The sequence below is a fragment of the Salmo salar genome, chromosome ssa09 (genome assembly GCF_905237065.1).
Source record: "Salmo salar chromosome ssa09, Ssal_v3.1, whole genome shotgun sequence".
Classification (NCBI taxonomy): Eukaryota; Metazoa; Chordata; class Actinopteri; order Salmoniformes; family Salmonidae; genus Salmo; species Salmo salar.
Window position 1 is genome coordinate 132,821,458 of NC_059450.1, and position 226,473 is coordinate 133,047,930.

The following is a 226,473-nucleotide window of genomic DNA, read 5'->3' on the forward strand; positions in this document are numbered from 1 at the left end:
GATTGAGTCAGACGTGATGGCACAGCCAGAAGAGGACTGGCCACCCCTCAGAGCCTGGTTCCTCTCTAGGTTTCTTCCTAGGTTCCAGCCTCTCTGGGGAGTTTTTTTGTAGCCACCATGCTTCTACATCTGCATTGCTTGCTGTTTGGGATTTTAGGCTGGGTTTCTGTATAGCACTTTGTGACATCTGCTGATGTAAAAAGGGGTTTATAAATAAATGTTATTGATTGATTGATCTGCAGAGAAAAATGGGAGAAACTCCTCAAATACAGGTGTGCCAAGCTTGTAGCATCATACCCAAGAAGACTTTAGGCTGTAATCGCTGTCATAGGTGCTTCAACAAAGTACTGAGTAAATGGTAAATATGATATTTCAGTTTTTTATTTGTAATAAATTCACACACATTTTGAAAAAACTATTTTTGTTTCTCATTATGGGGTATTGTGTGTAGATTAATGAAGGAAAAAAAACAATTTAATCAATTTTAGAATAAGGCTGTAACGTATCAAAATGTGGAAAAAGTCAAGGGGTCTGAATACTTTCCGAATGCATTGTATATTAACTTAAAGTCAATTGTGTCTATAAGGTCAGTATAAAATACATGTACAAACATAAATTCTCAACTTAACTTGTAAAATAAAGATAAACACACCGAACACAGGTGATATACTAATGACATCATCTGTGTGTACCTATTACCAACAATAAGGCCTAAGAGACCAATCGTCTTTTGCTTAATGTAAATTGCCTTAAAAACACCTGCTCTTTCCATGAAATAGACTGGTGAATCCAGGTGAATGCTATGATTCCTTATTGATGTCACTTGTTAAATCCACTTCAATCAGTGTAGATGAAAGGGAGGAGACAGGTTAAAACAATATTTATAAGAAAGGTGTTCCTAATGTCAGGAAGGTGTTCCTAATGTTTGGTATATTCTGTGTATATGCAGACTGAAAGGGATCATTTTTTGCAAAGCCAGAAAGGAATTTGAACATTAGTGCAAAGGCCAGTCATTCACTGTCAGTATATATCCACAGTTTGGTCATTGGGTGGTGGAGCTTTCTTAACACTAGATTCATGACTGACCTTCCAGGTTTCACATAGTAGTTTGTTATATACTATAAATGGAAATAATCCCACTTAGCAACTTGTGGAAGTGATTTCAATTTAACATAATCTTAATTTGATATAGGTCTACAGTACCTTGTATGGTCAGACATTTTTATAACTCACTATATACCAATTGTATGAACTGTAAATCTGACTAGATAGCCTCACGATAATATATATAAATACTCAAAATAAATACTTTTCTCTGACCTGATAATTTATCTAGCAGCCAGTCATGGTGTCTGGCTCTCTAACACCCACACCTTGTGTCCAGTAGTTGAAACTACACCTCTACAGGTCAGACAAAAGGTCAGACAGAAATTCCATTTTAGTTTGTTAATCCAAAAATAACGCAAACACATACATAAGCACGTTTTAGATTTTTATTATATCAAAATACAAAAATTGGAGAGGAAAATATTACATTGGACTAAGCGTTGGAAATGGACATATGATGGACATGAACGCAACGCTGCTTTCCACCTCTCATGGACATGCCATGGATCATCATAGAACATGCTGTATGTCTATGTCAAACCGCTCATGAGCCAATGTTACAAAAACTGTGCCAATGCCTTTTTTAATAAACCTATGTCACTTTGTCTTGAGCCTATGCCACAGGTCATAAGCTTCTGTCACCTATCATCTAGAAGCCACTGGTGGTATCAGGGTTTATTCTGAAGAACAACGTTCCATGGCAGTTGAACATGAAGTGAGTAACATGTGATCCCAGGCAATATTGAATTCCCTGGACAACAGTGGCAAAAGAGAAAATCAACACAGACTAGTTTTTTACATAAGGCTTTGGTACAGCACCATACAGTGGATGAGTTAATTGCTCACATAAAAGTTAAGTGGAAAATAATTCCTGATGTCAATCCAAAAGAACTGAATGATGAAGCTCCAAATTATCAGCAGGTTATCATTCTAAAACAGACAAAAAGTAAAAGGTATTTTATGTTTTTGCTTCTGAATATTTACATATGAACAGTCTGATATCAATCAATTGTTTCAGTTAAAAAGGCATATTGAAACAGATTATGCGCAGAAGACGCCAACATAAAATATAGAATGTAAATGTGTGATGTACAGCACGCACACGGCTCAATGGATGAAAATATGCTAAGACATGACTACATATTCTTCCTTTAAGCACTACTGGCTTGCTTGAAGATGAGGAGCATTAGTTAAAACAGTCAAAGATGTAGCGCTTATTGTACAGTAATAATACATTCTATTTCCTCAGTGCTGGTACACATGGAAAAACAGAGAACATAGAAAATACTACATATTCCATTTTCTGTCTGATCACAACCAGGTTGAAAGTTTATGACTGATTGCTGAATAGGCTTTTTTGTATTGTCTCTACATGCAAGATAAATATAGTTAAATCAAATTGGCTCTAAGTATAATCCTACCAGCTCCTGCACTAAAAGCATTAGGGCAGAAAAACACAAAACAAAAGTCGATCTAACAGAACAGGATCTTAATTTGATCGCCCTGTTGCAGGAGAACTTTCCTGCAATGCAGGATATTTCAGACTTGTAGTGTATTTGAGGTTTAAAAAGGCTTCTGAAGTTTGTAATTTCCACTTTGACATTTCAGACTTTATTTTCCCTTAAGAACATTTTTGCAACCCCTAAAAAAAATGTCCATTAATTATAATCATTATAATAATTCACATTTTTTCTTGCTGAAGGTTTATTTTCCTGCAGTATCAAACTGGCTCAAATTAAGATCCTACATCTGTACCTCCAAAGTAGCCCTCTTACATACTATATGTTTTTTTTAAGCAAAAGAGCCCGGAAGACTACATACATTAGTAAAATTCTACATGGAGAATGTGTCAGAAATACCTTTACCAAAACATACGAGAAGAATCAGCTTTACCAAAACATACGAGAAGAATCAGCTTAAATACAAACGCTGTTTGATGAATACTCTTATTGGCTATACTGTACAATACTGTCCCCCAATAGGAGACTTTGCGACAACAGTAGAGAGAAATCACGTAGGAAGGTTATGCCCCTGCAGTAGTGTGCTTGAAAACAGTGCTGTCAATCAAAAATAGTTTTGACCTGTAGGAAGTGTGTAGTGTAGAACAACCTTCTCATACCCTGACCATAGGCTCAGATTCCCTCCCCTGTCTCCTGTTACATATTTAATACTGATCCAAAGTACTGATAAATAACTTCACACCAAGTAGGTTTCCCCATCTAATCTGGATATTATATCTCCCCTTCAACACAAGTACAACACTTTGGAGGGTACCCTGGAAGCACAGACAGAGGATGTAACAGAGACAGAAACTAACTATTGTTCCATTGACTGCTACAAGTCTCTTTTATGTATTTTTTGAATGTCACCACACTATCTATTGCCACTATCTGATTCCACAATCAATACAATTTGCTCATTGCCAATCACACTAGTTTACTAATAGGACCTACAACGATGGAACTAGTTGAGTTAGTAAAACACAGAGGACTTCAAGAGATTAGGCCTCTGATCTACAGCACCACAGAGTTAAACATAGCACCAAGTCATAATGTTGAAAGCAACTACGTCCTAGTATCACGTATGTCATCTCTAGCTAATGTAAACACGACTTCGGTTGCAGCACATACAGTACCCCATAACGATGACATTGTGGCTCAATGAAAAATGTGGTCTCTCTTTTCTTTCTCTCATACTTTGGACATCTGAAGGCAAGTGATCATGAGTGAATCTACCTGTGTGCTCGTGAGAAAAGAAAAGTTGTTTTCTGTTCCAGATAAGGTTTAGTCCAGCGACAACACGTTGATGCTTCTAAAGCTTTTCAAATTGGTATTCATTCACATACTATACAACAGAAGAAATACTACTGAACTTGTGCAGCCAGCAGGCCCAAATGACAATAACACATTTGTTCTGTGCTAACATTTACTTTTCCATAAATGTAAAACAACGTCTCCGAAAATATGACAAAAGAGGCACCTTAAGATGTTTTATAAATATTGTCCACTTCCTACCTTAAAGCAAATAGTTTCATCACATCTAATATAATTTGCTTTAAATCTGTATCTAGAGTTTTGTCCTCAAGCATAATTGACACGGACAGAAAATCTTTCTGTTTAGTTTCATCTTTACAAATACAGTACACACCATGTATACATTATAAATATAGATTTTCATCATATCTTACATATAACCAATTCTTAGAATATGCATGTTGATGTATCAATTTCAAACAACTATTTCACTAATTCAAAAGAAAATATGTTGGAAAGTGAGTGAAGAGGGCAGATAAAGTTGATGTTTTGATCACTGAATTGTATTCTATAGCAAGCAGAGAGGGTATTAATTAACATACATTCAGAGAGTTGTTATGGCTAGTTCAACTCCTGAATTGCTATCAGTAGAGATAAAAGTGACTCCAAGTCAGACAAATGGGTTTAAAATGTCAATGTCTTCCAGTGATTCATCTTGTCAGTGTGTAAGCGTAAAGCGCTCTAATAGGTATAGTCTACAGAGTGAGAAGAAAATGCTAACAGTAACCATCAGTGTAAAGGAAAACATTCTTCCTTGGCTAACCAGCTAGCCCCTTGAGATAAATCAAATCAATCTATTGTGCCAACTAGCCAATTAAACCTAAACTTAATACCACCACATGTGACAGGTCATCCATTGTACTGTGACATCAGGACATTCATTTCCTGTACAGCAAAACATACATTCATTATCGGTTAGTGTTAAAATGAATAAACATAAAGAGAAATAGCTAGCAGGTAATATTATACAGTTGTTAGAGAGATAAACAGTCGAGAGTCGAGACAGCCACCCCACCTTGAGTTTCACCTTAGTTATTGTAACACAAATGTTGTCACTTGTCATCTAACAAGCCCATTGGTTAAAATCGCATAATAAATCAACAGCAATCAGATCTTTCAATACAGTATTAAGTATTACAGTTGTTTTGAAATATGAACATCAATGGCAAGTTTCACTTTCTGCATAATAACTACTTCTGTATCATTTACATTTAAATGTTGATTTAATTGTGATTTAAAAAAAATCTATGTTATAACATTACCACAATTCGAAACCTGAAATGAATAACACTTATCATAATCACTAATTGTTATTATAGGTCTGTTCTATTAGTAGAATATACACAGTCAAGATAGATTTTTTATAAAAGAATCAGAGTAATGCACCTTCAGTACCACTTCCTCACAGCTAGGTGTCCTTGGCAGAAAAAGTTGAGTCTGCACCACGTCAGACTGGAGTTTATAATGAGTCCCAACAGAGAGAGAGAGAATGCGTGAAGGCGAAGGAAAAGGCAGTTAATTCACTTTTCAAAAACAAGAGAGAAAAGGCAAACAAGGCCCCTAGAGATGTGTCATATTCCACAAGTGACTCGAGGTTTCCTCCATATTAATGAAAAACACTGTATAGACATCACATTTCCTCACCCCTTTTCTGTACTCACCCTATCAAGTGAACATTTGGCCTCTTTTGAACACAAGGTTACTGTATATCTTAGCAAGAAGAACATGGGCTCAACTTTACTGGATGTGATCACATGGTTAAAGGCTTTGAGCCAACATGCAAGAGAGTGAGGACATGTCTTTTAGTGGTTTGAAATGTACCAATATCATATCACGCCTCGTATTGGATGATAATATTATTTTGGGATTAAGCAAAATATGCAGATTGGGATCGATATTAAATGCGGATCAAAATCAGATTTCAGGCCATAGCATCCATTTCATATGGGAAGTGTATGATACTATATACCATTTATTTCATTTGAAAAATAATGTAAAATACGTACAGTATATACCACTAGAATTACAGCAATTCTACGCTTACTCTGAGGTATATTTTGTGATACGAACCCTGTGTTAGATACTGACACTATTTGAATTGTAGGAAAGGTAGACTGAGGTCCTTGTCTAAGGAACACACCAGGTTTTATAGTCCACGGTGTCACTGTAACACCTCAGATAGACTCCTCCTGACCAGTGACTTTTAAGGTGTTGTGAATTATTTAGATCAATGCACTTTCCTACAATAGGAGAGATTCTCCCCCTTTTCATTATTTAATATATTTACATTACAGATGTTTTATCTGGTGAGCCTCACTACATTATCCTCAGGGAGACATGGAAAACATCTTTATTTTGTTTCTAAAATATTAGAAAAATGATAGAGACAGGTTCTCCACTGCCAAAAGCTGAATGGAATGAATCATCTGATTATCATCATCAGTGTATGGGAGTTATAGGGAGATCTAGGTTGGTGGGTCAATGTAGTCACGTCCCATGGCTTGGGCTGTCTGTGAGTGACAGTAGTGGACATACTGGTCAGTGGTCAGTGTAGGGTCCCATAGTTGGGCCCGTCTGAGTCTATACTGGCCAGGATGGCCGCCTGGTCCTCCTCAGAGCGTCTGCTGCGGCGCAGGAGTGAGGACAAAAAGAGATATGGGCTCTTCCTGTTCTGCCTTTTCCTCTTCCTGTGAGCCGGGGGAGTCTGGGATTGCTGCTGGGTCTGAGAGGGAGACACACCTAGCGAGGGAGAGGTAGTGTTATTGAGGATACAACACAGAAGCATTTCGTATGGCCCCTGACTTGTCTAAGTGCTGTAAAGCAAACAAGTATGGTCGTTACATAGGCATGACAACGATAGGATTTGGCTTTACATCACAAACAGATTTGGGACAAGGCTACAATGAACTCACTAAATGTTATTCTTATTGGTACTTCAAACAGTTGTGTGTCAGCCTGTGGCCTATTCTTTAGTTCAGAGACTGACCTGTTCTTCTCCTGGAAGTGGAGTTGTTATTGGTGTTGGCAGCCACTCTCTTGGCTTTAGTAATACAGTGGTGTAGCAGTGACTGTAAGCTCTCAGACCCGGCAGGATCACAAGACGCACCTAGAGGTTCCCTAGAAAGAGGACAAGACAGGCACAATACACATGCTTTACTTTAACTCACCACCGGGGAGCGCTATCCTCTCAGTGATTAGTCAGATGGGGAGTCAGGAGGACATTGATTCCGAAAGGCTGTAATATTGAACCATAAATAAACTGATGATTTGTTGAGAAATTCATTGGCTTTAGATTGTGAGGAATTAATAAAGTACTATGGGACGAACTGTGTTAATTCTCAAAATAATTATGAAGGAATACGTCAATATTTGTCACTTTCAGATACCCATAAAATGAAAATAATCTCTATACTGTAATTGTAATAACAGTTTACATAAGAAAGGCTTCAGTTTCTATAGTTACTGAGTTGCTCCTCTTGCTCTACAGTGAGAATGGCTTGTCTGTTTTGTTGAGTGGGGCAACAAAGAGGATTCTCATCTTTTGATAGAGCTACGGTATGTGGATTATTTTCATTTAATGAATGACATATCAATCAAAATCACCCTAATACTGAATATATTTTAATGTGTTAAAGATGAGCAGTATCTATCATTGGCTAATTGTAAATCCATGTCAAATTGAAGGACGTTGATGAGCTTTACACAGAAAGGTATCTGTTTTGAAAAATACTTTTACCTCATAATGAATACTCTTGTTTTGCAGTCCATCATAGAAAGATGCAAGTAATGATATTAAGACCCAAAATAACCTCATCAACACCAAACATTTACGTTCAGGTTCATGAGATTAAATGTTTGTTGCCATTTAATGGATTGAATACACCAGCTTCAAAACCTAACTTGACGATATCTAAAGTCAAGTGATTCTGCCAAAACATATTGTTTCAAAAGGCATACTGTAGGAACACAAAGGTTTAGAGGTGTTGTCCTTCATAGTGTCACTGTAGAGAGAGAGAGATTGAGAGCCATTAGCAGAGAGGGGAGACAAATATGAGAATTAAAGCATTCCTCGTTAGATAAATAGTAGCATTTTCATAATCACAAATACTGTGTGCAGGGGCCACAGTTAGTTAGATACAGTACATTTCCATAAAACATGAACACTGTACAGCACACTTTCATCAACATGAACACTGTGTACAGAGGCTTCACCATGCTGACGGGAGGAGATGGCAGGAAGAGGAAATGGCCGTTAAAGAACAGTCACATGACAGGAAGAGGAAATGGCCATTAAAAACAGTCACATGACAGAAACGAAAGCACTTAAGACGACGAATGTGACGAAGAATTTAGTCTTGAGAATTATTGTTATACGTTTGAGTCAAAAGAGAGATATTTAGAGAAGGCATGCATGGCATTTTGCACATGGAACAAAACTTTAAAGGGGAATACTCCAGTCTATCAGTAATCTGGGTCCTCTATTGATTCAAGGCTTTTTTGAGTGCAGGGAAACCGTGCCTGTATTTCAAATACTGCTCCACAGTCCAAAACAGCTCCTAATATTGCTCACCAGCCTAATAACTGTGCTCGACAGCAGGCATGTTGTGCCAAAGAACTGTAGGGAATGTAACCTGTATGTTAGCAGTTAGCATTAGAGCTAGCAAACTTGAATCCAGTAAAGAGGCTCAACCCAAAGTCAGCGATTCCCCTTTAAAGGAGAGAGTGATTAGAGCCCTCCCCTGCTGACGCCTCCCCTCTCAGACATGGGTCCGACCCTTACCTATTGCGGCGTAGGGGACCGGCTCACAACAACGCTGCCCAGATAGCTGAGATCAATCAAAAACAGATGAGGTAAGACCCCTGAGCCCTCATATTGTACAAACCAGCAGGCCTACACTATACTTGCCCATATGACCATGACACTGTAAAGGGGTGGGAAAAGACCGTGACCGCTTACGCTAACCTGGCAATCCCTGGGATTCAGAAAGGTAGGAGGTGGGTGTGAGGGGGAAGCATGTAGGTACACAGACAAAAGGGGAGGATTATATGCGCCTCAGGTATATTGCTCTCGTGTATGTCTTCTATTGTCCTGCAGAGGATTACTGTATGACTATGTGGGTGTAATAGATAATAATTAGAAATGATCAAGTTGTCCAAATGGTCTCAGGTAAAAAATAAAAAAATAAAACAGGTGTTTGGTCATAAATCTCTGATATTCAAATGTTCAAATGTGTGAAGATCATTCCTGAAATAGAAGGCTTATGTGGGCAATAATGACGCTGAATATCATTAAATTAACTTTGCTACCTTGTACATTTCACATTTTGTTTGAGGGGTCGAAGGCACTGTAGGTCTCACTCAATCGTCATTTTTTAGTTTAGCTACAGTGTCATTTACCACCAGTTAAAAAACAGTAGCAGTCAAGGAAAGCCTCTACTAAGATGTCAAAGGTGGGCAATAATACAAGGAAATCAACTAAATATGTAAGAATAAATATTACTATTATTCAGTATTCAGAGTAGTATTCAGAGTTTTCAATCAATAAAAAAAACACTGTATATGCTAGCTAATTATTTAGGGATGCATTCGCTCAAAGATCCCATAAGTCTGCCACCTGAAATCCTATGCTACAGATTGCATCTTAATGCAATTGTAACATTTTACACATTCTAGGTTAGGCTTCCTGCCAACATTTTCTTTAGCAAACAGTATTTTCCGTGAACTATGGCAGTTAAAACTCACATTTTCTTCTGAAAATGGGTCGCCATACAGATAAAAACACAAATATCTAATAAATAATAATTACAGAATTCAAAGATCAATATCAATATCTTCAGATGTGACTTTGTTCTAGGGTTAAATTTCAAAATGTGTCATAAGGACACACTTTAAAAGTATGAATTGTATCATTTGCCTTGATTCAGATGGGTATATTGCCAATTTTTTTATTAATAACTTGTTTATGACTGATCAGATGTGTGCCAGATGCAAATACATGCTTTCTGCATATAAGCCTAAATATGCATTATTGGTATGCCAAAAGTAAAACATTACGTCATATTCTATAAACTGGGGATACATTAAGAATTGAGTGCCCAGGTTGGAGAAGTTTGTTATGTGCGTTAGTTAGTGCGTTGCTGTCCCTGCCGGACCGGTGTAGGTCACCTACCCTGAGGCGGATATCTGGAGTTGGGAGGGCTCTGAGGGCAGCATCTCCTCCTCTGTCCTTCTCTGGGATGGCCACTGCCCGAACACATCCCTGCCCTCCAAGGGGGGAGAGGGGGACTGGGAGGGATAACTGGCTGCGGTGGAGGCATAGGACATGTGGGGACGGTAACTGGGGCTGGGCCTGCGGCTTCCCTGCTGGGCCTGGGTGGGGGAGGTGGCCAGGGAGGACCTTCGGGAGAAACTGACAGTGGCTTGGGGGTGCAGGGTGATCTCAGGCATCTCCAGAGAGTGGGATGTGCGGAGGATGCTGGGGCGGGGCGGGGGGCGGACTAGAATATCTGGAGAACCTGGCTGGGTGCTAAGAGGGCTCTGGGAGAGGGGTGAGAGGCGGGAGGGCTGGAGGACCAGCGGGGGCAGGGAGGGGTCTGTCCTACGCCCTGACCTCGGGCTGAGCCAGGACTGGGGGCTGCTGCTACGGGCTGTGCTTAGGCTCCCTTCACGGGCTGCCGGGTCAGGGTAAGGCAACACTGGTACACCCACACCATGGGACGTGTGTCTGAGCTGGCCGAGACTCTGGGCCTGTTGCATAGCTAAGCGCCTAGCTGGAGGGCCTGGGGGTCGGTCCCTGCTCTGCGGAGCCATTGGGACCTCCAGCTGCAGGAGCCGAGGGCTGGGGAGGTGCAGGCGGCTGGGGGGGAGAGAGTGGAGAGGGGGGTACGGTGGAGGGTCGGGAAGGTCCTGGTGATGATGTAAGGGGTGGTGAGGTGGATAAATGAAGCGGGGCCCCTCCAGACCCAGAAAGGGGAACTCGTGAGGCTGCCAGCTGTCAGGTGAGCGAGGGGAGCGAGGGGGAGTACTGTGTGTATGAGGAAGGGAATGGCCAGAGGCAGTGTACTGATGATGGAGCTCCATCTCTTCCCTCTCCTCTGGGATGGAGGGATAACCGTAGGGCCCCCCGTCAGCAGTGCCTGGGGGGGAGGATAGAGTGGAACTACGGGGACTGATGTCAGGCATGTAAAAAGGTGGCGGTATACCCGATTCCCCGCAGCTGCCTAGATACCCATAGAAGGGGACCTGTGGAAAATCCCTGTAGAGGGAGGCTGGGGCCTGCCCTGCAGCATGATGCCCACTGCCCTCCACAAAGCTCATACCTTCCATGGGCCTGTGGAGGCGGGGGCTGTAGTTGGGGGGCTGCGTGGACTCCAGACTGGAGGATGTTGGGGAGAGCTGTGGTCGGAGCGTGGCCATGATCGGGGGCAGGGGCCCGGGGTCAAAGTCATTCTCCTCGTCGGACTGCCGGAACTCAGGATACATGTCGGACTCCTCGGCGAATGGGAAGCCCTGGATGCGGCGGTGGGCTGATGGCGGGCTGGCCATGCTGAAACGACCATCGGGACCGCGGCTGATCAGCTCGATGGGGCTGGTGACCTCTGCCTCGTGCTTGGACACGCTGTACTTCTTGCTGGCTATGGCACGCTTGGTTTTCTTGTAGAAGGAAAGCTCTTTGTCCTTGTCTCTCTGAGGGCTTGGCAGCCTCCTGACGTACAGGCCCGGGCCGTGGGCCCCATCTGAAGACAGGGACTGGGGCCGCGAGGCGGGAGGGGAGCTCTCTGGACTGATCTTCCCAGAGGACAGCCTGTCAGGCACAACCAACACAGAGGCAGACACTCAAACATGATGGCTTCATAATGAACCTATTAAACAGCAGTTATTCATCAATAAACTGCCTAATTGTACACAGTAAAATAGCATGTTATTCACAGTAGGCATCACTACTATGCTAGACTGATAAAATCCAAAGCCATGGCACCATGTCAAAGCAAATACACCTGTTTCATTTGTATTCAACCTGATAGTATCCAGTGCATTCTGCTAGCATTGAAGCTAATGACTGTAGCCCCAGCGAAAGTATGAGAAAGGAACCGTTACCAAGCAGCCATGACAACCGTCTCACAGATCTTTTTTTACTTGCTCTTGGGTAAAAACCGAGGGCCATTTGTCTTGTTGGGGACATATGCTGCGCCAAATGCTTTTATGGCATAAAAATAAAGCAGATGACATCCAACTAGCCCTTTTTTTCTATTTGCCACACACCAGGAGCAGCATTGTAAACAACACAGTCAACTATAGAGTGCATATACACAGTACAGTGCATGCAGCTGAGCCAACGCAAACACAAATCCCTATACGGTGCATATAATGTATACTGTGCATGCGGTTAGGCCAGCAGAGCACTAAGTAAATAAAATCTATAAAATTCATTTATTATCCATGCAGCCAAGCCAGCATAGCGTAGTGCAGCACAGCACACACTGTGGCATGGTGCAAGCAGCTAAGCACTCACAGGGAGCTGGCTGGTGGGGGCATGTAGCTGCTCCTGGCTGGCGCGTCCCAACAGGGCTCTACCCCGGGCAAGGGGGTGAGAGGAGGCCTGCGGTGGGAGACACACAAATGACATGGGCCACGGTCATCTGTCAACTAAGCCAAACCTCCACACAACACAGGAGGGACCATCACGGAGTCACAAGAGGACTAGACTTCACTATTCTGATATAAACAACTGGAACATGCATTATAATGCAAGTCAACACATCCAATTCCTTTTAACATAGACCTCTCTCCAAACCTTTGACATACACACAATATACATCCAAACCATATTTATGTCCTAGCAAAGATACCCTGCCCTGACAGCTGGTACTGAACAGGAGTGAAGTGAACAGAGGCCATAACAATAACTCTTAAGACAGGTAAAGAGGAGTTTATTGTTGCATCTAAATTCAATCCAGTGACTACTGCATTGTGAATCGACATATGAGCTCAAAAGGTTGGCTCCTGTTTTTTAATCTCTCTGGGTTTGTTTTTAGATTTTAGATTTTAGATTTTAGTCATTTAGCAGACGCTCTTATCCAGAGCGACTTACAAATTTTTAGTACTTACGGTGAGTCAATGCTTTTCCTGAAGTGTGTTACAGACAGGGGAGGGTCTTAGAAGAGACAAAACAGAGATATAGAGATTACAACCAAGACCAGTGAATGAACAGTAGAAGTTAGACAGTTAGAGGAATTGGAGGCATACCTGGTTTGCGTTTGAGTTTGCGTCGGTGCTGTTTGTTGACGAAGCAGGCTGCTAGAGTACTGAAGAGCACCGCAGCCGCCAGAAAGCAGATGGTTGCCACGACGCCCGCTACCACGGGCCGCGCCAACCCCTCTTCAGTCACCTCCGTAGGGGGGAAGGGATCTGAAGCGGAAAAGGTACCCAGGGGTTCAGAAATGGAGGGTGGGGGGGAGGGGTAAATGGTAAATGGAGGGTGGGGGGGGGGTAAATGGATGTAATGGAGTGACATATCAGCAGCATTTAAAAAGATTCCATTCCATTGTAGCTATTTGGGAATATTATTTGAATATACTCTTAATCTAATTCTGAATTGTAGTGTAATATATTATGTGTAACACTTACCTGTGCTGGACACTCCCACCACATTACTGCTGTCACTGATGAGGTCATCCATGACGGCCATGACTCTGAACTCATACCAGGACTCCTGCCAGGGACATAAAACAACACACTCCTCCACTGTCCATTCCACACACATAACACATCCACAGTCCAATTCCCCTCAGCATAACCACTGTCTCAAAATAACGGTGTCATTACCCCAAAACAACTGCCATTGGCAAAATAATAGAAATAACAGTTTGAGTATACATTTTACATTTTAGTCATTTAGCAGACGCTCTTATCCAGAGCGACTTACAAATACATGAAGGTATACCTAAAAGGATTTATATAGGATTTACAAGTCATTTGTAAAGTGTTCATTATTATCTTATAGACAAGTTATGACACTAATTACACATTGGCAGTAGTCACTATAAACAGACAGCATTGTTTATACATGTAGGTGTTTACGGTCCTTTACCTGGACTAGGTCCCTGGCCATCAGCTCAGTCTCAGCGGCAGGGATCAGATCGTCGAGGACCTCCCACCTCTCTCCGAGACGGAACTCCATGATGTAGCGGTCGACAGGCGAGGAGTGATTGGCTGGCGGGAGCCATGTGAGCAGGACGCCGTGCTGCGTGCGATTGGCTGTGAGGCACCGTGGTGGAGTAAGAAGCACCTGTGGTTCAGGGGTACTCAGGGGAGACACTAAGGGGACAAGAGAACAGACCAGTTTTAGAAGGAAGTTAAGCAATTCATATTATTCAAACAGCCATAACAAACCCATACATTCACATGTGATCAATCAGAGATAAACAGAAGATGGTGAGAGCAATTTCAAACTGCATTCTAGAACATAGCTCTAGAGAGCAGTAGTTTCAATGATATTGTGAGCATACAGAATCAACATGACATGTCTGAAATGGACACACTGATGTGTAAACATTTAAATACAAATCTTTTATATTTCAAGTTAAGGCATATCATAAGCTATAGAGTTATCTAAAAAAACATGCATTACAAATAGTAAATTCTAGGTATCTACAGGTATCTAAATCCACACATACACATGGATTTTGTATTGTAGATATGTGATAGTAGAGTAGTGGCCTGTGGGAACACAATGTGTTGTGAAAAGTGTTATGAAATGTAATGTCCTGTAATATTTTAAATTGTATATATCTGCCTTAATGTTGCTGGACCCCAGGAAGAGTAGCTGCTACCTTGGCAGGAACTAATGGGGATCCTTAATAAATATAAAATACAAGTATAGGCATACTGTATCAGTCCAGTGTAGGCAGTTGTTCTGGCGCTGGTGCCACCTACCTACTGTGTTAACCGTCACGACCTCGCTGAAAGGGCCTGTGCCCAGCTTGTTCTGTGCCAGGACGCTGAACTGGTACTCTGTCCTGGGCTCCAGTCCCGGCACCACCAACCACGTCTGAGACCCCGACACCGGCATGGAGTGCCAGTCATGGGGGCCAAAATTCTCCTTTTTCAACCTTGGAGGACAGAAACACAGAGAGAGGTATCAATACTAACTAACCTGCACCCCGACTATAAGGTCAATGGGCCATCCTGGTAACACTCAGATAGCAGATATGGTGTACAGTAGATAGACAGTCTTATGTAGTGTGCCTCTGTCAAACTACACAGGCAGTGGGCCACAGTGTTGCAATACAATACTGTTGCTAGGCTATATCTCACTCTGTTTAATGTCCTCTTCACATTCACGTCACCATCTCTGTAATCTTAACTAAAGGTAATTAGATCACTTTGACTCGTACATTTATAGTAACAGCTCTCTGTACAAAGTAATTCATTATTTAAGTACACAAGAGATGCCTCCATGTATATGCAATGTTCCTCAAAGCACATGGTTTAATATTACAGTCAACAAATGTCCATTAAGGTGTCACCAGGCCATGCCAGAGAGATGGATGAGAATGGCTGTTAATATTAGACTGCCAAAAGCACCACTTCTATCAGATTATTATTCACACACAGCCCCCATTCAACACAGTATGGCTCGTATGACTGCTGACATGTACATAAAATGATAATGGAGATTTTATGGCACCTCGTGGATGTTGTCTAATAGAATGTTACTGCAATGTCTTTCCATTACGCCTTTAATAAATGAATGAACACATGAATTATGCATCTTCTGTGATTTACTGTATGCCCAACTCTTCAACAATGCAAATAATGTAAATACAAATACTGAGTAACTGAGTGATATTACTGAAGGACTGAGTAATAAACCATTAGCATTGTGCTGTCAAAATTATGTTGTAGTACCTGTCTGTTGATGATAGTATGTTTCCCCCTGGATACCATTATATGCTTCCCCCTGGATACCGTTATATGCTTCCCCCTGGATACCGTTGTTTGCTTCCCCCTGGATACCGTTGTATGCTTCCCCCTGGATACCGTTGTATGCTTCCCCCTGGATACCGTTGTATGCTTCCCCCTGGATACCGTTGTATGCTTCCCTCTAGATACTGTTATATGTTTCCCCCTGGATACCGTTTCCCCCTGGATACCGTTATATGTTTCCTCCTGGATACCGTTATATGTTTCCCCCTGGATACCGTTATATGTTTCTCCCTGGATACCGTTATATGTTTCCCCCTGGATACCGTTATATGTTTCCCCCTGGATACCGTTATATGTTTCCCCCTGGATACCGTTATATGTTTCTCCCTGGATACCGTTATATGTTTCCCCCTGGATACCGTTATATGTTTCCCCCTGGATACCGTTATATGTTTCCCCCTGGATACCGTTATATGTTTCCCCCTGGATACCGTTATATGTTTCTCCCTGGATACCGTTGTAATAATTCAAGTAATTCAATATTTCCTTACTGATAACTAGGGCTGTAGCAGTCACAACATTTTGTCAGCCGGTGATTGTCAAGCAAAGAACTGTCAGTCTCACGGTAATTGACCGTTAATTAACATAAGCACCTCTAGCATCTCCTGGGTTCCACACGTAGACTTTTTAAAATGGATTGTAGGCTAATAAATCCATGTAATATAGCCTACACCTTCACAATAAATCCATGTAATATAGCCTACACCTTCACAATAAATCCATGATTTATTTTAGACAGGTCTAAAGAAGCATGATATGAAGAAAATGTAGTCTATTTCAGAAGAACAGAATAGCATACTCAGTTGTCCTTATGTTAGGTCCTGATGTGGCTATGCCAAATGGCTGGGGGCTACACTAGTTAATTTAGCAGACAAGATTTGCTTATAATTCTGTGGCATTATTTTATATTATTTTATAGTATGAAGAATAATCAATCAATCAAATGTATTTATAAAGCCCTTCTTACATCAGCTGATATCACAAAGTGCTGTACAGGAACCCAGCCTAAAACCCTAAACAGCAGGCAATGCAGGTGTAGAAGCACGGTGGCTAGGAAAAACTCCCTAGAAAGGCCAGAACCTAGGAAGAAACCTAGAGAGGAACCAGGCTATGAGGGGTGGCCAGTCCTCTTCTGGCTGTGCCGGGTGGAGATTATAACAGAACATGGCCAAGATGTTCAAATGTTCAGCGGGGTCAAATAATAATAATCACAGTGGTTGCCGAGGGTGCAACAGGTCAGCACCTCAGGAGTAAATGTCAGTTGGCTTTTCATAGCCGATCATTCAGAGTATCTCTACCACTCCTGCTGTCTCTAGAGAGTTGAAAACAGCAGGTCTACAATACAATCAAACAAAGCTGAATAAATTATAAATATTGTCTCCAAACGATTTGGGGGAGTGTGCACATGCGGCTATTCTGTGTTCAGCAGTTAACAAAGAAATAGATACTCCTATATGCTTAATTTAGAGTTATTAATGTAACTTTAGTTGTGATACAAACGTTGGGCTGTATGTTTGGATGTTTAATACATTGTAAGGCTGCATGATGAGACTCTAATGATGATTTGAATAAAGTAACTCGAAAGACATGAGCTATGCTTTGTTTTTTTGTGCAGGCTGTACACACTCCAGTAGTCTGTCATTCACAATTTGACAAGCACTTGATAATGCCTCAAATTTCACCGCGGCATCCCCTTTGTGGCCGTCATGCACCCTAGAAAAATCCATGCCTTTTGCGACCTGGAGTGCTGCGTTGTGCCCTTCTCCCTGAGTGTGCTGCAATCCGAAGCGCCTCTCACTCACACTGCTCTCTGTCAGTGATTGGGTCTTTCTGTTAAGACAGACAGATCGGGGACGCAACTGCATGCGTCCTTATCCAATTCCGAGGAGCATATTGAAGATATTGGATGAACTGTCCACATTTACTTTAGTCAGCCAACAAGATGAGTACGCCTAACGTACAGCAAAAGCACTAGCCTATGTCAATCTAAACTCAGCAAAAAAAGAAACGTCCTCTCACTGTCAACTGCGTTTATTTTCAGCAAACTTAACGTGTAAATATTTGTATGAACATAAGATTCAACAACTGAGACATAAAGTGAACAAGTTTCACAGACATTTTACTACCAGAAATGGAATAAAGTATCCCTGAACAAAGGGGGGGTCAAAATCAAAAGTAACAGTCAGTATCTGGTGTGGCCACCAGCTGCATTAAGTACTGCAGTGCATCTCCTCCTCATGGACTGCACCAGATTTGCCAGTTCTTGCTGTGAGATGTTACCCCACTCTTCCACCAAGGCATCTGCAAGTTCCCAGACATTTCTGGGGGGAATGGCCCTAGCCCTCACCCTTGATTCAACAGGTCCCAGACGTGCTCAATGGGATTGAGATCCGGGCTCTTCGCTGGCCATGGCAGAACACTGACATTCATGTCTTGCAGGAAATCACGCACAGGACGAGCAGTATGACTGGTGGCATTGTCATGCTGGAGGGTCATGTCAGGATGAGCCTGCAGGAAGGGTACCACATGAGGGAAGAGGATGTCTTCCCTGTAATGCACAGCGTTGAAATTGCCTGCAATGACAACAAGCTCAGTACGATGATGCTGTGACACACCGCCCCAGACTATGACAGACCCTCCACCTCCAAATCGATCCCGCTCCAGAGTACAAGCCTCGGTGTAACGCTCATTCCTTCGACGATAAACGCGAATCCGACCATCAACCCTGGTGAGACAAAACTGCGACTCGTCAGTGAAGATCACTTTTTGCCAGTCCTGTCTGGTCCAGGAACGGTGGGTTTGTGCCCATAGGCGACGTTGTTGCCGGTGATGTCTGGTGAGGACCTGTCTTACAACAGGCCTACAAGCCCTCAGTCCAGCCTCTCTCAGCCTATTGAGGACAGTCTGAGCACTGATGGAGGAATTGTGCATTTCTGGTGTAACTCAGGCAGTTGTTGCCATCCTGTACCTGTCCCGCAGGTGTGATGTTCGGATGTATCAATCCTGTGCAGGTGTTGTTATACATGGTCTGCCACTGCGAGGACAATCAGCTGTCCATCCTGTCTCCCTTTAGCGCTGTCTTAGGCGTCTCACAGTACGGACATTGCAATTTATTGCCCTGGCCACATCTGCAGTCCTCATGCCTTCTTGCAGCATGCCTAAGGCACGTTCACGCAGATGAGCAGGGACCCTGGGCATCTTTCTTTTGGTGTTTTTCAGAGTCAGTAGAAAGGCCTCTTTAGTGTCCTAAGTTTTCATAACTGTGACCTTAATTGCCTACCGTGCACCTGTATCGAAACATGTCATCTATGCATTTAAATAGCGAATGGAGGACGCTTTTCCCCGTGGTTTATTTTCATGCCAGCCAGGTAGGCTATACTACTGTTGTAAAGATAAGCAATGTGCTTAATATTAGGAAGGTTGAGAAATAAATATAGTCGGCCTAGTCTATAGAAAGCTGATCCTCCTCTTTTTAATAGAGGCCATCACTCTGTTTTCTAGCGCAATTGCATAGCCTATAGAAATGTTGCGCAACAGGAGCTCATGGGCTCTCCTGAAGTGTTTGATTGGATTTTTGATTACATTTGCATTGATGTCATGCTGAGTACCAGGTAGTAAGCAAGTTTGGTAAGCTAGTAACGACCAGCAGCAGCATCAGAGCTTAGAGAAGCCTAATTACCATGACTAAACGTTCATGTGGAATTTTACTGGCTTCATGACTTGTGACCGCCAGTGTGGCGGTAATACGGTCACCGCAACAGCCCTGTTGATAACAAATCAGATCCCTACATATCTACATATCTATTGAAGATCAATCCCCAAAGTCTCTGTCCTCCCACCTCTATTAGGGGAATCAGCTGCAATCTGAGTATAAGATGTGATAGTAGACTAGAGCATGCTGGGAGTACTTACACTGGGCCGTACCACACTGAGAATGTCTGATCAAAGCCTCCGTCGTAACCCGGCTCCCAGGACACGTTGGCCGAGGTCACCGAGGGCAACACACGAATGTTGCCTGGAGCATGTGGGCTGGTGCCTGAGGGTCAGAGAAAAGAGACCATCATATTTAATACCAGAGCCATCTACAGTATACCTCTCTATATCTCTACTGTATATTGCTCTGGCCCACACTAAAGAGTGATAGCGCAATCTGTTAGGTCTATATGTACTGTACAGTGAAGGTTAGGATGACCATTATTCAATAACCACAGTATGAGTCAAGTGTGTTATTCCCATAACAGCTGTTTTGTCAATGTATAAAAAGCCTTCTCACTCAGAATGACTATCATTGTCCAAAAATGTGTCCTATTAAGTCAAATAATGTACATTGTGCTGTCATTACCATTCACAGTCCTCTACAGTATATAACTGTCTACAATGGCTGTGAATGGCCTATCTGATTGGCTAATGCCCTGTACTGTGAGGTGTTGACCAATGGTGAGGTAAAGGTGAGTGAAGGTCTATGGCTTGGCCAGACCATCATCATCCCAAGACCCAGCACCTTTTAACTGGGATTAAATGGAGACCTGCTGTCCTGACCACTACGGTCTAAACGTCAAAGCTGTCCTCTCCACACTCAGCACATCTGACATGTCACCTGTCACTCCAGTGAGGGGACACTTGGGAAGGTGCCAGCTAGGGTGTATGACTGTGAGAAGTCCTGAGGCACGCTTATTACTCATACGTACTGTAAATACGCAAGCAAGTCACTTGTCTAAGCAGTACTTCAGTATACATACAGTCCAGCTGGGACTAGGGTCATCATGAATGTCTAAGCAGTACTTCAGTATACATACAGTACAGCTGGGACTAGGGTCATCATGAATGGCTAAGCAGTAGTTCAGTATACATACAGTCCAGCTGGGACTAGGGTCATCATGAATGTCTAAGCAGTACTTAAAAAGTACAGCTGGGACTAGGGTCATCATGAATGGCTAAGCAGTACTTCAGTATACATACAGTCCAGCTGGGACTAGGGTCATCATGAATGTCTAAGCAGTACTTCAGTATACATGCAGTCCAGCTGGGACTAGGGTCATCATGAATGTCTAAGCAGTACTTCAGTATACATACAGTCCAGCTGGGACTAGGGTCATCATGAATGTCTAAGCAGTACTTCAGTATACATACAGTCCAGCTGGGACTAGGGTCATCATGAATGTCTAAGCAGTACTTCAGTATACATACAGTCCAGCTGGGACTAGGGTCATCATGAATGTCTAAGCAGTACTTCAGTATACATACAGTCCAGCTGGGACTAGGGTCATCATGAATGTCTAAGCAGTACTTCAGTATACATACAGTCCAGCTGGGACTAGGGTCATCATGAATGTCTAAGCAGTACTTCAGTATACATACAGTACAGCTGGGACTAGGGTCATCATGAATGGGAACAGAAAGCTGCAGGGTTGCTGTCAAACTACTTCAATTAAGATTAACTGAAACTCTGAACCCTGAAGAGCTGAGAAAATACAGGGGGGACTGTACCGATGACTAGGATCATCAGACATGCATGGGGACAGAGGGTTATGAGGTCACAGGGGACGGTACCAATAACGAGGAGGCGCGTGCTGGCAGTGATGCTGGTGACCACATTGGTGGCCACACACTCCCATTCCCCATGATCCTCCTTGCTGAGGGACAGGAACTGTAAGCTGCCACTGGAAAGGATGTTGTGCTTACTCTTGCTGGGCTTCCCCACCTTGAACACATGCACACACATGCGCACACACACACAAGCACACACACAGTTCCCTGGTTGTTATATCAAAAAAGCAGTTTGAGTTTTCCATGTCTCTCTTCCCAGACTAGTCCCAGCTGTAGAGTGGTTTCATACCTTCCTCCAGGTGATGGTTGGTATCTCAGGGTCTCCCGAGGCAGCACAGGGGATGACCAGCTCTCTACCAGCCTCTTGGCGGTACTCCCCACCAGGCCTCACGTTAAAGTAGGGGGGATCCTGTGGGCCGGGCCAACACACACAATGTCACAGACCAAGTCTCACAACAAGTCTCACCAAAAGGGGGGAGAGAAGACTACACATATCACATTTGGTCAGAGGTTTCTTCCAGTACCAGTACCTTTAGCACCAGAATGGCTGGGTCGGACTGGCCCATAGTACCCAGGGCGTTGTAAGGCATACAGGTGTAGGTGCCGAGGGAGTCTTCTGTGGCCTCCGCCACCCGAATACTTCCATCCGGTGCCTGGCTCCAACCGGGGTACTGGGACAGGAGAGAGGAGGTACACTCAACATCACAGGGATGCAATATTCTCCACAACATGTCAGGGCCTGTATTCAAACAGCGTTAAAGGAGTGTTGATCTAGGATCCGCGTCCATATAAATCACATTCATTATGGTCTAAAAGGGAAAGATCTGCAATTCTACTCTGGGATACTTTGTGAACAGCTGTTATGGTGAATGAGGTGTAATCAGCATCAGTCCAGACAGACAGAGGCCCCCACAGATGGCAGACTGAGACTGACCTTCTCCACTCTGAGAGGGTAGCCATCTTTCTCCCACTTCACTGATATCACCGGCGGGTTGGCGTCCGCTGGGCAGCGGATGATCCCTGGCAGTTTCCGTGGGACGTATATGATGGAGGGCATGTTGAGCACGCGGGCAGGGTCTGAGGGTCAGAGGTTAGATGTCAGAGAGGACAGAGCACGAGGTTTTGTACAGATGGACAGGAGATGTTTTCAGTGAAAATAGACTGGAGCATGAAGTCTGAAACTGTTAAATCACAATTACAACTGCCAGGTACTTCTCCTGTAATAAGTTGGTCGATATGGAAGCCATTTAAGAAATAGTATTTTATAAGTGACTTTATGGCGGCCCAAGCTAGCTGCTAACTAATTGTCTTTAGCTATCAACTTGGATAGTACATAACAGGAAAAAGGACAATTGTGTAAGACTGTTGAATTTGGTTTTTCATTTCAGCGAGGGGCTCTGGTCACCCTCTGAAGCCAATCACAAAGACAGTCATGGTCAGCTGCTACTGTCTCTCTCTCGCTCTCTCTCTCTCTAAGAACACAGAAATCAATGACCAGCGACTCCAGAGGGAATTAGCATAGTAGCAAACACACTTAGACATCCGGCCTGGTGGCATTTCCCCCCCCCACATAGCAGATGAAATAAAAGGTCACCGTTTCAATTCAGTCCGGCACATTGAGGAGACCAAGACTCTTTCTCTAAGGGGAGACTGAGCAGCATGCTATGGGGTGAGACTAGCAGACTGTCTCTTTCAGTGTCTAGCAATGGAAGATAAACAACTCTACAGAGACTGGAATCATAGACGGGGAAAAAATGCTAAGAATATGGTGATGAGAGAGGCCCTGCCAAGATGATGAGCAGTAGGAATATCTAATCATTCCCTCGTCCCGACCTTTGACTCTGAAATTCAGCCAAGGGTGGAAAAGTTTCAGCAGGGCAATATGTATGGTAGTGCATCACCAATGACAATACATCAGCAGTGTTCTGGCTGCCATTATGCAGGTTGTGATACTGTTATTTCTCCTCCTGTTCCAGTACAGCCAGCCAGCCTTGTCTGCCCCTCCCCCTTTCCCTCCCTCCGTCACCATGGTAACACTCACACTGAACAGAGAGGTGTGCTGATGCTGACGGTGGAGTTCCGAGGCTGTTGCTTGGGCTGCAGGTGTATTTCCCAGCATCCTCTGGTTTCACCCGGAAGATGTGGAGGGTTCCATCGATGAGGATGCGGACTCGGTTTTTCAGGTCACTGCCGAGATGAAGCAGACAGTTATCGAATATGCCATAGCATAGAGACACACTCACACACTGGGGGCTGCATTAATGTAATTGCACAAGCTTGCCATGAGAGGGCAGCATTTGGTCAAACCCATCCAGGCTGAATAGGTTCCAAAAGATGAAGCAGTTGTATGTCAAATAAATCCCCTAATTTCCACAATCACCTGATGCTGCAGCCTTAGTGTTTTCTCTCGCACTGCCACTTTAAATGAAGTACCCTCATGAAGAGTACACTGGCAGATATTCTATTCCCGCTGTGTTTCAAACAAAGAACAAACACACCTCACACCATGTTCATTTGAGCAATATTTGAGAGGACATTATGCAAAAGAAATAGCAGAGGGAATATTTTAATCTAAACTATGAATATTTTTTAGTAAATAAATCGTATGATTAGACCAAAAATACCCTTTCGTGATAGACTGTTGCCTCCAAGGATAGACCAAACATTGTACGCAGCCCAACTAGGATAGTAGTGTCTTATCCTAGGGTTAATTATGCACAGCCTTTTTCTAGGCCTTTAGAAAACTATTTGAGATGGGCTCTTTCTAAGGGACTCTCTGATAGGTTGATTCTCCCAGACAGACACTTGGTCTCCCAGTCACTTGTTCTTTCTAAAACGTCTCCATCACTAAAATAAAGCGGTGCTTGGGGCGAGTCTGACAGCTCCTGGCTACGCTTCAGATCATTACTACAGTATAAGAGGCACGTGGAATTGTCATCAGAGCATTCTAACCCGGCTGGCGTGCTCCAGACAGCCCCTGCTAGGCCCTCTCTTACTGCTGCCGGACCAGAGCAGGACAGGGCACCAGCACACACACACACATTCAAAGTCACTGAATCAAGACAGGGTCTGGAAAACTCAAATAATAATTATGCCAAGACACAGTACAAAATACTTTAAGGTCACAGGAGAGGACAAGATTCAAAAGCCTTTAGATGACAGGGTGAAAAAGACTCAAAGACCAAAGGGAAGGCACACAGACAATCAGACACATGATCTCGATTATAACTTTACTTCTTAGTGAAGTAGACGTTATCTTCCTCCCAAAACCAGGTGTAGGTCAGGTTGCCAGGATACGCCTCTGCTTGACAGGTGAAGCGTGCATTCTGGGATATGTTGACAGTGATGTTCTCTGGCGGTGACTTAATATACGGTGGCCCTAGAGGAAACAAACAAAGGCTTTTAGTGTACAACAAAACATACACTGAAAAAATATATAAACTCAACATGCAACAATTTCAAAGATTTTACTGATATAAAGTTCATATAAGGAAATCAGTCAATTAAAATGAATTCATTAGGCCCTAATCTATGGATTTCACATGACTGGGAATACAGATATGCATCTGTTGGTCACAGGAACTTTAAAAAAAGTTAGGGGCGTGGATCAGAAAACCAGTCAGTATTTGGTGTGGCCACCTTTTTCCTCATGCAGCATGACACATCTCCTTCACATAGAGTTGATCAGACTGTTGATTATGGCCTGTGGAATGTTGTCTCACTCCTCTTCAACGGCTGTGCGAAGTTGCTGGATATTGACGGAAACTGGAACACGCTGTCGTACACGTTGATCCAGAGCATCCCAAACATGCTCAATGGGTGACATGTCTGGTGAGTATGCAGGCCATGAACGAACTGGGGCACTTTCAGCTTTCAGGAATTGTGTAGAGCCTTGCGACATGGGGCCATGCTTTATCATGCTGAAGCATGAGGTGATGGATGTATGGCACAATGGGCCTCAGGATCTCGTCACGGTATCTCTGTGCATTGAAATTGCCATCGATAAAATGCAATTGTGTTCGTTGTCCATAGCTTATGCCTGCCCATCCCATAACCCCACCGCCACCATGGGGCACAACGTTGAGATCAGCAAACCGCTTGCCCACGATGCTATACATGCTGTCTGCCATCAGCCCGGTACAGTTGAAACCGGGATTCATCTGTGAAGAGCACACTTCTCCAGCGTGCCAGTGGCCATCGAAGTTGAGCATTTGCTCTCTGAAGTCAGTTATGATGCCAAACTGCAGTCAGGTCAAGACCCTGGTGAGGACAACGAGCACGCAGATGAGCTTCCCTGAGACGGTTTCTGACAGTTTGTGCATCAATTCTTCAGTTGTGCAAACCCACAGTTTCATCAGCTGTCCGGGTGATTGGTCTCGTACGATCCCACAGGTGAAGAAGCCAGATGTGGAGGTCCTGGGCTGGCGTGGTTACATGTGGTCTGCAGTTGTGAGGCCAGTTGGACGTACTGCAAAATTCTCAAAAATTATGTTGGAGGTGGCTTATGGTAGAGAAATGAACATTAAATTCTCTGGCAACAGCCATGGTGGACATTCCTGCAGTCAGCATGCCAATTGCACACTCCATCAAAACTGACATCTGTGACATTGTGTTGTTTGACAAAACTGCAAATTTTATAGTGGCCCCAGAAAAAGGTGCACCTGTGTAATGATCAAGCTGTTTAATCAGCTTCTTGATATGCCACACCTGTCAGGTGGATGGGTTAAATTGGCAAAGTAAAAATTCTCACTAACATGGATGTAAACAAATTTGTGCACATAATTTGAGAGAAATTAGAATTTTGTGTGGATGGAACATTTCTGGGAACTTTTATTTCGGCTCATGAAACATGGGACCAACACTTTACATGTTGCGTTTATATTTTTATTCAGTGTAGATAAGGATACTGAAATATTATCTTATGACCCATTCAGCATCTGTTTATTGTTAAATAGGTACAGTAGACCCCTGGCACAAGCTTCTCTCTAGTAGCCTATGAGATACAGTAAGCAGGGATATTGTAACTTGAACCACACACTTGGTTGCCAGACTTGCAGATGCCTCCACAGCATGAGCCCTCAGTGCCCTGAGGTTGATGCTCTGCTTTCTGTACTATATTACAGACAGTGAAACGTAAGCTGTCTTTTATAAGTGGGCCCAGCTACAAGCCTCCTGGTTATTTCCTTAATATACACTGAATAGCTTTATACATCAGGAGGGACTACTGAAAGAGTGGTTAAGTCACAGAACAAATAAAAACAGATCACTTTAGTGAGAATCACGACTCCTCCGATAGCTGCTTGTAATTGCTCAGAGAGCCTTAGACAACTTCATTGGCACATTTCCACAGAGCCTGCTTATGGATGGATACTCCTTAGTGAAAAACAAAAACAGGCTGCAATATTGCTGGTGTACAAAACTCATATGTATCATTATATCTCAGATTTATTCCAATTCACTCTGGATTTGTAAAAGCCTTATTCCAACCATCTAAGACATGTATGAGGTTTATGAGGATGTTTCAGTCAGACCAATTCATTTAAATCTTTCCCCTCACCTGTCAGCTGTTCTAGACAACCCTCCACTTCCTGTATTATCAGGCATGTGCATGCAGTGTGTGCGTGTGTTTAGAGGGGTCAGTAGACTAAACCTTCCTCAAAATCCAAGATGTAACCAATGACTTCTTGCCCATCCTCCATTTAGACATTGACTGAAATTGACACATCTTTACCCCACCATTAAACCTAACAAGCCTACCATAAAACCAACCTGCTCCATCGTCTAATGTACAGCCTGTTAACTCATCCAGTGCTTGTTTTGATAGAGAGAGAATGTGTGTGCGTGTGCGCGTGTGTTTGATGAAGACATAGAGGCAAAGGCAGGAAGTGGAGGAAGCCTGTATCAGATCCATCTATCTGAGCAGAGCAGAGCCCAGTTCTGTGTCTGTCTAGCCGAGAGAGAGCCTGGTTAATGGACCGAAGACAGACAGTGATGTATGCCTCAGACAGACAGTGATATGCACACACACACCAGCAGCAGCAGTAGCCACAGACTAGGTCAGGAGAGGATTTAAGATTATTGACTGATACCGACTAAACCATATTACCACACTGATAAAACCAAACACTAACCCTGCATACTGTGACAAAGGCAGGAAACAGAGACTTTTTAAGTAGATAGCGGCAGGACTTACTTTCTCTATCTTAAACACAATTCAGACACAGTACTGCATAGCTGTAGGCATGTAATAGATGTTTAATAGCAGGTGTAAGGTAAAAATAGTGTAAAGATTAACTGGTAAGGGAATTTTCACGAAGTCAGGACAAACTGTTCTTTCAGTATTCAGCCAGCAATTGTCCTAGGAATCTTCTCCTCAAAACTCATACTCAATAATCAGTGTGCACCTCAGTAGAGAAAAGTCAGGATTTCTCCCTCCCATCACCATAACAACCTTTGAAGTTACACCCATCTGTGACGTTACAGTGTGACTGTTGCCCTGTTACCTTGGACCAGCAGACGGGTAGTGTGGAGTACCTCTCCCTGGTCGCTGAAGGCTCGACACGTATACGCCCCTCTGTCGTCCCGAGTGATCCCCAGCACCGTCAGACTCCCATCATGCACCTGTGGTGGACATGTTTGTGCGAGACAGAGCAAACATACAGAAATGGTATTTATATGCATAACCTAGTGAAATGGCACACCAAAATCAAGGCAGGGTTGAGGTTCTGTCTTTGGTAGGAATGTATGTTTTATAGAGAGCATACAACCAATACTCTAAAGTCTAAACTCATCATCATGTAACTCTCTAATTAATCTAGTTCCCAGACACTTCCGCGCAAATACGCAAAGAGTCTGGTGGACCAATGTGTCAAACTTGGCCTTCGTGAGCCAATACAGAGAGCCGGGAGAAACTCCCGGCGCATAGGAATTGGCTTAATCGTCTTAATCTACCAACCAATCATCTCCCACAACACCTTCCCCCTAACTCTCCCGCATATGCTAGCAAACCACAAGCACAGAGCCACGCCTTGCAGGTCGTGTGATTCGCTAAAATTAAATGAAAAATAATTTACTCAGGTCACACCCATTGAATTCTATGGTCACTCCCACTAAGGAAAACGTTGAGTGGTTGATATGCCAGGATTATATGCGCAATAGCCTGGGGATGAGGTTATTCTCTAATTAACTTTGGTTGTGATGTGAAGCTAATCTCTCCAAGCGGTAACCTGGGAAACGTCTCACTGTGCGCCTGTATTTCCTCACCCCTCTGCCGAGGAGGATGCTGACAGGAACCAATAAGCAGGGAGGGAAGACATTAACCCAAACTAATACAAATACCCTCATAAATGATGCAGTAGGGTTGCTGGGTTCTGTCCATTCAGGTTACACACAGCTGTAGCCCTGTCCATTCAAGAAAATGGGAGGGAATCTGCTAAAGAAAACATGGGAGGGATTATACCTATTCATCAGTCTCTCAAACCTTTCAGCCAAGAGAGTTTAGCAGCCACTAGACACACCCACACAGTGGTCCATCCTACCTTGGGTCAGCCCAGCTGAAGTAGGACTCCCTGTTAATCCCACTCCACGGCAGGACAAACACACCTAGCTGGGCCACAGTTATGACACAGTAACCTACACTACACTTGCAGCAGTGTAGTCAGCAGGCCGCTTCTATAGCTATAGGGAAGAATGGGGAAGGGAGGATGAGGAGGGGAGGGTGGGAAGGGAAGGATGAGGAGACGAAGGTGGAGGAGGAGGATAATGACTTTCAGACACAACACATTGATTCATGTGTGGGACCTCAAACAGCAGGGGGTGCTGAGATGTTGACCATGATTCCTCCTCTTCACTGTCACATCCCTGCCATTCTCTAACAAGTCCTTATGGACACTAGTTATCCATGGAGCACAAACATTACCACCATCTCTTTACTACAATGGGAGTCCTGAAATGTCTAGACTATGGCTTGGTTTGGGTATATATATGTTTTTCCAGTTTCCTCTCACAGCAAACCAACCACATGGAAATCAAAAACAATTTGAGTGTTCAAACAAATCATACACATATTCCACCCTCACTACCAATACGCCTAAATGTTGTCTGAATCAAAGCATGGTTTAGAAGTGAGGCACTTGGCTCACTGTTGATATTCATGTTTAGTATAACATTCATATTAAGAGTAATGTAATATTGATGCAGTAGGATGAGGAAGTCCTCTGATCGTTTACTAAGGCAAGCATGTTAAAGCCCTGGGCTCGTCCACTCTGACCTTTGACGAGGCTGTGGTGTGGGAGCCTGAGAGGGGTGAGAGAGAGGGATGATAGAGGGGTGAGAGAGGGATGAGAGAGGGGTGAGAGAGGGAAGAGAGAGGTTAGCAAGAGGGATAAGAAAGGGGTTGAGGAAAGGAATGAGAGAGGGGTGAGAGAGCAAGGGGTGAGAGAGAGAGAGCGAGAGAGAGAGAGAGAGAGAGAAAGAGAGAGAAAGGGGCGAGAGAGAGAGGGGCGAGAGAGAGAGGGGTGAGCGAGAGAGGGGTGAGCGAGAGTGAGGGGTGAGAGAGAGAGGGATGAGCGATGGATAAGAGAGGGGTGAGAGAGATGGATGAAAGAAAGGTGTGAGAGAGAGGGTTAAGGGAGAGAGGGGTGAGAGAGTGAAGGATGAGAGAGTGAGGGATGAGAGAGTGAAGGATGAAAGAGAGAGGGATAAGAGGGGTGAGGGATGGATGAAAAAGAGGGGTGAAAGACGGATGAAAGAGAGGGGTGAAAGAGATGGATGAAAGAAAGGGGTGAGAGAGTGTGAGGTGAGAGAGAGGGGCGAGAATGGATAAGAGAGGGGTGAGAGAGATGGATGAAAGAGAAGAGTTAAAGAGATGGATGAAAGAGAAGGGTGAAAGAAGGATGAGAGAAGGGTGACTGGCTAAGAGAAGGATGACAAAGGGATGAGAGAGGGGTGAGAGAGGGACAAGACAGAGCGCCAGCTCGCTGAGTGACATAAACTATGACACAGGAATGAGGATAGCTGTCACTTCCTGTACATCACACATCATTTCCAAATGTTAGGTGCAGCCTTCAGCAAGCTCAGGGATTTACTCCATCTGAAATATCTCAGTGTAGGGGGGGCTGAGAGAGGGGTGAGAGAGGGGGTTGGCCATGGTTCACAGGGTTCCTTAAAGAGAACTGGAACACTAACGCAAAACATGACAAATGAGAGAGGGGGTGCAGCCGAGGCTTGACACGCCTGGACTGTTCTTCCTCCCCTCAGGGACCCGCCCTCTGCAGGCATTCTGCAGCCTGACTGACAGATGCTCCTGGCCAATCACAGACATGCAAGACAGTCCAATTAAGGGCTTCTCGATCTGCAATCTGGGAGCAGTGAAAAGTGCACAGACAGACAGCAGTCTCACATATACTCAGGCAGATGGTGGTGTGTGCTGAAGATTTCCTCCAGCACACACAACCACACCTATAGACTGCCTTCCTTGCTTGAACATTACTTATGAAACAGACTGTATAGACTTGTCTACAGCCAGTCTGAGTACCAAGATAGAGGAACATGCATGTTTTTATTTTTTTTAAATCATATATTTTCACAAAAAGTGTGTAGCATTCACAACTGTAAATTGTTGTCATTAGACTTGCCTAAACTGATCAATTCAAATCGATTTGTCACATGAGCCGAATACAACAGGTGTAGACCTTACCTTGAAATGCTTATTTTACCAACAATGCCGTTTTAAGAAAAATAAGAGTTAAGAACATTTTTACTAAATAAACTATAGAGAAAAAAAGAATGAGTTACACAATAAAATAATAATAACGAGGCTGTGCAGGGGTACAGGTTAGTCTAGGTAATTGAGGTAATATGTATATGTAGGTAAAGTAATTACGCATAGATAATAAACAGTGAGTAGCAGCAGTGTAATTATTATTATTTTTAAATAGGAGGGGGGGGTCAATGCAAATAGTCAGGTTGCCATTTGATTATTTTTTTAAATATTTTATTTCACCTTTATTGAACCAGGTAGGCAAGTTGAGAACAAGTTCTCATTTACAACTGCGACATGGCCAAGATAAAGCAAAGCAGTTTGACAAATACAACAACACAGAGTTACACATGGAGTAAAACAAACATATAGTCAATAATACAGTAGAAAAATAAGTCTATATACAATGTGAGCAAATGAGGTGAGATAAGGGAGGTAAAGGCAAAAAAAGGCCATGGTGGCGAAGTAAATACAATATAGCAAGTAAAACACTGGAATGGTAGATATGTAGTGGAAGAAAGTGCAAAGTAGAAATAGAAATAATGGGGTGCAAAGGAGCAAAATAAATAAATACAGTAGGGGAAGTGGTAGTTGTTTGGGCTAAATTATAGATGGGCTATGTACAGGTGCAGTAATCTGTGAGCTGCTCTGACAGCTGGTGCTTAAAGCTAGTGAGGGAGATAAGTGTTTCCAGTTTCAGAGATTTTTGTAGTTCGTTCCAGTCATTGGCAGCAGAGAACTGGAAGGAGAGGCGGCCGAAGGAGGAATTGGCTTTGGGGGTGACCAGTGAGATATACCTGCTGGAGCACGTGCTACACGTGGGTGCTGCTATGGTGACCAGCGAGCTGAGATAAGGGGGGACTTTACCTAGCAGGGTCTTCTAGATGACCTTGAGCCAGTGGGTTTGGCGACGAGTATGAAGCGAGGGCCAGCCAACGAGAGCGTACAGGTCGCAGTGGTGGGTAGTATATGGGGCTTTGGTGACAAAACGGATGGCACTGTCAGCAGTCTTATGACTTGTGGGTAGAAGCTGTTAAGGAGCCCTTTTCACTGGTGCAGCTGTAGAACTTTTTTAGGATCTGAGGACCCATCCCAAATGGGTCCTTTTCAGTCTCCTGAGGGGGAATAGGTGTTGTCGTGCCCTCTTCACGACAGTCTTGGTGTGTTTGGACCATGATAGGTCCTTAGTAATGTGGATGCCGAGGAACTTGAAGCACTTGACCTGCTCCACTACAGCACCGCCGATATGAATGAGGGTGTGTTTGGCCCTCCTTTTCCTGTAGTCCACGATCAGCTCCTTTGTCTAGATCACGTTAAGGGAGAGGTTGTGGTTCTGGCACCACACATTGTTTTGGAGTCTGTGAAAGCTTGTCTGTGAAAGGATATAGCCTAGCCATACTGTTCAGTTGTTCTGAATATTTCCATACTGTTCAGTTGTTCTGAATATTTCCATACAGTTCAGTTGTTCTGAATATTTCCATACTGTTCAGTGCTTACTGTACTTTGTTCCATAGCAACAACAAAAAACCATCAGGAGCAGTGACATCCTCAGGAGTGGGGTGGGGCTGGTGTTAAGCATGCAAGACAGGTATAATATCTAAGATTTCAACTTCACATCTGAATGACTCCAAGACCTTAAAGGGCTAAATTATCTGAAATCCATATACCTTCAAGGCTCATTTCCCTAAATATCAATGTCATGGCAGCCCAAGAATATGGACAAAGCTGCATGTTTTATTTCTACTGACCTAAAATAGAGTCACTTTCACAGGCCATTTCACTACTGATTCAAGGTTTAAAGGGCATGTATTTCTAGCCCGAGGTACAGTAAATTTGTTTGTCTTACCTTGTATTTTCCACTGGCTGCAAGCTCCTCCCCCTCCCTCAGCCAGCTGATGATGGGTTTGGGGTTTCCCTGGGCGGAGCAAGTCAGCAGTGTGCTTCCCCCCTCCTTGGCCTCCACATACTGTGGGGGCGTGGTCGTAAAAGTGGGAGGGGCTTTGGGAAAGAAAAAACAGCATTAGCATATTTTCTATCCACAGAGAATATCTTAATTTCTTGAAGGTATTAAAAAGTTGGGAATTTCAGGGATGTGGCATAGTCTTTAAATTAACAGCCTATCAAATGTCTATGCCCATGCATCTCTAACCAGCATTACACAGGGATGAGGAATGACTGTTAAAATGTCAAAACCAATTTTTTAAGTCAGTTAAGAACAAATTCTTATTTACAATGACGGCCTAGGAACAGTGGGTTAACTGTCTTGTTCAGGGGCAGAACGACAGATTTTTACCTTGTCAGCTCGGAGGTTCAATCTAGCAACCTTTCGGTTACTGGCCCAACGGTCTAACTACTAGGCTACCTGCTACCCCACATTGATAAATCCCTAAAATTTACTATAACAAATTTGTTCCCTCTTCAATTTAGGCAAAGATGACTTAATCTGCTCTATATGAACCCAGCAAAGAGCATAATATCACAACCATCTAACATAATACAGCCACTAATAAAACCAATCAGTACAGCATACTGCACAGCTGTTACTGGGTCTCGCTAGTATCCTTATGGGTTTATCATCTATTTCTAGCTAACTAGCTGCTACACTACAGTACCAATCAAAAGCTGTGACAGATCTACTCATTCCAGGATTTGTCTTTATTTTTATGTTGTACATTGTAGAATAGTAGTGAAGACATCAAAACTATGAAATAACACATATGGAATCATGTAGTAACCAAAAAAAGTGTTAAACAAATCAAAATATATTTTATATTTGAGATTCTTCAAAGTAGCCACCCTTTGCCTTGATGACTGCTTTGCACACTCTTGGCATTCTCTGCATTTGATATCGCAAGGTAACTCTGGTTCTAAACAGCAGCAGCAGCAGCATTGTGCCATCCAGGACATACATGCCAGGCGGTGTCTGAGAAAGGTCCCAAAAATTGCCAAAGACTCCAGCCACCCAAGACATGGACTGTTCTCCTTGCTCCCGTCTGGCAGACGGTATCGGGTTCTCAGACCAACAGACTCCTAAACAGCTTCTATCCCCTGGCCATAAGACTGTTAAATGGGTAATAACTACTGCTCCCCCTCACACCTACGCTGCTGCTAAAATTATTATTGATTAGATTTATTACTACCACTACGTTGCCTTTCATTGATTGCCGTTACCATTAGTATATATCTATTTATCCTAATACTAGTACTTCAGAAAGTATTCACACCCCTTATCTATTTATCCTAATACTAGTACTTCAGAAATTATTCACACCCCTTGACTTTTTCCACATTTTGTTGTGTTACAGCCTGAATTTAAAATGGATTAAATTTTGATTTTTTGGTCACTGGCCTACACACAATACCCCACAATGTCAAAGTGGAATTATGTTTTTTGACATTTTTGCCAATTAATAAAAAATGTAAAGCTGAAATTTATTCAACCCCTTTGTTATGGCAAGCCTAAATAAGTTCAGGACAAACATTTACTTTACAAGTCACATAATAAGTTGCATGGAGTCACTCCGTGTGCAATAATAGTATTTAACATGATTTTTGAATGACCACCTTATCTCTGTACCCCACATATACAGGTCCCTCAGTCCTGCAGTGAATTTCAAACACAGATTCAACCACAAAGACCAGGGAGGTTTTCCAATGCCTTGAAAAGAAGGGCACCTATTGGTAGATGGGTAAAACGTTTAAAAAGCAGACATTAAATATCCCTTTGAGCATGGTGAAGTTATTAATTACACTTTGGATGGTGTATCAATACACCCAGTCACTACAAAGATACAGGCGTCCTTCCTAACTCAGTTGCCGGAAAGGAAAGAAACCGCTCAGGGATTTCACCATGAGGCCAATGGTGACATTAAAACAGTTACAGAGTTTAATGGCTGTGATAGGAGAAAACTGAGGATGGATCACCAACGTTGTAGTTACTAACCTAATTGACAGAGTGAAAAGAAGGAGGCCTGTACAGAATAAATATATTCCAACACATGCATCCTGTTTGCAACAAGGTACTAAAGTAATACTGAAAAACATGTGGTAAAGTAATATACTTTTTGTCCTGAATACAAAGTGTTATGTTTGGTGCAAATACAATACTGATAAACGGAATGGAGCGAAGCACAGGCAAAATCCAATTGGAAAACCTGATTCAGTCTGCTTTCTACCAGACACTGGGAGATGAATTCCCCTGTCAGCAGGACAATAACCTAAAACACAAGGCCAAATCTACATTGGAGTTGCTTACCAAGAAGACAGTGAATGTTCCTGAGTGGCTGAGTTACAGTTTTGACTTAAATCTACTTGAAAATCTATGGCTTGAAGAATTTTGAAAATAATAATGGGCTAATGTTGCTCAGTTCAGGTGTGGAAAGCTCTTAGAGACGTATCGAGAAAGACTCACCGCTGTAATCGCTGCCAAATGTGATTTTACAAAGTAATGACTCAGGGGTATGAATAGTTATGCAAATGAGATATTTCTGCACTTCACTTTCAATAAGTTAGCAAAAAGAAAAAAAAAGTTTTTACTTGGTCATTATTGCGTATTATGTGTAGATTGGTGAGGGAAAAAAAAATATTTTATCCATTTTGAATTCAGGCTGTAACACAACAAAATGTGGAATAAGTCAAGGGGTAATACTTTCTTAAGGCACTGTATATATTACCACTAGTTAATACCATAAGTATTTATATATTCCTGTTAACAGCCATGTTTACATGTATATCCACCTATCACGCCTAATACTGACACTCTCACACACTCAAACACTTACACACACGCAAACAAACACCCACACCCACCCACCCACCTACCACTTATGCTGCTGCCATACTGTTTACTATTACAATTATTTATCCTGTTACCAGTCACTTTCTCCTAATCCCTGCCTACATGTACATATCTACCTCAAATTACTCCATTATCCCTGCACATTGTAAATGTGGTATTGGCATTGGCCCTCTGTGTGTAACTGGGGTGTGTAACTGGTGGCAGGGAAGTAAGACGCAGGAGAGTAGAACTTGGTAATAGCCGGAGCAGTTTAATAGTAAAACCAACGGCATAAGAAATACAAAAAAATGGGCATAATAACCCGACGCGCACCAGTCAAACAAATGTGCACAAGCACTTACAACAAACAATACCACACAAAGACATGGGGGGAACAGAGGGTTAAATACACAACACGTAATGAGGGAAATGAAAACCAGGTGTGTGGGAAAACAAGACAAAACAAATGGAAAATGAAAAATGGATCATCGATGGCTAGAAGACCGGCGACATCGACCGCCGAACACCGCCCGAACAAGGAGAGGCATCGACTTCGGCAGAAGTCGTGACACCCTCTATATAGCTTCTTCTCTTATTTCTCATGTTTTCTTAATTATATACAGTATATTTTTGTATTTTATTAGCTTTATTATTTTAGACATTGATTACTGCACTGTTGGGTTGAGCTCGCAAGTTAAGTATTTTACTGTACTTGTGCATGTTACAATAAAACTTGAACTAAACTTAGCTGAAGAGAGGATCACTCTCTCTCTACCCAAGTGGGTCATGGCTAGCCGATGGGAGTCTTGTCTTGACTTCTAACTGCACACACACACGGTGTGGAGTAAACAAACACAACAATTAGCATCTCTAGACATCTGCCTCCTTATCTTGGCCCCTCACTGCACAATGCTCCTGTATAGAGACTACCAGTGACTACCATTAAGGAACTTCTTAAAGTGATGTAATTTCAGCCAGTAGTTTTGAAAGTAGAGCTCACGTGCCAAAACAGCTCCCCGAAAATTGTGCACAACGTCCTCCATTTCCATTGATATGTTACGTCCTACTGAATCGTATAATATGATATGAATGTGCTTAAGATCCCATTCAATCTCTTTAACAGCTGTTCTAGGCATTCTCTCAATGACTGTCATTCTGCAAGTATTGTCATTCTTTATTGTCATTCTGTATTGTCATTCTGCAAGTATACTAGAATATATTCCTTTCTGCACATTTGTAAGCAACCCCCTCTGATTTTTGTAGTGATTTACAATGCAAGTGTGCTTTATCGGCAACAATTTTGTGGATGGTGGTGTAGATTATTTTCTATGAACAGGTCTACATCTTTGATTCACATCTATAATGTGGTTTAGATGACCTAACATTAATTTACACTAAGTAGGTGGCAAACAGGAGTTGGCATTTACTGTGAGTGGAATAGTTGACAGGGGAGTTCTTTCCACCCATCAGGTACAACACATCAGTACGTAAGTGTCATCAAGTGGGGAACTTGGGAGATGTTCTACAAAAAGCCAAGTCGAGCATCACAATCTCGCCTTACTTTCCTAATTTTCACGTCTCCTTTATTCCTGGATTCAGATGCTTCTGTTTTCACACCACTCCCATCTGTAGACCTTTCCACACGAGCAGATGGCCTCCTTAGAGCTCCATACCTGCTCACCGACATCTCTCCTTCTCTCCTTCTCTCTCCTCTCCTCCTCACTCTGATTCTCCGCCTTCCTCTCTTTCTCCCTCATTCTCGCCATCTCTCTTTCTCCCACTCCCTGGAAGACTGCTCTTTGGGGATGCACAGTTTTTTACACCGTTTTTCTTTGATTTCCCTTTATGAGCAGATTTCAGACAAAATGAACATTTACAGTACAGAGTCAGCCAGAGTGGGTGAGAGAGCGTATTTTCCCTGAGGACTACTACTTACAGCACAAAAGGATCATGATGCATTTTTATTGCATCGCAGCATATATTTAGCTCTTTACTGTTTACTGTACTCTACTTTCCATCCGCAACCCAACAACCATTTTCCCTCAAGGCAACAAGGGATCCCCTTCAGACTATTTGTCTCTGAAGTTACTGCAGCTGTGTGAGTTGACACGCACAATCTCTCACGCACTGTTTCTCTAACTGACGTATTCTCTCACTCTATCCAAAAGCTGCTGATTTATTAGCATACTGTTAACTGATACTAAACTAAGAAGAGAGGAGAGGGTGAGAGGAGGAGAGGCACCACAGTAGCCTCTCTGTCTTTCGGGCACAAGTTCTTGCCATCTGACACCTGCCACTGAGTGGGCATGAATCCTCTCTCCGTTTGGCAGGAAGTAGAGGGCAGCAAACAGGAAGTCAAAGCAGGGAGTGTATCATATGTAGATTCCACAGGCCCCAGGAAATGGCTGCCTTTAGTATCTGTGATGAAGCCTGGCCAGGAGAGCACCTGCCTTCCCAACAGAGGCCCTTTGAGGGGACATACAGCTATGATGAGGCCTCTGAATGTCAATTCAACACACAGATGTCTCAAAACAAGCACAAACACTGCCAGCCATTTTGCTGTGGCTCTTTCAGTAGACATGAGAGCTTGGCTTCAGGTTCAGCCCCAACAGTCCCCGATTGGGAAAACAAGGCATTACCCTTATGCCCTGCACCTTTGCTATTACACTGCTGTAAACAAAGTATGGGCAAACAAAATATTTTAGACTTGTTTTATATGAACTCAGACACCAAAACCTGGTTCCAACACACAGGATAAAGACACATCAAACATATTATCCAGACAACTCAGTGATAGTGTAAAGGACTGGGAGTAGGAGAGGTGGAGAGCATAGGCGAGTGAGTGAGTGAGTGAGTGAGTGAGTGAGTGAGTGAGTGAGTGAGTGAGTGAGTGAGTGAGTGAGTGAGTGAGTGAGTGAGTGAGTGAGTGAGTGAGTGAGTGAGTGAGTGAGTGAGTGAGTGAGTGAGTGAGTGAGTGAGTGAGTGAGTGAGTTGGTGAGTTGGTGAGTTGAGCGTGAACACTGATGAGGCCGGCCATAGAGATGCAGTGTGCCCGTCCGGCTTGCACAGGAAGCCATTCAAACCAAACACACACAGATGTTCACACACTCCCTCCCGCCCCCCTAGAGGCTGCGCAGGTGACACTCCCTGGCAGGGAACCGCGAGTGTAACTCAGCAGATAGAGAACTCATTTAGCCACAGCCAAACGCACATGTACCCTTACACACATGCAATGATCTCACACACAAATACACAGTGTGTAGATGCAAGCTTGCACACACTGACACATTGGTAGTCTCCCTCTTCATAATCTCTACCTTTTCAGTTTCATAGTGACCATTAGGTTTACAGTGAACATATGTTGAACCTCATCCAATGTCAAGTATACTGTATATGCATACTGTTAACAGTCAGTTACAGATTAGAAAGTTCCTGATGAGAATATGAATGAGCCTCACACAGACAGTGAGCATAAGTTCACACACCAAAAATATATTTTGAGTGTGTGAATCTGACAGTATAAACTGCAAACTGTCACATGAATAATATCTTCAGTCCTTGTGAGGTGTCTATCTGGAGGGGAAAAAACTGTTTAATGTTAAAAAAATGACTAACGAAACCACTGCATTTGGTCGAGCCCATTATTTTCAAATGCTTGCATCATATGGAGAAATAACTACCCACCTCTATCCATCCGGAGGACGGCCAAATGGGAGATGCATTGTATCTCAATAACACCAGCAGACCAAAATAATTGGAATGGACAGATATGCTGCAGCTACAATTTAGCATCCGCGGCCCTGCAAACTGAATTCAATATGGCAACGTGAAATTAAATTCCATTACATTTCTCTAAGACAAGTATATTTTATTGTCTATTATAAGATATGACAAAATGAATAACATTACATGGAGAATATTGAAATAATGCTTAAATATTTAAATAACGCTATGTAACTGAATGTCTACAATTAGAACATTATTCAACCTTCTAAAAGTCCCAACTCTATAAATACATGGTTCTGGTCTTGAACAATGTACTGGAACACATTACATAGATAGAAGCAGCTAGCTGCTAACCCAATGGGGCCTTCCTGGGAAGTGCAAACATGCAGATTATTTTCCCGTCTGGTCATTCATTTGATTGCTCCCAGACTATCCCAGACGTTCCCTGCCGGAACTGTGTCAAACAGGCCACAATCAATTCCCCTTCTCACTAGTCTCTCATCCCTTTATCCCCAAGGCAATCTGAAATGTGTCTGTCTGTGTGACGTTCTTGAAAAGGCATTATCTAAAAGAATACCTAATTGCCACTCATCATAGCTTTGGCATCTCAGAATAAACATAGACTGAGTGACTACAGGGAAATGGCCATAAATCATGAAAACAATTATTTGGGCGGACAAATGATTGTACAGTACCACATACAATCAGTAAAAAGCCAAACATCAGACTGGACAAGTGATAAAACAAATCAGCAGGCACACAGTAAATCTGAAATCTCAGACAGACAAGTCATTGCCACCTCTACTGTATCTGACTGGCGAGTCAGAGAATGAATGTTCTGACAAAAATATTCAGAATGTAGTTAGCTATAGTAAAGCTATCTGAGGTAAAACAATGAAAACCGTGGCGGCTTGGAATGTTAGCAAGCTATGAGGTGAACATTGACATGAATCACTCGAGCACACACATCTGACGAGATTACACTGTAGAAACCCATTCCCCATATTGGGTCTCAATCCCAAACCACACTTACCACACTCCAATCTGTTGGTGCTGACAGTAAAGTAACAGTGAAGTGAAGCAAATGGCACCCTATTCCCTATATAGTGCACTACTTTTGACCAGAGCCGTATGGGCCCTGGTCAAAAGTTATGCAATACATAGGGAATAGGCTGCTATTTGGGATGCAGCCAGCGACTGACTCACCATTGACTGTGAGCTGCACCCAGCTGCCATTGTGGAAGGTGTTGTACTGCTGCTCCAACATCAGGACCCTACACTCGTACCAGCCCTGGTCTTCTGAGCGCACTGGGTCGATCTGAAGAGACGCCTTCCCATGCAGGCTGGCTCTACCTGGGTTAGGAGAGAAGAACACAGGTAGGGTCAGGAGTCAGGACCATAGAATTTGAGTTGATCCAAATGGTACACCCAACATGGCCGCCAGTGTACCCAAAGAGCACCATGAATCAGTGTGATGTGCATATCTAAACATGGATGACGCTTACACAGCTCTTTCATTATTCCACTGACTGTTCAATTAATTAATGACACTACAGTATCACACACCAGCATACTGACATAGCACTGACACAGACATCACACAGCTGGCAAATACGTAGCTGCTCTGCCAACAGCATCTTCTCTGTGTCTCTGAGCAGGTTCATTTGGTAAGCCAGTGGCCTTAGATTGTGCTGTTAGATACCCCCTAACCTATCCAGTTTGATTACAGATGGCTTCAATATAAAGAATGCTAATGACCAAGGTCAGGGAGATTTGATTTGACCCAAAATGAAAATGATTGGATTTGAATTTGAGCTGTTCCCAATCCATACTACTTCACAACCTCTCACAATAAACAAACTACCAACAGAACCTGGCCAGAAGAGAGCTGCCTTCCAGTATTAGGATTAATAGATAACATTACCTGGAGGGCAATATCTCTTGCTCTCTCTCGTCTAGAAGCTTCCCAGCTAAGGTTCTCCTCCTCTCCTCTCCATCTCTTACTCTATATATATTTTCTTTCTCTTGCCCCCCACCCCACCCCACCCCCACCTCTCTCTGTCTCTCCCCAGCCAGTGTTGTCATGTTTGCAGTTTTCCCACCAAATTGGGCTACCTTGAAAACGATGTTGCAGTTGAAAATGTATTGGTCATGGTTTGCGGGTTTTGGGGCTATTTCTAACACGCTGACTAGACCGGGCCATTGCGCGCATGTTGATTTTACCCATCCACACCAGACGCGATCAGGACACGTAGGTTGAAATATCAAAACGAACTCTGAACCAACTATATTCATTTGGGGACAGATTATGGCAATTTAGCTAGTTTGCTTGCTAATTTGTCCTGTGATATAAACATTGGGTTGTTATTTTACCTGAAATGCACAAGGTCCCCTACTCTGACAATTAATCCACAGATAAAAGGGTAAACCGAGTTTGTTTGTAGTAATCTCTCCTCCTTCAGGCTTCTTCTTTGGACGTTATATGGAGGTTGACATGGTTGGGGAGTAACAGATTACATGTAACGGATTACAAAATATAACTGTAAACCGTTACATTACCAGCTCTTTTTTTTTAAGTAGATAATTACTTCTAGGATTACTTTCAAATTTAGAAGGGATGTTTTCGGAATATTTTTTTTCCTTTCATATTAACGTCAATCATATCATTAACTGAAAAAGTACCTCTTTGATCTTACCGCCTGAGCAACATACACGGTCACAAAAGAAAAGGGTATGGCGCGCCAACGCAGTGCATTACCCTAAACCAACGCAGTACATTTTTTGGATGGCATTTCAAAGAACAATGTGTTCAGAGAAGAAAAGGGCAGTAATGTAACAGTTCAATGCAAACTATGTTTGCCCACGGTAAAGCTGCTGTCGACATCCAGAGACTCGACTTCGAACCTGAAGAAACACTTGGACGTAAGGATGACGATTGGCAGGTGTGGATCATTATCTTGCTTAGCTAGCTAGTCTGTAGAGACAGACAGGTTATCTTCACAATGTTACCAATCTTACGGTATAGGTCGGAGATTTCAGAGAGTACTAGCTAGCTACTTAGTCAGATTTCTAGCTAGCTAGCCTGTTTAGTTTGCTAATTTGCTTGCCAACTCTCCTACACTATGTGGTATGCTGCTCACTTAAGGTTGCTCTGTCGGTTGCTAGCTACTGTAGTTAGCAAGATATCATAGCAAGTATGCTATTGTGCTAATTTAACAATTTAATGAAATATATTTTAACTAAGACAAATCAGTTGTAGATAGTTGGGTGAAATTCACTGGGCTACATAGCCTAGCTAGCTAAATCAAAAGTACAAAAAAAAAATGTTTTGAAAGCTAACGTTAGTTGCACTCTGTAACCCAACATTACAAGATGCTCACTGTCAGGGTTGTTGCTAACTTAGTTAGCTAGCTAGCTATGGTTTCAGAGTACCATGCTACCCAACTCAATAAAGCCACACTGCAGTTTTCCTGCTGTTCAATTGTTTTTCAACCCAAATAAATATTTGAGTATTTCTATACAAACAATATAAACCACCATAGACATCATTGCATTCACAGCTTTGTCCATGTGTGAGTTGGTACATGTTCCAACCCCAGCCCTGTGTTTATGAGACAGGGGCAGGCTATAGAAAGTGAAACATAAGTTTCAAAAGGGTGGACAAAAGTTGGGTAAAGCTACAATCCTTAATTGAAACAATAACAAGGTTCTCACTCCACTGTTATTTTACTTATACTGTATTGTCATAGTTAAGTGATTACATGTAGTTTTTTCAGAGGATGCATAACAATCAATGGAAGACCCTGAGCAGGAAAAGGCAACCAGATGACATGGAGGAGTGGAGAGATTCACATCTGAAGCCCCCCCCCGCTTAAGGGCGCCAGGCTGCCTTGCATCACTCACTCCTATCATCTATTATGCACACCTGACTTCCCTCGTCACGCGCATCAGCGATATTGGACTCACTCATCTGTTTATTACCTCCTCTATATTTGTCAGTTCCCTTGCTCTGTTCCCCGCTGCTGCATTAATAGTTTTTTGTCTTTGTTTGCTGAAGCTGTTCCTGTCTCGTTCCATGTCCGTTATTTATTAAATGTTTTACTCCCCGTACCTGCTTCGTCTCTCCAGCGTCATTCCATGTGACAATGGGTTTTATAACTGACTCAAGTATTTTGGAGCTGATGTTTAGGCCGAGGTATATGTGTGTATATATATATTTAGATATATTTTTTGGGGGGTCTAGATGGAATTTGTATTCTTGGTCCTGGTAACTGGACCTTTTTTGGAACACCATTATTTTTGTTTTACTGAGATGTACTGTTAGGGCCCAGGTCTGACAGAATCTGTGCAGAAGATCTAGGTGCTGCTGTAGGCCCTCCTTGGTTGGGGACAAAAGCACCAGATCATCAGCAAACAGTAGACATTTGACTTCAGATTCTAGTAGGGTGAGGTCGGGTGCCTCAGACTGTTCTAGTGCCCTCGCCAATTCGTTGATATAAATGTTGAAGAGGGTGGGGCTTAAGCTGCATCCCTGTCTCACCCCCTAGCCCTGTGGAAAGAAATGTGTTTTTTGACAATTTTAACCGCACACTTGTTGGTTGTGTACATGGATTTTATGTTGTATGTTTTTTCCTCAACACCACTTTCCATCAATTTGAATAGCAGACCCTCAAGCCAAATTGAGTCTAAAGCTTTTTTTTAAATCAACAAAGCATGAGAAGACTTTGCCTTTGTTTTGTTTGTCAATTGGGGTGTGCAGGGTGAATACGTGGTCTGTCGTACGGTAATTTGGTAAAAAGCCAATTTGACATTTGCTCAGTACATTGTTTTCGCTGAGGAAACATACAAGTCTGCTGTTAATGATAATGCAGAGAATTTTCCCAAGGTTGCTGTTAACGCATATCCCCCGGTAGTTATTGGGATCAAATTTGTCTCCACTTTTCTGGATTGGGGTGATCAATCCTTGGTTCCAAATATTTGGGAAGACGCCAGAGCTGAGGATGATGTTAAAAAGTTTAATAGCCAATTGGAATTTGTAGTCTGTATATTTGATCATTTAATTTAAGATACCATCACCCCACAGACATTTTTGGGTTGGAGGGTTTGTATTTTGTCCTGTAGTTCATTCAATGTAATTGGAGAATCCCGTCGGGTCTGGTAGTCTTTAATAGTTGATTCTAAGATTTGTATTTGATCATGTATATATTTTTGCTGTTTGTTCTTTGTTTTTGAGCCAAAAAGATTGGAGAAGTGGTTTATCCATACATCTCCATTTTGGATAGATAACTCTTCGTGTTGTTTGTTTCGAGATTTCCAATTTTCCCAGAAGTGGTTAGAGTCTATGGATTCTTCAGTTACATTGAGTTGATTTCTGAAGTGCTATTCCTTCTTTATTCGTTGTGTACTTCTTCTATATTGTTTTAGTGATTCACCATGCGAAGGCGTAGGCTCAGGTTTTCTGGGTCTATGTTTTTAGTTGGATAGGTTTCTCAATTTCTTTCTTAGGTTTTTGCATTCTTCATCAAACCATTTGTCATTGTTGTTAATTTTCTTCCATTGTCTGCTTGACATTTTTAGATTTGATAGGGAAGCTGAGGTCAAATATACTGTTTAGGTTTTCTACTGCCAAGTTTACACCTTCACTATTACAGTGAAACCTTTTGTCCAGGAAATTGTCTAGAAGGGACTGAATTTGTTCTTGCCTAATTGTTTTTTGGGTAAATTACCACACAATTTTCCTTCCATTTCTTAATATTATTCAGTTCCTTTGGCTTTGATGTCTCATGATTTGAGCATAGCTCTGTTCAAGTAGAGTGTGATTTTGCTGTGATCTGATGGGGGTGTCAGTGTACTGACTGTGAATGCTCTAAGAGACTCTGGGTTGAGATCAGTGATAAAATAGTATACAGTACTACTGCCACGAGATGAGCTGTAGGTGTACCTACAATAGGAGTCCCCTCGAAGCCTACCAACTATGTACATACCCAGCGTCCGACAGAGCTGCAGGAGTTGTTGTGACCCATTTTTGTTGGTTATGTTGTCGTAGTTGTGTCTAGGGGGGCATATGGGGGAGGGAATGCTGTCAACTCCAGGTAGGTGATTGTCCCCGTGTGCTGAGGGTGTCTGGTTCTTGTCCAGTTCTGGCATTTAGGTCGCCACAGACCTAGTACATGTCCCTGAGCCTGGAAATTGTTGATCTCCGTCTCTAGGATGGAGAAGCTGTCATCATTAAAGTATGGAGATTCTATTGGGGGGGATATAGGTAGCACACATGAGGACATTTTTCTCTGTTGAGATAATTATTCATTTATTAATTTCTAGCCAGATGTAAAATGATCCTGTTTTGACTAATTTAATAGAGTTGGTTAGGTCTGCTGTATACTAAATTAGCATACCCCTGAGTCTCACCTATACTTCTAAAAACCAATGAGGAGATGGGACTTGGAACAAAGTTCTATTTAGCCTTTATTTAACGAGGCAAGTCAGTTAAGAACAAATTCTTATTTACAATGACAGCCTACCCCATCCAAACCCAGACGATGCCGGGCCAATTCTGCGCCACCCTATGGGACCAGATGTGATGCAGCTTGGATTCAAACCAGTGACTGCAGTGACGCCTCTTGCACTGAGATGCAATGCCTTAGACTGCTGCGCCACTCGGGAGCCCATTTTAGTCCCTTGCTACGCAAATGCTCGTTGACTTGTGCAAACAGTTTGGATGCAATGACTGAATAACATGTATGTGTACATTTATTTTGCAACGCGAGCAGCATGTCAGTTGTACCGCGGCTGCCATGGCATTTCTCTTTTCGTATTTCCTTGTGACCTGCTATTGACTGTCAGGCAGTGAGACAGGCTGTTGCTGAGTGAGTGGTGGGGAGGGTCGGAGGTGTGTGTGTGTTGAGAGAGCGCTAAAGTTATTGGCTGAGTCACGGTGCATGTACACTAGATAGCGGTAAATTGCCGCGTGCCGCTTATGTGACTCGCTTGTGGGCGTGCTGGCAGCATATTCGATTGTGCGTCAATAATTCAACATAGCAAGTTTGTATAAAGGTCTGGTTATTAAATGGGTACATAGTTCAATAGTAATATCTTCTAAAACGCTCTGGTGACAAACACACTTTGCTGCCCTGTTTCCAATTGTCCACATGGCTTGGAGAACCTACTCAAGTAAGTAAATACATTTCAAAAATGTTAAAAAATAAAAAAATAAAGATGTATTATTACCTAACTAGCTACAGTACAGGCTAACTCAAATGATCTGCTAAATGAGCTAGCTAGTTTGCTATCTAGCCAACTTCACATACTGTATAGATAGCTAACCAAGTGAATTAAATATCACCAACTAACTAACTTCATATGAGCTAGTTATCTTGATGTATTTATCACTGTAAAAAATAAACTCCAAATGCATTTGTAGGTAGCTAGCTAACAGCCTTAGAGGAGGGTGAAAGAATAGCAGCCCCAACTGTCAAAGTTGCATCCCACTGTGAGAATGTGTTCTCAGTCAACTTACCTGGTAAAACAAATTATATATATAAAAAAGTGAGTTGGCTATTCTGGATAGGGCACATACTTTTGTGTAGTTCCTGTCCCTAGAAGTGAGGATGGAGATAATAGTAACATAATATTCAGTGCAGTGTAATTTGACTATAATTTAGTCTGTTTCTTGTAAAGTTTTCTGTCCTTTGATAAAGAGACATACGAAGAGGTCCCAATGAAGAGCAGTGGTTCTCAGTCCTGGTCCTGGGGACTCAAAGGGGTGCACATTTTTGTTTTTGCCTTAGCACTGCACAGCTGAGTCAAATTATCAACTCATCAAGCTTCAAGTGGTATTTATGTATTCATTTGTGATGCTATCCTTGATATGATCCTGTTATTGTCACATGCACATATGTGTGCATATGCATCTATCAATCATCCAATGTTATCATGATTTGTTATCAGGGATATTATACTTCAGTAATCCACAATGACCTGGTGATGTAAAAGGCTAATAATTACATTGTCTTCCACATTCCTACAGAAACCTTGTAACTGGAGATTCCTCCAAAACGATTGCCTACAGTTAACATGTAGGGCACTGCAAGGTTGGGTGACCAGGGCCATCTGGGACTGCCTCGTGGAGGAATTCAGGTGTGTGAAGGCTACCTGTGTCCTGCATAACTTCATGAGGATGGACACGAGGACCAGGAGGGGATCTGCAGCTTGCCGCCGTGTGCCAGAGGAGAAGTCTGCTGTTCTGCAGGATGTTTCAAGGATGGGGTCCAACAACGCAGCAAGAGGCAATCCATGTACGGGAGATCTTCACCTCCTACTTCTTCGAAGAGGGTGCTGTTCCCTGGCGACACCATAGACTACACTATGCACAACCAAAGGCTATTTTAAGAGCCATTTACATTGCAATTAGGGTATTCTTCCATTTACTTAGCTATGTCAACTGCAGTTATTAAATTCCCAGTTTCTCTCCCTTTGATTTCTATTTCTCAGGTGAGGGTGCTGTTTAAGTAAGGGTGTGATGTCTGTACAAAAACAAAACAGGCTATTTTAAATCACCCATATTGAAAAAATGTAGGACAATTAGACACCCTATAACCCACACCTACATACTCATGTATCAATCTGATTGATGGATTGTGTTGTGAAGTAAGCAGGCTCAGGTGTATAACTGTAGCGCCTTCCACCTTCAAGGAATAGGCAAGAGGACCAACCATGGAGAATAGTAAGACACTTCATTATTTCTATAACTAGGCTATATTGTTTGTCCTGGTGTGCCCGTTCATGTTTTTCCAGCACAAAGTACTATGCAGCCACTTAGTGTGGTGTGGACAGCAGGTGAGGCCACAAACACAGAATCCTGTTAGAACACTGTCTCTTTAACTACCTTATTTTCTCAATAACAGTATCTCTCCTTCACTTCATCCCTCTCTCCCCTTCTCCCTAAATCCTCTAGGTTATATCAGCTATGTCGGTGAACCCCTCCCGCATCTGAACTGGCTACATAGAGGGCACAGCATGATCAGAGGTGAGAAGTCACTTGGTCAGGTAACAGGAAGTATTATTAAAGAGATGCTTTACATTGAAATATAGATCGAGATGCAGTAGTCCCAGAGTTAATGATCCAAGGTCAGTTTTGCATGTCACCTCCTGATGATTATGATGACTAACAATGTTAGAATAAAAATAAAAACAAGGCTTAAACATGCTCTTTCTCGCCATCTGTCTCTCATCTGCAGATATGTTTTGATGAGAGAGGATGCCAACCAGTCCCATCATCGCCACCTCACCCACTCTTAAGATAACCTTCAGGCCAACTAGAGACACTATTATGTAATTGTGATGAACCGAGAGAATATTTGGATAGCACTGATTCATTAATCATATTTATAAGGCATGTATTTATAACACTTTGATAATGAACTTCTTTCAATAAAGCGTTTCACATTCTCTACTGGTTGAAATTAAGTCATATCCTGTGTTTATCAGATCAATGCAGATGAAGGGCATTAGATATTGAGATGAACCGGTTTTAGAGTATTTGCATGATGCATAGGATTTGTAGTGTATGGTTTTTAAAATTCTATTTCTGTATATGAATTACAAATCAGCAATTAACTAGTTAAATCCTGTTTCTAGTCTATTAGTTACGTGTAACCATTGATGTCCCAGGATCAAGATTGGTAAACACTGTTGAAGTGTATAATTGTAATGCATACATGCAGACACAGCATCATTCAAAGACTGGAATTTGATACTCCTGGTACTGGATATGACTTGAAAAATAATCTCAAAGACATTCATACCTGAACTGCACCTTTATTTGCCAAGGTAGAGTACATGATCAGTGAATATATTAAATGTACAGGCTACAATGTGGGGTACTCATGCATGGTAATAACTTGTCTACGACTTGCATCCTTGGCACAAAGTTATATTATATTCTACTCAATCCATAGGCTTCATTAATGTTATTCAGACTGTTTTGAACTGGCTATGATAGCTAAGGTTCATAGCTAGGTTCTGAACTAATATGTATACCAAACGTTTGGGTCCATACACAGATCGGCTAGATAGCTAGCTACACATCCATAGGCACACAGGTATTTTTATCCTCCACTGCACAATAAGCAAGAACATAGCTAGCTACGTTATTTAATCTATCTGCATTGCATGGCAAATATCAGCAAGGCAAGCTTACAAAATTGTACATTCAATTTGCAGTAAATGCTTTAGCTAGCTAGATTCTTTACATCCACTGTTTCACAAGACGACAGCCTGGTTTGCTGGTTGTTTCAGGAGTCCCTAAAACAAACAACCAGAATTACAATTTCATACTCATGTCACAACACCCATAAAGCTAGCCAGCTAGCTGGTTAATGTTAGCTAGTCAGCTAGCTTGCTAAATCGAGATTTTCGTAAATTAACTTTATGGTAAAAAATATGCATACTCGTTTCTCTCTACATTAACTAACATATTCCTGTCAACTGTACATTCATTTTTTGCATGATTCGTTATGATGTTATAATCACTTACATTTGCTTCCATCATAGTATTTTGTCAGCCGTCTTTTCTGAAGAAAGTCTCCAGCCTTGGGTCGCATAGCATCAAATTCGTCATGGGAACCAATGGTAGAGCATGGTGTTTGCAACGCCAGGGTTGTGGGTTCGATTCCCACGGGGGGCCAGCACAGGAAAAAAATAAAAAATTGTATGAAATGTATGCATTCACTACTGTAAGTCGCTCTGGATAAGAGCGTCTGCTAAATGACTAAAATGTAAATGTAAAATGATTGGTATTCACCCAGCGGTCGCGCTGGTGATTTGCCTAAAGTTGGGAAAAGTTGATCTTTTTCACCGCCACCTTCGCTCCGCCCAAAGGTCCCACGCCCTCTCCGCTTCTCAGCGCTTTCCTTCCAATGACACGGCCGGATAAAAAACGTACCCGATTTAATCTGGTTACTACTCCTGCCCAGTAACTAGAATATGCATATAATTATTGGCTTTGGATAGGAAACACCCTAAAGTTTCTAAAACTGTTTGAATGGTGTCTGTGAGTATAACAGAACTCATATGGCAGGCAAAAACCTGAGAGGATTCTATATGGGAAGTGGCCTGTCTGACAAGTTGTTGTTCATCTGGGCTCTTTTTATTGAAGACTGAGGATCTTTGCTCTAACGTGACACTTCCTACGGCTCCCATAGGCTCTCAGAGCCCGGGAAAAAGCTGAACGATATCGAGGCAGCCTCTGGCTGAAACACATTATCGCTTTTGGCAAGTGGCCGATCAGAGTACTATGGGCTTAGGCGCGTGCCCGAGTCGACCCCATGCTTTATTTTCTTTCGTCTGTTTACCTAAATGCAGATTCCCGGTCGGAATATTATCGCTTTTTTACGAGAAAAATGGCATAAAAATGGATTTTAAACAGCGGTTGACATGCTTCGAAGTACGGTAATGGAATATTTCGAACATTTTTGTCACGAATTGCGCTATGCTCGTAACCCTTATTTACCCTTTCGGATAGTGTCTTGAACGCAGGAACAAAACGCCGCTGTTTGGATATAACTATGGATTATTTGGGACCAAACCAACATTTGTTATTGAAGTAGAAGTCCTGGGAGTGCATTCTGACGAAGAACACCGAAAGGTAATAACATTTTTCTTATAGTAAATCTGACTTTGGTGAGTGCTAAACTTGCTGGGTGTCTAAATAGCTAGCCCTGTGATGCCGGGCTATCTACTGAGAATATTGCAAAATGTGCTTTCACCGAAAAGCTATTTTAAAATCGGACATATCGAGTGCATGGAGGAGTTCTGTATCTATAATTCTTAAAATAATTGTTATGCTTTTTGTGAACGTTTATCGTGAGTAATTTTGTAAATTTTTTGTAAATTCACCGGAAGTTTGTCCCGCCGGCCCTAGAGAAGTTTTAAGCACTGGAAAACTACTTTTCGGCTCACTAGAGTGCATTACATAAATCCGCTTGGAGGTGGTTTAAACTGCATTCTAATGTTGACTGCTTAAATATAACGGTATCAAGCGAAGTGCTTTGTGCATGCTCAATTCTTGGGTCTCGGGGTAGCCCGAGTGGAAATGTTATCCTCTCTGGGCTAGGCGGGACGAATTCGTCCCACCTACGCAACAGCCAGTCTAATCCAGTGGCGCGATTTTCAAATACCTTAGAAATGCTATTACTTCAATTTCTCAAACATATGACTATTTTACAGCTATTTAAAGACAAGACTCTCGTTAATCTAACCACACTGTCCGATTTCAAAAAGGCTTTACAACGAAAGCAAAACATTAGATTATGTCAGCAGAGTACCCAGCCAGAAATAATCAGACACCCATTTTTCATGCTAGCATATAATGTCACAAAAACCCAAACCACAGCTAAATGCAGCACTAACCTTTGATGATCTTCATCAGATGACAACCCTAGGACATTATGTTATACAATACATGCATGTTTTGTTCAATCAAGTTCATATTTATATCAAAAACCAGCTTTTTACATTGGCATGTGACGTTCAGAACTAGCATACCCCCCGCAAACTTCCGGGGAATTTACTAACAATTTACTAAATTACTCACGATAAACATTCACAAAAAGCATAACAATTATTTTAAGAATTATAGATACAGAACTCCTCTATGCACTCGATATGTCCGATTTTAAAATAGCTTTTTGGTGAAAGCACATTTTGCAATATTCTAAGTACATAGCCCAGCCATCACGGGCTAGCTATTTAGACACCCGGCAAGTTTAGCCTTCACCAAAATCAGATTTACTATTACAAAAGTTTGATTACCTTTTGTTGTCTTCGTCAGAATGCACTCCCAGGACTTCTACTTCAATAACAAATGTTGGTTTGGTCCAAAATAATCCATCGTTATATCCGAATAGCGGCGTTTTGTTCGTGCGTTCCAGACACTATCCGAAATGGTAAATAAGGGTCGTGCGCATGGCGCAATTCGTGACAAAAAAAAATCTAAATATTCCATTACCGTACTTCGAAGCATGTCAACCGCTGTTTAAAATCCATTTTTATGCCATTTTTCTCGTAAAAAAGCAATAATATTCCGACCGGGAATATCCTTTTAGGTAAACAGACAAAGGAAAAGAAAGCTTTCGGTCGACGCGGGCACGAGCCTGAGTCTCACAGTACTGTAACCAGCCACTACCCAAACGCGGTACTTTTTTTTCAGCCAGAGCCTGCAAAGCCACGATTCAGCATTTTGCTGCCTTCTGAGAGCCTATGGCAGCCGTAGGAAGTGTCACGTTATAGCTAAGATCCTCACTCTTCAATAAACAGAGACAAGAAGAACGACACCTTGTCAGATAGGCCACTTCCTGAATGAAATCTTCTCAGGTTTTGGCCTGCCATATGAGTTCTGTTATACTCACAGACACCATTCAAACAGTTTTAGAAACTTTAGGGTGTTTTCTATCCAAAGCCAATAATTATATGGATATTCTAGTTACTGGGCAGGAGTAGTAACCAGATTAAATCGGGTACGTTTTTTATCCAACCGTGTCAATACTGCCTCCTAGCCCTAACAGGTTAAATGGAAGTTATGAAACCCTCGCGTGGTTCTTTTTATGGGGAAAAGTACTCAATGAAACTAGGCTAAATGTGGAGAATTATACATTTGTCTCTGTTGGCCATCAAGTAGCCTATTAATATATATGCCATTGTAGGCTAACATTTGATCAAATAAATATATTGAAATTACGATATCACTGGAATCATTGCAAATCAATTTGTGCCACTTGTGTAGCTTACCTGGAGCTGGCAAACGAATTGAATAAAAAGCCTATATCTTCAGTTTGTTGTTGTAGCCTTGTGTTATTATGAACGCATTAGATTGACTTTAACAGTAGTCAGATTAGGCTGCAGGTAAAACAAATGTAAAAAATAAACACTGGCTGTTGTTGACGAGCATATTCAGTTCATATACCTATTATTCATATTTAATTCAGTGATTGAAATTATAACCCCATCCTCAGTAGCCTACTCCAGCAGGAAATTGAGGAAACAAGCATTTACTATTGCGAAATCGCCTCACTATTCATGTTGAATAAATCAGTCTGTTAATTTGAACTAAGCAAACTGCTAAATCGTTCAGTTTACATCTTGCCTACATCTTGTCTAGGCTACTGTAGCCTTATTGCTTAATCATACCAGTCAAGCGGGTTAAAACGACATCCATTGATGGAAAAAGATCTGACGAGTTTAATCAGGGAAAATTCTATTTTCTCTTGTCACATATTCAAATGTCTTTATTACGTCATGTCATAGATTGCAATAATTATTGAATTGTAATGGTCGTTCCAAGTTACTATGATATTCGTTCTTAATTGTCTCGATAGCGTTATGGAAAAAAGTGTTTATTGTATAGATATGGCAACTCCTCGCTTGCTGTGAAAAAAAAAAAAATTGGCTAGTTTTCAGGCCTTTTGGGCGGGTTTTGATTGGTCATTGGGCAAGAATTTTTAGCTTGACCTGGCAACCCTGTTCCAAGCTCCCCACAGCTACCTGATGAAGCACAGGGCTTGGAAAGGGAAAGCACTTAGTGTCAATAGTGAAAAAGACTGACTTTTCTTTGAAGGCTTAGGAGATTAATAGGAAATCTAAAAGTAGAAAGTCATGTCACAGAGGATGAGAGAAGTTGAGTAAACCAGGCATGTTGAAATCTGTCTCACAGCTTCCAACCCACTGCATCCACACGGCTTCTGCTACAGCCCTGACAGTCGAGCCAGATAAACTGACTGAAACACTCTCTCCTCTGTTAGAGCCGTGCCCTGGGACAAAGATCCTTTTCCAAACATTGAGATGTATATACGGTATGTACTGTAAGTACTGTTGCTTGTTTGTTCATTTTGAACGTCAGGAAAACATATTGGCGTGGAGGGCGGGCTGGATTGCTCTTCCAGTAGCGCTGCATATAGATTCGATAGATAGCCTTTTACTGGGATGGCTGCCATAACTGACGAAGAAAACGGCAGGTTTTTGTTGAGCAGGAAATCGATAAGGCAAAGGGAAGAGGGTAGAGGAAAGAGGGAGACTGCAGTCTTGCAGTAAAAAGGCGAGGCTTTAAAAGTCAGGTCTATTTTAGCCTGGGTGATGAAGTGCTGAGTAGGGTAGGTGGTGGCGTGAAGGGTAGGGATCGACCTCAGGTTCAATCTGTCACCGAGTGAGAGGCGTGCTGTAAACAGAATTAACAATACTATGTACACATCAGGACCAGCCCTTCCAGGGCATTCACACACACTGTAATCTAACACTACTGCTGCCTACAGTGAATATTGCCCTCTGGGTTTATTAATATCACACATAGGCTTCGATCCATTGCACTGCTGCAATAGCTGTAGAGGGAGGAGAGGAGAGTAGAGCTAAAGAAAGCCATGCAGCTAAACGTTCAGTTCTTTAAAGACCATAATCCCTCTGCAGGCTTTTCCCTGGCTCTGATTGGAGGAGAGACTGGGAATTGGGTTTGGGTGAGATGTAAGACCAGCCTGTCCCCAAAAATCTTTAACTAAAAATGCACAAACTAAATATCATAGTGTCTGCATTATTGATTGTTTCTTTGCGTTAGTTGGTGCAAAAATAGCATTTTAAATGTTAGATTTGCATATCACCTTGGGCAATTGGCTAACACACTAGAGGAGCACTCCATTTCTGTCTAGCACGGATTAAGACACTTGCCAAAGGGTAATATTCAGTCGAACAGTAAAAGTCTGTATTTTCCTCCCTGCAAGAGAGAGGTGTGCCACTCCCAATCCACTTCAACATAAATACAACACATATGATGTGAACCATAACCCCATTATTTAACATAATCTAAGATAGAATCCCTTGTAAAAGATAAGGTCATAGTGGAATTACAAAATACACTTCAGTCTTCAGGTATGCCCATTTAAAGCTCACAGACATAGAGGCAGAGAGGCGTGAGAAGCTAGCTTACCCCCGCATACGAGCTCTGCTACTGTAAAAGGCCATCCAAAACCTCTTATCTTCAGCATGAATCCATTTAGACCCAGAAATATAGGATTAATATAGTACATTAAGACACAGAAATATAGGCTGAATACAGTACATTAACACCCAGAAATATAGCAGTACATTGACTGCCTTGCAGGACTAGCCAGTCTAACCGGGCAATGACAGTACATTTAATCTCTGTTCCACCCAGATGAATTATTTATTTGGTGAGAAATGGGAAATGGGGATTCATGAGAATAGCCAGCCAGGCAGATCTTATACTGTGTGTGTGTGTGTGTGTGTGTGTGTGTGTGTGTGTGTGTGTGTGCATGCGTGTGTTAGGCAGCAGGCCACTCTGGCCTAGTGGGCCATGGTAATCTCCAGACACTCCAGCCACTCAGCTCCATGTAGACACAGAGAGGATATAGTCCCATAAAACACCCAGGGGAGGTTCTCATGAACCATGGCCCAGTCTCAACCATTATCACACTGTCACAGCTCTACTGTAACATGGCATCTGTCCCCACAATACACTTTAATCTGAGCTGCAATGTGCGTCAGCGTGTTAGTGCTGCCTCTGTTCTGTTCTTTTCTGTAATTTCATAGCATTGGAACCAGGCTACATGGCAAATGCTCACTAGATCCTTGGCTCTTACCGGTGTACTCTTGGTCAACATGGGGAGGTGGAAGGCTCTTACCGGTGTACTCTGGGTTGACATGAAGAGAGTGGAAGGCTTGGCTCTTACCGGTGTACTCTGGGTTGACATGAGGAGAGTGGTCGGCTTGGCTCTTACCGGTGTACTCTGGGTCGACATGAGGAGGATGGAAGCGGAAGCTGATGAAGAAGGGGATGGGCACTCCGAACTTGAACCACTCCACCACGTAGGGGGGCTGCTGGCCGTCCAGGGGAGGGGACACGTCACATCCCAGGATCACGCTCTCGCCAGCGCGCGCCGTCACAAACTGGGGCTCCTCTCTCACTCCGTGGGCAACTGGGGGGGTAAACAGGAGAGGTTATTTTAACCAAAGAGCTGAGGGTGCCTTAAAGAAGGAGGGAGGTCATGGTACAGTACATGTGCTGTACTGTTCTCGACTACTACAGCTGTGCTGACCAAGCAGAGAAGATATTGCTGCTTTGTTTCCCAATGCCTATAAAACACAAATTCCATTATAGCTACAGTGATTGAAAAAACAGGCCATGTAGCTCGTCAAAACTAAGATTGAACACCCCTGCCTACAGTGTTGGCCCCACTTATAGACCCTAGTAGGTACTTATATGGATCTAGTACAGGACAGTCTGGCTCTGTACAGTTCCCTTGTCGTCATCTCTCCTGGTGAGAGAGAATTCTGTCTGGTTGCCTACAGTACTGTAAATAAGTTACCAGCCCAGGCGGCTCTATTGATCAGAGCTGGCTGCTGCTCATATGGGCTTTACTATGAGCTGTACCAGGGGTGGGCTGGCGTTTAGCCATGGATGTTCAGGCACACTGCCGAGGGTTGACCTATCGGACGGCTGAAAGGTCGGCCTACCTGCCTCAGCAGAACGCTCACTCTGGGAATGGATTTTGTCCAGCTGCCTCCCCCGCTCTGCTCTCATTGAGTCAGCCTGGATCTCTGGATCTCCTCCATTAGACTGAGCATTGCCGCCCTTCCACCCTCCCTCACCCCCCCTCCCCTCGCCCCGGGGGGAACATCGCTTCAGGGATCAAGAGACATGCTGACGTTTCACTCTCCAGAAACACCGGCTGAATAACTTAGCGCTTTCATTAACACTATTACTTGCATTATGGCTACTAATGTTTTCAGGAAGTACAGCATCCAAGTACAGTAGTGGTAAAGAAAGGCTCCGCCTCAGGATGGGGAAAAGGTAGCAGTACGATTCTCTAGGTAGGTTTCTGTAATGGAACTCATGCCTTGTGTTGAGTGTGTAAACCATTGTCAGTGTTGTGTAAAATAGGAAGTGCTACGGTTGCCATTGTTCCTTTCCAATTAAACAGTCATGAAGCCTCTTTACCTCTATTTCAGGCTCCACCCCTGAAGGTCCTATGCATCAGTCAGTGATTGTGTTTACAATTTTAATCTGCTCTATCCGGTAGAAGAGTTAATCCACTTTATGTGATTTAGCCAGCACAGCTTTTGGACTGAAACAGAGCAGATTTAATCAAATTACACTTTTTGTTAAAGTGGAGCTGTGGTCTGCCAGTCACGGGCCTTACTTCTGAAATCTGCTCTGCCACTGTGTCTCTCTGGTAAGTAGTGCAAAAAAAGGCAGCATAAAAAAACATGGTTTAGAGTTAATGACTGACCCACTGGAACACATGTGCCATACGCCGAGTCACTGGACCCTGCACATGACCACAATTCAGCCTGTAACTAAGACCTAAAGCCGTAGCTAAACAAACCAGCAACACAGCCTACACAAGCATTATAAATATACTGAGGCTAAGTAGCCTATAAGTTAGACTCAAAGAGACCATTTACAGGGAAGGGAACGAGTTAAGAGCACCTATAATTGCAATCTAAAGCTAAATATGCATAGACTTATCATGCTTAATGAAAGTAAAGATTAGGCACTTTCAGTGTATATTCTAACTGATAATGGTGCAAAGCAGCAACGAACACACACTGATAAGATGCAGAAAATGGAAGGAGAACATCAGTAGCATCTGATTCGTCAGTGACAGAGAGGACTCAGTGAGAGGGGACGGAGTGGTGATGGCTGGAGGGCAGTAGACATGGAAGAGGGGACTGAGTGGTGATGGCTGGAGGATGGTAGACATGGTATAGGGGACTGAGTGGTGATGGCTGCAGGGTGGTAGACATGGTAGAGGGGACTGAGTGGTGATGGCCTTAACACCCCTATTTATTACACCTTCATAACATATTAGTTGTGCAGTATACTTTACCCACCCCATATTTCAATCTTAGACTATCTCCTCTCAGTTTTCACAGCACCCTTTTACAGTGTGTTGGAGCTGCCTAATGACTGGATCTATTTTCAGGAAACTAATCTATTCAGTTGGAGTCAGTCTGTAATAGACAACAAAGTATTTTTCTGTAGAAGACTTATCAGAGAATTTGATACTTCAAGAGGCTCAGTTTCCTGAAATCGTTCCCTCTTCTATCAATTTAACATATTTTTATTGACTCAACATGTGTCTTCCACACTAATAAAATAAAAGGGGTCTAGAGAGTTTAAAAGGTAATCATCAACTGCAACCCATGAGCAAGAGAAAAGCAATACATTATGTGAGCTACTTTACAAACACTGGTTAAGCTACATGAGCCACCCCTTTCATTTCACATTAGAATTCTTTGTTGTTGAACACTTCACATGTTTCATGTTATCACATTACTTTACATGTTGTCACATTTCATCACATTAACTTCACATGTGATCACATGAAAACATGAAATTCACATGGTCTATCCCTAAGGGACCAAGCAGGCCAAGTACTATCCACACAAGTTGAGGAATATAAAATATTATCCACATTGTTTGGCTTGAGAACTAAATGCTGTCACATTATAAAGCCTGCACTCTGGGCTTGGGGCACAGCAGTGCTGAAACCCATTGTTTCCCTGCAGACAGTTCAGGTTTCAGGAGTTCACGGATTCTGCCTAACATTATTTTTGGATCCTAGAGGAATTACCATAAAGACCCAGGATAATATACTGCCTGGCTAATAACTGCCCAATCGCTTTATGAGATCATCACAAGGGGACGATCAGCACAGGCCCAGTCACTGCTACCGCCGTTTTCATTTCCTTAATGGAGACACAGTGACCCGGCAGTGTTTATGGGAACTTTTTCAAGGGAACATATTTATGCTCTCAACAAGACATAAATGCCAGCTGTGCAAATCATGTTACAGGCCCTCCCTGTTCTAACCTCTGCTATATCTTCACAGGCTGAGCTTTTCTCAAAGACCAGGTGTCATCACTGAGGCACCAATACATCTAACAGAAAGATCACAAGTCAATATATTATAGCCTGCCCTATATTAGTTTAGTATTGTAACTAAGATAACAACCTTCTTAGGCATCCTTTTTATTAAATTTTTTATTTCACCTTTATTTAACCCGGTAGGCCAGTTGAGAACAAGTTCTCATTTACAACTGTGACCTGGCCAAGATAAAGCAAAGCAGTGCGACAAAAACAACACCACAGAGTTACACATAAACAAATGTACAGTCATTAACACAATAGAAAAATCTATGTACAGTGTGTGCAAATGTAGAAGATTAGGGAGGTAAGGCAATAAATAGGCCATAGAGGCAAAATAATTACAATTTAGCCTTAACACTAAGTGATAGATGTGCAGATGATGATGTGCAAATAGAGATACTGGGGTGCAAAAGAGCAAAAAGATAAATAACAATATGGGGATGCGGTAGTTGGATGTGCTATTTACAGATTGGCTGTGTACAGGTACAGTGATCGGTAAGCTGCTCTGACAGCTGATGCTTAAAGTTAGAGAGGGAGATATGAGTCTCCAGCTTCAGGGATTTTTGCAATTCGTTCCAGTCATTGGCAGCAGAGAACTGGAAGGAAAGGCGGCCAAAGTAGGTGATGGCTTTGGGGATGACCAGTGAAATACACCTGCTGGAGTGTGTGCTACGGGTGGGTGTTGCTATGGTGACCAGTGAGCTGAAATAAGGTGGGGCTTTACCTAGCAAAGACTTATAGATGACCTGGAGCCAGTGGGTTTGGCGATGAATATGTAGCGAAGGCCAGTCAACAAGAGCATACAGGTCGTAGTGGTGGGTAGTATATGGGGCTTTGGTGACAGAATGGATGGCAATGTGATAGACTACATCCAGTTTGCTCCGTAGAGTGTTGGAGGCTATTTTGTAAATTACATCACCGAAGTCAAGGATCGGTAAGATAGTCAGTTTTACGAGGGTATGTTTGGCAGCATGAGTCAAGGAGGCTTTGTTGCGAAATAGAAAGCTGAGTTTAGATTTCGTTTTGGATTGGAGATGCTTAATGTGAGTCTGGAAGGAGAGTTTACAGAGTCTAACCAGACACCTAGGTATTTGTAGTTGTCCACATATTCTAAGTCAGAACCATCCAGAGTAGTGATGCTAGTCGGGCATGCGGGTGCGTGCAGCAATCGGTTCAAGAGCATGCATTTAGTTTTACTTGCATTTAAAAGCAGTTGGAGGCCACGGAAGGAGTGTTGTATGGCATTGAAGCTCATTTGGAGGTTTGTTAACACAGTGTCCAAAGAAGGGCCAGATGTACACAGAATGATGTCGTCTGCGTAGAGGTGGATCAGAGAATCACCAGCAGCAAGAATGACATCATTGATGTATACAGAGAAAAGAGTCGGCCTGAGAATTGAACCCTGTGGCACCCCCATAGAGACTGCCAGAGGTCCGGACAACAGGCCCTCCGATTTGACACACTGAACTCTATCTGAGAAGTAGTTGGTGAACCAGGCGAGGTAATCATTTGAGAAACCAAGGCTATTGAGTCTGCTTATAAGAATGCGGTGATAGACAGAGTCAAAAGGCTTGGCCAGGTTGATGAAGGCGGCTGCACAGTACTATCTTTTATCGATGGCGGTTATGATATCGTTTAGGACCTTGAGCGTGGCTGAGGTGCACCCATGACCAGCTCGGAAACCAGATTACATAGTGGAGAAGGTATGGTGGGATTCGAAATGGTCGGTGATCTGTTTGTTAACTTGGCTTTCAAAGATTTTAGAAAAGCAGGGCAGGATGGATATAGGTCTATAACAGTTTGGGTCTAGAGTGTCTCCCCGTTTGAAAAGGGGGATGACCGCGGCAGATTTCCAATCTTTGGGGATCTCAGACAATACAAAAGAGAGGTTGAACAGGCTAGTAATAGGGGTTGCAACAATTAAAGCGGATAATTTTAGAAAGAGAGGGTTCAAATTGGACTGTTAGCTTAAGAGGCCCATCGGACAAATTCTTTGGCCACTGTACCTATTTTGCCAATTGGCCTGGACCCTTTCACCACATGGAGCCCTGCTGATCCACGATGACTGGTCTGCCGACGTTACAGCACGAGGGGGCTACAACTGACTTCTTCCGTCGCGACGTCCCTCTAAGGCCCTTCTGCTAGCTTGCTAGCCCCGGCCCACTAGCTGCCTGAATCGCCGTGTCTCCGGCCCGCCTGAGCCACTCACTGGACCCCTATGATCACTTGGCTACGCATGCCTCTCCCTAATGTCAATATGCCTTGTCCATTGAGGTTTTGGTTAGTAATTATTGCCTTATTTCACTGTAGAGCCTCTAGCCCTGCTCAACACACCTTAGTTAACCCTTTAATTCCACCTCCCACACATGCGGTGACCTCACCTGGTTTAAATTATGTTTCTTGAGACAATATCTCTCTCATCGTCACTCAATGCATAGGTTTACCTCAACTGTATTCACATCCTACCATACCTTTGTCTGTACATTATGCCTTGAATCTATTCTTCCACTCCCAGAAACCTGCTCCTTTTACTCTCTGTTCCGAACGTACTAGACGACCAGTTCTTATAGCCTTTAGCCGTATCCTTATCCTCCTCATCCTCTGGTATTGTAGAGGTTAATCCAGGTCCTGCAGTGCCTAGCTCCACTCCCACTCCCACTCCCCAGGCGCTCCCATTTGTAGACTTCTGTAACCGTAAAAGTCTTGGTTTCATAAATGTTTACATTAGAAGCCTCCTCCCTAAGTTTGTTTTATTCACTGCCTTAGCACACTCTGCCAACCCGGATGTCCTATCCGTGTCTGAATCCTGGCTTAGGAAGACCACCAAAACCCCTGAAATTTCCATCCCTAACTGTAACATTTTCCGACAAGATAGAACTGCCAAAGGGGGCGGAGTTGCAATCTAGCGGGCCGGGGCTAGCAGATGGGCCTTCGGCGACATCGCAACAGAAAAGCCTGTTGAAACCACCTCGGACAATTACGTCGGCAGACCAGTCGTGATGGATTGGCAGGGCTCTGTGTCGGCAATAAAGGGTCCAGGCCAATTGGCAAAAGAGGTATTGTAGCTGTCACGTCCTGGCCAGTATAAGGGTTAATTGTTATTGTAGTTTGGTCAGGACGTGGCAGAGGGTATTTGTTTTATGTGGTTCGAGGTGGTGTTTTGGTAAAAGGGCGTTTGATTTAGTATTTCCGGGTTTTTGGTTTATGATCTATGTTTATGTAATTCTATGTTTAGTCTAGGTAGTCTATTTCTATGTAGAGTTAATTGGGGTGGACTTCCAATTGAAGGCAGCTGTGTGGTGTTGCCTTTGATTGGAAGTCCTATATTAGTTGGGTGTGTTTGTCTGTTTAATTGTGGGAGATTGTTCTGTGTTTAGCCGTGTGCCTTGCAAGACTGTTATTTTGTCGTAGTGTTTCAGTGTACGTGTTTGTTGTTGTCAGTTTTCCTTCTTTATTTAATAAAGAGGATGAGTACACTCATTTCTGCTGCATTTTGGTCCTCCTTAACCGACGACAACCGTGACAGTAGCCCAAGAATTAGCTGGTAGACCTCTACCAGTTAGCTCAAGGCTAACTGGTTCTTGCTTCGGGACAAAGGCGCTAGCCAGCAGTAGCCACTCGAATTCAGCTAGCTAGCTGCGATGATCCAGTGTAATGGACCAGGGCTTGCGGCAGGAATCCGGTGATGAGGTAGAGAAAAAGCAGTCCGATATGCTCTGGGTTGTTATTGCGCTGTGCAGACTGGCAGGTATTTACATTTTAGTCATTTAGCAGACACTCTTATCCAGAGCAACTTACAGTAGTGAACGCATACATTTCATAATTTTTCTTTCTGTGCTGGCCCCCCGTGGTTATCGAACCCACAACCCTGGTGTTGCAAACACCATGCTCTACCAACTGAGCTACAGGGAAGGCCAGGTATTGACCGAGCTGAAGCTGGTTGGTGTCCGAGTTAACGGTGAAGACCGCTAGCAGTGGCTAACTGACTACTAGCTAGTAGCTAGTTAGCTGGCTAGCTTCTGTTGGGGGTTCCGATTCTAAAGTATAAAAATAGCAGATCCATACCACATTGGGTGAGGCTGGTTGCAGGAAAGTATATTCAGTTCGTAAATGGAAAGTGAGATTAGAATATACACTAAATATATACGGGGGAAAAACGAGGAAAACTAATATGTACACAGGACAAATACACGTCCAACTGCTACGCCATCTTGGAAAACATATAATTCAGCAACTACCTCATCTGTACAAGTATCCAACTCCTAACTGCAAGCAACAGTAGTGCTGATCCTGCTCATAACGAATTCCTGAAGGGACGACTTTATCCAGTACACTATGCTGCTGTCTGCATTTGCAGGTAAATTAGCTAAATCAGAGGCAGTCCATGTCCCAGAGCACAATGCAGGAGAATAATTCCAGATTATTTGGCACCAGTTAAATAGGCATGTTCACTACCAATACTAAAGCCAGTTACTCACTGCAAGCAGCCTCCTTCTGTTGCAGCTCACTTAATCAATAAAATTAATCTGTTCCGAGTCAATCAACATCTGTCCAGAGCAGAACATGAATGTTCACAGTAGAACAGCGGGGACAGTTAGGAGTTAAATCCGCTGGAGATTTCAACCAGCCTTTCGAGCTGCAGCAACGATAATGGCACTTGCATGAAAAGTACCCTTTACTGTACTTCCAATAATGATCACAGTTTTGTGTGTGTGGACTCTCCAGGCACTTTGCGCTGTAATTATGCAGCTAGAACAATAGCTGTGAAATATTTTGACATTATCGAAGTCCAATTTGAATAAATATAAATAATAAATGTACTACATTTGGAGACATTGTGGGGTTTTCATGTCACCCCAGGATGCCTAAATCCTCTTCCTGACACTGACTCAATCTGTGACAAATTTACCATCAGAACATTACAAGGGAGGGGATGGGGAACAGAAATGCTTTGGATCCTGGCAGTGCTACAGCACTACAACCCACTATCACAAATTATCCTGAAATAGACACCAATGACTTGGGAAATTCGTGACACACAAAAAGTAAAACAGTATACAGTCCATTTTAATCACAGATAAAGGCAGTAGGTTACTTAAGACAGAAACGATAGGAGGGAGGTTTGTTTGGGGAGGATGGGTGGGCGTATAACGTCAATGTCTAGCAACCCAAACGGTGCATGTTCAAATCACATGATGGACAACATTTTATCCACTTTGTAACTACTTACAATTGTTTTACTACTTAGATAGCATGTTAGCTAACCCTTTAACTACTTAGCTAGCATGTTACCTAACACTAACCTTAACCCCTAACGCTAACCTTAACCCATAATCCTAACCTTAACCCCTAGCCTAGCTAACGTTAGCCACCTAGCTAACGTTAGCCACAAAAAAATTGAATTAGTTATGAAGAAAATTGTGTACTGGATTATGAAGAAGAAACTTGTGTGGTGGACACAATTTTTTACAACTTTTTCATGTGCCTGTCACAAATGTCTATTTCACGATAATCTGTGATATGAAATCAGGTATTGAGCAAAGGTGAATATGACACTACAAGCACTTCAGTACCAGCACACATATGGTTATGGTGTATGTGATGCAAGGATATGAGCACAGATTAAACTGGACAGAACACACAATGTCCTGGATGTAATGGAATATAGACTAGACTAGAGAATGAATCTCAAGGACGTGCAGCGACTGGGCTGGATCGGCCACTGACAGGGTGGTAATTGAATGCCAGCCTGCATGTGCTGAAGGTCACATCAGAGAACAGTGTGTGTGTGTGTGTGTGTGTGTGTGTGTGTGTGTGTGTGTGTGTGTGTGTGTGTGTGTGTGTGTGTGTGTGTGGCAATGAGGTGCAATGCAATGAGTGTAGTCAGGACACATGGATAGGAGTGCCTAATGCACTGCATAGTAGGCTGCACACAGAGAAACAGCATGGATAGCTAACATGGACACTTACATATAATTAATGACAGATGACCACCTCCTACACAGGCAGCGTGAGACAATGATATGAGTGAACCAACGTCATAGACTGACCAGAAGCTGTGTGACTCACTCTCAGTTACACCCACTGGCGCCACATGGAGTCTGTCAAACCCAAGCTCAGCGTAGTACTACCAGACAGTCAGCCACAGTAAAAATACTAGTGTTGAATATAAGTCATCCCAGAACACACTGACAACCTAACATCAAAGTGTGACATACAAGTACAAAAGCCAATCCTATCCTTGTTGAGCTACTTATCAAACAAACATTGTAATAGCTGCCCTATAAATAGCTTTCCTAAAAAAAATCTGGATTTGTGGCACTAATACAAAAACATAAACCATATGAAAAGACAAACACAGACTGCAATCGAGAGGAATACATTACAGTGATAGTGATGCAGGGTGAGGCGGAAGGCAGGAAAGACAGACGGTGACAGAGCAAATGGGAGAGGAGAGACTTAATCATGACCTTTATAAATGGTAACATTATGTATTTGATCATGCAGGATCCTGGGCACCACAGAGTGGTATTGTAGTTGAATAATGGAGAAGTCTAACTTCACTGAAAAATGAATGAACCTTTAACCACTCTTCACAGAGAGGGAGACATGAACAAAGATTAACAATAAGCACATATAGGTAACCGACAAAATAAAGGAAACACCTACATAAAGTGTTTTAATAGGGCGCTGGGCCACCACGAGCCAGAAAAGCTTCAATGCAACTTGGCATAGATTCTACAAGTGTCTGGAACTCTATTGGAGGGATGCGACGCCATTCTTCCATGAGAAATTCCATTATTTAGTGTTTTGATGATGGTGTTGGAAAACGCTCTGTCAGGCATCACTCCAGAATCTCCCATAAGTGTTTAATTGGGTTGAGATCTGGTGACTGAGACAGCCATGGCATATGGTTCACATTGTTTTCATGCACATCAAACCATTCAGTTACCACTCGTGCCCTTTGGATATCATCCTATGGGGGCATAGCTATGGTAGCCAAAATAATGGTCTGCCCACCATTTTTATACATGACCCTAAGAATGATAGAATGTTAATTGCTTAATTAACCCAAGAATTAACCCAGGAAGCACCCACTTTCAATATACTTTGTATCCCTCATTTACTCAAGTGTTTCCATTATTTTGGCAGTTACCTGTATGTCAAGTAGGTTACTTATCAACCTCTCCAAAATCTCCAACTGAGTACTGATAACATCTATACGTAAAAGTGATGACAACAGAGGAAAAAAATGCTCTTTCTTATTATCAGGAATACGGCTGCAGAATTCCAGGAACGTTCAATAGATTCCCTGGTTTTACCGAAATCCAGGTTGTAGGATTCCCCGGGAATCAGGAGGGAATAAGTAAGAATTCCAGAATTCTTCAACCTGGATTTCTGGAAAACAAGGGAATTTATAGAAAATGTGGGGAATTTTGCAACCCTAAGCTGGAATCATTGTCTGGAGAAGGCAACCTTAGATTTCGCAGCCTCTCTCTCTACATTATGATTCAAAAAATACCCTTCATGACAGGGAACACATTATGCAGATTTGAAATCCTATACTTTACCTTCTACTCGATGCCAGCTAGTGGGCCCTTCCTTCTATGCACAACATATGCTATTGAGCACAGCACACTACCCTACATGGAAAGCAGCCTCATGAACACTACATCCTACACAGGCTGCCCACTACTACACAACACAGACAAGAGGCCATGCCACCGCAGGCTAGCTGCCTACTATCTCTGAAACACCAGTGGCATTGAGCTGACAGACAGAGACCTGGGTGTCATATACCTTTAAAACACATCTCTAGCCTGACAGCCCAGTGTTGTGAGCCAGCACAGCCTAGTCAGTCTCTCTCCCCTCCACTCTCTGTGGCCCTCTGTAGCTGCATGTCCCCCTCAGACAAGCACAGACCAATTAAGGAAGGGCCCCAGCCCTCACTCAACAATGAGCTGACACCTGCTCTTGCCTGGGCACTGGGCACAGAGAGGGGGTGTGAAACGGGCCAGGCGTGCCAGAGGCCCAAAGGCCAGCTCAACACTGTGAAGCACTGCCAGAGGTGCACCTTACAGGAAATCAGGATATACGGCGGGTGGTACCTGCCCTGCCCTGTGCCAGCCAGGAGTTGTAAGTCACTGACATTTCCCCCATGCTAACACGGATCGAGTCACAGACTCAACTTCCTTCCTTTTTTAAACAAGTAGCAGATTCTTCAGCGATAATAACCTGATAGATGATTTGCATCAAGAAGCATGCTTATTAGCACTTTCATATGGCTTGTCTAATTGCAGTTGGTTATGGAAAATTATGTTTATTCAACATCGATAAATCAAAGAAATTGCACTGCCCTCAAGAACAAGTGTGAGTGATGGAATCTGCTCGATAAATGTCTCTCTGTCTCTACCCTCTCTCTCTGTCTACCCTCTCTCTCTCTCTGTCTCTACCCTCTCTCTCTGTCTCTACCCTCTCTCTCTCTGTCTCTACCCTCTCTCTCTCTGTCTCTACCCTCTCTCTCTCTGTCTCTACCCTCTCTCTCTCTACCCTCTCTCTCTCTCTCTGTCTCTACCCTCTCTCTCTCTCTCTGTCTCTACCCTCTCTCTCTGTCTCTACCCTCTCTCTCTCTGTCTCTACCCTCTCTCTCTCTACCCTCTCTCTCTCTCTCTGTCTCTACCCCTCTCTCTCTCTCTGTCTCTACCCTCTCTCTCTGTCTCTACCCTCTCTCTCTGTCTCTACCCTCTCTCTCTCTCTCTCTCTCTGTCTCTACCCTCTCTCTCTGTCTCTACCCTCTCTCTCTCTCTCTGTCTCTACCCTCTCTCTCTGTCTCTGTCTCTACCCTCTCTCTCTGTCTCTACCCTCTCTCTCTCTCTCTGTCTCTACCCTCTCTCTCTCTGTCTCTACCCTCCCTCTCTCTCTCTCTCTCTCTCTGTCTCTACCCTCTCTGTCTCTGTCTCTACCCTCTCTCTCTCTCTGTCTCTACCCTCTCTCTCTCTCTGTCTCTACCCTCTCTCTCTCTCTGTCTACCCTCTCTCTCTCTGTCTCTACCCTCTCTCTCTCTCTCTGTCTCTACCCTCTCTCTCTCTCTGTCTACCCTCTCTCTCTCTGTCTCTACCCTCTCTCTCTGTCTCTACCCTCTCTCTCTGTCTCTACCCTCTCTCTCTGTCTCTACCCTCTCTCTCTCTGTCTCTACCCTCTCTCTCTCTCTGTCTCTACCCTCTCTCTCTCTCTGTCTACCCTCTCTCTCTGTCTCTACCCTCTCTCTCTGTCTCTACCCTCTCTGTCTCTGTCTCTACCCTCTCTCTCTCTCTGTCTCTACCCTCTCTCTCTGTCTCTACCCTCTCTCTCTGTCTCTACCCTCTCTCTCTCTGTCTCTACCCTCTCTCTCTCTGTCTCTACCCTCTCTCTCTCTCTGTCTACCCTCTCTCTCTCTGTCTCTACCCTCTCTCTCTCTCTGTCTCTACCCTCTCTCTCTGTCTCTACCCTCTCTCTCTCTCTGTCTACCCTCTCTCTCTCTGTCTCTACCCTCTCTGTCTCTGTCTCTACCCTCTCTCTCTCTCTGTCTCTACCCTCTCTCTCTGTCTCTACCCTCTCTCTCTCTGTCTCTACCCTCTCTCTCTCTACCCTCTCTCTCTCTCTCTGTCTCTACCCTCTCTCTCTCTCTCTGTCTCTACCCTCTCTCTCTGTCTCTACCCTCTCTCTCTCTCTCTCTGTCTCTACCCTCTCTGTCTCTGTCTCTACCCTCCCTCTCTGTCTCTACCCTCTCTCTCTCTCTCTGTCTCTACCCTCTCTCTCTCTCTGTCTACCCTCTCTCTCTCTGTCTCTACCCTCTCTCTCTGTCTCTACCCTCTCTCTCTCTGTCTCTACCCTCTCTCTCTCTGTCTCTACCCTCTCTCTCTCTCTGTCTACCCTCTCTCTCTCTGTCTCTACCCTCTCTCTCTCTGTCTCTACCCTCTCTCTCTCTGTCTCTACCCTCTCTCTCTGTCTCTACCCTCTCTCTCTCTCTGTCTCTACCCTCTCTCTCTGTCTCTACCCTCTCTCTCTCTGTCTCTACCCTCTCTCTCTGTCTACCCTCTCTCTCTCTCTGTCTCTACCCTCTCTCTCTCTCTGTCTACCCTCTCTCTCTCTGTCTCTACCCTCTCTCTCTCTCTGTCTCTACCCTCTCTCTCTGTCTCTACCCTCTCTCTCTCTGTCTCTACCCTCTCTCTCTCTGTCTCTACCCTCTCTACCCTCTCTCTCTCTGTCTCTACCCTCTCTCTCTCTCTCTCTGTCTCTACCCTCTCTCTCTGTCTCTACCCTCTCTCTCTCTCTCTCTGTCTCTACCCTCTCTCTCTCTGTCTCTACCCTCTCTACCCTCTCTCTCTCTGTCTCTACCCTCTCTCTCTCTCTCTCTGTCTCTACCCTCTCTCTCTCTGTCTCTACCCTCCCTCTCTGTCTCTACCCTCTCTCTCTCTCTGTCTCTACCCTCTCTCTCTGTCTCTACCCTCTCTCTCTCTGTCTCTACCCTCTCTCTCTGTCTACCCTCTCTCTCTGTCTACCCTCTCTCTCTCTCTGTCTCTACCCTCTCTCTCTGTCTACCCTCTCTCTCTCTCTCTCTGTCTCTACCCTCTCTCTCTCTCTCTCTGTCTCTACCCTCTCTCTCTGTCTCTACCCTCTCTCTCTGTCTCTACCCTCTCTCTCTGTCTCTGTCTCTACCCTCTCTCTGTCTCTACCCTCTCTCTCTCTCTGTCTCTACCCCCTCTCTCTCTCTCTCTCTCTCTGTCTCTACCCCCCTCTCTCTCTCTCTCTCTGTCTCTACCCCCTCTCTCTCTGTCTCTGTCTCTACCCTCTCTCTGTCTCTACCCTCTCTCTCTCTCTCTCTGTCTCTACCCTCTCCCTCTCTCTCTGTCTCTACCCTCTCTCTCTCTCTGTCTCTACCCTCTCTCTCTCTCTGTCTACCCTCTCTCTCTCTGTCTCTACCCTCTCTCTCTCTCTGTCTCTACCCTCTCTCTCTCTCTGTCTACCCTCTCTCTCTCTGTCTCTACCCCCTCTCTCTCTCTCTCTCTCTGTCTCTACCCCCTCTCTCTCTGTCTCTGTCTCTACCCTCTCTCTGTCTCTACCCTCTCTCTCTCTCTCTCTCTGTCTCTACCCCCTCTCTCTCTGTCTCTACCCTCTCTCTCTCTCTGTCTCTACCCTCTCTCTCTCTCTGTCTACCCTCTCTCTCTCTGTCTCTACCCTCTCTCTCTCTCTGTCTCTACCCTCTCTCTCTCTCTGTCTACCCTCTCTCTCTCTGTCTCTACCCTCTCTCTCTCTGTCTCTACCCTCTCTCTCTCTGTCTCTGTCTCTACCCTCTCTCTCTCTCTACCCTCTCTCTCTCTCTCTCTCTACCCTCTCTCTCTCTACCCTCTCTACCCTCTCTCTCTCTACCCTCTCTCTCTCTCTACCCTCTCTCTCTCTCTACCCTCTCTCTCTCTCTCTCTCTCTGTGTCTCTGTACTCCCTCTCTCTCTGTCTCTACACTCCCTCTATCACTCTCTCTCCACCCTCTCTCTCTCTCTCTCTCTCTGTCTCCACCCTCTCTGTCTCTACCCTCTCTGTCTCTCTGTCTCTACACTCCCTCTCTCTCTGTCTCTACACTCCCTCTCTCTCTGTCCCTACACTCCCTCTCTCTCTGTCTCTACACTCCCTCTCTCTGTCTCTACACTCCCTCTATCACTCTCTCTCCACCCTCTCTCTCTCCACCCTCGCTCTCTCTCTCTCTCTACCCTCTCACTCTGCCACACTCAGTCTCACTCACTATGTCAATAACACTACATTACATCTCTTAAATTCTGCTGAGACGAATAATATGACTGTTATTTTTCCCTATTTAAATCTTTGGAACCTCCCTGTTCAATGATGGAATCAATTTTCCTCTTGACTGCCTGAGCAGTGCTTGCGGTTTTACTACTCCTGGGATTCTCGTGAGACCCTTCCCTTTTTCCACATTTTGTTACATTACAGCCTTATTACATGTATTTTTTCCCTTGTCAATCTACATAATACCCCATAATGGAATAGCGAAAACAGGTTGTTAGATTGATGAGGGAAAAAAACTATTTCATCCATTTTAGAATAAGGCTGTAATGTAACAAAATGTGGAAAAGGTCAAGGGGTCAGAATACTTTTTGAAGGCACTGTATATTTAAAATATATGGGGGATTGGAAATTATGCAGACAATTACATTGATAGAAGCCACAATCTATTTGCAATATTAAAGCTGATCCACCCCCTAAAAAAGAAAAAAGAAAAATAAGAAAAGAGGACTGGGGGCTTCAATCAGGCCTGTTCCTCATACTGGCTTTCCCAGAATGCTCCAGGCTTTGTTTGCAGGGAGATTCCACTGGGAGCGAACTGGCCGAGGCGAAAGGAGTGGTTGCAGCAGAAAGAGCTGGCACATGCACAGTGCTGTGCTGGCAGAAGTCTGCCTTCCACAGCTTGAGCACAGGGCTTTCTCTAGGCTGGGTTTACAAGCTTTACTCCCATGATTGGGAGAGTAAATAGAGCATATGCCTGACAGTGAATGAGTGAGGGTATAGGTTGTATGTCCGAGTGAATGTGGGCTCCCGAGTGGCACAGCGGTCTATGGCACTGCATCTTAGTGCTAGAGGCGTCACTACAGACACCCTGGTTTGAATCCAGGCTGTATCACAACCGGCCGTGATTGGGAGTCCCATAGGGCGCCTCACATTTGGCCCAACATCCCCCGGGTTTGGCCGGTGTAGGCCATCATTGTAAATAAGAATTTGTTCTTAACTGACTTGCCTAGTTAAATAAATGTTAAAAATGCATGTGAGTGAGGTATCTGTAGGTTAATGGGTGCTATAGACGAGTGAATGATTTCAGAGAACGGTTGAATGAATGAGTGAGAGAGAGAGAAGAGACTAGATGTGGGACTGACTGTATCCTTCTCTAAGGCAGAGGAAGGCAGTAATGGTACAGTAGGATGAAACACATAGTGCCAGGGACTGGGAATGGGGTCATTTCCATTTAAACTTGAGTCAATTCTGGAGATAAATTCAAATGTAATGAATGCCCATAGTCCAAGGATCATTTTTTCTGAATTAATTTTCTGAATTGATTGGAAATGGAAATGGATTGACCCCAACCTTGCTAGGGGCACTACCCTCTGCCCTGACATCTTACTTCATCTACCAACATGCCTAACGCAGAGATCGCAAAAGCAACAGCCAAAGGATGCAGACAGCCTTAGAAAGTATACCAATTGTATAAATATTTTTCCACAAAAGCTGTTTAAACTAATATTTACATAGGTTGTTTTCAGATTTGTACAATCACATTTCAGCGGTTGACATTTCTCTAAAACAGTTTTTATGCAATAATAAATCCTAACCATTGAGGCCTAAACCAACAGAGTAACAACAACATACATGGCGGGATTAAAAAGTAAAACCAACATTGTATAGCCACTGGTAATACCTATTTCAGGGATGGAACAGACAACCCTGAATGTGACCACTACATGAGAGACCAGGGCAGGTATTGAATTATCAAAGAAACAGCAAGAAAGGAAATAATAATGTATGTTTTGACTAACTAAAATCGAATTATGTTTCATTTAGAAAAAACTATTTATATTGTGTCGAACCCCTGGCCCTCACAAATCATACAAATTAACAATTCTAATCCTCAATTGTCAAATGAGACAGAAAGCAGAGTAATTTTAAACAGAGGATGAAGGGTCATTGAGCTCAGTCATCATCATGTGACAGCTCGAGAAAGCACTCCCCCATCTGGACACTATTGGAAGAGCAAGGTTAAATCAGTCCATGGGTCAACACAGTGTTTTCATTCAAATGTGAACAAACTTGCATAATTGATATTGTAAATGTTAAACATTCCTTGCTCCACTCCAGACCATTTGGTAAACACCTCTGATGGGCACTGCACCAGTCACAACGCCCCTATCCACATCGACTGGACCGCAGTGGAGAAAGTGAAAAGCTTCAAGTTCCTCGGCGTACACATCACCGATGATCTGAAATGGTCCACCCAGACAGACAGTGTGGTGAAGGAGGCTGAAGACATTTGGCTTGGCCCCTAAGACCCTCACAAACTTTTACAGATGCACAATTGAGAGCATCCTGTCGGGCTGTATCACTGCCTGGTATGGCAACTGCACTGCCCGCCACCACAGGGCTCTCCAGAGGGTGGTGCGGTCTGCCCAACGCATTTCCGGGGCACACTGCCTGCCCTCCAGGACACCTACACCACCCGATGTCACAGGAAGGCCAAAAAGATCATCAAGGACATCAACCACCTGAGCCACTGCCTGTTCACCCCGCTACCATCCAGAAGGCGAGGTCAGTACAGGTGCATCAAAGCTGGAACCGAGAGACTGAAAAACAGCTTCTATCTCAAGGCCATCTGACTGTTAAATAGCTATCACTAGCCAGGTACCACCCAGCTACTCAACCCTGCACCTTAGAGGCTACTGCCCAATATATAGAGACATGGAATCACTGGGCACTTTAATAATGGAACACTAGTCAATTTAATAAAGTGTACATACTGTTTACTCATTTCATATGTATATACTGTATTCTATTCTACTGTATTTAAGTCAAAGCCACTCCGACATTGCTCGTCTTAATATTTATATATTTTTTAACTCCCTTCTTTTACTGTAGATTTGTGTGTATTGTTGTGAATTGTTAGATATTACTGCACTGTTGGCGCTAGGAACACAAGCACTTCACTACACCCGCAATAACATATGCTAAATATGTGTATGTGACCAATACAATTTGATTAGATTTTATTTTATTTGTCAGTTACTGACACATCACACACAGCAGTTACATACCCTCTGAAATGGAATTTAAACAGACAAAATTCATAACATTAAATGAATACATTCATGCACATAGAAATTCCAATGTTATGTGACAATATTGCTGCATTTCGTGACGAGTTACTTTCCCATGCTGGAAACTAGTGTAGCGTCACACCCCTTTTGGCAAAATGATCACATTTGAGACTGCTGACACCTCTACTGATCATGACAGATTTTTTTCTAAAGCAAATAACAGAACAAAATGTATTTTTGGCCTTTTATCTGACACATCTGAAACACATGCTCCTGGCTGTATAGGCTACTATCACCGAGCATAGCACTATGTACTTACAGTAGAGACAGTAATATGCTCGTAGTATTTCTCTGCTCAAATAATGGAGCAATTTTTTTATACAGAATTATGCAATATTATGTCTCACATCTTTCCTTTCAAATGTGAGATTTTACTCTTTAGGCTGTATTACATAATTACATGATACGGAGTAGGCTAATATTTAAATAAATTATTTCGAAAAAAAACAATTAACCAAGGCACAACTTTCACGTGACTAGAGAAAATGCAGCCATTTAAATCAATGAAATACAGCTATTTCGTTTATCTACCAATATAGAATGAGCATGCTATGCAAACGCCAGCAGCAAACCCACATGCAGACGCTCAAAATCATATATTATGGGCGGCACAAAATATATTGCACTTCAACTCACCTTGAGCGGCCGTTCCTCTGGTGCTGAAAACACTTGCTATCAAAGTGGCCACATACCAAATCATAGTACTATTGCCGACCAGCTATTACCACGCAAAGTGCCCCGTTCAACGAATCTTTCATATTCGACATTGCACAGCGCGCGCTCTTATCGATGCCTTTTTATTCATATTCTATGCACTTTCCTCTCGGCGATTCCCTTCATCCCTTCCCTCCCCCGTCCTTCCGTCCGCATCCTCTCCCGAAGAGACAGAGCACCTGCACCGCCGCGATTGTAGTAGACGGAACTGTTTTACGAGCGCATAGTGAAACCAAGTGTGATATTTTAGCCAAAAGCTCCGCCTCTTCTTTCATTGGATTGGTTGCTGATAGAGGATTTGGGGCGTGTATTGGTTATTCTTCCGCCCCTTACTATGCGAATGACAGGAGAACATACGCGTACCAATTCAAGGTGAGTTGAAGCGTGCCGTAGTAGTGGAACCGCAGTATCATGCGCATTGACAGAGAGCAGAGTCCGCATCTTTAAACGCCTGCCTTGAAGTGTTCCTTATCAAGTGCCACCATCATTGTTAAATACTGACCAGTCTATTGAGAGCCTTTGAACATGCATTCATTATTCATGTCAATGTTGGCATATCTATTCATGCTGCGAGCTATGATGGTGATGCGCAAGAGCCATGATGTCTGTGCTGTGCCTGAGTCTCTCCTCTGTCTGTCGCTCATTCACAGCCTCGAGCAGTGGTCATGTCGCTGTCACCGGGTTAAAACGTTCCTTTTCTGCAACTACAACCTCAGCTAATGTGTTGGGTGTGGCGACAGATGCCAACATTGTTTTACCCCTGTTTCTTCGAGGACTGCAGGGAGGTTGCCTTGTCAGCTAATGCTCCCAATCCATCTGTAGCATAGCTACACATGGCATAGTGTTGAAACCGTATCAGCACGCTCATTTTACATCTCCATTCAGTGAAAATGTGGAGAGATATGAAGATACACTTTTTCCAAACACTGCACATGACATAAACAAATCAAAATGACAGAAATGTTTTTTTATATCCCTCAGAAAAATTATCTAGAATCTAATGTACTTCTCCATCAATTCAAAATTGTGTTATTTTCCTATCCATATATGGATAAAAGCAGTTTACTTGGTTTTCTGTATCTTTAAGGTACTTACTATGTCTTATTCCAGTGAATGATAGGCTTAATATTGCACATGCAGTTTCCTCAGTAAAATGATAGCAATTCAGAAAGTGTGGCTTTAAAGGTGTCAGCTCCTGCTTATCATGACACACAACGCAATTCTTTCACTGACTACTCCCCAGAATTATGGACAGATACAGTGCATTCAGAAAGTATTCAGATCCCTTGACTTTTTCCACATTTTGTTACGTTACAGCCTTATCCTGCCATCCAGGACCTCTATACCAGGCGGTGTCAGAGGAAGGCCCTAAAAATTGTTAAAGACTCCAGCCACCCTAGTCATAGACTGTTCTCTCTGCTACCGCACGGCAAGCGGTACCGGAGCGCCAATTCTAGGTCCAAGAGGCTCCTAAACAATTTCTACCCCCAAGCCTTAAGACTCCTGAACAGCTAATCAAGTGGCTACACAGACTATTTGCATTGCCCCCTCCCCCCACGTTCTGGAACTCTTCTGCTACTCTCTGTTATTATCTATACATAGTCACTTTAATAACTCTACCTACATGTACATATTACCTCAATTACCTCGACACGGTGGCCCCCACATTGACATTGTACTGGTGACCCCTGTATATATTGTTATTTACGGCTGCTCTTTAATTATTTGGTATTCTTATCTCTTACTTTTTTTTTGTATTTTCTTAAAACTGCATTGTTGGTTAAGGGCCTGTAAGTAAGCATTTCACCTGTTGTATTCGGCGTATGTGACAAATAAAATTTGATTTGATTCTAAAATGTATTAAACCGTTTTTTCCCATCATCAATCGACACACAATACACCATCATTACAAAGCAAAAACAGTTTTTTAGACATTTTTGCAAATGTGTATATATAAATAAAAAATTATAACTGCACTGTAAATACTCTATCTGAGAAATAAATAGCATTTTAGGGACAAAATTGAGACTAATGTTGATTGGACTGTATCCTATATCACCAACCATAAGCCATTCAGGAGTTTAGAAAGACATTACAAGGCAATGACAGGGACATTTTCCAGGCTTTGTAGAGAGAGTTGGGCTACAATACGGTAAACAACTCCAATTAGAAGTGATTAATTTGACGCCCTGTTGAGGCACATGCAATGCATTGGGTTGTGAAACTCAGAGCAATCAAAACAAGTTCACTGGGTACAGTTTGAGCTAACTGCTATCTGGTTCACAGCATTCATTATCCCCGCTGATGATTTTCTCATGGGCTCATCCTGTTGTCCTACCAGGGGAAACATTTAGCCACACAATAGACAACTGTGTATCCGGGACAATATGAAACATTGCCTGGAGGACCAGCAGTATTGTAATAGAGGTCTCTGCCCTGGAAGGGTGGTGAACTGGTGAATCTAAAATGCCAGTGCCAAACATATTTCTATGGTGCCAACACTCCACATACTTTCACGACTGGATGGATATCACGTTTGACTATGTTGGGAGCTTTGGGTAACACTGTTCTTTTTTAAACCATGGTCAGCGAAGCCATTTATTTTGTCACTCTTGATTAGGAGAAAGTGCCTTTGTAGAAGAGGAAACAGAGTTTTGGGCAGGAACAAGTGATGAAATCAAGGGATGACAGCGTGGAAATATCTATCCTCTGAATTCTTGTGTTCGTAAATGTTCTTAGAGATCGTCTGATGTCTGTGACAGAGAATTCTGACAAGTTAATACTCAGGGCTGGAAGATGTTGCTTGCTTTATCTTGCATGAGCCTCATTTGACAAGGTGACAGAAATATAATGTGGGTACATTTGTAAAATGGCAAACACCTTTTCCATGGCAAATTGCGAAATTAAAACATGTAAGAAAGTATGTTTTTTATTTGTCATTGATAGGTCCATTGAAATGGTCCTGGATGACAAAGCCATTTGTAGGGTGGAGCTGCCCACATTGTCCCAATTACTGTCATGGGACAGGTGCAGTAGTGCCCCCCCCCCCTCGCACGCTCTCTGACTGCTGCATGGCAAACTGAGTACAATACAAGGTCATTTAATTTCTCACTCTCTCTCTTGCTCTCTCTCTCTCTCTCTCTCGCTCTCTCTCGCTCTCTCTCTCTCTGTCTCTCTCTATCTCTCTCTGTCTCTCGACCATGGCCTAAAGTTGCAGGAGTGCTGACACATCGCCTTTTCCTGACCAGAACATCTCATGACCCTCTGGGACTGTAAAAATGGATAAGTACTGTACAGGGTCTGTTTCCACGGCGACACCAACATGGCATGATGGTATTAGCCCAGCTTTATGAGGCAGTAGGAGACAGATAGATAGACAGACAGAAAGACTGTTTGGCCGGTCGAGACAGCAGCAGTGTGATGATTTCTTTTAGATTAGGGTGACAGACTCCGGCAGTTGAAAGTTGATGTAATCTCCTCTTATGCAACCAAAATTGTACATCTCTTCTTTAGAGCATCATTACTGTAACAGGTTGTTGCCAATATTGTGAGTTTTAGGAAAATCATGTTTTTATTATGAATAACTATAAGTTGTTACGATAGTATTAGCATGTTAGTACCTAGGCTAATGTGATGTTATTTTAAGTGCCATTATATGATGATATTGTCTGTTTGGCCAATAGTTATTCTCTAGTTATTTACTACACAGTATTAACAAAGCAGGTGTTAAGTATGTAGTTCTTAAATCCCAGTAAGTCTATGGAGACACATAGGCCTACTGTATGCCAATGGCTCCCATTGACAAATGGAACCGGATAAGAGTGCACATTTGTGTTAAGATCACACCATTTGTTGTCCTACAATCCCCCGACTTTTACATTGGTGTCAATAGAGGTTTATCAAAAGCCTAACATAGGCTAGTGTGGTTAGAGTGGCATACATTTTAGACTGTAGGTTTGTCATGCTAGTGGCCATGCAGAGATTACATGTTCTGGCTTTCTGCATCTAGACATCATCTGTCACAGTGAAAGTGCCAACCCACAATGGCACCAATGCATGCTAATCCTCACCCAGCCACACGTGATTCCTACAAGGGCAGCTTGAGTTGGGAATTAAACAGCCTTTCCCAAATGATTACAGTCACATTTCTCAAACATCTGTTGCCCTGAGTGGGGACATGCATGGCGGGAGAGCTCTCCAGGGGTGGAGTTGTATAGGACCTACTCATGGGGCCAAGGGAGTGACACCTGTCCGTTGCTCATTGTTTGAACAAATACTGTAGTAATCCAATCTATGCCAAATATGGCAAAAAGATCTGAACTCATAATATCTGGTTGTTTTATTAAGCTTGAGGTAATGTCATTTACCAGCCTGGTTTTATAGACTTGACGTAACAATAGTAAATGTAAATTGGAGCGCTACAATTAGTATGATATGTTACGTTTGGCATGGTTACATAAGACAGATGGTTACTTAAGACTAAAACGAAAATATAGTGGTTGGTTGGGGTGGATGGATGGGGGTATAATGCAAAGTTAATGTTAGCAAGCTAGCTAATGTTAACCACCTAGCATTTGTAACATATAATACGAATTGCAATCCGTAACATATCATACAAAATTGGCGATGGATATCCACAAATGAATACATACCATAAGAAACTTAACATATCATACTAAATGGAGTGTTCTCAGATTTACATACAGAATAATACGAAATGCTCTGAGACCAGGTTGCATTTACAGTAGCTTGAAATAGTTTTGTGAATGGGTACTCTTCTCTTAGTAATCATATGTTTTCTTGGCCTGGTATCCATCTGTTTGAACTTCAACCAGCCAACTTGTCTGACGTGTGTTCACTGTCATGCCATACAGTACCAAGTACTTGGCTAAAGCACAAACTTATCCGGCTACCAGACTTGAGTTTTCTTTCTCCTTATAGGCATGTATTGCCCTTTTTTGTCCTCAATCTGCAGTGTGTTTCCGTTATGTTTGAAGTAGAAAATTGTGTCCTTGGCATTGATGCAGGACAGCCAATAGGTGCCAGGAAAAGACTCATTCCCAGAAGCCACAACATGGCACACCAAATATGTTTAAGGCAGAATAGTGAGGACGGTTTCTCACAGTGTGTATGTGCTCTATGGCCAAAATATGGTGTTTGGCGTTGTGTGTAATTATATCCATGCTAATGTAGCGTGTAAGCTTGTTTTCATGTACACAGTTCAAGGGTAGTGACATTGCAGTGGAAACTCAGTCATTGTCTCTTACATATGCATGGATTTTAAATTGTCATGGTAGAAATATTATTAAATCTGTATAGTGCCTTACAGTAATTTCCAATGTAGCTATAGTCTTGGTTGCTTAATTAGTTTAAACTGGTGAATGACATCTCACCACTGCAATGTGTAGCAAGCACACAAGCTTAAAATGGCAGCTGTACATCACCTATAGTACGGTATTTGGGTGCTACACATTTAAGCAAGTTATCCCCTAAGAGCCCCTTATTATTTGCACAGACTCTCTTGCACTTGCTCTATGCACACTCACTGGAGTCTAGCCACACACTCACACATACTACATTGACACTCCACCCCTGTCATGACTTCCACCGAAGTTGTTCCCTCTCCTTGTTCGGGCGGTGTTCGACCGTCGACGTCACCGACCTTCTAGCCATCGCTGATCCATTTTTCATTTTCCATTGGTTTTGTCTTGTCTTCCGTCACACCTGGTTCCAATCCCATCAATTACATGTTGTGTATTTAACCCTCTGTTTCCCCTCATGTCCTTGTCGGAGATTGTTTATTGTAAGTGTTTGTGTACGTCTGTACTGGTGTGCGTCGGGTTATGTTACCCATTGATTTGTATTATTATGTTTTCCAGTGGAGGTTTTTGTAAATAAACTGCGCCGTTGGAAATACAGTTATTTCTCTCCTGCGTCTGACTTCTCTGCCGCCAGTTAAACACCCTTACAACCACAAACATACATCCTTCACACACTTCACATACGCTGCTGCTACTCTGTTTATTATCTATCCTGATTGCCTAGTCACTTTTACCTACATGTACGTTTTACCTCAACTACCTCGTACCCCTGCACATTGACTCAGTACCGGTACTCCTTGTATATAGCCTCATTACTGTTATTTCCTTTTACATTTTTAGCAATTTTTTAAACTTTTTAACTCTGCATTGTTGGGAAAGGGTTCGTAAGTAAGCATTTCACGGTAAAGTCTACACCTGTTCTATGACAAATAACATGTGACAAATAATATTTGTGTAAGAACAATGTAAGAAATCACACATTTTCAGACAAGCCCAATGTCTACCACATTGAACCTTGTCAACTCTCTCTCAAATGTTGTCACGTCCTGACCCTTGTAAGATGTCATTTTCTATAGTAGAGTAGGTCAGGGCGTGACAGGGGGTGTCTTTGGGTGGGTTTCTATGTTATCTATTTCTATGTGGTTATTCTAGGTTTCTATTTCTATGTTGGGGTTTTTGGGATGATCTCCAATTTAAGGCAGCCGGTCCTCGTTGTCTCTAATTGGAGATCATATTTAAGCAGGGTTTTTTTTTCCACTTGTGTTTGTGGGTTGTTATCTTTTGAGTAGTGTTTATTTCTCTCTGTGTCACGGTTTGTTGTTTTTCAAGTTATTTGTGTATTGCAACGTTTCACGGAAATAATAAATATGTGGAACTACAACCGTGCTGCACTTTGGTCCGATCCTTTAGACAACCGTGACAAATGTAGCTTACTCTGTCCTCTCTACCTCCCCAAGATCTTTAAGGAAAATATAGCTTTTTTTTAACCAAATCTCTATTTTTGTAAATGTAAATGGTATGTTATAGAAGAGTCCAGACACTTTTTGGGCAATTTCACTTGGTTTTGAGAAACTTACCACACCAGTGATAGACTTCCTCAGGCTCGCTCTGCAGTGCCAGGGCACAGAAAACTTTAACAAAGGCTACAAAAACACCCAAATGCGTAATTTTAAAAACGCCAACACTCTCAGTTTAGTGATGCTGTTCTTTTGATCTTGTACACATTTATATTTTACATTTATATATTTGTTTGTGTCGCACTGTTTTGCTTTATTTTAGCCAGGTCGCAGTTGTAAATGAGAACTTGTTCCCACCTAGCCTACCTGGTTATTAAATAAAGGTGAAATAAAATGACTTGAGCAATACTTTTCCGTGTGCGAGCATTCACGTGCTTTCTCTTCCAAATGAGGTGAAACAAGAAAGCACACGCATGCTCATACATGGAAAAGTATTGAAGTGTCTGGACTCTTTAACATGTATTTTGGTTCAAGCCCCTGGTCAAAAGTAGTGCACTATTTAGGGAATAGGGTACCATTTAGGATGTTGATGGAGTCTCTGCAGGACGCTGCCAGCTGTCACCAGTTTAGTTGAATGGGTGATTCCCAGCACACTGGCCTGTTCTCCCTCTGAGGGCCAACACTCTAATGAGACACATTCGATAGGAAGGGATATCTAGAGGTCGGAGGGGATTGATGGAGACTGCATGGAGGAGAAATGTAGGTCTATAATAATCACCTAAACCAGTGAACCTTAGGAACTCAGTGATTTTGATCCCCCTCTTACTTCGTCACTTTTTCCTCCCTCTTTTCCTCTCGCCACACATCCTTCTTTTCCCCTCTCAGCATCTTCTCTTCTCCCTCTTTCTCCCACTAACACCAAATTAACTTGAAAAAGGAAGGTGTGGGTGTAGCGCGCCAAGGTTATCTCTAAATGTAATTACAGACCAACACAGATGTGACTGTGACTCATCAGATTAGTGTGTAGATCCCAGAGGACACACAGATATGATGATGCACCAGCCGGCCTGCATTGGCTGATACAGAACTGTAGGTGAATTCACCTACACTAGCAGCATAGAGGAGGTCATATTTGTTCAGTGTGATAGCTGATGCTGTGATCCTAGTAACACTGATCATAATAGCCACCTCAGTGCTAATCATCATTTGCTCAGGGATGTTAATAAACCAATTTCAGAATGAAGTAATATGCTTATACACATCCTAAAGCAAAAGTTGGTCTCATCAGCATTGTACAATCCTACTTGTCAATAAGAATGATTGTTCAAGAGAGTGTCAGTCAGAGCTGAGGAGCTGATGGAGACTGTGATGTCATGTCAGTTATCTATGGTGGTGATGGTGGTAGTGGTGGTGATGGATGGACTAGCAATGCCTCACTAACAGAAATACAGCTGAATGCTCCAAATTCAGAGAGAGTAAGACAAAGAGTGGCAGAGAGAGAGAGAGAAAGAGAGCGAGATCGCAGACAACCTACAGTGCCTTCCTCAATTCCCATGACCAGAGCCTTTGCTGAGCCGGCCAGCTCAGGAACGGCAGGCAGAAATAAATAGCTAAACAATCTGCTTATCATTACCCTGCCAAGAGTGTCTCAGGCAGCTATAATGGAACATTTGAATGAGAATCATTTGTATATTATTCACATGTGCTATTCTGCCTCCTTGCTTGGCTTGAAACAAGCACTTCAACTCCAAATCTTAGAGAGAAAGAGAGATGTGACAGGGAGAGTCAGATGGGAGAGAGAGCTAGAAAGAGGGAGAGAGAAAGTAGGAGAGGAAAGAGAGATGCATTAATTTCCCCCTGCTTATTTATCTGTGTGTGTGTGTGTGTGTGTGTGTGTGTGTGTGTGTGTGTGTGTGTGTGTGTGTGTGTGTGTGTGTGTGTGTGTGTGTGTCTAAAATATGAAAAGTCAAAGAATCCCTGACAAGATGCAAGTACTCCCCATTGTTCCATCAGTTCATATATTTTTAATCTCATCAAATCAAATCAAATTCTATTTGTCACATGCGCCGAATACAACCTTAGTGAAATGCTTAATCACAAGCCCTTAACCAACAATAATTAAGAAGTTAAGAAAAAAAAGTGTTAAGTAAAAAATAGATCAGTAGAAAATAGAAAATAAAAGTAACAAATAATTAAAAAGCAGCAGTAAAAAAACAGAGTCAATGTGCAGGGGCACCAGTTAGTTGAGGTAATTGAGGTAATATGAACTTGTAGGTAGAGTTAAAGTGACTATGCATAGATTATAAACAGAGAGTAGCAGCAGAGTAAAAGAGGGGTCTGGGTAGCCCTTTGATTAGCTGTTCAGGAGTCTTATGGCTTGGGGGTAGAAGCTGTTAAGAAGCCTTTTGGATCTAGAATTGGTGCTCCGGTACCGCTTCCGTGCGGTAGCAGAGAGAACAGTCTATGACTAGGGTGGCTGGAGTATTTAACAATTTTTAGGGCCTTCCTCTGACACCGCCTGATATAGAGGTCCTTATGGCACGAAACTCGGCTCCAGTGATGTACTGGGCTGTACGCACTATCCTCTGTAGTGGCTTGCGGTCGGAGGCCGAGCAGTTGCCAAACCAGGCAGTGATGCAACCAGTCAGGATGCTCTCGATGGTGCAGCTGTATAACCTTTTGAGGATCTGAGGAACCATGCCAAATCTTTTCAGTCTTCTGATTGGGATAGGCTTTGTCGTGCCCTCTTCACGACTGTCTTAATGTGTTTGGACCATGATAGTTTGTTGGGGATGTGGACACCAAGGAACCTGAAGCTCTCAACCTGTTCCACTACAGCCCCGTCAATGAGAATGGGGGCATGCTCTGTCCTCCTTTTCCTGTAGTCCACAATCATCTCCTTTGTCTTGATCACCTTGAGGGAGAGGTTGTTGTCCTGGCACCACACGGCCAGGTCTCTGACCTCCTCCCTGTAGGCTGTCTCATCGTTGTCGGTGATCAGGCCTACCACTGTTGTGTCGTCAGCAAACTTAATGATGGTGTTGGAGTCGTGCCTGACCATACAGTCATGTGTGAACAGGGTGTACAGGAGGGGACTGAGCACGCACCACTGAGGGGCCCCCATGTTGAGGATCAGCGTGGCGGATGTGTTGTTCTCTACCCTTACCACCTGGAGGCGGCCCGTCAGGAAGCCCAGGATCCAGTTGCAGAGGGAGCTGTTTAGTCCCAGGGTCCATAGCTTAGTGATGAGCTTTGAAGGCACTATGATGTTGAACGCTGAGCTGTAGTCAATGAATAGCATTTTCATACAGGTGTTCCTTTTCTCCAGGTGGGAAAGGGCAGTGTTGAGTGCAATAAAGATTGCATCATCTGTGGATCTTTTGGGGCGGTATGCAAATTGGAGTGGGTCAGTGTTTCTGGGATAATGGTGTTGATGTGAGCCATGACCAGCCTTTCAAAGCACTTCATGGCTACAGACGTGAGTGCTACGAGTCTGTAGTCATTTAGGCAGGTTACCTTAGTGTTCTTGGGCACAGGGACTATGGTGGTCTGCTTGAAACATGTTGGTATTGTAGACTCAGTCAGGGACAGGTTGAAAATGTCAGTTAAGACACTTGCCAGTTGGTCAGCGTATGCTCGGAGTACACGTCCTGGTAATCCGCCTGGCCCTGCGGCCTTGTGAATGTTGACCTGTTTAAAGGTCTTACTCACATCGGCTATGGAGAGCGGGATCACACAGTCGTCTGGAACAGCGAAGCGAGCATAGAAGTAATGTAGCTCGTCTGATAGGTTTGTGTCACTGGGCAGCTCATGGCTGTGCTTCCCTTTGCAGTCTGTAATAGTTTACAAGCCCTGCCACATCTGACAAACATCGGTACTGGTGTAGTACAAGTCAATCTTAGTCCTGTATTGATGCTTTGCCTGTTTGATGGTTCGTCTGAGGCCATAGCGGAATTTCTTATAAGCTTCCGGGTTAGCGTTCCGCACCTTAAAAGCGGCAGCTCTACCCTTTATCTCAGTGTGGATGTTGCCTGTAATCCATGGCTTCTGGTTGGGGTATGTACATACGGTCACTGTGGGGACGACGTCATCGATGCACTAATTGATGAAACCAGTGACTGATGTGGTGTACTCCTCAATGCCATCGGAAGAATCCCAGAACATATTCCAGTCTAGTAAAACAGTGCTAGTGCTAGTAAAACAGTCCTGTAGCTTAGCATCTGCTTCATCTGACTACTTTCTTATTGACCGAGTCACTGGTGCTTCCTGCTTCAGTTTTTGCTTGTAAGCAGGAATCAGGAGGATAGAATTATGGTCAGATTTGCCAAATGGAGAGTGAGGGAGAGCTTTGTACGTGTCTCTGTGTGTGAAGTAAAGGTGGGCTAGAGTTTTTTTCCCTCTGGTTGCACATTTACTCTACCTTAGGTAAGCAAAACCTAGAGACTTCCTTAGATTTCGTGCACCAGCTGTTATTTACAAATATACATAGGCCGCCGCCCCTTTTACTTACCAGAGGCCGCTGCCGAAAAAGCTGAAAACCCGGCAGCTGTATGTTAATCATGTCGTCGTTCAGCCACAACTCAGTGAAACATAAGATATTACAGTTTTATTGTCCTGTTGGTAGGATATACGTGCTCGTAGTTCATCTATTTTATTATCGATTGATTTTACATTGGCTAATGGGACCGATGGTAAAGGTAGATTACCCTCTCGGTCGACGGATCCTTACAAGGCACCCGGAACGTCGTCCACGACATCTCCATCTTTTCCATCCTGCGAATGACGGGGATGAGAGCCTTGTCGGGTGTCTGGAGTAAATCCTTCCTGTCCGACTCGTTGAAGAAAAAGAAGAATTCCTCCAGTACGGGGTGAGTAATCGCTGCCCTGATATCAAGAAGCTCTTTTCGGTCATAAGACATGGTGGTAGAAACATTATGTGCAAAATAAGTTACAAATAACGTGAAAAAAACATACACAATAGCACAGTTGGTTACGGGATCGGAAAACGGCGGCCATCTCCTTCGGTGCCGTTAAGAACCAGGGACGCTCTTATCCAGATCGACTTACAAGTTAGTGCATTCATTTTAAGATAGCTAGCTGAGACTACCACATATCACAGTCATAGTAAGTACATTTTTACTCAATAAAGTAGTTATCAGCAAAGTCAGTGCTAGCAGTGTTAGTTCCATTTGTTTTCTTTCCCTGTGTAATGGTAGGAGCTGCCTCATAATGTCTCATTCCCTGCTTCACTGTCACTGTGTGAAAGTCTCTCTCTGCAGCAGCTGGCATCTGTATCGACACATCTAGTTAAACATAGTACAACAGTGCTGCCCATGTGATAAAATGTTTAGTTCAAGACTCAATCTAATTTCTCCTCACCAAGCATCCAAATGATTATCTCAATAGAATCCTGCTGGAGTAGAGCTTAAGGCCATGTGGTGATTCTGCTACACACTGCCTTTAATGATGTATGATTAAAGTGTTCTTCTATTGGTTGGATTGTAGATTTTCACACCATATGTACACCAACAGTACTGTATTGACTTGTCAAGGATGACGTTACGCACTTTTTTAACACACCTTGTTGAACCCAATTTAGCAGCTTGAAGCAGCACGTATGGTTGCCATGGTTTACAGGTCTTATGCAGGTGTAATGCTGATCCCTATCATGCTTCCATCAATAGGGCTGTTCATAGGTAGGTAAACTCCCGCATGTCCTTTATACTGTTGGCCACAGAATTAAACAGAACATCTCTATGGTGGCGGCTATTTACATAGGTTTGGAAAATTAGGGGAAAAGTCAAATGGAGGAACAAAACTCTGAAGCAATCAGAATCGAGAATGCCCTCTCATTTCAAAAGCATTACTTTCAAAATATCTGTAATGTACAGTTGAAATCAGAAGTTTACATACACCTTAGCCAAATACATTTAAACTCAGTTTTTCACAATTCCTGACAGTTAATCCAAGTAAAAATTCCCTGTCTTAGGTCAGTTAGGATCACCACTTTATTTTAAGAATGTGAAATATCAGAATAATAGTAGAGAGAATGATGTATTTCAGCTTTTATTTCTTTCATCACATTCCCAGTGGGTCAGAAGTTTCATACACTCAATTAGTATTTGGTAGCATTGCCTTTAAATTGTTTAACTTGGGTCAAACGTTTCGGATAGCCTTCCACAAGCTTCCCACAATAAGTTGGGTGAATTTTGGCCCATTCCTCCTGACAGAGCTGGTGTAACTGAATCAGGCTTTGTACCGGTTGTCGTCGGGAATGGAGGACCAAAACGCAGCAGGAATGTGGATGCTCATCTTGTATTTATTTTAAAATAAAGAGAACACCAAAATAACAAAAACGAAGAACTCACGAACAAAAAAAAAGTATTGTCAGGCTCACACATGCAAAACAAGAAACAAATCTCCCACAAACACTTAACCAAACACATACCCATATATAGGACTCTCAATCAGAGGCAACTAGAAAACACCTGCCTCCAATTGAGAGTCCAACCCCAATAAACTAGACATAGAAATACAAAAGACTAGAGACCACATAGAAATACAAAAACTAGAACATAACCCCAAAAACCCCGGAAATAATAAATCAAACACCCTACTACATAAAACACCACCCCGAACCACAAACAAAATACCCTCTGCCACGTCCTGACCAAACAACAATAACAAACAACTCTTATACTGGTCAGGACGTGACCAGTATAAGAGGAGGCTTGTAGGCTTATAGGCCTCCTTGCTTGCACACGCTTTTTCAGTTCTGCCCACAATTTTCTATAGTATGGAGGTCACGGCTTTGTGATGGCCACTCCAATACCATGACTTTGTTGTCCTTAAGCCATTTTGCCACAACTTTGGAAGTATGCTTGGGGTCATTGTCCATTTGGAAGACCCATTTGCAACCAAGCTTTAACTTCCTGATTGATGTCTTGAGATGTTGCTTCAATATATCCACATAATTTCCCCCCCTCATGATGCCATCTATTTTGTGAACTGCACCAGTCCATCCTGCAGCAAAGCACTCCCACAACATGATTCTGCCACCCCCGTGCTTCACGGTTGGGATGGTGCTCTTTGGCTTGCAAGCCTCCCCCTTTTTCCTCCAAACATAACGATGGTCATTATGGCCAAAGAGTTTTCATTTTGTTTCATCAGACCAGAGGACATTTCTCCAAAAAGTACGATCTTTGTCCCCATGTGCAGTTGCAAACCGTAGTCTGGCTTTTTTATGGTGGGTTTGGAGAAGTGGCTTCTTCCTTGCTGAGCGGCCTTTCAGGATATGTCGATATAGGACTTATTTTACTGTGGCTATAGATACTTTTGTACCTGTTTCCTCCAGCATCTTCATTTACATTTTACATTTAAGTCATTTAGCAGACGCTCTTATCCAGAGCGACTTACAAATTGGTGCATTCACCTTATAATATCCAGTGGAACAACCACTTTACAATAGTGCATCTAAATCTTTTAAGGGGGGGGGTTAGAAGGATTACTTTATCCTATCCCAGGTATTCCTTAAAGAGGTGGGGTTTCAGGTGTCTCCGGAAGGTGGTGATTGACTCCGCTGTCCTGGCGTCGTGAGGGAGCTTGTTCCACCATTGGGGTGCCAGAGCAGCGAACAGTTTTGACTGGGCTGAGCGGGAACTGTGCTTCCTCAGAGGTAGGGAGGCGAGCAGGCCAGAGGTGGATGAACGCACTGCCCTTGTTTGGGTGTAGGGCCTGATCAGAGCCTGAAGGTACGGAGGTGCCGTTCCCCTCACAGCTCCGTAGGCAAGCACCAAGGTCCTTTGCTGTTGTTCTGGGATTGATTTGCACTTTTCGCACTGAAGTACGTTCATCTCTAGGAGACAGAACGAGTCTTTTTCCTGTGCGGTATGACAGCTGCGTTGTCCCATGGTGTTTATACTTGCGTACTATTGTTTGTACAGATGAACATGGAACCTTCAGGTGTTTGGGAATTGCTCCCAAGGATAAACCAGACTTGTGGAGGACTACAATTATTTTTCTGAGGTCTTGGATGATTTCTTTTGATTTTCCCATGATGTCAAGCAAAGAGGCACTGAGTTTGAAGGTAGGCCTTGAAATAAATCCACAGGTACACCTCCAATTGACTCAAATTATGTCAAATAGCCTATCAGAAGCTTCTAAAGCCATGACATAATTTTCTGTAATTTTCCAATCTGTTTAAAGGCACAGTCAACTTAGTGTATGTGAACTTCTGACCCACTGGAATTGTGATACAATGAATTATAAGTGAAATAATCTGTCTGTAAACAATTGTTGGAAAATGACTTGTGTCATGCTGTAAGGGTTGCGGAACTGGTGGCAGTGAAGTCAGATGCAGGAGAGCAGAGATAGGTAATAGCCAGAGCAGTTTAATTTCCAAAACCCACGGCAATCCAAAAATAACCTACATGGGTACAAAACCCAACACGCACCAGTAACATAGCGTACAAGCACTTACAAACAAACAATTCCACACAAGGACATGGGGTGAACAGAGGGTTAAATACACAACAATTAATGATGGAAATGGAAACCAGGTGTGTAAGAAAACAAAACAAAACAAATGGAAAATGAGAAGTGGATCGACGATGGCTAGAATACTGGTGACGCCGACCGCCGAACACCGCCCGAACAAGGAGAGGAAACGACTTAGGTGGAAGCTGTGACATATGCATAAAGTAGATGTCCTAACCGACTTGCCAGAACTACAGTTTGTTAACAAGAAATGTGTGGAGTGGTTGAAAAACGAGTTTTAATGACTCCAACCTAAGTGTATGTAAACTTCTGACTTCAACTGTATGTCATTCATATTAGTGAAGGGATACCATGGCTTCAGTCAGGATAATTACATCCATACATGTTCTCAAGTTGACTTTGGAATAAATGTGTGTCCTTATCTTATTTGATATCTAGGCCCATACTGGCTTTTTGAAATGACAGATATAGCCATGAACCCATTGCCCCATCTTGTAGAATGTTCACATGCTGAGGTGATCATACTGCTCTAGTCCACCTTAGAGCTGTTGCTAATATGTGTTGCTAGGCAATATTCTCCCTTATGGATCAGGGCCTTTGTGGTGTCTCCTTGGGAATCTGACGTTTTTACGGCCTGGCAGGAGTTCACAGATTGAATTGATGAAGTAAATATAACTATGAACAGTTTGTTTTTCTCAGAGAATACTGGGGGTCTGGGCCCATTCCTATTAACATTTCATGCCCCTCATTCAGATTTAAATGTCTTAGTCGAAAAATGCTATCCCTCTGATTGCATCGAGGAGATAATGACTCTCCTTGAGATCTACAGTAGGTTGTGGGACTCCATTTCAGTATCTCAGCTGTTCAGTCACATTTAGTCACAGCAAACACAAATTAGTACGACAAGTCCAGATGTTATATAATTTAGTTTAATTAAAAGTTTCTGTTACATTAATTATTTATGTAGAGAACTTATCAAGACTAGACCTATTCTCCAGTGTTTTGTGTGCTTTCATTTCTCTTGTATCAATGAAGGCACAGTGGCCATGACGCTTGAGCACAGTAGATGATTCATTGGAGGCAATGGCCTGCACACGATTTGTTTATTCTTCTTGCAGGAGTTTCATTAAGTATGCATTATAAAAGACTTCAGGAGGCTCTATTCCTTCTATTTTCTCCACATTAGTAAGAAAGAGCACGGCTGTGGACAACATAGATAACTGCATTATGTCTGACATAAAACATATTTGCCATGTTATAGAAACACACAATTTTCCTTCCAACAGGCTGTAAAACAGGATATCCAGGGAGAGATCATTTATCACAGATCAGAAAATCAGTCCCGGTGTCCTCAAGTTCCTCATAGAGGAAAATTCATTTCCCTTAGAAGTATGTCCCTGTGTTCTGCTGGGGGATTTATTATGTCTCTGTTTTGTCAGCCATTGCCAAATTTTCATGAAAATAATTCTTAACATACATATATTTTAGATACAGTATAGGTTCTTTACAGAGGGAATTCAAGAGTGGCTTCTTTAAACAAAAAGAAAAACATTTTTTGTTGTTGTTGAAGGATCTAATATCATTGTTGCTTTTCTCCTCCCTGGCCTGCCCTATATCTGTCAGGTGACTGAGTGGCCTGTCATGGTCGTTGTCTTTGTTCCATCTGAGATCTATTCCAGATGAACGGCCCATGGATCAATGAACCCTCTGCACAGTCCAGCTTTCTTGACCTAACAGTATATAGATCTCCCGTTTATCACCTGGATTCCATTTCCTGAGTTTGAAATACAATCACTGGAATGAATCTGCTATTTTGGCAAGGTTGACAGGACAAGGTGATGAGAAGATAAGACAGTAAATCATCCTCATGATACTCTATAGGACTCTGGTTTACGTTTTACTATAGAATTCTTCCTGTGTCCAGACATACGCGCTACAACACTACCCTACTGCAGCAACCCTCAAAATGGTATACTTCGCAGGTGTAGAATGTATTTATGCATGCTGAAAAATGTAATATCTTATTAAAGTCAAAATTGTTGAATATATATTAGAGCTGGTAGACTGAGTTCAATCATAAGGACAAATTCTTTCATTTATTCAAATATCAGTGACACTGAATCCAGGTGAGATACAATGCAATTTAACTGCATATGAAAACCTGACACATTGAATTACTGATGAAATTTAATTTCAAATGACAAAAGTCCTCACCTTTGCATATATCCTTTGTGGAAGCAGGGTTTACTGGGAGTCTAATGAAGGAGTGAGGCCTTACACAGGCTAGAGAAAGGAGTAGACAGGGAACCAAGGCAACACTCAGATATACAGCCGAGGTACAGTACATCTGTCAGACAGACAGAGTGATTTGAGGCCCCTGAGTGATGGTAGGGTCTCTTGATTACTTAATAGAACAATTTTCTATGGTGTACAGGACAGGTATTTACAGTAGCTTTTTGTATATATTCAGGAATCAATATTGTGTGCACTGTGAAGCTTGATGGACAGCTACAGTATAACACTAGAGAGCAGCGTGCCCTGCAAAGATGTCTTGAAATGAATTGATGACAGCCATATCAGATCTCAGAGGGTTAGGTCCATTTGATCATTGCAATACTACGGCTCCATTTGATAACTTTGACCCCATTCAATTAATTTATAATGCCACTGAGTCTGGTGATGTGGCATAAAGGAGCCGTCAGGAACGACCCTTTAATTCCAAAGAGAACTTCCATTTCCCCTCCAGCCAATCTCCATACAGTATTTTTTTTCAGGTGAATATGTGAGACCTTTTTATAGCTCAGTAATTCTGTGACCTGGGTCCCCTGAACCTTCTCTTATTTATGAGGCTCATATGTCTTATCCTACATGAAAAGGCTTTTGTTTTTGTATTTGGCTAATAAAGAGAATATATACAGTACCAGTCAAAAGTTTGGACACACCAAGTCATTCAAGGGTTTATCTTTATTTTTACTATGTTCTACATTGTAGAATAATAGTGAAAACATCAAAACTATGAAATAACACATAGAATCACATAGTAAAAAAAACTTTGCCTTGATGACAGCTTTAAACACTCTTGGCATTCTATCAACCAGCTTCACCTGGAATGCTTTTCCAACAGCCTTGAAGGAGTTCACACATATGCTGAGCACATGTTGGCTGCTTTTCCTTCACTCTGCGGTCCAACGCATCCCAAACCATCTCAATTGGGCTGAGGTAGGGTGATTGTGGAGGCCAGGTCATCTGATGCAGCACTCCATCACTCTCCTTCTTGGTCAAATAGCCTTTACAAAACCTGGAGGTGTGTTGGGTCCTGTTGAAAAACAAATGATAGTCCCACTAGGCGCAAACCAGATGGGATGGCGTATCGCTGCAGAATGCTGAGGTAAGTGTGCCTTGAATTCTAAATAAATCACTGACAGTGTCACCAGCAAAGCACCCCCACACCATCACACCTCCTCCTCCATGTTTCACGTTGGGAACCACACATGCAGAGATCATCCATTCACCTACTCTGCGTCTCACAAAGACACGGCGGTTAGAACCAAAAATCTAAAATTTGGACTCAACAGACCAAAGGACAGATTTCCACCGGTCTAATGTCCATTGCTCATGTGTCTTGGCCCAAGCAAGTCTCTTCTTATTATTGGTGTCCTTTAGTAGTGGTTTCTTTGCAGCAATTTGACCATGACGGCGGCAGGTAGCCAAGTGGTTACAGCGTTGGACTAGTAACTGAAAGGTTGCAAGATTGAATCCCCGAGCTGACAAGGTAAAAATCTGTCATTCTGCCCCTGAACAAGATAGTTAAACCCACTGTTCCTAGGCTGTCATTGAAAATAAGAAAGTGTTCTTAACTGACTTGTCTAGTTAAAAATAAAATGAAAGCCTGATTCACACAGTCTCCTCTGAACAGTTGAGATGTGTCTCAAATTAAATCAGTTTATTTGTTTATTTGTCACGTGCACCGAATACAACAGGTGTAGACCTTACAGTGAAATGCTTATTTACAGGTATTAGGTGAACAATAGGTAAGTAAAGAAATAAAAAGACAGTGAAAAATAGTAGCGACGCTATATACAGTAACGAGGCTATAAAGGTAGCGAGGCTACATACAGACACCGGTTAGTCAGGCTGATTGAGGTAGTATGTACATGTAGATATGGTTAAAGTGACTATGCATATATGACGAACAGAGAGTAGCAGTAGCAATCTGTTACTTGAACTCTGTGAAGCATTTATTTGGGCTGCAATCTGAGGTGCAGTTAATTCTAATGAACTTATCCACTGCAACAGAGGTAACTCTGGGTCTTCCTTTCCTGTGGCGGTCCTCATGAGAGCCAGTTTCATCATAGCGCTTGATGGTTTTTGCAACTGCACTTGAAGAAACTTTCAAAGTTCTTGAAATTTTCTGGATTGACTGACTTCAAGTAATGACGGACTGTCATTTGTCTTTGCTTATTTGCGCTGTTCTTGCCATAATATGGACTTGGTCTATTACCAAATAGGGCTATCTTCTGTATACCACACCTACCTTGTCACAACACAACTGATTGGCTCAAACGCATTAAGAAGGAAAGAAATTCCACAAATTGACTTTTAACAAGGCACACCTGTTAATTGAAATGCCTTCCAGGTGACTACCGCATGAAGCTGGTTGAGAGAATGCCAAGAATGTGCAAAGCTGTCATCAAGGCAAAGGGTGGCTACTTTGAAGAATCTCAAATATAAAATATATTTTGTTACAACATGATTCCATATTTGCTATTTCATGGTTTTGATGTGTTCACTATTATTCTACAATGTAGAAAATAGTAAAAATAAAGAAAAACCCTGGAATGAGTAGGTGTGTCCAAACTTTTGACTGGTACTGTGTTTTTTTCTTTGTGATTTATTTTATGACATCCTGCATATGAGGGATATTCCCTCCTGAATAGTACATGCATAGGCTACTGTAGTTCCTGGTGGAAATGGTGGCTCAAAATGAATTGTTGGGGAAGTTTTCAAAGGAAAGGCTGACCTTACAGTATCCTAATTTTAAAGGCTTTGAAATTCCATTAAATAAGTTTAAACCAGGCTTCCAGACACTCATACATAATCACTTAAAAATGTATTTACTTTGACAGTCTCCTCTCTATATCTATATAAATATAATTTGCTGTTATCATTTAACGAAATACTGTATTTATTTATGCTCGATCTCAAGTAGTGATGACAGGGCTGCATGTGTCCTTTGAGTATCAATATCTCCAGTAGCATAGTAGCTGAATATGACATTCATTCCACTGCTCTGTATGCGAATGACCAGAATCCTGGGAAATCCTTTAAGAAAGTCATCATGGCTGATGCAAAATGCCTCTTCACATTTGCATCTTATGCATCTCTTTCCTCCGAGAATAGATCCCTTTGGTTCAAGAGTTAACATAACACTCTTGCACATGAAGTTACAAGTATTTTCTAATAGGCACATTGAAATGGCAGCTTGAAAGCATGAACCATTGTTGTTGCAGCCATTTACTCTACTGTAATGTATAGATAGAGGAAGCTAATCAGTATGCTTTGATGTGGTTATTTTTAAACTGAATTACATTACAAAACCCTGCCATCTGTTGAATCACCTCAGTATCACTACTGCTTTATATGCCTTCACTTCCCTTCTCAGGTGGAGGGTATGAATGTCAAATCCCACAACTTATGAATAGAATGTTAACCTGCCTGACTTTCTTTTTGCCATTCCATCTGTCACCGCCTAAAACGAACACCTCTTCTGAAGCTGATTTCCCCACAAAATTCTGCATTCAAAAGACAAAACAGCTCTGTTGGTAAAGCATAATTTATGTAATCAGTTACACCCAATTATAAAGTGGGTGGTTCGAGCCCTGAATTCTGATTGGATGAAAGCTGTGGTATATCAGACCATATACCACGGGTTTGACAAAACAATTATTTGTACTCCTCTAATTACGTTGGTAAGCAGTTTATAATAGAAATAAGGCACCTTGGGGGTTTGTGGTATATTGCCAATATACCACAGCTAAGGGCTGTATCCTGGCACTCGGTGTTGCGTCGTACATAAACACAGCCCTTGGCTGTGGTATATTGACCATATACCACACCCCCTCTGGGCTTATTGCTTAATTATAACTCCAGTAGCATGGTAATAAGACAGAGTTAGAATATCACAATGAACCTCCCATAATGAAACTCCCTATCCTGACTGTGGACGATATTAGAGAGGGGAGGCACAGCTGCTCAGGATAGGATGTTAGCAATGCCAAGACCCAACACCTGAAGGTACCACACTCATCTGTACAAACAATAGTGTCAGATGATCATCCTAATCAACGCCAGATCTCCTTTTATAGTCAGGGACTGAAAAAATGTCAGAAAGTGTTCTTAACTGACTTGTTAAGAACAACGCAGCCGTCATACTGCAAAGAAAGGAGAAGCGTTCTGTCTCCTAGAGATGAACGTAATTTGGTGCGAAAAGTGCAAATCAATCCCAGAACAACAGCAAAGGACCTTGTGAAGATGCTGGAAGAAACAGGTACAAAAGTATCTATAGCCACAGTAAAATGATTCCTATATCGACATAACCTGAAAGGCCGCTCAGCAAGGAAGAAGCCACTGCACCAAAACCACCATAAAAAAAAGCCAGACTACGGTTTGCAACTGCACATGGGGACAAAGATCGTACTTTTTGGAGAAATGTCTTCTGGTCTGATGAAACAAAATTAAAACTGTTTGGCCATAATGACCATCATTATGTTTGGAGGAAAAAGGGGGAGGCTTGCAAGCCGAAGAGCACCATCCCAACCGTGAAGCACAGGGGTGGCAGCATCATGTTGTGGGGGTGCTTTACTGCAGGAGGGTCTGGTGCAGTTCACAAAATAGATGGCATCATGAGGGGGGGAAATTATGTGGATATATTGAAGCAACATCTCAAGACATCAGTCAGGAAGTTAAAGCTTGGTCGCAAATGGGTCTTCCAAATGGACAATGACCCCAAGCATACTTCCAAAGTTGTGGCAAAATGGCTTAAGGACAACAAAGTCAAGGTATTGGAGAGGCCATCACAAAGCCTTGACCTCAACCCTATAGAAAATTGTGGGCAGAACTGAAAAAGCGTGTGTGAACAAGGAGGCCTACAAACCTGACTCAGTTACACCAGCTCTGTCAGGAGGAATGGGCCAAAATTCACCCAACTTATTGTGGGAAGCTTGTGGAAGGCTACACGAAGCATTTGACCCAAGTTAAACAATTTAAAGACAATGCTACCAAATACTAATTGAGTGTATGTAAACTTCTGACCCACTGGGAATGTGATGAAAGAAATAAAAGCTGAAATAAATCATTCTCTCTACTATTATTCTGACATTTCACATTCTTAAAATAAAATGGTGATCCTAACTGACTTAAAACAGGGAATTTTAACTAGGATTAAATGTCAGGAATTGTGAAAAACTGAGTTTAAATGTATTTGGCTAAGGTGTATGTAAACTTCTGACTTCAGCTGTAGATTGATTGTTGAGAATAATGGGGAAGTCAGCGAGGCCTATCATCTGATGGATTTGCATATAGCCTATGAGTAAAGGGATATAAACCATCAACTAATCGCAACTATAAACCATAGGTCTACAATAACACTGTAAAAATCACGTATTAACCCTTAATAATATTATCTGACCTAAAGCCAATTCGCACAAGGGCAGATGATTCACTGGGTGTTGATTGGGACTACAGTACAGAGGAATTGTGCTGTATGTGGGGTCTGTTTGGAGTGACACATGACAGTTTAATAATTGAATGACAATCAGTGATGTTTGGTCACATACTGCCACCTGGTGGATTTATGAGAGAATGAAGACATGTGACCAGATTCTGGCAACAATACATTTTGCTTTCAAAGTCCACATTTATCTTTATTTTCAACCTGGTCTCATTGATTGGACGTAACATAGTAAATGTATGCGTTGGCATATTAAGAGAATGTCTAGCAACCCAAAGGTTGCCCGTTTGAATCTAATCACAGATAACTTTAGCATTTTAGCAACTTTGCAACTACTTACTAAATTTCAGTTACTTTGCAACTACTTAGCATGTTAGCTAACCCTTCCCCTAACTTTAACCCCTAACCCCCAGCCTAGCTAATGTTAGCCACCTAGTTAGCGTTAGCCACCTAGCTAATGTTAGCACAACAAATTGGAATTCGTAACATATCGTAAATCAGTGGAAGCTAGTGGGAGGAGCTATAGGAGGATTGGCTCATTGTAATGGCTGGAATGGAATGAAAGGAACAAAGTCAAACGTGGTTTTCTCAGGGGCACACAATTTTCACGCCATTTCGGTGCTATACATCACGGTGGGCGTAGATTTCAGCACGCATACGGGTGCACATAGTATCAAGAACAAGACTGGTGTCATGTAGAAAATGACAGCGGATCAGATATCCATATCATGGAATCTATTCAACACACAACTAAAGCCATAGAGCACAGTTTGACAATTTGGCCACGCCTAACTACAGTAATGGATGTTACTGTTTCATCAGGGAGACATAAAAGATGAAGTAAACAACTGTAATCAAGTTTGCTATTTCATGCAGCCACAGAATAGAGAGATGCTAAACAAATATTTTGTATTCAAATTTCGCATTGTTTAAAGTTGAGAAATGGCCTATTATCGTGAGACTGGGTGTGTATGTATGCCTCCAAAATAATATGGTAACATTGGCCTCGTGCATATGCCCTCAAACAAATAAATAAAACCAAGGTCATCCAAAATCCATCAGATTATGAGTTTTTTTTTATTAAACCAGCAACGCAAATAATTAATCTTAGTGATTGACACAATACTGATATTTGTATATGTTGACTAACTAATCGCATTGAAATTAGATTACATTTAGTCATGATCAGTTTCATATATTTCATTTAAGTACATTTTGTAGGTTGGCGTGATAGCGGCATTGACGTTGTTGGTTGGTTAGCAAACAAAACTTGACGTTACAAATTAACTTTGGGGGAAACTGGTCCAGCCACTTGGTAGCTAGCTATTGTTAGTTCAAATAAAGCAACATGATGTACTCATATTAAAGTGCAACTGTAAACTATAAACCCACCACAGTTAGATTTATGAATTACGTCCTAGGTGGAGGGTTCTCGGTTGAACGTGGACGCTCATCATCCGACAGTCCTAGCACTTTGAAACCCACGCCCACCGTGACGTACAGCACCACCCACCCGACGAAACGGCTTGAAAAGAGTGTGTACCGTTTCTCTCACCTTAACCTGTCATGTTCACAGAGAATGACATTTGCATTGATTAGTTATCGGGGTCAAAGCTGCGTATGGGATATATCAGAGAGAATTAAGGAGCATGAATCTTGTTTTGCACATGAATGAAATTGCATTATTGGACACCATCATTATAAAACAGATGTAAAGGCATTTCCGGTTTCGGGACTATGCCTTTTCCGCCCTGATGCCCTTGTAGCTATGGAAACGTCCACCAGCCTGTTCACCCCTTCAGACCAGGCACTGCGTGTGATGTAGCTAGGGAGATGGTTTATGTGTGCCAGAATTACCGATAAATCAGACGTTTCAAGATGGCGTTACAACGACTGATGTCTTTTTTCATCCTTTACTCGATTCTTGGTAAGTTATTTTCATTTCCACTAAGATAAGGTGTAGTTTAACGGTACGTGTTGTGCATCGCAAATGTATTAATTCGCAGACATGGCTATGCTTTGTTATGAAAATGATCGCGCTGACTAGTTAAAAGGTTTTCCTACTATCCTAGCATACTAGTAGTAGCTTGGCCGGGTGTAAACATGCTGAGGATGAGCCACACAATTATTAGATGGTAATTCATTTTCTTTATACATGCGTTATAATCACATTGAAACGCTCACACAATCCTCAGCAGTTTTTCGTTAATATTTAAATAAAGAGAGAACAGGTTGTGCACACTGCTTTTGTATCTTCTAACGTTGAGCTCTCTTCATCTGTCGCTCAAAATGTGATGATGATGTCAACCGTTATTTCCATCCAAGCTGTCAGGTAGGCCTACATTTCATTGTATGAATTATTTTATTCTGCTAAAGACTCCGCTACCGCACGGCAAGCGGTACCAATGCACCAAGTGTTGAACCAACAGGACCTTGAACAACTTCTACCCCTAAGCCAGAAGAATTCTAAACAAGTCTGCTAAATATCTAACCAAATGGCTACCCGGATTACCTGCATTGACTCTCTTGCACTGACTCTATACACATACACTACATGACCAAAAGAATGTGGACACCTGGTCGTCGAAGATCTCATTCCAAAATCATGGGCATTAATATGGAGTTGGTACCCCCTTTGCTGCTATAACAGCCTCCACTCTTCTGGGAAGGCTTTCCACTAGAGGTTGGAACATTGCTGATGGGACTTGCTTCCATTCAGCCACAATTTCATTAGTGAGGTTGGGTACTGATGTTGGGCAATTAGGCCTGGCTCGCAGTTGGCGTTCCAATTCATCCCAAAGGTGTTTGATGGGGTTAAGGTCAGTTCTCTGTGCAGGCCAGTCAAGTTCTTTCATACTGATCTCGAAAAACCATTGCTGTATGAGACTCGCTTTGTGCACGGGCACATTGTCATGCTGAAGTTGGAAGTTGCAAGCACAGAATAATCTAGAATGTCATTGTGTGCTGTAGCGCTAAGATTTTCCTGAATTGGAACTAAGGGGCTTAGCCATGAAAAACAACCCCAGACCATTATTCCTCCTCCACCAAATTTACGGTTGTCACTATGCATTGGGGCAGGAAGCCTTCTCCTGGCATCCGCCAAACCCAGATTAGTCCATCGGACTGCCAGATGGTGAAGCGTGATTCATCACTCCAGAGAACTTGTTTCCACTGCTCCAGAGTCCAATGGCGGCAAGCTTTCCACCACTCCAGTCGATGCTTGGCATTGAGCATGGTGCCAATGTTTGTCTATGGAGATTGAATAGCTGAGTGCTTGATTATATTCACCTGTCAGTAACGGCTGTGGCTGAAATAGCTGAATCCACTAATTTGAAGGGGTGTATACTTTTGTATGTATAGTATACACACAGACTCAGCACTGGCGCTCCCTGTATATAGCCATGTTCGTTTCTACTCCCTATATATAGCCATGCTATGTTTACTCATTCTTTTTATTTGTTATTCACTGTCACTATTTCAACAGCAAAAATTATTACATTTTTTGTATCTTTTTACTCATCCATAGGGGATCCGTAAGTAAGTATTTTACTGTCTACAAAGCATGTGACAAATACAATTTGATTTGGCTGCTTTTACAGTGGCTGTGCTAGAATGTCTGGGAAATGGGTTTTGAAAAAAGATATAGATAGATGGATGGATGGATGCACTGGATCAACAGCTTGGGTCTTTTGAGAGAGAGAGAGAGAGAGAGATCCCTTTCTTTATGTAGGCTATACAGTGGAAAGCTTTCGGCTATGGAATGCTTTTATTCCAGGCACACAATAGCAATCAGCCATTGTCTTCTTAATTAACCACAGATTCTCTCCCACAGTCTGAAAACTGTCTGAGTCAACAAAGCCTCATGCAGGTGGGGGGATACAGTGAAGCTTGGACACTGTCTGCCTGTCTGTTTGTAGGCAGAAAAAAATGAGACGTAGTTTAAGCTATTTATAGACTAGTAGTTCATATTATTACATTTACATTTACATTTAAGTCATTTAGCAGACGCTCTTATCCAGAGCGACTTACAAATTGGTGCATTCACCTTATGATATCCAGTGGAACAACCACTTTACAATAGTGCATCTAAATCTTTTAGGGGGGGGTTAGAAGGATTACTTTATCCTATCCTAGGTATTCCTTAAAGAGGTGGGGTTTCAGGTGTCTCCGGAAGGTGGTGATTGACTCCGCTGTCCTGGCGTCGTGTGGGAGCTTGTTCCACCATTGGGGTGCCAGAGCAGTGAACAGTTTTGACTGGGCTGAGCGGGAACTGTGCTTCCTCAGAGGTAGGGGGGCCAGCAGGCCAGAGGTGGATGAACGCAGTGCCCTTGTTTGGGTGTAGGGCCTGATCAGAGCCTGAAGGTATGGAGGTGCCGTTCTTATGTTCAGTCTAAGTACATTGTAAAGGAATTGAAGGTTAATGAGTGGTTTTACAGGGATAGGCTGTCCCTGCTCTGTTTACCAGAGGAAGATTTGCTGGACAAGCTCTTCTCGTATCTCTCAGGATGGCCAGTCACTTTTGTTGTAAAAATAGCTCATGATGTACAGGGGTTTGAAAGTCAGTCGCTGTGACGGAAGCTGAGAGTCAGATCTCATCAGCGCTCACAGCTGAGCTAATATGACTGAGTGCTCCACTTTGGCAGGATCCATGTTTTCTCCACTCTCAGGGCTGGCTGAAGCCTTTGAGGCAGTGATCAAACCCATCCTAAAAGCTTACACGTGTTCTCACAGTCTCTGAGAGGGACGTACAATAAAACTAGCCTATCCTCGACCAAACCGCCAGGTTATTGGAGTACAGGCCCATCTTGCATATGAGGGAATTGTCTTTCATGTGCATCATGAATTGATAACCAGAGACATTTTAAATCAGCCGCAGTGCTTTTATCTGTCTGGATTATACCTTGGAAGTGCTTAATACACTCAGATGAATTGTGCTCCAATACATTCCAGTCTTGATTTCACCCCTCATTAGGAGTCCTTAATATCGCTGGCGCCCACACAGAAGGAGGGACTGTTTTTATTACTCACTGTGTGTTATTTTAGTAACTCTTAAGCCTCCCTAAGTATATCTCCCAATTGTTTCATTTGAGAGTGTTTTGTAGAGTTAGGATAAGTGATGAAATGACACTAATACTGAGACTTGTGTTCCCCTTGAGATGTGCTCCGCCTGTCTCCACCTAGACATGAGAAATTATTCAGGAGAAATGGTTAATTTTGACCCTAAGGCTCTTTCTCACCCTCTCTGTAGCTATAGGCCTACACCTCCTGACCCTCTAATCATTTAGGCCTATCTGTTTAACGGGCATTGGCATTTAACGGGCATTTCTTGACTTTTACAGGCTACATTCCATCACTTGGGGTAATCCTCCGAACCACAGACAAGACTGTGTGGGCAAATGAATTTGAACGTAAGTCACTGAAACACTGACTAATTCTATCTGAATTATTTTTCTTCCATTGCCCGTCTGTCTGCCAGTCTCTTCTGTTGTCTGCCGGTGTTTTGACATCGTAGTATCACGGTTTTCTTTCCAGCTATTGAGTTGACCTGCTTGATAGAGTCCATCTCAACAAACAACCCCAGAATCGAATGGAAGAAAATCCAAAACGGCGTCCCTAGTTATGTGTACTTTCAAAATCAAATTTCGGGTAAGATTATTATTTTTTTAAGCCCCTCATCAACACCATATTGGCCTCAGAACTGTGTTATTATTCTCTGTAAGTGAATGAGAGGTTGGAGTGGGTTTTTGCCTCTCTATTAGGGGACTTGGAGCACAGAGCCCAGCTGATCCAGCCGGCTAACCTACTGATCCTCAACACCAGCCGTGCAGACACTGCAGAGTACCGCTGTGAGGTCGCTGCCATTGATGACCACAAACACTTTGATGAAATTCTAATCAGTCTTGCTGTCAGGGGTGAGGTCGTATTGTCATATTCCCGTGTCACTTAACCAATGCAGAGCTCCCACCTTGTCATTGGCCTGCGATATATGTGTGTCCGCTGGTCAATCTCAGTATAGGCCTAGTCAGTGTTAGGTGTGTTGTTGACCGATGTTTTAATCCTGTAGTAGAGTTTGCTGTGTTTTTTCAGTATTGTCTATTTCTAAGTAAAGACTGTGTTATGTGCTCACTCTCTCTCTAAAGAAAACTGTTCTTTGGGTGCCGCAGTATGACCTCTGCCCTTTGCCTATGTGTATGTGTGTCTTCCAGAGCAGTTGGGAAAAAGCAGAAGTTGAATTCCAGTCGGATCATTGTGTACAATTATTATTTATTTATTGTCTGTGCAGTAAAGCCTGTGGTGCCCAGGTGCAGTGTGCCTGTGGCGGTGACTGTTGGCACGTCCTCTGAGCTGCGCTGCCTGGAGAACGAGGGCTTCCCTGCTTCACAGTACCGCTGGTTCCGCAACAACGAGGAGCTTCCCCAGGACCCAAAGAGCAGCCCCAAGTTTATCAACTCCACCTACTCCATTAACGCTGACACGGGTGGTCTGGTAAGGAATTAATGGGACTGGGAGATTGAACGGAAACTAGATATATGAATATCATGTTTAATGAGACAGTAGATCCAACTGTTGGATGATGTTGGTACAAGAGAAAAGCCGTTGATTTTGGCATTTTTCCCTCCAGAAATTCCGCCGGATGAGGAAGGAGGATGCGGGGGAGTATTACTGCCAGGCAAAGAATGTAGCTGGACATGCACAGTGTCCCACACAGCTGATGGACGTCTGTGAGTAGGCCATGCTGCACTAAACACCCGACTGACATTCTTACTGCGACTATGTATTGTTTACATCCCCGTTACATCCCCGACATCCCCGTTATTTGCAAGAGGATGCGACGCAGGACAAAGAGCCGGATGTCTTGTCAGGACCCGGAGAAGGCGAGTGGGAAAGCTGCCATTACCGTCAATACTACTCGCCAACGTGCAATCATTGGACAATAAATTAGACGAGGTACGATCACGAATATCCTACCAACGGGACATCAAAAACTGTAACGGCTTATGTTTCACGGAATCGTGGCTGAATGACGACATGGATATTCAACTAGCGGGATATACGCTGCACCGGCAAGATAGAACAGCACACTCCGGTAAGACGAGGGGGGGCGGTCTGTGCATATTTGTAAATAACAGCGGGTGCACGAAATCTAAGGAAGTCTAGATTTTGCTCGCCTGAGGTAGAGTATATTGTGATAAATTGCAGGCCACACTACTTGCCTTGAGAGTTTTCAGCTATACTTCTCGTGGCTGTTTATTTACCACCACAGACAGATGCTGGCACTAAGACCGCACTCAGCCAGCTGTATAAGGAAATAAGCAAACAGGAAACCACTCACCCAGAGGCGGAGCTCCTAGTGGCCGGAGACTTTAATGCAGGGAAACTGAAATCATTTCTAACAAATTTCTATCAACATGTTAAATGTGCAACCTGAGGGAAAAAAATTCTAGATCACCTGTACTCCACACACAGAGACGCGTACAAAGCTCTCCCTCGCCCTCCATTTTGTAAGTCCGACCACAATTCTATCCTCCTGATTCCTGCTTACAAGCAAAAATTAAAGCAGGAAGCACCAGTGACTCGGTCTATAAAAAAGTGGTCAGATGAAGCGGATGCTAAACTACAGGACTGTTTTGCTATCACAGACTGGAATATGTTCCGGGATTCTTCCGATGGCATTGAGGAGCACACCAAATCAGTCACTGGCTTTATCAATAAGTGCATCAAGGATGTCATCCCCACAGTGACCGTACGTACATACCCCAACCATGGATTACAGGCAACATTCGCACTGAGCTAAAGGGTAGAGCTGCCGCTTTCAAGGTGCGGGACTCTAACCCGGAAGCTTACAAGAAATCCTGCTATGCCCTGCGACGAACCATCAAACAGGCAAAGCGTCAATACAGGGCTAAGATTGAATCATACTACACCGGCTCCGACGCTCGTCTTATGTGGCAGGGCTTGCAAACTATTACAGGCTACAAAGGGAAGTACAGCCGCGAGCTGCCCAGTGACACGAGCCTACCAGACGAGCTAAATCACTTCTATGCTCGCTTTGAGGCAAGCAACACTGAGGCATGCATGAGAGCATCAGCTGTTCCGGATGACTGTGTGATCACGCTCTCTGTAGCCGACGTGAGTAAGACCTTTAAACAGGTCAACTTACACAAGGCTGCGGGGCCAGACGGATTACCAGGACGTGTGCTCCGGGCATGTGCTGACCAACTGGCAGGTGTCTTCACTGACATTTTCAACATGTCCCTGATTGAGTCTGTAATACCAACATGTTTCAAGCAGACCACCATAGTCCCTGTGCCCAAGAACACAAAGGTAACCTGCCTAAATGACTACAGACCCGTAGCCCTCATGTCCGTAGCCATGAAGTGCTTTGAAAGGCTGGTCATTATTCACATCAACACCATTATCCCAGAAACCCTAGACCCACTTCAATTTGCATAACACCCCAACAGATCCACAGAAGATGCAATCTCTATTGCACTCCACACTGCCCTTTCCCACCTGGACAAAAGGAACACTTATGTGAGAATGCTATCCATTGACTACAGCTCAGCGTTCAACACCATAGTACCCTCAAAGCTCATCACTAAGCTAAGGATCCTGGGACTGAACACCTCCCTCTGCAACTGGATCCTGGACTTCCTGACGGGCCGCCCCCAGGTGGTGAGGGTAGGTAGCAACACATCTGCCATGCTGATCCTCAACACTGGAGCTCCCCAGGGGTGCGTTCTCAGTCTCCTCCTGTACTCCCTGTTCACCCACGACTGCATGGCCAGGCACGACTCCAACACCATCATTAAGTTTGCAGACGACACAACAGTGGTAGGCCTGATCACCGACAACGACGAGGCAGACTATAGAGAGGAGGTCAGAGACCTGGCTGGGTGGTGCCAGAATAACAACCTATCCCTCAACATAACCAAGACTAAGGAGATGATTGTGGACTACGGGAAAAGGAGGACTGAGCACGCCCACATTCTCATCGACGGGGCTGTAGTTGAGCAGGTTGAGAGCTTCAAGTTCCTTGGTGTCCAGATCAACAACAAACTAGAATGGTTCAAACACACCAAGACAATCATGAAGAGGTCACAACAAAGCCTATTCCCCCTCAGGAAACTAAAAAGATTCGGCATGGGTCCTGAGATCATTTTAAAGGTTCTACAGCTGCAACATCGAGAGCATCCAGACTGGTTACATCACTGCCTGGTACGGCAATTGCTCGGCATCTGACCGCAAGGCAGTACAGAGGGTAGTGCGTACGGCCCAGTACATCACTGGGGCTAAGCTGCCTGCCATCCATGACCTCTACACCAGGCGGTGTCAGAGGAAGGCCCTAAAAATTGTCAAAGACCCCAGCCACCCCAGTCATAGATTGTTCTCTCTACTACCGCATGGCAAGAGGTACCGGAGTGCCAAGTCTAGGACAAAAAGGCTTCTCAACAGTTTTTACCCCCAATCCATAAGACTCCTGAACAGGTAATCAAATGGCTGCCCAGACTATTTGCATTGTGTGCCCCCCCCCCCCTCCAACCCCTCTTACGCTGCTGCTACTCTCTGTTTATCATATATGCATCGTCACTTTAACTATACATTCATGTACATACTACTTCAATTGGCCCGACCAACCAGTGCTCCCGCACATTGGCTAACCGGGCTATCTGCATTGTGTCCCGCCACCTGCCAATCCCTCTTTTACGCTACTGCTACTCTCTGTTCATCATATATGCATAGTCACTTTAACCATATCTACATGTACATACTACCTCAATCAGCCTGACTAACCGGTGTCTGTATGTAGCCTCGCTACTTTTATAGCCTCGCTACTGTATATAGCCTGCCTTTTTACTGTTGTTTTATTTCTTTACTTACCTATTGTTCACCTAATACCCTTTTTGCACTATTGGTTAGAGCCTGTAAATAAGCATTTCACTGTAAGGTCTACACCTGTTGTATTCGGGCGCACATGACAAATAAACTTTGATTTGATTTAAATATGTCAGTGTGTCATACCGCTGCCACACTGAACATACTATTATGTGTTACCAAACCTGCAAGTGACTCACATGCATCTACTCTAGTGCACATTAATCATAGCGGTTGACATGGACATGTATTCCAAGGTCATTCCTTTAAGTCAGGGTTCCCAAACTGGTGGCCAGTGGGCTAAATTATTATGTTTTAGATTAATATTATATCTGATTGGGCTTCTTGCGGTCAATTTGCAGTCTACAAATTATTTGTAATTTTCCTTCGGCCCCCCTCCATCCTCTCACCCCCCAAAAATGTATTGTACCACGGCTGTAAGTTCTTTAAATTTGGGTTTATGTTACCCAGATCTCATCTCAAAATGCCCTGTTTGTATTTTCAGATGATGTCGACATTGTGTGGATTTTCCTGAAGGTGTTGGCGGCATTGGCTGGATTCATTGTTGTGATGGTGGGGGTTTGTCATGCACACAAACATCGCTGCTTCTCTTCCGGCAAGGATCTCACAGGAACCAAGTGAGTAGGGCTATGCAGTTTCAAATAGAGGTCGACCGATTAATCGGCATTGGCTGATTAATTAGGGCCAATTTCAAGTTTTCATAACAATCGTAATCGGCCTTTTTGTATGCCGATTATGGACAATTACATTGCAATCCACATGGAAACTGCGTGGCAGGCTGACCATTTATTACGCGAGTGCAGCGTCAAAAGGACCTTGTGGCTGCAAGAAGCCAAGGTAAGTTGCTAGCTAGCATTATACTTATCTTATAAAAAAACAATCAATCTTCACATAATCACTAGTTAACTATGGTTGATGATATTACTAGGTTAACTAGCTTGTCCTGCTTTGCATATGATCAATGCGGGGCCTGTTAATTTATCATCGAATCACAGCCTACTTCAACTTTGCCAAATGGGTGACGATTTAACAAAAGCGCATTCGACAAAAAAGCACAATCGTTGCACAAATGTACCTAACCATAAACATCAAAGCCTTTCTTAAAATCAATACACAGAAGTATATTTTTTTAAACCTGCACATTTAGTTAAAAGAAATTCATGTTAGCAGGCAATAATAACTAGGGAAATTGTGTCACTTCAACAGTTTGGGCCGCCTGGCTCGTTGCGAACTGTGTGAAGATCGTAATTAATTTGCCAGATTTTTACATAATTATGACATACCATTGAAGGTTGTGCAATGTAACATCAATATTTAGACTAAGGGTTGCCACCCGTTCGATAAAATACGGAACGGTTCTGTATTTCACTGAAATAATAAAAGTTTTGTTTTCTAAATGATAGTTTCCAGATTTGACCATATTAATGACCAAAGGCTCGTATTTCTGTGTTTATTATACTATAATTAAGTCTGATTTGATATTTGATAGAGCAGTCTGACTGAGCGGTGGTAGGCAGCAGCAGGCTCGTAAGCATTCATTCAAACATCACTTTACTGCGTTTGCCAGCAGCTCTTAGTAATGCTTGAAGCACAGCACTGTTTGACTTCAAGCCTATCAACTCCCGAGGTTAGGCTGACAATACTAAAGTGCCTGTAAGAACATCCAATAGTAAAAGGTATATGAAATACAAATGGTATAGAGAGAAATAGTCGACGCGTCATAATTCCTATAATAACTACAACCAAAAACTTCTGAACTGGGAATATTGAAGAACTGGGAATATTGAACCACCAGTTTTCATATGTTCTGAGCAAGGAACTTAAACGTTAGCTTTCTTACATGGCACATATTGCACTTTTACTTTCTTCTCCAACACTGTGTTTTTGCATTATTTAAACCAAATGGAACATGTTTCATTATTTATTTGAGACTAAATAGATTTTATTTGTGTATTATATTAAGTTAAAATAAAAGTGTTCATTGTTCATTCAGTATTGTTGTATTTGTCATCATTGTTGTAATTGTCATTATTTACCGATTAATCGGTATCGGCTCTTTTTTGGTCCTCCAATAATCGGTATCGGCGTTGAAAAGTCATAATCGGTCGACCTCTAGTTTCAATGTTTATCTGCCACGTGCACAGGATACAACAGGTGTAAAACAGTACAGGGAAATTCTTACCTTGAGAGCTCTTTCCAACAATGCAGTGAAAGTAATAGTAATATAGATAATAATAGAAAATGTAATTAAAAATAAAATGTAAAAATTAACCCAAAAAGTACGATATAGTATGAAAGGGAAAGGGGGATACCTAGTCAGTTGTGCAACAGAATGCATTCAACTGAAATGTGTCATCTGCATTTAACCCAAACCCTCTGAATCAGAGAGGTGCGGGGGACTGCCTTAATCGACATCCATTGTTCTGTACAGGGCTTTTAAAGCTAAATGGACCAGTTTAATAGTGACATATTATGTGCTGTGAATTGCTTAGTACGTCTTTGTGTGGAAATGAAGGATTTATTGTCTGTTTTAGCTACAAACTTCCAGCGCAGGATGATGGCGTTGACTATGCCGAAGCAGATGAGGTAAATAAAATTAACTTAATTGTGTTTTCTATATTATTATTATTGAGCTAAAGTGTAATCACAATGTATTATTAAAAATGACAAAGGAAAATAATTATCAACTGCAGGTGGATGTATTTTTTTGATCATTTATATTTCCATCAGGGTCACTTCCGTCACAAATCATCATTTATCATTTGACATCTGAGATAGAGGAGACACACTAAAGAGGAGACACACTGAAGAGGAGACACACTGAAGAGGAGACACACTGAAGAGGAGACACACTGAAGAGGAGACACACTGAAGAGGAGACACACTGAAGAGGAGACACACTGAAGAAGAGACACACTGAAGAGGAGACACACTGAAGAAGAGACACACTGAAGAGGAGACACACTGAAGAGGAGACACACTGAAGAGGAGACACACTGAAGAGGAGACACACTGAAGAGGAGACACACTGAAGAAGAGACACACTGAAGAGGAGACACACTGAAGAGGAGACACACTGAAGAGGAGACACACTGAAGAGGAGACACACTGAAGAAGAGACACACTGAAGAGGAGACACACTGAAGAGGAGACACACTGAAGAGGAGACACACTGAAGAGGAGACACACTGAAGAGGAGACACACTGAAGAAGAGACACACTGAAGAGGAGACACACTGAAGAGGAGACACACTGAAGAGGAGACACACTGAAGAGGAGACACACTGAAGAGGCGACACACTGAAGAGGAGACACTCTGAAGTCAAAAGAGTGTCAAATCCCATAATGGGGCTTCGTGTGAGAAATTTGAGCTGTAACATTGCACATGAACCTACAAGCTTGCCAAAGTTATCATAATGAAAAAGATCAATCATTATTTCAATTTTGCTTTCTGATAGGCAACTGCAACGTCATGTCCCTGTTAGTACACTGTTGACTTTTTTTGTAGCACAAATATGTTTCGTCCTCGGTCATTACTGTAACTAATTACAGTACAATTTTTTTAAAGCTGTGACTTTTGAACTTCCACCAGCATGTTCATCTTAACTGACGCTGGAACATTCCCCCATACTGTTTTTAGACAAACAAGGTTTTTTACTTCCTAAAATTTCTACAAAGTACAACAAACCTGTTTTAAAAAAAACAGTATTTCATTACCTCTGAATGCAAGCTGGACTAGTTTATGTTAATATGAAGGTAGGTTGTGTCAATAGTTTTATATACACTACCGTTCAAACGTTTGGGGTCACTTAGAAATGTCCTTGTTTTTGAAAGAAATCAAATTTTTTGGTCCATTAAAATAACATAAAATTTATCAGAAATACAGTGTAGACATTGTTCATGTTGTAAATGACTATTGCAGCTGGAAACAGCTGATTTTTAATGGGATATCTACATAGGCGTACAGAGGCCCATTATCACTAACCAACACTCCTGTGTTCCAATGGCACGTTGTGTTAGCTAATCCAAGTTTATCATTTTAAAAGGATAATTGATCATTAGAAAACCCTTTTGCAATTATGTTAGCACAGCTGAAAACTGTTGTTCTGATTAAAGAAGCGATAAAACTGGCCTTCTTTAGACTAGTTGAGTATCTGGAGCAACAGCATTTGTGGGTTCGATTACAGGCACAAAATGGCCAGAAACAAAGTACTTTCTTCTGAAACTAAGTCTATTGTTGTTCTGAGAAATGAAGGCTATTCCATGCGAGAAATTGCTGATAATTGGCCTCTGTACGCCTATGTAGATATTCCATTAAAAATCTGCCGTTTCCAGCTACAATAGTCATTTACAACATGAACAATGTCTACACTGTATTTCTGATCAATTTGATGTTATTTAAATGGACAAAAAAAAAGTGCATTCTTTCAAAAACAAGAACATTTCTAAGTGTCCTCAAACTTTTGAACAGTTGAATGCAGTATGTAGTACCAGTTTGGACACACTTACTCATTGAAGTGTTTTTCTATATTTTTTACTATTTTCTACATTGTAGAGTAATAGTGAATCATCGAAACTATTAAATAACACATATGGAATCATGTAATAACCAAAAAAGTGTTAAACAAATCAAAATATATTTTAGATTCTTCAAAGTAGCCACCCTTTGCCTTGATGACAGCTTTGCACACGCTTGGCATTCTCTCAACCAGCTTCACCTGGAATGCTTTTCCAACCGTCTTGAAGGAGTTCCCACATATGCTGAGCACTTGCTGCTTTTCCTTCACTCTGCGGTCCAACGCATCACAAACCATCTCAATTGGGCTGAGGTAGGGTGATTGTGGAGGCCAGGTCATCTGATGCAGCACTCCATCACTCTCCTTCTTGGTCAAATAGCCCTTACACACCCTGGAGGTGTGTTGGGTCATTGTCCTGTTGAAAAACAAATGATAGTGGGACTATGCACAAACCAGATGGGAAGGTTTATCGCTGCAGAATGCTGTGGTAGCCATGCTGGTTAAGTGTGCCTTGAATTCTAAATCCCTGACAGTGTCACCAGGAAAGCACCATCACACCTCCTCCATGTTTCACGGTGGGAACTACCTACACATGAGGAGATCATCCGTTCACCTACTCTGTGTCTCACAAAGACATGGTGGTTGGAATCAAAAATAAATAAATTGGACCCATCAGACCAAAGGACAGATTTCCACCGGTCTAATGTCCATTGCTGGTGTTTCTTGGCCCAAGCAAGTCTCTTATTATTATTGGTGTCCTTTAGTAGTGGTTTCTTTGCAGCAATTCGACCATGAAGGCCTGATTCACACAGTCTCCTCTGAACAGTTGATGTTGAGACGTGTCTGTTACTTGAACTCTGTGAAGCATTTATTTGGGCTGCAATTTCTGAGTCTGGTAACTCTAATGAACTTATCCTCTGTAGCAGAGGTAACTCTGGGTCTTCCTTTCCTGTGGCGGTCCTCATAAGAGCCAGTTTCATCATAGCGCTTGATGGTTCTTGCGACTGCACTTGAAGAAACTTTCGAAGTTCTTCAAATGTTCCGTATTGACTGACCTTCATGTCTTAAAGTAATGATGGACTGTCGTTTCTCTCTCTTTGCTTATTTGAGCTGTTCTTGCAATAATATGGACTTGGTCTATTACCAAATAGGGCTGTCTTCTGTATACCACCCATACCGTGTCACAACACAACTGATTGGCTCAAATACATTAAGAAGGAAAGAAATTCCACTAATTAACTTTTAACAAGGCACACCTGTTAATTGAAATACATTCCAGGTGACTACCTCATGAAGCTGGTTGAGAGAATGCCAAGAGTTTGCAAAGCTGCCATGGAAGGCAAAGGGTGGCTACTTTGAAGAATCTCAAATATAAAATATATTTTGATTTGTAACCTTTTGGGTTACATGATTCCATGTGTGTTATTTCTTATTTTTGATGTCTTCACTATTATTCTACAATGTAGAAAATAGAAAAAATAAAAACCCTGTAATGAGTAAGTGTCCAAACTTTCGACTGGTAATACATACATACAGTGGGGCAAAAAAGTATTTAGTCAGCCACCAATTGTACAAGTTCTCCCACTTAAAAAGATGAGAGGCCTGTAGGTACATCATAGGTACACTTCAACTATGACAGACAAAATGAGAAAGAAAAAATCACATTGTAGGATTTTTAATGAATTTATTTGCAAATTATGGTGGAAAATAAGTATTTGGTCAATAACAAAAGTTTCTCAATACATTGTTATATACCCTTTGTTGGCAATGACACAGGTCAAACGTTTTCTGTAAGTCTTCACAAGGTTTTCACACACTGTTGCTGGTATTTTGGCCCATTCCTCCACGCAGATCTCCTCTAGAGCAGTGATGTTTTGGGGCTGTCGCTGGGCAACACGGACTTTCAACTCCCTCCAAAGATTTTCTATGGGGTTGAGATCTGGAGACTGGCTAGGCCACTCCAGGACCTTGAAATGCTTCTACGAAGCCACTCCGTCGTTGCCCGGGCGGTGTGTTTGGAATCATTGTCATGCTGAAAGACCCAGCCACGTTTCATCTTCAATGCCCTTGCTGATGGTAGGCTTTGTTACTTTGGTCCCAGCTCTCTGCAGGTCATTCACTAGGTCCCCCCGTGTGGTTCTGGGATTTTTGCTCACCGTTCTTGTGATCATTTTGACCCCACGGGGTGAGATCTTGCGTGGAGCCCCAGATCGAGGGAGATTATCAGTGGTCTTGTATGTCTTCCATTTCCTAATAATTGCTCCCACAGTTGATTTCTTCAAACCAAGCTGCTTACCTATTGCAGATTCAGTCTTCCCAGCCTGGTGCAGGTCTACAATTTTGTTTCTGGTGTCCTTTGACAGCTCTTTGGTCTTGGCCATAGTGGAGTTTGGAGTGTGACTGTTTGAGGTTGTGGACAGGTGTCTTTTATACTGATAACAAGTTCAAACAGGTGCCATTAATACAGGTAACGAGTGGAGGACAGAGGAGCCTCTTAAAGAAGAAGTTACAGGTCTGTGAGAGCCAGAAATCTTGCTTGTTTGTAGGTGTCCAAATACTTATTTTCCACCATAATTTGCAGATAAATTCATAAAAAATCCTACAATGTGATTTTCTGGATTTTTTTTCTTCTCATTTTGTCTGTCATAGTTGACGTGTACCTATGATGAAAATTACAGGCCTCTCTCATCTTTTTAAGTGGGAGATCTTGCACAATTGGTGGCTGACTAAATACTTTTTTGCCCCACTGTACATACATACAGTTGAAGTCGGAAGTTTACATACACTTAGGTTGGAGTCATTAAAACTCGTATTTCAACCACTCCACAAATTTCTTGTTAACAAACTATAGTTTTGGCAAGTCGTTTAGGACATCTACTTTGTGCATGACACAAGTAATTTTTCCAACAATTGTTTACAGACAGATTATTTCACTTATAATTCACTGTATCACAATTCCAATGGGTCAGAAGTTTTCATACACTAAGTTGACTGTGCCTTTGAACAGCTTGGAAAACTCCAGAAAATGTTGTCATGGCTTTAGAAGCTTCTGATAGGCTAATTTACATAATTTGAGTCAATTGGAGGTGTACTTCAAGGTTCTACCTTCAAACTCAGTGCCTCTTTGCTTGACATCATGGGAAAATCAAAAGAAATCAGCCAAGACCTCAGAAAAAAAATTGTAGACTTCCACTAGTCTGGTTCATCCTTGGGAGCAATTTCCAAATGCCTGAAGGTACCACATTCATCTGTACAAACAATAGTACGCAAGTATAAACACCATGGGACCACGCAGCCGTCATACCGCTCAGGAAGGAGACGCGTTCTGTCTCCTAGAGATGAACGTACTTTGGTGCAAATCAATCCCAGAACAACAGCAAAGGACCTTGTGAAGATGCTGGAGGAAACAGGGTACAAAAGTATCTATATCCACAGTAAAGCGAGTCCTATTTCGACATAACCTGAAAGGCCGCTCAGCAAGGAAGAAGCCGCTGCTCCAAAACCGCCATCAAAAAAGCCAGACTACGTTTTGCAACTGCACATGGGGACAAAGATCGTACTTTTTGGAGAAAAGTCCTCTGGTCTGATGAAACAAAAACCAAAATAGAACTGTTTGGCCATAGTGACCATCGTTATGTTTGGAGGAAAAAGGGGGAGGCTTGCAAGCCAAAGAACACCATCCCAACCGTGAAGCACAGGGGTGGCAGCATCATGTTGTGGGGGTGCTTTGCTGCAGGAGGGACTGGTGCACTTCACAAAATAGATGGCATCATGAGGTAGGAAAATTATGTGGATATATTGAAGCAACATCTCAAGACATGGACCCCAAGCATACTTCCAAAGTTGTGGCAAAATGGCTTAAGGACAACAAAGTCAAGGTATTGGAGTGGCCATCACAAAGCTCTGACCTCAATCCTATAGATAATTTGTGGGCAGAACTGAAAAGGCGTGTGCAAGCAAGTTGGCCTACAAACCTGACTCAGTTACACCAGCTCTGTCAGGAGGAATGGCCCAAAATTCACCCAACCTATTGTGGGAATCTTGTGGAAGGCTATCCGAAACGTTTGATCCAGGTAAAACAATTTAAAGGCAATGCTACCAAATACTAATTGAGTGTATGTAAACTTCTGACCCACTGGGAATGTGATGAAAGAAATACAATCTGAAATAAATCATTCTCTCTACTATTATTCTGACATTTCACATTCTTAAAATGAAGTGGTGATGCTAACTGACCTAAGACAGGGAATTTTTACTCGGATTAAATGTCAGGAATTGTGAAAAACTGAGTTTAAATGTATTTGGCGAAGGTGTATGTACACTTTCGACTTCAACTGTACATACATACATACATACATATAATGAGTGGGGCATGTTTAAAAAGCTGATGAACTCTTTTACATGCAGAGCTAAGGGGCGCAGTGAAACTGTCTGTTGTGCTTAAAAGCCAACTGACTTCATTCTCTGCGTTCAGAATAACAAAGAAACATATTACAGTTATACAGTATAATCCCATTATAATGCTGCAAGTTAAGATGTATTATTATGATTATATCAAGTAATTATGATTTTTTTTTTCAGAGTGCCGTGTCTGTGTATAAGTGACCTTCTTTGCTTACTAATTACGTACTTTATAAATATTGGACATATTGTCCAGTTTTGACTCACAATTAACTGTATTTTCTTTATGAACACAATATACAATATTAATGGATATACAGGAAATTGAACTTTTTTAGAAACAAATGTCTACACATACATGTTTATCAGTGACAATATATAAGTATGAAACAATGTTTCAAATTTAATTTGTTAAAAATGACTTTTTGAAACATGGTTATTTTGTTAAATAACACTACTCAGGAACTGTTGTAAAATGTAAAATGTTCGTTGTAGTGCAAGTAATGGATACTGTTATGCTTACATCATTTTGTCAATAAAGACAAATAACATTAGTAACTGTATTTATTGTATTGTTGGGACTTTTTATTCGCAAATGACTACAGAATAGTTAATCTTTTATTTTGAAAAATAATGCAGTCAACCAGACAACCCCGGAAGTGCAACAACATAGGAAGTTCGTTTGCAATATTATGCATTTTCAGGAAATATACAATTTAACGTGAATAACGTTCTAAAGGAAACAATCAAGACTCACTACATTGTTAATCGGTGTCTGAATGACGGATACATCTTGAGTTCGAGGGAAACGCAACATTCTTCAGTGTTTGTAGATATCACCATGCGACATGTTTTGTAGTATTTAGGCTATTTCATCGAAAGGGATATGAAGACATGGTGCTGTGTATAATTGAATTCAATTGAATTTGAGAAGAAATATAAAGGTAAAATAACGCTAACATTTGCATATTTATCCAGACCTTCCATCTGCATGTGCTGACTATAAGCAGAATTACTACGTTGTGATCATTGCTGGTAACAAACAAGTCGGTGTTTTTGCACTTTCCGTCATTTCGAATGAACGACAGAATTTACTTAAGTAAGAAATAGGTCACTGAAAGTGTCACCAAAATTGGTCTTAAAAGATCTGATCAGATCCGATCAATCTTAACCTTGTTCATAAAACGGGCCAGAAAATAACAAGCATGAGTTTCTTCAGTTTTGGCCAAAGTGCAGAAATTGATGTAGTTCTGACTGATGCTGAGACGAGAAAGAAGGCTGAACATAAGACTGAAGATGGGAAGAAGGACAAATATTTCCTATTTTATGATGGGGAGACTGTGGCAGGAAAGGTCAACGTTACACTGAAGAACCCTGGGAAAAGACTGGAACATCAAGGCATCAAAATCGAATTTGTAGGCCAGATTGGTGAGTGTTCTTAGTTTAATGCAGTGATATCTATTCCAAATGAATCATAATAAATGCAATGTCGCTTTATATTGGACTTTTTAGTCAACAACAGTTGTGTCGAATGTGCCAATAGGCCTAGATGCATTCCATGAGAGTGATTATTTTGCGATGTCTTTGAATGTCTGAAGTGTATACCTGTCCTTCCTTCACAGAGCTGTACTACGACAGAGGAAACCATCATGAGTTTGTCTCCCTGGTGAAAGATCTGGCAAGGCCTGGTGAGCTTACTCAGTCACAGACCTTCGACTTTGAGTTCACCCATGTTGAGAAGCCCTATGAGTCCTACACAGGCCAGAATGTGAAGCTACGGTAAGGAAACATTCGGCCTGAACATTCTCTGCCAAAATAACTATTACGTTATGGCTCACTTTTTAACCCGAGATCCCCTTTGACCCGACAGTCATGTGCCTAGCACTACATCCTCAGCAAGAGTAATGTTTGTGTGCTTCACATGCTCAATGTCTTGCATTACACACACAAATCATGATTAGTGGTTATGATAATGCCCATCTTTTATAGCCTCAGGATGCAATGAGGATATGTTGTTGGATGACATCTGTTGAGATTACAGCAGGTTTGCTCAGTGTCTGTTGGTTGTACTTGCAGGTATTTTCTGCGCGCTACGGTGAGCAGGAGACTGAATGACATCAGTAAAGAGATGGATATTGTGGTGCACACACTCAGCACGTACCCAGAGCTCAACTCGTCAATAAAAATGGAAGTTGGGATCGAAGACTGTCTCCACATTGAGTTTGAGTACAACAAATCCAAGTAAGGCTGAAAGAGACATTTTTTCAGTACCCTCAGTCACCTCAATTTTTTTGGTCAATTTACAAAATAACAAAATGCCACCACTCCTAGTCACAGGAACATGCAGAAATCATTGTAGCTTAGAACCTTTCCTTTGACTATTTGTCTTTGCGGCAGAGCAGTCCTGTGACAATCATTCCTGTCTTTCACAGGTACCACCTGAAAGATGTCATTGTGGGTAAAATCTACTTCCTGCTGGTGCGGATTAAAATCAAGCACATGGAGATTGACATCATCAAAAGGGAGACAACTGGCACCGGTCCTAGTGTGTACCATGAAAATGACACCATCGCCAAATATGAGATCATGGATGGAGCTCCTGTCCGAGGTAAAGGATATAGTGAAGATTGTATGCTTTTGAAAATTGCAATTCTCAAACTACCTATCAGGTCTAACTGGGTGTTTTAATTATGTTTAAGGAGAGTCAATTCCAATACGGTTGTTTCTGGCTGGCTATGAGATGACCCCTACCATGCGAGACATCAATAAGAAGTTCTCTGTGCGTTACTACCTTAATCTAGTGCTGATTGATGAGGAGGAGAGACGCTACTTCAAACAGCAGGTACAGAACAGTGGCTTCTGATGGGTGACTGTTAGCAGTGATCCCAGATTAAATTGTGTGCCCTTATAGAGGGAATTTATCAGGTGTCAGGTTCAACATGGTGTATCCATTGTTCACTGTGATGCACATTATATATTGCATTCCTACCTAGCAGTAAATGTGTCCCTATGGAAATGCTTTAGTGATTAAGACAATGAGCTCATGACCACTTCCTTCTCAATCAGGAAATCACACTGTGGAGGAAAGGGGATGTGGTGAGGAAGAGCATGTCGAGCCAGGCCACCATCGGAGCCCAGCGGTTTGAGGGCTCAGTCAGTTTAGAGAGTGCTCTGGAGAAGGCGGCGAGGGAGGACAGCGCCTAAAGCTGCCTCCACTCATTCTCCTCACAGAAGACTGGCAGTGTCTGTGGAAAAGTAGTGGGGGCACCTGTCAGCTCACATGATCACTGATAAAGTAGCCCTCTGTTTGTTAGGGCTGCTGAATTAAGGGATAAAGGAAGGATGAAGGGAAGTCTAGAGGTAAACACCTGAACAATGAAAAAGAAGCCTGCATGAGGCATTACAGCGGCCTAAAATTCCGCTGCAGGTGAACTCCATCAACACACATATCCAGTGAAAGTAAAGCCGGCCACTTATTTAGATCTCCCCTGTGCGTGATACCCTAAAAATTGAATATTATACCGTCATGTCATCTTCAATTTATCAACTTTCTTCGTCACAAAATATATTTCTAGCTTTATATAAATGGATTCTAACTCCGTATACAACACTGTATTGTCACAGGGAGTTAGTCATGAGTAACAGCAATGCATTTTGAAAACATTCCATACCCAGTCAAATGCATTCCTGACATTTTAATGTGGTCTGTCATAATGAAATCTGAAATTGTATCTTTGCACAGATATGTATCCGTTGCTTCTCCACATACACATTCTCCTCTCAGTCCTTGTGTAATGATTGCAGTGAGATCAATGGAAGGTTTCTACTGCATTGGAAGTGTCATCTAATTTCTTTGAGTGAGAGGGCTAGATAAAGTATTACTAACCCATTCATTTTAAAGTCCTGCAAATAAGAGCTATAGAACTCTCACCCTCTTATACCATCATGTACAGTGAATAGCATACAGACGGTGTCAAAATATGACCATTACATTCACATGCTTTACCTAAGCATTCCAATAGTGTTAGGCAGGGATTTTAAGTGCTTGTATTTGAGGTCTGATATTAAGTCTTCTGTTTCGTCCAAGTTAGACTTGAAATGTCGTGCCTAAGTGTATCTAGCAAATTAAATCCTGTTGCCTCATTACATTTAACGCACTTCTTTTAGCCTGAAATTTCTGTATTTTTTTGTGCTCTGCAAATGACTAATTATAGCCCCTTCCCCAAAACTGAAATAAATTGATGCCATATGCATTGTTATCCACAGACTCATTTTGGTATAGAAATAAGTTGCTTGCACCTGAAATATTTCAATGGACTGATGATTGATTACCTTGGAAATGAAAATGTTGCATGTTTAGACTGAAATGATCCCCTTTATAGACAGTGAAGGCAAACACATGAACTGTCTTAATATAAACATATTTAATATTAGAAATAAACTCCAGGGTGTCTGACAAACACAGAAACCTTGAGACAATTTTCATTCAATACAAGCACAATGGTTCAATAGACAGTAAACATATTAGCATCATCATCATCTTGTCCAAATCTTCACAGTGGGTCTTTGTCCTCCAAACTCACTTTAATTTGTTTTTAATATATGATTTTACTTAGACAAAAGCTTTGTAAACTATGATGAGGTGGAGATTTGACAACCATATTACTCAGTGTCACTGATCTCCACGTACCTCTGGTGAGGGGCTGGACAGACACCCTGGTGAAGAGAGCCATGCCATTCAGGGGCCTGCCTTGTGCTGCAGGTGGGTCTTCTTCAACTCAGACAGAGGAATGAAGTGATTCAACATCCTCTCAAACTGGACACCAACCTGACAGTCAAACATGAAACAAGCCAGCAGAGTACTAGTACAGTAAATTGGATTGTGATTTTTAAAAAGCCTGTTACATATCAGTGATGTATCTTGATCTCAAGCCATTTGGAACGCAAACAAATGTAAACATGAAATCATTCCATACTCTATCTGGGGTTGTCTGCCTTGCTGGAGGTGTCGTAATGGACATCTTTCTTGTAAAACTGGTCCACATAGGACTCCTTTACAATCTGGAAAAGAGAAAGCAGGTGAGAGGCACCATACCTGAAACACAACCAACAGAAATAGGAACAGGTAGAGGCTCACCTTCATAACTCCAGATATTCCAGGCTCCTTGCAGTTACTGTGCTAGAAGAATACTTGCTGCCCCGCTTTCATGTCTCGCATGAAGTTACAGGCCCGGTAGTTCCAAACAACATCCCAACACCCAGTTTGGTTGGGAAGAGTCTTCAAATCCTTGATCCCAAACTGGCATAGTAAATAAGTAAGCCTTGACGACCCATAGGGCAATAGCCTATCTCCTGTTTCTGTATATCGTTAGGCAGCTTGATGTAAAAGTATACTCCCTAGACAGGATGCTAGTCTGCCTCAGGGCCTTGCCCCCAATCCATTTCCTTAGTGCTGAAAGCCAAGCAGATCCATCAGGTCACATTTGAGTCTTTGGTATAACTTGACTGGGGGATTGAACCCCCAACCTTCCAATCTAAGGGAAGACACATTAACCACAAAGCCTGACATGGAATAGCCATAGATGACACCATCCTATTATTATTAAGGAGAACAGAATATCTTGACATTTATGCCATTTTCAAAGCATATGTCTGGCTCTGTGACAGTACTGTGGGGGTGGGTATAATTGGAACGTTTCAACAGGAATCTGTGCCAAAAACTTTGTAAAGTACAAGGTTGCCAAAAACAACGCATACAAAGTAGCACGAAAATAGCCATTCGAAAATCAAATCATAGTGCTAGTAAAGTGATTGTGCAACAGTTTCAGGGACGTTGACAAACCTTGCAATGTCATGTATTGTACAGAAATGTGAATGCTTTTACTTACTGGATTGTAGTGTTCCACGGGTTTCATTAAAATCAGTTAATTATGCAAAGGATTACATTGTTACTTACTGGTATGTTATAAAGATGCGAATCGAAGTGGTCCCGTCAGTACGCTGCAAAAGGAAGGACTCAGAATAATGAATAACTCCCGCGCTAGTGACGTAGTTCAAAGACACGTGATGTAGAAACAGTTCGCTTTAGTTTGATTTCTCTGTTTAGAACTCCTTAATGTCTATGGTTTAAGCAAGCAATTGACCTTAGGGTATTTCTCGGTGGTTAATGAAATTACGAGAAAAATTAGGCTTTTCCTGAAAAAGGATCGAAGAAAACTAACCAGGAGCTGCACAATAAAAATAAGAACTACACTTATCTTATGTAATGGAACTACATTTCCCTACAGCATCAGCGTGACATAACCAGTGACCAACATGGCGGCTGTTGGAACGTTCTCTAGAGTTGCCAGACTGAGTTTATGCATTGGCAGAAGATGTCGTTTAATATCGAACAGCGCACAGAGACGAGGAATAGCTTCATGCATTGACCGTAAGTTCCATGAGCATTTTGGGGTTTAAATCGTTGGTAGAGTAATGCGGACTTGCACTGCTAGTCATCTGACGTGTTAACATTAGTTGGGATGAGCAGAATTGCTCGCTAAACTAGTTAGCTGACTAACGTTAGTAGGTAACTGACTGCATAAAGTGTCTTGTTTTTCATTGCTAAGTGTGCATTTTCCAGAAATGCATTGCTACTTATGTACTACTTAGTCATATTGACCTCTGTTGGTAACGTTCTACTGTACTACCTAACGAGCTATGTAACAACCTCTGGTGGTCAAGTGATACTCAATCGTTATTTTGCAGCTAAAGTAGTCGTGTTGATGCATTGTAACTGTATGAATTTTAAGAATTATTTATTTATTTTTTATTTCACCTTTATTTAACCAGGTAGGCAAGTTGAGAACAAGTTCTCATTTAAAATTTCGAACTGGTCAAGATAAAGCAAAGCAGTTTGACACATACAACAACACAGAGTTACACATGGAGTAAAACAAACCTACAGTCAATAATATAGTAGAAAAATAAGTCTATATACAAAGTGAGCAAATGAGGTGAGATAAGGGAGGTAAAGGCAAAAAAGGCCATGGTGGTGAAGTAAATACAATATAGCAAGTAAAACACTGGAATGGTAGATTTGCAGTGGAAGAAAGTAGAAATAGAAATAATGGGGTGCAAAGGAGCAAAATAAATAAATACAGTAGGGGAAGAGGTAGTTGTTTGGGCTAAATGTATAGATGGGCTATGTACAGGTGCAGTAATCTGTGAGCTGCTCTGACAGCTGGTGCTTAAGGCTAGTGAGGGAGATAAGTGTTTCCAGTTTCAGAGATTTTTGTAGTTCGTTCCAGTCATTGGCAGCAGAGAACTGGAAGGAGAGGCGGCCGAAGGAGGGATTGGCTTTGGGGGTGACCAGAGAGATACACCTGCTAGAGCGCGTGCTACAGGTGGGTGCTGCTATGGTGACCAGCGAGCTGAGATAAAGGGGAACTTTACCCAGCAGGGTCTTTTAGATGACCTGGAGCCAGTGGGTTTGGCGACAAGTATGAAGCGAGGGCCAGCCAACGAGAGCGTACAGGTCGCAGTGGTGGGTAGTATATGGGGCTTTGGTGACAAAACAGATGGCACTGTGATAGACTGCATCTAATTTATTGAGTAGGGTATTTTAGGCTATTTTGTAAATGACGTTGCCGAAGTCGAGGATCGGTAGGATGGTCAGTTTTACGAGGGTATGTTTGGCAGCATGAGTGAAGGATGCTTTGTTGTGAAATAGGAAGCCAATTCTAGATTTAACTTTAGATTGGAGATGTTTGATGTGAGTCTGGAAGGAGAGTTTACAGTCTAACCAGACACCTAGGTATTTGTAGTTGTCCACATATTCTAAGTAAGAACCGTCCAGAGTAGTGATGCTGGACGGGCGGGCAGGTGCAGGCAGCGATCGGTTGAAGAGCATGCATTTAGTTTCTTGCATTTAAGAGCAGTTGGAGGCCACGGAAGGAGAGTTGTATGGCATTGAAGCTCGTCTGGAGGGTAGTTAACAGTGTCCAAAGAAGGGCCAGAAGTATACAGAATGGTGTCGTCTGTGTAGAGGTGGATCAGACTCACCAGCAGCAAGAGCGACATCATTGATGTATACAGAGAAAAGAGTCGGCCCAAGAATTGAACCCTGTGGCACCCCCATAGACTGCCAGAGGCCCGGACAACAGGCCCTCCGATTTGACACACTAAACTCTATCAGAGAAGTAGTTGGCGAACCAGGCGAGGCAATCATTTTAGAAACCAAGGCTATTGAGTCTGCCGATGAGGATGTGGTGATTGACAGAGTCGAAAGCCTTGGCCAGGTCAATGAATACGGCTGCACAGTATTGTTTCTTATCGATGGTGGTTATGATATCATTTAGGACCTTGAGCGTGGCTGTGGTGCACCCATGACCAGCTCTGAAACCAGATTGCATAGCGGAGAAGGTGCGGTGGGATTCGAAATGGTCGGTAATCTGTTTGTTGACTTGGCTTTCGAAGACTTTAGAAAGGCTGTGTATGCTGTGCAGTGCAGTGCTGATATATGTCTGTAGCAGTTTGGGTCAAGAGTGTCCCCCCCTTTGAAGAGGGGGATGACCGCAGCTGCTTTCCAATCTTTGGGAATCTCAGATGACACAAAAGAGAGGTTGAACAGGCTAGTAATAGGGGTTGCAACAATTTCGGCAGATCATTTTAGAAAGTGTCCAGATTGTCTAGCCCGGCTGATTTGTAGGGGTCCAGATTTTGCAGCTCTTTCAGAACATCAGCTTACTGGATTTGGGAGAAGGAGAAATGGGGAAGGCTTGGGTGAGTTGCTGTGGGGGGTGCAGTGCTGTTGACTGGGGTAGGGGTAGCCAGGTGAAAAGCATGGCCAGCCGTAGAAAAATGCTTATTGAAATTCTCAATTATAGTGGATTTATCGGTGGTGAGAGTTTCCTATCCTCAGTGCAGTGGGCAGCTGAGAGGATGTGCTCTTATTCTCCAAGGACTTTAGTGTCCCAGAACTTTTTTGAGTTTGTGTTGCAGGAAGTACATTTCTGCTTGAAAAAGCTAGCCTTTGCTTTTCTAACTGCCTGTGTATATTGGTTTCTAACTTCCCTGAAAAGTTGCATATCACGGGGGCTGTTCGATGCTAATGCAGAACGCCACAGGATGTTTTTGTGTTGGTTAAGGGCAGTCAGGTCTGGAGAGAACCAAGGGCTATATCTGTTCCTGGTTCTACATTTCTTGAATGGGGCATGCTTATTTAAGATGGTGAGGAAGGCATTTAAAAAAATAACCGGGCATCCTCTACTGAAGGGATGAGGTCAATATCCTTCCAGGATACCGGGGCCAGGTCGATTAGAAAGGCCTGGTCGCTGAAGTGTTTCAGGAAGCGTTTGACAGTGATGAGTGGCGGTCGTTTGACCGCTGACCCTTTACGGATGCAGGCAATGTGGCAGTGATCGCTGAGATCTTGGTTGAAAACAGCAGAGGTGTATTTAGAGGGCAAGTTGGTTAGGATGATATCTATGAGGGTGCCCGTGTTTACGGCTTTGGGGTGGTACCTGGTAGGTTCATTGATAATTTGTGTGAGATTGAGGGCATCAAGCTTAGATTGTAGGGTGGCTGGAGTGTTAAGCATGCATGGTGGTGTACAGACAGTCTTACTTGAGGAAAGCCACTTGATTCCTATTGGTCAGCCATGTCTCCTTTCCACCTCTCAAATCAAATTGTATTGGTCACATACACATGGTTATCAGATGTTAATGCGAATGTAGCGAAATGCTTCTGAGGCAGAGGTGTGTGTGTTCTACGACCCTGCCTTGGGGTGGGCTTCTGTCCTGATCTACGTTGACTTGACAGATGTGATGTAAGGGCAAGTGTGATGTGTGTGATGTTCAATGGTTTTTCAACTATTTCTCTTCAAGTAAAAATGTTTAAAACGATTCTGGTAATTATGCCGCACTCAACAGTACTGCCATTGTCTAACACTGCTAGACTTTATGCAGTATGTGCCCTTCGTGACTATTCTTAACACCGCTAGACTTTATGCATTATGTGCCCTGCGTGACGCTATTCTTAACACTGCTAGACTTTATGCAGTATGTGCCCTGTGTAACCGGTGCTGTACTGCGCCGCTGTAACTCTGCGTTGTGTGTGGTTGATTGAGACTATAGATGTGGACTTTGGAGATCAGGTTGTTTTAATGAATCAGAATTCACTCTCTGCATCCTGCATCTGCATCCAAAAGAAAATAAAACATTTGTAGAGCACATATGTTCTGCGAATCGTCGCCTCTTTCTACAACAGATGCACAATACAAGGGACTGGGGTCATTCGAGGAGCTAGCCATCGTTCACACATACAATAGCCTGCTAATACCTTAGATAACTATTAACCACATGTTGAATTCAGAATGTTAATATCATCCTAAAAACTACAGTTACAAGTGCATCTTAACAATACACTTATGAGTAACCTCTAAATATACAACATTATTCATGAACAAAACACTGTGTGTGTGTGTGTGACTTTGTGCTTAAAATAATCAAACTTTTCTGAAGACAACAGAAAAAGCATGCCTACCTCTCATAGTTCATCAAAATGATTTGAGCACAAAGGGCAAAATGCAAGTACACACTCCCCTACTCCCAAGATGCAGGCATGCATAATAACAAATCAACATGCCATATTCATATATGAACCTGGTGAAATTCACACAGTCTTTTAACAACTGTTACACCTGCATGACTCTATTCTTAACTCCCTCCTTGCAGCTGCTCATGGCCTCAGTGATGAACAGAAAGAGTTTCAGAAGATGGCCTTTGACTTCGCAGCAAATGAAATGTCTCCACACATGGCTGAGTGGGATGAAAAGGTATTACTGTGAAGTGCAGTTTGTTTAGCTATTCCCTTTCAGCCCATACATGTCAATGGAATAAAAGGAACTGTATCAAACATATGGAAACTACCTGTTTGACTCCTTTCCATGAATGCCATTCCAGCCATTAGCTTCTCCCACCAGCCTCCTCTGCAATCACTAAACCCCTTTTTTTATGAGAGGGCATTTGTATGAAGGTAAAAAGCAACTTTCGTTGTTCAGGAAATCTTCCCGGTGGAGACCATGCGTAAGGCTGCCCAGCTGGGGTTTGGGGGGATCTATGTCCAGCCGGAGGTGGGGGGATCTGGCTTGTCTCGTCTGGACACCTCGCTCATCTTTGAGGCCTTATCGACAGGCTGCGTTAGCACCACAGCCTACATCAGCATTCACAAGTAAGGCATGGCCAATGCCAGCAATCACCACAACCTCTCAAAAGTGTCTGCTCAAGAGATTCACCAAACATCACATATAGATGATGGACTAATATTAATTGAAAGCAGGGGTAAGTATGGGGTGTTCATTAATAGATGCTCATTTCTGTGCAGCATGTGTAACTGGATGATTGACACCTTTGGCAACACTGAGCAGAGGGAGAAGTACTGCCCTGAGCTTTGTACGATGGACAAGTTTGCCTCTTATTGTCTCACTGAGCCAGGTTGGTTTTTTGTCCTCATCTTTCTATTATGTGATGGTGTCATGCATTGACACCATGAACCTGTATAGTGTGGCTATCCTTTCTGTCTTATTGAATCTCATTTCCCATTCATGTTTCAGGCAGTGGCAGTGATGCTGCTTCGTTACTCACTACTGCAAAGTTGGAAGGAGACCATTATGTTCTCAATGGGTCCAAGGTACTGTTTTTATTCATCGCCTTACTGTAGCTGATATGAAAGAATAAATTGTGATGTAAAGTGGAGGTATCACTCTCACTGTGTTTGTCCTGCTGCAGGCCTTCATCAGTGGAGGAGGAGACACAGACGTGTACATTGTAATGTGTCGGACGGGAGGGAAAGGTCCCAAGGGGATCTCCTGTGTGGTGGTGGAGAAAGACACTCCAGGACTCAGCTTTGGCAAGAAGGAGAAGAAGGTAGCTGGCCTTTGATTGATGTTGATAGTCTTAAATTGGTCATTTTGAATACAATCCTTATGTCTAATAAACTGTAAAGCAGGAGCCTACAAACTTACATGGTCTATAGTTAATTTCTACATGTCTAAGTGAAGCCATGCCCACCAGGGGGCATAGTTGTGTTGAAGCCCTGAGGGATGCAGTGATTCTCCAACGGAGGCCTCTGTTCTCTCTCTCTACAGGTGGGATGGAACTCTCAGCCAACCAGAGCAGTGATCTTAGAGGACTGCCACGTCCCAGTGACCAGTCGGCTGGGTCAGGAGGGACAGGGCTTTAACATCGCTATGAGAGGCCTGAATGGAGGCAGGATCAATATTGGTGAGGTGGCAACAGGTTTACCTTTTTGTTTCAATGGTTTGTTATTTGAGATATATATATACCTTAGCCAAATACATTTAAACTCAGTTTTTCACAATTCCTGACGTTTAGTCCTAGAAAAAATTCCATGTCTTAGGTCAGTTAGGATCACCACTTGATTTTAAGAATGTGAAATGTCAGAATAATAGAGAATGCTTTTTTTTTCAGCTTTTATTTCTTTCATCACATTCTCAGTGGGTCAGAAGTTTACATACTCATTTAGTATTTGGTAGCATCGCCTTTAAATTGTTTAACCTGGGTCAAACGTTTCGGGTAGCCTTCCACAAGCTTCCCACAATAAGTTGGGTGAATTTTGGCCCATTCCTCCTGACAGAGTGTTTTGTAGGCCTCCTTGCTCGCACAAGCTTTTTCAGTTCTGCCCACAAATGATCTATAGGATTGAGGTCAGAGCTTTGTGATGGCCACTCCAATACCTTGACTTTGTTGTCCTTAAGCCATTTTGCCACAACTTTGGAAGTATGCTTGGGGTCAGTGTCCATTTGGAAGACCCATTTGCGACTAAGCTTAAACTTCCTGACTGATGTCTTGAGATGTTGCTTCAATATATCCACTTCATTTTCCTACCTCATGATGCCATCTATTTTGTGAAGTGCACCAGTCCCTCCTGCAGCAAAGCACTCCCACAACATGATTCTGCCACCCCCCTACTTCACGGTTGGGATGGTGTTCTTTGGCTTGCAAGCCTCCCCCTTTTCCTCCAAACATAACGATGGTCATTATGGCCAAACAGTTCTATTTTTGTTTCATCAGACCAGAGGACTTTTCTCCAAAAAGTACGGTCTTTGTCCCCATGTGCAGTTGCAAACCGTAGTCAGGCTTTTTCATGGCGGTTTTGGAGCGGTGGCTTCTTCCTTGCTGAGCGGCCTTTCAGGTTATGTCGATATAGGACTTGTTTTACTGTGGCTATAGATACTTTTGTACCCGTTTCCTCCAGCATCTTCACAAGGTCCTTTGCTGCTGTTCTGGGATTGATTTGCACTTTTTGCACCAAAGTACGCTCATCTCTAGGAGACAGAACGTGTCTCCTTCCTGAGAGGTATGACGGCTGCGTGGTCCCATGGTGTTTATACTTGCATACTATTGTTTGTACAGATGAACGTGGTACCTTCAGGCATTTGGAAATTGCTCCCAAGGATGAACCAGACTTGCGGAGGTCTACAATTCTTTTTCTGAGGTCTTGGCTGATTTCTTTTGATTTTCCCATGATGTCAAGCAAAGAGGCACTGAGTTTGAAGTTAGGCCTTGAAATACATCCACAGGTACACCTCCAATTGTCTCAAATTATGTCAATTAGCCTATCAGAAGCTTCTAAAGCCATGACATCATTTTCTGGAATTTTCCAAGCTGTTTAAAGGCACAGTCAACTTGGTGTACAGTATGTAAACTTCTGACCCACTGGAATTGTGATACAGTGAAATAATCTGTCTCTAAACAATTGTTGGAAAATGACTTGTGTCATGCACAAAGTAGATGTCCTGACCGACTTGCCAAAACTATAGTTTGTTAACAAGAAATTTGTGGAGTGGTTGAAAAACGAGTTTTAATGACTCCAACCTAAGTATGTAAACTTCCGACTTTAGCTTTATCTGTGTTTATTATTATTTTTTTCTGAAGTCGGTTTTCCTTAACCCATTTACTTCACATTTTGAAAACACAACCAAGGCTCAGGTGTCTGCTACATTAACTTACTGTGCATTATCTGCCTGCAGCCTCTTGTTCTCTTGGGGCGGCCCATGCATGTGTACAGCTGGCGAGAGATCACCTGTTAGTACGCAAGCAGTTTGGAGATACCCTCTCAAGCAACCAGGTAAGCGTTCCATCAGGTCTACAGCTCTGAATTGGGAAAGACCTTTAGTGATACTGTGTTTGACGGTTTCTCTCTGGGTTTCTTTTGTAGTTCCTGCAGTTTAAGTTGGCAGAGATGGCCACCAAGCTAGTGGCGTCGCGTCTGTTGGTGCGTGAGGCTGCCTTGGCACTGCAGGAGGGCAGGTCTGACGCTGTGTCCCTCTGCTCCATGGCCAAACTCTTTGTCACTGACGAGTGCTTCAACGTGAGTCAATTCGTTTTTCCTCTTTAAAATGGTTCTTAGGGATACTGTGTTATTTTAGTATTTACTGTAAAACTTCCATTAGCTAGCTATTAGCCTGGAAGTGTATTTGTTTTAACTGCAGCAGACTTGTGTTTTGACATGCAGGGATCAGTCATTCAACGCAAGGTAGAGGTGCAGTGAAATTCCACTGCAGCATAATGACACTTTTTGGGGGGGACCCAGAGCTTATTGTAGGCCAGTGTTTCTTTGCTAAAATGTGAAACGATGCCCAACCATTAAAATGGACCAGTGCATGTTGGAGACTCAACGTTTTACAGTAAGTGGTCTCCTCTTACGCACTGGTAATGATGTAGAAGTCTATTAGATGTAGCTGCACATCGGTATCTTTGCCCTCTCTCAACAGATCTGTAACCAGGCACTCCAGATGCATGGTGGATACGGTTACCTCAAAGACTACGCTGTTCAGCAGTTTGTCCGGGATATCAGAGTACACCAGATACTGGAGGGTATGTATGCACCGCTCTTACTATGACAAAGCTGTCCTTGTGAAATTGTGCTTTTTAACATAATGGTTCAGTATTTTAATGGCAATGCACACATCTTTATAAACTTGATCACTAGCCACTGTTGCATTGACAAATTACTGATTTACCCTTTTATATTTTCTCTCTTTCAGGAACAAATGAAGTGATGCGGATGATAATTGCCAGAAGTTTACTGTCAGAGTCTGGATAAATATAATGCCATGGGCTGGCCAAAAATGGACTTTCTCCTGTCTTGAAGGGATGGTGTGGTGGCAGGCTTGTTGTTTGACTGTATCCCTCAAGTGTCTTGGAACGCCCCTCTTTTAAAGGGGGAATACTATAGGCTAAAGCTGTAATTAGGTCTTTTTCTGTTTGTGTGGAATGAAATAACAGCTGCTCATTGAGGGATATGGAAGTGGAACCATATTAGATGTCATATTTGTCCATGCTGTATTTTGTGGATCAGTATTGGGGTGAAGGTTTTTGGTTATCTATATCAGATTAGTTCGATGACATCACGGTTTCTCCTGCACATTCAGATATGGTGGCAACATTTGAAACATGAGCAAGTTTGGTTCTCATGATTCAGTTTAATCATAAAACAATATTAAATGTATCATCCAGGTGGGTTGGATGACTGAGGTTTTATATAATACACTGCTCAAAAAAAATAAAGGGAACACTAAAATAACACATCCTAGATCTGAATGAATGAAATAATCTTATTAAATACTTTTCTTTACATAGTTGAATGTGCTGTCAACAAAATAATCAATGGAAATCCAATTTTATCAACCCATGGAGGTCTGGATTTGGAGTCACACTCAAAATTAAAGTGGAAAACCACACTACAGGCTGATCCAACTTTGATGTAATGTCCTTAAAACAAGTCAAAATGAGGCTCAGTAGTGTGTGTGGCCTCCACGTGCCTGTATGACCTCCCTACAACGCCTGGGCATGCTCCTGATGAGGTGGCGGATGGTCTCCTGAGGGATCTCCTCCCAGACCTGGACTAAAGCATCTGCCAACTCCTGGACAGTCTGTGGTGCAACGTGGCGTTGGTGGATGGAGAGAGACATGATGTCCCAGATGTGCTCAATTGGATTCAGGTCTGGGGAACGGGCGGGCCTGTCCATAGCATCAATTCCTTCCTCTTGCAGGAACTGCTGACACACTCCAGCCACATGAGGTCTAGCATTGTCTTGCATTAGGAGGAACCCAGGGCCAACCGCACCAGCATATGGTCTCACAAGGGGTCTGAGGATCTCATCTCGGTACCTAATGGCAGTCAGGCTACCTATGGAGGGCTGTGCGGCCCCACAACGAAATGCCACCCCACACCATGACTGACCCACCGACAAACCAGTCATGCTGGAGGATGTTGCAGGCAGAACGTTCTCCACGGCGTCTCCAGACTGTCACGTCTGTCACATGTGCTCAGTGTGAACCTGCTTTCATCTGTGAAGAGCACAGGGTGTCAGTGCCGAATTTGCCAATCTTGGTGTTCTCTGGCAAATGCCAAATGTCCTGCACGGTGTTGGGCTGTAAGCACAACCCCCACCTGTGGACGTCGGGCCCTCATACCACCCTCATGAAGTCTGTTTCTGACCGTTTGAGCAGACACCTGCGCATATGTGGCCTGCTAGAGGTCATTTTGCAGGGCTCTGGCAGTGCTCCTCCTGCTCCTCCTTGCACAAAGGCGGAGGTAGCGGTCCTGCTGCCGGGTTGTTGCCCTCCTACGGCCTCCTCCACGTCTCCTGATGTACTGGCCTGTCTCCTGGTAGCGCCTCCATGCTCTGGACACTACGCTGACAGACACAGCAAACCTTCTTGCCACAGCTCGCATTGATGTGCCATCCTGGATGAGCTGCACTACCTGAGCCACTTGTGTGGGTTGTAGACTCCGTCTCATGCTACCACTAGAGTGAAAGCACCGCCAGCATTCAAAAGTGACCAAAACATCAGCCAGGAAGCATAGAAACTGAGAAGTGGTCTGTGGTTACCACCTGCAGAACCACTCCTTTATTGGGGGTGTCTTGCTAATTGCCTATAATTTCCACCTGTTGTCTATTCCATTTGCACAACAGCATGTGAAATGTATTGTCAATCAGTGTTGCTTCCTAAGTGGACAGTTTGATTTCACAGAAGTGTGAATAACTTGGAGTTACATTGTGTTGTTTAAGTGTAACCTTTATTTTTTTGAGCAGTATATTTGGTACTGCATTATAAGAACCATGTTTTAAAGGTCCAATGCAGCTGTTTCTCTATCAAATCATTTCTGGATAACAATGATGTTGGCAAAATTTTTATTGAAAACAATGACCAAATTCTCAAGCAGCTCTTACACTAAATGGCCATTATAATTTCACAGTATTCCAACCTCAAAACACAGGTAATCACAATTGACTGCACTAGACCTTTAAGAACCTTTTGCCGTTAAGGGAAGAATATTTAAAACCCAGATATCTCAGTCATTGACAAATTATACATTCCAGCTACCTAATTGAGATTAGTAATATATTCTCTGTGTACATAAATGTAATAAAACTACAAATATTCTTATTAGATACAAGTATGGGTCAACGCTTTGTCTTTAAACATTTCCAGTATTGAAATTCTATTAAATGGGCTGTTCACAACTCAACATGAACAGTTGGCCTGAGAAGAACGCTTTACATCTCTGAGCAGTAATGTGCTTAGTGTCAACATGATGGTGAGAGTTGATGAGCATACATTCTCTCCAGGCAAACCCTCGTCAATTGTTGTAACTGGCGTATATAGTCATGGCCAAAAGTTGAGAATGACACATTCATTTTAACAAGGTCTGCATGATGGCAATTTGCATATACTCCAGAATGTTATGAAGAATGATCAGATGAATTGCAAAGTCCCTCTTTGCCATGCAAATGAACTGATTCCCCCAAAAACATTTCCAATGCATTTCAGCCCTGCCACAAAAGGACCAGCTGACATGTCAGTGATTCTCTCGTTAACACAGGTGTAAGTGTTGACGAGGACAAGGCTGGAGATCACGCATGCTGATTGAGTTCGAATAACAGACTGGAAGCTTCAAAAGGAGGGTGGTGCTTGGAATCATTGTTCTTCCTCTGTCAACCATGGTTACCTGCAAGGAAACACGTGCCATCATCATTGCTTTGCACAAAAAGGGCATCACAGGCAAGGATATTGTTGCCAGTAAGATTGCACCTAAATCAACCATTTATCGGATCACCAAGAACTTCAAGGAGAGCGGTTCAATTGTAAAGAAGGCTTCAGGGCGCCCAAGAAAGTCCAGCAAGTGCCAGGACCGTCTCCTAAAGTTGATTCAGCTGCGGGATCGGGGCACCACCTGTACAGAGCTTGCTCTGGAATGGCAGCAGGCAGGTGTGAGTGCGGCTAAGACTTTGAGGATGGCCTGGTGTCAAGAAGGGCAGCAAAGAAGCCACTTCTCTCCAGGAAAAACATCAGGGACAGACTGATATTCTGCAAAAGGTACAGGGATTGGACTGCTGAGGACTGGGGTAAAGTCATTTTCTCTGAATCCCCTTTCCAATAGTTTGGGGCATCCGGGAAAAAAGCTTGGCCGGAGAAGACAAGGTGAGCGCTACCATCAGTCCTGTGTCATGCCAACAGTAAAGCATCCTGAGACCATTCATGTGTGGGGTTGCTTCTCAGCCAAGGGAGTGGGCTCACTCACAATTTTGCCTAAGAACACAGCCATGAATAAAGAATGGTACCAACACATCCTCCGAGAGCAACTTCTCCCAACCATCCAGGAACAGTTTGGTGACGAACAATGCCTTTTCCAGCATGATGGAGCACCTTGCCATAAGGAAAGTGATAACTAAGTGGCTCGGGGAACAAAACATTGATATTGTGGGTCCATGGCCAGGAAACTCCCCAGACCTTAATCCCATTGAGAGCTTGTGGTCAATCCTCAAGATGCGGGTGGACAAACAAAAACCCACAAATTCTGACAAACTCCAAGCATTGATTATGCAATAATGGGCTGCCATCACTCAGGATGTGGCCCAGAAGTTAATTAGCAGCATGCCAGGGCGGATTGCAGAGGTCTTGAAAAAGAAGGGTCAACACTGCAAATATTGACTCTTTGCATCAACTTCATGTAATTGTCAATAAAAGCCTTTGACACTTATGAAATGCTTGTAATTATACTTCAGTATTCCATAGTAACATCTAAAGACACTGAAGCAGCAAACTTTGTGGAAATTAATATTTGTGTCATTCAACTTTTGGCCACGACTAAGTCAAAACTGTCAAATATATGGATTCACAAACAACTTGTTCCAACAAAATGTTTTAGAGAATAGGCCTTGTTTTAACCTTAAAGAATCTGTCTGATCATGGCATTTGAAAACAGCAAAAAGAATAAAACAAGTCTTTGAACTTGTGCAGACTTGAATACAGTAGATTCCACAAGTGTCATATTTTCTCATTTGTCTTCTTTAGCATGAGTTCTTCATTCTACTTTGAACTGCAATAAAAGTGATTTTAATTTGTAGCAAATCCTTCTCTCCTCTATACAGTCTTCCTTTGAGAAAGTCTTTCCATTTGCATCAGTTTGTGTTCAAAAGTAAAACGTGAGACACTCCAGTGGGCTATACCAGTGATCCAGCCTGGCTCTGAGCGGGCACCAAGATGGGCACAGCACCTATCCGGGCCAGGGTGGTGGAGCTGATTGGCGAGGTGAGAGGGCGTGGCACCTGGGGCTGGGCCCCCTCAGTCTTGTCGGGCTCTGTGACCATGTGGCCAGGTGGGGAATGGGGTGGGGCACCGTTGAAACTGGAGGTTCTGCTGTGTCCATAGTGAGGCATGCTACTGATGCTGGGAGGTCGGCTATGGTTGGAACTGGGGGGTCGACTGTGCTTGGAACTGGGAGGTCGACTGTGCCTGTGTGGAGCGCTACCGCCAATGTGGTTTGAGCTTGGTGGTCTGCAGTGCCCATGTGGAGAGGGGGCACCAATATTGTTAGAACTTGGGGGTTGACTGTTCCCATGGGGGGAGGGGGTACCAATGTTGTTAGAACTAGGGGGTCTGCTGTGCACATGTGGAGAGGTGACACCAACATGGTTAGGACTGGGGGGTTGACTGAACCCATGGGGAGGGGTGTCAACAATGATACTAGTGCTGAGGGGCCGGGTGTGGCCAGGGGGTAGAGTCCCACTGATGTGGTTAGAACTGGGGGGTCGACTGTGCCTGTGTGGAGAGGTGGCATCAATGTTGTTTGCAACACAGAGGGGTCTGGTGTGCCTGGGTGGAGGTGTGCCACTGATGTACCCTGGGAGGCCCTGCAGGGGGTTGAGCTCTCCAGGCCGAAGGCGGTAGGCGTTGAGCACAGAGCCTGTGTCAGAGGCCGGAGCAGTGGGGTAGGGGAAGTTGTTGGGCTGCTGGGGGTCTCGTAGATGTGGGCTCGTGGCTATGGAGGACAGCGTGCCATTTTTGGAGAGGATGTCTGAGCCTGTGCCGCTCTTTGCCCAGGAAACACGCTTGGGTGCCTGGGCATCCTCCCTGTAATGGATAGACAGACAGACAGCCAATGAGAGAACACAAACCAAGATCATATCACATGCTACACACATTCTCCAATCACCAACCTGCAGAAACTGAATTAGAACACTGTCCATGGAGTACTAGTAGTTGTACATCCTGTGACGTTTAACAACTGCACCTGTCTTTCCAATGACAAAGTCTCACTTGATATCATTGGCTAGCTCCTCCTCTTCGTGGTCTCTCCTCCTCAGTATGAAGATGAGGAAGAGTATGATGGCTACCAGTGCCACGATGGACCCCAGAGTAGCAGCAACAATCGCTCCAGCATTAGAGGCTGTGGAAGAGGACGCCACAGAGAGGATTAGAACAGGAAACAAGAGCAGTCTGTATATACTAGTATGAGATTGTGTGTTTACTTCCTATACATACAGGTGAAGACCTCCAGGTTGATAGAGCAAGTGTCAGAGCCGGCAGTGTTGCTAGCTCGGCACACATATTTCCCTGACATGCTCTTGGTGAGGTTACTCAGCCTGAGGGTGCCTTGCCTCTCATCTGAAAGAGAAAGACAGAGTTACACACTCTTACCTCTACATCATGAACATATTCATGTACTGTACAGTGCACAGAATGTTATACACAATCTCCATCTACAGTAATGTTGAGTTACACTAGGTAACACGGGTAGCTACAGTATCTATGCAAACAGACTACACACTCTAGTAAGTACAATACTCTCTTGGTTCCGAAGCTATAAGTATTGAAGGGTATCCTGGTCCTAGGGAGTCAAATCCCACTGGGCGCAGATGTCTATTCCACATGGAAACAATGTTGATTCAACCAGTGTGTGCCCAGTGGGATGGGCTGTTGGTTCTCTTTATACCAGTGCGGATCCTCTTTGATATCACCCCTTTCTGTCCCAGGCATAAATAATGAGGTTATATGGAGAGATCTCACTAGCAAATGGTTAAACACCAGACAAGGAGTCTCCACAATGATGAATCAGAACCTGTGGCTTTTCACAGCTGGACTTCATCAGTTGACATAATCCTAGTTGCTGTGGTCCACTTGTCATAGCTGGCGTGGGGATGCTCTATTGTAAGTGTGTAGCACTGGGGGCACTAGAGAATAATAAACATGTGAAGCAGCTCTTATCAAGCAAATCCCCTCAAAATCCGATTGGAAACGTCATGAGAGAATATTTTCATCAGATGTTTTCAAATTAAATCACATTTTATTCATCACATGCGTCATAAACAACAGGTGTAGACTAACAGTGAAATGATTACTTACGGGCCCTTTCCAACAATGCAGAGAAATGTATTAATAATATAAAGATAACACAAGGAAAAAATACACAATGAGTAACGCTAACTTTATACACGGGGTACCAGTACTGAGTCAATGTGCAGGGGTATGAGGTAATTGAGGTAGAATGTACATATAGGTAGGGGTAAAGTGAATAGGCAACAGGATAGATAAGCAGTAGCAGCATAATATGTGGTGAGTCAAAATAGGCTAACTATTTAGCAGTCTTATGCCTAGAAGCTGTTCAGGGTCCTGTTGGTTCCAGACTTGGTGCATCGGTACCGCTTGCTGTGCGGTGGCAGAGAGAACAGTCTATGACTTGGGTGGCTGGGGCCTCTACCCATATATACCAATATAAAGGATCAAGGGGGAAAACAAATAGTTATATCTTCATCATATATTCTGAGGCATATCATAAATGGAGAATCAAACAACCCAGTGACTCAACCAGCTCAACTCAAGTAGAGAAGCTAAAGTTCACAATATGATGTCAGTACCTTTACTAATAACCAGACTAGAAAATCCTATAAATAAACTATGGCGAATGATGTCCTCTGTCCTAAATTTTTATTGTGACAAACAGCTGTTTGTCCCTGTCCCAAAGTCTAGGAATGAACTGCTGGCTGGGATGCTTGTTTGATAACCTCAGCATGCACCATCTGCTGTTCTCTCTGGGAGGGTGGGGGGAAATCATTAGGCACGCAAAGCACACAAACTCCGCAACGCAATGGTGCTACTGCCAACTCATACTTACTTTACTTTCAGAATAAACAAAACCTCTTGGAGAAGATATCATTTGCAGATGGACGTGCCTATAGGTGTGTACAATTGGCACCTGACATTAGTAACCCAGAGGAGCCAGACAGAATTGCTACAGATTAACGACAGATCAACCCATTCTTAAATTTGGCAGATTTTCTGAATTGCACTGGAATCAAGATCCAAAGACATCACCAATCTCTATATACCAAGAAAGTATTGTACTGATCAAAATACACTGAAATCAAACCATGAAATAACTAACTACAGTACTAACTACAGTAGCAAGTGACTATCACAAACATTTCTACTGGAAAGATCTAAGAACGCAAGAACACAAACAAACTCACAGTATTTGTGCCAACTGTTAATTGTGCACCTTCATGTTTCATACATATCAAGAATGTTAAGACACAATCTTAGTCTACGTACAAGACAAAAACAAAACACTTATTTTGGATTAAATCAAAACTCAATGACCTCAGCAAACGCAGCAGAGTGGACCTTGCAATCATAGTTTTGATTTAATCATTGAATGTCTGTCATTTGATGCAATGGACCAATGACAGCCATTGTGAGAAAGTCCAGGCTTTCTCTTTCTCTATGGCCTTGATACGTAGCCTACCTTTACATTCACTACTTGACTTTACTGTTGCCTTTACAGTCATTTACCATTTATTTTCTATTAGCATATTGATTACTGTGGACTTTCGTACTTTTATATTGTGTTATTTGAGCATGTTATGAAGAGGTTAACCTACAGTATAGTGGTTGCTATGTTATGTAGTTTCATCTTCAGGCCAGATGTCTAAGGGTCAAGGGCTCATATCAGTTGATCCATACCAAAGGAAACATTTTCTATCACGCAAGTCTAACCAGCCTGGTCAAAGACATGTAATCTCAGATTGACTGAGTTTATAAAGGGCAATGCAGATGTATTCAAGGCAAAATCATTTGTGAGGATTAATAAAGACATGCCTTTGGATGAATAACATATACAATTCTTCTAAAGGTTCAACTTTATAGCTGTGTCTGTCCAGTGGTGGGTCAGGGGAGTTTACCTGGGGATGGGGGGTTGGGGTGACACCAGCAAGATTATAGAGCGCAATAGAGTCTTTTTGTAGGCACAAACTCTGCCATGACTCATTGGCCAATGCCTATGGAGGGATGAATGGGTTTTTTGGTGGGTTTTTGGATAAACGCCAAAAAATAAGGTCTGTGGTAAACTCAGGCTCAGGATATTTGATACAGTTTGTTCTATGAGATAAACTTTGTCAGCTAATGCCACTATTGTGAATGTTGAAGCACTTAATGCACATAAAACACGCACTTAATGCACATAAAGGCTTCATAATTAATAAAGGCCATGTTAACTGACTGATATTATCTCATAGAACAAAACCTATAAGATCTCCTAAGCCTGTGTTTACCTCAGACATTATTTTTGGCATTTATCCCAAAACCCCATTCCTTCCTCATTAATTCCCCTATAGGAATGGCTGAACAAACCAGAGGTAACTCATTTCCGTTTTTTAGGCTGTGGGGCTCTACAGGCTTCTGAGTCCTAAAGGGGTTGTGGTGGGTTGAGGATGTATGTGTGAAACCCTTACCCATGAACCCTAGAACAAGCAAGGGCGAGGGGCAGGCTCTCCATTCTGTGGTCATGCAGGAGAGAAAAGTGGCAGAGATAGTGACTGAGAGAAGAAGGGCTGGTGCAGAGAGTGATTAGGGAAGAGAGACATCAACCCCTAGCCCTTAGAAGGGAGTTGTAAGGTGTTGATAGCTGCAAAAGTTTGCAAGAAAAGAGTGATGAGAGAGGCAGGAGAAAAGTAGAGACCGGGAACAATAGAAACACAGCATCTTAGAATGAAGCGAGAGAGACATGCTGATTGTCAATAAAGCGAGCTTCCCTCAATCAAACTAAAATAGCTCATGGGGTGTGTCAGAAAATATTGTTTCCATTTTCACGGCGGGATGAAATACCTGGAGGTGTCGTAAAAGGGCTGGCTTTTGATGAATGAAGAAGTTGTAGGTGTGGCAAAGGCTTGACCAATCAATAGCTAATATGTGGTGGCTTCAAGTCATGCACGGTCTTTGACGTTGTGTGTTGTCATGCACTCCAATTCAGTGGGAGGGCATGAATGTTCATCTTAGTCTATTGTGATTTGTGGAGTATAGTTTTTTTTCAAAACCAACAGTGACCTAATAGGCCATAATAGCAATAACAAAAATGTATCTAGTTTTTTGGTAAATATGTAAAAAATGTATGCAGTCTACATTGTAAGTAGGTAATTGGCTTCAATATGGAATTATCTTACACAGCACTTTCATAAGCAGAAAATACCTTACATAGGCTACATTAGGCTAAATTGCGTTGCATCATATGCGAGCCATGTATGGACATGTCAAATGTTAAATAAGCAAGATTACATTTTCAGTTAGGTTGGTATAGCATTACGAAAGAGAATAATTTACATAAGCTTGGTTTTTAATCAAATCAAATAAAAACGAAGACAAATTTTATTACAACAACTTCAATGTTTCTACAGTAGGTAGGCTCAGGTCACATGGTGTTGTAAATCACATCTCTTGTTCCATACGGGTAATTTAGGCTAAGCAATGTGCTACCACTGACAAAGTTACTACCATAAACAACTCAAACTTGCCAAATGTTTCAGTACCAGAAAATAATTAGCCTGCTGCTGCTGGACCAAAACAATTAAAATGAACACTTGAGTTTGATAATACCAAGCCCTTACGCTCAGTCGAAAGTAGTGCCCTTTAGAAAGCCAGTAGAACACAGGGGTGGAGGCTCTGTCACAGAGAGCATGTGCCAGGTCAAAGAGAAAAATACACAGGATCAGAGTGTTCTAGAGATTTTGCAGGTTTGTCGGTGTGTGTTTGGTGGCGCATTCAAACCCACAGTCCTGGACATTGAGTCAATAAGGCAGTGAAACAGATGAAGTGTATTATTTGCTGGGTAATCTATAGAAGAAGCAAGGGGATCAGAGATCAGAGGAGGAGCTATTCCAATACTTGGTCAACCAGTGTAAGCCTCATTGTTGCTCAGAAACAGCTGGTGCTTTCACAATAATTGTTTCCACTGTATTTTCACATCTTCACAAAATAATACAATATAAAAGGCATATGTGCAGTAAAGTAAGAAAAATAAACCTTGATTTAATATTTTTCTCTCGCTCTCTCTCTCTGCAAGTCTGACATAAGCATGCAGAGTGTACATTGTGAACGTTTCCCATTCTTTAAAGAGGATTAAGTGATGCATGTTGTGGCATTTCAAAGAAAAAAACTCAGTCACCAGAGAGAAAAAAAGAGAGAAATTAGAATCTGCAATCTCATCGCCAACACACCACACATTTGTCCTCAACATTTAGCCCGACTCACAGAGTTAACAAGCGAACCCCTGGCAATACATTCCAGAGGAGAAGGTTAGGAGAGATAACACCATATGGGAGAATGCATCCTGAATGGGTTTTCTGAACAGATCTACCAGTAAAAACATGGAAGATACTATGGCTGTGTTCACACAGTCAGCCCAATTATATTTCTATTGGCAAAGGAGCGGATCTGATTGGTCAAAAGACCAATTAGTGGAGAAAAAAAATATCAGAATTATAGGCTGAATCTCTGAAACTATATATTTGTTATTCATTTGGAATCATCTCCATCTTATGTCAATGGCTATTTAGAAGCTAGGTATTACTTAGAGTCTATCAATGTATCTATTTTAGCTCTCATTTTGACAATCTTAGTGACAGGCAGGGCTCCTTACTACAATAACCCATATAAAGCTGCTGTGAAGAGGACAATGACAGTTTGCATTGACTAAAATGATATTGCACCCATCCACAGTAGTGGCAGGTGTTTTCAGTGCTGGTTAGTAGTGGTTACTCTGCATCACATGGTTGAGTGCTATACATCGGCGATGGATGGAGGTGAGCTATCCTTTGTAATCCTTATATCATACAGTACAGTACATACACTGAGTGTACAAAACATTAGGAACTCTTTCCATGACATATACTGACCAGGTGAATCCAGGTGAAAGCTATGATCCTTTATTGTTGTCACCTGAGACAATTGAGACGATTGAAACATGAATTGTGTACCATTCAGAGGGTGAATGGGTAAGACAAAAGTTTGAAGTGCCTTTGAACGAGTTATGGTAGTAGGTTCCAGACGCACCGGTTTGAGTGTGTCAAGAACTGCAACGCTGCTGGATTTTTCATGCTCAAACGTTTCCTGTGTGTATCAAAAATGGTCCACCACCCAAAGGACATCCAGCCAACTTGACACAACTGTGGGAAGCATTGGAGTCAACATGGGCCAGCATCCCTGTGGAACGCTTTTCGACACCTTGTTGAGTCCATGCCCCGACGAATTCTGATGGCAAATATTGGTGCAACTCAATATTAGGAAGGTGTTTAATGTTTTGTACTCTGTGTATATTCAATAAGGAATCAATCCATTCTGATGGGGACTACTCGTATTATCATAAAACTTAACTGAGGCAGTGAGGTAATGTGATTGGCTAACATTATTGGTACAGATATTAAGGAGTACTCACTCTGCATGGGGGAAAAGAAGACCTCTGACATGGGGGCATTCTTGGTCCACTTGTACTGAGGGATGGGTTTGCCCGAGCTGGACTTACAGCTCAGTGTCACGTTGCCGTTCAGCACAGATGACCCAGTCATCAAGCACACTGGAGGCGAGGGAGGGACTGAGTGAGGGAGAACAGATAGTTAGAAACAACAGAAGAGCTATGAGAGAAACAAATTAAAGGATTTGGTCTACTACAATTGACCCCAATTGACCTCCTGAAGTATCGTATTAATCCATTTCAATTGAACAGGGTACTGTATTTCCAAGAATGCTGGCTACACTGCACAAGGTAATGGAAATGTGCCAACACACTCCATCTGTTGAAGCTGAAGGAAAATATTATAGAGACAGCCCAGTGCATATGTACAAACTGCAGTACAGTTTACACTTTTGTGATTCCATCTCTGAGTGTTGGCCCAAAAAACAGTCAAGTATTTTTGGAAAGTGCCAGAAACGAGGCGTCCGGTCCAGATGGTACCTTTGACATTAAGGCGCATTTCTCCAGAGAGTCCGGCGGCTCCAGGGATGATGACATTGCAGAGGTATCGTCCTGAGTCTGACTCCTGGGTGTTGTTGATGTAGATGGAGAGATTGGCCGAAGGCATGGACAGGCTGAACCCAACACGCTTCCTGAACTCAGGACTACCTATCCCTGGCTCACCGTTACTGTAGGAGATGACCTGCACATACAGACAGACAAGGGAAATACTTCACAAGGGAAATACTTCACAATAGGGAACGCTACGGTAGATTGTGTTCCTTTTCGCAGTTCAGGAACCAAATGTACTGTCAGCAATGATAGGATTTTACCCGGATGAGCACTCCATTCCATAGAAGCCCTCTATTTGCGCCAGCATACTGTATATAAACTCTACATATTGTTAGCCTTTTTCAAGCCAGAATTTGTGTTGCTTGTCGAGGAGAGAGACTAGCATTTTTGCAACACTGCACGAGAGGATTTGTTGTAATGAAAACCAATGCAAGTAACTACAGAAATACAGGTTCTCTAAATATACAATACTGATATTGAGCTGAAATACAATTTTCGGTGCTATCTATAGCCACACAATTGTACCGTATAACAGAAGTCAATGTCCTTCAGATAATCCTGATATGTATGTACAGATGGGAGTTAGAATTTTTAGACTGATTTTCTGTTAAAGATAAGCTCACAGGCCAGTGAAACTACTGAGATTATCGTAATCACTGAAGAAGCCACGCACACACCCATCGAGAGGTTTTCTAAACATACAGGAGATACATGCAACACAACCACACCGTTAGTGACGTATGGTTACCACCACAGGAGGTTGGTGGCAAGCACATTAATTGGGGAGGACGGGCTTGTGGTAATGGCTGGAGCGGAGTAGGTAGAATGGCATCAAATACATGGTTTGATGCCAATCCATTGGCTCTGTTCAAGCCTTTATTATTAGCCGTTCTCCCCTGAGCAGCCTCCACTGGTTACCACATATTTCGTCTGTATCTATAAAACTAAAGAGCCATCAGGATGGTTGTTGAGAATAATCCTAATACACAGTCTCACAAAACTACATGCATAGGCGGTAAACTAACCTCATCCCCAGGCTCAAATTTCTGGCACATAGAGCATAGTAACATTGTGCCACAAAGTGGGGACTTGAAAGCGAGCCTGCTACAGCTCTATTAGATGGGTCATAAAAATGGCTAAAAATCGCCTTTTCAAAATGAATGTTATTTCACATTGACCATATTATTTTTGGGAAGCCCAATTGAGTCGGAGTTCGGGCATATAACGTTTATATCAATAATTCCCAACCAAATTTATGGAGCCTGAGACATTTTGACAAAAACAATGGATATATGTTGCCCTAAGAGTTGTGCAAAGTTAGTAGAATCTTAATGAAAATTATTCACAGCTGTAATGGCTGCCAAAGGAGCTTCCACCAACTATTAACTTAGGGGGGTGGAGACTTATCCAATTATGATACTTCAGTTCTTTTTTTTCTTAATTTGGAAAATGTTATATAACTTTCTTTCACTTTGAAAATGTGGAGTAGGTTGTCTGGATGTATAGGAAAGAAATCTAATTGATTTCCTTTTTAGATTTCATTTTAAGGCAGTAAAATGTGAAAAAAGTTCAAGGGGGTGTAGAATTTCTATAGGCACTGTACATGCCATTAAGATTAAGATTACTTTATTGTCCTCCAAAAAAACAGACATACCGGTTTTTGAGAGGTGCAGGGGGCTGCCACACTGGGCACCTGTTGTTGTAGGGGGTTAAATGCTTTGCTCAGGGCACAACTGCAGGCAATGGCATCCAGGATTTGATACCAGCAACCCTCTAGTTGACAGCTCATTTCCCACCAGCTTTTTCCAGTCGGACACGGGATTCAAACTGGCATCCCTCGGGTTGCTGGCTCGACCCTCTAACCACTAGGCTACCTGCCGCATAGCTGAAATGCCTGTGAAATGTGGCATTACTAGAAGGAGATTGGATTACTGAGAATGGGAGGTTGGTCCGGTACAAAGTAAAATTGTCTGAAACCTGAGCAAAGCCGCTCCCAGCCCTGAAATGATCAAACAGCTTCTTCAACAGTTTATCAACAGCTTCAACACAAGTCTATTCCTTCAGACCGCACACCAACTAGAGGGACATAACACTTCAGAGAAAAGTTCATGACAAAAGATCCAGCAACACTGGTTTCTGTGGAAACTAGAGGTCGACCAATCACAATTTTTCAACGCCGATACCGATATATATACAGCTGTATGTATGTATGTATGTATATACAGCTATATGTATGTATGTGTATATATATGTATGTGTATATATATGTATGTATGTGTGTGTGTATGTATGTATGTATGTGTATATATATATATACATACATTATACATATATATATATATATATATATACACACATACATATATATATATATATATATATATACACATACATATATATATATATATATATATATACACATACATATATATATATATATATATATATACACACATATATACATACATATATTACACATATACATGCATATATACACACATGCATATATATACACACACATATATATGCATATATATACACATATATACACACATATATGCATATATATATATACACACACATATGCATATATATATATATACACACACATATGCATATATATATATACACACATATATGCATATATATATATATATATATACACACATATATATATATATACACACACATATATGCATATATATATATATATATATATATATATATACACACATATATATACACAAACACACACACACAAACACACATATATATACACAAACACACACACACAAACACACATATATATACATACACACATATACTGCTCAAAAAAAATAAAGGGAACACTTAAACAACACATCCTAGATCTGAATGAAAGAAATAATCTTATTAAATACTTTTTTCTTTACATAGTTGAATGTGCTGACAACAAAATCACACAAGAATAATCAATGGAAATCCAATTTATCAACCCATGGAGGTCTGGATTTGGAGTCACACTCAAAATTAAAGTGGAAATCCACACTACAGGCTCATCCAACTTTGATGTAATGTCCTTAAAACAAGTCAAAATGAGGCTCAGTAGTGTGTGTGGCCTCCACGTGCCTGTATGACCTCCCTACAACGCCTGGGCATGCTCCTGATGAGGTGGCGGATGGTCTCCTGAGGGATCTCCTCCCAGACCTGGACTAAAGCATCCGCCAACTCCTGGACAGTCTGTGGTGCAACGTGGCGTTGGTGGATGGAGCGAGACATGATATCCCAGATGTGCTCAATTGGATTCAGGTCTGGGGAACGGGGGGGCCAGTCCATAGCATCAATGCCTTCCTCTTGCAGGAACTGCTGACACACTCCAGCCACATGAGGTCTAGCATTGTCTTGCATTAGGAGGAACCCAGGGCCAACCGCACCAGCATATGGTCTCACAAGGGGTCTGAGGATCTCATCTCGGTACCTAATGGCAGTCAGGCTACCTCTGGCGAGCACATGGAGGGCTGTGCGGCCCCCCAAAGAAATGCCACCCCACACCATGACTGACCCACCGCCAAACCGGTCATGCTGGAGGATGTTGCAGGCAGCAGAACGTTCTCCACTGTGTCTCCAGACTCTGTCACGTCTGTCACGTGCTCAGTGTGAACCTGCTTTCATCTGTGAAGAGCACAGGGCGCCAGTGGCGAATTTGCCAATCTTGGTGTTCTCTGGCAAATGCCAAACGTCCTGCACGGTGTTGGGCTGTAAGCACAACCCCCACCTGTGGACGTCGGGCCCTCATACCACCCTCATGGAGTCTGTTTCTGACCGTTTGAGCAGACACATGCACATTTGTGGCCTGCTGGAGGTCATTTTGCAGGGCTCTGGCAGTGCTTCTCCTGCTCCTCCTTGCACAAAGGCGGAGGTAGCGGTCCTGCTGCTGGGTTGTTGCCCTCCTACGGCCTCCTCCACGTCTCCTGATGTACTGGCCTGTCTCCTGGTAGCGCCTCCATGCTCTGGACACTACGCTGACAGACACAGCAAACCTTCTTGCCACAGCTCGCATTGATGTGCCATCCTGGATGAGCTGCACTACCTGAGCCACTTGTGTGGGTTGTAGACTCCGTCTCATGCTACCACTAGAGTGAAAGCACCGCCAGCATTCGAAAGTGACCAAAACATCAGCCAGGAAGCATAGGAACTGAGAAGTGGTCTGTGGTCCCCACTTGCAGAACCACTCCTTTATTGGGGGTGTCTTGCTAATTGCCTATAATTTCCACCTGTTGTCTATTCCATTTGCACAACAGCATGTGAAATTTATTGTCAATCAGTGTTGCTTCCTAAGTGGACAGTTTGATTTCACAGAAGTGTGATTGACTTGGAGTTACATTGTGTTGTTTAAGTGTTCCCTTTATTTTTTGGAGCAGTATATATATATATATTTATATAAAGTCGGAGGTTTACATACACCTTAGCCAAATACATTTAAACTCAAGATTTTCACAATTCCTGACATTTAACCTCTCTGGGGTATGTGGGTTGCTATCAATTTACAAAAATACTCATCATAAACGTTGATAAAATGTACAACAGTTATTGAAAGAATTATAGATACACTTCTCCTTAATGCAACCGCTGTGTCAGATTTCAAAATAGCTTTTCGGCGAAAGCACATTGTTCAATATTCTGAGTACAGAGCTCAGCCATCAAAGCAAGCTATACAGTTACCTGCCAAGTTCTGGAGTCAACAAAACTCAGAAATAGTATTATAAATCTTCACTTACCTTTGCAGATCTTCGTCGGAATGCACTCCCAGGACTCCCACAAGAAATGTTCGTTAAACTCCATATTTATGTCCAAATACCTCCGTTTTGTTGTCACGTTCAGATCACTATTCCAAAGGCACAATGCGCGAGCGCAAAACCCTAGACGAAAAGTCAAAAAGTTCCATTACCGTTCATAGAAACATGTCAAACGATGTTTACAATCAAACCTTAGGGTCTTTTTATCATAAATATTTGATAATATTCCAACTGGACAATAGCGTATTCATTACAGAGGAAAAAGAAAGAACGGCGCGGACTGCGCAGTAAACAACTCATTGGCCTCAGGAAGTCCACTTGTTGAGTCAGCTCTTATTCTCTCCCCAGTAACAGTAGAAGCATGAAACAAGGTTCTAAAGACTGCTGAGATCTAGTGGAAGCCTTAGGAAGTGCAAAATGAAACCTAAGTCACTGTATACTGTATAGGCAATCACTTGAAAAACTACAAACCTCAGATTTCCACACTTCTCAGGTTTTTTCCTGCCATATGAGTTCTGTTATACTCAAACATCATTCAAACAGTTTTAGAAACTTCAGAGTGTTTTCTATCCAAATCTACTAATAATATGCATATCCTACCTTCTGAGGTGTTTATACTTGCATACTATTGTTTGTACAGATGAACGTGGTACCTTCAGGCGTTTGGAAATTGCTCCCAAGGATGAACCAGACTAGTGGAAGTCTACAATTTGTTTTCTGAGGTCTTGACTGATTTCTTTTGATTTTCCCATGATGTCAAGCAAAGAGGCACTGAGTTTGAAGGTAGGCCTTGAAATACATCCACAAGTACACATCCAATTGACTCAAATGATGTCAATTAGCCTATCAGAAGCTTCTAAAGCCCTGACATCATTTTCTGGAATTTCCCTAGCTGTTTAAAGACAGTCAAGTTAGTGTATGTAAACTTCTGACCCATTGGAATTGTGATACAGTGAATTATAAGTGAAATAATCTGTCTGTTAACAATTGTTGGAAAAATGTATTTGTGTCATGCACAAAGTAGTTGTCCTAACCGACTTGCCAAAACTATAGTTTGCTAACAAGAAATTTGTGGAGTGGTGGAAAAACGAGTTTTAATGACTCTAACCTAAGTGTATGTAAACTTCCGACTTCAACTGTATGTATGTATGTATGTATGTATGTATGTATGTATGTATGTATGTATGTATGTATGTATGTATGTATGTATGTATATTATTTTGTAAAAATGACAATTACAACACTACTGAATGAACAATGAACACTTATTTTAACTTAATATAATACATAAATAAAATCTATTTTGTCTCAAATAAATAATGAAACATGTTCAATTTGGTTTAAATAATGTAAAACACAGTGTTGGAGAAGAAAGTAAAAGTGCAATATGTACCATGTAAAAAAGCTAACGTTTAAGTTCCTTGCTCAGAACATGGGAACATATGAAAACTGGTGGTTCAATATTCCCAGTTAAGACGTTTTAGGATGCAGTTATTATAGGAATTATGATGCGTCAACTATTTCTCTCTATACCATTTGTATTTCATATACCTTTCACTATTGGATGTTCTTATAGGCACTTTAGTATTGCCAGCCGAATCTCAGGAGTTGATAGGCTTCAAGTTATAAACAGCGCTGTGCTTCAAGCATAACTAAGAGCTGCTGGCAAACGCAGTAAAGTGCTGTTTGAATGAATGCTTACGAGCCTACTGCTGCCTACCACCGCTCAATCAGACTGCTCTATCAAATATCAAATCAGACTTAATCATAATATAATAAACACAGAAATACGAGCCTTTGGTCATTAATATGGTCAAATCCGGAAACTATCATTTTGAAAACAAAACTTTATTCTTTCAGTGAAATACGGAACCGTTCCATATTTTATCGAACGGGTGGCAACCCTAAGTCAAAATATTGTTGTTACATTGCACAACCTTCAATGTTATGTCATAATTATGTAAAATTCTGGCAAATTAATTACGGTCTTCACACAGTTCGCAACGAGCCAGGCGGCCCAAACTGTTGCATATACCCTGACTCTGGCACTGAACGCAAGAGAAGTAACACAATTTCCCTAGTTAATATTGCCTGCTAACATTAATTTATTTTAACTAAATATGCAGGTTTAAAAAAATATACTTCTGTGTATTGATATTTAGAAAGGCACTGATGTTTATGGTTAGGTACATTTGTGCAACGATTTTACTTTTTCGCGAATGCGCTTTTGTTAAATCACCACCCATTTGGCGAAGTTGAAGTAGGCTGTGATTCGATGATAAATTAACAGGCAACGCATTGATTGTATGCACCGCAGGACAAGCTAGTTAACCTAGTAATATCAACCATGTGTAGTTAACTAGTGATTATGTGAAGATTGATTGTTTTTTAGAAGTTTAATGCTAGCTAGCAACTTACCTTGGCTTCTTGCAGCCACAAGGTCCTTTTGACGCTGCACTTGTGTAAAAGGTGGTCAGCCTGCCACAGTTTCCTCGTGGATTGCAATGTAATCCGCGTCCAAAAAGGCCGATTCCCGATTGTTATGAAAACTTGAAAATCGGCCATGCTGATTAATCGGTCGATCTCTAGTGGAAACCATGCATGATGTCTGAGGAAGAGGAGATGGCTTACATACCTGCTTGGAGTCGTTGGCCATGAAGTTCCAGATGACACTGTTCCTGCCGATATCAGATGTGGGGCTGTACCAGGCCTGCAGGACCACCATCTGACCCTTCACCACCTCCATCTCTCTCCTGGGCATCTCCACCCGCTGGGAGTCACCTTGACAGAGCAAACACACAGAGACAAAGTCACTAAAACTCACCTGACACAGCACCAACGCACAGCCATTTCCAATACACTCCCTACCCTCTTCGTGCTAACCCTTCAGTGTTTGCAGATGTGAAGGCTCTGGATAGGTATAAGCGATTTAGTTGTGAAGCTTCGACCATATTGCTTCCACAGATCTGCCAACATTGAAGGGTTATAGGAAGGGGTAGGGAGCGAATTGCAGTCAACAAAACTCTTCCAATCTAAATCAGTCCACTAGGGCTGTGACGGTCATGGAATTTTGGATGATGGTTATTGGTCAGCCAAATAACTGTGGTCACCGTACTAACAGTTTGAAAAAATAAAACAATTTAAGGCGCACATTTTGTTCTTTCCTATTTTCCTGACTGCAGGTGCTACTGCTGCAAGGAGGGGGGCACTGCCTCGACAACTGATGACTTGTTTGCTACAACACTTTTCAGCAAGGTGCAACAAACGTTTCACCACGTTGTAGAGTCCATGTTACAACAAAGACAGACTCAACCACACGAATGCCTGGCCGTCCCGTCTTCAGTCAGCTGTTCATTCCACAATAAAAATACATTTTATTTTCATGATGGTCTTCATCCATAACCGTTGGTTACACGGTAATTATGCCAGCCCTACTTGTCACAGAGTGCTTCACATAATGGCCAAGCCTTGAAGCCCATTCAGGTCTTCCTTGACATCTTCTTGACAACTGCATAGCCCTCTCTTTTAATCTGTTTGTATTCACCCATCATAATTCAACACCGATACTGGTAATCCCCCTAACACTACAAACACTGGCCAGATGTAAACCTGCAAAGCCCAGATGAGATCAATGGAAGGGGAAGACGGAGCACATTAGAAAAATGAGATCAAAAGCAGAATAATGACAGTGCCTTGATTAATATTGGATAAAGAGCTGTCATCCCCCACAGCTGTTTGAGAGGGCTTTTACGTAACCTGGGCAACATTCAGCTGGACTCGGCTCCACAAAGTTTCTGACAGACCAAAATGGAGATAACAGATCTCACAAATCAATAATTTACCCACATTTGGGATGTTGTACTTGGTTACCAGAGTTATGTTTGTTCCTACTGTATGTGGTCAGACAACCCTGAATTGTTTGCAGTAAACTTGAACTGTAACATAGTTATACTGCTGATATAGCCAACAACCTCAAACAAAATTACACTTTTCAGAAAAAAACATTCATAAGCTTACCTTGAGCGTTTGAGCCATTTGGGATATCCATAAAAAACATAAGGTAAAATCAAACATTTGAGTTGAGTGAACTTTCTAAGGAGACATTCGCTAATGTCAAGCATTAGAAATGATTGGAATATCTGGATATGCATAAAATAATCTCAAGCATTTAGTTGATTGAACTGTCTGAGGATTTAAGTGCTTACTAGTTCACATTTAATGACCAGGTCTAACCCATATCTCCTCCTACACAATATCAAGACTACACGTCAAGAAATAACCCATATAACTACACTTAGGATAATCATAAAGACATAAGGCAGAGCAATAAAACCTAAAGTGTCATCCAGCAGCCTACAACCAAAGCATTGAAAGAGGTTGAGGAAGAAGAGGCAGATTATAAAATTAAGGTGTAGAGGAGCATGAAAGTTGGAATGAGAGAGATCGGATGATGAGAATTGAATGAATGGATGAGAATGAAATGAGAGAGATAAGAGAAGGAGAAAAAGAGGAGAATTTGAATTAGAGTATGGTGGTGGGCAGGCTCACTCACAGGGTGCCGGCCAGTCCCCTGAGCTGGTCAGCTGAAGATGGATCATCTGATCCCAGCAATCGTAGTCCTCGCCCTCCGCCATCTTGGCGCTAGGTCCCACGCACACACACACACACACAACCCCTCTCCACACACACACACACAGAATAACCCCTCTCCACACACACACACAGACAACCCCCTCAGCGTGACGTGACGAGGGTCTCAAATCCCTAGTCCGCAAAAACACTAGCCCTATAAGAGGAGGGTCTTAACCCCCAATCCCAATAAACACAAACATTCAGCAAGACGGTCAAGTCCGTACACACACATACATCTAGCTAGGCCAGGGGCTGGTCAACAGCTGCAGTGTGACAGCACATCGGTTACTTTCTTTCTGGAATTAAACTGTATTCAGCTGGGTGAATTAGAGAGAGAATGAGAGCGAGAGTGAGAGGGGGAGTGAGAGCGAGCAACTGGCATCTGTCTGGCGTCAGGACTGGCATGTTGTTCTTGGATTATAGTCGCAGTGACTCTATGCTTTCTTATTGCCCCTGGTATCATGTGACCCCATTGCTATGGTTTCCCTTGTTTAGCTCCTATTGACTAATCCCTAAACAATCCCTGGCTCAATCCTTCAACCCTGACTCTGACTCTTGCTTCACGTGACCCAAGTACAGCAGCTCGGCTGGACACAGATGAGGTAGGCTAACACATGGTCACTTTGACAACTGTCTCTGTGCTGACTGTTGTTATGACTGGCTTCTCATTCTCATATTTGTAGTTCAATCACTTCTCTTTGCCTGCATAGGTTTTCAAAACATATACTAACAGAAACGGATAGGCCTAAATAAAACTACTTGATGCATGTCCTGAACTTGAACTTGCATTGAACTTACAAGTTTATTCGAGGTTGTTGTTCCACAGAAATTACTAAGGCAAATGAGAACCAATGCACCAATGGAAAATGCAACATCTACTCTTGTGCCAATGAAAGTCCAACTTGCCAAAACAGTAATCACAGCTGATTCTGTCAGACTGACTGAAGTGGATTTAATAGCATCATCATTGTATTTGCCATTCTGTTATTCCACAACATAGACCCTGGATTGGTTCTCTGATTTGGCTTGCAATTTGTCTCTCTAATCCTGTTAGGGATAGAAACTCATTTTTCTGCTTGAGAAGGCAGATTTAAAAGGTGAGGGGGTGGGCTATTCCATTAGTGGGAAGTCAATGGGGGCATCATCTTTACTGAGAAATTATGAGTGTGTTTGAAAAGAGCAATGCTACACTCTTAGAAAAAAAGGAGCTATCTAGAACCTAAAAGGGTTCTTTGGCTGTCCCCATAGGAGAACTCTGAATAACCCTTTTTGGTTCCATGTAGAACCCTTTTGTGTTATATGTAGAACAATTTCCACAGAGGACTCTACAAGGAACCCCAAAACATTTCTAAGAGTATATAGATGGAGATGAGGAATATATAACTGTTCTTCCTACTATGGGATATAGATAGTATATAGATGCAGATGAGGAATATAGAACCGTTCTTCCTACTATGGGAAAACCGATGTAGGATGTGAATGGATTAGGTTGATTGCGTCACTTTGAAAAAAGTAATTTAGAGTGATACTTTATGACCCTGAATTTTTATCATAGCCTACATACCTATGGGAAACATTCAATACAACTATGTGCAGCTAAGTCTAAGCCCTCCAGACTTTTAGGGATAATAATTCAGTGTATCCTAATGCGAAGGAGTATTGGACTGTGTTGTAGATTAGAATGATGAATGGGAATGGTTCTTTTAAAATGATACACTGCGCCTTAATGCACAATAATGCTCTATATTCCCGTGACTATTCTTACCGCTTTTTCTTGGGCTAGGTTTATCCTCCGAACTGTGCCATTCAATTGTTTATTAAATGAAGGAAAATCTTCCCTAATCCCTGGCTCTGTCTCCACTCTCCATCTGGGTTGTGTGTTGCTGCAGACAGATGAGACACACTGGAAGGTGTGGATATGGGTATCATTAATCTACATCTATCAACAGATAAACCCTTGAAAAGCTGCCACTGTAGAACACAATGTAGGCGGGGCATCACTGTCAACTGGATTGTTTAATAACTACCATGTTTTTACATGAACAATGTGGGTGTTTAAAAAAAAAAAGATACATCTTGCCTTTGAAATACAACTAGACTCATCTGTTCCCCAAAAATGTATGATAGACATTAGTATAGTGGGCCTTTTTGGAGAGTTCTAAAATCTATGGAAAAAAATATCTCAGCAAAAACTGTCATGGCCATGCCAAGCTGTTGGCCTGATCCATCAGGATGGTTGAATGAGGCTACTAAGCTGGTGCTCAAAATAGAGCACACTGAGAATATGTCAGTTACCATGAGCAGCCAAGAGGGGGCAGCAAATCTTTATGAGAATCACCAACTAAGCAACAGACTAGAATCACATGGATGTAGTGGAGTCATTTAAAATCAATGGCCAATGTTTAGTAGCCTGATGACTCATACTGAATTTAATTCCAAATGCTCCACCTATCGCTAGACTGCAATGATATAAGTCATTTTCTGCTGACGTCAAAGTGAGGGTAGTTGTACAAAACAAGTCATCAGCGATTGGATCGTCTCTAATCAATTAGAGTATCAAAGCCAATGACTACTTCTGAAACAAAGCTCTACCTATGTGTGTTCAGGTTCTGGCCCAACCCATAGGTTTCAGGGACCAATCAAAACGGTTTGAATGTGTTCGCATTCGAGAAGTTTTCGGGGAGGAGATCAAATCCAGATTCATCGTGGAGAAGAAACGTTAGTGGGCGTGGCATTTGGCCGGAGCGATGTGGATGGGTAGCCAGGCAAAATGTTTAGTCCCTCCATTTTTAGATGATCAATAACCCATAATAATCCATGATAGTAATTAAATGATATCAAAGCAAGTATGTTAAAATATAGGCTTAACACCTGAAATCCACAATGAAAAACAACAAATGGAAATTCCCTACGTTTTAAACACCACCAGTACAACACAGGCTCCTTGAAAAATACAAATTGCTTATAAGACATTCAAATGATTCCAGTCCCCAGCTGAAACACACAACCATGCCCACCCTCCAGCCTTCAAGCCTCGGGCAGAAGATAAACCAACTCTCATTAAACAGAACCACTTATCTTTCACTATAATCTCTCGTTTCACCGTAGTCTTTATCTCCTGAGGGTCCTGTGTTCAAGCTACAGCACAGCCCCCACTATCTCTCCTGTGCTGACTGAGAAAGCCTTCAAATGAACCACTAATCTGAAGCTGCTGGAGAAAGTTGCAGCAGCACGCTCCGGAGGGGCTGAAGGTCTTCACAGGAAAAAGGGAAGGATTCACAGGGCAATGACTAGGAAAGACTGTCTGACAGCACAGTGAGTGGCAGGGGGGCTACAGTTTACAAATGGGCCGTGACCGATGTAGCATCTCAGACAGAGTGGCATTCAATGATGGGAAAATATGAGGCTTCATTACAAAACGTGTCCTGACACAGTACCCAGTCCACAAAGCTAAGCCTGTGTTTGGCTATGTAAAAAGAGGATTAAGGTAAAGTGAGGATATGGAGGGTATATGAGGAGTGAGTTGGGTTCTGGATGGTGCAGAGGCAGTTAGTGATGTAGGACAATGAGATAGCCCTCTTTGTGGAAGACTTTGTGCATATACTGTTTGTGGCTGACCCCTGGGGCTTCAAACAGATGGTGCTTAAATAATAAATATTTGGAGGAGGCTCCTTTAAATTGGATTACATTAGCGTAATCTCTGAAGCTATTTTAAACCATTTTGAGTATGCCATCGCAGCACAGGAGCTTTAATTCCTCTAAAGTTTGACTGTGTTCAAATTGATTCTGTATGCAAACATGGGCTCTAATTCCCACACCCCGTCTCTCCACCACATACAGTACTGGTATGGTCTCTCCCTCTCTCACACCTAGTCCCTCTCTCACACCTAGTCCCTCTCTCACACCTAGTCCCTCTCTCACACCTAGTCTCTCATCACATTATAAATTGATCAATGGAAAAAACCTTAAGAGCACTTCCGAGAGAAAAACATATTTGACCAGCTAAGCTGATTTTAGATCACTATTTTTCAGGTCTTTAACCGTGTACATTGGCGAGGTTGGATACAGGCATTGAGGTTGTACGAGAGGAAAAGGTAATGGAATACAGCATTACAGGGACATCACCAGGACCTGGCTTTTGGGTCAGCCCTGAATCTTTTGAGCTGCTGTGATGGTGTGACAAATATTCAATGGTTTTTGTTTTCTTTCTACAAATCTGTCTAACTTTTGAACGGTAGAAGCTAACAGATCTTCTCTACAGACACAGAACTGGTGCATTTCTGTCACTTAGCATATCATAGACTCCCATACATATACAGGTGTGAAAAACATAGAAAGCGGGTATCATATCAATTTGTTCATGAGAATGGGGAGAATACGATAAGACTTAAACCTTTGCCACCCCAAAGTGGACACATTATTCCGCTGGCCCATGTGGGGAGATGCATGATTGATGTCAAAATAGTCCTCTATGGCTTCAGAGACTCTATGAAGCTATGAAACCACATTGGGCAATTCTATATAGAGGGCCATCAATCAGAGCAGTCCTTTTAAACACTAAATTGGACTGAAAAACGAACACTCTAAATCTCCTCACTGCCTGTGGCACTAGGACAAAGTCCCCCCCCACCCCCCACACACACACACACACACACACACACACACACACACACACACACACACACACACACACACACACACACACACACACACACACACACACACACACAGGCAGATGGATTGGACTTCAATAATGCATTTTGGCTAATCCAAATAAGAGAGAGTGTTAGGCCCAGTCAACATGAAAGAAAGGAGCTTCCCCTCGATCACTAATGAACATTACCTCATGACCGTTACATCATCATTAACGACCAGATCATGACCACTACAATAGTTAATATTCATATCTCCATTGATCACTGTCATAAACCATAAGCCATGACCTACTTACACTGATAAAGAGAGAGTGACTTGTAGAACATAGTGGATAGGGCTTGAATTAAGACAGTAATTAATAACAGACAGTGATCCTTCATCCTTCACACATCAAGAGAGATCCTTGTAGGCTGAAGACAGAGGTCAGTTTTGACTGATGGTATTCTACTATGGTGCCTTTTGGAGGGTATCTTGTCTGCTCCACTCTACAGGACTGAGGCTGTCCAACAGTCAGAACTGTGTTTGGACTAGGGCCCAGTGCAGTTCATGGGTGTCTAATCTTTGCACGATGCTGCTCCTGTTTGCTTAGTGCCTTGTCTTTTCAGCGTTGTTTACATGAATATTTCTGCTTGGAAACAGACTGCCTGCATGCCTTTTTGTGTGTGCATCGCTGAATGGACTGTCAGTCTTGGAAGCTTTGACATCTAACATGGAACATTTATCACACTTTCCCAGCTGAGAAAGACATGAGACAGAGGAGAGGAAAGGAAGGCACACACACACACACACTGAGCACAGAGGTGGAAAAGGATGGATATATTGAAGCTTTGATCAGTGTACACTACATTTCAAAAGTTTGGGGTCACTTAGAAATGTCCTTGTTTTTGAAAGAAAAGCAATTTTTTTGTCCATTAAAATAACAAATTGATCAGAAATACAGTGTAGACATTGTTAATGTTGTAAATGACTATTGTAGCTGGAAATGGCAGATTTGTTATGGAATATCTACATATGCGTACAGAGGCAAATTATTAACAACCATCACTCCTGTGTTTCAATGGCACGTTGTGTTAGCTAATCCAAGTTGATCATTTTAAGGCTAATTGATCATTAGAAAACCCATTTGCAATTATGTTAAACACAGCTGAAAACTGTTGTTCTGATTAAAGAAGCAATAAAACTGGCCTCACAAGTCCTCAACTGGCAGCTTCATTAAATAGTACCCGCAAAACACCAGTCTCAATGTCAACAGTGAAGAGGCAACTCCAGGATGCTGGCCTTCCTCTGTCCAGTGTCTGTGTTCCTTTGCCCATCTTAATATTTTATTTTTATTGGCCAGTCAGATATGGCTTTTTCTTTGCAACTCTGCCTAGAAGGTTAGCATCCCGGAGTCGCCTCTCAATGTTGACGTTGAGACTGGTGTTTGCGGATACTATTTAATGAAGCTGCCAGTTGAGGACTTGTGAGGCGTCTGTTTCTCAAACTAGACACTAATGTACTTGTCCTCTTGCTTAGTTGTGCACCGGGGCCTCCCACTCCTCTTTCTATTCTGGTTAGAGCCAGTTTGCGCTGTTCTGTGAAGGGAGTAGTACACAGCGTTGTACGAGATCTTCAGTTTCTTGGCAATTTCTCGCATGGAATAGCCTTCATTTCTCAGAACAAGAATAGACTGACGAGTTTTAGAAGAAAGTTATTTGTTTCTGGCCATTTTGAGCCTGTAATCAAACCCACAAATGCTGATGCTCCAGATACTCAACTAGTCTAAAGAAGGACAGTTTTATTGCTTCTTTAATCAGAACAACAGTTTTCAGCTGTGCTAACATAATTGCAAAAGGGTTTTCTAATGATCAATTAGCCTTTTAAAATTATAAACTTGGATTAGCTAACACAACGTGCCATTGGAACACAGGAGTGATAGTTGCAGATAATGGGCCTCTGTACGCCTATGTAGATTTGTATTAAACATCAGCCGTTTCCAGCTACAATAGTCATTTACAACATTAACAATGTCTACACTTTATTTCTGATCAATTTGATGATATTTTAATGGAAAATTGGTTTTCTTTCAAAAACAAGGACATTTCTAAGTGACCCCAAACTTTTGAACAGTAGTGTAGATTCCTTACCAGGGATATGGCAGGGATATGAGACATTTTGATGTAAACAGATACACTACAATACAGCAGCCATGCCCTCTGATAAGAGCTTTACACCATTGTGACAACAACATTGAAGGCAAAGCTGAATAAATAATCATTTGCAATGGGAAAATGCATCATGCGTGTGTGTAAATCCTTTAATGTGTGTAAACAAAAACAGGTGCAGCTGTTTAACACCATAGTGTGCAAGTCAAGACTACTAGTTTAATGGAAGTGGAGGGTTGGGCGATATGGCCAAAATAGCATATTACTATATTAAAAAAAAGAATGGGCGGTTTTTGATGTTTTTATATAATAAAAGTTATACATTTGCATTATGAGTATTGTGTGACCCTTGGGGGGCAACACATACATTCTAAGTTATTCCAATGGGTCTTTCTCCATTCTGATTGTTTTATACCGTTAAATTAAAATCCAAAATAATTTTCATCAATTTCAGGCATTTTCTGCACTCATTTGAGACCATTTTCACACTGCCATGTATGGCTGCACAATATGGGCCTTATTTTTAATCAAACGTTGCAATTGCGATTTGACTTGTGATTTGGAGCAAAACACTTGGGTGAACTGTTGCAATCATGGAAATAGAATGGTTGTCCTATAGTTAAAATATAATAGTGGGCACTGAATAAAGTGTTGTTTGACATGACAATGAATGAAAATGCCAGGGAGGAGTTATTGTGACAGGGTAGGAACCAAAGTGTTTAGTGTTTCCTGGGGGAACTATAATCTTTGGCTACATTAAATGTTTTCTCTTAGGGACTTTATGTACATAACATATTCTTCCTTTGCATATTCCTCTTTGATTTAGATGATACTGTTGAAAAAACAACATGCTGATTTATGTCCACACCATAACTTGTATTATCAGGCTGTATAGCTAATTACGTTTGTGCTGACTCAGTACATTTATTCTCTAGCTAGTGATTAGCATTAGCAGCTAACAAGATTTAGGCCCAACTTGCTAGGAAAAGACAAACTAGCTGTTTGCAGATATAAGAAACACAAACTGATAGTGTAATTATAGAACGGTAGTGGATTTATATTAAGAATCAAAGAGAAAACAGCTTCGTTATCAACATTGTTGCATGTGCTGCATTGATCATGCAGATCGAATGCAAGTGTCTCGTGGTCGAGGAACAACAAATGCGCTCCTTGAATGACAGGGGGTGGGACTAGGTCTGTGTGGAAAGCGCATAGAAATAGCAGGGAGAGATGACTCAAGTAGCGAAGTAAACTTGAAAAATTGACATTACACACGATGTATCACATTTAACAAACCAAACATTCAAATATCGTTATAGAAGGTAAAGCAAAAACCCAAACCGGTCTGTGCATCAATACCGGTATATCATAAAATACGCTATACCGCCCAGCAGTCTTGTCCCATGTCAGTGGCCTCATCAGAACAGCTGTCCATCATCTAACAGCCCACACTGGCCTGGGTCTGGCTCTCCCTGGCAGGAATGATGGCAGGACATGAAAGGAAGGCTGTGGACCTAAATGGCTCTGGCCTGCACTGTTACACCACCAGAGCAGCAGGCAGCCCACCATCTTGGGCTCTGAAGGAGATATTTATAAGTCATTAGTGTAGCGGGGGGTGGGAAATCAGGAGGGTACGGGTTGGCCCTTTTATATCCAAGAGAGAGGGCCGCGGTGCTGACAGGCTGACTAGTGACAGAGAGTCAGTGCTGGCTGGGGGAGTCTGTCTCTGCCTCGCCACTTCTCTGCCTAAGTGCCTATCGCACCGTGGAGCCCTGATGAGCCCAGCACAGGTTAATGCAGGCCTGTAATTAAGAAGATGTGATCTGATTTCAGATTTCCGCTGAGCTCTTATCTGAGAGGAATTACAGGGCCCATCATACAATACTCGAAAGCCTCTCAAGCATAGAAAACAGATATTTGCATGCATGTCACAATGTTTTACAATATTACAGAAATGTTGAAGATGAAAGAGATGTTGCCTTTGAAGGGGTTAGTGTGCTGATGGGGAAGCAAACACTCCACCACAACGTCTTAGAACCTGCCAGGGAACAACCTTTCTCCTCAGTGACGGTAAGCGGCAGCTTCATTTCCATTGTTCAGGCAGGGTGGGTCAGGAAACCATCAGGAGAGGAGAAGGTCAGGAGGTAGGAGCAGGAATAAAAGGCCGACAGCCAGGCAGCTGCCGCCATAGAGTTATGGCTTCCTCTGGATGACTATGTTTCTCCAGACGGGGAGGTGTGTGTACCTTCAGCCCTTGAACACAATAGAGTGGCCTTTCAGAACCTCAAGAACATGACTTATGGCAGCAGGAAAAATATTGACTTTGCTTATGAGTCTAACCTAGAGAGGTGGTGGATGGCAAATCTAAACACAGGAATCTTGTCCCGAGTTCCACCTACACGCTCAATCCACAAAGACATTCATATAGATTTGTAACGCCCTGGCCATAGAGAGGGGTTTTTTGTTCTTTATTTTGGTTAGGCCAGGGTGTTACATTGGGTGGGCGTTCTATGCTCGTTTTCTAGGTTTTTTGTATTTCTTTGTTTCTTTGCTGAAGTTCGTTGTTGCTGATTGGGAGTCACACATAAGGAGCATGTTTTTCCCTTTGGGTTTTGTGGGTAATTGTTTCTGTTGTGTGGTTTGCACCTGACAGGACTGTTTGGCTGTCGGTTTTCTTGTTTTGTATAGTGTTCTTTCTGTTATTAAATTCAATGATGACCACTAACTCCGCTGCGCCTTGGTCTACTCTCTCTCCCGACAGCCGTTACAGAATTACCCACCACAAAAAGACCAAGCAGCGGAGAAGAGGGCAGATGGAAGTCAAGGAGGACTATTGGAAGCAGCGCACTCGGGAGGAGATGGCATCCTTGTCGCTGGAGGTGTTGGAGTCAAGGATTGACTGGACATGGGAGCAATTGCGGGACCACTGTGACAACCTGCCTGGGAGGCAGGTAGAGCCCGAGAGGCAGCACCCCAAAAATGTCTTGGGGGGGGCACACGGGGATTGTGGCAGAGTCAGGTTGGAGACCTGAGCCAGCTCCCCGTGCTTACAGGAGGCAACGTAGTACTGGTCAGGCACCGTGTTATGCAGTAAAGCGCACGGTGTCCCCAGTACGCGTGGAGAGCCCGGTGCGTTACATCCCAGCTCCTAACATCTGCCAGGGGAGATTGGGCATCGAGCCAGGACGGGTTGTGCAGGACGGGTTGTGCAGGCCGTGCGCTCTAGACCTCCAGAGGGTCTTCAGGACCCGGTCTATCCTGTGCCTGCGCCCAGAACCAGGCCTCCTGCATGTCTCCCCAGCCTGGTGAATCCTGTGCCGCCTCCACGGACCAGGCCTCCAGTGGGTCTCCCCATCCTGGTCAGTCCTGTGCCTGCTCCACGGACCAGGCCTCCAGTGGGTCTCCCCATCCTGGTCTCTCCTGTGTCGCCTCCACGGACCAGGCCTCCAGTGGGTCTCCCCATCCTGGTTAAGCCTGTGCCGCCTCCTCGGACCAGGCCTCCAGTGGGTCTCCCCATCCTGGTCCGTCCTGTGCCGCCTCCTAGGACTAGGCCTCCAGTGGGTCTCGCCAGTCCGGAGCCGCCAGAGCCGCCCGCCAGCCCGGTGAGTTCTGTGTCTGCGCCTAGGGCCAGGCCTCTTACATGTCTCCTCAGCCTGGTGAATCCTGGGTCAGCGCAGCCAGGGACGCCCGCCAGCCGAGCGCAACCAGGGTCGCCCGCCAGCCGGGCGCAGCCATCGCCGCCCGCCAGCCGGGCGCAACCAGGGTCGCCCGCCAGCCGGGCGCAGGCATCGCCGCCCGCCAGCCGGGCGCAGCCGTCGCCGCCGCCCGCCCACCCGCAGGGTGCAGCTATCACCAGTCAGGGTCGCCCACCAGACCTTCGGCGCGGCCAGGTGCGCCACCTAAGAGGGCGACGCCGAGGGTGGAGCAGAGGCCACGTCCCGCACCTGAGCCGCCGCCGTAAGAAGGCCCACCCGGACTCTCCCCTTCAGTGTCAGGTTTTGCGGCTGGAGTCCGCACCTTGGGGGGGGGGGGGGTACTGTAACGCCCTGGCCATAGAGGGGTTTTTTGTTCTTTATTTTGGTTAGGCCAGGGTGTTACATTGGGTGGGCGTTCCATGTTCGTTTTCTAGGTTTTTTGTATTTCTTTGTTTTGGGCCGTGTGTGGCTCCCAATCAGGCACAGCTGAAGTTCGTTGTTGCTGACTGGGAGTCACACATAAGGAGCTTGTTTTTCCTTTGGATTTTGTGGGTAATTGTTTCTGTTGTGTGGTTTGCACCTGACAGGACTGTTTGGCTGTCGGTTCTTGTTTTGTATAGTGTTCTTTCTGTTATTAATTTCAATGATGAACACTAACTCCGCTGCGCCTTGGTCTACTCTCTCTCCCGACAGCTGTTACAAGATTTGTATTAATGGTTAATCCTGTCCATATGAATGGCATTGTGGATACTAAGAATTTCATAGTATTCTTACTAATCTATGCCAGGCCAAGGGATAAACCTTCAGCTGATACTTTAGAAGGATCCTCATTGATTATTCCTGGAATTTCACCAACTGTGTGTATCAGATCTTCTGTTAGGAATTCTAACCTAAATATTCCAGTATTTTGGATTTGAGCAAATACAGTAGGCCTCAACGGTCAATATGTTTACTATAAGGGACTACTTTTGGCTATGTGGGCACAAGCTACTATCAGAATTCAGGACAGTGTCAGTTTGACAAGAATACATGTTCCCTGCAGCTCAAGTCATGTTCATGACTCCATGTCTCCAGTCCACGGAAATTAGGTCATAAAGAATTAACACTGTACTGTGAAAGCTAGGGATTATACACACTGAGTATACCAAACATTAGGAACACTTTCCTAATATTGAGTTGCACCCCCCTTTTTTGCACTCAGAACAGTCAATTAATAGGGGCATGAACTCTACAAGGTTCAAAAGCATTCCACAAGGATTCTGGCCCATGTTCACTCCACAGTTGTGTCAAATCGGCTGGATGTCCTTTGGGTGGTGGACCATTCTTGATACACACGGGAAACTGTTGAGCGTGAAAAACCCAGCACCTACTACCACATGCCGTTCAAAGGCACTTCAACTTTTGTCTTGCCCATTCACCCTCTGAATGGCACACACGCACAATCCATGTCTCAATTGTTTCGAGGTTTAAATAAGTCGAACAAGGCAGTCCTCATTAGATACATGGTAAACATCGCACATCACCGATAGAGATAAAGACCGATATTGTGGTGGCGTTTGAGTGAGGATAGCTAGAGTGTGGGTTGAGGAACGGTTTGAGTGTACGTATGTGAATCATGGTGAGAGACGCAAGAGGTGTGATGATTTAATGCTATCTAGATAAAAGACTGTGTGATGAAAGTCCTGAAGAGACAGGCATCCCAGCTAACAACAATTGTTCCCACAACTTTAAAGAGTCTCATTTGGTCATTAACTTAACGTTTTCATAAGAATGTTCCTGTGATGTGCAAGGAATGTTTCCAAGAGACCGTTCCATTAATGTCAAATAGAACTTACCCAGAATGTGGTTACCAAGTTCTTATAACTTAAAATATGAATGTTCTACACACGTTTCATGGGAATGATGCAAGAACATTCATGTGTCAAGTTCTGTGGGTTAGGAGAATATTCCATCAATGTCCCCCCAAAAAAAAAAAAAATAACAGGACATGGTTGCCATCTTCTCAGAATATAAGATAATGTTCTAGACACGTTTCATGGGAAGGTTGCAATAACAAGTGTCCAAATAATTAATTACACATCACATATTCTTACTGTAGCCGAGCCAATCAAGGTCTTGATTGGTGAACCACTGATCCATTCATAGCTCTTTGACTGTTGGCAAGGTTAGGGATACTCACAAACACAGTGCTTTTGACATAGCGTTTTCCACTTACAGTGCCTTCAGAAAGTATTCATAACCCTTGACTTATTCCACATTTTGTTTTGTTACAACCCGAATTCAAAATTGATTTTTTTTTTTAAATACCTCACCCATTACACACAATACCCCCTAATGACAAAGTGAAAACATGTTTTTAGAGTATTGAAAATGAAATATAAGATACCTAATTTACATAAGTATTCACACCCCTTTGCTATGACACTCAAAGTTGAGCTCAGGTGCATCCAATTTTCTTTGGTCATTCTTAAGATGTCACAACAAATTGGAGTCCACCTGTGGCCAATTTAATTATTTGTTAATGATTTAGAAAGAAACACACCTGTCTTTATAAAGGTCCCACAGTTGACAGTGCATGTCAGAGCAGAAACTATACCATGAATTTCAAGGAACTGTCCCTAGATCTTTGACTTAGAACTGTGATGAGGCATTTGTATCTGGGGAAGGGTATATAAAACAATTTGAGTGTTCCTCTCTAGGTTTCTTCCTAGGTTTTGGCCTTTCTAGGGAGTTTTTCCTAGCCACCGTGCTTCTACACCTGCATTACTTGCTGTTTGGGGTTTAAGGCTGGGTTTCTCTACAGCACTTTGAGATATCAGCTGATGTAAGAAGGGCTATATAAATACATTTGATTTGATTCATTGGGAAATTTAAAAAATATGGACACGAGAGCTGGCCATCCAGCCAAACTGAGCAACCGGGCAAGAAGGACCTTGGTCAGGGAGGTGAACAATAACCCAATTACCACTCTGACAGAACTACAGAGTTCCTTGACTGAGATGGAAGAACCTGCCAGAAGGACATCGGTCTCTACAGCATTTCATCAATCTGGGCTTAATGAGAGAGTGGCCAGACGGAAGCCACTCCTGAGAAAAAGGCACATGACAACACGCCTTGAGTTTGCAAAAAGGCACTTGAAAGACTCAGAGCATAAGGCAAAATATTCTGTGGTCTGACGAGACAAAAATCTAACTCTTTGGTCTGAATGCAAAGCGCTATGTCTGGAGAAAACCAAGCACAGCTCATCACCCGTCTAACACCATCCTACCATGAAGCATGGTGGTGGTGGCAGCATCATGCTATGGGGATGCTTTCAGCGGTAGGAACTAGAAGACTGGTTAGGATAGAGGGAACATTGAAGGGAGCCAAATACATGCAAATCGTTGAAGAGAACCTGCTACAGATTGCAAACTACCTTAGACTGGGGTGAAGATTTACGTTCCACCAGGACAATGACCCCAAAAACTCTGGAATAGCTACAGAACAAGAATGTGAAAGTCCTTGAGTGGCCCAGCCAAAAGCCTAGACGATAGCCTACAGCATGAATTCTGTTAGCATGAGACAAAAGGCTTTAAAAAATATATATACAGTGCATCTGGAAAGTATTCAGACCCCTTGACTTTTTCCACATTTTGTTATTATTCTTATTCTAAAATGGCTTAAATTAAATCTATCAAATCTACACACAATACCCCAATGACAAAGCAATTTTTTTCTAATAAAATAACAAATACTTTAATTATCTAAATATTCAGACCCTTTACTATGAAACTTGAAATTGAGCTCAGGTGCATCCTGTTTCCATTGATCATCCTTGTAGAAACAGCTACACTTGATTCCTAAATAAGATGGCGCGGGAGAACAAGGCTATCGTTTTACGTATTCCTAACCAATTGTATTTTTTGTTCATAACTTTTTTTTTTTAATGATTTTGTACATAACGTTGCTGCTCTTATGATCGAAAATACGGCCCAGTACATCACTGGGGCTAAGCTTCCTGCCATCCAGGACCTCTACACCCGGCGGTGTCAGAGGAAGGCCCTAAAAATTGTCAAAGACCCCAGCCACCCCAGTCATAGACTGTTCTCTCTACTACCGCATGGCAAGCGGTACCAGAGTGCCAAGTCTAGGACAAAAAGGCTTCTCAGCAGTTTTTACCCCCAAGCCATAAGACTCCTGAACAGGTAATCAAATGGCTACCCGGACTATTTGCATTGTGTGCCCCCCCCCAACCCCTCTTTTAAACTGCTGCTACTCTCTGTTTATCATATATGCACAGACACTTTAACTATTCATGGACATATGTACATACTACCTCAATTGGCCCGACCAACCAGTGCTCCCGCACATTGGCTAACCGGGCTATCTGCATTGTGTCCCACCACCCGCCAATCCCTCTTTACGCCACTGCTACTCTGTTCATCATATATGCATAGTCACTTTAACCATATCTACATGTACATACTACCTCAATCAGCCTGACTAACCGGTGTCTGTATGTAGCCTCGGTACTTTTATAGCCTTGATACTGTTTTTCACTGTCTTTTTACTGTTGTTTTTATTTCTTTACTTACCCATTGTTCACCTAATACCTTTTTTGCACTATTGGTTACAGCCTGTAAGTAAGCATTTCACTGTATGGTCTACACCTGTTGTATTCGGCGCACGTGACAAATAAACTTTGATTTTAAATAACTTCTGGTTATCAGAACTGCAATTACTCACCACGGACTGGCAGAATCCTTTTTTCCATTAACAAGTCCGATGAGCCCGACATTGAATTATATATTGCTTCCCGGGAACAGGCCCAGATCTCCGTCATTTGCATGAAGAAAAGGCAGAGAAAAAGCAGCAAGGGGGCGGGCTGCCATCTGAGAATTCATAGGCGATCGAATAAACCCCCATTTCCTTCCATTCTGCTAGCAAACGTGCAATCTTTGTAAAATTAAATCGATGACCTATGCGGAAGATTAATCTACCAAAGGGACATTCAAAACGAATATCTTATGCTTCACTGAGTTGTGGCTGAACGACGACATTACCAACATACAGCTGGCTGGATACACACTGTATCGGCAGGACAGAACAGCGGCGTCTGGTAAGACAAGGGGTGATGGACTATGTATTTTGTAAATAACAGCTGGTGCACGATATCTAAGGAAGTCTTTTGCTCGCCTGATGTAGAGCATCTAATGATAAGCTGTAGACCACACTATCTACCGAGAGAATTTTCATCTGTGTTTTCATAGCTGTCTACATGCCACCACAGACTGATGCTGGCACTAAGACCGCACTGAATGAGCTGTATTCCGCTATAAGCAAACAGGAAAACGCTCTCCCAGAGGCGGCACTCCTAGTAGCCAGGGACTTTAATGCAGGGAAACTTAAATCCATCTTACCAAATTTCTATCAATCAACATGTTAAATGTGCAACCAGAGAGAAAAAAAAAAAACTCTGGACTACCTTTACTCAACACACAGAGATGAATACAACGCTCTCCCTCGCCCTCCATTTGGCAAATCTGACCATAATTCTATCCTCCTGACTCCTGCTTACAAGCAAAAATTAAAGCAGGAAGCACCAGTGACTCGATAAATAAAAAAGTGGTCAGATGAAGCAGATGCTAAACTACAGGACTGTTTTACTAGCGCAGACTGGAATATGTTCCGGGATTCCTCCGATGGCATTAAGGAGTACACCACATCAGTCATTGGCTTCATCAGTAAGTGCATCGATGACGTCGTCCTCACATACCCCAACCAGAAGCCATGGATTACAGGCAACATCCACACTGAACTTAAAGGCTAGAGCTGCCGCTTTCAAGGAGCGGGACTCTAACCCGGAAGCTTATAAGAAATCCCCCTATGCCCTCCGACGAACCATCAAACAGGCAAAGCATCAATACAGGACTAAGATTGAATCGTACTACACCGGCTCTGACGCTCATCGGATGTGGAAGGGCTTGCAAACCATTAAGCTACAAAGGGAAGCACAGCCGAGAGCTGCCCAGTGACACAAGCCTACCAGATGAGCTAAACTACTTCTATGCTCGCTTCAAGGCAAATAACACAAACATGTATGAGAGCACCAGCTGTTCCAGAAGACTGTGACCACACTCGCCACAGACGACGCGAGTAAGACCTTTAAACAGGTCAACATTCACAAGACCGCAGGGCCAGACAGATTACAAGGACGTGCACTGCGAGCATGCGCTGACTAACTGGCAAGTGTCTTCACTGACATTTTCAACCTCTCCCTGTCAGTCTGTAATACCAACATGTTTTAAGCAGACCACCATAGTCCCTGTGCCCAAGAACACTAAGGTAACCTGCCTAAATGACTACCGACCCGTAGCACTCACATCTGTAGCCATGAAGTGCTTTGAAAGGCTGGTCATGGTTCACATCAACACCATTATCCCAGAAACCCTAGACCCACTCCAATCTGCATACTGCCCTAACAGAGCTACCGATGATGCAATCTCTATTGCACCCCACACTGCCCTTCCCACCTGGACAAAAGGAACACCTATTTGAGAATGCTTTTCATTGACTACAGCTCAGCGTTCAACACCATAGTGCCCTCAAAGCTCATCAATAAGCTAAGGACCCTGGGACTGAACACCTCCCTCTGTAACTGGATCCTGGACTTCCTGACGGGCCGCCCCCAGGTGATAAGGGTAGGTAACAACACATCCGCCATGCTAATCCTCAACACAGGGGCCCCTCAGAGGTGCGTGCTCAGTCCCCTCCTGTACTCCCTGTTCACTCATGACTGCACGGCCAGGCACAACTCCAACACCATCATTAAGTTTTCAGATGACACAGTGGTAGGCCTGATCACCGACAAGACAGCCTATAGGGAGGAGGTCAGAGACCTGGCCGTGTTGTGCCAGGACAACAACCTCTCCCTCAACGTAATCAAGACAAAGGAGATGATTGTGGACTACAGGAAAAAGAGGACCGAGCCCACCCACATTCTCATCGATGGGGCTGTAGTGGAGCAGGTTGAGAGTTTCACGTTCCTTGGTGTCCACATCGCCAACAAACTAAACATGGTCCAAGCACACCAAGACAGCCGTGAAGAGGGCACAACAAAACCGATTCCCTCTCAGGAGACTGAAAAGATTGAGGATCTGAGGACCCATGCCCAAAAGGTTATACAGCTGCACCATCGAGAGCATCCTGACTGGTTGCATCAGTGCCTGGTATGGCAACTGCGCAGCCTCCGACCGCAAGGCACTACAGAGGGTAGTTCGTATGGCCCAGTACATCGCTGGGGCCAAGCTTCCTGCCATCCAGGACCTATATACAAGGCAGTGTCAGAGGAAGGCCCTAAAAAAATTGTTAAAGACTTCAGCCACCCTAGTCATAGACTGTTCTTTCTGCTACCGCACGGCAAGCAGTACCAGAGCGTCAAGTCTAGGTCCAAGGGTCTTCTAAACAGCTTCTACCCCAAGCCATAAGACTGCTGAACATCTAATCAAATGGTTACCCAGACTATTTGCATTGCCCCCTCCCTCTTTTACACCGCTGCTACTCTGTTGTTATCATCTATATATAGTCCCTTTAATAACTCTACCTACATGTACATATTACCTCAACTAACCAGTGCCCCCCACCTTGACTCTGTACTGGTACCCCCCCCTTGTATAGTCTCACTATTGTTATTTTACTGCTGCTCTTTAATTACTTGTATCTCTTATTCTTACTCATTTTTTTAAAACTGCATTGTTGGTTAAGGGCACGTAAGTAAGCATTACACTGTAAGGTCTACACCTGTTGTATTCGACGCATGTGACTTATAACATTTGATTTGATTGGAATCCAACTGTGTTAAATTCAATTGATTGGACATGATTTGGAAAGGCACACACCTGTCTATAGAAAGGTCATGTCAGAGCATGTCAGAGCAAAAACCAAGCAATGAGGTCGAAGAAACATTTCTGCAGCATTGAAGGCTCCAAAAACACTGTGGCCTCCATCATTCTTAAATGGAAGAAGTTTGGAACCACCAAGACTCTTCCTACAGCTGGCCGCCCGGCCATACTGAGCAATCGGGGGAGAAGGACCTTGGTCAGGGAGGTGACCAAGAACCTGATGGTCACTCTGACAGAGATCTATAGTTCCTCTATGGAGGACAACCATCTCTGCAGCACTCCATCAATCAGGCCTTTATGGTAGTGGCCAGACAAAAGCCACTCCTCAGCCTGCTTGCAGTTTACCTAAATGCACCTAAAGACTCTCAGACCACGAGAAACAAGATTCTCTGGACTGATGTAACCAAGATTCAACTGACCTGAATTCACGTCTGGAGGAAACCTGGCACCATCCCTACGGTGAAGCATGGTGGTGGCAGCATCATGCTGTGGGGATGTTTTTCAGCGGCAGGGACTCGGAGACTAGTCAGGATTGAGGGAAAGATGAATGGCGCAAAGTACAGAGAGATCCTTGATGAAAACCTGCTCCAGAGTGCTCGGGACCTTAGACTGGGGCGAAGGTTCACCTTCCAACAGGACAGCGACCCTAAGCACACACCCAAGACAATGCAGGAGTGGCTTCGGGGCAAGTACATTTTAGAATAAGGCTGTATTTTCAATAAATGTGCAAAAGTTTCAAAAAACCTGTTTTTGCTTCGTCATTATGGGTATTGTGTGTTTAGACGGATTAGGGGGGGGGGGGGGAAACGATTTAATCCATTTTAGCATGAGGCTGTAACGTAACAAAATGTGGAAAAGTCCAGGTGTCTGAATACTTCCCAAATGCAATGTATATACACAGTCAGAGATATGGGTTTCTTGAAAAAGTACATGTAATAATATTACAATATTTGAAGTCAGTAACTTGTTATATTACTCTGTTACTCATAAAAGTAATAGATTAATGTAAGTAACACATTACCCCCAACACTGGTCCCAAGTGACTGTTGCAATTTGTTTATTTTCCCACATTAAAAAGTTGGAGATGGAACTCTATGTTGTGTATTGTTTTGGCTATAACTGGCATCATCATTGCTTAAATGTCAAATGTGAGAAAGTACAGATACACTTCTGATATTCTGAGAATATGGCAACCATATTCTGGGTATAGTTCTATGAGAAGCAACATTACCGCTTGGGCCATGTTTTGGCCACAAATTAGGAATAATACAGATAGAGATGCAATGGCGAGAGCTGATGTGATTGCTGAACAGAGACATGTTTGTTCTACATGGTATATGTGGTGTAGATTGCAAAAAGACGATAGAGTTCTCTTTGAGATGCTCAGCTATCTAGAATTATACCGATTCCCATGTTTCAATGAGAAACATTTTTATTAGATCAGGTAGGTATGTGTGTTGTAGTTATTGCCAAATACTGACATTAACATTGTTGTGGAAATTTGAGATTGTAGATTCTTCAAACAACTTTATTAGACTTCCAAAAATGGAACAATCCCTCACTCAAATAGTTCAGAGTTGAAAGCCCAACAAACAGAGTTGGCTCTCTCCTTTTATAGAATGTACATCTGCTGATCTATGTGACAGTTAGCAGATGTGCAGAAACAGAGCCGGGGAACAGAATTGTAAAAAGTAATCTGTGCAGATCAAGATAGAGAATGGTGGAGATATCAGCTGTTCCTCCCTGCAATTCCCATATAGCCAATTTCCTGACAATTGGAAATACTGGAGGCCACATACTGCGGTCGCACCAAAACGGCTCATAAATCTGTACTCTCAGATTTATGACTAAGTCACACAAGACAAGTTTGTATCAGTAAAAAATACTAGCATATAACAATGGACAATTCTTTAAGTAAAAACAGCATATGTCTGATTAAACAGCATAGTATGTAATTAAATGAATTCCCGCCACAACATACATTCAGTCACCAGTTTATTAGGTACACCACCCCGTTCACGAAAATGGCTCGCTCCTACAGACACTAATTCACGTGGTCTGCTATATAAAGCAGGCAGACATTCATTGAGGCATTCAGTTACTGTTCAATTGAGGAGTGGAAAAACATTGCGTGGTGCGATGAATCTCAATTCCTGTGCTGACGGCAGAGTCAGGATTTGGCATAAGCAGCATGAGTCCATGGCCCCATCCTGCCTGGTGTCAACTGTACAGGCTGGTGGCGGTGGTGTATTGGTGCGGGGAATGTTTTCCTTGCACACAGTAGGTCCCTTAATACCAATTTAGCAACGTTTCAATGCCCCAAAGAATTCAGGCTGTATTGGAGGCAAATTGAGGTCTGACCCGATACTAAACTGGCCACTAAGTGTATATTACTACGAATGTGAGAGTAGATTGACTCCTCTAGTGGGTCTCAAACCCAGGAAATCAGCACCAACATCAAACACCCTAACCACTGTCCCAATAAACATATCTCTAAAGCATGTGAATATTGGGCCAGTATGCATAGGCTATGTCCAGAAGAAGCCCTAACCCCTCCTCCATAGGCACTTTGATCTAAAACAACTTGATAGGTGTAAGCAATAGGATTAATTCACTTTGAAGTCAATCTCAGCTCTGTTAAAAGTACACTCAAGAAAAACGTATTTGTATTTATTATTAGGGATCCCCATTAGCTGCTGCCAAGGGAGCTACTCTTCCTGGTGTCCAAACATATTAAAGCACTTATATTACATAAAACGAAAGATAAAACAGTACATCATAACATTATTACACCACTACATATCTACAGTACAAAATGTTTGATACCACCACACAACGATATCACAATGCATGTGTATGCATGTGTCTGTACCTTTGCGTCTCTTCAGTCACCGTTTTTCCACAAGGTGTATTTTTACCTTCTTTTTTTTATCTGATTCTACTGCTTGCATCAGTTACCCGATGTGGAATAGAGTTCCAAGTAGTCATGTCTCTATGTAGTACTGTGCGGTTGCCATAGTCTGTTCTGGACTTGAGGACTGTGAAGAGACCTCTGGTGACATGTCTTGTGGGGTATGGATGGTGTCTGAGCTGTGTGCAAGTATTTTAAAAACAGACAGCTTGGTACATTCAGCTTGTGAACACCTCTTACAAAAACAAGTCGCGATGAAGTCAATCTCTTCCACTTTGAACCATGAGATTGACATGGATATCATTAATGTTAGCTCCATGTACTTTTAAGGGCCAGCCGTGCTGCTCTGTTCTGAGCCAACTGCAATTTTCCTAAATCCCTCTTTGTGCCACCTTACCACACTACTGAACAGTAGTCTAGGTGTGACAAAACTAGGGCCTGTAGGACTTGCCTTGTTGATAGTGTTGTTAAGGCAGAACAGTGCTTTATTATGGACAGACTTCTCCCCAATTTAACTACTGTTGTGTCAATGTGTTTTGACCATGACAGTTTACAATTCAGGGTTACTCCAAGCAGTTTAGTCACCTCAACTTGCTCAATTTCCACATTATTCATTACGAGATGTAGTTGAGGTTTAGGGTTTAGTGAATGATCTGTCCCAAATACAGTGCTTGCTTTTAGTTTTGGAAATACTTAGGACTAACTTATTCCTTGCTACCCATTCCCGAAACTAACTGCAGCTCTTTGTTAAGTGCTGGAGTCATTTCAGTTGCTGTAGTGGCTGACGTGTATAGTGTTGAGTCATCCGCATACATAGACACACTGGCTTTACTCAATGCCAGTGGCATGTCATTAGTAAAGACTGAAAAAAGTAAGGGACCTAAACAGGTACCCGAGGGATTTCCTGATTCTACCTGGATTTTGTTTGAGAGGCTTCCATTAAAAGAACACCCTCTGTGTTCTGTTAGACAAGTAACTCTTTATCCACATCATAGCAGGGGATGTAAAGCCATAACACATACGTTTTTCCAGCAGCAGACTATGATCAATAACGTCAAAAGCTGCACTGAAGTCTAACAAGACAGCCCCCATAATAATTGTATAAATTTCTCTCAATCGTCAGTCATTTGTGTAAGTGCTGTGCTTGTTGAGTGTTCTTCCCTATAAGCGTGTTGAAAGTCTGTTGTCAATTTGTTTACCGTGAAATAACATTGTATATGGTCAAACACCATTTTTTCCAGAAGTTTACTAAGGGTTGGTAACAGGCTGATTACTGGCTCAAATAGCCGACCAAAGGGGGCTTTACTATTCTTGGATAGCAGAAAGACTTTAGCTTCCCTCCAGGCCTGAGGGCTCACACTTCCTAGTAGTCTTAAATTGAAGATGTGGCAATATCATCTGCTATTATCCTCAGTAAATTTTCGATCCAGATTGTCAGAACCCGGTGGCTTGTCATTGTTGATAGACAACAATAATGTTCCACCTCTTCCACACGGACTTTACAGAACTCAAAAGTACAATTCTTGTCTTTCATAATTTGGTCAGATATACTTGGATGTGTAGTGCCAGCATTTGTTGCTGGCATGTCATCCCTAAGTTTGGCAAAATAAGCAAAGAAAAAGTAATTAAAGTAGTTGGCAATATCAGTGGGTTTTGTGATGAATGAGCCATCTGATTCAATGAATGATGGAGCCAAGTTAACCTTTTTTCCCAAAATGTCATTTAAGGTGCTCCAAAGCTTTTTTTACTATCATTCTTTATATCATTTATTTTTGTTTCATAGTATAGTTTATTTTTTCTTTAGTTTAGTAACATGATTTCTTAATTTGCAGTATGTTTACTAATCAGTTGGGCTGCCAGACTTATTTGCCATACCTTTTGCCTCATTCCTCTCAACCATACAATCTTTCAATTCCTCAACAAGGGGATTTAACAGTTTTTACTGTCATTTTCTTAATATTGATCAAAGTGATTCAGGAGTATCACTAAAATAGGTTAATATGCCCCACCAACATTAGACAACTATAAAGAAAGCCCTTAAATTGTTTAAATAACTCAATTAAATCAATGATGAGAGAATAGTCAAATTAACTGATACCTGACAGACATGGTGGCATAGCAGGAAGATCTGAATGGTGTGAACTAAGAGGTTGTGAGTTCAAATCCCAGGTGAGGACATGGTGAATAATAATTACTGTATAAATGAACAATGTAATCCGGCATCTCAAAGTGTGTCAAATATGTCCGTTGAAAACACTATGCTAGAAGCACTGTGTCTGAATATCCCTAACATTGCCAACAGACAAAAAGAGCTGTGAATGGATGTGTGGTTCACCAATCAAGGTCTTGATGGGCTTGGCAACAGTAACAAGGTGGAATGACATTTTTAAGGGTGGGAGAACATTTCTATGGGACCGTCAGGTGACTTCTTGACAACTGCTACACAGAAATGTTCTTGCAACTTTCCCATGAAACGTGTCTAGAACATTAATATTGTATATTCTGAGAACATGGCAACCATGTTCTGTGTATGCTTGATGTGACGTTGATGGAATATTCTCCTAACCCTCAGAAAACTGGACACATGAATGTTCTTGCAAAGTCCCATAAATCACTTCTAAAACATTAATATTGTATATTCTGAGAAAATTGTAACCACCTTCAAGATTAGTTCTGCTTGACATGAAGGGAATGTTCTACCATCATCAACATATGCTAAAATGGTTCTCAAAAGTTGTTTTCTAACATAGATAGTTAGGGGAAGATTCTAATGGAAAACTGGACACGTAAACATCAAAAACATTCTCTCTCCCTAGAATTGTTATCTGGGATGCAGCAAAACCCTAGGACCAGGGCTCAGGTGGCCCTGCACCATGGTCAGTGCCAAGCCAGTGTACGCACACACACACACACACACAGCGAGATCAATGCCAAGCCAGAACTCAAATCCAGTAGACAAACACACAACCAAATATGTGTGTCCATAATGTGTACCCCACAGTGGAGTTTGGCCAGCGCTGAGAGACATAACACAGCGCTTAGCCTAGTACTTAGAAAACACTGGAAATACTTTGTCAGTCATGGCTCCACCTGAGCCCTGCAGCCTGATAACACCAGACTGCTGCTGCTACCCTGTTCCCAGGCAGTTTTCAAAGCACAGTTTTGTATTTGTTTTGTAGTGTTTAATATTGAAATAAACAAACATGGCGAGGTCCTAATTATAGATCAATGGAATATGTGATAAGAACATTAAATCAAAAGATGATTAAAGAGGACCTTTGCTCGGTCTGTCAACCTCTAGGAACATACTGTAGAGGGATAATCAATGGGGTTGGTAAGGAGGGACATCACCAAGGACTGTCACTCACTGATTATACAGCTCATTGGAGAGACCCAAGAATCCATAGGGGCCACTTTACATGTAAATGGCACTGGGGATAATTCTATATCGAAGATTGAAGCGAGGTCTAATCCTGCACTTGATGTTTGATATAACAAGTTTGCATACTATTTTACAAAGGTGCATGATAAAGTCACAGTATGTTGTATGCACATTGGCACAGCCCATGACTGCACATTATCACAGTTAAATCAAGGAGGTAAACAAACAAGACGGCTAATAATAATAATCCGTAATAGCCTTTCAAACTAAATTTAGGGGGGGGGGATGTAAATCGTTGTGGTGAGAGGAGTGTAATCTGTATAGATTTTGTCACAGCCTAAATGGATTCAAATGTTTTGTTACCACACCCTGTCACAATAGATGAACAGAGACAGGCTTTTAAAGCCTCTTGGGTCTCACACTGTCTAACTGTGGCTAGGCTAACAAAATCAAAGGTCTGACTGCACGGAGATGCTTGGGAATATTGTCACTATGGGGGACCATGTTGTGGTTGTTTCAGGGGAAGGGGGTATATCTGACCATCATCTAGGACGAGACAATGGTTAATCAAATCTCCACATTTTTTTGCTCAGTTTTGCAGGCCTTCTCATACAGCTGCAACTGTGTTTGCATTCGTAAATCAAGACCTTTTTTGAGTTGGGCTCTGGGATGGTGCAACTGTTGAGAATCTATGGTTGTTGTGGGGGAAAGGGGTTGAGTGTGTATGAGTGTGTGTGTCCCACAACTGTTGGAGTAAAAGATGTTAGGGACAATATAGGATGACTCACAATAATTGTTTGCTAATATAATAATTTCTTGCCATAATGTAATTTTGGTAATGGCGAGAGGTAAAAATCCTTTGCATAAATTACTACAAATATGAATAACTAATTATGGAAAAAGATACAGATATTTGAATGGCTATATATAATACAAATCGAGGTGAGGGCGATGGAAATGCATTTGGTGGTTGATCTGCTTCTGTTCTGTGGGTGGCACCGTGTGCTCTTTTCGAAGAATGGGTCCAAGTCTCTCCGGTGCTATGGGATCGGTCTGCCGGGCATTGGGATGACAACCCAACTCGGGATGAGGAGGGGTTTTAGCGGGTGGAATAGTGGGGACCAATTGGAGGTTTACTTAGTAGCAATGCAAATATCATGGTACAGCCACATAGACACTCAATCATCTTACTTTTTAATGGTATGTTTACAAACATATATTTTGATAAATAGAATTTAAACTTGTGTGTCTCATTATGTTAAGTGGTGAAATAAGTATAGCCAGTTATAATTGTAATGGCTTAGCAGATAAGAAAAGACAATCAGTACCTGGCTAAACAAGAACGAATATAATAGCTATTGTTTACAGGAAACTCATTCAACATTTTTAGATGAAGTTGTGTGGAAAAAGGACTGGGGGGGGGGTGAAATATATATTTCTCCCATGGTCAAAGACATTCAAAAGGTGTGATGATATTAATTAACAGTAATTTTGATCCAAATGTGCAAATTGTCCAAACAGATAAAGGTAGATGGATTATTTTAAATATGTTATTCGAAAAACATATGGCTTATTAACCTATACGGTCCAAATAATGATGATCCAAGCTTCTTTGAAAATATATAAGAATTTATCAACTCTACAAGCAACACCCAGCTCTTATTATGGTGGGAGATTTTAATACGGTCTTAAATACCTCTATGGACCGTAAATGAAATCACACTACAAACTATCACCCTCAGGCACTTAAGGAAATCATGAATGTCATAGATATATTGGAATTAGTGGATATATGGAGGCTTACATACCCTGACCTAGTGAGATATACATGGCGGAGGCTTAATCAAGCTAGTCGTCTTGATTACTTATGTCATTCTCTCTGGCACCAAAAGTTTACTAAATTTATAATAATAAAAATAAAAAGTGTTGATAGGGGACAGAATGCGGTCAGATCATCACATAATTGGCATATATATTACTCTTACAGAATTTCCATGTGGGCGAGGATATTGGAAATGTAATCAAAGCCTACTGGATGATAACATGTTTATAACTAGAACAGAATAATTTCTAACTGACTTTTTCCGACATAACATAGGTACAGCAGATCCCCCTTATTGTATGGGACACTTAAATGTGAGGCCATGCAATTCAGTGCTCATCTATAAAACAAAAGCTATTTAGATCAAAAGAGTCCATATTAACAAAGGAAATTGAAGGACCAACAGTACAGTTAGATAGCAATAAAAACTGTACCATAGAGGCACAGAATAAGTTAGAGGAAAAACAAAAAGAAATGGAGGAACTTATTCAAGAAAGATCCAGTGTAGTACATTATAAAAATAAAGCGAACCGGATGGAATATTGGGGGGGGAGAGAGAGAGATTGGTGGTGGACGGAATCTACAGAAACGCTACCAATTTTTTTTATTGAAACTTCTTACAAATGGAGTCATGCATGATTCACTGAATTATATTTTGAAAGAGGAAGTACTTTAAGAATGTCTGTTTCTAAGTCTCCATCACCACTAACTGAAGCTAATTGTATGGATTTCTTTCCTATTAATAATGTAAAATTAACATCTGCACAGAAAGACTAATGTGAAGGCCAAATTACAGAGGAGGAACTTCTTTATGCAATTAAAGCCTTTAAGGCTGGAAAAACTCCAGGGCTGGATGGCATACCAGTCGAAGTATACCAAACCTTTTTGATATACTCAGAGGACCATTATTAGCATGTTTTAACCACTCCTATATAAACTGCAGATTATTGGACACGCAACAAGACTGATTTCATTATTACTGAAACAGGATCCAAGTAGTATATATAAAGATCCGGTCCATTTATTGTCAGTTATTATTCATCCTAATCAGACCGTTTTTTTTTTTTACATGGACGATACATTGGAGATAATATAAAGACAAGTATTGAAAACAATAGAATACTATGAAATATCGGGGAAACCAGGCCTGGTTTTCAAAGCAGATTTTGAAAACAATTTTGATAAAGTTCGACTGGAGTTTATATATAAATGCCTAGAATATTTCGTTTTTGGAGAATCTCTTATAAAATGGGTCGAAGTTATGTATAGTATCCCTAGGTGTAAAATAGTAAATAATGGCTACAAGAGGAGTAAAACAAGGTTGTCCACTATCGGCATATCTATTTATTATTGCCATAAAAATGTTAAAATTAGATCCAACAAAAATAGTAAGGGATTAGAAATCCGTGGCTTAAAAACAATGGTGTCATTGTACGCTGATGATTCATGTTTTCTTTTAAAACCACAATTAGGATCCCTCCACAGCCTCAGAGGATCAAGATATTTTGCTAACCTCTCTGGATTAAAAACAAATTATGATAAGTGTACTTACTATATTATGTATTGGATCACAAAAAAATGCAGCTTTCACATTACCGTGTAGTTTACCAATAAAATGGTCTGATGGAGATGTGGACATACTCTGTATACAAGTCCCGAAATAAATGATCTCACTCCAATAAATTTTCTATAAAGTTAGCAAAAATAGATAAGATCTTGCTACCATGGAAAGGAAAATACCTGTCTATTTGTGATTTAAAAAAATAAATAAAACCACCCTAATTAACTCTTTAGTCATATCACAGTTTACCTATTTGCTTATGGTCTTTCATACACCTAGCGACCTGTTTTCTAAATTATATGAGCAAAAATATATTCCATTTTATTTGGAATGGCAAGCCAGACAAAATTAAAAGAGCGTATAATGAATATGAATTCGGAGGGCAGAAATTATTAAATATTAAAGCATTAGACCTCTCACTAAAGGCATCAGTCATACTTAAATCTGAAATGGTTCTCTAGTAAATTAGTAAGAATGTCTCACCCATGTTCAAGAATGGCCTTTTCCACTTTATTCAGATTTCAAACAACCTAAAGTGAGCAGTTGTAAACGAAATCTCCAAAATATCATTATTTCTTAAACAAGCCTTAGAAAGTTGGTTGCAATTGCAGTTTAATCCACCTGAAAAGACAGAACAAGGTGGTTAAACTCAAATATACTAATTGATTAAAAAAGGGTATCATTTTTGTAAATGATATAAATAGGACTGGTGGAGTTGTGTCACACATGCAGCTAACACAGACATATGGATATGTCTGCTCTACACAAAATTCCAACCAACTAATTGCAGCCTTACCATGAAAATGGAAGAGGCAAGTAGAAAGGGGAAAAAGTAAGCAACTTGTCTGTCGGCCCTGCATTAAAAGACCATAAATGGTTAAAGAAAATGATAAATAAAAATATACCAATTACATTTAAGAAGCAAAAAAATTGACAGCTGTGCCATAGAAATTGCAAAATAGTTGGGAAGAGTTGATGTACCGATTCCATGGTACATTGTTTATGAATTGACACGCAAAACACCAGATTCAAAATTTCAAATATTTCAATTTAAATTATACAAAATTCTTGCAACCAATAGAATGTGTCCCATTGATTGATTGATTGATTGAGATATATATATCTCAATCAATCTTCCCAGCTCTGCAGATTTTGCTGCGAGGAGGCAGAGTCATTAGATAATTTATTTATTTTGGTACTGTCCATATGTAGCTCGTTTTTGGTCACAGGTCCAGGAATGGATGAAGAATTGCAACATTTACCTGAGAACTAACACTGCAGATAGCAATTACTGGGTGATTTGAAAAGTCCTAGTCAATCAATCAATAATATAATTATTTTAGCAAAAATGTTCCTTTAAATTTACAATCTGTAGAAGCTATGAGAATATAAAGGTTCAGTACTTTTGTGAAGCATCACAGCACAGTTAAAAATATATGGCAAATAGAAATCCAAAATGGATGGCATTAAGAGATCGATGGGAGGGGTTGAATGGAGATGAAGGGTGGGACTAATAACAAGATAACCAATGTAAAACATACGGGGTCTTTAAAATGTATATAGGTTCAGAAATTTTGCGAAATAGCACAGTTACAAATAAAAATCTAACTGGATGGACATCAGAAATAGAGGAAGGCCTAAAAACAAACAAAATATAACTATTGTAAAATAGATTGTCTGTAAAATGTGTTTAATATGTCTGAACTGAAGGTAGAAGCCTTAAGCGTTACTGTTTAGTTTACTCCAATTGGGGGAGGGTTTGCGGGGAATAATAAAGGTATATTCTAAAGAATGTGGGTGTCCCAAAAATATATGGGGGATTGGAAATGATGCAGACAAATTACATTGATGGAAGCAACAATCCATCCCTTAAAAAAAAAGAAAAAAAGCCCAGGCTCATCAGTAGGTATGAGTACACGTGGGCCATACAGGGAGTCTCCCAGCTCCCATTACTCATACTGCTCTCTTTAACATGTTGATAGAAATTAGGTAAAACTGATTTGACGTTTCCCTACATTAAAGTCACCAGCCACTAGGAACGCCGCCTCTGGATGAGCGTTTTCCTGTTTGCTTATGGCGAAATACAGCTCCTTTAGTGCGGTTTTAGTTACATACCACCACAGAGCGAGGTTGGAAGACAGATACGAAAAATACAGATGAAAACTCTGGGTAAATAGTGGTCTACAGCTTATCATAAGATACTCAACCTCAGGCGAGCAAAACCTTGAGACTTCCTTCGATATCATGCACCAGCTGTTTACATAAATGCATAGGCCCCTGCCCCGTGTCTTACCAGAGGCTGCTGTTCTATCCTGCCGATACAGTGTATAACCGCCAGCTGTATGTTCTTATTGTTGTCGTTCAGCCACGACTCGGTGAAGCATAACATATTACAGTTTTTAATGTCCCGTTGGTAGGATATACGTGCTTTCAGTTCATTCCATTTATTTTCTAGCGATTTAATGTTAGGTAGAACAGAGGGCAAGGGCAAATTAGCCACTCGTCGCCGGGTACTCACAAGGTACCCTGTTTCCTTCTCCAGCGAATCATGGGGATCGGGGTCTGGTGTCAACAGTATATCCCTCGCGTCTAACTCATGATTCAAAGGGGTTTCCTTTGGTAATTGCTTCACTAGTCTAAACCATTTCAAATGCACGCAACACATTCTATTTCACCACTGTAGTAGTAAATGACAAAAAGTGAAAATTGTTGCGTATTTTTGTATCTTCCTCTACAAACTGCTGAAGATAGCAGCTGTGCCCTTAGAAATAAACACATGATTTTCACATTTTCCTAAAAGACTTTAATCTGTTCACGTGATCTTATGTGAAGTTAATGTGATAACATGTGACAACGTGTAAAGCAACATGTGATAACATGAAACTACACTTGTGGAAACCTGGTCACATGCAAAGTGTTCCAAAAACACATTTTCACATGTGAAATTGTGTCATTTTCCAAATGTGAAATCATTAGGTATTTCTGTAAGGGCGGGTACAGATAGGTAGGACAACATTCAAAACTTTAACATATGATACCAGAAGGGGAAAGTGCCACATATAGCAGTGGTTTAATCGATCAACGGGCTGTTCTATAACAGTGTCAGCCGAGGAATGGAGACAAAACTCAGTTCTGTCAGGAGATGAGATGCAGCCACCCAATAAACAAAATAATGTTAGCATTCATATATATGCATGCTGACAAGCTATACATTACCATATACATATGCATATATCATTTTTTGAAACATGTACTTTGCACAAAAAAAATGTTTTACATTTAGAGACAAGCTTGCAAGTTGTCGACAAGACCAACAACCGAGAGAAGAATAAAGCAACAGCATTGCCTACCTATCTGATATAGAAAATGTTATCTATAGACTATAAGAGGCTATTATCATAACATGTGTTCAAACATCTAATATCCCTCTCTACAAGTGGCACTGAATATATTGCAGGTGTACTGGGTAGGCAGGCATTATTGACGGTCAGCCGTCTGTCCATCCAACTCCAGAGCTGGAGACACACAGGCACATGGGATTTACAGGTCAATAGGCCACCACTGAGGAGAGAGGAGTTAATTAGTCACATGAACAGTGTCACAGATGTTATTGCAGAGTACAGTGACATTCTTAATTGCTGTGCTACAACAGTGCAGGTCAAAAAGAGAAGTGAATGAAACAATAATAAATACATATTTGCAACAGTAACAAAATAAATGTCCATTGGGGGGTGGGGGTAGGAAGTCAAGGGGGCAGGGGAGCCTAGTGGTGGCTATTCAGCTGCCTGATGGTTAGAAGTTTTTTTTTTTTTTTTTTAACAGGTGTGATGGACAGACCCCACACACACACACACACACACACACACACCTGGAACACAATCCATCACTCGACACAGGGTCATATGAGGGTAATCTAACAGCAGAGTGCACACATACATAAAACAAAAGCTACTGTACAGTGTGCTGTAGTTTCACTATCCCTTACTACACAGAGGGGACTTTCTGTATGCATATACAGTTGAAGTGGGAAGTTTACATACACCTTAGCCAACTACACTGAACCTCAGTTTCACAATTCCTGACATTTAATCCCAGTAAAAATTAACTGTCTTCGGTCAGTTAGGTCACCACTATTTTAAGAATGTGAAATGTCAGAATAATAGTAGAGATAATGATTAATTTCAGCTTTTATTTCTTTCATCACATTCCCAGTGAGTCAGCAGTTTACAGACACTCAATTAGTATTTGGTAGCATTGTCTTTAAATTGTTTAACTTGAGTCAAACGTTGCAGGTAGCCTTCCACAAGCTGGGTGAAGTTGGGTGAATTTTGGCCCAATCCTCCTGACAGAGCTGGTGTGTAGGCCTCCTTGCTCGCACACGCTTTTTCAGTTCTGCCCACAAATGTTCTATAGGATTGGAGGTCAGGGCTTTGAGATGACCACTCCAATACCTTGACTTTGTTGTCCTTAAGCCATTTTGCCACAACTTTGGAAGTATGCTTGGGGTCAATGTCCATTTGGAAGACCCATTTGCGACTAAGCTTTAAACTTCCCGACTGAGGTCGAGATGTTCCTTAAATATATCCACAATTTTCCTACCTCATGATGCCATCTATTTTGTGAAGAGCACCAGTCCCTCCTGCAGAAAAGCACCTCCACAACATGATGCTGCCACCCCCGTGCTTCACGGTTGGGATGGTGTTCTTTCGACTTGCAAGCCTCCCCCTTTTTCCTCCAAACATAACGATGGTCATATTGACCAAACAGTTCCATTTTGGTTTCATCAGACCAGAGGACTTTTCTCCAAAAAGTACCATCTCTGTCCCCATATGCAGTTGCAAACCGTAGTCTGGCTTTTTTTTTTAATGCCGATTTTGGGGCAGTGGTTTCTTCCTTGCTGAGCGGCCTTTTAGGTTATGTCGATATGACTCGTTTTACTGTGGATATAGATACTTTTGTACCCTGTTTCCTCCAGCATCTTCACAAGGTCCTTTGCTGTTTTTCTGGGATTGATTTGCACTTTTCGCACCAAAGTACGTTCATCTCTAGGAGACAGAACGCTTCTCCTTCCTGAGCGGTATGACGGCTGCGTGGTCCCATGCAGTTTATACTTGTGTACTCGTTTGTACAGATGGACGTGGTACCTTCAGGCATTTGGAAATTGCTCCCAAGGATGAACCAGACTTGTTCATCCTCTACAATGTTTTTCTGAGGTCTTGGCTGATTTTTGATTTTCCCATGATGTCAAGCAAGGAGGCACTGAGTTTGAAGGTAGGCCTTGAAATACATCCACAGGTACACCTCCAATTGACATCAATTAGCCTATCAGAAGCTTCTAAATCCATGACATTTTCTGGAATTTTCCAAGCTGTTTATAGGCACAGTCAACTTAGTGTATGTAAACTGACCAACTGGAATTGTGATAGTGAATAAGTGAAATAATCTGTCTGTAAACAATTGTTGGAAAAATGACTTGTGTCAAGCACAAAGTAGATGTCCTAACCGACTTGCCAAAACTATAGTTTGTTAACAAGAAATTTGTGAAGTGGTTAAAAAACGAGTTTTATTGACTCCAACCTAAGTGTATGTAAACTTCCGACTTCAGCTGTCAGAGTGAACATGCATGCACCTGGCATAACCAAAGAGACGAGTTACAGTGTAGTTTACTGTAAACACTAATTTACTCTGTCGTCTCGATAAAGCTTGCTGATGACATTTATTAAAAACATCCCATTACTGACAGCTTGTGTGACAATAGTCTGACAGTTGCCGGTAGAGGGGTTAAGTCTTTAATTCTCCCACAGTTTAACGGGGCAGATAAGTTTGAAACCTGTCGTGTTGGGGGTAAATTCACTGTGTGTGTGTGATAATTCATAGAGATTAGTGGGAGTGTTTGTGTGTGTCAAGTGTGTGAATGCATATAATCTGTGAGTATGTGGGATAGTTTGTGTGAGGTGTGTCTGAAGAAGTCTATGCTGTGCACCTAAACACACGTGTCCATACAGTGTGTTTACATATGGTTTGGTTGGGCGGTGTCCAGATTTTCATATCCTCATTATCGTCCTTCTCTCACACCAGGATTTACAGCATTACCGGCTTAGTACACAAGGTGGCAAAAATCCCATTGGGCGTCTATTTAAATCAAATGAAATTGTATTTGTCACATGCGCCATGTATAGACCTTACAGTTAAGTGCATACTTACAAGCCCTTAACCAACAATGCAGTTAACACTTACTTTTCTTAAGTATTTGCTAAAATAAACTGAAGTAAAAAAATAAAGCAGATAAAGAAAAATAACAAATAAGGAGCAAAAATAAAATAACAGTAGCGAGGCTATATACAGGGGGTACCGGGACAGAGTCAGGGGGTACCGGTACAAGGTGAGGGGGCACAGGTTAGTCGAGGCAATTGAGGTATGTCCATGTAGGTAGCGGTAAAGTGACTACGCATGGATAATAAACAGTAGCAGCAGTGTAAAAAAATGGGGGAACGCTAACAAAATGAGCATAAGTAATAACGAATTTTAATGGAGGCGTCGCTAAATATGCTAACGAGAGCAAACGAAAATGAACAAATTGCGAAGACCAACAATCCAGCTCATAAAGTTATACATGTATAAGTAGGAAAGGAAACATATGGTACCTAGTCAGTTGTACAACTCAATGCCTTGGAGCTACCGAATGTCATTTTTGGTGAGTTTGGACATTTACAAGGAAATGTGAACGAGAGACATTGTGCAAACGAACAAAGTTTTGACATGCTTGTCTGAAGAAAGAACAGTACTGTGTACACACGGTCTGTGTGGAGTCTGGGAGTTGCTAGGGCAACAGGTCTGCCCTGCTCTGCTTGGAGAAGGAGCAGATGGGCCCAGAATGGAGAGGAGAAAAAAACACAAGGAAATCAAGCTGCAGTTGCAGCTGTACAGATAACTTTCTGTGAGAAGTCATAACCCTTTTTGATGAGTTAACACAATATGATGCCCCGTGACCGTACTAATTCAGTCACTTACTTATATAACTAGTAAGTTAAACTCAGAGGTCGCCCTAACAGAAATTCTGTTTTTCCCAAGCAAGGAAAATATATATTTTTTTAAAAGCACAACAAATACCTTGCTGTAAAAGTAAACGCAGATCTAAAATGCTTCTTATTGTAATTTCGGGTCAGCAAATAAATTGTGCTTCAGTTACACCTCTCCACTTGGATGAGAATTCACGAACGGGCATTCTATCAAAAGTCAGAGTGCTGACTGATGTACCTGGAGAAAAGCTACACTTTAGTGTGTACAGCCTACTTTTTCCAGTAAAATGCTAGATTAACTTTAAGCAAAACATTAGGAAATGTAGCTGGTTACATTCCTTCTATGATAAACATTAGAAATATGACGGCCATGCATCGTTTTTGCAAAAAAGACCTTGCTTTTTCATATTTGGCTGACAGCCAAATAGTGTTTCACTTCTGTTGTCATCTGATGACAACGAAGCAATTTTCTGCCGAATGTGATGCACTAATGTATTTTCTGTGAAAGAAGACTATAGTTGCACATCCCTGATCACTCTATTGAAGCAAAAACAAAAATGGGACTTTCAATATAAAACGCGACCACTGTCAATACACAGCTGGACTCTGGACCTGCTCCCGCTTTCTCCTGTTGTGCCATTTACACTGAACAAAAATAAATGCAACATGTAAATGTTGGTCGCATGTTTCATGAGCTGAAATAAAAGACCCCAGAAATGTTCCATATGCACAAAAACCGGATTATTTTCTGCATGAATCTGTTAACGTCCCTGTTAGTTAGCATTTCTTCTTTGCCAAGATAATACATCCAGCCGATAGGTGTGGGATATCAAGAAGCTGATTAAAACAGCATGATCATTACACAGGTGCACGTTGTGCTGACACAATAAAAAGGCCACTAAAATGTGCCGTTTTGTCACAAAACACAATGCCACAGATGTCTCATGTTTTCAGGGAGCGTGCAATTGGCATGCTGATAGCAGGAATGTCCACCAGAGAATTTAATGTTAATTTCTCTACTATAAGCCGCCTTCCACGTCATTTTAGAGAATCTGGCAGTACGTCCAACCGGCCTCACAACCACAGACCACGTGTATAAGTGTTGTGTGGGCGAGCGGTTTGGTTTGCTGATGTCAACGTTGACACTGCATGTAAGAACAAAAACCAAGCCATGTGGTTGAAGGAATTGTCCGTAGAGCTCCGAGACAGGATTGTGTCGAGGCACAAATCTGGGGAAGGCTACCAAAAAAATGTTTGCAGCATTGACATTTCCCAAGAACACAGTGGCCTCCATCATTCTTAAATGGAAGAAGTTTAGAACCACCAAGACTCTTCCTAAAAGCTGGTCGCCCGGCCAAACGGGGAAGAAGGGCATTGGTCAGTGTTGAGATAACGGCATAATGCCAATCCTGAGATGGCGCTAGTGGGGGCACCCATCTAGGATAGCTAAACAGGTGCATTATGATTGTCTGATTAGGATGTTGTGATAGGTAACACCTGAGTAAAGGATTATGCTTGCATCTCTAACTCTCCGACGAGAGTTATTCACATTAACATGGTGTCAGAGAAACGAACCCCCAAAGCCAAGCGCTACGGAAAAGAGGATAAGGTATGAGGACGATGTAATCGCTGTCGGATAAACGCAAACAATTTGAACAAATGAGCAAGGACGGAAAGCCTGCAACGTCTCTTCAGTCAAATTCCGGTGCCAGGCGCCATACATGAAATTAATATGAAAAATATATGCAGAGCAAGTGAAAGGACGAAGATCCAATTAAAAAAAAGATTAGCACTGTCCCTGAGCAGGCAGAATCTGTCAATTATACCACTCAGAACAAATACCAAGCTTGTAGCCTCATACTCAGAAGACTCACAGCTGTAATTGCTGCCAAAGGTGCTTCAACAAAGTACTGATTAAAGGGTCTGAATACTTATGGAAATGTGATATTTATTAAAAATAAACTGTGCCAACATTTCCAAAAACCTGTTTTTACTTTGTCATTATGGGGTATTGTGTGTAGATTGATGGGGGGGTGGGGGGGGGGGCGACATTTAATCAATTTCACAATAAGGCTGTAACGTAATAAAATGTGAAAAGTGAAGGGGTCTGAATACTTTCCAAACGCACAGAATGCTGTAGCGTTAAGATTTCCCTTCACTGGAACTAAGGGGCCTAGCTCGAACCATGAAAATCAGCCCCAGACCATTATTCCTCCTCCAAACTTTACAGTTGGCACTACGCACCAGGCAGGTAGTGTTCCTGGCATCTGCCAAATCCAGATTTATCCATCAGACTGCCAGATGGTGAAGCGTAATTCATCACTCCAGAGAACACGTTTTCATTGCTCCAGAGTCCAATGGTGGCGAACTTTACACCACTCCAGCCGACGCTTGGCATTGCGCATGGTGATCAGGCTTGTGTGCGGCTGCTCGTCCATGGAAACTTATTTCATGAAGCTCCCCTGACGAACAGTTCTTGTGCTGACTTTGCTACCAGAGGCAGTTTGGAACTTGGTAGGGAGTGTTGCAACCGAGGACAGACGATTTTAAAGCACTACACGCTTCAGCACTCGGCCGTCCCGCTCTGTGAGCTTGTGTGGCCTACAACTTCGCGGCTGAGCCGTTGTTGCTCCTAGACGTTTCCACTTCACAATAACAGCACTTACAGTTGACCGGGGCAGCTCTAGCAGGGCAGAAATTTGGCGAACTGACTTGTTGGAAGACGATGCCACGTTGAAAGTCCCTGAGCTCTTCAGTAAGGCCATTCTATTGCCAATGTTTGTCTATGGAGATCGCATGGCTGGGTGCTTGATTTTATACACCTGGTCAGCAACGATGTGGCTGAAATAGCCGAATCCAGTAACTTGAAGGGGTGTCTACATACTTTTGTATAGATAGTGCAGGGTTCCCCAAACTTGTTCCGCCAGCAATATTATTTGGCCCCCCAAAGCCCCCAAAATTAATACTCATTTAAAAATAGACCATTTTCATTCATGAGGAGAGAGAATGCCGGGGAGAGTCAACTAATAAAGCAGGCAGCGGACCATTTTGTGGTGCTGAAACGTAAAGCCGCAACCGCAGCGCAATCAATAGGAGGTGAACAGTGCCTGGTGCGGAGAATATAGCTAACTGGTTATGCAAGTGTTGCACAGCAACAGATGGGAGAAAAAAAAAAAACTTAACTATACCAGTCAAGTAATTCACCAGTCTATTTCTTCCGAGCCTAAGCCTATATAAAATAATTTAACTGGCTATGCGGCTTAACAGCATCTTTCACAAGAAAAAAAATGTACCTAATAGAAGTGGGATTTTTAGGCCTACTTACAATTGCCTGTCGTTTCAGTGTGCTGAAGTTCAGTAGTCTTTCAGATGACAAGTCCAAATCTAACAACTCAAGTTTTTGCCATGTCCAGGACTGTTTTCCCTCTTCCTTGGAACTGGAGATTTAACCCGTTTAAGTGAAAGAATGTCAGCCAAAAAAGCCATGTGTGTAGCTTGCAGTTACAACATCTTAAGGATCGTATCCTTTTAAAAAAAAAGGAATTTTTTAAATTTAGCCTAAAATGACATACCCAAATCTAACTGCCTGTAGCTCAGGACCTGAAGCAAGGATATGCATATTCTTGATACCATTTGAAAGGAAACACTGAAGTTTGTGGAAATGTGAAATTAATGTAGGAAAATAACACAGATCTGGTAAAAGACAATACAAACAAAAAAAACATATGCTTTCTATTTTCTTTGTGCCAAATTGGTCAATTGATATATTCAAGTGCATCACTAGAGAACACACAAAAACGATATGGTAATAGCTTCCCTGAAACTTCTATTTTCATTATCCACCTTTCTTTAGATACTTTGAGAGTGACATTCTCTTGCCATCAAGATAATTGTTCTGAATGAATGTTGACATAAAAAAAAAAAGTAGTGTAGCCTACAGTAGGCTACGTAGACCCGTTTCTCACCAATCAATGCACAGAGAAATAGAAAAAAAATATTTGAATAGAGACATGGCGATTATATGAGAGTAACCAGATCGAAAGTATTATGTTATGGTCACTGAATTTCTTATGTACTAATCATATGTGTTAAAAATGATTTATTTGTAGTGTAGGTCAATTAAATGATACTAATATCATATACTACTTATGTTCTGGCCTGCTGACTATTAGCTCAAAAAGAAATGTGGCCCGAGGCCAAACCTAGTTGATGAACCCTGATAGTGTTGTCTCTTGTCGTGTTGTGTTTTGTCCTATATTTCTTAATTTATTTATTTTTAATCCCAGCCCCCATCCCCGCAGGAGGCCTTTTGGTAGGCCGTCATTGTAAATAAGAATTTGTTCTTAACTGACTTGCCTAGTTAAATAGAAAAGGTGAAATAAAAAAAGATGGTGTATATAGTGAAAGAGCAGCGGTGAAATGTCCCTTTAAAACACACTGCTAACCTTATGCCTAACCCTAAATTAAGATCAAAAAGCACATTTTTACAATAGACCATTTTGACTTTGTGGCTGTGCTATCTAGTGGAAACCGTATTTGGTGGGTAAGTAGGCAGGAGCTATACCACATTCGATAAATACAGTCTAGCACAGCACGGGTTAGCCCACACCAAGCTCCCACCAAGCCCAGCACGGGCCAGCCCCCACCGAGCCCAACACGGGCCATGAATGAAAAACACTTTCTCCTAACATATTGCACAAGTTGACTGCCGGTATTTATACTGAACAAAAATATTTCAAAGATTTTACCAAGTTACAGTTCATATGAGGAAATCAGTCAATTTAAATAAATTCATTAGGCCCTAATCTATGCATTTCACATGACTGGGAATACAGATATGCATCTGTTGGTCACAGATAATAATAATTTAAAAAAAATGGGCCTCAGGATCTGTGCATTCAAATTGCCATCAATAAAATGCAATTATGTTTGTTGTCTGTAGCTTGTGCCTGCCCATACCATAGCCCCACCATGGGGCACTCCGTTCACAACATGGACATCAGTAAACCGCTCGCCCACAACGCCATGAACGTGGTCTGCGGTTGTGAGGTCAGTTGGACGTACTGCCAGATTCCCTAAAACAATGTTGGTGCCGGCTTATGATAATTGAATGTTAATTTCTCCATCTGGCAACAGCTCTGGTGGACATTCCTACAGTCAGCATTCCAATTGCACACTCCCTCAAAACATCTGTGGCAGTGTGTTGTGTGACAAAACTGCACATTTTAGAGTGGCCTTTTATTGTCCCCAGCACAAGGTGCACCTGTGTAATGATCATGCTTTTTGATATGCCACACCTGTCAGGTGGATGGATTATGTTGGCAAAGGAGAAATGCTCACTAACAGGGATGTAAACTAATTTGTGCACAAGAGAGAAATAGGCTTTTTGTGCATATGTAACATTTCTGAGATCTTTTATTTTGATCTCATGAAACCAAGACATTACATTTTGTGTTTATATTTTTGTACAGGGTACTTAAAAAAAAGAAAGAAAAAGTAGCTACAAATATAAAAATGTATTGAAAAATGAAATCTCTATAGCTATACAGTTTAAACGGTACTGAACAAACATCATGTGTCTATTTCCAAATACCCCACTGTACGGTATATCGCCCAAGCCTACATTCGCATATGCTTGTATGTAAAGGCTGAGTAGAGGGGTTTACTGCTCTTAACCCCAACTCCATCTCTGAGCCAACCCATCCCCAGCCAGTCTGCTTCATCCTATGCCACTCAGAGATGAGGGATGGCTGATGTATCTTAGTCCAGGTCGCTAATCTGTCTCTCCACACTAATCTTATTTTCAGCCCAAGCTGGCTTTAAGGGAGAGGCAGGGAGTTTGGGACAAGCTGATCCCAACTGTATAGAGAACACGTCTTAATCTGGCCACTGCGCTGCGCATTGATTCCCAACAGTTGCATTAGGCAACGGGACCTGGCTGGCTGCGTGGGTGGGTGGGTGGATACCCTTTTCATAAGCTATTACCAATGTTTTACTTCATGTAATCTCCGCTATTCATGGTTTACCTTGGAGAAAGCAGCCCCCATTCAAATAACATCAGCTTGGAACCTTCAAGTCCAAATGCATTCAAGTTCATACAAAATTAACTATTGTAGTCCATAAAAGACAATTTGATTTGGTTGGGATACAATACAAATATATAGTATTAGTGGGAAATGCGAACAGATCATGTGACAACCTTCCAAGGCATAGTGTGTACACACAGTGTACCTTGTGCCATTACTAATTTGATTAAACTTGCCTGTCTATCAATCCCTTGTAGCAAATTCAAGGAAAAGGCGGTTATAATTAGTTCTGAGAAACTAAATGGAACAGTTCTATCCATGCCTCCAAAACAACCCATGTTTTTTTTAACGGTCTCTAAATTGGGGCTGTGCAATATAGCGTAACAAAAATAAATTTCTTCCAATTCATGGTCGATTAACGATATAAATGCAGCAAAAAAAGAAACGTCCTCTGTTAACTGCGTTTATTATAGGCAAACTTAACATGTTTAATCTTATTTTCATACTAATATTGACAACTGAGACATAAACGGAACAAGTTCCACAGACATGTGACTAACAGAAATGGAATAATGTGTCCCTACATTATTCTGGTGTGGCCACCAGCTGCATTAAGTACTGCAGTGCATCTCCTCCTCATGGACTGCACCAGATTTGCCAGATATTGCTGTGAGAGGTTACCCCACTCTTCCACCAAGGCACCTGCAAGTTCCTGGACATTTCTAGTGGGGGGGATCCCAGGCATGCTCAATGGGATGAGATCCGGGCTCTTCGCTGGCCATGGCAGACCACTGACATTCCTGTCTTGCAGGAAACCACACACAAAATGAGCAGTATGGCTGGTGGCACTGTGATGCTGGAGGGTCATGTCAGAATGAGCCTGCAGGAAGGGTACCACATTAGGGAGGAGGATGTCTTCCCTGTAAAGCACAGTGTTGAGATTGCATGCAATGACAAGCTCAGTCCGATGCTGTGACACACCGCCCCAGACCATGACGGACCCTCCACCTCGATCCCGCTCCAGAGTACAGGCCTCGGTGTAATGCTCATTCCTTCGACGATAAACGCGAATCTGACCATCCCCCCTGGTGACACAAAACCGCAACCCGTCATTGAAGAGCACTTTTTGCCAATCCTGTCTGGTCCAGCGATGGTGGGTTTGTGCCCCTAGGCGACGTTGTTGCCGGTGATGTCTGGTGAGGACCTGTCTTACAACAGGCCTACAAGCCCTCAGTCCAGCCTCTCTCAGCCTATTGCAGACAGTCTGAGCACTGATGGAGGGATTGTGCGTTCCTGGTGTAACTCGGGCAGTTGGTGTTGCCATCCTGTACCTGTCCCGCAGGTGTGATGTTCGGATGTACCGATCCTGTGCAGGTGTTGTTACACATGGTCTGCCACTGCGAGGACGAACAGCTGTCCGTCCGGTCTCCCTGTAGCACTGTCTTAGGCGTCTCAGTACGGACATTGCAATTTATTGCCCTGGCCACATCTGCAGTCCTCATGCCTCCTTGCAGGATGCCTAAGGCACGTTCACGCAGATGAGCAGGGTCCCTGGGCATCTTTCTTTTGGTGTTTTCCTGAGTCAGTAGAAAGGCCTCTTTAGTGTCCTAAGTTTTCATAACTGTGACCTTAATTGCCTACCGTCTGTAAGCTGGTAGTGTCTTAACGACCATTCCACAGGTGCATGTTCATTGTACACGTATGGGAAACAGTGTTTAAACCCTTTACAATGAAGATCTGTGAAGTTATTTGGATTTTTACGAATTATCTTTGAAAGACAGGGTCCTGAAAAAGGGCTGAGTTTGGATGACTCACCACCTGGATTCGGTCTAATGAAGCAACATTTGAAGTTGTGTTTTTTACATTATATAAAAAGTAGAGACTCAGAACAGCTACAAAATGGTATATCATACACTGTATTTGAGGAACAATGGGAAAGTAATTCTGCTTTGAAAGTTGATCAATTTGTAAACACAATTTTGAGAAAATTGCCTTTGAATGTTTTGCTATCTAGTGAAGAGCTTGTCTACCTACACCCATTCAGCATTGTTCACACCTTCACCCTAAGCTTTAGCCTCACCCATCTCGTGTCGCTCTCGAAGCGCACACTTGACGCTCTGGCCGATTATTTGTTTAAACTGGATAATATGAAAACAGCTTAACCAGCTCTGCTGGCAACGATTTCATTACGCTGTTTTGCAGAAGTTTACTGACACCAGCCATATTCAACGGGTGTTGTACACACATCACGCAACGTTAGCTAGTTAAACAATAAACAGTGACAATGTCACAGTGCAGAGAGCTAACTAACCATGTTCAATGTTAGCTAGCTAACATTAGGCTCTAACTAGAACAGCACACGGCTCTGGGAAACAAATGATGTCAGATAGGGAGCCAGCCAGCTAACACACTTTAGCTTAAGACCTATAGCTTGCTAGCTAGGTAAACAATGTACCGACAGTTGAAGTCAGAAGTTTACATACACCTTAGCCAAATACATTTAAACGCCGTTTTTCACAATTCCTGACATTTAATCCTAGTAAAAATTCCTCGTCTTAGGTCAGCTAGGATCACCACTTTATTTTAAGAATGTAAAATGTCAGAATAATAGTACAGAGAATTATTTATTTCTTTCATCACATTCCCAGTGGGTCAGAAGTTTACAAACTCAATTAGTATTTGGTAGCATTGCCTTTAAATTGTTTAACTTGGGTCAAATATTTCAAGTAGCCTTCCACAAGCTTCCCACAATAAGTTGAGTGAATTTTAGCCTATTCCTCCTGACAGAGTTGGTGTAACAGTCAGGTTTGTAGGCCTCCTTGCTCGCACACACTTTTTCAGTTCTGCCCAAAAATGTTCTATGGGATTGAGGTCAGGGCTTTGTGATGGCCACTCCAATACCTTGACTTTGTTGTCCTTAAGCCATTTTGCCACAACTTTGGAAGTATGCTTGGGGTCATTGTCCATTTGGAAGACCCATTTGCGACCAAGCTTTAACTTCCTGACTGATGTCTTGAGATGTTGCTTCAATATATCCACATAATTTTCCTACATCATGATGCCATCTATTTTGTGAAGTGCACCAGTCCCTCCTGGAGCAAAGCACCCCCACAACATGTTGCTGCCACCCCGTGCTTTACGGTTGGGATGGTGTTCTTCGGCTTGCAAGCCTCCCCTTTTTCCTCCAAACATAAAATGGTCATTATGGCCAAACAGTTCTATTTTTGTTTCATCAGACCAGAGTACGATCTTTGTCCCCATGTGCAGTTGCAAACCGTAGTCTGGCTTTTTTTATGCCAGTTTTGGAGCAGTGGCTTCTTCCTTGCTGAGCGGCCTTTCAGGTTATGTCAATATAGGACTAATTTTACTGTGGCTATAGATACTTTTGTACCAGTTCCCTCCAGCATATTCACAAGGTACTTTGCAAATACTCTGGGTAGCCATTTCATTAGCTGTTCAGGAGTCTTACGGCTTGGGGGTAGAAGCTGTTAAGAAGCCTTTTGGACCTAGCTTGGCGCTTGCCGTGCAGTAGTAGATAGACTGTTCTATGATTAGGGTGGCTGGAGTCTTTGGCAATTGTTTGGGCCTTCCTGCCTGGTATAGAGGTCCTGGATGGCAGCAAGCTTGGTCTCAATGATGTACTGGGTCGTATGCAACTACCCTCTGTAGTGCCTTGCGGTCGGAGGCCGAGCAGTTGCCATACCAGGCAGTATGCGCTCGATGCACCAGTATAAAACTTTGAGGATCTCAGGACCCCATCCCAAATCTTTTCAGTCTCCTGGAGGGGGACTAGGCATTGTCGTGCCCTCTTCACGGCTGTCTTAGTGTGTTTGGACCATGATAGCTTGTTGGTGATGTGGACACCAAGGAACTTGAAGCTCTCAACCTGCTCCACTACAGCCCTGTCGATGAGAATGGGAGCATGCTCGGTCCTCCTTTTTCTGTAGTCCACAATCATCTCCTTAATCTTGATCATGTTGAGGGTGCGGTTATCCTGGTACCACACTGCCAGGTCTCTGACCTCCTCCCTATAGGCTGTCTCGTCGTTGTCAGGCCTACCACTGTTGTGTAGTCAGCAAACTTAATGATGGCGTTGGAGTTGTGCTTGGCCATGCAGTCATGGGTGAACAGGGAGTACAGGAGGGGACTGAGCAAAACACCCCTGAGGGGCCCCTGTGTTGAGGATCAGCATGGCAGATGTGTTACCTACCCTTACCACCTGGGAGGGCGGCCCGTCAGGAATTATAGGATCCAGTTGCAGAGGGAGGTGTTTAGTCCCAGGGTCCTTAGCTTAGTGATGAGCTTTGAGGGTACTATGGTGAACGCTGAGCTGTAGTCACTGAATAGCATTCTCACGTAGGTGTTCCTTTTGTCCAGGTGGGAAAGGGCAGTGTGGAGTGCAATAGAGATTGCATCATCTGTGGATCTGTTGGGGTGGTATGTAAATTGGAGTGGGTGTAGGGTTTCTGCGATAATGGTGTTGATGTGAGCCTTTATCAGCCTTTCAAATCACTTCATGGTTACAGACGTGAGTGCCATGGGTCGGTAGTCATTTAGGCAGGTTGCCATAGTGTTCTTGGGCACAGGAACTATGGTGGTCTGCTTGAAACATGTTGGTATTACAGACTCAGTCAGGGAAAAGTTGAAAATGTCAGTGAAGACACTTGCCTATTGGTCAGCGCATGCTCAGAGTACACGTCCTGGTAATCAGTCTGGCCCTGAGGCCTTGTGAACGTTGACCCGTTTAAAGGTCTTACTCACGTCGACTATGGAGAGCGTGATCACACAGTCATCCGGAACAGCTAAAGCTCTCATTCATGCTTCAGTGTTATTTGCCTCGAAGCAAGCATAGAAGTTATTTAGCGAGTCTGGTAGGCTCATGTCACTGGACAGCTCTCGGCTGTGCTTCCCTTTGTAGTCCGTAAATAGTTTGCAAGCCCTGCCACATCTAACGAGTGTCGGAGCCAGTGTAGTACGATTCAATTTTAGTCCTGTATTGACGCTTTGCCTGTTTGATGGTTCGTAGGAGGGCATAGCAGGATTTCTTATAATGGTCTGGGTTATAGTCCCCTCCTTCTGGTCAGAGCTCATCCTTTTTTTTATTCAATGATTGCACTTGGCTAATAGTACTGATGGTAGAGGGGGATTACTCACTCGCCGTCGGATCCTTACAAGGCACCACGACCTACATCCCCGATATCTCGGTCTGCGAATGACAGGGATTTGGGCCTTGTCAGGTGTCTGAAGTAAGTCCTTCACATCCGACTCGTTAAAAGAAAAAAATAATCTTCATCCATTACAATGTGAGAATCGCTGTCCTGAAATCCAGAAGCACTTTTCAGTCACAAGAGACCGTGACAGAAATATTATTTACAATTTATGCACAAAAAAAAATACAAAATAAAATACTAAGAAAAAAAAAAAACCACAATAGCACAATTGGTTAGGAGCCCATAAAATGGCAGCCCTCTCCTCCGGCACCCTTCTCTCTTTCCCACCATTTCATCAAAATAGTTTAACCTGCTTTTGTTTAACAATAAATCACTCATCTGGCTTTCAAGTCAATAAAAAAAAAAGGCCTTTTTGTAAAAGAAATGACCAGAACCACACACATCCACTAATAATGGTCAATGTCTTGTAGCAGGTATAGAAAATGAACAGGTCTCAAACAAGCTCTCAAGCTTTTACGTAGCCAGCTAATCTTTATATTTCAAGTCTAGCCAACTATTTGCTAGGTAACAAAGTAGAACTGATGAAAACCTTCCTGTCGGTCTTCAACTGTTTGAACAGCATACTAGCCTGTCCACTTTGTTAATAAGATGCTTCAAGTGGCCTACTGTACCTGTATAATAATGTTTATTTCTTAGAATAAGAACAAGTTGCCAATAAAATGTGCATTCATTTTTTTATACACAGACAGCCGGCACATAACATTCTGTGGCTAAAATGCTGCCATGCACGACAGAAATTGAGATTACATTTGCCAGAATTGATACTCCCGCTTTAGTAGGGTCTGCTCTCCATCAATTTTGAGAGTGGAGACATAAAAATTGTATCGTTTACGGTTTGAAAACGGCCCTAATAAAGCGTTTAAATTAGAACGTAATGCCTGTACTGTAACATGCTGTACACAAAGCTCCGATTCTGCACTTCACAGCTCCGTATGGGTTTGACTGACAGCCATTCTGAACTTAAGCACCATGCGCAGTAAGTTGGCCCTCTCTCCTGGTAATTGTGCAACTTTTGCTAATGTTGTCTGAGTAAGGGAAACGCTGTAAATAAAGAGGACTAAATGTATTTTTAAAAATGAGACTGAGGATTATAATAAAACAGCGCAAGTAAGCCAAACACCAGTGAATGCACGCATCTGAATGCACTCATGACTCCATTCTATGCGCACCAACAATACAATGTGTTTTTCTCAATTGCCTTAATGCCTAACATTAAGATTGTATTTTATAATTTAGCTAGTCATGTTGACAATAGGACAAGCTTTCAAATCATGCCCACCTGACCCAGATTGCGATTTATAAATGAACCGTTTTTTTGGCTTGAGTAAACAGTAATTGTGTGATGGCTGGGGATGCAAGGTTGTGTTCCAAATACACCAGTTAGTCCTGACTCAAACCCTTGTAATTCTTTGGTCTGATGTTGCACTGACCCCACACTTTTCAGGAATAGTCTTATTATGTTACTGAACGTATTGTGGCAGCCTAGGGGAGTCACGAGGTGAAACCCCCAATTAATAAGACAGCGGGAAACCGTTTTGTGATGCTCAAACAAAAGTTTCTTTAATAAAGGTTGGGGAGAAATACAACTGAAAGGCCTCAGGTAACGGGTGAGTCACTGTCTGGCGTGGCGGCTCCTTGGACCCCTGGTGTTAATGAACAAAACAGAGAGTGATGAGTCCGGCGTTTCAATACTTGCGCCAGGGGTGTGCTGCCCCGGGAATGGGTCCTCTTCCATTGGCCCAAAGAAAAGGGAGAGCGAGAGACAGATGAGTCAAACATTGCCTAGTATCTTCTTTGGTGTCTGATCGAGGTGCCCATCATACGCACTCTAGTTCTTCTGAAGTCTAAGCTTACCCTCTGCCTGTCTTCCCAAGAGTAACTGCACCTCTACTTATATCCATTTGGAGTAACGGGGGACAGGTGAGACCAATTTCAGGTGACAATTGATTGGAGCACCTGGACTGGGTAGTATTGGTGTTGACACCAGCCCCAGTTGGTGCCTGTAGAGCTGTCCATGGTGCCGACTTCCCTTGGCCTCTCTAGCACTCTGGAGCTAACCAAGGTCCTTCTTCTTTTGTAGCTCCCTGCTGCCCCCCGGGTTGCCACACACCTCAAGCTCATAGCCTTCTGGTGGGCTGTCGATCAACAATCAAATTTTATTGGTCACATACACATGGTTAGCAGATGTTAATGCGGGTGTAGCGAAATGCTTGTGCTTCTAGTTCCGACAGTGCAGTAATATCTAACAAGTAATCTTTCACAACAACTACCTTATACACAACTGTAAGGGGATGAATAAGAATATGTACATATAAATATACTGCTCAAAAAAATAAAGGGAACACTTAAACAACACATCCTAGATCTGAATGAAAGAAATAATCTTCAATATTTTTTTCTTTACATAGTTGAATGTGCTGACAACAAAATCACACAAAAATAATCAATGGAAATCCAATTTATCAACCCATGGAGGTCTGGATTTGGAGTCACACTCAAAATTAAAGTGGAAAACCACACTACAGGCTGATCCAACTTTGACGTAATGTCCTTAAAACAAGTCAAAATGAGGCTCAGTAGTGTGTGTGGCCTCCACGTGCCTGTATGACCTCCATACAATGCCTGGGCATGCTCCTGATGAGGTGGCGGATGGTCTCCTGAGAGATCTCCTCCCAGACCTGGACTAAAGCATCCGCCAACTCCTGGACAGTCTGTGGTGCAACGTGGCGTTGGTGGATGGAGCGAGACATGATGTCCCAGATGTGCTCAATTGGATTCAGGTCTGGGGAACGGGCGGGCCAGTCCATAGCATCAATGCCTTCCTCTTGCAGGAACTGCTGACACACTCCAGCCACATGAGGTCTAGCATTGTCTTGCATTAGGAGGAACCCAGGGCCAACCGCACCAGCATATGGTCTCACAAGGGGTCTGAGGATCTCATCTCGGTACCGAAAGGCAGTCAGGCTACCTCTGGCGAGCACATGGAGGGCTGTGCGGCCCCCCCAAAGAAATGCCACCCCACACCATGACTGACCCACCCCCAAACCGGTCATGCTGGAGGATGTTGCAGGCAGCAGAACGTTCTCCACGGCGTCTTCAGACTCTGTCACGTCTGTCACGTGCTCAGTGTGAACCTGCTTTCATCTGTGAAGAGCATAGGGTGCCAGTGGCGAATTTGCCAATCTTGGTGTTCTCTGGCAAATGCCAAACGTCCTGCACGGTGTTGGGCTGTAAGCACAACCCCCACCTGTGGACGTCGGGCCCTCATACCACCCTCATGGAGTCTGTTTCTGACCGTTTGAGCAGACACATGCACATTTGTGGCCTGCTGGAGGTCATTTTGCAGGGCTCTGGCAGTGCTTCTCCTGCTCCTCCTTGCACAAAGGTGGAGGTAGCGGTCCTGCTGCTGGGTTGTTGCCCTCCTACGGCCTCCTCCACGTCTCCTGATGTACTGGCCTGTCTCCTGGTAGCGCCTCCATGCTCTGGACACTACGCTGACAGACACAGCAAACCTTCTTGCCACAGTTCGCATTGATGTGCCATCCTGGATGAGCTGCACTACCTGAGCCACTTGTGTGGGTTGTAGACTCCGTCTCATTCTACCACTAGAGTGAAAGCACCGCCAGCATTCAAAAGTGACCAAAACATCAGCCAGGAAGCATAGGAACTGAGAAGTGGTCTGTGGTCCCCACCTGCAGAACCACTCCTTTATTGGGGGTGTCTTGCTAATTGCCTATAATTTCCATCTGTTGTCTATTCCATTTGCACAACAGCATGTGAAATTTATTGTCAATCAGTGTTGCTTCCTAAGTGGACAGTTTGATTTCACAGAAGTGTGATTGACTTGGAGTTACATTGTGTTGTTTAAGTGTTCCCTTTATTTTTTTGAGCAGTGTATATGGATGAGCGATGGCCGTGCGGCATAGGCAAGATGCATTAGATGGTATAGAGTACAGTATATACATGAGTAATTTAGGGCATTATATAAAGTGACTAGTGATACATTTATTACATCCAATTATTAAAGTAGCTAGAGATTTGAGTCTGTATGTTGGCAGCAGCCACTCAATGTTAGTGATGGCTGTTTAGCAGTCTGATGGCCTTGAGATAGAAGCTGTTTTTCAGTCTCTCGGTTCCAGCTTTGATGCACCTGTACTGACCTCGCCTTCTGGATGATAGCGGGGTGAACAAGCAGTGGCTTGAGTGGTTGTACTTGATCTTTTTGGCCTTCCTGTGAAATCGGGTGGTGTAGGTGTCCTGGAGGGCAGGTAGTTTGCCCCCGGTGATGTGTTGTGCAGACCGCACTACCCTCTGGAGAGCCTTACGGTTGTGGGTGGAGCAGTTGCCGTACCAGGCAGTGATACAGCCCGGCAGGAGACTCTCGATTGTGCATCTGTAAAAGTTTGTGGGTTTTTGGTGACAAGCCAAATTTCTTCAGCCACCTGAGGTTGAAGAGGCGCTGTTGTGCCTTCTTCACCACGCTGTCTTTGTGGGTGGACCACCATTTCAGTTTGTCCATGATGTGTACACCGAGGAGGTTAACTTTTCACCTTCACTACTGTCCTGTGGATGGGGGGGCGCCTCTGCTGTTTCCTGAACGCCACAATCATCTCCTTTGTTTTGTTGACGTTGACTGTGAGGTTATTTTCCTGACACCACACTCCGAGGGCTCTCACCTCCTCCCTGTAGGCCGTTGTTGGTAATCAAGCCTACCATTGTAGTGTCATCTGCAAACTTGATGATTGAGTTGGAGGCATGCATGGCCACGCAGTCATGGGTGAACAGGGAGTACAGGAGAGGGCTGAGAACGCACCCTTGTGGGGCCCCAGTGTTGAGGATCAGCGGGGTGGAGATGTTTCCTACCCTCACCACCTGGGGGTGGCCTGTCAGAAAGTCCAGGACCCAGTTGCACAGGGTGGGGGGTCGGGACCCAGGGTCTCGAGTACTACGTGTTAAATGCTGAGCTGTAGTCAATGAACAGAATTCTTACATAGGTATTACTCTTGTCCAGATGGGATAGGACAGTGTGATTGCGTCGTCTGTGGACCTATTGCGGCGGTAAGCAAATTGGAGTGGGTCTAGGGTGGAGGTGATATGATCCTTGACTAGTCTCTCAAAGCACTTTATGATGACAGAAGTGAGTGCTACGGGGCGATAGTCATTTAGCTCAGTTACCTTGGCTTTCTTGGGAACAGGAACAAGGGTGGCCCATTGCATCCCTCCTGGACAGGGCATCGGCATTCCAATGGGATTTCCCGGACCTGTGCTCCACGATAAAGTTAGGCTTGCAACTCCAAAAAACATCTAGTGACGTGGGCATTACCATTGTTGGCTGTGGCCATCCATTTGAGGTGGGCATGATCTGTCACTAAGGTAAATTTCCTCCCCAGTACATAGTACTTGAGCTTCATTAAGGCCCATTTTATAGCCAGACAATTTTTCTAGGGTCGAATAGTTTCTCATTTTTGAGTAACTTACAGCTGATGTATGTCACGGGATGCTCCTTGCCCTCTCGAATCTGAGACAGCACAGCGCCAAGGCCCACCTCTGAGGCATTGGTACAGACCACAAAGGGCTCCTGAAAGTTGGGGGTGACAAGTACCAGTTCCACACAGAGCCTGCTGCAGGGTCAAGAAAGCCTGGTCCGAGTGACGTGGTGGGGCAGGTGTTGTCTGGTCATGTCATGGAGAGGGGCAGCAGTTGTGGCAAACCGGGGAATAAACCATTGATAATACTCCACCAACCAAAGGAAAGTTTACCTGCTTCTTTGTGGTGGGCTTTGGCCAGGTTGAAATACCCTCCACCTTTCGCTGCGGAGGTTTGATGCTCCGCCGGCCAATCGTGTAGCCCAGATATTCAGCCTCATTTAGGCCAAGCCTGTATTTTCTGGGGTTGGCCATCAAGCTGGCCTCTTGTAGGGCCCTCAAGACAACATCCAGCCATGATAGATGGGTGGTCCATTCTGAACTATGAATGATTATGTCAGCCAGTTAGGCTGCTGCATACTCATGGAGCTCTGTGTCCCCCCCGAACAGAAGGACGCAATAGTAGAATAATCCCTCTGGGTTGGAGAAGGCCAACATTTCTTTGGCAGCTTCCGTCAGGGGTATCTGCCAGTACCCCTTGGTCAGATCTCATGTGGAGATAGTGGGCAGGCCCTAATCTCTCAATTAGTTTGTCTACTCTTGGTATGGGGTAAGCATCAAATCGCATTTAACGATGATGTCGTGCTGAGCCACTGTGGTTCTTCCTGGTATCGCTGAGAAGACATGCGGTTATTGGCTGATCAGCTCCTGGAGATCGTTTCGTTGGCTGAGGCCCAGCAGCACCTCGGAGCGGGGGTTACACCAGATAGGGCAGTCAATGTTTCCCAGGGAGAGGCATGCCACTGCTTAGCAGGTTCACGTGATATAACCGAGTAGGTTTGCGTCTCCCTAGTTGCTTTACTTTGTAGTTCACCGCATTCACTCGTGCTACAATCTCATACCACTTGGCCAGGAATTTGCAATTGTTGGGGATGAGTACTAAGACCAGTTCTAAGACCAGCATGCCCCTGGGCCGTGTGTCGTACAGGCGTTGGAAGGGTGAGACCTCTGATGGAGAACAGAACAAAGGGTATTAGCTGGTCTCAGTTACAGCCTTATTCTAAAATGGATTAAATAAAAATAATCCTTATGAAGCTACACACAATACCCCATAATGACAAAGCAAAAAGAGGTTTAGAAATGTTTGCACATTCATCAAAAAATAAAAAAATAACACACACACACCTTATTTACATAAGTATTCAGACCCCTTGCTATGAGACTCCTGTTTCTATTAATCATCCTTGAGATGTTTCAACAAATTGATTGGAGTCCACCTGTAGTAACTTCAATTAATTGGACATGATTTGGAAAAGCACACACCTGTCTATATATGGTCCCATAGTTGACAGTGCATGTCACAGCAAAAACCAAGCCATGAGGTCGAAGGAATTGTCCATAGAGCTCCGAGACAGGATTGTGTAGAGGCACAGATCTGGGGAAGGGTACCAAAAAACATCTGCAGCATTGAAGGTCCCCAAGAACAGTAGTTTGGAACCACCAAGACTCTTCCTAGAGCGGGCTGCCAGGCCGAACTGAGCAATTGGGGAGAAGGGCCTTGGTCAGGGAGGTGACCAAGAACCTGATGGTCACCATTTCTCTAGAGCTCTGTCAGAGGTCGACCGATTATGATTTTTCAACGCCGATACCGATTGGAGGACCAAAAAAAGCCGATACCGATTAAATCTGACATTTTTTTTTTAATGTATTTGTAATGACAATTACAACAATACTGAATGAACACTTATTTTAACTTAATAATACATCAAATCAATTTAGCCTCAAATAAATAATGGAAACACGTTCAATTTAGTTTAAATAATGCAAAAACAAAAAGTGTTGGAGAAGAAAGTAAAAGTGCAATATGTGCCATGTAAAAAAAACTAACGTTTAAGTTCCTTGCGCAGAACATATGAAAGCTGGTGGTTCCTTTTAACATGAGTCTTCAATATTCCCAGGTAAGAAGTTTTAGGTTATTATAGGTCTATTTCTCTATACCATTTGTATTTCATATACCTTTGACTATTGGATGTTCTTATAGGCATTTTAGTATTGACAACGTAACAGTATAGCTTCCGTCCCTCTCCTCGCCCCTACCTGGGCTCGAACCAGGAACACATCGACAACAGCCACCCTCGAAGCATCGTTACCCATCGCTCCACAAAAGCCGTGGCCCTTGCAGAGCAAGAGGAACAACTACTCCAAGTCTCAACTTGAAGCATTGCGAAGAGCTGCTGGCAAACGCACGAAAGTGCTGTTTGAATGAATGCTTACGAGCCTGCTGCTGCCTACCACCGCTCAGTCAGACTGCTCTATCAAATCATAGACTTAATTATAACATAACACACAGAAATACGAGCCTTAGGTCATTAATATGGTCGAATCCGGAAACGATCATTTCGAAAACAAAACGTATATTCTTTCAGTGAAATACGGAACCGTTCCATATTTTATCTAACGGGTGGCATCCCTAAGTCTAAATATTGCCGTTACATTGTACAACCTTCAATGTTGTCATAATTATGTACAATTCTGGCAAATTACGGTCTTTGTTTGGAATAAATGGCCTTCACACAGTTCGCAACGAGCCAGGCGGCCCAAACTGCTGCATATACCCTGACCGCTTGCACGGAACGCAAGAGTAGTGACACAATTTCCCTAATTATAAGAAATTCATGTAAGCTGGCAATATTAACTAAATATGCAGGTTTAAAAATATATACTTGTGTATTGATGTTTAGGTTTGGTGCAACGACAGTGCTAAATCGTCACCCGTTTGGCGAAGTAGGCTGTGATTCGATGAGAAATTAACAGGCACCGCATCGATTATATGCAACGCAGGACACGCTAGATAAACTAGTAATATCATCAACCATGTGTAGTTAACTAGTGATTATGTGAAGCTTGATTGATTTTTATAAGTTTAATGCTAGCTAGCAACTTACCTTGGCTTCTTGCTGCCCTCACGTAACAGGTAGTCAGCCTGCCACGCAGGCTCCTCGTGGAGTGCAAAGTAAGGCAGGTGGTTAGAGCGTTGGACTAGTAACCAGAAGGTTGCAAAAACGAATCCCCGAACTGACAAGGTAAAAATCTGTCGTTCTGCCCCTGAACAAGGCAGTTAACCCACCGTTCCTAGGCTGTCATTGAAAATGTGTTAACTGACTTGCCTAGTTAAATATAAGGTGGGGGAAAAAAAAAATTGGCCAGATACCGATTGTTATGAAATTGGCCCTAATTAAATCGGCCATTCCGATTAATCGGTTGACCTCTACTAGAGATCCTCTGTGGAGATGGTTGTCCTTCTGGAAGGTTCTCCCATCTCTGCAGCACTCCACCAAATCAGGTCTTTATGGTAGAGTGGCCAGACGGAAGCCGCTCCTCAGTAAAAGGCACATGACAGCTCACTTGGAGTTTGCCAAAAGGCACCGAAAGAGCTCTCAGACCATGAAATACAAGATTCTCTGGTCTGATGAAACCAAGATTGAACTCTTTGACCTGAATGCCAAGCATCACATCTGGAGGAAACCTGGCACCTTTCCTCACTAATGCTTGTGGCTGAATGGAAGCAAGTCCCCGCAGCAATGTTCCAACATGTAGTGGAAAGCCTTCCCAGAAGAGTGGAGGCTTTTATAGCAGCAGGGGTAGGGGGGGGGGGGATAAACTCCCTATTAATGCCCATGATTTTGGAATGAGATGTTTGATGAGCAGGTGTCCACATACTTTTGGACACCAGTGTGTGTGCATATTCAGTGCAAAAAAGGGTGGGGGGGGGGGGGGGGGGTAGAAGCTGAAGGTTCTGTTGGTTCCAGACTTGGCGCACTGGTACCACCGACCGTGTGGTAGCAGAGAGAACAGTCTAGGATTAGGGTGGCTGTAGTCTGACCATTTTTTGGGGCCTTCCTCTGACACTGCCTGGTATAGAGGTCCTGGATGGCAGGGAGCACGGCCCCAGTGCGGTCGGGTGCCTTAGAACTGAGGGCCCATGCCAAATATTTTCAGCCTCCTGAGGGGGAATAGGCATTGTCGTGCCCTCTTCATGACTGTCTTGGTGTGTTTGGACCATGATAGTTTGTTGGTGATGTGGACACCAAGGAACTTGAAGCTCTCAACCTGCTCCACTACAGCCCTGTCAATGAGAATGGGGGCGTGCTCGGGCCTCCTTTTCCTGTAGTACACCATCTCCTTAGTCTTGGTTTCGTTGAGGGATAGGCTGTTATTTACCAAATTGGTGGCAAGTGAAAGCTTTGTACGCGTCTGTGTGTGGAGTACAGGTGATCTAGAATAAAAAAAATAAAAAAAATCCCTCCGATTTTGCATTTAACATGTTGATAGCGATTAGGTCAAACTGATTAAGTTTCTCTGCATTAAAGTCGCCGGCCACTAGGAGCTCCGCCTCTGGGTGAGTGGTTTCCTGTTTGCTTATTTCCTTATACAGCTGACTGAGTGCGGTCTTAGTGCCAGCATCCGTCTGTGGTGGTAAATAAACAGCCACGAAAAGTATAGATGAAACTGTAGACCAAACGATTTGCCAAGAGTTATAAAATACTCTACTTCAGGTGAGCAAATTCTAGAGACTTCCTTAGATTTTGTGCACCAGCTGTTTGCAAATATGCACAGACCCCCCCCGCTCGTCTTACCGGAGTGTGCTGTTGCATCTAGCCGGTGCAGCGTATCCTGCTAGCTGAATATCCATATCATCATTCAGCCACAATTCCGTGAAACATAAGCTGTTACAGTTTTTGATGTCCCGTTGGTAGGATATTCGTAATTGTACCTTGTCTAATTTATTGTCCAATGATTGTACGTTGGCGAGTAATATTGACGGTAACTGCAGCTTTCCCACTCGCCTTCTGCGTATCCTTACGAGGCACCCCACTCCGTCCTATGTACCAGAGTCTCTCTTGCCAATAACGGGGATGTTGGCCTTGTCGGGTGTTAACAGTATGTCCTACTTGTTGAAGAAATAAATCTTTGTCTAATCCGAGGTGAGTGATCGCTGTCCTGATACGGTGGCAGAAACATTTTGTACAAAATAAGTTACAAATAATGTACAAAAAAACACATACTAGCACAATTGGTTAGGCACCCGTAAAACTGCTGCCATTTCTTCCGGCGACATTTTAAAGTTTGGCGCAATTTTAAAACAACCTCATTGATGGGGCTCTAGTGGAGCAGGTCGAGAGCTTCAAGTTCCTCTGCGTTAACATGGTCCACACACACACAGTTGTAAAGAGGGTACGTCAGCACCTCTTCCCCCTAAGGGAACTAAAAAGATTTGGCATGGGTCCTCAAAAGGTTCCACAGCGGCAACTGCTCGGCCTCCGACCGCAAGGCACTACAGAGGGTAGTGCGTACGGCCCAGTATATCACTGGGGCTAAGCTGCCTGCCATCCAGGACCTCTATACCAGGCGGTGTCAGAGGAAGGCCCTAAAAATTGTCAGACCCCAGCCACCCCAGTCATAGACTGTTCTCTCTACTACTGCATGACAAGCGGTACCGGAGCACCAAGTCTAAGACCAAAAGGCTTCACAACAGCTTTTACCCCCAAGCCATAAGACTCCTGAACAGGTAATCAAATAGCTACCCGAACTATTTGCATTGTCCCCCCCAACCCCTCTTTTACGCTATCATATATGCATAGTCACTTGAACCATACCTACATGTACATGCTACCTCAATTAGTCCGACTAACCGGTGCATATAAATATAAAACCTCGCTGTCATTTCTGGGTTTTTTTTCTTCACTTATCTATTGTTCAACCAATACTAATTTTTTTATTAAAAATTACACTGTTGGTTAGTAAGCATGTCACCTGTACATGACAAATAAACTTTGAATTGATTTGTTGTCCTGCCACCACACTGCCAGGTTGCATAGTGCTTTTAACTCATGTTCATTTATACAGTAATTAACACTCAACATGTGGAATTTGAACTCGCAACCGTTTAGTTCACGGCATTCCAATCTTCCTGCTACGCCACCATGTCTGTGTTAATAACTGATTTCACTTCAAAAGTAATCCGATCTTTTAAAATAACTCAAGAAAACTAAACTATTGTATTTATCATAGCAATTATGGAGTAACATTAAAACAGTAATATGCCCCACCAAAATCAGACAATACAGAAAAACCTACAATTGCTGAAATAAGTAAATCAAAGAATAGATTAACTGATAATTGACAGACACTGTGGTGTAGCAGGAAGATCTGAATGCCATGATGCAAGAGCCTGTGAGTTCAAATCCCAGGTGAGCACGTTAATTACTGTAGGAAATGAACATGCAATGTAATAATCTGGCAACGTGTCAATATGTAACTTGAATTTTTTTAAAGTGTAGAAGCACTGTAACTAGCTTCCCTTTTCTAGTTGAACGACCATATGAGTCAAGTTGAGCAAACACATTTTAAGTTGAGAAAACGTAGGCACAAATTCAGTCAAGTTGGAGCTAAGTTTGGGCCAACCAAAAAAGGCTGTGGAATCAGTTTTATTATTATTATTATTATTATTATTATCATCATCATCATCTTTGTCAGTGTATGGTGAACGAAGCTTGTTGAATCATGACTCTTTCCAGTTTTCAGTTGATCATTCTCCGGTAGGGGGTCCTGCGTGCTCTGGGCATTACTAACTAACTAAAATGAGTTGAAAGAATTTTTTTTGACTGAACGAGTCAAAAAGATCAGAGTCAGTCAAATTTGCCAATCTTCATGTCGCTATTTCTGCTCAAGGAGGTGTCCACGCCTCAGTGACGCTGATGGAAGAGAGGGAGGGTGCAGCTTTCCCATTTGACATCAGAAGATGGACCAATAAAATCGTCAAATAGAAAGGCTGCATTTTCAGAATGTGATTTTTATACGGGGCCCAAAATATTTTGGGGGTGTGAACATTCCACTACTGCTGATATGGAGATTTTGTGAAATTACAATGCAAAAATATATGACAATGCTCTCCTTTAAGTTCTCTATTACAGAGAAATATTGTCTCAATGTCTTTCGGTGTCCAAATGACTGATTATATTGGACAAAACCTCAAATGCAAACAGAGTTAAAACTTTCATCTTTGTTGTTTTGAGTGGCAGGAGGAGGAGAGGTTTGGTGTATGTGTAGGAAGGTGTACACAGAACAGAAGGAGTGAAGGAGACAAGACCAGAAAGACAACTGGAATAGCTTCAGTGGATTGCAGCAAGGGAATGGTCATCTAGGATTGCGGGCTGCCTCGGATATGGAAGGTTTGAGATGGAAGTTACTTGAAGACTTTCTGCTGTGGATAGGTACTCCAGGTGTGAAATTAGAACGTAAATAAAGAATTTCATTAACCTTTTAAATTCCAATGTGACTTTTCGAAGAGTGAGAAGAAACTGGTTGAAAGTTATGAGACAGAAAGTGACAACCTTAGATACAATTTTCAGAATCCATTGCTGCAGAGAATTCTGACCAACTTTCTGTGGCTTGAGACCAATTCAGTCATTTCCAATAGGTCCAGACATCCTAGTATAGCACTGCACATGGCTGCACTGATGAATATGGTAGTGATCACCACTGAAGTATGAGAAATTCTATGAATGCCTAACCACAATCTGTATCTGCTTTCAGACAATTGCTCCATTTATACGGTGGATGAATACTCCAATAAATACTGACATGCTCAGTGAGTGCAATTGTTTGTGTGACTGCACCCTTGAAAGAATACAGGGGGGCTTCAAACACCAGTCACAGAGGTGGACTCATGTTTATGCAGATCAAGAGCCTCTAGACCTGGGGCATGTTCAGCAGGACACACTGTTTTGGAACGTTCAGATGGAAATATGTTATGTAGAACAAACATCTCTTTCCGACATGCAGAACAAGGTATCATGTCGGCTTTGTTCACGGCATTTCTATCTGCAATGTTTGGCAACTGAACGTGGCACTGGTTTTACAGTATATGGCCTAAACCTGCCTGTCTGAAGATGTCACTGACTATGATACAGAACCTAAAGATCTCAGTGTCAGGCCTGATTGGCCACAGACATTTAGAACCAGTAAATCAATTCCCCACAACCCTTAAATTGTCTATTTTACACATAAGACTCTGTATGCATCTGAATCATCAAACCCCCAAATGTACATTTGGTGATCCATGTCTGACAAAGGCAACGTCTGCTACTCTGAGTACATGATGCCTTATTCTGTATTGAAAACATGGACTAATAGTAGTGCTGCATTAGAAATAGCATCAGAGAGCAGAATACCCACAGATAATTATTTTAGAAGTAAAGCCATTTAGAAGAATTGCAGCCTGTTAAATAACAGAATGATTTGTGACAACTGAACAGAAAAATGGCGTCAGTTTCAGATTTGAAACTATCAAACAATCAAATATGTCCCTATATTTTCAGAATGAATTCCATATTTTAGGGACCTGAGGTATGGTAGATGCCAAACCACGTGAATGGAGTGCATACTAGGACTTCATCTTAGCACCTGAACCGGAAAATACTTTAAGGGAGCCTGAGCAAGCCTGAAAATGCCAATGGTTACTGGGCTTATCAGGTCGAAGCAGGTTTCTGAGAAGCAGCCCTGCGCACATTTAGAGAGCCAACCAGCCAACCTCAGGGCTTGAAATAGAAATGAGAAAAGCTCAAAAGTTCCACTCCCAAGAACATCTAATAAAAATCATTCTGTATATTTTCCCCCAATATGTAACCTAATTTCTCCTGTTATCATATAAATAAATAAAAAAAACTCTGATGAAAAGTTACTAGGAGCCAATGACAGCGCAGGGCAAATAAATGTATTTGGTTTGATTAGACATTCTCCATTCAGCCAATAAGGTTGTGTTGCACATCCATAAAGGCAATATAATCTACCAGGACTTCCAAGGCTCTTAGCAATGTCAAATGTCTTGACTCAGGGGGACTTAAAACCTGGTAATTCCAATAGCCAACGGTAATTGCCAAAGCAGGTTGCCTGGAATGGCACTTAAATCTATTGGTCTGATTTCCTTGATTACGTACCGCTGGAGACAGGATAATTGAAGAGCAAGTTGTATCCAATTCCCTGATCTGAGATCTAACATGTTCATATTCTGTAATTCCTTATTGACTTAGAGAATATTGTTAGGGAGGGAGTCAGTCCAACTAGGAAATAAGGGGTCTTTATTAAGAGGTAAATTGAAACTGCAGCCGACTAATGAAAAGCCTATTGTGGAAGAAAGCGGCATCCCACTTAAAACTGTACACAACGATTGGCATGTGTTTTTCTGTTGATCATTAGAAAAACAAGATTTCAGTCGGAGCTGTATTTCCTGACCGATTGTGCGTTTGGTTAATTATGTTTTCCCCCCCACGAGGCACTATAGAAGCCTATTTCCATTTCTCAAAATCCCCAGATTGAATCTAAAATAAAATTACAGATTTCTTGAGTTGATGTTTTTGCAGAGGATGTTTTCGTTGTACAATTTTAACATTAAGTAAGGTGTTTGGAGCAGTATTTCTCAAGTAAGACATATCTTATGTAAACAAATTCAGAGCTGCTGGGCAGGTCTGTCTCACTGTCTATGCTACTGGACAGAGTGCAATCATTGTAGCTGTTCACCCCATGTTAGTTGGCAAATGGACATCGTTAAATCAAAACCCAACCTTCAGTTACCCATTGTGACGCACGGATGTTCCAAACTCAGTTTAATTGAGGATACCCTAGGATAGGGGGCGCCACAGCGCATTTTGAAAAAAATGTGTTCCCATTTTCAACGGCCTACTAATCAAACTCAGAAGCTAGGACATGCATATACTTATTATATATGGATAGAAAACACCCTAAAGTTTCTAAAACTGTTTGAATGGTGTCTGTGAGTATAACAGAACTCAAGTGGCAGTCAAAACCCCGAGACCGATTGAACCAGGAAGTGGAATTCTGAATTGTGGACTCGACTTCTCATCTTTCCCTATTAATCACACCGTGAGCAATGGTTCAGTGAGCACTTCCTATTGCTTCCACTAGATGTCGCCAGTCTTTTCACAGTGGTTTGAGCCTTATACAGTCGAAACTCAGTGAATGACACGCATTGGAAATTGGTCACAGGGGATGGGCCATCACCATTATGACGCCGCGGCCCTGTCTACCCCCACCTTTGGAAACGTTTCAAAACACTCTACAACCGTCCCCGTCGAATCTGATTGGCTCTCTTGGTGTTACAGGCCCTGAAGATTAATGTTTTACAACGTTTGACATGTTTGAACGAACCTAAATGGGAAAAAAATGTTTTATTTCGAAACGGCTGTGCCGCGCCCGGCAGAGTATTTGGATACAGCATTCAGACGCGCTAACAACAGAAAGCTAATGGAACATAAATGATGGACTTTTTCGACCGAAAATACATCTGTTGTGGACCTGGGATCCCTGGAAGTGCTTTCTGATGAAGACAACTAAAGGTAGGCGATTATTGACAATATTATACAAGATGAGATGTGACATGCGATTGTTCCAAGATATCGCCGAGCTCGGTTTATTAGCTCATTTTCTGTGTATCGCATCTCCTTTTATCGCAAAGTGTGATTACCCAGTAAAGCTAATTTAAAATCTGGTATGACAGGTGTTCTCAAGAGATATTCATCTATAAATGTTAGATTGACAATATAAATTTAAAAAATCGTTTGCGAATAGTAATAAATTGGAATTATGCGCTGTTTCCCGGGACGTATTTGAGGGGAAAATAGTCAGTCAACGTTACGCGCCGATGTAAAATGCTGTTTTTATATATAAATATGACCTTTATTGAACAAAAGAATGCATGCATTGTATAACATGATGTCCTAGGTGTGTCATCTGATGAAGTTTGTAAAAGGTTAGTGCTGCATTTAGCTGTTTTTTGGTTATTTGTAATGCAAGTGGCTGGTCGGAAAATGGCTATGTTGCTGCTTTTTACGATGGACTCATCTAACATAATCTAATGATTTGCTTTTCCTGTAAAACCTTTTTGAAATCGGACGACGTGGGTCGATTCAGGAGAGGTGTATCTCTAAAAAAAAAAAAAAAAAGTATAATTTTTTTTTTTTTTTTATTAAGATTTTTTTTTTAATGCTAATTGGCGATATGATTTTTCGCTGGATTTTGATCCCGCTAACGGGATCAGACGCTGAAGAGGTTTAAGCCGAGACTGACTTTATGACCAAAATTATCCTATTTACATGTTGTAGTCAATTTTGACCCCAGAATAACAGTTTGCCACGAAGTCTCACACATGAGAGAGAAGCATACTTAGCTGGCTGTAATCAGTGTTGGACAACAGCCATACCCTGTGCTGATCAATCCCCTGCAGTAGCCTCCTTAGAAGGTCCTTAGCCTCACAAAACCTGGCTTGTAAGGTCTAAAGCCTGACAGCACCTTCTAAGACCAGGTCACACCCCTCCTGATTTACCCAATCCACCTGGCCCGAGGCCTGCAGCCAGCAGAGGATACAGCATGCCTCGATCTCACTCCTCAATGAATACTAATCTCTCATCTCCCCACAGCCAAAACCATCAATCTCCCTCCTCCGTTCCAACACAGCCATCTTCTGCCCTTTTCCCCTGACAAAGCCATCTAGCTTTACTCTGCAAGCCCATCATCCATCATTACAGAGCAAACCAATCTCCAACAGCTCTCTACCACAGACCCATCCTCTGCCATTACACCCCGGATCACATCTCTACAATCACACACAAACTAATCTTCCACTCGCTCACTACAAAACTCTTCACTTCGACCCGGTAACCCGTCTCCTACTTGCACAACAAAGCCGACAGAATAAAGGCAGGCTTTACGGACAGACCACTTTCCACACCTTTATACCCTGCCTCGGAAATCAATGGCAAGCCATTTTAAAATGTCAATGAAAGATGCTTTTAGAGGTTTTGGTACATAAGAGGTGGAATAACAGTTCTACAGCTGAGACTAGACCACCACAGCCTCTCACTAGGCTCAACCTGATTACAATGAACTGCAAAAGAAAATGCAACACTATGTGCAGAATGTGGATTTGTTCTGATTCATGGCATGTATGGTAGGATACACTAACAGGGATGATTCATAAAAATGTGTTGGTTTGTGATCTTCCATTGATTGTTTCGATCTCTGAAGCCCACACAGTGCTGTCAGTTTGAGCGAAAGGAGATTCTACCCCATTAGTGCATGCTATTTTCCCAGGATGCACCTGGCCTAAATCACCACCCAAAGCCAGGGAGCAAATGGCACGTCGCTTGCTCAGAGATCTGCCATTTATGATTTGACACCGTGATACCGTTAACCCCTGGACATCAAGTACTCCAACTGACATGCATTATATGAAAAGTGAAATTGAGCCAAACGACATAAAAGTCAATACTAAAAAAGGTGAATAAGTGAACTGAAACTATTGAGGCCAAAGCAAGGAGGACTTTTTTTTAATGAGCATGGCCTTATATCTATTACAGATTATTGGATAACTGTCATTCATATTTTATTCACCCAGTTCAATGTAACATCGATAGGTTTAGGCTACTACTGTAAATGATTTTCCAATTGTCCCTAAACCCATTATGGAGGTTGCTACAACCTAGCCTATGAATTAAAGTTTACGAAGTAGATGCACACAGGTCGAGATAGAAATTTGATGTTACAGACAGTGACACATTCAATAACGCCTTGCACACCCTTGCCTGCATCTAGCTGATCTAGGGTGTAATCATTAGTCCAACATTTGCAAACAAGAGTTTCTATTAGACAAATTCAGGTATGTTTATCCCCTTTTCGTTCCGTTTGCTTCTGCTTAAGAAACATTAACAGAATCGGCGGAATGACCCCTGAACACACAAACACAGCTCACTCATAGCAGCCACATTGTATCCCTTCTCGCATCTATGCGCTCTCCTCCTCTCACCTTTTCCCTTTGTTTGTGAACTTCAATGCACATTATCTCAGCTGTATGTGACCAGGTGAAAAAACCTTTCCAAGCCAAACCATATCAGAACCGCTACACACAGCCTACATTGTGGTCACCATATTAGCTTAAGTAACGTCACAGTCAACATAGCTAATAGAACTAATGCGTTAGTAAAGCCGCTACAATGATGCAGTAATGTTACAGTGTATAGTCAGTACACAGTTTAGCAGGCAGTTACACCAGCGGGCCCCGGTGGCAATACATTTGTAAAACCAAAAGCTTACCTTGACTTGGAAGAGTACCAGTGTTCTGTTGGATATAGCCAGCTAGCTAACACAGCATCCCTCTGTTTGAGCCAGGGCTAAATAGTAGGCTAAAATTATTAAATCTCTCCACCACTCTTGCTTCTCCTTCATTTTTGAATAAATGAATTTGTTAAACTATTGTCTTTCTCTCTTTGAGTCAACTACTCACCACATTTTTTGCACTGCAGTGCTAGCTGAAGCTTACAGTTTCAGTGCTAGATTAATTATCTGATCCTTTGATTGGGTGGACAACATGCCAGTCAATGCTGCAAGAGCTCTGATATGTTTGAGGACGTCCTCCGGAAGTTGTCATAATTACTGTGTAAGTCTATGGAAGGGGGTGAGAACCATGAGCCTCATAGGTTTTGTATTTAAGTCAATGTACCCAGATCACGGAAACTAGCTGTCCTCCGGCTACACCATGGTGCTACCCTACAGAGTGCTGCTGAGGCTACTGTAGACCTTCATTACAAAACAGTGTGTTTTAATTAATTATTTGACGACATGTGAATATATAGTTTTATCTAAAAAGGATAACTTTAAATGTTTTCCATTTTTACGAAATTCCCTGAGGAAGGTCCTCCCTTGAGGAGCCTCCACTGTCTGTCAGTAATTGGCAGAGTAGGGTGATCGTGGCGTGGCCTCACTGGCCTGTGTTCCAACTCCTCTCACTAAACCAAAGAGTTCCGTTCCCCCCACCTACCTGCCCTCCTACTCCCTTCCCTGACCTCCCCCGCCTGATGCCTGCCCTCTCTCACCTGCCTGCCCTCCTCCACCTTCCCATCCCTACATCATTAGTCACATGAGGACAGGATCTAGATGGAGATGTGTTGGTGGTGAAGGGCTCCTGTCAAGCTGCAGCTGTGGCAGCACCCACACCGCCCCCTTTACTGCAGTCTGTGTGCCTCAGCTCGCTTCACTGCCACACTCAGCTTCCTCATCAGAACCGCTCTGTTTCCTTCCCCACAGAGTCACACTGTACCATAGTAAATACAAACATAAATCACTGAACTGTATGTTCGACTGAGTATTATCGTGCCACAAAGACAGGCCTATTTTCAACCCATTAAACAACCATTATAGGCTACTTTTGTCTTGTTGGCTGCTAATTCAGGTAAGACTCATCAGCAAATTGACAGTGTATAAAAGGTTACTGTATGCTATTCTGAAGGGAGCTCAAACAACAAAAAGAATGGAAAGAAACACAGGAGTCTAGATTACAATACATATTCAAGTATTAAAACAACTCAGTGTAACATGTTTGCCCATTCACTGTCAGTAGTAAGAGTTAATGAGGTGAAATATTGACTGTAGGTGCTACTCGTCCTGGCTGCATCGTGGGGGGTATATATAATAACAATAATAATAAATTGCCCCAGCTAGCTTGGCACTAGCCTTTCTAATGATCTCTGCTGAGAGAGGAGCTGACGCCGAGGCACTGGCTCCCTCCGTGCCATCCGCCCCCACTTACTATAGAACACGTGATTTTGTTAATTTCACATTTAGACAACGCTGAACACAAGTAAAACACCTCTGGGGGTGGGGACAGTACTATTGTTCAATCAACTTTAATACCAAAGATTTTTGCCTACCATAAAGCACTACTTAGTGATTAATTGCTCACATGGACCCAACATATACTGAAATATGTGAATTTCTCTCCTGTTATGATTTGACAGAAAGAGTTGGGTCTGCCAAGAGTGGGTGAAAATGCACGTTGGTGATGAAATCTCACTTCCTTATGTTATAAAATACATTTTACCAAGACAAATATAATTCTTCACGTTCTGAATTGTTCATTGAGGTCGTTCTCTAACATATCATTAACAGTGTATTTACATAGAGATAAATGTTTGTGGAATCAGCTGTCTCTAACAAAGAAAACTGTCACATAGCAATGTTGTTATTATCATATCTCTTCGGTCAGGCCTAATTGGCCAGTTTAAGTTCAAGTGTGACATTTGCACTAGCTGTCAACCCTGTCAGTGTGTTTATTGACAAGAGGCTTCCTCAATCCAATAGACCCCCAGCCTACTTTTACTGCTTTTGCTCCCCAGCGAGGAAGAAAAGAAGCTTACAGATCACATTAACGCCTGCTCCTCCACAAGGTACAGATACAGCAACAGGAGACACTAACGGCTAATACACAGTAGCAACATATTACAAAGAAACAGGATTCGTTATTTCTCCCTCTAAATAGCTTGGGTATGAAATACTATTCCACAGATATTCTGTCCTAATCTGAGCATAGCAACTGTGATAACATGCAAAAATCTAATGAAAACTTGACTGACATTTTGTTCTGTAAATGGAAGCTCTCATTGACAGTAGGCTTACTTAAATGTTAAGAGGCAACAACTTCAGCTGGGTGAGCATTTAATAGGCCCCATCATGTGCTCGCATTAAGCACACACACACAGATATACCCATACACACCCAGAAACTAGCAACACAGTGTAATCACCTTCCTTATCTAGCAGCAAACTGCACTATCAGGGTCTGACATCTGCAGAACGTTTTGGGGGCCGAGTTGAGCGGTTATAACTGATAGCCCAGAGCAGTGGTTTTCAAACCTCTCCTCTGCGACCACCAAACGTCTCACAATTTTGTTGTAGCCCTGAACTAACTCACCTAATCAAGGACTTGATGATTAGTTGAATCAGGTGTGCTAGCTGTGGAATAGGTTTTAAAATCCCTGGCCTAGAGCCCTCAAATTCATATCTGGACCTCTAAACCAGTTCCACTGTTTTTCCCCCCGTTCTTCCCCTCTAATCAAGGTCTGATTTGGAGTACTCAAATCTTACCCTAAGAGGTCTGGAATACTGCTAGTTTTCTGTTTTACCTGATAATTGCACCCACCTAGTGTCCAAGGTCTACATCAGTCAATGATTAGAGGGGCAGAATGAAAAACGAATGAACAAAGTAGTGGAACTGGCTTCGAGGTCCAGAATTAAATTTGAGGGATGCATTTAATACTAACAAAAGGGAAATGCCTTTTCTGGCTCATGCAGTTCAGTTGTCCACCCTTATATACTGTTAACCTAATTGATCAAACTCCACCCAGGTGTCCTGTCCTACGGCATAGATGATAAATCCTCTCTGACTGGAGGAGCCAATGGTCGCTGTCAATCCCCGGACATCCTATGTAAGTAGGACAGACGGAAGTAAAATAATGCTGTGAGTTGATGAGTTCATGTTGGCCGTGGCCTATCCTACAACACAGGGTTTAGTCCAGGCTGAATGGATAGTGTCATCATGAACACACTCCAACTCCATGTTTGCCATTTTAATCCCAGCCTGACGTGAAACCAGTCCCTTAGCCAGTCTGTCGTCATCACTCGCGTTTTAATCTCATCAACCAAGACCGCCACCCGGGCCGGCCGGTGAATCTGTACCTTGTCCTTGCCTTGTTAAAACGCCAGGGCAAATCAGAGGATTACAACCTCCTTTGACTTCAGCAGCGTGGGCTGGGCAGCTTAGCGACAACCACAATGCTCATCTCACTGTGCTGCTGGGAGTCAATCTCGTATGGGAGTTTCCTCAACACAAAATAAATTACAATATAAAACATGTTTATTTTGTTCCAACTGGTGGCATGCTGGTGATTTTAATTTGGCCCCCCAAGTTTGAGAAACAAAATAAAACATTATATTTTTTTTTACATAACTGTAAAACACCAGCAAATCAAAACCAGGCTATTTTTATTTGGGAAATATTTTCCAAAGTATTCCCACAGAGATATGCATGATCGTACAGAAATGTTAGCAAGGTTTGAAGTGATAGTTTTAATCAAATATTATCTGTTTGAGGTTATTGCGGTCAATTTGCACTCTACAAATTATTTGTAATCATGTTCCGGTCCCCTAACCATCCGCTCAAGAAAACAAAAATCGGACTGCTGAATCTACCTGATTAAACACGACATCTCTACCATCAGAATAACAGTGCAATTTGAACTGTCCTGACAGGTGAAAGGACATATGTAGTAGCCAGTGAGACAGCCTACCTATGAGCACACCACACCTTTCTCCCCTCCACTATTGAAGAAACCAACACCTGGATCAATTGTACTTTGAAAAATAATAGCCACCTAAAAAACATGTAGATATATCTTATTATTCCCTGTACTAGATACATTTTCATTTCAGGGGCCAAATCTCAGGAGGCAATTTCTACAAACTACATTACAACACTATTGTAACACCATGCACATGCTTTTGGGCCAGACAATGGATCCCACGTCTAATCTATATCATATATCTATTGAAGTCAAATACTGTAGATTTGGAGCCAAGATCTGCTTTTCGTCATACTAGAACACTAGACTATAGAGCGAGGTCTTCACACAGGTATTCATTGGCTACATCATATTTATAAAACAGGTGATAGCCTACCGTACAGCCAACAATTTGTGAAATCGCCTGAGGAATTTTACAATGCTGCATCTTCTGAAAGCTACACAGAACCACTAAATGTGAAAAATAACGTATACCACAAGACCGTAACCTAACAGTCTGTATGTGTAAATAAATGACGCATAGAGCTGGAACGACAATAATGATTGAAATAGTAGAAAATGTATCACTTGTTTACATAATCTAAAAAAACAAAAACGGTAAATAGAATAGTTGCGGCACAGAATGATCTTACCTTGAAAAATCCATAACAATAACAGGAGCGCTCGGACTCTCCCAGACATCGCCATTGCCCAACATGAACCGCACGTGCCCAGTGCAAGACGAACAGCAAACTTGTCTACAGAGGGAGTGGGCGTCTGTTGTCTTTTTGAAGTTCGTCTCCTGTTCAGTGGTCTCTCATCCGCTCCACTTCTGGCCAACGTGAATACTGGAAGTAGAACTTACACACTATAGAAAGGTAATGTTTTTTTAATTATTTCAGTTTTCCCGTCCGCCGAGCAAACATTGCAGAGCACTGGCGCTGGTACACTTCCACCGTACAGGGTCAAATAAGAAACCATTTGTCGAGAAGTCGACGCTCTGTTTCCCTTGACTTTACCCGTCACTCCTGAAACCCTTACATATGTGCTGCGTCCCCTCTCCAGAGTTGAAATGTAGACAGTAGTCTCGCCTCCTTACCCTCGAAGTGAACAGTTATAACGGGTCACCTGCCAGCCTGCACCTGGGCGCACATGAAACGCCCCGCCCCCTATCATTATAGGCATGGTTTAATTTTGCACAGGTTGTTTTTATACTTTCTACTCTATAACATCTCTACACAAGACTAATAATCTATAGTACTAATTACTATGAACTAAGGCTTGTAATGAAACCTTATTAACTGTGGAAAAAAGTTATTAAAGGCACAGTGCGTTCAAAAAAAGTGATTTGCCCGTGGTTTTTATACGAGCACTCCATATATATATATATATACTGTACCAGTCAAAGGTTTGGACACACCTACTCATTCAAGGGTTTTTCTTTCTTTTTACTATTTTCTACATTGTAGAATAATAGTGAAGACATCAAAACTATGAAATAACACATGGAATCATGTAGTAACCAAAATAGTGTTAAACAAATATATATTTTAGATTGTTCAAAGTAGCTGCCCTTTGCCTCGATGACAGCTTTGCACACTCTTGGCATTCTCTCAACCAGCTTCATTAGGAATGCTTTTCCAACAGTCTTGAAAGAGTTCCCACATATGCTGAGCACATGTTGGCTGCTTTTCACTCTGCGGTCCAACTCATAACAAACCATCTCATTTGGGTTGAGGTCGGTGATTGTGGAGGCCAGGTCATCTGATGCAGCACTCCATCACTCTCCTTCTTGGTCAAATAGCCCTTACACAGCCTGGAGGTGTGTTTTGGGTCATTGTCCTGTTGAAAAACAAATGATAGTCCCACTAAGCGCAAACCGGATGGGATGCCATGCTGGTTAAGTGTGCCTTGAATTCTAAATAAATCATTGACAGTGTCACTAGCAAAGCACCCCCACACCATCACACCTCCTCCTCCATGTTTCACAGTGGGAACCACACATGCAGAGATCATCCGTTCATCTACTCTGCATCTCACAAATACATAGCGGTTGGAACCAAAAATCTCAAATTTAGATTCATCAGACCAAAGGACAGATTTGCACCGCTCGTGTTTCTTGGCCCAAGCAATTCTCTTCTTCTTATTGGTGTCCTTTCGTAGTGGTTTCTTTGCAGCAATTCGACCATGAAGGCCTGATTCACACAGTCTCCTCTGAACAGTTGATGTTTAGATGTGTCTGTTACTTGAACTCTGTGAAGCATTTATTCGGGCTGCAATCTGAGGTGCAGTTAACTCTAAAGAATGTATCCTCTGCAGCAGAGAACTCTGGGTCTTCCTTTCCTGTGGCGGTCCTCATGAGAGCCAGTTTCATCATAGCGCTTAATGGTTTTTGCAACCTCACTTAAGGAAACTTTCAAAGTTCTTGAAATGTTACGGATTGACTGACCTTCATGTCTTCAAGTAATGATGGACTGTCATTTGTCTTTGCTTATTTGAGCTGTTTCTGACATAATATGGACTTGGTCATTTACCAAATAGGGCTATCTTCTGTATACCACCTCTACCTTGTCACAACACAACTGATTGGCTCAAACACATTAAGAAGGAAAGAAATTCCACAAATTAACTTTTAACAATGTAGTCACCTGCATTCCAGGTGACTACCTCATGAAGGTGGTTGAGAGAATGCCAAGAGTGTGCAAAGCTGTCATCAAGGCAAATGGTGGCTACTTTGAAGAATCTCAAATATAAAATATATTTTTTATTTGTTTAACACTTTTTTGGTTACTACATGATTCCATTTGTGTTATTTCATAGTTTTGATGTCTTCACTATTATTCTACAACGTAGAAAATTGTAAAAAATTAAGAAAAACCCTTTAATGAGTAGGTGTGTCCAAACTTTTGATGGGTACTGTATTTCCACACTGAGTTTGGAATAATACTGTGAAATTTATGATAATGCCCTTTTAGTGTAAGAACTGTTTGAAAAGACTGGCTGAAATTTCAGCCAGGATCACCAGACATCACCGGGTAGTAAATTAGTTAATAGACCAATAAGAAAGAAAGTTCCAAACCACTCTGCCAATAACAGCTAGTTTTCAGTTTTCCCCTCCTCACTCAGACCACTCCCAGATAGTCCCAGCAAATTATTTATTGATAAAATGCTCATTGCTAAGAAGCAGTTTATTTTTTATTTTTACTATTTTAATTTAAAACAATCACAGT

At 42.5% G+C, this 226,473-nt stretch overlaps 5 protein-coding genes and 2 long non-coding RNA genes across 12 annotated transcripts; 4 read left to right on the forward strand and 3 right to left on the reverse strand.

Annotated features, from left to right (window-relative positions):
• Positions 1–1,479: 1,479 nt before the first annotated feature.
• Positions 1,480–75,502, reverse strand: LOC106613021 (protein turtle homolog B). 4 transcript variants are annotated; one of them, XR_001330407.2, is made up of 23 exons: positions 75,199–75,502; positions 56,497–56,694; positions 40,925–41,071; positions 33,062–33,213; positions 27,959–28,076; positions 24,690–24,834; positions 23,497–23,642; positions 22,390–22,532; positions 21,986–22,126; positions 21,745–21,864; positions 21,459–21,609; positions 19,821–19,944; positions 14,856–15,031; positions 14,011–14,237; positions 13,548–13,632; positions 13,167–13,328; positions 13,029–13,074; positions 12,433–12,519; positions 10,090–11,724; positions 8,701–8,746; positions 7,657–7,921; positions 6,907–7,037; positions 6,566–6,659 (listed from the first exon to the last, which is right to left on the reverse strand). XR_001330407.2 is itself a non-coding variant. In XM_014214849.2 (21 exons), the coding sequence occupies exons 1-21, from the start codon at positions 75,260–75,262 to the stop codon at positions 6,466–6,468; spliced, it is 4,392 nt and encodes a 1,463-aa protein (XP_014070324.1). In that variant the 5' UTR covers positions 75,263–75,501; the 3' UTR covers positions 1,480–6,465. The 4 variants fall into 4 exon arrangements, 3 of the variants coding, with proteins under 3 accessions (XP_014070324.1, XP_014070325.1, XP_014070326.1); XM_014214849.2 differs by lacking the exons at positions 7,657–7,921; positions 8,701–8,746 and having other exon boundaries at positions 1,480–6,659; positions 75,199–75,501; XM_014214851.2 differs by lacking the exons at positions 6,566–6,659; positions 7,657–7,921 and having other exon boundaries at positions 6,918–7,037.
• Positions 46,382–47,860, forward strand: LOC123744743 (uncharacterized). Its single transcript, XR_006771178.1, has 3 exons — positions 46,382–46,888; positions 47,396–47,550; positions 47,745–47,860. It is a non-coding gene; the product is annotated as an uncharacterized lncRNA (long non-coding RNA).
• Positions 75,503–99,912: 24,410 nt separating the features above from the next.
• LOC106613020 (junctional adhesion molecule 3B) lies at positions 99,913–112,024 on the forward strand. Its single transcript, XM_014214848.2, has 9 exons — positions 99,913–100,206; positions 103,619–103,687; positions 103,812–103,925; positions 104,039–104,191; positions 104,563–104,765; positions 104,902–105,001; positions 108,661–108,793; positions 110,711–110,762; positions 110,907–112,024. The coding sequence occupies exons 1-9, from the start codon at positions 100,158–100,160 to the stop codon at positions 110,940–110,942; spliced, it is 909 nt and encodes a 302-aa protein (XP_014070323.2). The 5' UTR covers positions 99,913–100,157; the 3' UTR covers positions 110,943–112,024.
• Positions 112,025–117,738: 5,714 nt separating this feature from the next.
• LOC106613018 (vacuolar protein sorting-associated protein 26B-like) lies at positions 117,739–121,345 on the forward strand. The gene is made up of 6 exons (XM_014214847.2): positions 117,739–118,522; positions 118,717–118,873; positions 119,171–119,335; positions 119,527–119,702; positions 119,794–119,936; positions 120,161–121,345. The coding sequence occupies exons 1-6, from the start codon at positions 118,300–118,302 to the stop codon at positions 120,296–120,298; spliced, it is 1,002 nt and encodes a 333-aa protein (XP_014070322.1). The 5' UTR covers positions 117,739–118,299; the 3' UTR covers positions 120,299–121,345.
• Positions 121,346–121,499: 154 nt separating this feature from the next.
• On the reverse strand, positions 121,500–123,256 carry LOC106613019 (uncharacterized). 3 transcript variants are annotated; one of them, XR_001330405.2, is made up of 3 exons: positions 122,232–123,242; positions 122,071–122,155; positions 121,500–121,922 (listed from the first exon to the last, which is right to left on the reverse strand). It is a non-coding gene; the product is annotated as an uncharacterized lncRNA (long non-coding RNA). The 3 variants fall into 3 exon arrangements; XR_006771180.1 differs by having other exon boundaries at positions 121,500–122,155; positions 122,232–122,628; positions 123,051–123,218; XR_006771179.1 differs by having other exon boundaries at positions 121,500–122,155; positions 122,232–123,256.
• Positions 123,257–123,353: 97 nt separating this feature from the next.
• LOC106613017 (isobutyryl-CoA dehydrogenase, mitochondrial) lies at positions 123,354–132,682 on the forward strand. Its single transcript, XM_014214845.2, has 11 exons — positions 123,354–123,524; positions 127,810–127,910; positions 128,136–128,305; positions 128,459–128,568; positions 128,688–128,764; positions 128,863–129,000; positions 129,222–129,357; positions 131,127–131,224; positions 131,315–131,467; positions 131,871–131,973; positions 132,144–132,682. Exons 1-11 carry the CDS (start codon positions 123,410–123,412, stop codon positions 132,200–132,202), a joined length of 1,260 nt encoding a protein of 419 aa, XP_014070320.1. The 5' UTR covers positions 123,354–123,409; the 3' UTR covers positions 132,203–132,682.
• A 3,363-nt stretch (positions 132,683–136,045) lies between these two features.
• On the reverse strand, positions 136,046–224,400 carry LOC106613014 (endothelial cell-selective adhesion molecule). Its single transcript, XM_045724636.1, has 7 exons — positions 223,897–224,400; positions 152,150–152,295; positions 144,668–144,869; positions 144,152–144,307; positions 137,932–138,054; positions 137,707–137,836; positions 136,046–137,520 (listed from the first exon to the last, which is right to left on the reverse strand). Exons 1-7 carry the CDS (start codon positions 223,949–223,951, stop codon positions 136,611–136,613), a joined length of 1,722 nt encoding a protein of 573 aa, XP_045580592.1. The 5' UTR covers positions 223,952–224,400; the 3' UTR covers positions 136,046–136,610.
• Between the last annotated feature and the right edge of the window lie 2,073 nt (positions 224,401–226,473).

Bases quoted from the DNA above. Each gene is read 5' to 3' on its own strand.
- LOC106613018 (XM_014214847.2), top strand. From the start codon at position 118,300: ATGAGTTTCTTCAGTTTTGGCCAAAGTGCAGAAATTGATGTAGTTCTG. The intron at 118,874-119,170 runs GTAAGGAAACAT...TTGTACTTGCAG, and splicing joins GGCCAGAATGTGAAGCTACG to GTATTTTCTGCGCGCTACGG. The intron at 119,937-120,160 runs GTACAGAACAGT...CTTCTCAATCAG, and splicing joins GACGCTACTTCAAACAGCAG to GAAATCACACTGTGGAGGAA.
- LOC106613021 (XM_014214849.2), bottom strand. From the start codon at position 75,262: ATGATTTGGTATGTGGCCACTTTGATAGCAAGTGTTTTCAGCACCAGA. The intron at 15,032-19,820 runs GTAAGTACTCCC...CTGTCCTCCAAG, and splicing joins TCAGTGTGGTACGGCCCAGT to GTTGAAAAAGGAGAATTTTG. The intron at 6,660-6,906 runs GTCAGTCTCTGA...CTCCCTCGCTAG, and splicing joins CACTTCCAGGAGAAGAACAG to GTGTGTCTCCCTCTCAGACC.
- LOC106613017 (XM_014214845.2), top strand. From the start codon at position 123,410: ATGGCGGCTGTTGGAACGTTCTCTAGAGTTGCCAGACTGAGTTTATGC. The intron at 128,569-128,687 runs GTTGGTTTTTTG...TTCATGTTTCAG, and splicing joins TTATTGTCTCACTGAGCCAG to GCAGTGGCAGTGATGCTGCT. The intron at 131,468-131,870 runs GTGAGTCAATTC...CTCTCTCAACAG, and splicing joins TCACTGACGAGTGCTTCAAC to ATCTGTAACCAGGCACTCCA.
- LOC106613020 (XM_014214848.2), top strand. From the start codon at position 100,158: ATGGCGTTACAACGACTGATGTCTTTTTTCATCCTTTACTCGATTCTT. The intron at 100,207-103,618 runs GTAAGTTATTTT...TGACTTTTACAG, and splicing joins CATCCTTTACTCGATTCTTG to GCTACATTCCATCACTTGGG. The intron at 103,926-104,038 runs GTAAGATTATTA...CCTCTCTATTAG, and splicing joins CTTTCAAAATCAAATTTCGG to GGGACTTGGAGCACAGAGCC.
- LOC106613014 (XM_045724636.1), bottom strand. From the start codon at position 223,951: ATGGCGATGTCTGGGAGAGTCCGAGCGCTCCTGTTATTGTTATGGATT. The intron at 138,055-144,151 runs GTGAGTACTCCT...TTTCTCTTTCAG, and splicing joins CTTCTTTTCCCCCATGCAGA to ATGAGAGGCAAGGCACCCTC. The intron at 137,521-137,706 runs GTGAGACTTTGT...TATCCATTACAG, and splicing joins GAGCTAGCCAATGATATCAA to GGAGGATGCCCAGGCACCCA.